Genomic DNA, 286302 nt, shown 5'->3' on the forward strand with positions numbered 1-286302 from the left:
CTAAAATCTGGAAGTGGTGGGTGAGGAGCGTGGATCAGAGCTGAACACGAGGACTGGTCTCTAACATAAAACTGGCAGGTTTGGAGTAGGAGAAGGAGCTTGAGGACAGACAGGAACTCTGCAGCACCCATCCAGGCTGTGTGCAGTGTTTCAGGGCAGCTCCTCTTCCAGGCAGAGGAGCTGGGTGATACGATCCAGGAAGCCAAAAAGGAGCAGAAGAAGCTTGTGAGGGAGGAAAGCAGCAGCCTCGGACATCAAGTGCCTTTGAGCACTGGACTCTGCTGCTCTCATAGTGTTTGTGGTCCTGGGGAGTTGGCCAAGGAGCATCTCCCTCATGCCGGGTATGTCCAATCCCACCATGGCATCCTTGCGACCTCCAACCTCCCCGGCACACGCAGCAGTGCCAGTGAGCAGGACACTGTCCTAAGCAAGCAGTGTTAGGTGCTGCATGACCCTGTGGGACTGCAGATCAGAGCTGGGCCAACTTTAAGTCATGTTTTTTGCCCTTCTGACCGTGAAGGCCCTGAATAACTCAAGATTCAGAAACAGTCTGTGCATCTGGAATATTTCTGTCTCACTCATCGGCCTGGTATCTAGACACTGGCCCAAAATAGCTCCTTGCTGAGATGCATCTCAGTCGTGGCTGGTAGCAAATCTCCAGCTAAAATCCTTGAGGGGTATAAAGATGTCTCCGCTGCGATGGGCTTACTGCATCGTGGGGAGGAATGGCGTCGTTTGCTCCAAGCCTGGCCCTGGCAGGGGAGGACACTGCGGCTGAGAAGGCAGCAAGGGTGGGGGATGGCTCCTGGTGCAGACACCCCCCGGCTCAGCTGAGTGCTCACCCTGCGCTCCTTGCTGTGGCTGGAGGCTCCTCCAACATCTTCCCCACCCCGCGCCATCTCCTGCGAGGCTGTAGCTGCGGGGGACAGAGTGAGCAGATGATGGTGATTGCTTTAATAAGATGAACTTGACCCCTCTTGAAACCAGGAGAGAGGACTCCGCCTGGGGTTGGGTCTCCCCCCAAGGGAGGCAGCACCCCAAGGAGCACCCTGGAAGCACCCTGAGGTGCTCCTAGGCACCCCCCACCACCACAAGTGGACCAGAGCTGGCAGCCCGTGTCCTCACCCACCCCAGCACCCCGGATCCTGTGTGTGGGCCCCACTGCTCACCACAAGGTGCTGAATATGGGTGTGTGTTTATACCACGCTGCACAGGGGGACCCCAGAGCGGGTCCCTCTGGGGCTCTGCAGGGTGGGGGGCACCTCCAGCCCTGCCGGTCGGGAGCTTGGCCCATTCTGGGGTGGGTTGTTGCAATGTTCATCATCCTGCATCCCACCCCTCATCCCTGGCTGGCAGAGAAGTGGTTTCCCAGGAGAACTGACCCTCCGCAGGCAGGGGATGCAGGGCCTCCCCCACCGTGGCCAGGGCCAAGGGGGATGGCAGCAGTGCTCCTGTGGTGTCCCCCATCTGCCCCTGATTTTACCATCAAAGGACCCTGAACTGGGTGGATGTGCTGCAGCCCCCTGCCCAGCCTGTGCCTTTGTCCTCAGTCTCTGTCCTCCCAGCTCGGGACTGGGGGCTGCAGGGGTACATGTGGCCCTGGAGCAATCTCGGAGATGTCAGAGCATCTCCTGCGCCGTCCAGTCCAGGCGTGCATGGACTGGACTGGGGGAGCCCTCTCGTGGCCGATGCGCTGAGCAGGAGTCTGGCTGTGCCAAACAGTCCGGCTGTGCCAAACAGTCAGGCTGTACTGGTCAGTCCGACTGTGCTGAGCTTTGCCACACCAGCCCCAGCTGAGCGTCACCTGGACTGGTCCCGTGGGAGGATGCTCCATCCTTGTGGGTCCCTCTGGGAGTTGGAGACCCATCCCCAGGTCCCTGTCTGCCATGTTTTGTTGACCCCACTGCAAAGCCAGGCCAGATCCTGCATGGAGCTAACCCCGCCTGGCGTGTCCCTGGGAGGGGACAGGGACCTGCCCTGTGTCACTGCAATGGGACGGTGAATGTCTCTTGTGTCCCAGAGATGGGCAAGGGACCAGTCCCAGTGTTGGGACAGTGACTGGTGCACATGGTGGGACAGGGATGGGGCCGTGACCTTGTGTTAGGACAGACGCAGGACTGAGCATCTCTGTGGTGGGATGGGGAGCAGCCACATGTCCCCACGGTGGGGCAGGGTCCCCAGCCAAGCAAAAGTCGGAGGGAGGGACGTCAGTGGCACTTGCCACATGCTATCATCTCTGTACGATGGGAGCCCTGACTCAAACATGAAGGTTGGGATGGTCCCAACCCTTGGGGACAGGCCAGGGTGGAGTGTGGGACATGGGGAGGACATGAGTGGGATGAGGTGGAGGGGACCGGGGACCAGAGCATCCTCAGTGGTGAAATTTGCACTGTACTTCCCGCCCCCAGCGCCGGTGAAAAGCAGAACCCCCTTCGTTTTCCAAATCTTTATTGTAAATAAATTCTGCGACATTGCAGGAGCCTTCCCGAGGGCCGGAGCTGAGCAAGGAGCACGCGGCGTCTCCGGCTGCAGCATCTCCGGCAGTGGTGACAGCGGCTCCCCAGCGCGTGCAAAGCAGGAGCGCGAGATGAGGCGCAGGCGTTCGGGGGCGGCCCAATTTCCCCCCCACCCCCGCCACGGCCTGGGGCCCCATCCCGGCTGCAGGCGGTAGCGCAGAGCGAGGCGGTGCGGGATGGCAGTGCGGCTGGCGGTGAGTTGGCGGGGCGAGGGGTTTGCCACCGCCCCCGTGTGCTTGTGTGTCCCCCCCATCGCCGCATATCAGGACGGGGCCCTTCGGCTCAGCCTGCCGGGGGGGGTCTGGGGGCAGTGTGTTTTGCTCTCTTGGCTCTGGAAGCACTGGGTGCACCCCCCATCCCGGCCGCGGGCCCTCCCTGGCGCATCCACAGCAGCACCGCTTGACCTTACAGCGTTAAAATCATTAAGAAAAAAACCCAATATTTATATATATATATATTAATGTCCCCAGACCCAGTGACAATGGTGGCTTCTTGCTCTGAAACAGGGGTGTCCCCTTGCCATGGGGATCACTATGGCCGTGACAGCTGTGGGGACATTGTGGTGACAGTGATAGAGATGGGGGGCATTGGTCCAGACCCCCACTCCTCTGTGCCCATGGCGACCCCAGGTCCCCATGTTCCCCAGTCCATCACATGAAGAGCCACCACCGAAGCCAAGCCTGGGGACATCCAGCCATGCCCTGTCCTGCTGTCACCTCCTAACACCCTGGCACGGTGATGCCCTGTCCCCTCTCTGGTGCCACCACAGCCAAGGCACCCATGGGTGTGGCAGGCGCCCAGCTGGGCTGTCACACCGTGCTGGGGTCCACCACATGCCTTGGCCATGGCTGTGCTTGGGGACACCTTTGGTCACCATTTGCCTCCATGGCAAAGGGGCCTGGTGGCAGGCAGGGACGCTGGCTGAGGGAGGACACAGAGGGGACACCCCCACACCCCTATGGGTGTCATCCCCTGTTGTCCCTCCACTGAGTGTCCCTGGGTGTCCCCCCCACTCCGATGTTGAGTGTCACCAGTGGTTGAAGGGACCAGTGTGGGCCCCTGGTGCTCCGTGGTGCTGTGGGTTGAGTGGCCCTATGGAGCCACCCCATGCAGGGTGACATGTGGCACGGGGATGGGGTGACACATCCCACCAGCCTGCCATGGAGATGGGGGGGGGGGCAGACACCCAGCGGGTGCTGTGCCCCAGCCTGCTGGTGGTACAGGTGCCACCAGCCTGCCATGGGGCTGGGGTGACATGTGCCACCCACCAAGCAGCCCCATGTGCCACCAGCCTGGGGCTCACCCTGTCCCCCCCCAGCCCGCCAGGGTGGGCTCTGCTGTCGCCTGCCGACCCCCCCCCCCTCCCCCACCCAGCCCCAGTGCTACCAGTTTTGGGGGTCACTTGCCTGAGCTGGGGAAGGGGCGGGGGGGCAGACCCTGCCCCAGAGAGAGATGTCCCCTCACTGCTGGGGACGTGGGGGTCCTGTGGCTGGGTGGGTGCAGCCGTGACATTTGGGGGGGCATACCCCACATGGAGGGGCTGCTGAGCCACTTTGAGGCGGGGGGAGGGCACATCTGGGGGGTGCAGACCTGGCTGCCATGGTCCCTATCCCAGACCTGACATCTGTAGCGGGGGGGACCTGACTCCCAGGCCCTGCACTTTGCTGACCTAGTACTGGTGTATACTGGCCTGGTACTGGGGTATACTGGCCTTGTCCTGGGGTACACTGTCCTGCCATTTGGGGGACCCAGGCCACAAAGCTGGAAGATGCTGATGGGGGGGCAGAAGGGGGGTGAGGGGGGTGGGGAAATGTGGGATTTGGGGGGTGTCCCCGCTCACCCCCGCAGGTACATTCATCCCAGTGCCGGGAGTGCCGCCAGCCCCGGGGGGGGCCAGGGGGGCCGTACATTCTTGGCAGCACGGTGGGGGTTGGGGGGTGGTGGTGGTGGTCCCGGGTGTCCCCCCCCCGCTCTCCTCCTCGGCCGGACTCTTGGCAGCGGCGGCGCCCCGTTTAATTGCTGTTAATGAGGCGCTGGGAGAGGGGGGGGGGGCGCGGGGCAAAGCAGCCCCACTCAGGCCCCCCCAGACCTGCAACATAGAAGTGGGGTGTGTTTAGTGTGGGGCTGTGACACGATGGGGGGGGGACACATGGGGGGGGACACTGAGCTGAAAAGAGCCAGCACCGGGGGGGCTGCTGCCAGGCCCCCCCGCTAACCGCCGTCTCTTTTCAGCTTTGGGGGGCACAGAGATGGAGACAGCACGGCCGGACACACAGCGACACGGACAGACGGGCCCGGCCCGGGGGGGCTCCCACGCCGTCAGGCTGCTGGACGGTGACGGTGACAGTGACGGTGACGAGGAGGAGATGATGGGGGGGGACGGTTACACTCCCTGCTGCGCCGGGTCGTACCTTCCTCGGCGAATGTTCCTTAGGGGGCGGCGAGGGGGAGAGGAGAGGAGCGTTAGTGCCACCCCTGTGTCCCCGCTGTCCCCCCCTCAGTGTCCCTGCTCCCACAGGCAGCAGATGTATCCCAGTGCCAGGCAGGAGCACACACACACGAGGGCCACCAATGCAGACACCACCCCCTCCCCCGGCACCCCATGCGTGGGGACAGACACGGCCAGGACGGAGCAGGGGGTTGGGGTGACAGTGAACCCCCAATGACACATGCAGGCAGGGCAGGCAGGGACAGGGGACCAGGCAGGGACAGGGGACCCAGCTGGGACAAGGGACCAGGCAGGGACAGGGGGACAAGGCAGGGACAAGGCATCTCCAGCCCCCAGGGGACCACACCGCAGGTGATGCCCAAGCTGGGGGGCATGACTGGTGGTGTCCCTATCCAGGGGTGCCCGGGGTGTCCCCAGGAGGGCAGGGACCTGGCCCTGGCGTGGTGATAGTGCGCAGGGGGGACGTAGCCAGTGCCAGCAGCAGAAGGGGATGAGCCATGCGATGGCTGCTTACTTAAATCCCCATCCTGTCCCCCCTAGGACGATGGCGGCCACCAGCACGGCCCCCGCGATGGAGCCGATAATGATATTGGTGCCACTGGGACCTGTGACAGAGGGGACAGGGAGGAGGGGACAGGGACACACGTCAGTGGGGGGGACAACAGGGACACGGCCCCAGGGCAGCCCCAGTACTGTGGGGACCTTGGGGGGGGACACAAGACCCAGCTGTGCCCAGCAGAGCCGTGGCACTGGGTGGTGGACAGGGACATCGGACCCCCTGGGAATGGCTGGGGACAAAGTGGGACACCCCAACCCATGGGGACTGGGGACAGCAGGGACACGGGGAGCCCGTTCTGTCCCCCCTCTGTGGGGCGCACGGACCCTTGTATCGCTCCGTCTCCCCCGTCGGCTTCGGTTCGGGGATGGGGTCGTAGACGCTGCAGTCCTTCCCCGTCCACTCAGCCCGGCAGATGCACTTGCCCTCATTGCTGCAAACCTGCGAGGGGACAGTGTCACCCCCCCCACTGCCGTGACACCCTCCCGGGCCCCCTTGTCCCCTGTGTGTCCCTCACCCCGTGGTCGAAGCAGATCTTCCCGTCCCAGCTGCCGGGGCAGGAGCTGAAGTTAAAGGCGGTGGCTGGAAGGCATTTGCGGTCGAGACACAGCATGCCGGGCCCGCAGGGCGTCCCGTCCTCCACGTAGCTCAGGTCCGAGCCGTCCACCAGCTGCACGTGGCCTCCCCTGTGCCAGGATGGCGAGAGTGGGTGACACTGGGTTCCCTGCCGTGACACGGACGTCCTCGTCCCCGTGGCGGTGGCACCCACCTGCAGTCCACGTAGCGGTTTTGGTGGAAGAAGGTGGTAGCGGCGATCTCGCCACTGAGCTCACCCAGCCGGGGCGCGCCCGAGATGTTGGCGCAGAGGAGGAAGCCACAGAGGACATCCCTGCAAAGCACCGGTGGCATCGCCGGGGTGGGCGGGTGGCACCCGGGAGGGGACATGAGGGACAGGGCTCACTCACTGCTTGTTGCACTGCAGCCAGCCTAGGCCCTCGCGCCCGCAGTTGCCCCTCTCGGTCCCCTCCACGTTGAGCTTCTCGTAGCAGAAACGCTCGGCCGAGCCTGGGAGAAAACAGGTGTCACCCACTTGTCACCTCCTGTCCTGTCCCCGCCCCCGCCTCAGCAAAGCCACCCCGGGGCCGACACTTACCGCGGCCCCACAGCGTGTTGCACTGCCGGTCTCTGGTTTTGCAGCGCCCGCCGTAGCATCGTCCCTGGGGAGCAGGAGCGGGGTCACGGGGATGGGGAGGGGCTTGCACGTGCGTCTGCGCGGCCACCAAGGTGGTGCAAGGATGATGCCCCCCACCATGCCCGTGCTCGGCTCCGGGACCACCGTGTGGTCTGGGGAGCCACCTGTGTGCACAGCCAGGGGACAGTGTCTGGGGCACAGGGCCCCACAAACATGCGCGCATGGACGAGGGGAGTCTTGCACGGCCCATCGCCGCTGGGAAAATCTGTGGGATCCATGTGCACAGGGACCACAGCCCCGGCAATGCACAGCGCAGGCACGACGAACGGGTGCACCGGGAGCGCTCACACAGCCCGGGGACCCGGCCACTGTGGGAGACAGCTCAGCCCAAACCCACACACACGTGTGTGGTGGTGTGTGTGTGTGGCTCAGCCATGGCTGCGGCGCGCAGCGTGCACAAGCACCAGGATGCTGGAGCCCACAGGGACATGCTGGAGCCCCACAGCTCTGTCCCGCTACACCAGGATGGACTCACCTGCTCGTTTTCGCAGAAGTAGCCATCCAGCTTGTGGAGGTTGGGGGGACACTGAGGGGGACACAGAAGAGAATGGGTGATGCCACATGGCCGCGCAACGTGTCCCCTCCAGGTCCCCCCCCAGCCTGGCTCACCTGGCTGGAGTCCCCGGTGCAGCTCTCGGGGATGTCGCACTCATTCACGGCCTCCCGGCAGGACACGCCGCGCGGCTCGTACTGCACCGGGGGGATGAAGCCACCACGTCAAGACCTCCGCGGCAGAGGAACTGCAGCGGCTCACCGGATCCGGCCACGCGGGACGCCGCATCCAGCCCCCACCCCGGCGCCGCACCTTGCAGCCTTTGCAGCAGAGCCCGTCGCTGCACATGGCGTCGTGGGTCAGCGTGCACTTCTTGCAGCAGTTGCCCCCGCTCTTTGCGCACTCCTGCCAGGACAGCGGGCAGCACGGCCCGTCAGCCACCTGGCAACGCCAGCATTTCCGGCACGGCTGCGGCACGCAGAGCCCGGTCCCCACTCACCGCCAGCGAGCCGCAGTCACACTCCTCTCCTGCCTCCACGAAGCCGTTGCCGCACTCCGGAGGGTCCAGGAGCTGCCGGGAGGGAGGGGAGGGGGGAGCAAGAGATGCCGGGGGGGGTCCCCAAGCTGGGTGCTGCCACAAGCCCCCCAAAAAGGGCATCATGTCCCCAGGGGATGGCAGGACCCCCCCAAACCACTTGCTTTTTGCCGTCAGGTTCTGGCTCTGTCCCCTCACTGGGGACACCGGGTTTGGTGCCAGCGCTGTTACCTTGGAGGTGGCAGAGGCTGGGGGACAGCGTGAGTCCTAAGGGACCCTGGTAGCTGCCCCCAGGGCATCGCTCCCCTCCTGCGACGGCCGCCCCAGGGTCGGGGGGGTGATGGGGGGGCTGTTACCTTGAGGGGTTTGTTGAAGAGGCAGCTGCCACCGCCGTCCTGCAGGAACTGGTTGTACTCATCGATGCTGCAGCGGGAGAACTTCCGCGGGAGGTAGTACCTGCGAGGCGGGGGACACCGTCACTCCCCCTGCACCACCCAGGTGGCATCACCGGGCACGGCTGGTCACCCAAAACGGGGCAGCGCCCTCAGCGATGCCTCTGCTGGGAGAGGTGACACGGGGCACATGGGGGACGGTGGCAGTGCCACCCCGAGCGGGCACCCACCCTGTATCCTCCATGATACAGCCCAGCCATGAGTCCGGACAGCGGCAGTCCCCTGGGGGGAAGGGAGACAGGCTGGGGGTGCTGGCTGTCCTGCCGCCAGCTTGGTGGCACCGCGGTGTCCCTGCACTGTCCCCATCCCGCTCCCAGGGGGGTGGCAGGTACCTGCGGCCGCACGGTGCTTGTTCCACATCATGCCCACGTTCTGCCCCAGTGTCTGCGCCAGCGTCACCGCCATGGCTGCCACGTTGCCATACTGTGCAGGAGGGACGGGGGAGTCACCGGAGGGAACTCCCCCATCCCCAGAGCGCTCTCATGGGGGGGGTCTCGCCTCACCCACCTCGTTGACGCCCCCGGCGCGGGCGGGCGAACAGATGCCCCCCACAAAGGCGGTGCCACTGCGGCTGCTCTGAAACGTCCGACCCCTGTGAGGAAGAGGATGGTGGGGATGGGGGACGGCGGCTCCTGGCCCAGGGGAGGTGACACGGTCGCGCTGCTCACGAGAAGAGGTGGACGGTGTCGCTGTGCTCCGCTGGCCCCTCGTGCCGGTACTTCACAAACTCATTCAGGGTCTCCAAGGAGTCTTCTCCCATCCGGATCCGGTCCTCCGAGGCCCACGTCTCCATGGCCACCAGCACGATGCGGGTGTTGAGCTGCTCCTTGTAGATCTGCAGGGGCAAGGGGACGGCACTGGAGACAAATACCCCACTCCCCCACCCCCAGGGACAAACCCACCAGGCACGGGGGGCAAAACCCCCAGGAACAAACATACCAGGTGCTGGGGACAATCTCCACAGGGACAAACCCTCCAGATACTGGGGACAACCCTGTGGGTCAAACCCCCAGTGGGACCAAAGCCCCAGGGGACAAACCCACCAGAAACTGGTGACAAACCCCTTCAGGGACAAGCCCACCAGGGACCAACTCCCTGGAGACAAACCCACCAGTGCTGTGGACAGTCCCCCAGGGGACAAACCCACCAGGTGCCAGGAACAAACCCCCTGGGGACAAACCCACCAGGTACAAACCCACCAGGTGCTGGGGACAAACTCCCAGTGGGAAAAGTCCACCAGGTGATGGGGACAACCTCCCTCAGGGACAACCCCATCAACCACTGGGGGACAAACTCCACAAGGACAAACCCACCAGCTGCCAGTGACAAACCCCCACAGGACAATCTCCCCAAGGACAAACCCACAAGACCCTGGGGATCAAACCTCCTCCAGGAGAAGGTCCCATCAGGGACAAACCCACCGGGCACTGGGGACATTCCCCACCTCCAGGGACAAGCCCACCGAGGAGAAACACGCTGGGAACAAATACCCTGGGGACAACTCCCCCCCAGGTGCCAGGGACCAATCTCTTGGGGACCAACCCCCCAGGAGCCGACCCTCTCTCACCATGTCGGCCAGGTTGACCACAGACTTGGCGAAGTTGCTGGTGAGAACCACGGACTTGCGGAGCTGCAGGAACTGGGGGGGGCACCAGGGACCGGGTTGGGATGGGGAGGAGGGGTCACTCCACCACCACCACCCCACCGGCCCCGGGACCTCCCGGCGCTTACCAGCTGGTGGTCGTTCACCACCGCCAGCTCGATGTACTTTGTCTCGCTGTGAACCGTGTGCTGGGCTCGGCGTACCTGCCGGCGAGAGCCTATGGCTGAGCCAGCTCTGGCAGGATCTGCCCGCCGAGCCTCAGCGAAGGGGCTTTTTGACCCCTTTCGAGGGATATTTGGGATGCGTGGAGTGGGGCAGCTGCCTGGGTGGGTTCAGGGATGGACCCCCTCCGGCATTGCCAGTGGGTTGCCAGGATGTCCCCGAGCGCGCACGCAGGAGCAGCATCCTGCAAACATGTCCATGCACCAGCCCGGCTGCACCCATGGCAGCGCCGCGCCGTGGGCAAGCGGCCACCCTGGCGAGGCTGAGCCGGCAGCTGGAGACCAACCGGGGTCGAGCATTCTCGTCCCTGCCCCGTGTCCCCCATTGTCCCCGCTAACCTGCCGCCGCCGCCGCAGCTTTGGTAACCCGCCTGCATTCAGCGCAGGGAAGAGGCAGCCTGGAGGGAAGGGACAGAGCTGGCAGGGCACAGGACACGGGGCCGCCGGGGCCACCGTCACCAGTCCCTGGGGACGAGCGCCAACTCCACGTGAAGGCTCACCTGGTCGGGCGCAGCTGGGGACGCGCTGGATGATGTGTGGTCGAAGGCCCTGCCATGGGGAGACAAGTGTCGTGGACATGGCAGCAGGGAGGGGGGACCACCACGTCCCTGTGTCCCCGAGGCTGTCCCCGAGCTGCAGCCAGACCCGTAAGGCTGCGCTGGGGAAACTGAGGCAGGGACATGGCAGGTCCCGGTGCCGCCACTCACCTGCCCGTGCTCGGTGCCCGCCTGGGGCTCGATCAGGTAGGTGGCTCGGCCGTCCGAGAAGACCCCGCTGCAGGGAGAGATGAGGGGTGACAGGCTGCAGAGGGGTGCAGCCCCCACCGAACCCCCTTTCGGCCCGCCCAGCGGCGGGGGGTACTCACCGCAGGCCCTGGCAGCTGGAGAGAGCCGCGAAGGAGCGGGGCTGCCCCCGGACCCGTCCCTGGTAGTAGCAGTGCTCCCCCGCGCCCTGCCAGAGCAGGGAGAGGGGGCTGAGCCGGCCGGACCCTGCCCCCCGGTCCCGTCCTGCCCGGTGCTGCGCGGGCAGCTGCCCCCCATCGCCGCCAGCCCCAGGAGCCGGCACCCCCAGGCTGGCGGCGCTGGGGTTCGCTGCCTGTCACCCTTGGGGCGTGCCTGGCGCCCGCGGCACCCAGGTGGGCACCCACCACAGCACGGCGGTGTGTGCCAAAGCAGCCTGGGGATCGGCCGTCCCGCCAGCACCCGTGGGAGGGAGATCCCCTCCCATCACCCGTGGGGGCAGCACCCCCATGCACGGGCTGGGCGCCCTGGGGGGGGGGTGCAGGGGGACACCCCGAGGCCACTGAGGTGGGGTGGCCACTCCTGGACTTCTCCTGGATTTAGAAATCTGCCACCACGACCCCAGAGCTGGCACGGCGCGGCGTGCTACACACACACGGTACGCACGGCACGGCATCGCCGTGGCATACCGTGGCGTGGCAGGAGTGTGATACGGTGCGGTGTGGCACAGCACGGCGTGGCATGGCATGGTACGGCATGGCATGGCGTGCCACGTAGCTTACCGTGCTGTGGCTGCCGTTGCTGCCCGCGCCGACGTGCCGCTCCACGTAGTGGGAGGCGAGGAGGTGGCTGTGGGAGCAGGAGGGGGTGAGAGGCCGCGGTGGTGGGGAGGAAGAGGAGGAAGAGGAGCTCAGCCCCGGTACCGGAGCCGGGACGGCTCCACACAACCCACCCCCTGTCACCAAGGTCCCCCCGGGCTTCTCCATCCCTTCCCTCCTGCCGGGAGGCAGTGGCAGCCCCACAGAGGGTGTCCCCAGCCCCATGGCGGATGTCCCCAGCCCCACCGGGACCCCCCAGGGCCACTCACTGGTTCAGCCGGAGGTCGAGGGTGAAGGCCGAGCCGAAGGCGCGCACCACGAAGCTCACCCGTGCCAGGTGCAGCCCCTGCAAGAGAGCCGGAGCCGTCAGCCCGCCGCGCCAGCCCCCCTCCCCCCCCCCTCAAAAATTAAAAATTAAAAAATAAAAAAACCCAACCCAAATATGCAGCCTCTAAAGGTGCACTTTCATTCTTGACCCCCAACAATTCAACGTAAAGGAAAATGCTGGGGTCTTGCCCCAAAATCATCACTCCTGCAGTGCCGGGAGGGCACCCGTATCCCACCGCCCACCTCCTCAGGAGCCCAGCTTGGCCGTGGCGATGCCGAGCCGGCGTTTCGCCCGCCCTGTGGCGCCCGTCGCTCCTGACCTAATTCCTGCCGGCGGCAGCGGGAGCCGCACTCTGCGGCGCCTTCCTGAGACCCAGCAAACTCGCCGCATGGGTGAGGGTCCATCACCACCAGCGGGTCCCTCAGGAGCCCCAGGGCTCCGCACCACGATAAACAGTGGCCAGGAAAAGCCAAACCTTTCCCGGGGTGCCCCGTCCCCTCGCTGGGACCACAGGCGCAGCTCAGGATGGTGACAGGGGGACAAGGACCCGCTTCCCACCGCGCAGCACCCCGGGGAGGGGACATCCCTGGCCACGGCCACATCCACCGAGTCAGGCAGGGTGGCCAGCAGAGGCTCACCAGGGCTTTGCTGGTGCCACCACCGGCACCCAACCCCGGATCCCCTGGGATCCGCAGCCGCTCCGTCCCCCCGCAACGTCCCGGATTAACACCTCCCTGAAATCCCACCAGCGCCGGCAGCGGCCCGGCCACCCCCGGCGTTTCCCGGCGTCCGGCGGTTTTACTTAACGCCGGGTTTAAATCACCTTTGTGGCAATTGCAGTTCATTATTTCGCCTTTTATCCGGCGAGGATGGGGGGGATCGATGCGCGCCGGCCTCCGCAGCTGCCACCGCCTCTTTGAAAGCATCAACCCCCCCCCCCCCCCAGTGCCGGATGCGATGTGTGTGCCGGTTCCCCGAAACGCCAGGTAAACCAACCGCCGTCCCCGGGGGTGAAGGTCGCCGACTGGCGCGGATACATCGAGCCCAGGGAGGGAGAAACGGCTGCGGTTTGGGGGTGGGCACCGGGTGGGACACGTGGGGCTGCTCCCACGTGGCCTGGACCCGTCCTCCGCTGCGCCGGAGCCATGAGCCCATTCATCCCGCAGGATCCCTGCCTGCCCGCTCCCATTTCATCCCTCCCGACGCCCGCGCGCGCACCGCCAGCACCCAGATTTAATGGGATTTCGCAGCACACATCGGTGCCCCACCGGGGGGGACGGTGACCGTACGGCCTCCGGGGGGACGAAGGCTGCGGTTCAGGATGACGGTGGCCACACAAGTGGCAGGGTGCGGCCAGGCCAGCGACAGCAGCTGCCCGGGGCCCTGCCCACCCCCCCGGGGACCCCCAAAAGATAGCAGATGGGGGGGGTGCAGTTCACTTACGGGGCCGCCACCTCCTCCTCCTCCTCCAGGCTCATTCCTGACCCTGGTGTCCAGCTGGTGCTTCTGGACTTCTCCTCCCGAGCTCTGCCCCACCAGTCTGCTGGGGTGGGTGATTTGGGAAACGACCCGCCCGTCCTGCCATCCCGCCCGGGGGAGCCTCCGCTGCAGCGAGCCGGCCTGCGCGGCGGGACCTGCGGGCGAGGGGAGCACGTCGTGGTGGCCCAGGGAGGGCTGGGGACACGGGGGGCTGGGGACAAGTAGGGATGGGGATGAGGACATGTTCTGGAGGTGGCCCAAGTGTGGCACTGCATCCCAATGGGGACACTCATGTCCCAGATGGAATGCCCGGGGGACGTGGAGGGTGGGTATGAGGACATGTCCTGGGGTGGACAGTTGGGGGACATGGGGGGGGGACGGGACACACCCAGGTATGGCGGTGTGTCCAGGAGGGGACACTCAGGAAGCACAGGCTGGGGGGTACCCAGGGGACGTGGGGGACCAGTATGGGTACACATCTGGGAGGAGAAGCTCAGGGGGCCTCAGATGCAGTGTCCCTGGAGGGGACACCCAGGGGACATGGGTGGCTGGTAAAGCGACACATCCCGGAGGGGGCACCCGGGAACGCCATTACACCTGGAGGGGGGGGGTGTCTGGGCACAGCAGCACATCCTGGAGGGGACATCCAGGGAACAGGGGGGGCGGGATGGGGACATACCCCAAAGGGACATGGAGGGCCTCTATGGGAGCACCCCCCAGGGGGACACCGAGAGGACAGGGGGGGTTGGTGCGGGGACACCCAGGGGACACCAGAGGGCTGCTGTGGGGACAGATCCCACGGGGACATGGAGGGCCGCGATAGGGACGTCTCCTGGGGGGACACCCAGGGGACAGCGCAGCTGCTACGGGGACACCTCCCGGAGGGGACACCCAGGGGACACGGGGGGGGGGGCGCTATGGGGGACACCACCCGAGAGGACACAGAGCGCTGCGGCGGGGCCACCTCCCGCGGGGACCACCGGGGGGACGGGGCTGCGGGGACGGGGCCACCCCCGGCGGGAGGTGGGGGGGGGGGACGGGGGGGACAAGTGCGGGGCCGGGCGGGTGCGGGGCGGTGGGGGGGGGGGGGGGGGGCAATCGGGCCCGGCCCCTCCCGGGGCGCTGCGGGGCGGCGCTGCGGAAAAATGTGTCGATGCAGCGAAAAAGCCGCAGCGGCGGCGGCGACGGGGAACGGGGAGCGGAGCGGTGCCGGGAGCGGGAGCGATGCGGGGAGCGGGGAGCGGGGAGCGGGACCTACCTGCCCGCGGGGCGAGCGAGAGCAGCGCGGCCAGTAGCCACCCCCGCAGCGGGCTCATGGCTCCCTCATAATCCGAGCGCGGCCGCGCCGGGCCCGCCGAGCCGGGGACCGTCCTGCCCGTCCCGCCCGTCCCTCCGCCCCGGGCCCGGCGGGGGGGGTGGTGGAGGGGGGGGGGGGGGGGGGGGGAGCGGCCGCCGGGCCGGGAGCGCCGCCCCCGCCCCCTGCACGCGCGCACGGCACCGGGCACGCCGCGCCCCCCCCCCCCTCCTCACCGCCGCCGCCACCACCACCGGCACCGGCAGCGCCCGCCCCGCCCCGGCCCTCCCCCCCCCCCCCCCCCCCTCCGGTACGGCACATCCCCCCCCGCGGCTGCCGCAGCGCCGTTGGCACCTCCGCGGCACTGCAGCACCGGGACCCCCACTCGGTATCACCCGCGCTCCCCCCGCCCCGGTACCGGAGCCCTCCCCCACCGCCAGTACCACATCCCGAGCCCCGACCGGAGCCCCAACAGCCCCCGCCGGGCTGCCCTGCCGGTACCGGAGCCCCCCACCCAGTATTCAGCCCCCCTACTCCCCCCCAGCGGGGACTGGAGTGGCCCAACCAGTACCAGCCCCCCCCGAGCCGGTACAGACCCCCGAGTCGGTACAGACCCCCCCCCCCAGTCCACCAGTACCGTCCCCCCCAGCAGTACTGGACCACCCCAACCAGTACCAGCCCCCCCCAGCCAGTGTGGGACCCCCACTCACCAGTACCGGCTCTCCCAATCAGTACTAACACCCACCCACCCCCACCCCCACCCCCACCCCCAACCAGCACTGCTCCCCCCCAGCCAGTACAGGATGTCCCCACACCAGTACTGCCCCGCCCCCAGCCAGTACCAGACCCTCAGCTGGGACTGGAGTGGCCCAGCCAGTAATAGACCTCTCCAGCCAGTACCAGACCCCCCAACCAGTACTGGACACCCCCCCACCTCCAACCCGTACCAGCCCTCCCAGCCAGTACAGAACCCCCACCCACCAGTATCAGACCCTCCCATCAGTACTGGACCACCCCAACCAGTATCAGCCCTCCCACCCAGTATGGGACACCCCCCCCACCAGTGGGGGGCTTCCCACTCAGCACCAGACACCCCCCCATCCCACCAGTACTGTCCCCCCCCAGCCAGTATGGGACATCCCCACACCAGTACCAGTCTCCCAACCAGTACAGAACCCCACCACACCAGTACTGGTCCTCCCCAGCCAGTACCAAACCCTCCCAACACCAGTACTGGGCTCCCAGCTGGAACTGGAACCCCCAGCTGGGGCTGGAGCCCCCCACCCCATACCAAACTCCCCCCAGCTGGCACTGAGTCCCTAACTGGTCCCAAGTCCCCAACTGGTCCACGGCTAGCACCAGACCCCCAGCCAGTTCCAGAGGCCCAGAGCCCCCCCAGGCAGTACTGGAGCTTCCAACTGGTACCGGGCCCACAACTGGTACCCAGTCCCCAGCCAGTACCAGGACCCCCAGACGTGATCAGAGCCCCCAGCGGGAACTGACCCCCAACCAGTACCGACCCCCCCCCAGCTGGTCCTTGGTCCCAGACTGGTCCTGGGTCCCCGGTTGGTGCTGGTGGCAGCGCCGACTGTGGGACCCCAGATGCGGATGGAGCTGGGGGTCCCGGGGGAGGATGGTGACACCGGGGGTGCTGTCACTGGTAGTGCTTGGGGAAGCGGCTCAATCCCGGACAATCACATCAGCATCGTGGGGGGCGACAGCCGGCCCCACGGGGGTACGCAGTGCAGCCGGGGCACCCACGGGAGGAACCGTCCTGGGGGGCACAGGGGGGCTCCGAGCCCCGAGGTGAGGGGTGCTCTGACCACCGGGGGAGGGGGGACACATCCCTCTGTCGCAGAGAGGGGGCCGGGGATGGACAGAGACCTGGAGACCATCGGCCCCCAGCCCTGCTCCCGGGGGGTGCTCGGGGACAGCCCCAGGCAAGCGCTGGGTGTCCCCGCGGGGGGCGATGGGCACCCCCTGCCTGCGTTTGACCGGGGGATGAGGGACATGGCTCGGCCACCGCGGTGCCCCAGAGCGGTGGGGGAATCGAGGCACCTCGGTGCCCCCCCAGCGCATCCCAGAGGCCGACTGTCCCGGGAAAGCCCCGGAGCCCCCCAGAAAGTCCAAGCCGGGGGTCCTGAGCCCCCAGTTCGCATCCCTCACCCTCCTCCAGGACCGCTCATCCCACCTTTATGCCTTTTTGATGCATTTTGCGTTACTGCCCGAGCTCATCCCCTCCCGTGCAGCCCCCTGCCTGGAGCAGCCCCCACCCGGGGGAGGGGGGTGTCCCCATATCTCCCAGGAGCATCACCGCTCCTCACCTCCCCCTCCCAGAACCTCCCACGGCCACCATGAACCCAGGGAGAGGATTCCCAGCACCCAACGCCTCTCCACAGGGCACCGAGGAGCCACACTGGCACGTGTCCCCCCCTCCCATCTTTTCCAAGCGTCTTCCTCTGAACCCCCCCCGCGCCCGCTCCCTTCTCTCCCAGGACTCACGTGTCCGCTGGTGACAAAAGCCTTTGGGTGCCCGGTGGCAGCTCTGCAGCTCAAAGCCACCCGTGAAAGTGCCGGGCTCGACTTGCCGGGGAGTTTATCGAGTATTTTAAGCGGTGAGTCACGGCAGTGCAACGGGCCCCCTCCCCGCCCACCCCAAAACCCACCTTGACACTCTCGTTAACAGCGGCCACTTTGGTTTTCGTGACTTTTGTGCAAATGTAGGAGGCCCGAAGCGTGCAGAGGCAGAAGGGAAGGCAGCGCAGGGACGTGGCTGAGGTCGGGGCGCAGGGAGGGGGACAAGTCCCAGCTCTCCTCCCGTGCCCTCCCCAAGCTCTGCCGCTCACCTCGTTACCATCAACCCTTTGCAGAGCCTTAACGAACTCAATCCTGCAGGAGCTCCAGGACAGAGGAAGGGGGGCAGGTTCATCTCAGCCCGGTTTTAGCAGAGCGGAGCTGCCGAGGGGTCACATCCCCCCTCCTCCCCAGTGTCCCCCAACGCATGCCAGTGGGGAAGCGTCCCCCACGCTGGTTTTGTCAGAAAGCCGCAGAGGAGGAACAGGCTCCGGGAAACGCCGAACATCTCCTTGGCCATGCCATGGCGGTCCCTGGCTGCCGAGTGGCACATCCAGGGCAGAGTGTGCCCCACTACTCCCCCCTGTGAAGCTCAGCACGGGGCAGGCAGGGCTTCAAAGCTGTCACCTGCTGTCCTCAGGCCTTCATCTTCCTCCATGCAGTAACTGGCCACAAACGCAGCAAAGGGAGTGAGGAACCTGTGGCACCGCACACACCCGAGATGATCCAGCAGCTGCTCTGTGCCGCAGGGAGGTCTGCAAGGTCACCAGCCCTCCCCGTGTGGTCTTCAGGGCCACAGTGACAAAGGGGATGGGTGCTTCACAGCAGGGGGTCTACACCAGGTGACAGCAAGCATATCTCCAGCATGAACATCTGACCCAAGGCCTGAACGGTCCCTGAGGGTCCATAAAGCAGCTCCTACAGTCCCCAAGACCAGGGACCCCCATGACGTAGGTCACTGGTCAACATTAGGAGGGGGCAGGCAACACCCAGGTCTCCCTCTCCCCTCCACAGAAGGGCCAAGTTTGGTGAAGGACAACCATCCTTACCCCTGGCTGATCACAGTATGCTAGGGATTGGAAGGGACCTCAAAAGATCATCTAGTCCAATCCCCCTGTCGGAGCAGGAACACCTAGATGAGGTTGCACAGGAAGGCATCCAGGCGAGTTTTGAATGTCTCCAGAGAAGGAGACTCCACAACCTCCCTGGGCAGCCTGTTCCAGTGCTCTGTCACCCTCACTGAGAAGAAGTTTCTTCTCAAATTTAAGTGGAACCTCTTGTGTTCCAGCTTGAATCCATTACCCCTTGTCCTATCATTGGTCGCTACAGAGAAGAGCCTGGCTCCATCCTCATGACATTCCCTCTTTATATATTTATAAACGCTAATAAGATCACCCCTCAGTCTCCTCTTCTCCAAACTAAAGAGACCCAGCTCCCTCAGTCTTTCCTCATAAGGGAGATGCTCCACTCCCTTAATCATCTTAGTTGCCCTACGCTGGACTCTCTCCAGCAGCTCTCTGTCCTTCTTGAACTGAGGGGCCCAGAACTGGACACAATATTCCAGATGCGGTCTCACCAGGGCAGAGTAGAGGGGAAGGAGGACCTCTCTCGATCTGCTAACCACCCCCCTTCTAATACAGCCCAGGATGCCATTGGCCTTCTTGGCCACAAGGGCACAGTGCTGGCTCATGGTCATCCTGCTGTCCACCAGGACATGATGACCCGATGTCATCTCTGAACACCCCAGGGAAGCCCACTGCCTCCTCCATTGAGGAACACTGCCATGAGGTAACCCAGTCTCTGTGGGGGACAGCTGACCACCTTGAGTTTTGGTCCCATCCACCACACTGTCTGGAGGGACATGTTCCTGGCTCACTCTGCTGGCCAGGTCACCCCTCTTTGCCATCTGAGGGGCACAGAGCTGGTCGCTCCCTCTAGGAGACACCACCAAGATGTTAAGCAGTTGGTGCACCAAGCCTGTTTCCATCTCTCTGCCGGGGTTATCCTTCAGCTGGGACAGCAGGCAGCTGCAGGGCCACGTCTGCAGCAGAGCCCCGTGCCTGGTGTGCCTCAGCTCCTGCAGCAGCTTTGCTCAGCCCTTCGTAACCTGTCCAGCATCTTCATTAGGCAAAGAAGGGGTGGACTGGAGAATGATTTAGCTTAGGAGGAACCTCTAAAGTCTCTAGTCCAGCCTCCGGCTCACAGCAGGGCTACCTTACCCAGCTTCAAGCACCGAGTGAAGAAGGATAGCTGTCCTCCACTCAAGGCTTGAAAGCCTCCATAGCTTCCACTGCTCTGGGTGCCTGGCCCAGTGCTGACCCACCCTCCTGGACACGGAGCTTTTCCTTTCCCCAACCTGCACCTTGGAAGCCCTAGCATAGGACATCTGGCACCACTGAAAGGTTGGCTCCATCCTGCTTGGAACTGCCCTTCGAGAAGTCACAGGCTGCTTTTAGACACCCCTCAGCCTCCTCTTGGCAAGGCAAACCCAGCACAGCCCCGGTCTCCCCTCCTTGGCTCTGTGTCCAGGAGAGGTCAATAGTCTCCACCGACTGCTCTCCAGCTTTTCCACATCCCTCTTTCTCTGGGGCCAACCCTGTGTTGGGTATAACAGCCACCTCCATCCTGCTGACCACATGCCAAGGGCAAACCACGTACAGGGTGATGTTATGTGACCAGAGCCACTGCCACCTCCAATTCAGCCTGGTGCCCACCATCACCCCCAGATCTTTCCCAGCAAGGCTCCTGCCCAGTCACCACCTGGCCTCTACTGGTGGATGTTTCATTCAACTTCAAGTTAGCTGCACTTAAGGCCACCAGACAAGTTTTACCCAGCGTACAGCACAGTAGGATCTCATCTTCCATTTTATTTCAAAGTTTAAAATTTTGCTAAAAACAACCAGCTTAGTACCAGTTACAAACATCTGTAAATACTCAAAAGACATCCAACAAACCCCCAAACCACGTGAAGAACACAGACCTCAGCCCCAGGGCCCTCCTCTCCACCTTCTCTGCACCTCCAAGAAGGACAGGAGGAACAAGGCCGTGCTTTCTCCATCTGGAAGGGTGAAGAGCATATTCCTGCTGAAGAAAGAAAAGTCTTTCCTCCAGAGAAAGACTGTCTTGTCAGCAGGCCAGCGAGGAGCTAAAGGAAGAAGCCATTGGCTCTAAACATTACCAGCAGAGAGGCAGGTTGTCTGCCACGTCTGGAGACCACCATGCAGCTGATGGTCCTCACTCTGGCTCTCGGCTCTACCTCCTGGTCCTGACAGGGAGGGTGGTTTGATAAACCCCTTTCCAGCCATGTCACAGCTCCCCTGGGGGCCCAGAGAATGGCCAGGAGCTGGTTTTAACTCGTCCAGCTGCCAAAAAAGGTCTCAAATACAGGGAAAGAGGCTCCTTTGGTCTCTGTGCAGCAGTTCCGGCAGTTCTTGTCCTCTTTGCCTGCCCAGGGAAGCTCCGGCTTCTGCTTCAGGACTGAGCAGAGCTGAGACTCATACCCACTGTCCCTCACATTGACGTGTGTCCTTTGGAGCAAATCCCTGTCCACAGGCTGATTCCTGCCATCCTGGACACCCGTTAGCGTGGAGAGCAGCTGGACATCCCAGTCTGACTCAGAAGAACTTTCGCTGAAGTCGTGATCAGCCTGTGGCAGGGGCTGGAGGAGCCCAGGGCATGGAGCCCGCTCGCCGCTGTGGCCTGGCAGGTCAGGTAGTTCGGGTGCTATTTTTTCTGCTGCTCTGACACAGAGCGAGCAGCAACATCTGTCTTCAGCCACAGGCGGTTTTGGAGAGGGCAACCGGCCAGTAGGACAGCTGGTCTTGCTCATTGTGCTCTCCAGATGAGGACTACCCACATTTCTGGGTGTGTTTTCATTCTCCCCTCCGAGCTGCTTCCCTTGGGAACTCACATTCGCGGTGCTCCAGCCCCGCTCGCCGACACTGCCGGCTGCAGCAGCCTCTGTGGGATCAAAACCCACAGACACAGCCCCAAGGGAACCCGGTGGTGATGCAGGGTCCCCAGGGCTCCCGCACGGGCACGGGTCCAAACCAAGGGAGCTACGAGGTCTGCTGGAGAGCTTCGTGCTCAGGGGCGAGCTGCCAGCTTCCACCACGCCAGGTAAGCCTGGCTCAGCCGTCCGTCCTGCACCCTGCCCACCCGTCCCACCAGCCACGGGGCTGGTCTTGCATGGAGAGAGGCCACCACCCAGCTCCAGCCTGGGCTTCTTTCCCACCTGGGTGCTCTGCCTGGAGGAGAGCTGGCGTTTCCTGGCGGCAGGCAGCGTTTGCAGAGGATGGCCGATAGACCCAAGCGTTTGCTGTTTATGGGGTTCAGGTGAAGATGCAATTGCCTCTCCAACGCGAGTCTCCCAGGCCAGGTCAGGAGCCATGCCTGAATCCGTCTCCCCCACCGCAGAGTCCTCCGTGGTGCCACTTGCAGCACAGACCCCTCTGGCAAGTCCTTCTCCAACGGGCCACCCCACAGAGCGGTTCTCCAGCAGCCTCCCTCCTTCTCTGGGATTACTGGCCCTGTCCCTGGGCCGGCAAGGGGAGCATCCCTCGGTCTTCAGGCCACAATCACGCTCTGTATCAATTAACAGCTCCCCAGCACCGTGCTCAGGCTGCTGCCTTGCCTTCCCCAGCTCTGCTGTCAGAATCTCAATTCCTCCTGTGACTTGTGCTTGAGGCACAAAGCGTTCATCTGTCAGGCGGGACCACGGCACCCTGAGAAGAACCATCAGTTAATGCTCATTCTCCCTAGGCCTGGCAACACCCTTCCCCCCAGCGAGACGAAGCGTTTTCTGCAGTGCGGGATGTCTGAAGCCCTTGCTTAGAAATTTTAGACCGGTGAGGCTCAAACAGCGATACTGCTGCTGGCAGAGGAGACTGGCAGCATGAGGGATCTCTCGACCTTCTCAGCAGCCCGGGGTCGGGGCACAGGAGTGCTACAGAGCAGCGGGGTTTGCCTCAGACACGGGGATGGAAGAGAGGGGCCCAGCTGTCCTTTCTAGTTTAAGAGGCACTAGAAATCTATGGGGAGTTCCCTGAAGCAGAGAAGCTGCAGAAACTGAAGAAGGACATCATCTCCCACGGCTCATCTAAACCTTGCCTGGCAGCCGCCAGGTTGGTCCAGCAGTCAGCCGCAGCCTCTGCTCCCTGCTGACCGATCCCCGGGCACAGGACATGAGCTCGGGACCAGTACCACAGCAGCACGGAGACTCGGGCCCTGTCCCCGTGAGAATGCTCTGCGGCACCGTGCCGCTTTTTGGCTCCAGATTCAAAGACTTACTTGGCTGACTGCTCCACAAAGTTGTTGGTGAGCTGCGAGATGACGTGATCCACAGGGGCATACTGCGAGTCGTCCAGCGCAAACCGCTTGTGCTGGGGGCTCTGGAGATGCTGGAAGGTGACAGAGGTCGTTTTAGCAACAATTCTCCTTTTACAGGAGGGAAGTTTGCAGTAACAGCCACTTCCCACAGCCCAGAGGGCAAACAGCCTTTTCAGCAGAGTGCCATTGTTGGGAAGCAGGTTTGGGAAGCGCAGGCAGCGCTGTTACCCCTGGTTGCTTACAGCGAGTATTCTGTTCCCATAGACACCTGCTGATGAGGAGGTTGTGTCTGTATCTAACAGCAGCCTACAGCTTTCCCCAGCAGCTAGTTAAAACGCAGACTCCAAATATGTACTGTCTATCACTAAAGGCCGGGCTCTGAAAGCCACATTGTTTGGCATCTTCCAGGAGATAAAAAAAAAACAACCCACCTCTTTGCATCTTTTTAAGTAGCCCGTGCCCCCACCAACTGCCGTGGAACAGCCTTCCCACCTTACAGATCAGACAACAGGATGACCCTGGAGGCTCTCCGAGCCCCAGAGATGAACATGTCATGCTCCGATCTTCAAAAACCTGATTTGCCCAGACCAGGAGGTCAGAGCACAGATACACTATGGCTTTCATCTACGAGGTTGATCCTACAAGATACCAACGAGGCTGTACGTACATCAATCTGCCTTCCTTTGTTCGTACCGACAACAGGCACATCACGATTAACGAAGCCGCTGAGTGGCTCCCATAACTTTTGCAAGGAACCGGGTCCCAGGGGAACCTTTACCTTCTGCAGCTCTTCAAAGGTCTCTTGGCAGCACTCGCAAAATCCTCTCTTTTTCTTTGGCACAGTGACTGGTGTGGATCGGGGGCTCTTCTCCCCCTCACTGCGCGTCGGACAGCCTTCCACACCCCTGCAAGGTAACAGCAGCCATCTACCATCTACCCTGCCCTCACAGCACTGACCGCCTGCGTAAGGGCCAGGGAGGCAGTGCCGCCTTCGAGCTACAGCCGTTCAACCCAGAACCGGGCTCCTTTCACCCACATCCAGTACACAAGTGATTCTCTGAAGCCCAGGAACCAGCAGGGCAGCAGTTAGCAGAGGGGTTGGGGTTAAAAACTTGCACAGAAGGAGCTATAACCTACCTGGCTCTGCAAGAATTCGAGAGATTTTTCAGAGGCTCAAATGGGCTGGAGCTTTTGGGTGCCTGGAAGTTCAGGTCAGGAAAGCTTTTGAACTGGTGATGGAAGGGTCGGAATTGCCTGAAAGCAGCAGATCAGGACATCAGACTTCTGGCAGTGATAGCATGGTTAGAGAGCTGTCGCTCCCGCAGAGGGGTTCAAGGCACCATCTCATTTATGATGGGATACTGCCCATGGCTGTCCCTTCCTTTGGTTGTTCCAGAGATTTCCCATTTCTCACTGGAAGTACTAAACCAGATTCCCAGTAACAGCACTGGTGGAGGGCGTGCTTTGGACAGAAGGCAGGCTTGCCTGCTCAGCTAAAAATCCACCTTTTGCCCCCGAGGCACAACAGCAGCAGCCAGTGCAGTATTTTCTGCAGCATGGGAAGGTTTGGGTTCCCAGACCGCATCTGTCTTCACACTGTTACATGCAGCATGTAAAACCCAATATTTGACTCTGCAGCTGCCTTAAATGTTGTCTTCAGAATAATTAATTAGCACTCTGGATACCGTTAGAGTTACAGAGTTGTTAGAAACACCACAGAGATCGCATCCCCTTGTGCTGGATGCTGTAATCAAGTTACAGGCCCTGACCTCGTGTTTCAATCTCTTTCCTCATTTCGGAGGGCTCAGGTGGATTAAGTGACTCGCTGAGGATCACAAATGGAATCCGAGCAAGGCAGTAAACTCTGTTGTCAAGTCTCATTTAACACCTTTTTCCCCACCCTGACATACGAGCCACCTAGATTGTTTCTCTAAACTCCATTTGCCTCCCTCTAGGAGAGGGTCAACTTCCCAGTGTGTAACAGGGTCTACAGAGAAGCCACGCTCTGCCTTGTGGACAGAACATTCACTGCCCCACGTGCAAATAAAACAGGTGAAGGATTCCCTCCCTGGAAGTCCCTGAGGTTTTAATACAGTTTGGCTGTGATGTTTAGAAGAATCTCATTTACCTGCTCTGGTCTTCAACCTTCAGAAAAGGGGGCTTCAGTTTTCCTGCTAGAAAGAAAGCTGGTTAGCAGACGGTCTGACCAAATTTCCTACTTATTCATTCATTCCCTGACAGAATTGGGCTACAGAGCCAAGCTCACCAGTACTTCTGACACCTGTGAATGCTGAGTGATGGCTAAGCTCAGCCAAAACAGCTCTTTGGGTAATCTACAACAGCCCTCACCTCCAGAGCATTCAGTAGGGCGACCAAACCCCAGAGGCAGCCCAACCATGGGCTGTTTCCACCCTTGAAAGACCATCCAGCTAAGACCCGTGCATCTTTAATGTCCACTCAGCCTTATTAGCCAGTGGCCTAACCCCTAGCTTCCAGTTCTGACCTGAATCCTAAAAACTGTCACACATCCTCAGCACAACATGCTGCCAAGCACAAGAGATTTTATAAGAAAAAAAAAAAAAAAAAAAAATCAGAGCTCTGTATCAACCCTTCCAGCACCTTTTTCTCCTTTTACACAACAGCTCAGAGTTCAGAACGGCTCAGGCCAGGACGGTTAAGTCAAAGCAGTAAGAGCTGCTGGAGACAAACCAACACGCTGCATAGCCAAGCCTGGCTCGAGAACACTGCTGAAGAGCAATGTCTGGGCTTCCCTTGGTCCCTGAGGAGGGCAAACGGCAACTATACTTCCTACAGAGGCATAATATACAGTAAGGGAGCAGAAGAAAGCCTCAGCAGCGCATTCAGGGAAAAGGTTTTCAGAGCCAGGCTGGGAGAAGAGGCTACCAGGTCCCTTCTGCCTCGCAGGTATGTTCAACTCACCAGTGATAACGTTACGCTCAGCCTGGAAATCCGAGTACAGACCGGTTAAGAAACAAACGAACGCCAAGGTATTCCCACAGGGCATCTGCCTGACCCTGAAACCAAACCTCTCGTGCCTCCCTTATTGCCTCTGAAGGGCGAGGTGTTTTGTTTTCTGGTGACCCTGGTGCCCAGTGCTATTTTCTCCAAAGAAATTTTAACCTCATCCTCCATAAAGGCGGAGTCCACCTGTCCTCACCCTTTAGTTCCTCGAGCCTCATCCCGAGCTTGCATCAAATGTGCTGTTACGTCACTAAAGCAGCTATTTAAGTACAGGATCAATTTTTCCAAGTAAATGCTGCCAAATGCTTAGCACTTCTGAAAGCAAGGCCACGTTTAGGGCCCCAGATAAAACTCAGACTGGTGCACAGGTCCTGAGCTCCCATGGCAGAGTGCTGAGCAGTGACAAACGGTTCAGCTGTCACCACAAGCCCCCAGGCAGGGTTCAGAGTGTGCCACAATGAAGAGCTCTGAGCTTGCAGCAGACAATCTGCCTTATCCGACAGCTTTTCAAGCCTTTTTTTTTTTTTCCACCCCCTCTCCCCCCCACCCTGACCCCAAAGTAGAAAATAATCTTCCAAGTGTCACACACAGAATCCAGGTTGGAATCTGCTCTATTACTGAACGTTCACTCTCCGATGAGCAAAGTCAAACCAATCACAAATTAACTCCCATCACTGGTGCCAATGTCAGTACCACAATTGGCTCTTGTCTAATTGCAGATGAGAACCTGGTTTTCCCCGCCCCCCCCCCCCCCCCCCGCCTCGTTTTGGAAGCGTTATCCCTAGATTGGTGTCTCAGCAGTACATTTCAGCCTAACAGAAGTGAGTGGGTTGTGAGGAACACGCTCTCCTCTGTAGGATGCATTATTCTTCAAAACTTCGTTTGAGCCAGTGGATTCAATGTGCAGTGCCAGCAGCGCGGTTCTCAGGTGCCTCGGGATGCTGGGAGCTGCACTGCAAACGGTTTATGGGATTTTTAAAAACACTGCTTGAAATCAAAGGCATAACATGCTCGGCTGTGTTAGGAGGCTGCAGCTAGACTCAGACAAGGAGTTACAAAACCCATTCAAGAGAAACTGCCTTAACAGTGGGTATATTTTGGATTGCTGAAGTTTCAGATGGATTTTTAAATTCTAAACAAAGCTTCTTCAAGCAGCTCCGCATCTGAGTGTAAACAGGAGCACAACTTCCAGGCCTACCTTTGCGAATTTTTGATCCGGATGCAAGGCATTTTGCCTAAAGGAAAAAGTGACATATTTAGTACGGGAGCCAGCACAGGCAGAACTGTAATTACTGATCCGAGAGCAGCAAAGCAAGATTACAGCAGTCTCACCCACCACTTCAGAGTTCCTGCAGAAGAGACTATATCACCCTCCCCGATATTTTCTCCCAAGTTACCTAGAGTTACTTTAAATACGATATACAGGCTGCCACTCTCTGATCTCATGCCCTACCTTCTCACTGACCTCTCCAATGCATTAAAGAATATTAGAATATATTCTTTGTAGAGGTCTTGCTGACCTCTCCAATGCATTAAAGAAAATTATTAAAGAATAAAGAATACTTCAGAAAGCCAGTGTACTGGCCCCATAGGATCTTCATTTTACCCTTAGTCCCCCACAAGTCAAAATCAGCATTAGCTGTGCTACAGATAAGGTTGGTAACTAGCAGCTGCCTCATTCTTATCTGTTTTTACCTCCACTTTATAAAAGGAAAAGTTCTTTGAATTTTGACATCTCCGTCAATAAACGGAAGCACCAGATTGCCCCATGTTGGAGAAAAACCCTAGGAGATCGCCCTGCTTACTAGCCCATTAGCACTAGGGGGCTGGAAGAATTGCTTAGAGCTACTGGGGGATCCCGAGAACCTCCGGTTGGGCTGGAGTCAGGTCAGTTACCTCTGTCTTCTGGCACCGTTTCCTTGCTCCCGAGACAGCACGCAGCAGCTGTTGAGCGTATGACAACATTTCTGCGCAGGTGGGATGTCAAAGAGCCATAGCTCAAGAAAAGAAGGTGAGTTGTTCCCCTCCACCGACTGCAGAACAAGTCCTGCACCGGGGAAAAGCACGTAGCACCTGAGCCTGTTGTCACCAGGCAGAGCATCACCACTGCACAGCTGATCTGCCCAAGAAGCAGCCAAGAAAAGAATGCTTTGAGGGACGGCACCCCGTTTTGCTCTTTAGCAGAGCTGGAGGCTGGCTTTAAGTCTCCGCAGAAATGAGACACTTCGGAATTTTGCAGCACGCAGACCAGACCCTGATATCTGAAAGCCCTGACAGGCTTGCAACACAGCTGTGGTTCAGCAGAGCTGGCGGCTCGGGAACGTGTACTAGCAGCGGCTGCCTCCATCACGCATCCAGACAAGCTCAGCCACGGCTGTATGTCACTGTCATTGGACACTCAGGAACCTTTTACTCCAGACCTATTATTAGAATCAGAGTTTCACCATCTGTCTTTCCCGTCACCCCCTCCCCATTCATCACTGAGACAGGAAGCGCCTTCCAGCACAGGTCCTCAAACATCAGCACTTCCTAATTAAAAACCACCAAATCCTGCCATTATCATGATCTGTACTTCCAGGTCAATTAGTAAAAATGGTCTTTTTGGAACAAATTAATGCACTGACCAAGCTATTAACATTTTCTAATATTGCAGCTTCAGTATATTACAACATACTCAAGGTTTCCTATTGTAAATGTGACAGTAGCATGTTCTATACATGCAAGTTAATCTGGTTTTTGAAGGGCAGACTTCACTAGCCATGGACAGGAGGGCATCAGTCAAGTACCTGGTATTGCTTGCAATTTCTTCTTTCTCCTGTACCACACTCACTACATTGCTTCTGCTCCACCTGTCTCAAAAAACCACTAACTACAAACAGCTAAATTTCAGCCTACAGAGAAGGATACCATCCACATGCAGGATCTGGACTCCCCACAGGCGAGCGTTGGCGAGGATACTGCTGCCACTGCAGGTGTCCTGTACAAACAGAGAGGTTTGGCAAGGTACAGCTCAAAGCAGAGACGGCTGCGTGAGCACACGCAGCTCTAAATCTAGTTTAGAGATTTTTCCTGTTGCCCAGTTGACAGACCACTGCGTAGCTGTTATTAAAATCAGGGCACAGCAGAACAGGTTTGAAATCATGCTTTACCTTCCCCAAATTAACAGTAGCATCTAGGTCAAATTTTTAATCCCCGCTATAGCACGAGCTTCTGAGTGGGCACTGAGATTCTTTTGGCCACTTGTGATATCAGAGAAAGGACTGCAGGGGAGCCTTTTGCCCCAGCTATATGGCTTTAGTTCTTTCTAGGCTAAAAATTCATCTAACAATGGGTCTTGTGTTAATAGTTCTTTTGTGTTGAGCACCCAGACCACTGAGACAGGCCTTAGAAATACTTAACATGGACAGATGACACAGCTTCATGAAGAACAGCGCCCAGGAGCACTGCACAATATTCTGCAGAGCCACAAGCAACTGCTTCATACCTTCAGCCCCCGAATCTGCTCTCTTCAGCAGGCAGGGGCTCTGGAGAAGTGCCTGGCACTGGTTCTGCACTGCTCAGCAGTACTTTGAATGTACCCAGCTAGAGAAAAGCCCATCCACATGCTGCTCACCTGATTCTTCATGGCCTTCTGCAGCAGTTCCTTTCCCCTGCTGATCAGGGCCTGCAGAGAAAGAAGCCAAATACTACGTTAAAGCAGAGAGCTACCAGGCAGCAGCAAGCTGAGGACAGCATGGCTGTCCAGTAAGAATGATTTCTAGTGATACCCGCTCTCTGCTGGGGAGGGGAGTCTAGCCAAGACTTCATCTCAAAGACAGCAGGACCGAGCATTTCCAAAGAATGCAAACCGCAGAGGCGCCCATTAGGTCTACGCTAAGCAGCTGTTCAGCCAAGGCTTGGCTTTTATTGAACAGCAGCGAATACTTCAGAGCGAGCCAAGAGGAAGCAGGAACTTAGCTTGGAAATGCTGCCTGCCACATCCCGACAGGCTGACAGGGGTTAGGAACACCCTTGCTAGCCCTTCCTGGGAACAGAGTTGCATTTGCAAGCCAATGATTTCTGCAAATAACTTAAGCTCTTTGTAAGACAAATGGGCAGCACTGTGAGCAAGGACAGGGGAACAAACACTGAGTGAAACCCCTGATATCAGCCCCGGCTTTCCCACCCACAGGCAGCCAGGTCCAGATGACAGAGATGCCCATGGCCTCAACTCGGGTAGCAGCAGGCTCTCCCCACAGTCACAGCTTCCAGCAGACACCAGCGTTCAATGCAGGACATTGGAGCTTCGGCTACAAGCACTACTGACCAGAAAGCCCAGCTCCGGCAGGGTGAATAGGACCTAGAGAAACACCTTCTTGCAAGCTGCCCTTGTAGATCTCTTTCCAAATTGCAGTGGCCTTGCCCTCCCCGTGTCTATGAGTACACATCCAGAGCCTGCAACAGTTTTGTCTTGTCTATATTTCTCTGGCTTCTATAGACACAACTCTGCATCAGGACTACTGCCTATTCTGTTGGGAAGCCAGCCAAGCCCTCTATTTCCCCTGCCATTTGAGTAGCTATCCTTGTTTATTAGCTCAAAGCTGACACATGAACATTTGAGCTGACAATGATGCAACGAACACGGGTATGAATATGAACAGCCAGACCAGGGGAAAAACACCCACACAACATGTTCACTCAGAGCAGGAACAACTCTACCTTCCAACACTGGTCTCAGGTTCTACTGTATAGATCCCTTGGGCCAAACTTTGAGGTGGCTTAAATCTTTATAGAACTTACAGTGTCTGGTGGCTTCTGGTGAGGTCTGGTATAGTTCCCTTTGGAGGTAGAAGGCATTGGGCTCGTGGGTTTTGCATCTTCTGAAGTTACGTTGCTCTGCTTCTCAGTCTGAGTCCTCGCTTTGTCTCGTTTAGCTTCTTTGTTGCTGGAAACCACGTAGCTGACTTCTTTGCTTAGGAAACTTTCGGTCACCTGCAGTAAGAGACAGAACAGAGCAGCTCTGAAACTGTCTGACTCCGAGCTGGAAGAGTCCTGCCTTCAGCTTAACCCCACACACAGTTAAGCTGCTGAAAGTACTCAACTCTACAAGTAGGTCCTTCTTCCATTCCTTACTGCTGTCTCCCAGAAGGAGAGGAGATTCTATAACACACAGAGAGGGTACGCCCTAGAGATACCCTGCAAACAATTACCAGAACATTCAGACTGAGACTTCCATGATGCTGTCTACCATAAAAACCAAAATGCAATAGCCCTGGACATCATGCACCAGCATGGAAGAGCTCTGTTCTCAAGAGAACAGAACACATTTTAGTAAAATAACATAGCAAGTGAACAGCTGGGACAAGCAGCTCCACACAGAACAGGGCAGTAGGGAACCAGAAAGCCAAAACACACCCACACACCTTTGCCCAGAAGCTAGAAGTCGGAGGAAGAGGTGGAAACCCAAAATCTGGGATACTAACAGTAGCCTTATCAGAAACTCAGCAGAAGGCCATCACAGGGCACTAACACACATGTATGAAGCTCACAGAAAGAGAAAGATCTGAGCAGTCTAAACTCACAGCTGCTGAACAAGCTGGTTCTGTTGCGTTACAGAATCCCTGTGGATTGAGATCCCTAACCGACCCATGCAAAGTGCCACAAGTGACACCTGCAACGGGCACTTGTGTTACAGGAGACCAAGGGGGCTGCAAGCACAGAAGAAAGTAAATCAAAATCTCCCTGTGCAGATAGCACTCCAGGGTGTTACCACCCCTAAATCCAGGCTAAGTTCAAGGCACCACACGCAAGTCCAAGGCCACAAAATGCCCTTAACTTGGTCCTGAACAACACTGTTCTACAGATGGTGGCCATGGTGCAGTTGAATCCAGCATCTCCATGGGAGCACAAGGAAAGAGAACTCCACTCCTGGTGGACCACATTTCAGAGATGGAAGTGACCCGAGACCGTGTTTGATAAGAAGCTAGAGGGACAGCCAAAAGGCTAAAATTATTTCCAAGTAGTGAGGTAGCTACAAGAGAAATAACTGACTGCTGAGAGCAAGTGGTTCTCAGGCCTGAAGGTGCACAGCTAAATAATAGATGCTACGAGAAGGAGAGCGTTCCTGCGTGTTGATGGCACATCCAGGGGAGGACAGAAAGAAATCAGCAAGTTCAGCAGGAGGGTGCAATAAAAAAAACAGTAAATAAATAAGGAAATAAGCGCAAGCCAGCTTCCCCACGTGTTGCTACAGCTGACACATGATCCTGGTGGCAGAGATACAACAGCAACAAGAACTAAATGATGATTTTATACACGCGTATAGCATTGAAGGATGTAAGGAAATTTTGGAATGCATCAAACAGAGAGATTAAACAGTCTGAAAACAGATAGCAGCAACTATTAGGACTAAATTGTACTCAAGAGTCATAAGGAAACTGAAAGGTGAAACAGATGAGCACCAGCTGCTGGGTACAACCTCTGTCCTCCGCTTCAGCCCAGATGATGGAAGTGACACTACTTTCTGAAGGGTTTTGGGTAAGGATATAAGGAATTGGTGAGCAATATCAGCACCAAGGAAACCTGGAGAGGCCACAAAGAATGCCATATGAATCCAGCCAAAGCTCCACAAGGGTAAGGGTCTAGATGACTTTTCTGGGAAAGCCAGGGGAAAAGCACACAGCTACACAGTGAAAGAGGCTCAGCAGGCATTACCCTACTTTACCCTATGTTGAAATCCAGGAAACATTTGGAACTCCCATGACTTCTCTAAAAAATTAAGCTGCCACAGGCTGTTGTAGGGGATGAGGAGAACCAGGCAACCAGTTACCACCACCTGGAAGACGCTCCCCATGACCAGGCAACCAGTTGTCACTGACTGGAAGATGCTCCCACCACCAGGTAACCAATTAGCACCTACTGGAAAGCACTTCTGTCACCATACAACCACTTACTGCTGCCCAGGAGGTGCCGTGTCCCTGCAACCATGTCGCTATCTACTGGAATGTGCTCCCAGGACCAAGCAACCAGTCACCCCTGACTGGAAGGCATTCCCATGGCCAGGCAGCTAGTTACCACCAACTGGAAGGTGCTGCCAGGGCCAGGCAACCAGTTGCCACCACCTACTAGGCAGGAGCAATCAGTGTTTGTAGCAGCTGGTCACAAGCAGGACTGAGCTGCCCAATGACCCGTTAGGGGCTCAGAAAGAGGGGAGGACAGTGGCAGATGATGGATGGCAGGGTCCTTCCCCAAGCAGCTCCCTGTGGTGAGGCGAGGCCCACCGGGAAGGGGAACCAGGTAGACATGTTATAGCGCCAAATCATAGAATCACCTAGGTGTGAAGGGACCTTTAAGATCATTGAGTCCAAACATCAGCCCAACACTGCCCAAACCACCACTAACCCATGTCCCTCAGCACCACCTCTGCCCCTCTGTTAAATACCTCCTGGGATGGCGACTCCACCACTGCCCTGGGCAGCCTGTGCCAATGCTTGACAGCCTTCCATGAAGGAATTTTTTCTAATCTCCATCCTAAACCTCCCCTGGTACAATTTGAGGCAATTTCCTCTTGTCCCATCACCTGTTCCTTGGGAGAAGGGACCGACCCCCTCTTCACTACAACCTCCTCTCAGGGAGCTGTAGGGAGCGATGAGGTCTCCCCTCAGCCTCCTCTTCTCCAGCCTCAACACCCGCAGTTCCCTCAGCCGCTCCTCACCAGACGTGTGCTCCAGACCCCTCACCAGCTCCGTTGCCCTTCTCTGGACACGCTCCAGCGCCTCAATGTCTTTCTTGTGGTGAGGAGCCCAAAACCGAACACAGCACTCGAGGTGGGGCCTCAGCAGTGCTGAGGACAGGGGGAAACAACCCAGCAAGCCAAGGAAACCATGAAAGACCCGAGCGGGGGGGAGGGACAGAGGGAGAAGGAAGCGGGGAGGCCGCTCACCCCGCCGAGGCGCCCGATGGCGGCCGCCAGCTCCCGGGCGCTCCGCCCGCTCGGCAGGTCGAGGTAGAAGGACTTCCCGCGGAGGGGCCGAGGGGCGGCCGGGCCCGCCATGACGCCCTGACGGAGAGACACCGCCGACGTTTAAACCCCTACCCCGCCCCTAACGGCGGCGCTACGGCGGCCGCGCAGGGACATACCGCCCCCCCCCCCCCCGCGAAGGCGGCGCAACACGTTCGCCGCTTCTGAGGGGAAGGAGTGGCGGAGAGCAGGCTCGAGCTCCGGCTGAGCCGCCTCGGCGGGCACGGCCGCTCCCCAGCGGGTTGGGTGCTGTGAGCGCCGTCCCCTCCGTCGCCGCAGCCGCCGCCGCCTCCGCCTTAAGTTTGTCCTCCGCGGCCACCGTCGCGCTCCGCCGCTCTTCCCGCGGGCGGCCGTGTGCGCATGTGCGGTGGCGGCGGCGCGGCTCCAAGATGGCGGCGCCCGGCGGGGAGGCAGCGGCGGCGGCGGCAGCGGGGGGTTTTGAGGCCTGGCTGGCGGCGCGGCTGGAGGCGCTGGGCCTGGACCGCGCCGTTTACGGTGCCTACATCCAGGGGCTGCTCCGTGAGGAAGAGAGCGACGAGGAGCGGCTGGAGGCGCTGCGCGGCGTCCTGGCCGCCTGCCTGGTGAGGGGCTGCGCCGCTCCGGGCCGGGGGGTGTCCTCTCAGTGGAGGCGCGGGTATGACCGCCCTGAAGCCCCGGAGCAGGTGACCGCCTCCCCCGGGAGGGGGGGGGGTCCCCCAGCACCTTCGGGGGCCTGTCTCGGCCCTTCGGGTGTTCGGCGTTGAGTTGGGGTTTTCTTCGGTGTCGGTTTTGAGGCTGATGGGAAACTTTGGCAGCCGCTGTGGAGCGTGGGGGGAGAAAAGGGTCGGATTTTATTGGTGTGGAGGCCGCGGGGTTTAGCCCGCGAGCTGGGTGGGTTTCTGGTAGTGCCCAAGCGCGGTTTACGTGGTGATGTTTAAGAACAAATCTTTTAGAGCGGCTCAAGGATAGCTGTGTTAGGTGGTCCTCGTTCCTCCGGCCCATCCCGTTCCTCACAGCACCGTGTTGGCTTCCAGGGGTCAGCCCCGTGGATCAGGCCGGAGCCGGAGTCCGTCTCCCAGCAGGGACAGAGTTTACCTGCGCTGCCAGTGTGTGTGGGCAGGGGCTGGAGTTCTCGGGGGTGGGCAGTGCCCGCCCTCCCCCCCCCCAAAAAAAAAAAAAAAAAAGAGTTGTGGGAGAGAGTTAGGAGAGTGTAGAAAAGAATTTCTTTTCAATAATCATCTCCTTTGGGGGCTGTAAGGTTTAGATGACATCTATATCTCAGGATGTTGCATAGATATTTTGTAGTGTAAAATGATAAATAGGGAGCGTACACCGCTGTTGAATAATAGTCTGCTCAATGGCTGTTGCTGATTTCCTCCCTAAATGGCTGTATAAGAGCACAAAACCCAAAGGAACTTAGTCGTTACAATCAGCTTTTTTTATCACGGGTAACTATATCACATAATTACTTCCATTCACTGACTGCATGCCATTGTAAACTGGTTTTCCTAAAAGACAGAGCACCTCTTCGCTGCCTCTACCATCCCTTTGCCACCCTAGGGCACAGGCAGTAAGTTGGTTTTTAAAAGAAACGTCACATTGGCAGTGTGGCTTTGTGCCTAAAATAATCAGAGGACCAAACAGTGCATCCTGCTGACGTTAGAGACAGAGCAAAACGTCTTTAGAAAATGCTGTTCAAAAATAGCTGAGATTAACTAACTTGCCTGTAGTTACCAGGCTTGCTTCATTTCATCACCAAAGGCAGAGCCCATGTCTGATCCTTGGCCATGCCAGTTGCAGACTCGCAAGCCCAACATGGGCTTTGCATTTCGCTGTGCCTGCTCTGTCCCAGCTCTGGAGGTATGTAGCGCGGTGGCTGTCCCTTGACCCGCAGTGGGCTGCGTTATGGTCTGATATTTCCCCTTTTTTCTTTAGTGCTGAGTTACCCTTCTCTTGCACTGCCGCCCAGTTTGAGAACCGGTGCAGGATTGTCATTTTTATCAAGTTCTGGGCTGTCTTTATCCTGTACATGTTGCACCACAGCCCCATTTCTTCTCTTCATTTTCTTTTTTGTGTCACAGTCACAGCTGACTTTTGCTTTGTTTGCAAGTTTGAACTCGCTTTGATTTTTCTGCAATTTTTATAAAACCTTTTTGCCACTTGAACCCTCAGACTTTCTAATTACTTTTTCTACTCAGTCAGTGCATTTTTTCTCTATTTGTAGACTCTATGCTTATCACGGAATCACAGAATTTTCAGAGTTAGAAGGCACCTCTAGAGATCATCTAGTCCAACTCCCCTGCTAAAGCAGGATTGCCTAGAGCACATTACTCAGGACTGCATCCAGGCGGGTCTTGAAAATCTTCAGAGAAGGGGACTCCACAACCTCCCTGGGCAGCCTCTGCCAGTGCTCTGTCACCCTCACCGTAAAGAAGTGTTTCCGTGTATTTGAACGGAACTTCCTGTGTTCTAACTTGTGCCCATTACCTCTCGTCCTGTCACTGGGAACCATTGAGAAGAGCCTGGCTCCATCCTCCTTCAACCCACCCTTTAGATACTTGTACGCCATAATAAGGTCTCCCCTCAGCCTTCTCTTCTCCAGGCTAAAGAGTCCCAGCGCTCTCAGCCTTTCCTCATAAGGCAGATGCTCCAATCCCTTAATCATCTTAGTTGCCCTTCGCTGGACTCGCTCCAGAAGTTCCCTGTCCCTCTTGAACTGGGGAGCCCAAAACTGGACACAGTATTCCAGTTGTGGCCTCACCAGTGCAGAGTAGAGGGGGAGAATGACCTCCCTCGACCTACTGGCCACACTCTTCCCTATGCAGCCCAGGATTCCATTGGCCTTTTTGGCAACAAGGGCACATTGCTGGGCCATGGATAATTTACTGTCTACCGCGACCCCCAGATCCTTTTGAAATAATCTTTTATTTGGTTAATTTGAGCCTTTCTTGCCGAGTATTATCTCTTTGTTCTATTCACAAATTCCAGGTCGTTTTTTGGGGTTTTTTTGACAGCCCTCACAAACATAAATTTCAGGCAACCTCTGCACTCACGTCCATGGTTCCTCAGTCCTGACAATGTCGTCCATTAGTTCCCTGAGTTTATTCAGATGTAAACATTTCAAATCAAGAAACTCAGAACCGAGATCTTTTTCTGTTCACTTCTCTTTAAACCAGACAGAGTCCAGATTGCTTGTATTTTCCATAGTTAATTTTTCTCTGTATTTACTAACCTCTAAACCAACATAATTTCTTGTTTGTGGGCAATACTGGGTGAAGCTATTTGGTTGTTGCTCCCTCAGCGCTCTGAACTCCACCGCCATTAGTAGTGTTTGCTCTTGTACGTGGGGGGTGAGTCTCCCAGGGGCACAGGAGTCGGTGCTGTGCAAGAGGGTCTCCATCCAGACCATGGTCAGATGGAAGGGTGCTACAGCGAATGGCCTGCACTGTGTGACGAACTTCTGTGCCTCCTTCTGTAATGGTGTATTTTTGCCCAGGATCCCCCATCGTGTTTCTCTTCTGTTGCGTCATTTGTGTCCATTCGCATAGTGCCCTCTTGATCTTTCGTTTCTTCTTTTCTGAATATGAGCTCCAAGGCTGTTTTTTTCATCCTGTTTCTGGGATCGCTAGAACATCTCACTTTTGTGTTCTTCTCCCCTCGTAGACCTGCCTCCACTGATACACAAATACGTGGTTGTTCCTTGTTGCTCAAACCCTCATTAGAAGGTTGTGCAGGTCTCTGCCATCATTGTTAGTCTGCTGTTCATTTTCTTTCCCACTTACTGCCATTCTTCTGTCATCACTTGCACGATTTTCTTCCTCCTACATACTGAAACCAGGCGTCCAGGGAATATGTCTCTCTCAGCCTTCTCTCCTGGCATAAGTTGGACAAAGTTTTGCCAGCCTTGATTCTGATAGGCCAGCATTCCCCACACCTGGGGAGCCCATCCATCAAGGAGAATCTTTTTACTGTGAGTGTTTCTGGCACTTAAAAACCTTAATGTCTTCCATGTCCTTGAACCATGCTGATTTTCATGACTTAGCTATGTCTCTGAGGGCTAAAAGGGTTGGTCTGACTGGCACTTGAAACGGCATTTCTGCGCACGTCATGCTTGTTGCTGGTCTGCTTATCCAGTGTGTGTTCCTGTGAGGGTCTCTGTGTCATCTCCTGGTGGGAGTGGGGTCAGTGGGTTCTTCCAGGCCTAAACCATCCGTTCTTATATCTGATTTTAGCAGCATCATCCTGTCCTCTGGATCTACTCTCGTTAAAGGCACATTGACTTCTTAAAATGGAGTCTGATATCAGTGGGAATCACAAACCTTTCATCCTTCTGCTGTTTCTTTATTCGCAGATCAGCTCCTCTCATGGCCTCGAATATCCCACGTGTTTGTCCTTGTAGCATCTCCTCCCCAATCCGGGGACCTTGTTCTGCTGTGTGTACAGCCCTGAACTGTGCTCGTGATCTTGGTGCTCAGCTGCTTTGTGTGATGGTATCGCTGTGTGTCAGTTCTCCTGCCGTCTGCCTGTTACGCGCAGAATTTTGTGCTTAGCTGTTGTAGGCTCGGGGTGGGAGGACCTTATTCTGAGTTGTTCTTTATTTGTATTGGAGCAAAAGGTGGAGAGATTCTTGTGTGCTTTTTTATCTCCTCATCTGTCACACAGTTGTGGAGAACTCAATGTTTTTTTTGCTGTCCCCCATGCAGTTGAGCTTTGCACTGCTGGATGAGTAATGTTCTCAGTGACAGCCTCTCCTGGAGCTTGAAAGTGCTTTCTCTGGGTACCTTGTGCCCAAGTTTTCAAGATGAGAATCGTGAACTTGGTGTCTCTTTGGTGGGCAGTCTGTATGCAGGGGTTTGGTGTGCTCGTCTTTGAAATGCCAGTGGCTGTGAAGGGTGGGGAAAGGGGCAGACGGTGGAGGTCTGGTTCCTACACAACTTTGTAAGAAACTCTTTTCTAGGCAGAGTTTATCAGATTTTATGCCTCTCAGAGCTAGCTTTTGGCACAAGCAGGGTAGGCGATGGTCAGGGCTGGCAGAGCAGCTCTAGTAAGTGGTCGCCATCACTTTGCTGCCTGATTTGTGCCTGCTCGAGTGCAAGTGCTGCTGCCTCAGGAGAGCAGGATGACTGCAGGGATTTGCAGGCAGTGCTGGATCTAGCCTGACTATTAACACCTGCAGTGCACCGGCCAGACCTGCCAAGGTGCAGGGGAAGGGGATGTCTCAATCCCAGCTGGCTCGTCCCTCAGGTGTCCCTGGCCAGCTAGTTTCTGTTTGTTATCAGCTCTCCTCAAGCCCCACTGCCTCTCTGCTGCTGGTTTTTCCTAAGCCATGGACAAACCTGATTTAGTGTTGATGAGCCAAATAAACAAAAAAATATTGAAACTTCCTGCCTGTTGTATGCATAGGTCTTCCCCGTGAAATGCTCCTGGCTGTAACTCTTCAAAACACTTTTCTCTTTTATCAGGATTGTGTTTCTTACCTGGATTCGGCTTCTGTAACGTGAACTCGCTTGTTGGGCAATTCTCACAGACAGGCTGTCACTGCGTGTGCTGAGATGTGGTAGAGTAGCGTGTCACCTGTCTACTGCTGGAACTTGAGTTAGGGTGGTGGTCAGTGCCCTGAGAAGCTGTACGTGTGCACTGGGAGAGAGGTAGTCACGGAGGAACTTCCACAAGCGAAGGATCTGGTGATGGGAATACCATCCTGTTGCTGGCTGGGTGTATTTCCTTTCTCCCTGAATTTTAAAGTCTCCCTCAGCAATGAGCAACAGTGGGAATGCATTCCACTGGCACCTCTGCATCATGGTTAATGCTCCAGTCAGGTCAATGGGGACAAGAATATCCCTGTTGGAGGAAGGAGATGGTCTATCAGTCCCACCAAAGTGGTTTCAGCTCTGTACTGGCCCTCACCCATGTTGTATCCCGTCTAATCTATCTGCTTTTGTGAGACTGGCTTGGAGGTGGCCTTTGAGTAGCTTCTCCACAGCCTTGCTCAAGAGGAGAGACGATGCTGGGCAGTAGATTTCTAGAGTGAAGGTATCTCAACTGCCTTTCCTTTGGTGTTTGTAGGGCTGGTGCACCTAGACAGCCCGCCACTATGAAACCAGCGTGTATTGTTAGAGTTCTGTCACATGAAAAGTAAACCACTGCAGTGATATGGCATCGCCCAGCGCGGTGCAGAGCTGGTGGATGGCAGCCTTGGCACCTTGTGTTTGTATAGCAGGTCAAGGGTATCTCTAGTCCTGAGCTGTGTCAACAAGTAAGTGCATCGCATGACTTGTATTGTCCCAGGTTAACCGAAGTCCCATATGTGCATTTAATGAGCAGATTTTGTGCGCAAAGCGTCGCTTGAGCTTATCGCTGGGTGTTCAGATTCTTTGCAGCTGGTGCTTTTCATATCTGATTCATGCTTGTTTAAAGCAGACCAACTTTGTTCCAAGACTGAGAAGTCTCTTTTCCCTTACTAGGAAGAAGATCTCTTAAACGATGTTTGCAGGGAAGTAGTCGAGAAGTGGTCTGAATCTCAGATTGTTGACGCCAAAGAGAAAAAAGAAGGTAGTGTCACTGCTCGGTATGCCTTTCCTCGTGGTATGAGTAATGTGCAGGGCCTTACCAAGATGAGAACTGTGTGTTCGTCCTGTTTGGAGTTAAAACCAACACTGCTAATATGTTTGCAGATATGACTTGCTTCTTATTGCCATTGCTGCTTATGTACTGTTTTGTCTTGAAATATGAAATGAGGATGAGTAGTTTCACTTCTGGCTGTTCCCTTTGGCTTCATAATCCTGCAGAGGAAAAGGTTTTTTTTTTTTTTTTTTTTTCTGTAGGATTTTTAAAATTTCCTTTCGCAGAACACCTGGGCTTTCTCTCCATTAAATGCTAACGATGTAGCAATGGCAGCTAGTGCAGATGTTATGGTTTAAATGCCTCTGCTTCTTTGGTTTACGCCAGTTTGGAAAGCAAGTGTTTTTATGCTACTAAACTGCACCTACGGCGAGTAGTGCTGTCCCTTCTGCAGCTGCTCACCCCAGGAGAAGGTCCCAGTACATATCAGGAAAGCATCCTTATTTTCCTCTTTCAAAATCTTCTCTTAAAACTGTCCTTTTTTTCCCCATAAACACTTGTAGGGGGGGAAGCTCTGTGAGGCTGCTGCTGCTATACTAACGCTGCTCCTTTCCTAGTCATGTATAAAGCCCCCCATGTATAAAGCTTCTTTGTACCCTCTCTGAATTCATCCCTCGTCTTCAGCTGTCAGCTCAGGACCGAAGACCTCCATCTTGTTCTTGTTTATCGGGGGCGGGGCTTGTTCTGGTCATTGAGTAGAGCTCTGGGGTACAATGAAGTCATATGCTGGAAAGATTTTGCTGGTTTAAGCACACTGCATGGATCAATTAGTGATCTTCCATCTGCACGGGCCCAACCATAGCCTGTGACAATATAACACCCCTTTTGGCTAAATCCTGCTTTTTGTTTGCTTTGCATTTTTTTTGTTGGTTCTGGTTGCAAAGAGAATATTGTTACTGACTGATGTCATCCTAGAAATAGTGAGCCCGTGTCATAAGGCCTGCATTTATATAGCACTTTTCTTCTCTAAACCTCCGCATTTCACAATTATCGCTCACCTCCTCTTTGTAGATGAGGCAGTTGAAGCACACAGCAGTTCAGCAGCTTTCCCCAGAAATTCACTGAAGCCTGTCCTTGGCCTAACCTTGCCTTGGGACAAGGAAAAGTTACGCTATTCTGTGCATTAAGTAAAATAAATGTGTGTTTTGGGGACAAGTGATTGGAATCGCTGGAGCAGCTGTTGGCGTCCTCCTGCTCACACCATTGGTTACCCACAGGGATTTTTCTTACTTGTCACAGAAAGAAAGTAGCAGTGTGTGTCTGGGTTGTTAGAAATGCAAGGATTTAATTATTTCACTGTGGTTCCATAAAAGGATAAATCCCCAATGAAGTCAGTATCTACTTAGAATAAGAGAATCCCAAGGATAAGTTATTAACAAACTAAAAAAAGTGTGGTGTCAAAACCCAAATGTAATTTTAAGAAATGGGCAGCAGAACTTCAATGTTAAAAGGTAAATCAGCTGTTCATTTCCCTAGGTAGGTAGAAAAGGAAGAGTATTAAACTGATCCATCACTTTGGGTTTTCAGAATTTCTATTTAACGTGGCTTTAAGTACGTGGTTAAATGAACTAAGCCTTTTTTAACCAGAGGAGAATGCAATTTGGAGTAAAATGGATTTTCATTAGCAAGAGTCTTACTGATTTCGAAGTTTCATTGTGAAACTTCCCTTGCTGCAGGAAAAATAGTGTCCGATCGTGGCTGCGTGCAGCACGGGAGGATTCCTCCTTGCAAGGAGAAGCCGGTGTCACATCACCATATCAGATGTGGCGCCGGCCGGAGCCGCCTCCTCGGTGGCTCTTCAGCAGCTCCTGCTACCTTAGTCCTTAGACTGAATTCCCAAATCTGGCTGGTTTGCTGCGCTCTGTGTGCTGACGGCACTTGCGAGAAGGCTCCTGGGAGAAGGGTGGGGGATAAGGGGAAGAAGACTTCTCCCTTCTGCTCGGTGCACTTGTCCTCAGTGATATCTGCCTCCCTGCAGCCAGGACGGAGCCTGTGACAGTGGGACGGTGCCTTTTGGGGGCTGTGGGTGTGGGAAGCAGCAGCGTGTGGCATCTGGCAGCCGGGACTTGGCTGCAGGGGCTGACTGACGCTCTGACTCGTCTTCTTGTCAGATGAGATCCAGGCCATCGCCAGCATGATGGAGAAGCAGGCCAGGATTGTGGTGAAGCCAAAGGAGGTCTCCCAGGAGGAGAAGCAAAGGAAAGCCGCCCTCCTGGCCCAGTACGCCAACGTGACGGATGAGGAGGAATATCCTTTTCCTGACTCAGTGCTTCGAAGGATAGTGTTTATTAAAAATCTCCTAAAACACCTTTCCAGCTTTGCAGTGTCTAGTGAGGAGAATTGGAGAAAGTTTTCAATCTTTCTTCTCCACGATACAATAATTTCCATGGAAGATAGCATGGAAGCTCCTAGTTCGTGGTATGCCGTGAGCAAACGCTGCTTTGAGTCTATTCCTCTGCCATTTCCACACTCCCGCCACCGCCTGCTTGGCTGGGGAAAGTTTGCTCACTCTGAGTGTGTTGTAGAAGGGGAGCGAAGTACCTCCCAGTAACTCTGTGCAGGGTAGTTAATGCATTTAATTTCCTTCTTGAGAAATCTGCTGAGAAGATCCCCTCTAGAGAGAGTATGCAGAGAGCGGGAGAGTTTGAAGTTACCTCTTGTGGTGCTGAAGATCAAGCTCTTCCTTGAACAGGAGGGAATGGTGACTGCCGCTCGAGCAGGGGGAAGGAGTGGAACATGGGGGTTTGTGCTTGCTGGCTCCTTGATTGTCTGCATTATTTTTTAGCTTCTTCCTTATGGCTTGATAAAGTTGTTAATTGACATGTTTTGAGTTTAGTGTGACTGTATGGAGGCACAAGTCCGTTACTGATGTCCATATTTCCTTAATTCTCTCACTGGTGAGGATGAACAGGATGGATCAATTGCAGCAGCAGTAAATATTGGATCGGAAAAATGTATCCTTTGAATCCTCGGTGACTCAGGCTTTTTGGAAGGAAGGCAGCTTTCATGGTGAGTTTCCCATCCTTCCTTATCCAGGCTGATACTCCCTGTTTCTTTAGGGCACCTTTTAATTTTTCTTCTCAGGTAACCTGACCATTCTCATAGTGAAAACTGGAGGTCTTGCCGCTCCCTGCCCTGTGTGCACAGCTGAGACTGATCCTGTCATTCTCCTTTCTCCCTTCTGTTTCTTCCTTCCCTCTTCCACCCTCTCGGGAGCTTCACAGAACATGCTGTTAATAAGGATAATTCTCCCAGAACATCACCTTAATGTTAATTGGTGTCCAGAGAGGTAAATCATGTCAGGAATTATTAAAAGTCCAACTGAATCAAAACTACTGTGAAACTCGTGAGGCCATGGTGCAGCTGAACTTTAATGGTGAACAAGGACTGAGTATCCCATGTTTTTTTCAACACAATAATTTGGGATGTTCCTTGAGCTCACCAGCTGGCCAGTTTAAGATGGAAGCCGGTTTTATCATGTAATTAAGAAGTGAAACCTAAATTATTCTTGTCCCTGCATTATTGATAGTTGGGAGGAAGAGACAGTGGAGGAGACACCCACTGGCTCTTTCTAATGCTTGTCCCAAAGCATTTGCCACTGGTGGCTGCAGGAGAGAGCACACGTGGTGATCCGTGGTACGAGCTGCCTCAGCCCTTCCCATGCCTGCAGCCTCCTCCTGTGGCTAGCAGTGTGTGGCACCATTCCTGTCCTGTCAGCTGGGACTGGTATGGAGCTGCCGGGAATGCTCTGCACCCACTGGCTGTTGGCTCCCTGTCCTGGGGGTGTCACCTGTGATCAGTGTATGCAGACACACACACATATGTATGTGCATGTGTATGTAAAAACATGCATGGCACACACAGCTGTAGAGAATCTACCTGAGGAAGCTGTAACATGTGTACTGTTTTTCTTCCTCTTCAGTTTGTAGAGGTTTTACACTTTTTTTTAACATACCAGTCTTAAAATACTGTAGGCAACTTGTTTTTTCTAGGAAAAAAGCCTTTTCTAGGCAGTGTGCCCTACGTGACTTTTCTATTTGGAAAAAAGAGATTCCTTTTTCTTTCTCCATTCCTGGTTCCCAATCTCCTTACCCGCTGGGTAAGGAAGCCAAAGTGGGAGTCGGAAAGTGAAGGGGGAGATAGAATAAAGGTGGTGTCTGGGTTAGAGCTCCAAAATACGGCTGCAGAGCAGAAGCTGTGCGGCTTCAGCCAGAGAGTTGCTTGCCCTTAACTCACCACCAGCGCTCTTCCGAAACACAAACGTGGAGGACGTCTTGAATGCCAGGAAACTGGAACGGGAGCTGCTGCGAGATGAGTTCCAGAAGAAAAAAGAGCAAGATAAGCTCCAGCGAGAGAAGGATAAGCTAGCCAAGCAGGAGCGGAAGGAAAAGGAGAAGAAAAGGACACAAAAAGGCGAGCGGAAGCGATAGCTGGGGTTTTGCAGTTGGACTCTCAAGGGATAAAATTAATTAAGAATATGGTGTGTGTTTAAAAAGCAGCAGAAATTCTGGGCACATGGCTGGCGAGTGGTTCTTTAGAAGTGTCTCCTTTTTTTTTTTTTATTTTTTTAAATAGCAAAAAAAAGAAATGTCAAGCACTTCTTAAACTTGAAGCGTGCCGTGTGCTTGTGGTGTCAAATGTCCCAGTGGGTTATTGTGGCCAATGTTTGTACCAAAGAACGGTGAAGTGATTATGTCTGTGTTTTAAATCGATCGATTTTTTTTTTTTTTTTTTTTTTTTCCACTTCTAACCACTTCAAGCAAAGCAAAACAAGATGTTGTAGAGGGCTTCTGCACTGGCTGCCTCCTCCTGCCGGCCTTGGTTTGCAGTGACAGCATGTTACAATTTGAGAACAGAGCAGAGCCCCCTTCTGACCTGTAATTAAGGACATGCTGCTGCAGGGCGAATGTGATTTTTATATACGCTAGCCTTGAAAAAGATATTTACGAATCCACATATTTATGCTGCCAAGAACAATGCTACATCTTTGCTCTGGCTGAGCTGAGAGCGCAGGGTTTGGAGCTGACCTCAGCAAGGGCACGTGCTTTTCTGCAGCAAGACAAACGGTATGAAATATAGATGAGTTGAAGATCTGAGACTGTATCGGCCCCGGGTAAGGGAAATGCCGCACCAGTTTGAGCATCAACCGGAGCAGTAGCAGATGGGTCAAGCCCTTACGCTGTCTTCAGACTTTATGCTGGTTAGCAGGAAAATGGTGCTCCCCGATGTTTCATGTGGGTGAACGTCGACTGTTATTTCTACAGCAGTTGCCAGGGTGAATGCTTTCACGCAGGCTCAGGGCGGAACAGCTGTAAGTGATCCGGGTGTGCTGGGTTTACAAGCCCGTCGCTCTCAGCAGGCACAGCTGTGCTCAGGAGCTGCCTCTGGGGGCCGAAGGCTTTTCTTGCCCCTGAAGTGCTCATTACCTGCTGTTTCCAGCTGTTTTTGTGACAGTGTCACCCGTCTCTGGCAAGGAGAACGCTAATTTCTGTGAACTGAAGGCCAAGGAGGACCTGCAGCACTGCCAGGGCTGAGGGAGGAACCGGTGTGCCTTGCCCCTGTGCTGCTTCGTGCTCCAGTTGCTGTGTTCGCTGGCAGGGTGTGCTCCAGGCAGCAGGCGCCTCCTGTCCCCATTGCCTGCGTTAAGGGCCGTGCCTCCTGTTTAACCAGCTGCTGCAAGTGTGAGTATCGAACCCCTTTACCTTTGGACTTGAGTAATAAAACTGGTTGGCCAAGAAGTGGGTGTCTGTCTGTCTGTGCGAACGTCATGGTTAGCTATTGTGGTGCTGAGTGGTGCAGTGCGAGGGCTGCAGTCAGAGCGGCCCTGCATCCTCCCGGCAGTATTTCCGAGGGCTGACGTGCTGCCATGGTGCTGGTCCTCCTTTATTCACAATGCGTGTCCTGAGGCTGCAGTGTCCTGGGCCCCGCAGGGTAGCAAGTGAGCCGTGCTTGTCCCCAAGGCTCGCTGCCCAGCCCTGCCTGGAGTGCCGCAGTGGATCCCACCTGCAGCATCGCTGCTACAGCTTGAGGAACCCACAACAACTTATTGTCATTTAGACAATTCTCTCACCCGATGAACCCTCCCCACCCAGAAAGGGGAACTGCGGAAAAATAAGGAAATCCGAGGGTTGAAACAAATATGATATCATAGGATTGTCTGGGTTGGAAGAGACCTTTAAGATCATTGAGTCCACTGCCCAAACCACCACTAACCCATGTCCCTCAGCACCACCTCTGCCCCTCTGTTAAATACCTCCAGGGATGGCGATGCCAACACTGCCCTGGGCAGCCTTTGCCAATGCTTGACACCCCTTTCCATGAAGGAATTTTTCCTAATCTCCATCCTAAACCTCCCCTGGTACAATTTGAGGCAATTTCCTCTTGTCCCAGTGTGTATTTCTTGGGAGCAGAGACCAACCCCCCCTTGCTACACCCTCTACTTTCAGGGAGCTGTAGAGAGCGATGAGGTCTCCCCTCAGCCTCCTTTTCTCCAGCCTCAACACCCGCAGTTCCCTCAGCCGCTCCTCATCAGATTTGTGCTCCAGACCCCTCACCAGCTCTGTTGCCCTTCTCTGGAAATGCTCCAGCGCCTTAATGTCTTTCTTGTGGTGAGGGGCCCAAAATTGAACACAGTATTCGAGGTGGGGCCTCACCAGTCCCTCAAACTGGGACAGTTGTGGTGGTTCAGCCCCAGGCTTGATGCTGGGTGAGGGCAGTAAGCTGTGGCTCGGCCCCCATGCCTGCAGCAGCCCAGGCCACAAGCGGGTTTGAGGAAGTTGCTGGTTGTGCTGGGCCATCCAACACACTTCCACTTGTACCACAGCTCCTCCGGCAGCAGCAGCAGGTGGTGGAAGTCTTGTTTTTTTTCCCCACGTTCCTAAGCTGGGGTCCAAGAGCTCCTGGTACTGAACTTCCCCAACCTCTGCTTCCACGTGGAGAGCGAGCTGAGGGTTGGAGCTGCTGGCTTGCAGGGATGCCAGCGCTCCAGAGCCTGGTACAGCTTCTCGAGACCTTTGGTTGTAAAGGTCCAGAGAAACAGCTGTGTTCACCTCGTCCTGCCAGGGACTGAGTCCCCTCTGCCTGCCACTGAGCTCAAGAGCCAGGCGAAGACCACAAAGCTATACTGTATCTGCCAAAATGTATACATTCAGCAGAAAGGGGTGTGGACCGAAGGGCACAGTCCCGAGTGTACTACAGGAGCTCCCTCTCCCCTTCACTGGTACCAGTCACACCCTGCACGCACAGACTGCACAGGCTGCGAGTTCGTTTTGTGTCCGGGTAGCCAAGACATTACTCTCAGTTAAGAAAGGCCCTTTCAGGGACAGGGGACCAGGAGCAGAGGGAAGGTCCATCCCAGCACCCCAGGTCTTCAGCAGAAACACCCTGGGGCAGAGCAGGAGACCCACAACCACCCAACAGCGCCACAGCACAGCAGCTTCACCAGCAACCGGCATTGGAATGCCAGGAGCGTGCTGTGTAACCGCACAAGCCCCTGAACCTGCTCTACCCGAGGGGCTCAAGCTGCCCCTTGGCCACAAGCCTGTTTCAGCAGAGCTGGTGCTGCCCAGTGTGGGAGGCTATGGGTCTGCCGTCACCCCACAGGGCTGCCATCACCCCCCAGAACTGCATCAGTCACCCCGGGGCAATGTCTGCTATCGATTTGGTGCCCAGAGCAGACATTGCACCTGGAGAGCAGAGCACTGATGCTGACCTGACACTTGGGCTCAGGAACGCATTACTGGCATCAGAACCAAGTGTAGAGTAGGAATAATACTCCAGACCAACTCCAGAGGTTTCTAGCGCAGAGACTGAAATGATGACACAAGCTTTCTCTGACAGTACAGAGCTTCTAACTAACAAGATATTGCAGGGGGAAAAAAAAAAAATCCACCACTTTGGCTTTACTGCACTGACAGATCTTTCCCTTGGTTTGTCTGAAGTTACAGTCATTTCTCTCTACAAAAGAGTGATTTCAGTTATCACCTCCAGGATGGATGTGCTCCTCCCATTTGCACTAACTGAATCCTGTTATGTGAGGTTATGTGAGCCCAAAAACCCCTGGTTTGGCTGGAGACTGGCCTGATAAGTCATCAAAACTGAGTGAACAGAGCACAAAATCTGACTACGAATCACCCACATGATGCTATAAATATCTGCGGGCATTAGGGCCCCTTGAGCTCTGCCCCCACAGCAGCTGGCTGTGCGGCGGGGATCTCCCCTCCAGCAGGGACACCTCTCGAGGTCACCCCTCGAGCAGAGATCCCTCACTGACACCAGGCCACGATGGCTGGCTAAGGGACATTTTCTGCATGTTTGTAACATTTGAGATACGTATAGTGAGCTTACGTGATGACTAACTTTAAGTGCAGTATTTACAGATTGATTTGCAGTCCTTATTAAATATTTTACATACCTAAATTTACTGATTAGATTGGATCTGCCTGAGGGATCTCCCACTCCGCTCCTGTGACCACCTCTTAACATACTTCAGTAACTAACCAAAAATTACAGTCCCTCTTAATGGATCACATTCTAGGAGGTGAGGCTGTGAAGACAACGGCAGAACAAATGCTTGTCAACAAAAGCTAATTTATTTCTTACCAGACAGACGAAAGTCAGTACAGTATCCCTTTTAACATCAACATGTCCTAGGTTAAACTTAACAAATCCTAATGCAGTGACTTGCGGTATGAAGATGGACTTTGTTCTCCTGCCCCAATACACTCACGCCAGCAGTGCTTGCGGTCTTTTCAGTGATCAAAACGGTTACTCCACTTCCCGCTGCATTCTCATGCAGTTTCTCTCTCACATTATCTAACGACAATTTACGCGGTGCGATCACACCTTTTGCGTATCAGGATTTCCAGAAGTAGGAAGAACACAGACATTGCAATTGCAGGGTATCTGGGCAAGGGCAGCTGAATAAATTTAATCCACACATTATAAATGCGATGCTAGAAGTGTTAAACCCCCCTATCTCCTGAGCCACATAATACCAATGTTCCGTATCAGTGAATAAGTTACTTACATGCCAGACAGATTAAGATGTGCAGAGAAACACCAAGTATTAATAGCTGTCAAAAATGCAGACGTAAACTAATAAGTCTAAAATACGACAACCAAATTCCAAACCAAACGAGTGAAAGAGTAACTTTAAGAAAACCTAAATTTCAAAACTTTGTGATGCCTCTTCCAATTTTAAAGTGAAGGTATTAAAAACAACACTCATCATTTCAGCTGCTGCACAGCTCTTTCAAGGATAATCCTGTGTGCGTGTCATATTTTGATTATGTTTAAATACTTTAAAACAGAGGTTCTTCCTCCCCCCCCCCAAGAGCATGCTCAAATGATTTGAACACATTTACTAAATTGCATGGTTTCACAACAGCAATTTTGTCATACCAGTAATTTAGTAGAACCTGGTGCATCTCCTTTCACAAACTTACATTCTAAAATCTCAAATTCATAAATATTTATATTTTAAATATTTAATTTCACACGAATATTGGGTATTCTTTGCATTTTTTCCTCCTGTTTCCAGGTACTAGTTCGATAAAGAAACCATTTTTACATCACAATCTTATCTGACACTGACCGGACATTCCATCAGACTACAGTCTTTAAGAATCATTATTTTAAAACCTATTTCCTCAAGCAAAACTAAAAGAAGTTATCGGAAAAGTTGTACACCAGGGTTCACCTGCAGAAGTTAAATAATATCTTGGCTGTTAATTAATTAGTCTGATTATTTTTTAAGTTAACACTCACCAGTTCGGCTTTACAATATTCTGACACCGCCTGTCACGTTAACCGTTTAAGTAGAACTCGAGAGCCCTTAAAGCAAATGCAACTTCTCATCAAGATACAGCTTTAAATATGAATATTAGTAGTTCAAACTTTACAAATAATTAAAAAGAATTGGTGCATCATCTCTCATCCATCCAGACTGCATAGTATATTTTTGCCTGCAACTGGTATTTCATTAGTGCTTGCTTACTTCAGCCTTCTGATTTGGGACACCGCAGCTGCTTGTGTTTTTGCACGCTTTTTCTTCAGGCTGCACTGTCTCCCGCAGAGCTTTCTCTCGGTCTAGTTTTCCGGCTGAAGATTTTGGTAAGGTCATCTGGAACGCGCACCAGAGAGTCGTACGGGCTTTACGCGTTGCTACGCTCATCTCTCTAATTGCCAAAGCGAGAGCAAACACATCTGCAGGGAGGAAACGGCATTTTAATCTTTATTACACAGGTCATCAGCAAGCACTGTTTGGGATTAATTTACCCTGGCAAGGCTAAAAAGAGCAAAACTTTTTAGGCCCTTTTCAGTGTCTGATTTTGTGTCTGTCTCTTTAAAATCTAAGAAAGTAGTGATTTTTAGGCCCTCAGACCCAGAGTATATGGAATTTAGGTATTTATTTTAAAGCTCCTACTTAGCTGTCACCCATTACCAGGAGCACCTTAAGCCTTATAGTCACCTCTGGTTTCAAAAGCGTGCCACGTACACACACACTAAAGGCATCTCACCCCTTCCTGCACAAGCTTATAGCTGAATGTTCACAGCAACCCCACCAGACCCTTTGCCCATCTTGCCTAAGAAATCCTTAGTACAGGTGAAAGAATAGCTCATTTATGGCAGCATACAGATCGTGTGCTGCAAAACTACACTGTTGGGCTGCACAGAAAGCACACGTGCACGTGCCTCCCTGCTCAGAGACTTCATGGGGTTTGGAAGTGGTGGAAGACTGACTTACACTCTGCTCTTCCAAGTCCCCGCACTCAGTGAGCACGGCTGCAGTTTCATTTATTGCAAAAAGCTGGCACCTACCCTGAATCAGTGTGCTTGGATTCACTGCTCCAGGTGAAAGCATTCCCCTCCTGGGGGTACACTTAGGGGTGCCTCAGAACAGGGCAGAATGTAAAGGCCCAACCTTATCCTCTTACCACTCCTCTTCACCACCTCCTCTGGTTCTCACTCCCCGGGCTGGTTTCTGCAAAACCCATTCTGAGACATCCCTGCTTCCTTCTACACAGAGCAACCACCCATTCCTCTGCAGCGACCACCGCTAAAGCGGGTGGAAGGAGTGGTACAGAAAACTGGTTTACGTAACTGAAGAATCACCATGAAAACCCACTTGTTCAACACAAGCGTCAGCCATCCAAGGCATTTTTGAAGGTGGTGTTTGAAAGGGTAACTCCAGAGAAATAAAGGACAGAATACAGAGTGGGAGGACATGATTATCAGGTCTTGTATTTGCAAAATTTGAATTTCCACACCAAGCTCTGTAGAATCAAGAAGAGACCACAGAACGGTGTCACCTGGACTGCCTAGAAGAAGCTAAGAAACAAGTGACACTCACATAAAAATGCATCTCAAAGCTGTAAGATACAGTTGGCACTTGGGTCACTACTGGAGAAGAAGGGAAAATCCCACGGTAACAAGGAAGAGTTGTTTTAAAGTCTTTGGCTGAATGCAGTGCCTGAGAGTTACAGACACGAAAAACGTCTTTTCTCCCCTCTAATGATGATTAATAACTTCTGTAGCCTTCTGAAAGATCTTCAACACTGAACCTAGAGCAATCTCAAAGCAGAGGTATGGTCAGACAGCTCTGACAGATTTGATGGTTGTTCTGGGTGACATGGCACTCCATAAAACCCTTTTCCTGATCATTTCTTCCAGACCTTCATTAAGTGGTCAGAAACATTTATAAACAACTGCCAGATACCTCGTACAGTTCCACACAGTTTTTCAGACCCACGCTGTGCATGAATACAACAGGTATGGTGTAGCTCAGATCCAGCTGCTTCCCACTGAAGCAAATCAGTGTTGCAACTAAAGTTGGGGGGGACGGGGGGGGGGCTGGGAGAAGAGATGACCACAGCTCACATATGAATTTTGTTTAAATCAAACTTCCTGGCAAACAGGACACAACAGACAGGTCCTGCCTGATAAGATACTTAATATCGGATCAGATGGAATAGAAAGGTGCTGTGAAAACAAGGTTGGGCCAGGGAAGACCTCTTTGCAAATAAAACAAGAAAGCTCTGCCAAAGAGAGATGCGCAGCTTCAGGCATGTTCCTCAAGGCTCTCCCAGACATGCAGCAAATAGAGTTACTACGTTCAATAATCTACTGTTAGAAGAACCCTCCCCAACTGCCACAACAGGCTCATGCATCTTGGAGATGGGCAGTATGGAGGATGACAGGTAGAAAAATAAAGTGCAACCCTTCTAGTTAAGTAATGAGATCCTGCTGCACAAAGCCCACTTGGTTCTCTTCTCTTTGCCCAAGGAGCAGATCTTAGGGTCTGACACCTACTCTTTTCCAGACTACTCAATTCCAAAAAGCTCACTGATCTGGTTAAGACATAAGACCAAGTAAAGCAAGCACCAATTATTTTCATGGGCTTCAACACTCAAAAACCCCCTTCATCTTAACAAGTCACATAATCATCAATCAAGGTAAAGAGGAACAAGAATGATGGTGAACAGGCGAAAAGAAAAATTGCTATAGTGTATCTTTTGAAGTAACCTTGAGAATTACAGAGCTGCATGATGGGATACCCTGAAGGTGTAAAATAATCCATCTAATTCAGTTGTGGAAACAAAGGCAGGAAGTGAACAGAGGACTCAGAAATGGAAGAGAGCTTCCAACACAATGTCACAGATCAGAGCACCACAGGCAGCAGGAATTTATTCTGCCTCACATCTAAGAGAGAAGGGAATCTGCCATTCCGCCTGTGTACTAGTGAAGGATTAAGCTGAATATTCTGCATGTTTTAGATACCATTAAGAATAAAAACATTCTGACCAATATATTTTTGTGTATCCATCTAAAATATGATTTGTATTTTATGTCAATGTACGCCAGAACATGCTTGAAGAGGCAATCCATTCATAACACATCTTGGTCTCTCTGCACAGATTCAGCACGGAGATACCAATGAAGTTCTCCACAGAAATACAGACAGGGCTAGAGGGGGGACGGGAACAGGAACGTGAGGGACAGGGGGAAGAGAGACAATAGCTTAACACCATCTCCAATCCAAAACTGCAGTACAAAACCAACCCCGCTACCTTTTCATTAGTTGCTAGTTTATTAATTAAATGCACTCCAAATTAATTTAACCATTTATCTCTAAACCCCACTTTTAGTGTCCTCTCAAAATCGTCATCTAAACCCCATACAGTCTGCCTTTCTCAAAGCTCTAGACATGAAAAATAAATTAAAACTTTAATATGAAACCCCTCACACTTAATTTTTTTATAGACTTGCAATATGTGTAGTTTTTCAGCTACCTTATAAAAGTACATAAGCATAGTTATACCTCTGTCATCTTGGCATCTGGGAGCTCCTTGCCTCTGTCGATTTGAAGCATTTCCAATTTCATCTTTTCTACGTGACTGCACTACATGAATTACCTCCAGATGTTTATCAAGAGCAGTAGAAATGTTAGCATGAAGGGGAGAACTGCGAAGGCGCTCCATTTTTCCCAGTAAAGTCACAACCTAATAAACATTTTACATGTTACAGGAGTTCAAACTATACTCATCTAGACTTACAAGAAAATTAACTAGATTAGGAAGAATAGAGTAATGATAACTATTATTTCCTTTTGAGAACAGTTCATAAAGTTACAGTTAAATTCTAGTTAGTTACATTTAAATACTAGTTAAATTCTTACCTAGGATTTCTTCTTCTCCAAAACTGAAGCTGTAGAATACCTGGGTGTGCACAGCACAAGAGCAAAGCTAAAATACTCAAATATTAGGACACCCAGCTTGCTAGTTCATAATAGATAAATACAACCTTGAGACGACCATGTGACAGGAGGTGGTACCATGACAACGTGCATTCCTCTGAATCAAGACCACTGTGGTCCTCCCTTCCATCAGCACTGTCGCAATTATCCAGGTGAAAACCAATGCCACAAAGACCGGCCGTTTTTCACTCAGATGATCTCCTTGTGCTGCGCTGGCACAAAGCAATGGGCAACGTGGGAGAGCAGCAGTGTCAGTTTGGATTGGTCAAAGCTGCTGTGGAACCACACACATAGGCTGACTTTCAGGATGGATACTCATCACTGAAGGAGCTCTTTCAAAGAATATTGAGCACAAGCACTCAAAAATCTTTCAGTTTTGATTAGTTAATTGAAAATCTGCATGTTTGTTTATCCTACAACAGCCACATTACTATGAATTTCCCTTTGGTGAGCAATTCCTCAACCGTGGTTCACAGACCACTGAAGGACATGGTTATTGGTCTGCAGAATGATATAAAACTCAGAATTCTGAAATTGTAATGTTTATTGGGCGATGGCTACACTTGATGACCTACAAAGAAGCCTGATGATTAATGGTCATCCACAGGTTTAAAATAAGAAACAGAGGGTCTGGGAGCACAATACAAAGCGATGCTCTTGATGTTTCCTTGCAACAAAACAATTGTAGGCTTCCCCAGGAAAAGGACTGGCATGGAGTTTTTAAAACATAAGAAAGAGTGGCTGACAAAAGCATTTGAACCAGGACAATTTGCCCAACCTGCCCAAGTATCCTCAGAGCAGGCTGCTGGCCAAGACAGTTATTTTGGTAACAGCATCCACAGCTGCAGAACAGAGCAGCCTACTCCTTGCTAAGGGCTCAGGAGAGAGCATTCAGGCAGGAGCAAGTTCCCACTGCCAGACTTGTCCTGCTCTCCCTTAGACCCTGCAAAAGCCTGGGGGGTGCAAAAAAATATAGGCAGGAATAAACTGCACAAGTTACTGTGACAGCAGCAACAACCAATAAACTCAAAAAGTGACATTTCACATTTGTAAGGAAGCTGAGAGTTTAAAAAAAAAAAAAAGCGAAGGGAGAACTTTACACGAACAACTGAGGGATCAGTCACTACAACAGGAAACTAAAGTAGGTAAGATTGTTTGAAAATCACTAGATTTGTTTCTGAAGAAAAAGCCAGATTTTAAGGAGTGGCATAGTAGGATTACGTAAGCAAGTGAAACAAAGCAAGATGAACCTGACAGTCATTTGCCAGTCTTACTTAACAGTATATCCACAAAAGGAATTACATTCTGAAGACCTGGTTTTCAGGTACCACAACCTCATCCAGTGGGATCCACAGCTGATAGTTAAATGCCTATGTTCTTTATACTAAGCCTGGGAGAAGTGCCAGGTGTCTAAAAGCAAAATCCACAAGAGTCAGCAAAGCTGGGCTGCCCCAGCAACCCAACAGGAACGACTGAAGGCTCAAATGCTTGCTTTCCCATCCCCTCAGGTTTTTCAGAAGTTCATCCTGCACTCCCAAGAGACACTTCCTTCCACTCACAACTCGGGAGGTGTGAACTAAACCTGCCCTTCTCTTGCAAAGCACAACTGATGCCCTTTGACGGTCACAGGGCTTGCCCAGTAATGCAGATCCTTCACTGGGAAAAGCAGGAAGCCGCCAGTGATGCTGAGGCTGACTGCTGCAATGGCAGGGTCCCAGCAAAACAGCCAGCAGAGCCACGGACCCCACAGTCCAGAGGTAAGCATACACCATGGGATAAGGCCTGACATTTCAGGCCCAGCTTTGATGGCTGTTCTTCAGGAAACACTGTATTTGGAGCAGGGACTATAGCGCTTTCTCCACCTGTACAGATATCCCCACTACTAGAAATAAACTGGTATTTCCCCTCTCTGGCAGAAATCCCTACGAGTCCAGACTAGAAGAGCTTCAACAGAACAAGCTCCAGCCTCAGATTACCCGACAGTGGGATGACTATGGCATTCCCCAGTAACAACAGAGCTGTGGATTTACATGTCCCGAGACAAGGGAGATGAGACACAGCCCGTAGAGAGAAGATCCTGGTTTAAAGTTTGTTCTCTGACCATTAAGTGGTTTTAACAACTACCAATGCATAGTGAAGGAAGCTACTGTCACCTCTCCAGCAGCTATTCTTTATTCTGGGACTGAAAGCACCTGCAAGCAGAAGCCTCAAATGAGAAAAACAAAGTAAAGTGCATGACCACCAAGAGGATTTTAACTAGATGCTCTGCACAACGAAGACTTAGTCCCATGTTCAGCCAGCTCAACTTCCACTTGAAACTTCGTACTAGTGTTTCTCTTTGGCCATCACTAAGCTTTTTGATCTTGGAATCCAGGTCTAACAGCCCTATGTTAGGATGTTTCAGCATCCTTAAAACTACTTTTCAGTTGGTACCTAACAAGCGTTTGAGGTTCTACACCCTTAGGTTTGGTTCCTCAAGCGGCTAAAGAAGACAAAGTTCTTCTTTAGATGCAGTTTTAACGTCCTAGGACAAGGACAGGCAAGCCTTCTTGAAGTGGAAACTTCTTAACACTGTTGTTTTGGGATTCATAAAATAGTTGTTTAAAAAAGGCACACTAAGCCTATCAACCTATCTTTCACTGTACTCAGCTGTACGAATAAGACCAGGCAGCTGCACAAGCCAGATCTCAGCCAGCAGTTAGCAGACATGGCTCCAATGCTTATTTCACCTGCCTTAGGCTGCTCGGAAAAAACTGCTTCTTAGCACCGCTGCCTTGGGGGCAGCTGAGCTCAGCAGTACTGGTTCCTCCAAGAACCAGCATTTCTCAGAACAACAGCTGCTGCCTTTAATCCCACGTCCCCTCGCAGGGGGGGCCTTCAGCCCACATTTCTCCTCCTCCTGCAGCATGAGCATCCTGGCTCTGGCCTCTCAGCCTCAGAAGAGCCAGACCAGATCCTTGTTATTCTGCTGGCAGCACAGATGAGCTCTGCTTGCGCTCGCCTCCTCCCTCTAGTCTCCCTTGCAGAATTCTGCGCAGGCTGCTGCCTCACAAAGAAGCCCAACACTGCACACTGCCACCATCATTTGGGCACAGAACCACAGGCAACGCAAAAGACACCAGTCACACTTGCCCTCCAGGTTATGGCTGTTTGGCCTAAGTAGCAAATTAGTAACAGAAATTCTGTCTGAAGTTGCATCAATTAACTCTTCTGTATTACAAAAAAACAACTCTCAAGCAAATATATATAAAAGTCTTACAAACATTAATTTAACTTGCTTTTTTCCTCACAAATACTTTCTCTAATACAGTGTCTACAAATCTATAGTGAACATTTCTCTGCTGAGCTGCTCCAAACAGCAGAGCTCCAAGGTCAGGCACATCTTGGAGCTATGCAAGCAGTTAGGCTAGATGACTGATTCTGGCATCTCATGCACGCTCTTGTACTAGAGAACAGATCCTCCTGGCATGTATGCGCATAAACGTGAGCCTCAGCTCCTCAGTGGGTTCCCTGGTAACAGCAGCAATGAACCTGGAGCTGTAAAAATTCTAGCAGGGACTGCTGAAAGATTATTCCCCGCACAGCACTGAAGAACAAAGCTATTTTGGGAAAAGCTGCTCCGATCATCTTACATATCTTATACTGTTCTCTAAGTTCTCTGTCATAAGTTCAATAGGTTTGGTTGTTTTTTTTTTTGTTTTGGTTTTTTTTTTTTTTAATCCTACAACTCACTCTGGCTTGTTCACGTAGCTGATCCACAATTAAGCGATCAACTCTTGATGGGTTTGATGTCAGCCTTGGAATCGGAGTGTTGTTAGCACTGGAAACCTTTTTCCCTTGGAAGTTCTTAGCAAGAGCTGATTCAGTCTGCAGGAAAACAAAAGAATAACTCCCTAAGAATGTAACCTGCAAAGTGTGCTTTACTACAGAAATAAGAAGAAATATCAGATATGCAAATTTTTTCCGTCAGAGTTTTGAATTTTTTTAAAGCAGATAATGAGGATTCATGCATTTGGGATTTAACCACTTGGTAAGAAAATCACCCGTTTAAAGTGAACAACCACTTTACTCAAAACAGTTCAACTAAAGTGATTATGCCAACATAATGTGTTTCAGAAGTGCTATGTCTTCTCACACTCTGACTACAGCCTGCACTAATTTTGCCTGTAAATAAAATGGAGGCAAGTTAGAATTACAAGGCAAAAAAGAACAAGCAAACAGGTGTGGACCTCATCCACAAAATTAAAATAAAATTAAGTCAGCAATTAACCTAAATTTTGTACAGATTAGTCAAACTACAGAAAGCTTTTTTTTTTTTTTTGGTTAAAATGAAATCACATTTTATTTAGCCATCAGAAAATTACTTTGAAACCTGACTGCAAGATTTCAAATTTCAATTTCTCTCACCCCATTGTTATGTCACTCTGCAACACCTATAACACCATATAGTTGGCTAAATCTGTTTTAAAATCGCATTTCTTAGATTGTGTGGTGGTGCTCCACATGAAGCTGCAGCCTAATTTTCTCCACACACACCCCTCCCCCCCACTTCTCAGCATGTGTTAACTCTCTCTTTTGCACTCTTCTGCAAGCCTGGATATCAACCTCCCCTCTCAAGTCGGGCTCCTTCTCTCTCTAACCCTCTATTCAAAGGAACAACTGGCTTTTGTCAGGAAACACTTTGGCAAACCCCTTCCTGCATTACATCCCCTCATAATGAAGTTTCTTCAGGTGACTGGCCCCGCAGAGCTTCCGCAGAGAAGGTGACAGCCACATGTCCAGCCCACACAATTCCCAGGTAACACTGAACATTGGTCAAGCTTCTCTCTCAGAAGGTCACAGCTCCGGATCATTTCTGAATTTCAATACCAGCAAAACTGGTGAAATTAAGGCAGCTTTTACATTCAAAGGCAGCCTGAAGCACTTTCACTGATGACCAAAAAAGGGCAATTGCTTTCAGTAGGGCTTCATACAGAACTACCTGAGTCTTGATCAAGTGTTTTAATATTACCCTTTCTTCAATAAAGAGCTGCTTCAAATACATCTTAGGTTTAAAACATCAGGGAAACAGGAGGTGAGAAGAACTCATCGAAAGAACTAAAAGTGTATGGCCTAAGAAATTTAATTAATTCTTGAAAGGATTAAAGTTTAGTCCCAATTAAAAATAAAATTAATGGTTCTGCTTTCCAAATTTCCAGACTCATTGTATTTATTGTATTAAAAAAAGAAAGTGTAACACGGCTTTGCTAGTGACACAACACACGGGCTGAAAAAGTCACTGAAGTCCTGCTTTAAGTGCAACATTCAATACAGCACTAGTTATGCTCCCACCCAGGCTACAAACCTACAAACCAAAACTTCTGGGTTTGTTCCCAAATATATAGGAAAGCAAAGTCTTTTACCTTTGAAGTCCCATTAAGCATTTCAACTCATAACAGTGAGAATTACCCATGACCTCTAACTCGACTGAGCAGGATGAGATCTACATCAAATCTGTGATACAGCACATTAATTTGGTGGGGTTTTTTTTGTTGTTTGTGGGTTTTTTTGTTGTTTTTTTTGTTGTTTTTTTTTTTTTTTACCTTCTTTCTTTCTTTCTCCAAAGCTCTCCACTGTTCATAACATTCTTCTAGTCTAACATGAAGTTCACTGGCAGGCCCACTACGGGTTTTAACTTGCCTTTGAAGTCCAAATGCTGGTACAAAACCAGAAAAAGAACTGTCACCACACATCTTATCGTTAAAATAAGGGTAGAAGCGTTTGAAATCGTCGTGGGAGAACAAGTCTGGAGACTCCATCAGAGGGACAATGGAACGGCCAAACAGACGAGCTGATCTCAAGGGGAATGCACTTGAACCAAGCTGCTGGTTACGCCTGAAGTCACCCATCATGCAGTTGTTGGAAAAGCCTGGAGCCTGTAGGCAAGTCATAGAATTGATGGCATTACTGTCTCCGCTCCCCTGCCTGAGATTAAACTGACTCTGAGACTCCAGTAAATCTTGGTACATGGTCTGCAACAACCCATCTGCATGTTTTTGCCCTTCCAGATCAAAGTGCTCACTCTGTGGCTTCAACTGGAAATGGTGTTTGTTCATATTTTCAATGATCCCAAACTGCTGAGCTGAATAATTGTCGCAGAATCCGTTTGGCTGCTTCAATTTCTTTTCACTTAAATACTCAATGAGATTCTCTTCTCCACTCCTAAGTAGTGCTTCCATGCAAGCAGCAGAGCGAGCTCGTTCTGCAGTGTTATAACCAAAATCAGGACTTGAAAAAAATGGATTATCTTGACAGTATTTGTGAAATACATTACTATTTAAAGGGAAATTTGAAGATGATAACTGAAAAAAATCATTAGAATGACTGGAACTTTTTGGAAAAGCAGGTAAATGATTATTCAGTTTCAACAAAGGACTTGGATTCTGAAATGGGACAGAAGCCGCAGTTTTAGTCTGAATGTTCATCCAAGCTGGCCTCACATTAGTGCCTGCTGAAGGATTGGCCGAGTTTGGTAATAATGGAAGTGATTTACAGTATTCAGAATTCTGAAGATCGGACTTGAAAAACTGCTGCTTTTCTACACCATTTGCCCAGTCACCAGTCCCTGGACAAGCTGCAAATGATTTTAGTCCACATTCAAATTTTTGCCCCAAATCAGTGCAGAATGAAGCATCATTTGCACATTGTTTTTCTGATAGAAGTCCTACAGCCTTGGGAAATGTAAAGTTTTGCTGATCTGAAATTGTATCTTCAGGTTTTTTCTGAGTTCCTGATTTAACTTGAAATAATTTAATATAGGCGTCTGTGTCCAGAGATGGTGCCTCAATGGTTCCATTTACTAACTTTTTATTTTCTTGGAGGCTACAGTTGGTGCTCTTGTTTGGTTTTGATTTACTAGCATGAGAATACTCAGCATATCTACTAAAATCGGTGTTTTCATTGTATCTGTAAAACTGCGGAAGAAATGTTTCTGCCCGCTTTTGGTGCAACTGTGCATCTGCTCCTTTGGGACACACCTTCTCTCTTCCATAAGAACAGGCATCGTCTCCCAAGTCTTTGATTAATTCTGAATACCCAGCTTGGGGTGTAAAGGTGTTTTTGATGTATGGATAGTTCTGATACATGGGTGTTGTCTTAACATTCTCACTAGTCTGCACGTTGCAACAGTTGGCATGATCATTCCGAGAAGGATAGAAACACAGCTCTTCAAGGTCTATGCCAGTAAACCCATGACAACATTCCTCTACTTTTTGCTGTGATGCAAGATTACCACTTTGCAAGTACTGTTTTTCAGCAGCAGATACGGATTCGCTACTAAAAAAACCCTGTTGTGAGACAGCTCCGACAACTGGTCTTTTAGTTTCTGGCAGCAGGTCATGGTGGTCTACGATTCTGGTTGCATTCATGGGCCACACTGACTTCAAGTTGGAAGGGCAACTCCTTGAAAAACAAGAAATACATGGTTAGATTCTTATAACTGGCGCTCCTCTTCCATCCCCAAATGCAGAAATAGGTTTAAAAATCCAGTTCTTCCCCCAACCACTTCTCTGGAATGATTCAGTGATGTCTTACTCCAACTTCTATCCTCATCTTTGCAGTTTCCCTTAACTAGATGAGAAAACTGATTCTGGCTTGTCTAAAACCACCCCTGTACCTTAGGGGATCCATACAATGCCTTCAAACTGCAAGCGATGCGTATACACCGAATTATGGTCAGTCAATCCCGTCAAGAGATTTACTGTCTGCCACCACCAAAATACTCCTGGATAAGCAACAAGTTAAGATAATCACACTTGCCAAACCACCCACAACCTTTCAAAGCCACGTCCTAGCACACCAGACAAAATGCTTCTCTGTATCATCTTGCTTATTGATTCAGAATCGCCCATGTTTTACACTGGCTTACACTGCTTCCTGCAGGTAGATCAAGAATAAGCATCTCTGCACATTTCCTTTCCTTTCACTGATTACTGTGGATTAGCACAGGACAATCCCTAATCGTCAAGGAAAGCTGTAAAAAGACTAAGTAAAAAAATGGAATTGTGCCTGGAAGTCATTACAGTCACAGCCAAATTTGGCAATATTGAAAACAGGAATCCAACCTTAACTGTGTGAAGCAAAGGAATTAGTAAGCCACCTTGTGATCAAGACTGACTCTCTCTAAAGTCTTCCCTCACTTTGGCCACATAACTCAGCACACATACAGAAATCACTGGAATTTTGGGAGAAGACAGAAGGGAAGAGTGGTGCCTGGCTTGAGAACCTTGAGAACTGGATTCCCTTTCTTATCCCCTAGAATACTCAGATTTGGGCAGACAACCACGAGCTCTCCAAGTATCTTGGGGATGCCGAATCTGAATCCTTCTGTGTCAAGTTATTATGACTATCTAACAGTTTCTTCTGGTGCTAGAATATAGGCGTAACAAATCTGACATTTAGATATGCAAATATTGCTTAGGTAGCACTAACATCAAGAAATATTCATTTTGCATTAATTCTTCTCTCCTGCCAGTTCAGAAAAGGGTGAAAGAATATGATTTTGTGTTTTGTGCACTCTTTCTATGAACTGAAATTAATCAAAAAAGAAACCTAAAGTCTGAGTTGAGTTGATCTAAAAAAAACCAAACAGGCCAAGGCATATATTCCCAGAAATTTATCTGAATACAGTATTTCTACAATGCTTGTTAAAAGCTTATTTTAAAAACGCCAATTAAAAAGTTCTGTAAATACCAGAAAGCTAGACACTACCATGTAATTTGAGCACCCAGAGAAAAGCTTTCAAGTATCACAAGTGAAATATTAGAAGGTTAGGGGGAAGGAAGGGAAGCCATAAAGTGCATGAGGACTTCGAGCAACCTGGTCTAGTGGGAGGTGCCCCTGCCTATGGCAGGGGGTTGAAACTCCATGATCTTCAAGGTCCCTTCCAACCTAAACCATTCTATGATTCTTTTGCAGACGCAAAGCTGACTAACTGAACACAGACACCGAGATCAGCGAGGGGAGTTTTTGTCAGAGGAAGAGAAGGCACCAGTGCTTGCATGGCAACACACTCACCCCTCAGCACAATACGGCTGCATTTTATCTTGTTCTTCCAAGATGTTAGACACGAGTCCATATAAATCTGTTTCACTGCCATAATCATTCCTTTCAGGTTGAATCCTAAAAATGAATTGCATGTTAATTAAAACAATTACGTCATTCAAAATATTTCATAAGTTAAATTAAATAAAAAAATACAATCCATCTACTCCATCAACACACACATTCTCTCTTTGTCACAAATAACTACCTGGACTTTGTATTAATCTGAGAAGCAGTAGGCTGCTTAGTATCATCTCCATAGGTAGACCACGGTGCATACAAAAGGGAAGAGTCCACAGGTGCAGAGTACTCTGATGTTGAAAAGGAAGAACTGTAGGTCTGAGGTAGCTCTATATTTTCTTCATTCTGCATTTTATGTACAATACAAGCACCAATTTTAATATTAAACACATCAAATAGTCATTTCATCATTCTACAAGGTCGTAACCAAGTTCACCCTTGGAGTAACTGGAGCATGAGAAGCAGGCAAGCCACATACTTTTGACACAACGCTAGAAGTAACTTCTGCTGGTGACTACTGCCCAGCGCACATAGGCATAGGAGCGGAAATTTCAGGCCATGTCAGCCTAAAATGTCTGCACCAGTTTCTAATACATGATCACCAACAGGAGTCAGGAGACATCCCCTTCCTGCCAATCGTTACAGGTTATATAAGCTACTGAAGAAAACTTCTAGCCAAGCCTTTTCTAGAGGAAAGGTCTTCTACCCAGTTTAAGTGAGAAGGCGTATTTGCTCGTTTGGTTTAAACATGATACTCTTTCTTAGCTCTTAGTCATTGAGAAAATTAACAGCGTTTTCACAGGGTTAAATGCTAAAGGTACGTGATATACTCCTTTATGGAGGAAAGTAGTCTAGCAGCTACAGAAAGCAGCACCCGCAGTTGGGTTTTATTCCCAGTAAGGCTTTCTGCCTGACTATGGGCAGGTGTCTACTTCACATCTCTGTTCCCCACGTCTGCAAAATACTTTGTAAGCAAGAAAGGTGCCCAGCTGCTGGGCTGAAGGACATGAAAGAACAAAGCCACACAGCTCTTGGGTAGAGTAAGTAATAGGTCTATTCTTGAAGTATTGGGAATGAGTTTTCATTCACTTATTTGAGTCTTTTACCTCAGTGAAAGTTTATGGCTATGAAAGAAAATGCAAAGAGAGGTCTGATGTACTTAACTGCCCTGGCATTTTCTGCTGGTCAGACTAAGAACCCCCTGCTCAACAGGCTGCTTTATAAGAGCGTTTAGACGCTACGTCTGTGCTCTGCCACAGAAATACCTGTTGCGATACCTAAGCTTCTCCTTCTTACCAACTTCCCAGCTTTCCTAAAAATAGTCATTTGCTCCTCACTTCGTCTACAATTGTTTATGCTAACAGAAGAATACAGAACACAGTGAAATACTGTTTTACTGAACACCACATAGTCCTTCATCTGTGACTGTATTAAAAAAAAGTCACTGTCCTTTCTGATTAACATTATGATGATGGAGATTTATTATGAATAAATCAAACACACTGTTTTATGTTTGCCAGTATATAAGCAACTGTATTATGAATATTTTTTGACCATTTTGTTTACAAGCAACCCGAACTCTTATACACATATACAAAATCCATTTATAATCAACTGAACCTGTGATTTGTAGCAAGCGTATAGCGAGCCAGAGCCCATCATTCCACTACTGAATACATCGGTCAGCCTCCCGCCCGCTTCTGTGCTGCTCCAGCAGCGACTGCCACCTCTCAAGGCAACTTTAGGCTATGCAAGACAAGGAAAAAAAAGTGGTAGAAGGACATAATTATACACAGCCCAGAGAGTTGAACATGAACTTCTTTAACACTTTAATTTACCTGTGAATTCCGCTCCATCTGGGTTTTCAAGGAATTGGTTCTACATATTGATATTAGAACACTTCCATATTTGCCCTTGGAGAAAACCTTAACCCAACAAACCACAAGAAATTCACAAGGTGTGTGGAGACAAATGAAGTGCAGATTAAGAGGAAATCTACATTCTCTCTATTTACACTAGCTAAGCTCCCGAAGGGCTGAACCGTGACAGAACAACACTAACTACAGAAGCGGGAGAATTATCATCACTCTCCCCAGCAGCAGCAGATGCATCTTTTAGCCTTCCGTGCACCACTAGACACCTCTCGTCCCTTCGTCACTGTTCCTATTACATCATTTATGTTACACTAATGCACATGTGTGCATTTTCAGATTTCAGGAGCTAGAATTTTGCTATAATACACACACTGGGAGCTATGGTGGGTCTGCTCCATTCTATAACTATGGGAAAACGACCTCCACCTCACAAACAGCCTCTCCCCATCACCAACCTTGAGGTGCTCAGAAATAGGTGGCCACTGAGAGTAAGGAATGAAAACAAAACAGAGTTAGGTGTCTTTTCTTCCCTTCTTCAGCAGGTGAGGTACACAAGGCAAATTTAAAGTTAAAATAAAATCTACTAACTAAAAGCCCTTTAGCTCACAAATAAAAGTGAAGTTATTTGCATAGTATTTAAAAACATTACCGTAGCAGCTCATTTGAAATGCTTACTAAATTCAGAAGTTTCACAGGACTAGCCTTCAGCAAGCATTCTGAACAAGCACTCATCTCAATAAAAAGTTATTCTTCTCACCTCAATAAAAAGGTGTTCTACATGAAAATGGAAATAAACTCTTCATCTGATGTACGTGGTCTACAGCATGATCTTCCCTGTAGTTTACACCGCAGCTACACCAATATATTAACACACTGTTTTTCTCACACACATTTTACAAATACGTGAACACGCAGAGCCAGAATCAGCGAGGAGCGCAGCTCTATTTTTTATACTAATTACATGATGTTTTCTCCTTAGTTATCTCCTCCGTCAGCAAGGACACCCAGCACACACGATTTGCGATCTCAAAGCGGGAGGAACCGCATACAGAATCACAGACTGCTCAGAGATGGAAGGGACCTCTGGAGATCACCCAGTCCAACCCCCTGCCAGAGCAGGGTCACCCACAGCGGTTGCACAGCGAGCTGCTATAAGCCTGTGACAACCCCCGACCCCCAACACCACACACACTCCCATTTTTTTTTTTTCCCCCCAAACGGAACTTTTTCAGGACACTGAAAAGTGTTTTCCCGACGCTTTTGAGCATCGTTTCACAGCACCCGTTACCACAAGACGGGCCCAGCTCCGCACGGCCCCACACAGGAGGGCGCCGCCGCGCTAAGACCGATGGCGGCGAAGCCCGTGCCCCGGGACAGCCCCGGCCCCCCGATTGGGTTTCTGACAGGGAGCGTAGCGTAGCGCGGCGCGGCCCGGCCTCTCCCCGTCCCCGTCCCCGTCCCCGTCCCTCACCTCCATGAGCGACCCCCGGGACGGCGGCTGCAGCGACGGCGGCGGCTACCGGCAGCGCGCGGGGCCGACCCTGCGGCGCGCGGCCATAGCGGGCCGCCTGAGGCGACGGGCGGCCGTTAGCCTCGCGCCGGGCCAACCACCCACCCCGCCCCGCGCGCTCGAGGGGATTGGCCAACCCCTGAGCCGCATAACCAATGAGGAGCCGCCCGGTTCCCTCGCACCTCCCCGCACCGCGTGACCGTCTCTGTTCTCCACGCGGTCATTAGACATCGAGAGCCAGTAGCTAGTATCCTGGCAACAGATCTTTATTTCTATTGGTCCCTATCCGCTACCGCTACCCAATGAAAAACCACCTCCCTCACCCCTCCTGCCGATGAGGCGCTGTTTACCCGGAGACAGCGCCGCGGCCGTTAAGCGGTATCGGCCCCTCCCGCCACAACGGCTGCAGCCGGAGCCTCCGAGCCGGGGGCTGCCCCGGCACCTCCCTTGAGAGCCGCGGGGCTGGCACCGGGCCGGCTGTTCTGTTGGGGCGGGGCCTGAGGTAGCCCTGGGCCCTGTCACCCCCTCAGCCTCGACCACACCCAGGCCCTCTCACCCTCTCAGTCCCAATGCCCCTGGGCCCAGTCATCCCCTCAGGCCCTGTCACCCCCTCAGCCCAGACACCCCTGGGCCCAGTCACCCCCTTGGGCCCTGTCACCCCCAGGCCCTTTTACCCCCAGGTCTTGTCACCCCAGAATCACAGAATCACAGAATCATCAGAGTTGGAAGGGACCTCTAGAGATCATCTAGTCCAACTCCCCTGCTAAAGCAGGATTGCCTAGAGCACATTACTCAGGACTGCATCCAGGCGGGTCTTGAAAATCTCCAGGGAAGGGGACTCCACAACCTCCCTGGGCAGCCTGTGCCAGTGCTCTGTCACCCGAACTGTAAAGAACTGTTTCCGTGTATTTGAACAGAACTTCCTGTGTTCTAACTTGTGCCCATTGCCCCTCGTCCTGTCACTTGGAACCATTGAAAAGAGCCTGGCTCCATCCTCCTTCAACCCACCCTTTAGATACTTGTACGCCATAATAAGGTCTCCCCTCAGCCTTCTCTTCTCCAGGCTAAAGAGTCCCAGCGCTCTCAGCCTTTAAGGCAGATGCTCCAAGCCCTTAATCATCTTAGTTGCTCTTCGCTGGACTCGCTCCAGCAGTTCCCTGTCCCTCTTGAACTGGGGAGCCCAGAACTGGACACAGTATTCCAGTTGCGGCCTCACCAGTGCAGAGTAGAGGGGGAGAATGACCTCCCTCGACCTACTGGCCACACTCTTCCCTATGCAGCCCAGGATTCCATTGGCCTTTTTGGCGACAAGGGCACATTGCTGGGCCATGGATAATTTACTGTCTACCACAACCCCCAGATCCTTCTCCTCCAAGCTGCTTCCCAGCAGGTCCGCCCCTAACCTGTACTGGTGCCTAGCATTCTTCCTCCCCAGCTGCAGGACCTTGCACCCCCTCAGCTCTGACACCTTTAGGTCTCGTCACCCTGGTGGGCCCTGTCACCGAGGGTGCCCTCAGCTGCCACCACCCCAGCTCCACACCAGGACCAGGGACCAAACCCCCCAGAGCCCTGTGCAGAGCCCTGTTCATTGCCCACAGCAGCAAGAGGAAACCTCTGTGCAGGTCCCCGTCCCTGCACCCAGACCTGCCAGCTGAGCCCCTGCTGGGAGGCAGCAGCCGAGGGTGTCCCTGAGCCTCGGGGCTGCCGGGGTAGAGGGAGAGACCGGAGGGAACCTGATGGAAGAGGGAGCCCAGCTCAACAGCAGGGCCGCAGCGCCGCCAGCCCTTCCTCCCTTCCAGTTATGGGCTGGTTTGGGTGGGAAGGGACCTTTGCAGGTCACCTAGTCCAACACCTGCCGTGGGCAGGGACACCTTCAACTCCAGCAGGTTGCCTGGAGCCCCATCTGGTTTAGATGCTCTGCCAAGTGTATGAATATCGCTGTTCTCACTAAAAAGGCCTAAGGAAAACCTAAAAGCCCTGAAGCCAAAGCATACTCATGTTTTCACTTCTCAAGATATTTTGCCTTTTTTTTTTTATTTATTTGCTTTGCCTTTTTTTTTCTTTTCCGTTCTCAAGCTATTTTGGTTCTCACTTCTCAAGCTATTTTTATGGAGTCTAGGGACATCTCTCTTTGGGCGGATAAAGGCAGTACACAGATAACTTCATGACGATAGAGGCATAATTTTTTTTTATGGATTGCGGGCATTTGTGTTTTGATACAGCTCTTTTATCTCCCGTTGCTAGCTACGCTCCAGGCTTCTGACTCCCCCACTGCCCGACAGCAGGTAACAGGGACGTTAGTGGGGTCAGCCCAGGGGTCTGGATCCCAAGGGGGAGTGGGGCCACCCTGCCCACCCCAGGAATTGGGATGCAGGTGTTGTGTCTGCTGGAGGTTTCACTCGAGGAGATTGTGGGTGCAGAGAGGGGTCTGCAGTGAGGGTCTCGGCTCCGCAGCATGTCCCTGCCCCGGGGAGGGGCTGGCTGTGGGGCAGACCTTCAGGACAAGCCTGGTGAAGGCGCTGCCCTGGTTCAGAGCCTCATGCCCAGAGCTCCTTGAGGCGCAGCGCTGTCACTCAGGGAGACAAGTGGTGGCTGGAGCTCAGGACCAAGCCGGGGTGAGCTGGGGTCCCCTTTGGTCCCGGATCTGAAGAGGAACCGGTGTGACCATCAGTTTGGTTTGGGGAGCTTTGCTTCCCCCCCCCCCCCCCCCCCCCCCCCCTTGAAATGGTGAAATACCATTTTTTCCCCTTTGAAATGGGGGAGTCCAGCTGCTCCACCCTTGCTGTCCCCTCAAGTCACTCTTTCCCTACAAATTTGGAGGTTGTATTTCCAGCATTTGTTTCTGTAAGAGTCTCATTCAAGGTCACACTGCAGAGAGATTTGGGAAGCTCTGAGCAGTGAGAATCACCCTCAAATTACATATCATTCAGCCAGAGTTTGCTGCTGGGGGTGCAGCAGCACCAGACTCCTTCCAGGAGGACGCTCCAGGCAAATGCTGTTTCAATGGACACGGGTATTCACTTCTGGGTCTCACAGCCAGTTTCATGTCCAACAGAGGCCAGGAAGCAAATTCCCTCCAACGAGAACCACTCAGCAGTTACCTGCCCAAAGCTAAGGGGTTATTTGCAATATTTAACAACTGCTTTTCAGAGGTGTTTCCCTTCTGCAGTGATTTCTCTTTGGGGACGTAGAGAAACTCTGCTCAGCTGCGGTGCAAGCAGAAAGAATATGGTCTCACTGGGGGAAAATGAATTCTCGCTTTGTTTAGACCTGCCCACAATGGATTTAGATATCAACCCCATTTCTTTACCCATACTCCGCACTGAGGGACAGCCCTGGCCTGAGCTATCGACCACTTTGTCCGACTGTGTTGAAGTGCCCCCCAGTTTTCCGGGAACTTGGCATTCCCCTCTGGGTTACTGTTGACGTTGCTACCTGTTCAAGGCAGCAAATCGGCAGTTAAAATCAATATTAATATTTTATTATGTTGTCAAAGCCCTGGGCAGGAAGCTGATGTAACAGGTTGTTAATGCGTTAAAGCTCGCTCCCTGAATTGATTTCCACGCTGCTGCGGTCAGCTTTAGAGACAGTATTGAACCTTGCTCTGGAGTCCAAGCGTTTACTGCCTTCCTCCCTCAAAGCAAAGTCAAGACCAAAGACTGTAATTGGACTTTCATTCTCCTGCAGAACATTACACAGCTCTGTGAACAAGCTATTTTCATCTCTCAGCATGAGACAGTTTATCCAATACGATCTGTTGCTCTTAAGAGCGAAGCACTATTTCAAGCCAACCAAATCCCGGGAGTGGGCCCCCATACAAATCTGTATCCAGAAGTCCGGCTGCAAACATTGAGTGAGTGCTGAAATTGGACCAGGCTGCGCCAGCTCTGTGTAGAAGCAAGAGCTGCAGTGAGCAGAAGACCTTCAAGTGGTGAGCAAAGGCCCAGAAACGGGCTTCAGAAGCCCCAAGCCCTCCTTACCAACACATGGGGTTAACTCCAGGCTTTGACATGGACCGAGAGACCGGAGTAGCAGCTCTAAGCTCCCATTATCTGGCTTTCAGGCTCACACACACCTGTAATTTGTAGCACAAAGCATAAACCCATGCCATTAGTAGAAGCCAGATGCCGCTGAATGGAAAGCCACTTCAGAAAGGTAAGCCATTGGACGTGCTATCAGAGACCAGTGGATGTACTATCATCCCACTTAAAGTAGCTGCTGTTTGGAGCACTGCCTGTTTGGAGCAGTTTGAGATTTAAAGTCCCGTTTTGTTGCCCCCACAAAGCACTTATTATGGTTTGAAGAACCCACAACAATTTATTGTCATTTAGACAACTGTTCTCTCATTCGATGACGCCTCCCAACCTGGGAAGAGGAATTGGGGAAAAAAACAAGGAAACTCAAGGGTTGAAATATAAACAGATTTAATAGAATAAAACTAAATAATTAACACTAATAACACTAAAGAACCAATATTGATCCCAATACCAATAGAAAATACACCAGGATTATCCTCAGCCCATTCTACCCGTAGAAGCTGTGCACCCCCAGCAGCGACAGCCAATGTGGGACCCTGCGAGCGCTGTGGCTTCGGGAGGGACGGGCTCAGGGTTGCGGCACCGGGGCGAGGAGTTCTCAGGACAGCAGCTGTGACAGGAGAGAGAGAACTCCTCAGCAAACTTCCTAATTTATAGCGAATGTGCCGTTCCTGATATGAACTAACCCTGTTGGCAGCTCGGGTCAGTGCCCGGGTCTCGCTCCTCCTCATCCCCGCAGCCGGTGAGCTCGGAAACACCGAGACCTTGAAACCCGCACACCATCGCTGGCTGTAAAGGAAATACTTTCACAAATTCAGACACTGGAGTCTTCTAAAAGTGCAGTCTTCCCAAGTATTAGAAGAGACTTTACCGTAAAGTAAAATTACTGAAAGATAAATCAGCCCCGTGTCACTCGAACCACACCTGCTCACTGAACGCCGTACAGCCCTCCCTGCACAGCGATCTGAGGGGTCCCCCGGCCCTGACTGACCCCTGCCGATGCCAGCTCTACTGCTGCAGGGGTCGGCCCGGCCCGGCCCCACTCCACCCTGACACCGCGGGGCTCGCCAAGCGCCCGGCCCGCCACCCCAGGCCGCCGCCCCTTCCCTCAGGGCTCAGCCTGACCCCTCCGGTGTCCCCGGCCCCGCCGGAGGCTGGCCCCGCACCGGAGCGCCGAGGTCAGCCGCGACCACGGCGTTACCGGAGGCCGGGAACCCCCAGGGCGCGGGTCACCCTCGCCCGCCCGCCGTGAGGAGAACCGTGGCTCCTCCCACACCACCCCGCGCGCGGCCCAACCAGCCAATCCTAATAGAGCTCCCAGCTGACGTACACCAGAACGCCCAGCCCCCCTGCCTCTAGGCCAATGGGCGGGCGGTACCGGGAGGCGGCCGTCAGTGCTCGGGAGTGGCGGGCGGAAAAACCAATCCAAGGCCGCTTGCTGCGTAGGGGGCGTCACCTCCCCGCCCCTCAGGGACCCGCCCCCCAGCGGCGCCTGCGCTGCACCGCCCCCTGGCGGCGGCGGGGCGGGACAGTGGCTGCGGCGCGGCGCTGCGGGCCGGGTGCAGCGGCAAGATGGCGGGGCGGGTAAGTGGCGGAGGGTGGGGGAGCGGGTACGGAGCTTTTTCGCCCTGTCGGTACATCTCTCTCCGCTTCTGCTCCTCGCTGGGCGTCGGGACGGTTCGGTGGCTTCTCGCAGCCCCGCTGCCGGGGTGGTAGTTCAGCCCCGGGGGGGTGGGGGGTTTCCTTCAGGGTGTTCTGAGGCTGTGGTGACCCTCTCAGTGGTGGTGGGGGTTCCCTCAGGGTGCTGTGAGGCTGTGGTGACACCCTCCTTCCCCCCCCGTGGTGTGGGCTCCCCTGAGGGTGCAGTGAGGCCGGGGTGGCCCCTCTTCTTGTGGGGCAGGACTGTAGGGTACCCCAGGAATGCTGTGGGGCTGGGGCGGCCCCTTGGTGATGTGGGGTGTGGGGCAGGACTGTGGGGTTCTCTCAGGAGTGCTGTGAGGCCAGGGTGGCCCCTCTCCCTGTGGGTGTGAAGCAGGATTTAGGGTTCCCTAAGGGTGCTATGAGGTTGCAGTGGCCCTGTGGGATGCAGGGAAGGATTTTTAGGGTGTCCCAGGGGTGGTGTGGGGCTGTCGTGACCCCTCAGTGCTGTGGGGTGAGCTTCTAAGGCTCCCTCAGGAGCACTGTGAGGGTGGGGTGACCCCTCTCCCTATGGGGCGTGGGGCAGGATGCTGGGGTCCCCTAAGAGTGCTGTGGAGCCCTAGTGATCTTGTGGTGCTGCCATCAGGATTTAGGGTCCCCTGAGGGTGCTGTGAGGCTGCAGTGGCCCTTGGGCCCTATGGGGAGCAGTGCAGGATTTTAGGGTGCCCTAGGGGTGCTGTGATGACCCCTCTCCCTGTGGGCTGTGGGGCAGGGTCCTCTAAGGATGCTGTGAGAGTGGGGTGACCCCTTGGTGCTCTGAGAGGTGGGGCAGGATTGTGGGATTCCCTGAGGGGCCTCCATGAGGCTGCGGTGACCCCCTGTCCCCGTGGGGTGTCAGGCAGGATTTTAGAGTCCCCTGAGGGTGTTGTGAGGCCCTGGTGACCCCTCGGTGCTGTGGGATATGGGGCAGGTTTGTAGGGTTCTTTGAGGCCCTAGAGACTCCCCTGCTCTTTGGGCACCAGCCAAACATTGTGCTGTGATGGTGATCCAAATGGTGGTGTGGTAAAACGCACCTTAAGGGTTCTGCAGTGGTTTTATTCCATACTTATTTAAAAAATAAAAAAAAATGTATTGGTGATTGTTTAGATAACATCAAGTGGCCAAAAAGGCCTTAAAATGTGAAAGAAAAGTCTTATCTGTCAAACCGCTTTTTGTGGTGCCTTGTATGTCTCCTCTGTTTTCAGGTGTCCATCTCCAAGTGCTGCAAGATGCAGTTAAGATTGCTTTTCTCTTTGCCATCAGCTCAGTCATGCTTTGCTGGATATCAGCTGGTGATAGTCACATTTTTCATTAATATCTGCTTCAGACTGCTTCAGGCTGAAATCTTCTGTCTTGGCCAAACAATTCAGTGATTGAGATCTTGGGGAATGGGTTTTCTCGTAGTTTTTTGCATTATGGTTTGTCTGGTGGATCCATCGACAGATGGTGCAGTGGTGTGATGCAGAGCAGTGGAGGTTAGAGCAGTGGTGAGACATTTGGCCCAGTGATAAGCTGTGCGTCACAGGTGAGCAGATCTACTCGAGTGCCACCTCTAAGATGTGGCTGATTAATCGAGGAAAAAAAAAATAATCACGTTTTGCAGTCTCTCTGTTGTTAAGAGCTTTTCTTCTGTCCCTGTTCCAGATATGTGGTCCCACTTTCTTCCTTGTACCATTTTTCTTCATCTCACCCTTTGCAGCTAACCCAGGAGCAATCTGTGTGTTTTGACTAGCTTTTTTTCGGCATTCTGTTGCCAGAAACAGGAGCCCAGTGCTTTCATCAGTGGTAAGATCATTTTAGCCATAATGAACGTTGTTCTGATACTCCTTGTAGCCTAAACCAATCTGGCTGCAGTGGTCTTGTCTTACCCCCTACTCGCTTGCTCCCCTGAGCCTTTTCAGCATGCTAAGTCAGCAGAGAAAACTATCTGTGTAGTTTGGTGAGTTAATTTGCAGCTGCCCTTGTGTATTGGAAAGGCTCAGTGAACAGTCTGAGTGCTGGAGGTGGTGACGGGGGATGTGGGGAGGAAGGAGAGGGATCAGCCCCAGCTTTTTTCTGCTGCTGTGAGGTTTTTTGCTGCTACACACCTGAAAAAATGTGCCTTTATTTGGCCAACTTGGAAGCCTGGTGGAAGAAAGGGGGGATTTATGCAAATTTAAGAGAAAGATGGGAGCTTAATTGCCTGGTAATCTGGCAACTTGAGTGGGTGATGCTTTGCTTGGGTTACCAGGAAGCTTCTTACTATTCAGTGTTTTCATGATTTATCTACAGATATAATTGTTGCAGAATTATCAGATTATTTAATACTGTGAAGAGAGTTCTTAAGCATAGTGTTTAATATAATTTTCTGGGCTTGATCCAATCTTGCAGTGTGTTGAATACTGTTAATGTAAATTAACAAGCGAGCTGCCTGCTCCCTCCAGCTTGCACGTGGGATAGCAGCAGCTCTGGAAAGGATGTGGAGGTCAGGGTGAGCAAGCAGCAGCATACGTTTCGGATGTGACACTGGATCTATTGTGATCCTTGTCTGTATAAATAAGGAATAGTAGGTAGGAGGATGGAGGTGTGCGATATCGCTGGGTGCCAACAGGTGAGTGTGACCCTGGAACACTGATGCTATTCTGTTGTCAGCGTTTTTAAAAGGTGCTTAAACTTGGAGAATGGGTAGAGAAAGCTTCAGTGACTACTTCTGGCCTGAAAAAAACGTCCTGCAATGCAATTTAGAGCTTAGCCTTTTTTATTAGACTCATGTGGTTTGATTTGTGTATGTATACTTTTACAGAGAGAAATGAATGACTTCCCTGATGTAGAAGAGAGACAAAACCTTTAAACTTCTAGTTATGTTTTAAGTAATTTAGACAAATGATAAGCCAAATCTTATTAATTGTCTAGTGCTGTTTCAGGTACTACTCCCTTAATTGCACTGGCTTTCCTCAATCGCAAGGAAGAGATGGTGATTAATGGTGATTGAAGTTTACAGGAAAAATAGTTTATGATGATGAGAAATAATGGCTGTTTCTGTTATAATTTATTCCGTATCTCTCTCTGCATGGTAATCATGAGGCATGCAAACAGCTCTGAGTCTTGCCGAGACATCAGCCAGCATCTACTACAGAAGAAGGAATGGCATAAAGCTGTCTCGCTGTGTCTGTAGTTGGTTATGGATCCGTTGTACGAAGACTGGACTTTTGGAAGTTAACTGGTGCTGTCTGTGGCCAACTGATTTGAACCTCATTAGGAATTAGTTCTCAAATGGATATAGAAAGGCCAGATGACTTCTCTGCCTTGTTCCAGCCAGCGTCGAGCTGTTGATCCAGAATGAGCTGCGTTTCTGCTTGTATCTGTACCAGATTGAAGAGCTGCGTAGAGGAATGGTGTAGGAAATGAAGCAGGTCTATGTGGCTGCAGCTTTACTCTTGCAAGCTGGCAGGAGGTCGGTCTGTCTTCAAAGAGGAGATTGCGTGCTGAGTGTTGATTTGGTGGTGTGGATGTTGGGGATGATCCCCTATCTGGTGGGTTTTTTATTTAAGGAATAGTAAAGTCTTCTAATAGCTGCAACTTGTATAACAATTCATGACGATTAGAAATAGTGGCTGTTTTGTATGGTATGAATGGTATAACAACCTTAATTTTTCTTTATTTGCTCTTTGGGACTCATTTGGAGTGGTATTGCTGTTAGCCCAGTGATAGGAGACACTCGCCTGTTTGCTTCTCTGAAGAGATTCACACCCGTATTGGGTTGGAAATGATTTTGGTTTCATTTGGGTCCTAGCAGGCGTTGGTTTACCTTGTGGAATTGTGCTGTAACTCCTCTAGGAGACCCTGTGACTTGAGCAGAGGATGCATCGCTGTTGAAATCAACTGACAGATTGAGAAGAGTAGCGGTAGTGGGAAGGGTGGTGAAGGACAGGCTGTATCCCTTGGGTTTTTGTGGCGCTGAAGATACTGCTGGACTTACGCGTACTCTCTTGTACTCCTTGCAGTCAATCCCAGCACAGTTTTAGGTTGGATAGTTTGCTAGAAACTTTGAAATAAAGAGGGCTGGATTTTATGTTTATGGGTTAAAGCTATAAAGTCTGATTTCTGCTAAAAGGTGGAAACAGCCTTCATAGATGCAGGTGTCATCAGGCAACTAAAGAAACATTTGTGAATCAGCTTAGTTACTTCTTGCAGTGTGGTACTGATCCTTCTATCATCACTTATCTTTTTTTAGTGTTTCCTAATATGTACTATGAAGAAATAGGTTTTTAGCAATGTTTTAGGGAAATGGGAGAAAACTAAATCTGAATCTCTGTTTCTGAGATCACTTCTGCAACTGTGTACCTGTCTTGTGAAATCATCGCAGATAGACTTCTGTCCTTCTTACAGGACTTCTGTGTTATAAAAACCCACGCTAAATTATTTAGAATAAAATTCTGACAACCATGTGACCACGGGAATGTTTGTGAGCATGGGATATCTGACCTTGTCATCTTTGATTAACTTTATTTTGTTGCTTGGCTTAGTTTTGCAGAAGCAGTGTGTCCAAAGTTAATACCTAAAAAGACAACGCAATAGGGAGATGTCAGTGCTGCTATTCCATCTCCAGTTTTGGGGGTGCTGATATGTCGCACCTCTTTTCTTACTGAGACAGGCCAGAATGACTAAATTCGGTTATGAATTTTTTTTAGTAGGAAAAAATCTGGAAAAATCAAAGAATCCTTTTGAGGATCATTTCAAGTATGAATTTCTTAAATATTACTTTTAAAATTTTATTTCCATAGCATGGCAAGGGCTCCTCTCTTCCTATCTTCTGTTCTGTGTCCTGTACCTTAGAGCACAGAGGTCATTCAGGAGAAGACCCTGTGGTTTAGCAGATGTCCTAGCTATAAATTGGAGGATGTTCTGCGCACTCAAGCAGAGCTGATTTTATTACAGAAAACCAGTCCTTAGAAGGTAGTCGTACTTATATTTTGCTAAATTTCTCATCAGGAAGACATACTTTTCCGCGGAATAAAGTAAACGTTGATTTCGGTCTTTACATGAAAATGTACAAAAAAATATTGAGAACTAAAGAATAAAATCCTTAAGGCATAATTTGATCATTTTTTTTCTCCAGGTGGGAGTTGGTGGATACTGCCCAAATACACAAGTGCGAGAGAGGGGACAAGCTTTAGGAAGCCCTGGTGTGGTGACTGCTAGCTGAGCCCCAGCAGTGTGACAGGTAGCGATGATCTTAGTAACTGCAGCACTTTTTGGAGGGATGAGGTTCAGAGTGTGGTCTCTACATGATGCAGCCGTTCGCGTAGCTGTTGGGATGCTGTCTCAAATCAGGGACGCTCCCTGGCAGAGACCGGAGTTTAGTGACTGAATTTCTGTATTGGGCATCTTCAGAAGTCTTTTTTACCTTCAGGGATTGGAGAAGATCTGTGAACAGAAAAATTCAAGCAGGGAAAACAGTTGTTACAATTAATAGAAAAGCTTTCAACACAGTATCCTATTACTCTATGATTGAGCCAACTGATAATACTACTGCTTGTTAAAATCAAGGCTGAATATATAGTTCTTGAGGTGCACTCTTGCCCGGCCTCTGCGCTGGTTGTGCTCTTTCTGTGTGTTTATGTCGGATACTCAGTTCAGGCAGGTCAAATGTTTGCAGCATAAAAAGATTTAACACATTTCTCTAGTCTCCTGGGATGCAATAAAGCAGTGACCTTCTATCAAGAAATCTGGAGTAATTTATGCCCTAGAGTTGTGTCAAGTTACATGCTTTTTGTGTAGAAAATACAGAAATACTTGCAAGGTATTGCGTCTTAAACACAAACTGCTTGTAACTGGGTAGCGTTTGGTACATTAGTCAGTGTCCTGGAGAAGTTTGTGCCAGATGCAGCCCATCACTCCTAGGGTGAGTTGCGAATATGCAGGGGTAGCAGCATCTCAGGCTTTCACAAGGGAAATTCCAAGTTTAAGGCGATATTTTTAGTCTTGTGCCTGTTAATATTGGGTAACTTTTCTAAATAAATGGGAAGAAATTTGCATCCATTGGGTGTCTTCACAGCTAGTGCGTCAGAGTCCTGTGACTTGCACCCTGGGCTGGCAGCATCTTAGACGTGGTTGCGTGATGTTTCACTCCTTTAAGCATTTTTAAAAGAGGTTTAGGTGAAACATGCCAAGTAGTGATTCCCTGTAATTAAATTGTTGATCATCTTGGCTCGCAGACGAAATGTGAGGCAACATCCACTGCAGACATGGATGTGTTAATTACAGATGTGCATATTCCGGGTTGTTATTGCTTAATTGGAAGGTGGAGTTGATATTCATGGTAAACTATCAGGGAGCAGCTTCCCAGTTGCGTGGCACAGCAGCACAGGTACAGAGATTCTCTGAAACCGCTTTACTGATTGTATTGTAAGGAACTGGTATGGAGAATGACATCTTTGGTCAGAGCAATCTATTTAGTTAGATTATAAATGCTGTATGATCCTGGTAGCTTGTAGAAATTCTCCTTTAACACACTTTTTTCTCCTTCTCTTTTGCATCAGGCAAACCGATCGGTTTTGGAACTGTAAATTGTATTTCTGATAATATTGCAAAATAATGGAAACGGTACAGCTGAATTCCCGAAGCTACATACATCTTCTTAACTGCCCTGCGTAAATTAGTGCTGGAGTTACAAAGTTCCCATTGCAGAACTGAATTCGTTTGGCTGTAAACTTTGCAAACAAAGGGCGAAAAACAATATCCTCTAAGATAGGCAGTTCCCTCCTAATAAAGTGGCTTTCATGTGCTAAGACGGAAGTAATGTGTAGATTACATGCCCAGAGGGGAGCGCATGCCTGCTTTTAGATAAAGAAAATGGAAAATGTGTTAAGTGTATATTGTATATAAAGAACTGCCAATGAATTGTAGAATGACGGAATGGTTTAGGTTGGAAGGGACCTTAAAGACCATCCAGTTCCACCCCCCTGCCCTGGGCAGGAACACCTCCCACCAGCCCAGGTTGCTCCAAGCCCCGTCCAACCTGGCCTTGAACACCTCCAGGGATGGGGCAGCCACAGCTTCTCGGGGCAACCTGTGCCAGGGGCTCACCACCCTCAGAGTGAAGAAGTTCTTCCTAATATCTATTCTAAATCTCCCCTCTTCCAGTTTGAAGCCATTCCCCCTCGTGCTACCATTACATGCCCTTGTAAAAAGTCCCTCTCCACCTTTGTTATAAGCCCCCATTAAGTACTGAACAGCAGCAATAAGGTCTTCCCGGAGCCTTCTCTTCTGCAGGCTGAAACCCCCCAACTCTCCCAGCCTGTCCTCCCAGCAGAGGGGCTCCAGCCCTTGGAGCATCTCCATGGCCTCCTCTGGCCCCACACCAACAGGTCCATGTCCTTCTTGTCTTGTGGGCTCCAGAGCTGGAGGCAGTGTTCCAGGTGGGGTCTCACAAAGAAGTAAAGACTAGTCGGCGCCCGTATTGCTGACTCCTGCTGATGGTTGGGCTTGACCTTCTGTCCTTATTTAGGTAACTCTGTTATCAGATGAGGAGGAGAAAGTTACTGGTGGTGCAGGCATGAAACAATGCAGGGAAAAACAATCCCTGTTTCTTTCTGGCCCTGGATGATTCAGGTGGTGGTGATGTGAACTCTTCCCTTGTCCACGGTTTGAACTGTTTCGGCTTCTGTGCTGGCTGGCAGCTGGTGTGGACGCAGTGCAGCCGTGGTGCCTCCTTGGCTGCCGGAGCGAGCGCAGGGAGGTGATTCATACCGGTGGGGTGTGGGAAGGACGGCTGCATCTCATCTGTCGCTCTTGTCTGGACTCTGTGTTGAGGTTGTCTTGGTGTTGGCTTGCTCAGAGTTCCCTGGCTTTGGCAAAAATTTGAATATTAATTCTGAGATTTTAACTTTCCTACTGTGTTCCTCTTTTAATAGGAGAAGAAAATTGGAATTTATGAACTTGTTGTCAAGAGAGAATGCAGCTCCTTCCTGATGAGAATAAAAGCTTTCAGCAAAGTAAACCAGAGGTCAAATGAAGCAGATGGAAAGGCCGGTCGTGAGCAGCCAGTCAGTGCTGCTTGTCCCGGGAGACAGCATGCTTAACCTGCTGGGCACAGCAGGGCACTCGCTGAGGGGTGGTAGAGCTGGAAAGAGAACCTGTCTTGCCAAGCCTACTGTTCTCAAAAGTTATTTGTAGGTGTTTGATCTCTTCTTGTAGCTGCTGAATTCTGGAAGTTTTATTTTAGTATTTTTTTGAGATGTCCAGAAAAACACACAAACTTCCATATTTTTTTTTTTTTTTTTTAATTTTAGGAACATAGTGTTTAGGACATCTTCTGTTGCTGAGTCTGGTCCCTGGTGTAGGCATCGTGTTGTTATTCCTTTCATCAATATTACTGAATGCCTTCTTTAAAGGAGGTTTTGTCTTTACTGTTTCCCACTATAGGCTGTTACAGTGCCGGCTTCCTCTTCTGGTTAGGAACCGTTTCTTCGCTGCTAGTTAGTGGCTGTGATAGCGTTGGTATTGTTTTATACCAATTTCTTCTGTCCTTTAGTGTAGAGTTGTTTTTCCTCCCCGTTTTCAGCTCCATGGTGTGTGTGTGTGTGTGTGTGTGTGTGTAGAGAGAAAGTCGTCATAATCCTCCTCAGGCTTTCCTGTGCTGGGAGAGCTTGATTTGTTTCCTTCTCCCAGGCCATTGCTGACCCAGCTCTGCTCCAGCTCGTCTTTCTCCCTGTCAGTGCTGGAGTTTGTCTTCTGCATGCAGCTGGCTCCTGATGTTTGCAGTTCTAATGTTCGTCTCAGATTCTGTTGTCACTTGGTCCGTTGGATCTTTATATCGGGCGATGCTTCACGCATGTCTGCTCTCCACCAGGAGCATAGTCCTGGGTAGTGTAGGGTCTACATATCATCATCTCAGTTCCCTGTTTATCTTCAGAGCTCTTTTAATATCATAATTCTTTCTTTCGGGATTCAAACTTAATTTTATTTGCAGACTTTTAGTGGTGAATGAGTGTCTGACTTCAAACACCTTTGAGTCAGCAGTACTACCACGCAGCCAGTGGGCAGCACGCATCTGCTCTGTCCCGAGTAAATGGGGACTAAACTTTATTCCTGAGAATATCTCCTGCACAGGTTCTTTGTTGTCCCCTTCTCGGGGTGATGGAGCTCCGGGCTTAGAGGTACTTTGGTGCCTGACAGCTGTTACAGTGGAGTTTTTGGAGCGGGGATCCCTGTTTCTACGCAGCTGGCAGGGGGCTCTCCAGAAGAAACTGAAATTTCAAGTACCCTGAGGTGTGATGTTTCCTAACGTTTGTCTGCCAACCTCGTCATGTCAGAAACTGTATATATGCACAGATGCATATACATGTGTGCATATATATGTATCTGCATGTTTTACACAAAAGAAAATTTTAAACATATAGCACTTTAACCATTTGTCTTATACAAACCTTGTAGAAACAGTGCACAGAACAAAACCTGCCTCAGCTTTAGAAGCTGTTTCGTAATCTCTTGGGTGGGATTAGGAAATGAAACGAGTTAAGCTGTTTCAAATGAAGAGCGTCTCTGCCTTAGCATATAATATTTTAGCTCTTCTATTCAGTAACGACTGACAGGTAGCAGTGGACTTGTATTACGTACCGCCAACTTAACCTCCTGTGGGGTCTGAGTAATGAGAAATGTGTTTTTCTTTAGCTGCTTCTATCATCAGCCTTAACAATTCACAAATATTAACCATGTTTTTGTACTATGTGGTCGCCCACGTAACAATGTAATGTAGTGTACTGTGTGTAATATTCCAGAGATTTTATTATTCATTCTTTTCCCCAGTCATATTTTAAACCAGCAGGGCTTTGCTTTTGCTTCAGATGCCTGTTTTGAAATTCGTAAGGGGAAACGGTGTGTTTTATGTATGTGTGCAAGTATCCAAATAACTGAGCATTGCTTGCTGGGCTGAGCTCTCCTGAAAGGCAAGAAAAACTCGTTTTCATATTTGTATGGAGGAAAACTGGAATCCATGCAACTTTGAAAAAAATATCTCTGGAAGATCAGATGTTATGGTGATTGTTTCTGTTATGAAGTTGTTTGCTCTTTAGGGTGACTTTTACTTTGCAAAAGTAAAATATGTCAGCATCAGTGAGCCTCCTGGTGCTGGGTTTTCATGGTTAGCACCAGCTTAGTAGCAGAGAAGTAGAGGCAACATCATTGCGTTGTCATAAATCCAAAGGTGAGGTCCTTCACATTTGTCTTTCAGCGTGAGATTTACCCATGTGTCATGTGGTCTCATTTTTCTCTTGGTAAACAGAAGACCTCTGCATAGACATGGATTTAATAGTGGATGCTACATGACCAGTGATGGATGCCTCTCACTGAGGATGCGTTAGAATGAAGACACTGTCTCAGATGAGAGTCACCTCCCTAGAACTTTGCTGTCCTTGGAGTCTCCTTGCACAAAGCAGAGCAATAACGGGAGGCAGGGAAGACTTCTTTTGCTACTTTAAGCCTAATATGTCTATATTGTGGATACAGGCATAACTGCAACCTGTGAAGATGTACACGGGTCACCTTCAAACCAGCAGTGACAGCAGCGTAACTGCAGCAGATGGCATTCGCTGTCAGCTGTGAGATCTGCTCTCATGGTTTGCTCGAGCTGAGCTTTATGTTGCCTTGCCTAGTTGCTAGCAGTAACCTGCTAGTTGGCTTAAAATTAGCTTGTGTAAATATACTTGAAGATTTCTTAGAAACACTCTGAAGGATTTTGTTTCTTCTGTTCCATGGCGTGTGAGCACAGGCAGTCGGAGTGGTGGGTGGCAGAGAAGGGAGAGGGTGCAGTGGTCCGGGAGTCCTTGTGCTGGTGTCCTGGGAAGCTGCAACCCAAAATGCAAGAGCTTGAAGTGTTCCTTGACAATACTGCCACTGGCATATGGCAGCCGTCCAGGCTCCGGTAGCTCATGTTACAGCTTTGGGCTGCTGCGTTTGTGCCAGAAAAACCTCACTCGGGAGCAGCCAGTGCCCCTGTCCTTGCTGCGCCAGCGCAGTTGCTTGACAGACAAGACGAGGACCCCGGTGAGCCGTGGTGCTGGGAGCTGAGCATTGGGCTGGGGGCAGGTAAGAGGAAGCACCTGCAATTCATGAGAACAGCATTCCTCCTTCTTCTCTGGGTGCCTTCCAGCTTAATTGCCATCTCTTAAATGACCAGATTTCCTCAAATTGTCCCTTGTACACTCATGAAAACCTGCACCCATTGAGTGACGCCCGTTTCTTGCACGAGCTGTATTACCTTAAAACCATTTCTCTATATTGATAACGTGTTGAAGTTCTGTAAAATGGCCTTGGAGCTTGAGGAGGGCGTATACTGGAGAGCCGAGAGCATGGCGTAGGTTATAGATGATGTTGGTCATTGCCAAGGGAGAAATGGTCTTCTGCCCAACTCCCCAGGAGGAGGACGTGCCGGGCTATGGGATGGCTGGTGCAGGCGGTGCTGGTACTGCTGCAGAAGCAGCTACGTTATTTCACGTGTCTGATACCCGAGGATGGTTTGCCACGCATGGATCTTATTGTGGAGCTCGCAAAAGGAGCACTTGGTGCTGGATTTGAAATGCATTCCTTTATGTTTATGCATTTCCTTAAAGCAAAGCTTGCACGTTCCCAACAGCGGACGGAAATAACGCAGAAGAATGGCAGCTTTGCCAGGCGCTTGCTGTTAACATGTAGGAAGCAGTTTGTCAGTAAGGATTAAAAACGCAGTTGAGGACTAGTGCTGTAAAAAGGTTTAATCCAGGAGCTCTGCGTTCAGTTTTCTCCAGAAATATCCTACCTAATGCGTTTTATCAGGGCACGTCCTTCACAAAAGAGTCCCTTCACAAATGGAAGGAGAAATGATGAAATGGTGAATGCTTTTTTTGGTGTGAAGTGCCCAAAGATGGTCAGCCTTAACAGGCAGGTCATGTATTTCAGAAATCCACTGATGTTCATATATTTTTTTTTTTTATTACAAGAATATTTAATTGAGTCTCTTATTCCACTTGAGATTCAGGTAGATAAATCTATTTCAAGGCTGAAAATGGAATCCTTTTGTGTCGTCACATCAGTCAAGGGCAGTTGAGCATTATTCAATAAAAATAATGAATTGTTCCTTTTCTAAATAACAAGTACTTTTGGAGAATGACATTATGACATAAAAAATTGGCTTGAGCTGTAGGGCAGGCTTGCTTCAGTCCACGTGGAGATGAATTTTCTCTGATTCTTTTCTCAAATGGCCCAAAGGGGTTGGGGGCGACGGGTTGATCAGGATGGTAACTCAGGGGGATTATCTAGATGTGTGTGTTGGCGTCAGCGTGTTTCCTTCTCTTGTTGCTGGGATTTACGGGTCTCTTAAGTGAAAGTCCCTTCTGCATTGCTTTTAGCAATAGGTTGACACTGACAGTTTCTGTTGCAGTGCCTGCAAATTTGTGTCTGACAAAGAAAATAGCTGTGCTTTGGTTCTAAAAATAACATCCTTCGGGTCAAGTTTAGCTTTTCTCCAAATTATTTTTTTCAGTCTGTAGCTAATGGTAGAGACATCTTGCCTTTCCCATCCTTTTCTCCGCTTCTAGAGGCATTTTGAGCCCAATGTTCATCTTTCAGCCGCTGTTTTGTGCGATAATTCTGCAGAAGCAGATGGGGTTAGGGATGTAGGAAAGGGCTGAGGTTTCTCCTTGGTGCTCTGCTGCTGCGCTCCCCCCGTGTGCTGTGTGCTGCCGGCTCATGGGATGGGGCAGCTGGGGATGGGAGTGGTGGGATTTGGTTATTTTCGCTGCTGATCTTTGAGTAACAGTGGACAGGGGGTGGGAGGGAGAAATTGAACACTTAAATAGGATTTCTCCTTTGAGTTCGGGAGGGGGAAGGGAGTGGGGAGGACACCCCCACAAAATTTGTTACGGTCATTTTTTTAATAGTGATAGGCTGGAACTGTCTGTTTAACTTAATTTTCTTCTGTTTGTTATTCATTTGCAGTGTTTCCTATAGAGTAGGAAATATTATTTGCATTGTGACAGTTCTTTTGGGAAGTTTTGTAGAGAGACTGTGGAGTTGGGTAGCGGCTGGCTGAGAATTAAACCTTCCTGCGGGCTTTCAGTGCTGCCCTGTGCTGCCTTGTTTGAACTATGTATATCCAGAATGTATGTACTCAAATTTCAGTTTTCTGATTAAAGTGAGTGGAGAATAGTAACATCTTTATTCCACCCTCTTTTCCTCACATAATCTCTCTGAGGGGTTGTAGAGAGGGGGGGTCGGTCTCTTCTCCCAAGGAACAGGCGATAAGACAAGAGGAAATGGCCTCATGTTGTGCCAGGGGAGGTTTAGGATGGATATTAGGAAAAATTCCTTTATGGAAAGGATTATCAAGCATTGGCACAGGGCAGTGGTGGAGTTGCCATCCCCGGAGGTATTTAACAGAGGGGCAGAGGTGGTGCTGAGGGACATGGGTTAGTGGTGGTTTGGGCAGCGTTGGGCTGTGGTTGGACTCGATGATCTTAAAGGTCCCTTCTGACCTAGACAATTCTATGATTCCAATCCAGCACAGCATTACGGCCCAGGGTTGTAGTGGAACTGCTCTGTCTCGAGGCTGCTTTGCCTTACCAGCTTTCAAAATATCCCAATGTCTCGTCACTTGGCAAGAAATGCCTTCCAGTGAATGCTTTGCTACCTGCTGGCGTGGTGCAGGGTTCGGGGAAGTGGCAGGAACACCAGGGTTCACTGGCAAGTTAACGGCGTTGGCCTTGAAGGCTTTTTCCTAGGTAATTTTTAGGTACTTTCCTAGGTATGATAGAAAATATAAGGTATACCAGACTCATAAATGTAGAGCTTTTGGGTACAAACATCTGTATAAAACAGAAGCGTTTGGAGAAACCGTGAAGAGAGAGAGGAGCTCGTCAGTGCCAGCGGACTGTGCTCTTACAATGTGTTAACACTCATCAGACTTATTTGTGTTTTATGGGTTTATGGAATTTTGGAGGCTTGGCTTAGTAAATAAAAAATAAAACTTTTATTTGTGGTTTTTTTTTTTTTTTCCCTCCCTCTTTCTTGTAGTCTATGCAAGCAGCAAGATGTCCCACTGATGAGCTGTCCTTAACCAACTGTGCTGTGGTGAATGAGAAGGACTTCCCATCCGGGCAGTAAGTGTGCGCTGTTGCTCTTTTGACTTTTAACCACAAAGGAATTGTTTTCAAAATTTGGGTGGAGGTGGAATGGAATTTCAGATTTGTGAAGGTGAATACAGTAGGTTAATTAGCAAAACTTCTGCGTCTTTAGAGACCAAAACTTTAAATGTGCTTCTTTTTCAGAACTGGAGATACTAAGAAAAGTAGTAAATATTTCTCTGAAGCATTTCGTGCTCGGACACTGGATCTGCTTAACTAATTATTATCACTATTTTAATGAAGGACTTCAGGCCTTTTTTTATTTTTTTGTTCCTGTTTTTCCTGTTACATAGTTAGAATATTTGAGCTATTTCAAGTAGATTTTTATCATTTAATTGTGGTGCTAGGAGCATCTTTCTGACTTTCACATCATATTGGAGCACTGAGCGGCGTCAGTAGAAACTCTCTCTTGTTCTAAGGCTTTTTGTGCACGAGAAGAAACGGGGAAGACAACCAGGGTGTGGGCACAACACTTTGGATTCTTTAATTACAGTTCTGTGGTGACCGATAGAAGCTGACTCTGGATTTTACTTTTGGGAGAAAGGGAGAAAACACATTAATTTCTCAGCCCACACAGAAGGGCTTTGTATTAAACCAATTCAGCTAATTAGTTTCCTTGCTTTGCTGCAACTGTATGGTGGCTCTCTAAAAGATTCCAATGTGTCAATTATAGACAGAAGTAATTAATTTAAACAGGGAAAGCATCACATGCAGCAGAAGGTGGAAGAGCTTGGGTTTGAAAAATGGGAAAAAAACGTTAAAAAAGATACTGTATGCTACACTTAGGGCCTCAGCATAAAATACCTGGCCCAGATGAATTCTGCTAAGGATGGGGAATGAAGCGGCTCTGAACTGTGGGGAACAGGGGAGTGGTGTGTTTTAAGATTTGCCTCTTTGTGCTGTCAGTCTGCTGTGCTGCTACCCCGGAGAGCTGTCCTGGCCCTTTAGTGGTTACCTTAAATGTGATTTCACAAGCCTAACTTTAGTATAAACTGCCAAAATACACCCCCACCCCCCCGCAAAAATAATAAAAACCCAAACGAGCACAACTTTTAGAGTCAGAAGCAGGCAAAAGTATCTGCTTGGACAGGGTAGTGTTCCAGTCTCTTCAAATGATGTGTTTTCCCCAGATGGATTTTTTTCAAAGTAATTGACTTACAAAAATACCTGAACTAAGTGTTGTACCTCATGCATTATAAAAATGTTCATTTCCTCAAAGATGAGTGTCCTGGAGGGACCCAGCTTCCAGACCTGCAGCAGCCAGCTGCTTTCCTTTCGCTCTGAGAACCCTCTTTCATCACGTGCAGGAAACAATATCCTGAGACTTGCCCGGCACGCAGGCTGGCCATGATTCTGCCCTTACTGATTCTCCTGAAGAGAGCTGCTTATTTCTAGAAATCGGGGCTTATAAAGGACGCAGCATATGTTTGGTTGTGAGCAGATGCTATAAATCGCTTTGAATAGTGTAAGACTGGAGTGCAGAGAAACATCACGATACTCAGCTGCGACTGAAGGATGGAGTCATTCTGCTGCATTGCAGATATGCTGAGCAAGACCATCCCTGTGATCTGCTGCAGTAGGTTGCACACAGTCAGCAGATTTGGTTTGTATTGTCCTAACCACGACTGCCTGCACAGAGTGCCTTTTGGTAACAGTTACACGAAAACCTTTGCTTTAACACTTCTGTTTGGTGCTGGTGGTCTTGAGCTGGGAGTTTGCCCTTGGATCAGTGAGCTGGTTTATCTCTTAGATGCTACTGTCAATCTTTACACGCTTCATTTTCCACATGCTGCAAGTTGGACAAGTGTGAGTCACCATTCTGTGACGCATGAGTTCATGGGATGCAAAGCATTATTAGAGCACTGCGTTGGTTTGATAAGTTCCACTGTCTTAAGTTCCTGTGACATACTTCTATCTTGAGGACTCCCAATGTATTTTGAAGAGAGAAACAAGTGCTGAAAACACCCAGGCAGTGGAGGGGATAACAGTCTGGGAGGAAGCCAGGGTGGGTTACAAAGTCCGAGAATGGTTTGGGTTGGAAAGGACCTTAAAGAACATCTAGTTCCAACCCCTCTGCTATGGGCAAGGATACCTCCCAGTACACCTGGACCCTTATCTCAATGGCAATTTATTATGTTGAGAACTGACTAATTATTCTTACCTTTTATTTCTGCCTTTTACATGGAAAGACCATCCCTCTTGTCTCGTGCCAGTGTAGTTACCTGAAGAGCCTCTGAGGAGCCTTGCAGAATGATTTACGTGGGTTTCCAAACATTCACCAGAGGAATATCTGCCCGCATAGTTCAGGTGCTTACTGGCACCTTTGCATAGATATGTAAGTTATCTGCTCTCTTAAAAAAGCTATGCTCTTTCTTCATGAACATAAAAACTCTTGGACACACAGGTTAATATCATCTATTATAGTTTCTGTTGGTTTGCTCAGCCTGGCCAGCAGGCTTACCCACCGACCGACCGGTTCCTGGGCCCGGTCTGGAGCCCTTCTTAAATTCTTAAATTGGCGTCAGAGCCATGGTTTGGTTCTGATGGGTTCGGGCAAGCCTTTACGCACAGGTTAGAGTGGCGATTTCATCTCTTGGGGAGAGATCTGGCCCTGGGGGACTCACTGTTCCTTTTGTTCCTTTATAAGCGGAAGCTGTTAATGAGGTTGAGATTTCCCGCATGTGTCTCCATGAGCTCTCCAAGCTCCTTTCTGGCAAACATCAATGTAGGGAAATGCATTTAGTTTTCCCTGTTATTGCCTTGTTTTGAACATTGTTAATACTCTAGATTGCTTACAGCCTGTTGGAAACTGCCTGCTCCTGCTGTCATTGAGAAGAAACATGGTTGTTCCTGTGCCTTTTGCAGATTTTTCTCAAAGAATCTGTCAGGATTTGACCTTTCTAATCTTCTTACTTAGCCAGAGATTTCTTTCAGAAAGCTGATCTTTTTTTAATCGCTTCTTTTTTTTTTTTTTTTCCATTTTTTTCCCCTTTTCTTCTTCCTGGCATCCATTTGCCTGCTGTTAGGCTCTGCTGTCTTTCTGGTCTGCTGGAAATGTTTTGGTGAATGATAGGCTCCGATATAGTAATTTTAATTTGTATCAAATCTTTGCAGATAACTCCCCCCTCCCCTCCCTGCAGTATTTTTACCAGGTATCCTCATTTTCTTGCATTTCGCTTCTTTGAAGTGAAACCCAACAGTGGTGGAATTCGTTTCTTCCTGCAGAGGTGCTGAATCTATACACATTAAAGTCACTGTTGTGTTTTGAGCCAAGCTTAGTGCATTGCTCAGGATCCATCTCACTCTTAAAAAGCTTTAGTCCCGTTTCTTCTACTGTCTGATGAGCTGTGTCTGGTACGGTGTTATTTGTCATCAAGTGTGTTTTTTGCTGAGGTATTCCAGCAGCATAGCTGGAACTTGTATTTTGCCTACAGGCATGTTTGTCTAATGCTCTGCAACATAATACCTTGCTTTCCAGTTGGTTGTGTATTGATATTAATTTGAATTACTCAGGCTGATAAACTCTGTGCTGAAACCTCCAGATTTCAGTCCTGCCTTCCTGGATAGCTTCTTTATTTTATCTGCTACTGAATTTATAATGAAATGGTCCTTGGAGCAACATTCAGTCTTGGAAGGATCATTTCCCTTGGCCTGCTGGCAACATTCTTCCTGCTGCAGCCGGAGATGTTGTTGGCCACCTTTGCTGCAATGGCATGTTGCTGACTCACGTTCAGCTTGTTATCCACCAGGATTCCAGGACTTTCTCTGCAAAGCCAGTTTCCAGCCCGTTGGCCCCCAGCCTGTACTGGTGCGTGGGATTATTATCGTAGAATCACAGAATGGTTTGGATTGGAAGGGACCTTATACATCATCCAGTCCCACCCCCTGCCCTGGGCAGGGACACCTCCCACCAGCCCACGTTGCTCCAAGCCCCATCCAACCTGGCCTTGAACACCTCCAGGGATGGGGCAGCCACAGCTTCTCGAGGCAACCTGTGCCAGGGGCTCACCGCCCTCAGTGAAGTTCTTCCTCATATCTCATCTAAATCTCCCCTCTTTCAGTTTGAAACCATCACCCCTCATCCTATTGCTCCCCTCCCTGATCCAGAGTCCCTCCCCAGCTCTCCTGGAGCCCCTTTAGGTACTGGAAGGGGCTCTGAGGTCTCGCCGGAGCCTTCTCTTCTGCAGGCTGAAACCCCCCAACTCTCCCAGCCTGTCCTCCCAGCAGAGGGGCTCCAGCCCTCCTCTGGCCCCACTCCAACAGGTCCATGTCCTTCTGCTGTTGAGGGCTCCAGAGCCCTGGTGGAGGACTTTGTATTTTCCTGTATTGAACTTGATGGGATTTGTGTCAGCCCATCTCTCCACCCTGTCTAAGTCCCTCTGGATGGCAGCACAATCAGCAGGTGCCTCATCTGCAGACAGGCTAAGTGTCTGCTCTGTCCCATCAGCCCGGTCAGGAATGAAGAGTTTAATTAGTTTTGGCCCCATATGGACACCTGGGGTAGGCACACCCGTAGTGAACTGCCTGAAGGTGGGCCTTGTGCTGCTGACCACAACCCTCTGAGCCCAGCAGCTCCGGCAGTTTTCAATCCACCGCAGTGCTCGCTTAACTAATCCGTATATCATCAGTTGGTCTGTAAGGATTGTTGTGTGAGGCAGCGTAGAAAGCATTGCTAACGCTGAGATAAACAACATCCACTGCTCTCCCTTCATCCTTGGAGCTCACCACGTCATCGTAGAAGGCTGTGACATTGGTCAGGCCTGATTTGCCTTTGTAAATCCGTGCTGACTACTCCCACTCGCTTTCTTGTCCTTGAATATGTTTGGCTTCCAGGATTAGTCGCTCCATCGCTTTCCCAGAGACTGATGTGAGGCTGACCAGCCTGTAGTTCCTTGGATCCTCCTTCTGGCCCTTCCTGGAGATAGGAGTGACATCTGCTTTCTCCCGTTCCTCGGAAACCATCCCTGGTCACCATGAAGCAGCATTACGTGTCATGCTCTCCCTCTGTAAGATTTATAGTGAACCAAACCACCTATAACAGGTTTATCCAGAAACGTGGGGCAGGAGATGGACAAGGAGGGGTGCGCGTCCCTACAGCTGGGGGTTTGTGCAGCTAATTGATGATTTAGGGCCAGAACCAGTGAAGACTCAAATCCCTGGTCCACCTGCTCGAGAAGGTATGTGTCACTGTGTGATAGGTTTAAAATGCTTTCTTACCTTGCTGTGCCAGTAAGCCCTAGCGGTTCTCGGGGAGGTTTTGCAAGCTTCCCTGTCTGTCTGGGCAAGAACTAGCGACGTCTAGTGGTTTTGGCTGCATGGGGCGCACGTTCCCTCCAGTCTCAAAGGGCCACATGTGCTTTCCTACCATGTGGCTGAAGCTGTTGTGCATACATGGTGTAGCCAATGTACACGTGTGCCACAGATCTGCTTTTGGATGGTACTGGATTCACTGCGGGTATGCAAATGAAAATATATGGAGCATCCGTGGATGTAATCCATGCTGTGCCAGGGAGGGAGGATGGTCAGGAGCACGGGCAGGGGCTGTTAGCGTAGGTCATGTAGCCCTTAGTTTCTGACCGTGGGTGAGAGGGTTGGTGAGAGGGCAACACCGCAGGAGTTGGTGGTCTTGTACACCCAAGGGGTGGTTGAAGTACAGGCAGTTGTGAAGAAGATGATGAGGTGGAACCTGATTCTGCCATTGTCCCCGCACACAAATCCCATCTTCCTTTTGTTTTGCTGTCTTATGCCAAAAAGAAGTCTGCCTATTGCATGATACGAGCTATCGGGCATAGTCTGAGGATAACTATCTTTGTTCCTGTCAGCTTAGCTTCTGCGAGTGACAGACAGGCACATGCAGCTGCTGCTGCGTCTCCTCCTGACTGTATTGTCCTTTTTTTATAACCTTGTTTCTACTCTTCCAGTGCTGTCTGAGTTCAAGATCTCTTGATCACTAGCAGACAGGAGGAACAGCCTCAGCGCCTGTGTGGTTTTCCTTTTTGTACAGGAATTCCTTCCTTTTTTTTTCGGCAGTCAGACTTCTAAACAATACACCGAGATCCTTGTTTAGGCTTTGCATCCATTTCTTGTTGAAATCACAGCTGGGGTATCCTGCTTCTATGGGGGTGAAATATCGAGGCTTTGGTCTTGGATGCTTGAGATGTGAAACCAGGGTTGATTTTTAGATACAGCAGCCTTGGTCTTCGTGCTTATAGTTTGGTTCTCTCCCGTTTGTATAGTGCAATTGCTGAAGTAAAGGGCTGTTGGGGGGGGAATGCAAATAGTAATTATTAGTACAATGTCTTGCAGTGGGGCTGCGAGATCACGTTATGTCACTGTGAAAGACTGCTGTGTGCCTGCCTTGTGGTGAAGGTCTAAAGCTTTTATTTTGTGCTTTATAGGGCCAGATATTAGCTGGCTTTTTTCTTTTGAATTCTCACAGCACTGGGAGTAATGAAAAATCATCCTGGGTATATATTGGAGTAAAATACTGGTTTTTCTCTCTTCTAGACATGTTGTTGTGAAGACTTCTCCCAACCACAAATACATTTTCACGCTGAGAACCCATTCCTCCGTTGTTCCCGGCAGCATCGCATTCAGCTTGCCCCAGGTACTACATGGTTTGACTTACTCTTTTGCTGTAGAATAAGCAAAATCTCTTTTGAAATCAGGATTGAAGGTAACTGTTCTAATTGGAGGGAGATGTCTGTGTAAATGTATGCTGCAAGTTTGATTTCTGACAGCAAAAATTCAAGGAGACTTTTACTATAGCTGAAGCAAACTTGCTTATATTATTTTGCGCTATTTTTAGTGCATGCTGGCATAAAAATACTAGAAAAGTTGTAATTTAACCTTTTAAAAAACATCAGAAACAAACTATTTAAAAAATAAAAGCTAAGCAATGTCTGCTATTCTTTGTGAATTTTATTGCTGCCTGGTTTCCCTTGACTGTAAAGGGGTTTTGTTGCTGTGTTGCTCTTTTAAAGACCTGCCAAAAGTTTTATTGACTATACTCAGTCATTGTTAGTATTTCTAGATGAAAAGTGCGATATGATGCATAAAATAGATTTAACTTGTCTCTTCTTTCTTAAGTCACGCTATCGCACGTTAAGTGATGGTTAGAATAAATAATTGATACAATCAAATTCTAAATACAAAAAATGAATCTTGTAGCCTTTAACTGGCTTATTCAGGGAGTCGCATAACATGGAGCTGCCACAACCGTGGTCAGTGATTTAATGTTTTCATATTTTCCTGCTAGTAACTAGCCTAAAAGTTGAGTCTCTGTGCTGCAAACGCAAGACTTTTTTTTTTCCTCAGCAGATGACTTGGCAGAGGCCCCAAAACTCCTTTTTGATGTCTTGCTGAAATTCAGATTTGTCCGTACGAGTGGGTGGAGAGGATGTTATGTCAGCCATATGCCTAGTTATGGTTTGTGATGCCCGAACTGAAAAACAGTTATCAGTAGAAGATATTTGTATTGCGGGGTTACAGTAGGTGCATTCATGGTCTGGGGTTGATTTTTGTAGATTCCAGTAGTTATAGTAAAGCCGGCAGAGCTCTTCTGCTAGGGGCTGAGGTAGGTTGCTTAACCCTAAAAAGTGACTATGGTAGCAGGTGTAATGGCTGCTGGCATAGGAATCTTTTATTTGAGTATTCCTGCTGCTAGGATTTGATTTCCAGTATTTCCCGAAGCCTTGGATAATTGCAACCAGTGTTACGCAAAATGTGTGTTTATCCCCTGTATTCACAGAGGGTCGGGTAATGTGCACTTAGGTCCTAAGACCTCCAAGAGAGTCTGTTGCGAGTTTGTTACACACATAAAGTCCATGCCCGCCTTTATTATTCTGTAGTAATCTTAACTTTTAGGCCTAAATACTGAAAGCCATGAAAAATTTTGTATACTGCAGAGCCCAAAAGATGAAGGGCCAGGCAGCGATAACAAACTTCTTAGCACAAAGTACCCAAATGAACGTAGGAATTGAGCGATATCTCTTGCCACAGAGAAGATCCCAACTAATCTTTCTAGCTGACCTTGGACAGCTTTCCTTCCTGTCCTGAAATTTGGTGATGGGCTTAACCTGGAGGGTTTCAGCGAAGCCCGGTGTTTGCAGGAGTTCTTGCACTGGTGGTCAGCAGTGCTTGCTACTGCAGGTGAAGGTGAGTTTAAGGGTGTCTTTTGCAGAAGAATTGCAGTGTCAAGAGGAGAGGGAGAACGCTTCCTGGCCTTGCACGTAAGCAGCGGAAGCTGCAAAGCATGAGATTTAATATGGAAACATAACTTTTTTCACCTTCTTGGGAATACCCATAAATACACATAGGACTTCCTGCTCTGGGCTTTGGTTTATATCAGGTTGATCCCTGTTGTGCCAAGGGAATCCTTTCCTTAAGCCTAACTTCCTTCTCAAACCATAAACTTATTGGAGAGGGAGTGTAGAGGGGAATTTTCATTTTTTGAAAAAGGTCATTGTATTCCTTCTCCCAGACTTGTTTCTTCCAGATAAAAAGCCAAACGTAAATGACCATGAAGTACAACATTTCAAATGTGATCTTACCAGACCCTTGTGTAATGATACTTATATATTTTTGTGATTCATGCCTCTGAGGCTTAGATATTTGAGAGACGGTGAATGCTGCATAGCCTGAGATGTGGGCTGTAAATATACACTAACCGGTCTGTAGCAAAGAGTAATGGGAAAAGTACCATTTTTGCAATTACCAAGACAGAACTTTTGGCGTAGTAAAGGTCATAGATTTTCGTGTCACATAATTATTGAACCATTTCCCATGTAGGTCTGTGCCGCACAAATCTTTTTAGAGGAATTTAAAGGGACCTAAAGGATTTGAACAGTTCCATTCTTAATAGTTCTCTGAACAAGTTTTGTTTTAGGTAATTTTATAACTTAAGGCACATCACAACAATTTCACAGAATCACAGAATTATCAGAGTTGGAAGGGACCTCTAGAGATCATCTAGTCCAACTCTCCTGCTAAAGCAGGATTGCCCAGAGCACATTACTCAGGACTGCATCCAGGCGGGTCTTGAAAATCTCCAGAGAAGGGGACTCCACAACCTCCCTGGGCAGCCTGTGCCAGTGCTCTGTCACCCTCACCGTAAAGAACTGTTTCTGTGTATTTGAACGGAACTTCCTGTGTTCTAACTTGTGCCCATTGCCCCTCGTCCTGTCACGGGGAACCATTGAAAAGAGCCTGGCTCCATCCTCCTTCAACCCACCCTTTAGATACTTGTATGCCATAATAAGGTCTCCCCTCAGCCTTCTCTTCTCCAGGCTAAAGAGTCCCAGCGCTCTCAGCCTTTCCTCATAAGGCAGATGCTCCAATCCCTTCATCATCTTAGTTGCTCTTCGCTGGACTCGCTCCAGCAGTTCCCTGTCCCTCTTGAACTGGGGAGCCCAAAACTGGACACAGTATTCCAGTTGTGGCCTCACCAGTGCTGAGTAGAGGGGGAGAATGACCTCCCTCGACCTACTGGCCACACTCTTCCCTATGCAGCCCAGGATTCCATTGGCCTTTTTGGCGACAAGGGCACATTGCTGGGCCATGGATAATTTACTGTCTACCACAACCCCCAGATCCTTCTCCTCCAAGCTATCTCCCAGCAGGTCAGCCCCTAACCTGTACTGGTGCCTAGCATTCTTCCTCCCCAGGTGCAGGACCTTGCACTTGGTTTTGTTGAACCTCATTAGGTTCTTCTCTGCCCAGCTCTCCAGCCTGTCCAGGTCACGCTGGATGGCAGCACAGCCCTCTGGGGTGTCAGCCACCCCACCCAGTTTGGTATCATCAGCAAACTTGCTGAGGATACACTCTGTCCCCTCATCCAGGTCATTAATGAATATATTAAACAAAATAGGACCGAGTATTGACCCCTGGGGGACACCACTGGTTACAGGCCTCCAACTAGACTCTGTGCCGCTGATCACAACCCTCTGAGTCCTGTCCCGCAGCCAACTCTCAATCCACCTCACTGTCACCTCATCTAGCCCATACTTCCTCAGCTTCCTAATGAGGATGTCATGGGAGACAGTGTCAAAAGCCTTGCTAAAGTCAAGGTAGATGACATCCACGACTTTCCTGGAACTACTATATATGTGTAAGCTTTTAAAATGATCGTGGAGTGTATAGCGGCCTTTCTTGCCTGTTGCATTACCTCTTGTGTGATCAGCACCTGAACTTTGGTAGAAAATTAACAAAATGACAAAATCCCCATCCGGTACGGTAATTTCTGCCTCCGTGATGGTGGGGTGACCAATAAGATGAAGGAGATTGGACGGAACAACCTCCTGAGGTCAGAAAGTAGGGTTATAAATAGAAATGATTCAGTGTTTTTGACTTGTTTCCTGGTAATTTGGGGATCTCTGTAAGATCCCATTGTGCCCCATTTTGCTGCTTTTAAGGTTCTCAGGGGGGAGCCTGCTTTTCTGAGTGAGGGTGCTGACTTCAGGTGGGCATTTGTTCTATGCAGGGATAAGCTTTCTGAAGTTTTTGTCTTCTTTTTACAGAGAAAATGGGCTGGACTTTCCATCGGACAAGAAATAGACGGTAAGTCAGACGGCAGCTTGATTGTGACATATGATTATAAAAGCCGAATTCTGTGTTTCCATATAGAAGTGAAACTGAATTGGAGAATTTCAGATCTTCAGCCCTTCTTCAGGTAGTGTGAGGCCCTCATTAGGGAAAGGGAGTTGCTCTCCTATCTGCAGCCTTTCTGTCTCTTCACATTTTCAAAACCTGGAGGACTATTTTGACTGTTACCTTCAGACATCTGCTAGTATATCAACATAGCTCTGTATGGGACAGCAGTGTCCACGTGCAGATGTAAACATTTAACATGTCCTGGATAGTTTATTCTTGTGGCTTTGGAGAACAGTTACCAGCTAACAGAAAACAGCTGTTGTCGGTGAGGGTATTCTTGGCATCTAAATTTGAGTATTGAGAATGGGGAAGCTTTAGTGCTAAGGGTTTCCAAAGCCAGCAGTGTGCTCTGGATAGCTGGAGTGAGGAGCTTTGTGAGTAAGACTGATGTTTTCACCAATAACCGACTAGAATAGTCTGCAGTGTGATGAAGGCAAAGGGATGCCATCTTGAGTTTGTGCAAACTGAAGATTTGTATTCCAATTTCAAGTCTTAATTGAGCCTGACGAGCCTTTGGCAGTGTTCAAAGAGGAGACTGATTTGCATGTCTCAGCTTGCATTCACTTATCTTTCATTCATTCATTCATGCTGGCTGTCACCATTACCTCTGGTTTATCAACAACTGACACCACTGTCAGTTATAGGTGCTGCTGTTTCATCTGTCTGTTGCTTCTGGAGTATTGACCAAACTATGGGAAGCAGCTTGTTCCAGCAGGGTCTCCGTGTGCTTTGCAACAGCAGATCGGGGTAATGGAACATGTCTGTTCTTTTCATAGAATCATAAAACCATCTGGGTTGGAAGGGACCTTTAAGATCATCGAGTCCAACTGTCAGCCCAACACTGCCCAAACCACCACTAACCCATGTCCCTCAGCACCACCTCTGCCCCTCTGTTAAATACCTCCAGGGATGGCGACTCCACCGCTGCCCTGGGCAGCCTGTGCCAATGCTTGACAGCCCTTTCGGAGAAGAACTTTTTCCTAATATCCATCCTAAACCTCCCCTGCCGCAACTTGAGGATGTTTCCTCTTGTCCTATCACCTGTTCCTTGGGAGAAGAGACTGACTTCCCCTCGCTACACCCTCCTCTCAGGGAGCTGTAGAGAGCGATGAGGTCTCCCCTCAGCCTCCTTTTCTCCAGCCTCAACACCCCCAGTTCCCTCAGCCGCTCCTCACCAGACGTGTGCTCCAGACCCCTCACCAGCTCCGTTGCCCTTCTCTGGACACACTCCAGCACCTCAGTGTCTTTCTTGTGGTGAGGGGCCCAAAACCGAACACAGCACTTGAGTTGGGGCCTCACCAGTGCTGAGGACAGGGGGATCCTCACTTCCCCAGCCCTGCTGGCCACACTATCCCTGATACAGGCCAGGATGCCATTGGCCTTTTGGCCACCTGGGCACACTGCTGGCTCATGTTCAGCCGGCTGTTGACCAACACCCCCAGGTCCTTCTCCACCGTACAGCTTTCCAGCCACTCTGTCCCAGGCCTGTAGCGTCCATGGGGTTGGTGTGGCCCCAGTACAGGACCCGGCAATTGGCGTTGGTGACCGTCACACCATTGGTCTCGGCCCATGGATCCAGCCTGCCCAGATCCCCCTGTAGAGCCATCCTGCCCTCCAGCAGGGCGACACTCCTGCCCAAGTTAGTGTCATCTTTTGACCATCAGGGGTTACCTGGGGGCAGCCGTCTCATCCTTTTCTTTGACAAGGTTGCTGTGATGAAGCCCTCTCTAGCGGTCGGCTGGCTGACGGTCAGTCACGGGGAGCAGACTGTTCCTTAGGCCGCTGTTGCCATTTGAGGGGTTTACAGTGATTCCAGGGAATTCTCTCATTTGAGGGTTGTGGGCAGAGCTGATGACTACATCCTGTGTCCAAAAGTGAGGAGGACGTAGAGTGAGAAGTGGTGTGGCTGTGGATGTGAGGTACTGTTAGGGAAGCTCGCTCCTTGGCTGTTTGTTTTCCAGGCTCTGTTGGTCTCAGCAGGTCCACGGGCATGGATCAGCGCTCGAGCGTGAGGCCTGATGCCTTTGTGGATCTCTTCTTGTAGTGACAAGCTAGAGTGAGTCTGTTTGTCTCTCTACACAACTAGATGCCTCACAGATCTTGCTTGGAAGCCCTTTCTTTTTGCTAGCTGGTTTTGGTTTGTTTTTTAAACTGAAGAATAGCCTATAATGAGGGGGGGAGACCCATAAATTCATTTGTTTCTCACCCTGGTTTGGTTGCTGACCATGTGCCAGCTGGCTTACAGATAAATGCATTTTAGTACTAAAGTTATTTGGGGAAAGAAACACTAATATTCGGCATGATTAGCTGTTAGCAGATTTGTGATTGTACTTGTACTAGACCTTGCTATAAACTTACCAACTATGTGGGAACGTCTATTAAGGAAAATAATGCAGTAATTTTGTGCAGAGTGACTAAATGTCATATGACTCCCTGGTGAGTCTAAAGGATTTGTAAAGCTATTCTGCAGGTAGGGAGAAGTATTCATAAAACTAGTGATTTACCCGGGCTCTCCCTTTGTCTTGTTCCCCTAATAATGTGAAAACTATGATTTAAATGTCAGTTTTAAACGCGGTCCCCTGCTTAGTGGTACAGTGAAGCTGAGTCCCACTGAGCCCCTCGTGCTATGGTAAAGGCTTTCCAGGTGAGCGAATCTTGTTAGTTTGCGTTTGTGGAAAGGCCGAGTGCCATGAGTGGATGCAGCTGTCTCGCCTTCGGCGTGGTTCAGGTTCACGAGCTCCCCCGTTTCCGTTGGAGGTGCGCAGCTGGAGCCGGGGCTGGCTGTCTCGGCTGCGTTCTCAGCACCAGGAGGTCACCGCCACCTTCTCAGCCTGTGCCTCTCTTTCTAGGACGTCACAGGCTTTTGAGGCTGGTGCGGTATATTGCTCACTGGACTGCATCCCCCGTGGTGCATTACTGTTCTCCACTGTGCCAGACATCTCCAGTATTCGGTCCTCGATGGAAGGGCTACTTGTATTCAGTTAACACCTCTGTTCTATGATGTGACCAGGGGCTGATAGTCTTTCTGGAAGCTTTGTTTGACATAGCCCTGAGATAGGCAAGTAAAGGGAAATAACTGCCCTGAAGTGACCTGTAAGTGCCTCAGGTCCAGAGAAGGGCAGCAGAGCTGTGAGGGGTCTGGAGCACACGTCTGGTGAGGAGCAGCTGAGGAAAACTGGGGGTGTTGAGGCTGGAGAAAAGGAGGCTGAGGGGAGACCTCATCGCTCTCTACAGCTCCCTGAGAGGAGGGTGTAGCGAGGGGGGGGGGTCAGTCTCTTCTCCCAAGGAACAGGTGATAGGACAAGAGGAAATGGCCTCAAGTTGCGGCAGGGGAGGTTTAGGATGGATATTAGGAAAAAGTTCTTCACCGAAAGGGCTGTCAAGCATTGGCACAGGCTGCCCAGGGCAGTGGTGGAGTCGCCATCCCCGGAGGTATTTAACGGAGGGGCAGAGGTGGTGCTGAGGGACATGGGTTAGTGGTGGTTTGGGCAGTGTTGGGCTGACAGTTGGACTCGATGATCTTAAAGGTCCCTTCTAACCCAGATGATTTTATAATTCTGTGAAGAACTCCTGTTGTGCCCTGGCAGGACCAAAGTCCCTCCTTCATTACGTATGACTTATGTGATAACCCTGCTGCCATTTCCCTTCTGAAAGAACTAGTTGATAGAGTAGATATACCTCAATTCAGGAAGTGGGTTAGTGTTCCTTCTTTACCCCTATTTCCTGGAAGATGTTTCTTTGTCAGCTCAGTTCTTGGGGGCCTATTCTTACACCAGGAAGGACATTAAATCATAGAATCATATAATAGAATCATAGAATGGTTTAGGTTGGAAAGGACCTTGAAGATCATCGCGTTCCAACCCCCCTGCCATAGGCAGGGACACCTCCCACTAGACCAGGTTGCCCAAGGCCACGTCCAGCCTGGCCTTGAACACCTCCAGGGATGGGGCCTCAACAACCTCTCTGGGCAACCTGTTCCAGTGCCTTACCACCCTCAAAGTGAAAAACTTCTTCCTAATATTCAATATGAACCTGCCCTCTTCCAGTTTAAAGCCATCCCCCTCGTCCTTTCGCTACATGCCCTAGTAAAAAGTCCTTCCCCAGCTCTCCTGTAGGCCCCCTTTAGGTACTGGAAGGCCACAATAAGATCTCCCCGGAGCCTTCTCTTCTGCAGGCTGAACAGCCCCAATTCTCTCAGCCTCTCCTCATAGGAGAGGTGCTCCAGCCCTCGGATCATCCTCGTGGCTCTCCTCTGGACCCGCTCCAGCAGGTCCATGTCCTTCTTATGCTGGGGACTCCAGAGCTGGATGCAGTACTCCAGGTGGGGTCTCACGAGAGTGGAGCAGAGGGGCAGAATCCCTTCCCTTGCCCTGCTGGCCACACTTCTTCTGATGCAGCCCAGGATCTGGTTGGCCTTCTGGGCTGCGATCGCACGCTGCTGGCTCATGTTGAGCTTTTCGTCAATCAGCACCCCCAGGTCCTTCTCCTCAGGGCTGCTCTCCAGCCATTCCCCGCCCAGCCTGGATTTGTGCTTGGGATTGCCCCAACCCATGTGCAAGACCTCGCACTTGGCATTGTTGAACTGCATGAGGTTGGCTTGGGCCCACCTCTCCAGCCTGTCCAGGTCCCTCTGGATGGCACCCCTCCCCTCCAGCGTGTCACCTCGCCAAACAGCTTGGTATCATCGGCAAACGTGCTGAGGGTGCACTCGACCCCACTGTCCATGTCGCCGACAAAGATGTTGAACAGTACAGGTCCCAGTACTGACCCCTGAGGAACGCTGCTTGTCACTGCTCTCCACTTGGACATCGAGCCGTTGACCGCAACTCTTTGGGTGTGACCGTCCAGCCAGTTCTTTATCCACTGAGTGGATAAAGAAAATGTCCATGCTGCGACGACCTGTGTGCCTTCTTGTAACAACTTGAGCAAGAGGCAGGCTCTCCTTATTCTCTTTAGCTTGAATGGATCATGTATCACATAGCAGGCTGGATGCTTGTTTTGACATCACGTCTTCCCAGGAATCTGCACGTTTGTTCTGGATCCGTTCTACTGCCAAGAGACTTGATAGGAAATAGTCGGTTATGAGTGAAGTACACTTCCCGTATTCACTTTCTGCTGCTTTATCCTTAGCTGTGACTTCTGTATCAGGTGAGACTTTCTTCTCTAGAGTCAAAGCCGACCTGTAATGTTTCTCAGTCTTCTGGAGAAACATCTGCTTCTGTCCTTTGCTGCAGTCTGGTTTGTGAATTATTAGGGCTGTGTGCTCTGTGAGAGCCCGTCCTTGTGATCAGCTGTGCTGAGGCAGTATCCCTGAAGCTGTGGTGGACCACGCTCTTCTTTCCTTTCTATCCTCTTTCCTCCAGCAGCAGCAGCCCTAAGCAGTCCCTTGCTTTTGACATGATGTAAGTGGGGACCTGTAGGGATTAGATGCGATGACTGTGAAACACCTTCCAAGCCACTTTGCTTTCTGCCCCCTTTTAAGGGCTGTTCAGTTGATTCTGCATTACTGACGGTAACCTGGGGCATGTTAGGACGGGCCCAAGTGCACCTCTAGGGTAGGGGCTGTTTCCTCTGGGTCAGAGATGAAAGGTAGTTGATGTTTCATTCTGGGCTGTAGAAGCCTGATGGATTATTGTACTGCACTTGAATTTGCAGTAATTTAACTTCCTGCTACTGAATCTTGAAAAGAGTTACTCAATCGGTTGCTACCGAAAACCAGTTATGACCTCTCATCACTGCTTTTTTGGTCAAGACTACTCTTCATGCTTGCTTTTGGGCTTTCTGAAGACATGTCCTTCAAACCCTTAGGTGTAGATATAGCTATCGTGGCACTACAGCATGTGTGGATTTGCTGTCATTGTCCTCACCCCCCAAAGCTTGTATGGTGTTTGAGCTGTTTTAAAGGAGACTATTAGAGTTTTTAAAGAAATGCAGGGATTTTCAGTGGAAATACGTTTGCTGTATTTTTGATCTTGTGGTAGAACATGGTTGTAAGAGAAACAAGGGTCTCTGTCAGAAATCGTATATTCAATTTTATTAAATACTCATTCTGAATGGAAGAACATGTATTGCCAAACTTATAGTATGTTTAATATATTGTGGGAAGACCTTGCTGTTCTGAAATGTGCTGTTTCTTTTTTTTTTTTTTTTTTTTTAACAGTTTCCTTATACACTTTCGACAAGGCTAAGCAGTGTATTGGCACAATGACAATCGAGATAGATTTTCTGCAGAAGAAGAACATTGACTCCAACCCCTACGACACAGACAAGATGGCTGCTGAATTCATCCAGCAGTTCAACAGCCAGGCCTTCTCAGTAGGCCAGCAGGTGTGGGTTTGGTTTTGTTTTTTAAAGCTAAAATGTTAAGTAACAAGTGCGTGCTTGTACTGCAGCCGTGTAAGGTACTGACCGCCTGGGTGCTGGCTCTGTGCTGCAAAGGACAGCCAAGAGGCAGAAACTGTTTATTGCGTGACCGGTTTCTTTATGAAAAGTTGAACCATTGTGACTTTCACTGAGAGCTTGAGCAGAGTGGTTTAAGATCTGCCTTTTCCTTATCTAAAGAAATCTATCTTTCAAATCCTGAGGCTTGGGAGAGCTGGGTTCTCTCTCTGTTGTGGCCTGGTGGGATGTAAGCATGGCAGCTCCTGGAATCTATTGAGAACTTTTGTTTTCCTTCTATGTAAGATGAAAACAAACACCAGTTTTAATGAATTCTCAGTAGCACCTTTCAAGTGCAGCGGATTTTATTGTAACATTTATTGCTACTCTCCAGACTTCAGTAGTAAAATAGGTATGAAGCGTTTGACTTGGGGATTTCTGAAAGCTGATGTCCCTGTAACTGAGCCTTCTCAGCCCTGCGGCAGATGGGCTTCTGCCCCTGCGAACACCTGTGGTAGCCTCTGGTTTGCCATATTCCCAGGACAGGTCGAGGTATGTCTCATAGTAGTTTACAACTTGCAGGGTCTGAATCTTAACTCAGTCGGACATGTAATCTTGGAGGAAAGGAATTGTGCAGAGAGAGCCTGCTTTTCTGTAGGATGGACCCTAACAGTGATTCTGCCTTTCAGATCTGGCACGGTTTTCGAGCTATTCTTGTCAAACTGAAATGCAAAAGAACAAAAAGGTTTGAGCTAAATTCTTCTCCTTGCCTAGCACCAATATTTAAAATGAGAGGAAAACGTCAAGAGATGATACAGAGTATTTAGCCGGGGAGAAAAGATTTTCTTGGAAGGAGAATTTTTCTTTAATTTTTTTTTCCACTTGACTTCATGTTCTGCTACTTTTGATCTGTTACTCTTTTAAACATGGGACATGAAAAGGACATGTTCAGTGCACCAGACCTTTACAGGATAAAAACTACATGGAATTTGTTGGGTGGTAAACTCAGTCTTCAGGCCTCTTTCTCTTCAAATCTTAGTAGCCTTGTCAAAATCCTTTTTAGTTTTTTAATGAGTTAAAATCCCCTACTGTTTTCTTTTTTTTCTTTCCACAGCTTGTGTTCAGCTTTAATGACAAACTTTTTGGCCTGTTGGTAAAGGACATGGAAGCCATGGACCCCAGCATTCTCAAAGGAGAGTCTGGAGCAAGCAAAAAGCAGAAGGTAGGCTCGCAGGAATTCCCGTTCGTTCCCTTTGACTGCAGGGATCCAAGCACCGATTGGGTCTTGCCACAAGGAGGAATTCAGGTTACTCGGATTTGGAGAAGTGGCACGTTTGTTTCATCTGGCTGTGTCTTTTGCCTCTGAGAAGGTAACGAGCGTCGTTTCCAGTTTAATGCAGTCTCCTGTGCTCGCGTAGTTGGGAGCTTAGAGTTGCACCCACTAAACTGCAGAGCTGGCGAAGATGCAAGGAAGATCTTTTGGTCTTTATGTACTAATTAATGAAAAAATAATCTTTTGAGCCTTTTTGTCATCCAGATATGTCAAGTTTTGATTATTTTTTTCCTTCTGTAGAAAGGACATGATTTTATTTTCTTCTTTATTTGCCAGATCTTGCTGAAATAAAATAGTTGGTTTTGAACTAAACGAGTAACTTAAAAAAGCCAATTTATTATACCTGATGAGCTTCTGCATTCAGTGATGATAGTTTTAGAGGAGGTGTTGGTATTTCACATTCTTCCCGATGATTTTTGTGGTGGAGCGTTTGCTGCTGTTTCTTGCCCTCTGAGATGTGCTTGGAAATACCTAAGGAGCAATCTGAAGCTGAGCCTGATAACTTAGTGTAATTACCCGTTTCCTTCTCTTTTGCAGATTGAGGTTGGTTTGGTTCTTGGAAACAGTCAAGTCGCCTTTGAAAAAGCTGAGAACTCCTCTCTCAATCTGATCGGTGAGTGCCACTGTATCCAGAGAGATAAATAATGCTTGAAGTTTGCTGCCTTTCAGGCCTCAGAGACGTGTATGTCTCGAAGTTTGTTTTTCTGGTTACATCGCTTGACCTAATCCCTTGAAATCTGCATTTCAAAATGTCTCCCGGGTATCTGTTTAAACTAGCAGATGACTGGATTTGATCCCTTAGGAACCTGTCACGCCCTTTAGAGAACAGTTTGTAGATACTCAGCACTGTCTTAAAAACCACCGCACTGGGAAGACACCATCCCTCCGGCGGACTTCGGAGCTCTGTAGGGACTCTACAAATTCACTGTCCGCCCCATGTGAAGCTCCAGCACTGACTGATGTATGAGAGCAGGTCTGTGGGTCTCGATGCCATGCTTATTACCGTGGTGGATCTAAAACAGACAGACACGGAGGTAGGAGGAGAAAAAGTGAGTGTGACTTTGAGAGATTCCAACAATGGCAAACTGAGTTAGATGAGTAGAGAAGTTATCCCGAGCACTCTGGACTCCTATGCCTAGATTAGAAAAGCACCGTGGAACAGTAGTGTCAGCAATGAGTTAAAATATTTTACCCATCAGAGAATATTTTCAGGGATGCTAACAAGCCAACACCTCTTAAATGGAATTTAATTAAAACAGCAAGGAAATAGGAAATTGAGAACTTTTTTGAATGTGTAGCCAAGGTTTCAAAGTGAGTGCAAAACTGCTGAAAGTCCCATCTCTAATGAGATACTCTTCAAGGAGAGAGGACAGCTTCTGAAGAGCTCTTCAATTTTCATGACTGCTGAAAGTCCTGCTCTTCAGAAACGGATGGCAGCTGCAAAACACAACACGGGGGCTCATTGCTGTGTTTATTTTAACTGTTTGCACAGCAAGATTGTTAACAAAACTGTGATTTTTTTTTTAAAAAGGGACAGTTTCTAAAAACTCAAAACCCCAAATCTTCATGTACAATTTCAGACCTTACTAGCAAAGAAATCGGGAGATAACTGATGTGTCCTCCACACATTCATTCATTCACAAACTGGTGTGTGGCTAGGGAGGAATCTGGTGTGTTCCCATAGAGCCACCAGCTCAAGTGGTGGGGACCCAGACCACAAAGTGGGCAGTGAGGGCCCCTTCCCTGCAGTTGGTTTTGTGTGTGCCCTGGGACCATGGAGGCTGTGCTGCAGAGCAGACACACACTCTGCTCTTCATTTTCTTATCAGTGTTATGAAGTGGACGATACTTAGGAAGTACGGTTGCAAATCCCTCTCTTGCTAGTAATACGGCTGTAGGCATTCTTTTCTGGGTGTGATTCAAGTCCTGTACTTGAAGAGACACTCTTATTTTTTCCCTTTCCTATTTTTTTTCCTCTTCATGGAGTCTGTGAGCTGCGAAAACCGTTGCTTTTGCTGCTGCTCTTCCACAGATGATAAGTGGGAGGTGAAGGCTGCTGCCAGTGGGGTTGAGTGAACCTGGCTGGCTCAGATGAGCACTCAGTTGAGTTTTAATGCTTATTATTTTTGCAATAGGCTTCAAAGCACAGCTCTGCTTGACTGCGGATGCTTAGTACTTTGAGTATTTGGTACAGACATAAAACGTATGCGCGTAGCAGCCACTTGGGAAAGTGGCTCAAAATTCAACTCGTTCAGCACTGGGAAAGTAGAATTCAACTCGTTCAGCTCGTGGCAGAGGCTGAGTTTTGACACTGCCATCTTCTCCCCAAATGCAAGGCTGTGAGTTCGTGTTCTGTAGCTGTCTGGTTCGGGTGCTACAGTCACCCCCAAAAATGGGGAGACATGAGGCTGTTGTGTGACCACATGCCTTGCATCTTACGTGGATGTTGTTATCTGAAAGTACAGCCAGTTATCTGTACTGAAAAAACCCCCACCAGAGGGTCCGTGGGCTGAGTTGTAGATGACTGTAATTAAGCATATTAACAAGCATACAGGTTTTAAGAGCACCGAATAAAATTTGCATGGGCAATCAGTTCATGCCTGTGATTACATGATTAGAGCCCTTTTAGTTTTTACTGTGTTTGGATAGGAAAGCTTGAGGTGAGTATTAACATAATCCAAATTATTGCATCGGAGCAAGCGGTGATATTTTATTTGGTTAATATTCAAAGCCATATAACAACCCGCGATCTCCCTCCTAGCTGCGAAGAGTGGTGCTGTGGGAGAGCTGATGGATTGGAAATAGGGATCCTGCACCTGACTCAGTTTCATTACCTGCAGAAAAGACAAAGGAGTTGCTTATGCCTCAGTTTACTTCTGTCAGATCGATGCTTTATTTAATCTTCCTGTTGAGCTGAGGCAGAGCTACTTAATGTGCTTTGTTAGTCTCTGGGGGATTGTAAAGTTGTGAATAATTAAATTCTGAGAGAGAAGATTAAAGTGTCACTGAGCACTACCTTTATTTTTTCAATAGAAAAGGATTGTGATAATTTAAAAAAAAATCCAATTCTATTTCTTCCACTTAGCATAAAATCATATGCTGTAAAATCAATGGGTGATGTTTTAGATGGAATTCTGCAAGAGTTTTATCGTGGTTGGATGCAGCCAGAAGGGGGGGGTGTAGGCTAAGCTCTGCGGGGAGAGGAGCATCCCTGGCCGAGCCGCTTGATCTGCACACTGCGGTGGAGCAAGGAGGCAATAAATACACGGTAATCGGTGAATCAGCTGCTCCTGCTCCCCTGCGCGGGACGATGTATGAGTGCGATATGTTCTACGTTCTACCATGTTGTCCCTAACGTCTTCGTTAGAGGCGTGTTCTTGTTTGGGTGTTGGTTTGTTTTTTTTTTGCTGCTCTTGGAATTGAAGTATTGATTCCAGCTCTGTTTAGACCAAGGTTAACAGCAGACTAATTCAGCTGACGCAGGACTTTTATTTAGTGTATTTACTGGACTTCTAAATGTTAATTCATCATCCAGTTCAACTTGAAGTATCTCTAGAAGAGGTTATGGAACAAATCAACAAATGCACAGTTGCAGTTTGCCAGGACTGGCTTTTTAGAGGGGGTAATGATCCCCAGGGCTAATCCTGTAAAGCACCGTGTAAACCTAAGAAAATACAAGACATCCAATTTCTGCACAAATTAAGGATAATCTTCAGTCTTTACTTTCTCCCTGGGTTTTTATCCTACTGTTAGCTTCTTGGGTAGCTAAGCAAAGTGATGTTGCTGAAAGCCCTTTGGCAGTGTTGATCTAACTGATGTCAGTGCTTGTAAATACCCTCGAATAAACTTCAGGTGAGACTATGTGGATTTGACACCATCTCAGCAGTGTTCTTATAGCGTACTTTAAAGCTTCTCTGAAAAGGGAGTAACGAGCTCTGTAAGTTTGTCCACAAAAAGGAAAGGTGGAGGGGTTACACCATTGCACGGAGACTGCAAAACCTGTGCCGAGGGGATTCGGCTGAACTGGAAGTAGCTCTACAAGAGGTTATGGAACAAACAGACAAAATGAACCATGGTGGTTTGCCAAGACTGGCTTTTATTCTTCTGAGCTGTAAAGGAACTAGCTGACCTCGTAATTGTTTTGTGTAACCTTGCTTAAAATTGCTCTGGTATCTGAAGACTGGAAGATGGCGAATGCCCTGTCTGTTTTTAAAAGGATTCTGGAGAAGGTCTGGAGAGCTACAGGTCTTTGAACCTGAAATCTGTACAGAAAAAGAACCAACAGAAACTGTAATAAAGAATCAAATTAGTGGGTACCGGTATAGAGATGATACGCTGGGAAGGGGCAGCCCGTCTTCTGTAAGGGCAGTCCTACGTCCTGGTCCTGCGGGAGTTCATTGCAGGAATCAGAGCACATGGGGATAAGGGCCGACAGTCTGCTCAGACCTCTTCCGGCAAAGTTCCTTATCGAAGTTTCTTTAAAAAGAAACTAAATAGAGCTCCATAAGAGAGCAGGTGCTTGCATGAGTAGGTGAGTGATGAAAGGGTGGAAGTAAATAACCAGTGCCAGCGGAGTTCAGCATGAATCTCGGCTGGGGGCTTTGCTTTTCATTATAATTATTGAATAAATTGGAAAAAAGGCTGAGCAATGAGGTGACAAAGCTTGCTCTTGAAGGGCTTGGTGACTAAGAAATAAAATGGTAGAGGAAATTCGATATAAATAACCATAAAGTGATGCGTGGGAAGAAGAACACTTCTAACTTTGGTCAGAAATGATTGCGGTTTTGGGCCCGGATCCCAGGTGTGATGGTTTTGGGGAAACGCTGGACCAGTGCTCGGCAGCAGCCTGAGCCCTGCTAAGAATCGCTAAGCACAGTCGGTAACAATTGTTACGCCGTATTAATAAAGGAATACGAATGAAGCGGAGCATAATTTCGTACCCGTGTTTAAGATACAAACAAACCACAGTGCGCGCGGTTCTGCCATCTGTCAAAGGATGTAGTAGAGAGAGAGAAGACAGAGGAGAAGAGGGGTGGTGAGCTGTGGAGCAGCTGCTGCGTGAGGTGGGAAGAACAAGCGAGGAGGGCTCTGCCTGGACAAGACGGCACCGAGGAGGGTGCAGGACAAGCCTAACTAACATCATCCCAGGGAGCCTGGAAGAGAGGAGACACTGGTACTCTTCACTGTCTCTGCAGATATTGGACTTAGGGGACACAAACTGAAGCTGGTAGGAGCTGGCTCGGACACGCGGAAGGAGGTGTAGGCAGTAGACGTGACGGGTTAGATGCTGGAGGGCACTCCGGGTGCTGAGTTTACAGGGGTTCGAGGGGACCCAGGTAAATTTGTGGCATCGAAATCTACTGTGGATTCTTAAATACAAAGGAGCAACACCTGGCCTGAAAAAAATCCCTGAGCTGGATGGTTGGAAGGCTGCGAAAATAGTTTACGAAGTAAGCTGAGTCGCTGACTGCCTTTGCGACCTTGCCATAGGGTGTCCTCCTGGCTCCTGTCTGAAACCGAACATCCAGTTGGCTGGGCATGGGTCTGACCTGGTAGAACCATGCTGGTGTTTGTACTTCTGTTGGCTGTCGTTCTGCTGTGCTGCGTGTTTGAAATGATTTCTTTTTTTTTTTTTTTTTTTTTCTCTTTGCAGGTAAATCAAAGACCAAGGAGAACCGCCAGTCAATCATCAACCCAGACTGGAATTTTGAGAAAATGGGCATCGGGGGCCTTGACAAAGAATTCTCAGATATTTTCCGACGAGCTTTTGCTTCTCGAGTTTTTCCGCCAGAAATTGTGGAGCAAATGGGTAAGTATGATCCGGAGAAGTGTGTAAAGGCTGGGTGTCAACTAACGACCTTATGATGCTGTAACGTGGCAGTTGCTTCGGAATCCAATAGACTAACAAAACCTTTTCTTCCCCTATTGTTTCCGAATGTGTTTTGTATTCTTGTTCCTTGGCTAGCGAGAGGGACAGAGAAACAACAGAAATACTCAACACTGTACGTGAAACATCTGAAGGAATGAGATATATGGTTTAACTGAATATTTTGCTGTTGGAACTGAAACGCTCCCGATTCTTTTGAATGCTTCATTTATTCATTGCAGCGAGACTGAATGCTCCTATTCCTGACCTACTGGCACTGGGCTGTCTGTATAGGTCAAAGAAAATTCTGTCCTAATGATCCTGCCTTATAGATTAAATGTCTGTTGTCCTGGCGGTCCCACTGTAAACCTATGGCCTTCTCACAGCGTTAGCCCAGTAAATACAGTATCTTGTGGGATCTGTGCTTGGTCAGATTTGAAATGCTGGAGAGGATGGACAGGCCATGGCACGTCTTGGAGTTTGTGAAATAAAAGCACAGATGCTAAATATAACTTTTTTTTTTTTTTAGGGTCGGGGGAAGGAAAAGCAGTCCCATTACTTTGTAAACATGTGCTGGCAGGCAGATGAATGGTGTTGGCTTTAATTTTTAGTAAGCAGTATGCAGCTGCAGGTATCCTATTTTGTCACATAAGGTGGCTGGGGATGTTATAGCTGGTCCTTGTTCTCAAAATATAATCTTTGCAGGTTCATATTTAAACTTGGAATCCGTAGCGGTGTAATTTCTGAGTATGTTTATATTTCTTGAGCCACCTTCCCTCTCCCCACAAATGAAGCAATCAAAATTTTGATTACAAAACAGATTTTCATCAGAAGATACCTCCTGTTTGTGTGTGACTGTGTAAAGGGTGTCCGTTTCCAGTGCGTGTGGCATTGATGTTAAAGTAAACTTCCCTGTGAGGTGCATTAGGTCTTTTCTTAGCGATTTGAGCACTTAACGGAGAAACACTGAAGAAACAAACCCTGGAGGCTAAATCCAATTAGCGCACGATTCTCTCTCTCCTGCCTTTTTGAGTCGTATCGATCTGATAGCTGAGGCCTCCTGGGGGCTGATCTTGGTCCGCTTGGCTTTTGCGGCTGTGAGCAAGTCGTAACTTCTCTGCCTGAGAAGATCAGACACTAGAATTTGTTAAATATTTAGCTGCTCTGCTGAGAGAGGAAATGAGAGAAATGGTGCTGGCTATGGAAAGAAAAGCTTTTCCCTTGACACTGTTGTGTCCAGTTGAGCAGTGTTGCTGATGGCCCTCCTTGGGAGGGACCGCATCCCTTACTTGAAATACTTGTACCTTTTGAAGCAACCATCGTAGATATTCATGGCTGCGGTGCGGAGTCCTTAGCTGTGACCGTATGTGAAAGTAAAAGATTTAGACTATGTGAAGGTAAAAGATTTAGACTTTGGGAATTCTCATCAGTGTCACTGGACTGTGGTGAGAAGCGTGTTAATAGAGATAATTAGAGCTTGTTTTCGTTTTGCTATAGCTGCATCTATTCGACTTCCCTGCCTGCGTGCAATCTGGCAGCGTGTTAAGCAGTCGGGTGTTGGACTACCGTTACGTTCCCTTGGTGTTATCGTTAGCTGAGTTAACCTGATAGCTGGGTGCTCTGTGGGAACGACGAGCGGGAGCTCACTTTGCCGTGGAGGACCGACATATCTGCCACATCCCTGTCGGGTACCTCTGGAGAAGGTGGTGCCGTGCTGACTGCAGGGGGAGGCTGTGGAGCCGCTTTGCGGGGTAACGCTGCTCAGATGGTTCCTCTGGTTAATTGGTATTGCTTAATACAGGAAGAAAAAGATTCTCTGAAGGACCACGAGTATTTTCATTACCCTGGGCAATGAATTAAAGGTGTGCCATATTATTTATATAAATACATATACCCTTACCTGTGCGTGTTTACACACATACTACACAAAGAAACATTTTTCTGGTAAGAAGTTAGACTCCAAACAGAGCTCCTGAGCTCTCTGATTAACCCTAGGGCTAAAGAGCTTATCTGAAATTTGAAAAAACCAAAACTTTCTGACATTCGTTTTCTTTGCCTTAGTTATAACTTGCTCTTAACTATATTTCAGATCTGAAATGTCAGTGTGACAGCTGTTCACCTTTGTATATAATTTATTGGGAAAGGAACAGAAAGAATTTGCTTGCTATCTGGTGCTCCAGTGCTCGCCCAGTTCTGGGTTTTGCCCAGTGCTCACAGACTGCAGCTTCCATGCCAAATGCAATAAATATTTCTGTCCCATAACTACATAGAGGCTGTATAGACCCTTCAAAAATTGCTTGCAGTTTGTGTTTGGTTTACCTAACTTCCAAGGAATGTTCTGGGTTTGGAGTGTATAAATCAGTGTTAGTTACCCATATCATCCGAGGGTGTAAATACTACTCTGATGTTACAATCTTTGGTTTATGCAAGAAAAGAAATCTTAGATCAACTTCAGCTGGTCGGTAAACCTTGCCGTGGCTCCCTGCCGCCCTGGAAAGGGGCAGTTGGCTTTTGCCTACCCACACTTTGCCCGTATGCATGTCTGCCACCTCTGCTGTGGTAGCTTTGAACTTGTACGGCTCTGCAGAGAGCTAACACCACTGGAAGCAAAAAATAATACTACTGAAAAAAAAAAACGTATAGGGTTAGCATTCGGCTAGGTCGGCTCACCGGTGGGCTTGGTGTGCCGTGGTTGGGTGGATGCCAGGGGCAGCAGGAGGAATCACGGAATTTTCTGAGTTGGAAGGGACCTCTAGAGATCACCCCGCCCCGCTCCCCTGCCAAAGCAGGATTGCCCAGAGCACATTACTCAGGACTGCATCCAGGCGGGTCTTGAAAATCTCCAGGGAAGGGGACTCCACAACCTCCCTGGGCAGCCTGTTCCAGTGCTCTGTCACCCTCACTGTAAAGAAGTGTTTCCGTGTATTTGAACGGAACTTCCTGTGTTCTAACTTGTGCCCACTGCCCCTCGTCCTGTCACTGGGAACCATTGAGAAGAGCCTGGCTCCATCCTCCTTCAACCCACCCTTTAGATACTTGTACGCCATAATAAGGTCTCCCCTCAGCCTTCTCTTCTCCAGGCTAAAGAGTCCCAGCGCTCTCAGCCTTTCCTCATAAGGGAGATGCTCCAATCCCTTAATCATCTTAGTTGCCCTTTGCTGGACTCACTCCAGCAGTTCCCTGTCCCTCTTGAACTGGGGAGCCCAGAACTGGACACAGTATTCCAGTTGTGGCCTCACCGGTGCAGAGTAGAGGGGGAGAATGACCTCCCTCAACCTACTGGCCACAGGAAGGCGGTGGGGGTGAGGCCACTTTTGAACCACAATGCGACCTTCATCAGTCTAAGCTGATTGCTTTTAAGGCTACAGTTTCGCAGTCATTTACTGGAGATTCTTTAGCTTTATGAACATCGGTGATGCTGTTACCTTTCACCTAACGTACATCTGCCAAATGGAAAGAAATCTGTATCTGGATGAGGATTGAGGAAGGTGTCCTGAAAGGAAAGGGGCACTCCTTTAGTGCCGTCCATGAGACGTCTCTGTCCTGGGAAGGAACTTCACACTTGTGGGGCGCTGATGGAGGTAGTGCAGCGGTCACTTTCGGAAGTACAGCGCTATGAAAACCATTTCTAGGGAATCATCCTCCTTTTCAAGCCCTCTCCGGGTCTCTCTGACGTGCAGCTCACAGTAAAGCTGTGCAACGCCACAGTGAACTGCAGACTGGTTTTGGGTACTCTTTGTTGCAGTTCAAAGCATCCTCTTGCTCAAGCTAAAGCGCTTCCTTTTATTTGATAAATACTACATTTTCCTGAATGTTTCTGCAGATAAGTCCTTTCTTCGCAGCCACGTTAAATGCTGTTTTTTCTGTCGAGACTTCAAATGCAGCTCATTCAATGGCTTGTGCCATTGTCTAACATTAAGATTGCTGAATACTTAGACCGCTGTTCTCTCCCTTTTTTTTCTTTTCTTTCTTTTTCTGACTTCAACAGCTCTTTAGCCATTTGGACTAAAGTATTTGATATTTGGTGCCTGGAGCTGTAAATTTCAACAAAACTGAAAAGGATTTTCTCAGACCTGAAAAGAAAATGCTAGGACTGAACTCTTGTTTTTCTTTTTAAAGAACACTCTAGCGTCTCCGTGCATTGAAACACAATCTTGACTTTCAGCGGGGAAGTGATTTTTCTGACTTATGTGGCACATTAGTCGTTGTAGAGGCCGCTGAAAAAGCAGATTCTGTATGCACGTGGTGTTGTTACAGTTTAGTAACAGGTATAGAAATGTTTGTTGTTACAGATCATGTTTCTTCCAAGAGATTGACATGGAACCCAAATTCCCCATCCCGTTACCATCAATAAGTGGGTTAAATCGGACTTTTCCAAGGAGATTTCTATTTCCTGGTAACCTTCTTAACTTGTCCTCTGACCTCGTGGGATCAATTGGTTCCAGTGCTCTGTATTTTTTGAAATGCAGCTCACTGTATAAACGTGAGGTATTAACAAAACACAAGATGAACATTCAAATTAGCAGATACTCAGATACTGTTTTCTTTCTTGGATTCTGCCTGCGAAGCGGAGGCTTCTCTTTTAAGCTGTCTTAAAAATTAATACATTAATGTTCTTGAAGTACTCGGATACTGTAAGAGAAGAATAATAATGGAAAGAATCTCATCGAGTCTGCTCTTAAAATAGGATAATTTTAATGAAGAATCAGGGGCAGACATGTCTAACCTGTAACTGAGGTGACAGAAATGCCAGAGCCTCCCCGGGCAGCTTATTCCACTGCTCAGAGCATCTTTACTGTCAAAATTTGTCAAGTGTTTATTCTCAGTCTTGCAGCAGTTCATCATACATTGTTCATTTCTTTTATGGTTTTGGATGAGGCTTTTCCGTACTTGTCTGTTCATGTTTCTCTTCAGTATTCTCGAGGCCGGATCTCAGTTTCTTAAACCATTTCTGATATCCCTTAGACCGCCAATTGTTGTTGTTTCTCTTCCCTTGGTCATTCTTCACTGCTGAGAAGTGCGATGACCGAAACAGTGCAGCGTACCCGAGGTGCTCGTCGGTCCCAGGGCCCGTAGCAGGATCTCCCCGTGCCTGGCTGTACGTGCCTGTTTAGAATCTGCAATTGGATGATTTTTTGGTTGTGTGTGTGTTTTTTTTTTTTTATTTTGCAACATGCGGTTAATTATTCCTACCCCAATTTAGAAACTTGTGCATCAAGTTACATTGTTTTTAAATGAATTTAATCCTGCCTGTCAGTGTGTTTGTAGATCTTGGCTTTGTAATGTGCAGATTTAGTCGGTGCATTCTGTTCTGTCTCCCGGGCTATTAATAAAAGCTCCACGTACCGGTAAATCAGGATGGATCCTTTCTTGTGTGCTTTAAAGTTTGTGGTTTTTTTTTCCATCCACTTTTCGTCTACCTTTAACTTCATTCAGCCTGTATTTTTCCTGAAGATGAAGATGTATAAGACCTATTTATATCTTTATGAAAGTCTAAACCTCCTCTATTGCTTTATTTGTTTTCTCAAACCCTCTGTGTGGGACCTCCTGCCCTTTCCTAGAGGGAAGCTGTCGCAGGCTGATCTAATGAATTCCGTTTGGCTATTTCTTGTATCCTTGTTTTCTTCTACCTACTTAAAAAAGACATTGTTCCAGAATTTTCCAGGAATTAAGTTAGTGATAGCTCTACGCCACACAATCAGAGAACAGCTGAGAATGAAAGGGATCTCTCGAGATTTAGTCCAACCCTGTGGCTCCCTCCCTTTTTCTTTTATAACACTATGGATGACGTTTACTTTCTTCTTCTTCCCCCGGTGTCTCACCCACCCGGTCCAAGTTCCCACTGACTTGGAGATAATTTCTGTGTGCTCTTGGGTGAAGTTCGTGTCCAGGTAATCTGCAAATGTCTAATACTCTCATGGGCTGTCTGTTGTTATTTTCTTACTCTTATTTCCTGTTCTTGCTCTTTTGTCGCTAATATTAACTGCCACATAACACATGAAGTCTTCATTTGTGTAAAAAAAAGTATTCAGCGGTTTGAATGTAGTATTTTCTGCTGTTAGCTTTTCTTCTGTTGAGGAGCAGACCAATGCTTTCCTGGGTCTTCACCTCTTGACGGGATAATAAAATGAAGTGTTCTACTCGCCCTGAAGCACGTGGCTCCCTGTGGCCAGCGAGGCTGAATCGGGTCACTTAACTCTTCCTCCACATATCTAAAAAGAGCTCTGTGTGCACTTTGGGGAGGAAAGCTAAGAAGTCCCTGATATCTGTCTTTACCCTCACCTTCTTAAAACCAGAGAGATTGACTTCAGACCACGCAAGCATCCTCCATATTATAGAGACTCGAAGGAAGTGAAGAAGCTCGTAACGTGAGGAGAGGTCGTGCGTGGCTGGGTGAATGGTTGAGGGGACAATTGTAGGAATAGCTGGTCCGCACTCATGGTGGAGGAGACTTGCAGAGTTCTCTGCTGTTTAGTGTGTTCGTGAATGACTTGGGAAGGGAGGCTGTTGAAATGAACCTGAACTGAAGCCTGAGTTGCAGTTGGGGTCTGATGGAACGCTGTGGAAGCTGACCCGTGTCATTGCAAGGCCACTCTTGGTTCTCTTTGAAAGATTATTGCAATCAGGAGACGATCTTGACGACTGGAAGAACACAAGAAAGCAAGCGTCACTCCTATCTCCGAGAAGGACATGCAGGAGAAGCCAGGTACTACAGGGCTGTCTGCCTCACCCTCAGTCTCTGGGAAGGTAATGGAGCAACTAATTATGGAGACCATTTCCAGACAAATGAAGGATCAGAAGGTGATCATGAGTGGTTGAGCATGATTTTATGAAGTAGATGTTATGTTTAACGAACCTGATAGCATTCTATAGTGAAGTGACTAGCTCATGGGATGAGGGAGAGTCGTGGATGTTTATCTCCAGTGTATTAAGGTTCTAAACACTGTGTCTTGTGATGGAAGACGGACTAGGTAAGTGGGCAACACGGGGTACTGAAAACTGGCTCAACTGCTGGGCTTGAAGAGTTGTGATCAGCAGCACAAAGCCCATAAGGAGGCCAGTCACTAGTGGTGCATCCCATGTGTTCATACTGGGGCCAGCAGTGTTAAACCTCTTCGTTAATGACCTGGATGATTGGATGGAGTGCACCCTTAGCGAGTCTGCAGGTGACACAAAACTGGGAGGAGTGGCTGATGCACTGGGCAGCCTGCGCTAGCTGAACTCGCTTTGCACAGTGGGGTTGGACAAGATGATCTCTAGCGGTTCCTTTCAACCTCAACTGTTGTGTGGTTCTGCAGAAGGACCTTCCAAGACTGAGTGACTCGGCAATTAAACAACAAATGAAACCTCATGTTGAGCAGTGAAAAAATGATGTGCATGAAAATCACAACTTGTAAGATGATGGCTGTGCTGACTTTCCACTTGAGCAAAATTTGGGGCCTGTAGTAGATCTACAAAAACAAATGCTCAAAGGCGCAGTAGAGGTCAGTCAATTCGTACTTGAATTTGGTAATTATTAAGAAGAATACAATAAAACCCCACAAAATAGAACATAATTATGCCACTGTGTAAACCTGTAATTTCTTCACGTATTGAATTGCTGTATGTGGTCTTGATCTTTGTATCAGAAAGGATGCAGTAAAAGTGGAAAAACTTTGGAAGAGGTCATCAGGATGGTCGGGTCTGAAAAGCTTCTGTACACAGAGTGAATTGGCACGAAGATCTTCAGCCCTGGGCAGAGAGCAGTGGGAGAATTATGAGAGAGAGGGCTTTGAACTTCTGCATGGCCAGGATATCAAAATGTTCTCTCTTTCACCACGGGAATGTGGAAATGTGAAGTGAAGGTCCCAGATGGCAGGCTTGGAAGGAAGGGAAGGGGCTTTACCCCAAATGTGCTGCGAAGAATTTCCGCATTTCTGTGTTGATGGCCACAGTCACCACCAGATACAGAGAGGACTTTTGCTCTTCCTCCACGTGGCTGAGGTTGAGGTGTCATCCCCACTGCTTGGCAACCACAGGGTTTCTCCAGCTGGAAAGCCAAGCCTTGAGACATCCCGGTGACCCTGCTATGTTTATACTTGTTTACTCTGTAATGCTCTGCGGGTAAGTGTTCCGTAAGGCATTTACAAAGTACATCATGTTGACTTTCGAAGGAGACAGAAACGATCCAGCTTTATTCCAAAAAGTGGAAAATGCTGATGAGATCTATAGCGATTAACACCCAGGTGGGATAAGGCTGTAAACATCAGCTGCTGTGTTCAGCAATCCGTCCCACAGCTCTGCATAATCTTTGTCTTAAATTAGCTACGTTTTTGTAGCTCCTCTATGAAGAGGCAGAGGCATTTAGTTATGGGTTTGTGTTTTTTTTTCTGCAGTGGTGACTTCTTTTAAAGAGTGGTTTGTTTTGTATATACTCTCATCAAAATCCCTTTTTCTGAGAGTCATGATTTTGTGTGTGTAGCCAAAGGCATTCCGTTGGAAGCTTCTCAAAAGCTGATTTATTTTCATTTTTATCACATTCCATCAGAAATTGATAAATGTCCTGCCATTGCCGTAAATCTAGTTATTGCCTCCTTATATATGCGCACGTTAAACTTCTCGCAGCCAAACAAGAGATGAGCAGAAAGCTGTTCTAGAAAGAACTTAGCGATGTCATCGTCTTCTCTTTACGTTGGCGAATGATTTGATAGATTAAACAAACCTGGCTGTTGAGAGTCTGCTTAAAATAAAACCTTCTGTTTTCAGGTGTCGCCCTTCGCCTGTCCCAGCTTTGAATGAAAAGCAGAAACAAGTTACTTCAGCCTTGCTCCTTGTCGGTAGCACGTAAATCCTGCAGGAAGATTAACTGGAGGCAGTGATGGAGGCCGGAATAATGCCGGGCTTACAGGGTGAGGGGAGGGGGAAATTCCACCCAGCTATATTTTTTGGGGAAATTTTGTCTGTGTGGCAGGTGAAGTCTGGGAACCCTGATCTTACTCGAACCTGCTTGGAGATTGATGTGCAAAGATAAGCATCGCCCCTGATGTATTCAGGATCGGTGCATTGCTATTGGTGTAGATTCCCGATAGCTGCATCTGAATGATACCATCACACCAGAATGCTTTGATTTTAATTAAAAGGGGAATTACACTCCCAAGTAGAAAATCCCTATTATACTAAAACATTTCTTCTGATCTTTCAAAAAAAGAAAAGTGAATAAGTGAGAGTTGAACAAATAAACTTCATCTTGTCTTTGGGTAAGTGACATTCTGGTTCAAAATAGTGTTTGACTTCCCTTGGGAACACTAATAACTCTCCCATTCTTACCAGCTTTTATGATTTTTCCCTAATATTTTGGGTAGAATGTTTCCCGTATTGGTATATTTTGGTTCCCGTTAACGTACCTATTCAGCCTCTAACTGTATGTCATTAAATTGCATAATTAAGTATCGCGTTACAGGAATGACCTTTGATTTGGAGTCCTAATGGTAGGCTTACCGAGTTGGAGATGTCTGCACTGCTAATAATTTGCGTTTATAAGATTCTCATAATAGTATTGACATTTGGGCTGCATTGGTGAAATCAGCAAAGGGGAGATAAACTTAATCAAAATTCCTGTGTGGTGCACAGGATCCCACTGTGATTTGAGACGTAACATTTGTGGTTTGTCATCACCTGTCTATTTTAAATGAAGTCCCGCTTGTGTTTAAAACTTTAATTTTAGCCAGGTGACAGTGGCTATACAGGGAAATCTCTGCTGGTGTAGCTTGTGGCAATCTTATTTAAAGAGGAACTAATTACTTTGGTTTCAGGAATGTTCTTCCACCTGGCTGAGACCCAGCTCTCAATGTTGCCCATTCAGTGGCGACCAAGTCTTGCAGCAGATGGTCAATAACATCTTTGATGTTCAGATGTGGGGCAACACAGGTGTGGTGTTCCTTGCTGAAGTCTGAGCGTGGGCTCCCCAACGCTGCTGAGCTTGTCTGGGTAAGGTTTGGTAGTTGTCATGTTGTCTCTGGGAACCTGCTGTGTCCCAGAGCTGGTATTTTTACGCTGGAGGGGTCTCTGGTCTTATTTAGAGGTGTCCAAAGTCTTACTTCCCCAGTAACCCTGCCAGCTTGCATTTTGCTTTCCATATGCGCCCACTATGGGAGATGAGAGTTCAGGTGCAGTGTGTTAGCCCTTTGCAAAGGGATGTTCATGCGGAGGAGGGGAATATTTGGGCTTTTCAAGAAGTTTAGTTTTCTTTGCGGCCAGCTTTGGAGTCCTCAGCACAAGAAGGACACGGACCTGTTGGAGTGGGGCCAGAGGAGGCCCCGGAGATGCTGGGAGGGCTGGAGCCCCTCTGCTGGGAGGACAGGCTGGGAGAGGTGGGGGGGTTCAGCCTGGAGAAGAGAAGGCTCCGGGGACACCTCAGAGCCCCTTCCAGTGCCTAAAGGGGCTCCAGGAGAGCTGGGGAGGGACTCTTGATCAGGGAGGGAAGCCATAGGATGAGGGGTATTGGATTTAAACTGAAAGAGGGGAGATTCAGACGAGATATGAGGAAGAAATGCTTTTCTGTGTGGGTGGTGAGCCCCTGGCACAGGTTGCCCTGAGAAGCTGTGGCTGCCCCATCCCTGGAGGGGTTCAAGGCCAGGTTGGATGGGGCTTGGAGCAACGTGGGCTGGTGGGAGGTGTCCCTGCCCAGGACAGGTGGTGGGACTGGATGGTCTTTGAGGACCCTTCCAACCCAAACCATTCTATGATCCTTTGGGCTGTAGAAGAGCAGCTTCCAGTGCCCATAACCAGGTTGTACCTCCTTCTAGGAGAGAGATTGTGAATTGCAGGAAAACTAGAAAAAAAAAAAAAGAGGACTCTGTAGTTATGTTTCTTTTCTGAAGGTGTACTAGAGAAAAATGATACTCTACAGCACAATTTTCCTGCCTGTTGGTGCACATGTGCCCTGACTTGCCGGTAGCCTTTTGAGAGCCTCTCTCTCTTGAGCACAGAGGAGCTGTCTGAGCATCAGTTTGCTTGGGATTTCCCTTCAAAGCATCACTCATCGTCGAAATCCTGCTTTGTGCTGTTTGGCTACATAGGTGATCATGTTCCTCCGCGAAAGAGGCTGACAATACCTTTCCTGACATTGATTTGACAGGAATAGCTTTTAATTTATTTATGCCTCAGTCGTTCCTGTGTGAAATTTATCTTTGTTGACAGTATATGTTTATGTTTTTGACTCGTAGATACCTGAAAGTTGACTAATGAATTCTTCTCAGCTACATCTCTTCGTTTTTGTAGTAAATTTTTTATCTGCAGAAAAGCCCAGAAAAATGTTTCAGCTTTATTTTTGTGCTTATTCAATGCAGCTCTATTGCGCTCTGGGGTTTTGGGAGGGATCAGGTGCTCCTCATAGCAATGTTCTCCTGGAACTTCATTTCAGGGTATGAACAACCTGAAAGAGAGCGAGAGCGGTGCATGAGGATAATAGAAATTATTTTGTATTGAGCAATTATTCACCTTGAAATTGTTTATCGCTGTAGTATTTGGCAGTAAATGAAATCACAGTTGAGTATCGGTAAGTTGATAAAGGAGAAGAGAACTTCATTAAAGGCAGGACGGTGCTGTGAGGTCTGTGCAGCCGTGAGGGCTCTGTTGTGTGGGGTGACCTTACCACGTAGCTGAGACAAGCCGGAGACTAGGAGGGAAGTCATTCCACCTGGGTGACAAATAACTCGATGTGCCCAAGCTCGTTACGCTTTTGATGATGGTGGAAACTGAACTCAGGTCCTCTAAGTCTGCGCTCTGCTTGCTGCTTCTTGGTCTTTGCTTTTAAGGTGGATCTTGAGCCCTGAAGGACTCTTGTTGGGTGGTTTGCATCCGTAAAAAAGTCAAACTGCAGGAATGTAGTGTAAAATGAATGCATTATGAATGTCATCCACAGCATGGAACAGTTTCCACTAATTAATGTGTTGCTTTTTTACTCAAACAATTAATACTTAGAGATTTCTAAGAATCACAGAATGTTGGAAGGGACCTCTGGAGTTCATCTAGTCCAACCCCCCTGCCAGAGCAGGGTCACCTGCAAGGTTTTAGATAAATTTTCTTGAAACAAAACATTGGGGCTTTTTAATCTTCAAATATAGAGATACCTTCTGTTCCTCACTTATTGTCCGGAGCACACGTGTAGGGCTTTTGTCCAGCAATGAGCTGGAGCGAGAGACTGGGAGAAGGTTCTACTGAATTCCCGACCTCTTTAGGAAAACGCTTGCATTCAAAGTCGAGTTTTTTGTCGAGGTGGATTCCAAATGTGCTACAGTGCTTACAGTTTCCCCAAGGTCTCTTTCCCTGGGATGTCCCCACCGGTCTGGTGGGTGAGGATGATGGTGCCATGCAGTAGTTATTACTGCAGAGGAAGGGCCGTAGGTGCAGGAGTCTGTCAACTTGTTGGTGCTGTGTGTGGCCAAGATGGTCTAAAACGTGAGAAGGACATCTTGAGTCTGCGTAGGTTGGGTGCTTTGCAACCTGCACGTCTGTCTTTTCCATGGGCAAAGTGAAGAGATGTAGTGAGGAACTGATACTTTTTATTGTGCTTGAAATTGCATCCGAAGAAAGAAATTACTGAAATACCCGCTGCATCCGAAATGTTGAAAATAAATTTGTTTATTCATAGTTTTGTGTTTCCTCTTTGTTCTTCAACATCAACTGGAAAATAGAAAAAGGAAGTCTGCTGGAAACACAGGGATATAGACAAAATATATTAAATTATTTCTCTCTTCTCTTTCCTCACCACTTTGTGACCAGACAGTATCCAAACTCTCTCTGCTCTGGAATCTGTCTCGTATGTGTCTTTTAAACTGGGCAGTATATAGCTCCTGTGTCTTTTCTTCCCTAGGGAACTTCTATTTCCCTTCACTGTTTTTTGCAGTTAGATGCCTCTGCTATGAAACTGTGGCTTTCTACATCTTTGAGGCTTTCCCTGGGTCCGGTGCTCAGTGTTTAAAACTGGTGCCAATACGTGATCTCTGCTCTCCCGATTCAGGGTTTTCCAACATCAGCCCCTTCGGATCGCTCCCAGGAAAAAGGTTTTGTCTTGATGCCATTCCTCTTTCTGTCTGTTTAGATCTTGTGTAAATGCTGATAGTTCCGTTAAATAAATAAACCAAACCTCATCGCAGACATGTGCTGGTACCGTGACTCAAGGCAGAGCATGAAATATTCGGGCATAAGGATATTCGGACAGTTGATAAGAGATATCTGGGGCTCACAAGCTGTATATCCAGAATTCCATGAATCCTTCAGGGAAATCTTTCCTGTTCACATTTGGTAACCTCAAATCAGGAGTTGTGCGCACACTTGGGGGACTCGTGCCCGTCGCTGGCTGGGACGTGTCCCGCATTAGCTGTCAATAGTTGTGTCCTCTGCTTCCCTCGAGGAGAGAATTTCAATGCCAGTGCTCATGCACAGGGATCCAAGTCCTGTTATTTGAATAAATTACACTGTTTCAGGTCTTTCTTAGTTACAGGTCGAGCTTTTTGGGCCTCTGATGGTTCCAGTGGTTCTTAGAAGCTTTTTTCAGTTTTCTCAATATTTGTCCTATAAACTCAGAATCAGAAGTAGATGTATTATATGGGGCTCATTAAAGCCCAGCACAGGGGTAGAAAGTTAGGCATTATTACACGATATTCCGCCTTTTCTCTCTGAAGAATCAGATTAATATGTTTGATCTGCGTTGACGCTGGGAGCTCACCGCCAGCGGAGTAACTTGGAGGGTCCGATGCTTCATCTTCCTTACATACCCAAAAATTAAACTCTGTTGAAACTCTTCTGTGAGGGCAGGCTGCCTTTGTAGGCACTATCTCCCCCTCTGGGAGCAGAGAAGCGAACCAGATGCGGGACGTGCTTGTCCCTCATTGCTGGTACATCTTTGCTCGGTGTCCAGGGCGTATGAGGGTATAGAAGAAGTATCTACAGCCCCTCACTACCTGGGAGTGATCAGCATCCCTAGGTGATCATCATCCTGTGGTTTTTCTTGAGCTGAAAAGTGTGTTATTCACCTGTTTACCTGGTGATCTCTGTTCCTTTGTACTACTAACCAGAAGTTATAATTCAGGCTTCCCGCCCTTAGCTATTAACTTTGCGTACCCAATGCATGGGAGAGCGTTGGTGCTGCTCTATGGATTATTGTTCTTGGCCGTTGCCAGATCAATGGAACGACTCTGATCCAGCCCGGCAATTCCGTGTTTGAATTTCGCTGATAAAGGCAGGGAGCAGAGCTACGGCTGACGCACGTCTCTGCCAGCTGCCTGTAAGAGCAGCCCTGCTGTAAGCAGCAATTCCCTCTGTACTCTCTTGCTGTCTCCGCCGTGAGCCTGCTCTCTGAACTTGTTCTCTCTTGTTCTAGGCTGCAAGCATGTGAAAGGCATCCTCCTGTACGGACCTCCAGGCTGTGGTAAAACACTTATGGCGAGACAGATTGGCAAGATGCTGAATGCCAGAGAACCGAAGGTGGTCAATGGTCCAGAAATCCTCAATAAATATGTGGGTGAATCCGAGGCCAACATCCGCAAGCTGTTTGCTGATGCAGAAGAAGAACAAAGAAGGGTAACGCAAACATAGATAAATAGCGTGGTCAGTATGAATATGCCTAAAGAATGACCGGAAAGGAGGTTTATAATCAGAAAATTGCTGCTTGCATTAGAAGACTGAGTCACTGCTTAGCTTGTGATTCCAGTTATTCCATGCAAGTCATGGAATATTAGTGTTCTGTGCTTTCACACGATGTCATTTGGAAAAATAATCTTAACACCTGAAAAGGTACCCGGTCTTCTCACTAGCTGTGCTGAAGAGGGACTGTTTGTTTAAATTCCATGCAGAGCTATTTTAAAGTGATACAGCAGGGCCCGTCCTGCAGTGCTTTGTCTTACGTGATGTGTCACCCGCTCAGAAAGTGCTTAGAAGTGGGATTGCACAAATTTTGCTCTGTTTTTTTTTTCTTTTTTCTTGGGGGAGACATAATTGATCTGTATGGATTTTTGCTACTAAATGCAGGTGGCACATAACCACCATAAAATGGGATGAATTTCAAATAAGCTTTCACAGTTTCAGGTTTTTGGGTTACAGGATTATTACTATAAGTATATTATAATCCTTGAAGTGTTGTAATGGGCACATCATTCATTTCTCTCAGCAGAAAACTAATGGATGAAAATAGTGTCTCGAAACTAGAGAGCATAGATCTTTGAAACTGGAAGTGGAGATAAAGATTCTGTTTTTTCCAAACTTGCCTTTTTTTATCCATTACTTTAGCTGGCTATCAAAAGCCCAATCTTTCGTTTGAAGGTGTAAATGCTGATTTCATGTGTGCTATGGTAATTTTTCTCTGCTGTGGATCACTTAATCTTGGTAAGATTTCTGGTAAAGAAAACACAATTCCAGGCAAGTCCCAGTTAAATATAGGGAAATCTTTTCAGAAGACATTAGCAAAGGACACTGTATCCCTTAATTTTATTTATGCCTAACAAGACTGCAGATTTTGCTGGTGACTTGAAATTGTTTAATTTCCTTCTGAAAAGATTTATTGATCAATAAGTCAGCTTTGCACGGTAACCCATACAGACGTAAACAATCTCCTTCTCTCCGGTTGTTGTAATATAACTGAAAGCCGTGAGCTTCTTTTCCTTTGCAATAACACACCTGTTAAAATAGACTTGATATTGGCTGGAGGGGATGGTCCTGATGACAAGTTGTGAGATTAAAAAGGTCTCGAAAAGGTTGGTATTGTAATGACTTGTGTCTGGGGCAGATTGCCAGTGACAGCGCATTTACCCAGTTCTAACGTGGGCTCCGCTGGCCACAAAAGATGTTTTAGAGGTGGAATTTGAAGGGAAAAAGCTTCATAATACGGTCACAAAAAGTATCCTGTTCTCTTACCAGCTGCAACTGCTTCACCTTTGAGTGAACCTGGAAATAAGCAGTTCTGTTCCCGATTGGCACTGAACGAATGGGCTCCTTTAAAAAAATATGAAGAACAAAGCTACTCTGGCAAGCTGGATGTTTGCTAACTTTAGTACAACCTGGGGTATTTCCCACACCGGGTCCCTCCCCCCACAGATGTCCTTTGTTCTCCGTCTCCCTTGCAGAGGGCTTTCCCCACATCCCGAGTACTGCGACCCTTTGTCTGAGCTTCGTGTTCCCGCTTTGGGCTTGTGCTTTCCTTGTTCACTCAAGGCACTGTCCCTGAGACACTGCGGCTCTTACTGCTGTCAGCTCTGAAGTCCTGTGTTTGGGCAAAGCCCACCAACTTCCCCCTTTGGGAGCATGGCAAGGTGTTATTCTGGAAAGGGGTCTGATAATATACGTAACATGCGATACGAAAAATGCTTGGAGGTATCGATGTTCCGTATCCCTGTGGCTGAGCTTGTTAAGAAGTTACTGTTTTGTTTGGATTGCTTTCAGTGATGACATGTGGCATTCCTGACGTGTTTTTCTCTCCAATAGCTTGGAGCAAACAGCGGTGTGCATATCATCATTTTTGATGAGATTGATGCAATCTGCAAGCAGAGAGGAAGTATGGCGGGTAGTACTGGAGTCCACGATACCGTTGTAAACCAGTTGCTGTCTAAAATTGATGGAGTTGAGCAGCTCAATAACATCCTGGTGATTGGTATGACCGTGCTTACTTTCTCTGTTACGGGGTCTGGTTGAAAACTGTTGATATTTTGCTCACCGCAGGTCAGCTACATTGTCATTCCTGGTGTGGGTCTGTTTGGACTAACGCGATGCTGTTTGCCAAGCTTCAGTAGCAGATTTGAAGGGAGGTGGTGCTGCAATAAGCTGATATTGCTGCCTTCAACAATCTCCTCCTTTAGCTTGTGTTAACAAGCTGGACCACTCTCTACCATCTTTACCAAGTCTTGGGAAACGGGCGAGGTGCCTGAGGACTGGAGGAAAGCAAATGTCACTCCAGTCTTCAAAAAGGGCAAGAAGGAGGACCCGGGTAACTATAGACCGGTCAGCCTCACCTCCATCCCTGGGAAACTGATGGAACAGCTTATCCTTGGTGCCCTCTCAAGGCATATCAAGGATAAGAGGGTTATTAAGGGCAGTCAGCATGGCTTTTCCAAGGGGAAGTCATGCTTGACCAACCTCATAGCCTTTTATGAGGAAATAACGAGGTGGATGGATGATGGCAGAGCGGTGGATGTGGTCTACCCTGACTTCAGTAAAGCATTTGACACGGTCTCCCACAGCATCCTCATGGCTAAACTGAGGAAATGTGGACTGGATGACCGGATAATTAGGTGGACTGCGAACTGGCTGAAGGAGAGAAGCCAGAGAGTCGTAGTCAATGGGTCAGAGTCCAGTTGGAGGCCGGTAACCAGTGGAGTGCCTCAAGGGTCGGTACTGGGGCCCATATTATTCAATATATTCATCAGTGATTTAGATGAGGGAATTGAGTGTACTATCAGCAAGTTTGCTGATGACACTAAGCTAGGAGGAGTGGCTGACACGCCAGAGGGCTGTGCTGCCATCCAGAGAGACTTGGACAGGCTGGAGATTTGGGCAGGGAATAACTTAATGAAATACAACAAGCGAAAGTGTAGGGTCCTACATCTGGGCAGAAACAACCCCAGGTTCCAGTATAGGATGGGGAGCTACCTGTTAGAGAGTAGTGTAGAGGAAAGGGACCTGGGGGTCCTGGTGGACAGCAGGATGACCATGAGCCAGCACTGTGCCCTTGTGGCCAAGAAGGCCAATGGCATCCTGGGCTGTATTAGAAGGGGGGTGGTTAGTAGATCGAGAGAGGTCCTCCTTCCCCTCTACTCTGCCCTGGTGAGACCGCATCTGGAATATTGTGTCCAGTTCTGGGCCCCTCAGTTCAAGAAGGACAGAGAGCTGCTGGAGAGAGTCCAGCGTAGGGCGACTAAGATGATTAAGGGAGTGGAGCATCTCCCTTATGAGGAAAGACTGAGGGAGCTGGGTCTCTTTAGTTTGGAGAAGAGGAGACTGAGGGGTGATCTTATTAGCGTTTATAAATATATAAAGGGGGAATGTCATGAGGATGGAGCCAGACTCTTCTCAGAAGCAACCAATGATAGGACAAGGGGTAATGGATTCAAGCTGGAACACAAGAGGTTCCACTTAAATTTGAGAAGAAACTTCTTCTCAGTGAGGGTGACAGAGCACTGGAACAGGCTGCCCAGGGAGGTTGTGGAGTCTCCTTCTCTGGAGACATTCAAAACTCGCCTGGACGCCTTCCTGTGCAACCTCATCTAGGTGTTCCTGCTCCGACAGGGGGATTGGACTAGATGATCTTTTGAGGTCCCTTCCAATCCCTAGCATACTGTGATACTGTGATATGCCCCGATGTATCGGCATAGGAAGGAGTGAGGCTTCTCTAGCTGTGTTGTCTTGTTGTTCAGATGCCAGGAGCCCTGCAGATACGGTCACAGACACAGGTTTGATCCCTATTACCCCGACTCAACATCAGGGCATAATTCTTCCAACATTTCTGGAGATGGGTATCTTTTGTCTGTTTTCTTGAGACCCACTGAGGTATATTCTTTGCTCTATGGATGGTGTTCAGGAGGTGGAGACCCACTTAGTAAGCTTGCATAATGCTTATTTTATTTTTAACTTTGAATTTAGGAATGACCAACAGACCTGACCTGATTGATGAGGCTCTGCTGAGACCGGGGAGGCTGGAGGTGAAAATGGAGATTGGTAAGCAAGCTAGTGTATCGCAATACGTAAGCTCATGTGCACTTACAATAGTAAAGCAAATATGTTTCATAATGGGAACAATTAATCAGGATGGCATAGGTACTAAACTTCATAGAATCATCGAATCGTCTGGGTTGGAAGAGACCTTTAAGATCATCGAGTCCAACCACAGCCCAACGCTGCCCAAACCACCACTAACCCATGTCCCTCAGCACCACTTCTGCCCCTCCGTTAAATACCTCCAGGGATGGCGACTCCACCGCTACCCTGGGCAGCCTGTGCCAATGCTTGACAGCCCTTTTGGTGAAGGAATTTTTCCTAATACCCAGCCGAAACGTCCCCTGGCGCAATGTGAGGCCATTTCCTCTTGTCCTATCACCTGTTCCTTGGGAGAAGAGACCGCCCCCCCCCCTACATCCTCTGCAGCTCCCTCTATAATATCTCCTGTAAATTTAATCAGCCAATTAAAATACCATTTTAGACTTAGCTACTGACAAGCTGTTGACCGGATACCAGTGTCTGTCCAGCAGAATGGACAGGTCTGGGGAGGCAGGACCCCGAGTATCCTGCATGAACGAAAGGAGCCAGGTTCCGAGGTGGAAATTGCGGAGCTGGTGAACTTGTAGAGCAGGCAAGTACAATGTGTGTGCAATTCGGGACTTGGAGGAAGTGCAGATCATTTTATTGGCATGAAGCGATAACGGTGACTTTCAGTGCAGGAGCTGCAAATGTTAAAGAGCATTGGCTACTGGCTTCGGAAATTGGCAGGTCCGGATTGCTTCTGTCAACAGGACTAAACGAGGGCTGGTGAGCTCTGCTGGCTATTTATTGTAGTGAGCTGGAAAAGAACGCTCTCAGTAACTTAAAAGAGACTTTTGTAATTGGACACATCTTCCTGACACCAGTGCAGTTTAAATAATGGAATGTCTGATAATATAGGGTTTATTAAGAAATGAAGCCCAGATCATCTTAGATTGGTGAACACAAATCTCTGACTTTGCATTTGAGATCAGAAGTTGTATCAGTAAAGATCGTGGTGGAGTCTAAAGGGTGACCAGCCTGTGGTGCTCAGTTCTGAGGTTAACAATTCACAGAACGAAGTTGGAATGCTCAGAGAATAGCCTGGGACTAATTAAAAGCTTAATATTCCTGTCTCGCAGTGAGAAACTCAAAGTGGTTGAGATCCATGTTTAATTTAAAGATTGGAAATGCAGTTTCAGATCTGTAGTTTGGAAAAGCTCGCAAAACATTTTCCCCTAACCTGCCACAAACATACAGATATCACAAAAGATTTTCTGTGCTCTGAGCTGGTCACACCCGAAATTGTAAAGGTAAAAATTCTCAAACTGTAGTGAGTCACAAAAAAGGAACGGGCAAAGCCATGAGCATTGATAAGGTCTATTTCCTTTCAGTTGCAGAAAATGAGCCGAAAAACCATACGTTATGGTACTCGAGTGGCAGCCAAGAGTGTAATTGTGTGCGCTGGTCTGAACTGTGGGGAAACTCTTGAAATCTGATCTATCGATGTAATTGTAAGAGCTCACGGGGAGTTTTTTCTCTTATCGTTAAAGGGTAACGTCACTCTTTGAAAGAGCCAGAAACAGGCAAGAGTTTTTGTGATAGCTGAAAAGGGAAGATTTTAGGCAAAAGAAGGAATGAGGAAGTGAAGCTGAGGCAGCCGCAGAGGTAACCCGTGCAGTGAGCTCCTGCTCCAGAGTTGATGCTGTCCTTGAGTACTGTAGGAGCGGGTTTATATCAGGTGTTGCTGTGCGTGTAGCTCAGGCAAGATGGGAGGATGAGAGATTCAACTGGAGCACCAGCTGTGGAGCACAGACAGTGTGGATGGTTTCAAATATGCCGGGGACGTAAGAGATGGAGACATTTGTCAGATGCAGGAAAAAAATATTGCAAGAGAGGGATGCCTGTTCTTGGTGTAATACGCAAAAAAGGAAAATCGGGTAAAGAAGTTCAACCATGCCAAGTGTGAGGTCCTGCATGTGGGTTGGGGCAATCCCATGCACAAATCCAGGCTGGGCGGAGAATGGCTGGAGAGCAGCCCTGAGGGGAAGGACTTGGGGGTGTTGGTGGATGAGAAGCTCAACATGAGCCGGCAATGTGTGATCGCAGCCCAGAAGAACAACCATACCCTGGGCTGCATCAGAAGTGTGGCCGGCAGGGCGAGGGAGGGGATTCTGCCCCCCTGCTCTGCTCTGGTGAGGCCCCACCTGGAGTACTGCATCCAGCTCTGGAGCCCCCAACATAGGAAAGACACGGAGCTGTTGGAGCGGGGCCAGAGGAGGCCCCGGAGATGCTGCGAGGGCTGGAGCCCTTCTGCTGGGAGGACAGGCTGGGAGAGGTGGGGGGGTTCAGGCTGGAGAAGAGAAGGCTCCGGGGAGACCTTATTGCCACTGTTCAGTGCTTAATGGGGGCTTATAAGAAAGATGGGGAGGGACTTTAGCAGTGCCTGTAGTAACAGGACAAGGGGCAACGGTTTTACACTGAAAGAGGGCAAGTTTAGATTGAATATAAGGAAGAAATGTTTCCCTGTGGGGGCAGTGAGCCCCTGGCACAGGTTGCCCCAAGAAGCTGTGGTTGCCCCATTCCTGGAGGTGTTCAAGGCCAGGTTGGACGGGGCTTGGAGCAACCTGGGCTGGTGGGAGGTGTCCCTGCTGATGGCAGCAGAAGGTAGGCTAGATCTTTAAAATTCCCTTCCAACCCAAACTATCCTACGATTTTATGATTCTGTGGTAATATTTTATGATTCCATGGTCATTGCAAGGTGGGAAGTGGGTTTAGGGATGCTGAGGGACTGACCAGATTGTGTAAGGTGAATTCCTGGTATGAGAGCCTGAGAGCACCCAACTTGGAGGATCCCTGAGGAAAGAAACTAAACATTACACTTTTCTCTCTATTTTGGAGATGCTAACGATGATTGGTGATGCTCATCAATTAGTGTAATTGAACGTGCTGAAATGAAAAATATTCAAATTTTTCATTGAAAAATATTCAAATTGTCAAATATTCTACTTGTAAGAATGAATTGCTCATGGTGAGAAAGAGCCTTCGGAGGTGGGACCATGGAGGAGAGGGAGAGGCTTTGCTGCAGTTGCCGTGCCGAGGCACGGAATGACATGTGTTCTTTTTAAAAATCTCAGGCTTGCCAGACGAGAAGGGTCGATTTCAGATTCTGCATATCCACACAGTACGGATGCGGGAACACCAGCTGCTGGCTGAAGACGTGGACATTGCAGAACTGGCAGTTGAGACCAAGAACTTCAGTGGTGCTGAATTAGAAGGTTTAGTTCGAGCTGCTCAATCTACTGCTATGAACAGACACATTAAGGTCAGTCCTGTCGTCTCTCGCTGGGGCAAAACAAGGGAAAATAGTTCTTTGAAGTCTTGTCTCGAATGTTTACTTCCAAATGGGTAGTGGCATCTCAGCATACCTTAGGAGATGAAATTCATATGGACACCACCTTGTCACTGCTTTTACATGGTTTGGAATGACCTCTTTCATCTCCTGACCTCCAGGTCTCTCTTGCATAGCTCAGTGGGAATGGAAGGTGATTGTTTGTCAATGTATTTTGACCAAAAATGAAAGGAAAGTCTTGAACTCATTTTATGGATTGGACCCAGGAGACAAGAGGTGGAAATGAGACCAGCCAGTCGTATGGGAGGGATCTCGGCTGGAGCCCGTGCAGCTCAATGTATTCCTGAATGATCTGTAAAGAGGGGGAAGAACAAGTTTACAAGTTCATAGCTCTTTTGTGGTCATAAAGGTGAAGGCATTTTGGAAAACTGCAGAAGGCATTTGAAATAATGTGAATGCACAAGATGTAGTCAGTGAATTTAAGCGTATACTGGGGAGCGTGACTTCAAAAAGGTGTAGGCAGTGATAGGGACTGACCTGACCATTGCTTGGGGTCAAGTTCTTGGAGTTATAATGATCTTGAAATATCAGCTCAGTCCTTATCAGTGAAAAAAGGAAATGCGACACTAGAATCTATTAGGAGAGGTATACAGAGCAAAAGCGAGGCTGTGATTATGTCATGGGTAAAATCCCTGGTATATTTGAATCTCTGCAGTCCTGGGACACCCACCTTGAGAAGGTTGTGGTAGAACTAGGGTATGGAAAGTCAGCAGGGATGGTCAGAGGTGTAGGAGGGTGTTCATTGGAAGAACGGTTAGACTGGGAGTTCTCAGCCTAAAAAAAACATGGTGAAGGGTCATGAGAAGTACATGAGATCACAAGTGGACTGGAATCAGTGAGTGAGGAATGACTGGTTACTCTTTCCTAAGACAAGAATGGTACCAGCGGGGCCAAGCTCAAAGCAAAGAAAAGGAGATGTGCATTGTGAGAAGAAGTGTTTAAACAGTGGAAGGAACCTTTTGCTTCAAGATGTGGCTGATGCTAAAATCTTGGTTGAATTCAGAAGGAGCTCATAAAATGTCTTCTATTTCAAATAAGAACTCACTTGATGATCGTCTCTGTGCATAGAGACTTGTAATGTTCTCGGCTCCCTCCGTTCTAGAGGATAATTGCTTTGCTTTCCCAATGTTTGCTGATTGTGGGAGGTCAGTGTGTCTTTAAAGGAGTTAAGGACTGTGAAATGTCAGGTTATATTAATCCAGATGCAAAACAGTATTCGATGGTGTTGAAATATGAGATGATTAGTTTGTGAAGAAGGAGGCTGAAAGACGCAGCGCCTTTGCTCTGGTGGCCAAGAGTTGGTGTGAATTACTGCAGAGAAAAGCCTTTGACATCAGTTCCACAGCACTGCTGTATTTTTAAGTAAAAAGTCTGTTCAGCCTTGAATATGAAGAAAGCAAATCGTGTTTTCATTTAATCATAAGTCATTTGGTTGTGTAGACGTTTGTATCTCTTGGGAACACTCCTTCTAAAGGAAAAATGGCTCTTTCTGCTCATTTTTATTTTATAGCCATAATAATTGAAAAGTTACTAATTGTTTCCCATAGCAAAGAAACCCAGACATCAACAGTTTCTAATTTTCTTGTGTTCTGTCTCAAAAAAAAAAAAAAAAATCAGCATCTCCGGAGGTATTTTCATCCCTTCGCAAGCAAAACATTTTCCTTAAATAATTAATTTTGCTCAGAGTTGATGTTTTTTCAGTGCTTGAAGTTTGGGTGAGTTTGGGGACCATTATTGTTTTGATATATTCCCTGTTGTGCCAAAATGTCACAGCAGGAGAAGAGAAGATGGCAATGCTTACATGTAAAAGAGCAGTTCCCTCCCTTAGGTTGGTACGTGATTGACATCTTAATAACGTACGTATGTATATTCCAAATGTGAAGCGGCCACGCTTTGTTATTCTTCTCAAACACTTTCACATGGTATTTTTGGATAATCTTACTGTTTATTCTGAAGGTGTCTTCAGCCAAATGATGCACTAAGGTATTTTATTCTCTCCTACAAGTACTGCAAAATTTAAAATATAAATTATAGGCCTGACCTAGTTTTCAGAAGCACCTACGAGAAGCAAAAGCACAAATTGAAAATCAAGTGGCATTATTCCTCTGAATCATTTAAACTCTTCTAATAACCTCTCAAAGTGTGTGTGTGTGTTAAAAATTAAAATGTATAACTCATTAAAGGCTAGAAAAGAAACCCCCCTGTTTTTAAGTGTACAAACAAGCACAGATCCAGGCCGGGTGGAGAATGGCTGGAGAGCAGCCCTGAGGAGGACTTGGCGCTGGTGGATGAGAAGCTCACCATGAGCCGGCAATGTGTGCTGGCAGCCCAGAAGGCCACCGGCACCCCGGGCTGCATCCCCAGCAGTGTGGCCAGCAGGGCGAGGGGGGGGATTGTGCCCCTCTGCTCCACTCTGGGGAGACCCCCCTGCAGTGCTGCCTCCAGCTCGGGGGGTCCCAACAGCAGAAGGACACGGAGCTGTTGGAGCGGGGCCAGAGGAGGCCACAGAGATGATCAGGGGGCTGGAGCCCCTCTGCTGGGAGGACAGGCTGGGAGAGGTGGGGGGGTTCAGCCTGGAGAAGAGAAGGCTCCGGGGAGACCTTAGAGCCCCTTCCAGTGCCTAAAGGGGCTCCAGGAGAGCTGGGGAGGGACTCTTGATCGGGGGGGGGAGCCATGGGATGAGGGGGAACAGTTTTAAACTGAAAGAGGGGAGACTGAGATGAGATATTAGGAAGAAATTCTTTCCTGAGGGGGTGGTGAGCCCCTGGCGCAGGTTACCCTGAGTAGCTGTGGCTGCCTCATCCCTGGAGGTGTTCAAGGCCAGGTTGGACGGGGCTTGGAGCAACGTGGGCTGGTGGGAGGTGTTCCTGCCCAGGGCAGGTGGTGGGACTGGATGAGCTTTAAGGTCCCTTCCAACTCAAATCATTCTATGAACTTCAGGAATATGTTAACAGTGTTTTAAGAACCTTCATTTCCCTCAGCCGAGAAGAAGAGTGACTGACCTGTACTAGATCCACTGCTGTGGTACATTTGGCATCCCGTATTTCTGCTTGGCGGGTGAGAAGGGACTCTCTCATTTCAGCTATCGTCAGGTTATAGTTGATTGTTTGGCATGGGGTTATTGGCCAGTCTGGGTTCCTGAGGTTGCTGTTTAGAGGCTGCATTTACCACTCTCGAAGACAAGCATAACGTGATTATTTTGTTACTTTTTCCTTCCCGTGCTCCTTGTTCTTGTAGATCATCCTAGTCAGACAGAAGAGGATGGCTCTGAGACACATCTTTGAGGGTCAAAGTTATTTGACTCATCCATCACCTTGGTCTTAGGCAAAGGTGACAGTGGTTGCTATGCCTTCCAAGAAACTCCTTGAAATCCCAAATTTTTACCTCCTGAGCTATCAGGTCACGTGGGGCCATGATACTCTTAGGTGGTACTGTAAGACTCGGGTAACTTTCAGTGAGAATTATACTTGTTTTGGAATACAGAGAAATTTGTTATGGTATAATTGGGAAGTTTGGAAATTATCAAAAGCCTTTCAAGGCTGCGCTTTGGTGGAAAAGGATGAAGATATTTCGCCGCATCTCTGTGCTACTTAAAAATAGGTTTCTGCCTTACCACGTAGCAGTTAGATGAATTGCTTTTCACACATCAACTTCTGCCCCCTCTCGTGACTAATCCTCTTTCCGGTATCTCTACCTCCACTCGGGAGAACTCAGCAGACTGCACCCGTAGGATTAATACGTAATAGCCAGTGTTCGTATGCCATTGAGTGGAAAAGTTGCTTCAAATCCATTTAATTCCTGATGGCTGCCCAAGGCAATCAGTACACCCGCCACATCTACAAATAATCCTGGTAAATGGAGCCGCTCCATATTGTGGAGCTGCAGCAGTGGTCGGTAACACATCCAGTGCTGGCTTGACAGTCTACAGACGTTGGAATGAAGTCGCCAGCTTTAAAGGCTGCTCTCAAGTTGTTTGCAAGAATTAAAAACCACTTCTGACTCCAGCGTGAGCAGCTTTGGGTCACCTCCTAGTGGTACTTCTAGCTGTGATTGAGAAATGATTTACAAGAGAAGATTGCAGTAGTGCTGTCTCGTCTCTATTTGCTTCCAGTCATTGGCGTTTACATGTTGCTGGACAATTTGGGAATGGTGGAAGGGAAAAAGGTGATGCTGCTTTTCATTTAGAAAGGAGTGCTATGTGAGCTGAGCTAACTGCAGCTTATTTATTCCGAGTAACACCGATAGTGCTACCTTGGGAGGGTTCATACCTTTGGTTGAACTGAAGCAAATAAAGACAAAGCAGAAAGAAATCTAATATTTACCAACCCCCTTAAAGTCTTTATTGTATGGAGAGGAAAGTGCATGGTTTGAATAGAAAACAATAAACCTCCTGAAACAGAGGTGTGTGAATTCTTCTTTTTGGTTTAGTTGCCAGAGAGGGTGTGGGTAGGTTCAGAGGTGGGTTAAACCAAACTTTAATTTGTCTTTCTGAAAAAAGTCACACAACGAAGGAGGCTCCATCCCCTTCCCATCCAGCACCCAGAAAGCATAATGAAGAGTTTTTTCTACAGCCTCTAAATGGAAAGAGTTATTCCCTACTCTAAAGGGAACCTACATAACTCCAATAACTTTTAGAAATTTAAACTTAGGTGAGATCAGTCCCGCACTGGTCACCAGCCTGAGCCTCACTGACACTTGGTTTATGTGGTCAAGGTAGTGCAGCAGCAACAGGGATGGTGCAGAGCTTCCATCCTGCTCGTAGCTGGGATGGCTTCTCTGAAACATGGCATCATGGCCATGCTTTTCACGTCAGCTCTCCACCCAGTGCAGTGGAACGACTGTTACTGAATGACTTTGTGGGGCTGGCGTGGATGTGGCTCTGTGGAGATGGTAATTGCGCCAGTGGTACTGAGCATATGTCCAACAAATGCCTTGTTAAGAAGCATTTTTCTTATTAATGCAGACCAACTGCAGGGTTGGAGCTGTGGATGGAGGTTGATAAAGGGTCATGTGCTTCACTGCTGTACTTCAGTGTCTTTTATTGCCTTTATTAGGCCAGCAACAAAGTAGAAGTGGATATGGAGAAGGCAGAGAGCTTACGTGTGACAAGAGGAGACTTCTTTGCGTCTTTGGAGAATGATATCAAACCAGTAAGTAGGCACTGCCAAACTCGTGTAATAGTCACCTGGTACAGTTAATTACATGAAGTAACAGCTTCCTTCTGGGATCTTACATGCAACGGTGCACGGTGGGCTGGCGTGCTGTGTCCTGTGTTGTGGGAATGAAGGTAGGGAGCCGCTTTCTGCCCGCAGTGCTAAGGCTCTGCTTTCTACCGTTTGTTGGACGCAAGGATCATAAAAAAGAACAAATAAAGAGAGCAACTTGGAATTTCTTCTCTTTGTCCTGTGTACGCTCTCCCTTTTGGGCTAATTCGGTTAATGGGTGACAGCTTTAATATGTGGGAAGACGCTGAAGCCTCGTTTTTGAGAACTGTCTTTAAGTGGTGTGGATCCAGAACCCATTGGCAACTTGCACTGATGAGAATTTATTTGGAGAGTATATGGAAAGATGTTTCTAAATGTCCACGGTCCCAACAGCGTTCAGTCCTTCGAACTGAAATGTTGTGTGTCACCAGCGGGTCTCCCAGTACTGACTGTCTCACTTGAGCATCTTCCACAGGCTTGGTCCTGCTCACTTTGGTGATGGTTAACTCTGTTGTGTTTTTCTGATGTGATGCAAAATTTCTTGGTAAAATAAACGTTCCCTCTCTTAATACAGGCGTTTGGAACCAACCAGGAAGACTATGCAAGCTACATCATGAATGGTATTATTAAGTGGGGTGATCCAGTAACAAGGGTATTGGATGATGGGGAGCTGCTTGTTCAACAAACTAAGAACAGTGACCGCACTCCTTTGGTTAGCGTTCTTCTAGAAGGTAAGTTTAAGAAAAAAATATTATATGTATATATATAAAAACCTTAAGTGACTTCTGTAAACTATTCCTATCAGTTGCACAAGTGGTTGTCTGTTATATCCTGCAACGATACATAAAAGAAACACGTGGGAGGAAAAAAGGAGTCAGTCTCTTCCAGTTTACTTGGGTGAAATTGCTTTAGATATTAAAACTGGATTCTCAGCCTGAGATAAGTTCTGTTCTTGGAACAACGGCAAAGTGAATGTACCCAGTTAATAACCTAAACACGGATGTTTTACAGTGCGAACATCTCCATCTCTAGCTGAGTGAGTTGTCTATAAATTTTCTTTGAAGTCACCGGAGAGCTCATCAGTGTAATTAGCAGAACTCAAACAACAGTTCATCTGGGCGCATTTAGGCATCTGCTGTTAGACGGAGGTGGATTGCCCTCCATCTAGGCTGTTAGTGACGCGGAAGAGCCTAGGAAACTAGTTGCAGTATCTACGTTACGGATATTGGAGTAGAATTTGTTATTTAGCTCTTCCCTCTTTCTTTTCCTGATGTCAAAAATGTGGGTTACCACTGTTGCTTAGCAGTTTGTAGCTTTGAAATGAACCTTGAATAGATCCCCTGAGTAATGCGGTGGGCTTGTGGCCGGCGTATCGCTTGGATGCAATACCTTCTTTGCGCTCCAAGTTGATTTGTCCTGCGTGGATAGATGGGGACGTGTCTTTGGGCTCTGAATTACTCTGGTGTGAATTCAGGCAAATTACAAATTGTTTTTGTTGATATTTACCTGGCATTCATGCTGTCGACTTGTTTACCACAGCACCTGCAGAAATCAGAGTTAGAAATGACATACACATAGTTCAAGAAGGTTCTCCAAAATGCAAACATGTGCTGGCTCTGATGCAGTCCCGGTCCCACAGAATGTGTAACGCCCTCTTTTGTGTTGCTTTCGTGGCAAATCGGTCTGCGCGCGCTCGGAGTTGCATCATTTCCTTCACGGGGAGGGCTGGATTGCACTAGGAGTTAGCACGTGCCTTCAGCAAGCAGAAGAAAAGGTCATTTCAAAATGCAGATACCTCTCAATGAGATTATAAACGTACTTAAAATATCCGTGCTGAGCCTTACCAGACCTGGTCTCTCCCTTGTCTTTTCATTACGCTTGCCCTTTGTTTCAGGTCCCCCCCACAGTGGGAAAACTGCATTAGCAGCAAAAATAGCAGAAGAATCCAATTTTCCCTTTATCAAGATCTGTTCTCCTGATAAGATGATCGGATTTTCTGAAACAGCCAAGTGCCAGGCTATGAAGAAGGTACTTGTGCATCCTTCTCTTTCGCTTGATTGCAATCCAATTCTACGTTCTCTAGTGGGCAGGGAAGTGAATTACCCTTGGGACTGTGTTTTCTGCTCTCTGTAGGTCCTAAATTCCCATGTGTTTATTTATGAAGTTGAATGGATGTTTTTGTGGTGCTGACATGAAGTAACTCAGGGAAAATTTCAAGGCTCTGTCGCAGTTGGGTTTGATACGTAACCGTGACTGACAGTGGGACAAAACACCTGGTCGGGGATGAGCAGAGACGAAGGCAGGAAGGGCTTTAGGGTCACACTTGGGTAGAATAGGTCCTGCCTGGAGGAGGTTGGGAACAGTTTTGAGGTGGTAATGTTTAGTTAAATGAGTTTTAACAACTTGGGGAGCAGGTGGAATGCAAACAACTTGAACATCTTAAATTGTTTCAAGTAGCCAGGAGGAGGGAAGGAAGGAGATTTCGTTTAGTGAAGCAAGGCAGCGCTGATCCTTCTAGCGGGATGATACTGAACGAAGCACGGGAACGAAAAGTTACTCTGAGATCAGTTTGTTGCAGGATTGCATCGCTTCTAAGAGAAGCAACGTGCTCGTAGCTGGAAGCCCAGTTTCTCATTTAAAAAGGAGCCTTTTGGACTTGAGTTGCGGTGCTGGATGCCGGAGGCAGGCTGCAGTTCCACTGCCATTCTTAGTGCTGCTCACAGTTTAAATCCAAAGCCCCGCAGGATGCTGCTTTGCTGCTCCGTAGAGGGTGGTGCGGAGGCTCGATCCGTCCCCGAGTAGGTCTGTTCTCCCTGCAGTATGCTGTTAAGGAAAGTAACTAATATCCAGCCTGGATAGAAAAGCTTCATCATTGCATTACAATTGCGGGGGATTTGTGTGCGTACTGTTACATTATCAGTATTGCCCCAGCCCCAAAACACAGAGGAATGGTGCTCTGTTTAATGTCCGTTGCTTACAATTCAGCACAGGGCAGATGGCTTTTTTGCAAAGCGCGTGGGGTAAATGAGCAAAACTGAGCTCTGAATTTGTTGAGATAGCAGTGTTTTACTATATGCATCTAGAGTCTAGTCTCTCCGTGCTTATCGTTTTCATTCTCTGTTTCTTCTTCTAAATACTGCTGTGTTTAGCTAAAAACATGTCAACAGGTCCTATCATGACTATTGTAGTTTTGCGGCTGAGGTTTAACGATGAGTCATTTTGCTGTATTTTAGATCTTTGATGATGCGTACAAGTCCCAACTCAGCTGTGTTGTCGTGGATGACATTGAGAGACTTCTAGGTGAGTTAGGACAACGAGAGCGAGCTGTGTTATCTGCTGCACAGAAATACTGAAATATTTGCAATATCGAAATACTGCAAACTGGAAATGATCTGGAACCGTTTACTTCGGGCGCCTTGAACCGGTTTTGATACCGTGAAGAGGCTTAAATGTGTGTTTGCATTTCTCGTTTCAGATTATGTCCCGATTGGACCACGGTTCTCTAACCTGGTGTTGCAAGCCCTCCTTGTACTGCTAAAGAAGGCCCCCCCTCAGGTAAGAAAGGAACCGAGGGGTGAGATGCTCCATTCCTACACTAATTTTGACAGTGGAGGGCTTTGTGCCTCGCTGATAGCTGCTGTGCTGCCGGTGGTATTAGTGCTATTGTCTCTGATTCAGGCAAGTTAATCCCAGCCTGCTGCTCTTCATTCGGTTAGACATTTCTGGGATAACCACAGAGGGATTCAGCTTTAATTATCTAATTACTTAAGGCTGAATCTTCTGCAGTTAGCTCTAGAAATATGCACTAAGGAAACAAGTTTAACCTTCACCGTGTAAACTTAAACGTGCCAGCTGTCTGCTTTCTGATTAACTAAGAACTGTTTTGGCCGGATCAATCCCCAACTCAACCACGGGCTCCCTCCTTACGTGGAAATCGATTTCTAAGTAACGTGTGATTGTGGATGTCAGGGGTTTAATTTGCTCTTAACTTGAAATTATCAGGTGTTAATTACAAGGGGTGAGGAGAGCTTAAGATCTTACATCTCATGCTGATCCCGTCTATTTGCACTTTGTGGCTTGATGAGGTTTAAGAACTTCACAAGTGATAACGTCTCCGAAGCTTGCACTGAGTGAGACAGACAGGGACTCTTTTTTTTTTGTTTTGTTTTTTTTTGTTTGTTTGTTTGTTTGCCATTTTTCCCGTCATTTGCTGGAATTCTGCTGCATGTGTGAAAATATCTGCACGAATAAATAACGTACTAACAGGAAAACCTTGAAGTTGGTGTCAGGAAAAAGCAGAGAAGCATAGCCTGGATGAACTCAATTTTTTTTGTCATTTTTAATATCCTGGAAACAGTAACCTATGCATGAGTATTATTTTCATTAGAGAGTTCGGTGAAAACACCTTTCAAATGTGGAACTTTGAACTAAATTGTAGTGCCACAGGCCCTGAAATTCCCCTTGTGACTGTCAACCTGGGAGAACAAAGATTTATCCTGGGGACCTTTCTATGCCATGTACAGTCTCTAACATAAAACTTGGATTGTGTTATCGCCCGCGTTAGAACAGAAAGGCTGCAACAGCACAACCATTTTCGATTGTTGTAATCTCCTTGTAATCATTGACCTATTGCTGGGTATTTCCACCGTACTGGGAAACAATTGTTCCCAGAATCTAACAGGGGAAAACAGAGGGTGATTTGGTTCAGTTGTCGAAAGAACTTAAAATACCACATTGTCCGTTTTATCGTTGCGGCCTCTGAATGCATTTTGCTGCTTAGATGCACTTTTGTTGGCACCCACGTCTCCCTGAAAGCAGGATGCAGGGCTTGAAGCTCTCAGATATTTTCCAAGTTTATGCATGTTGCTGGAGATTTGTACTTTGCAATGTTTGAAATGCCCTTGAGGCTGGAAGACTTTGGGTTGACAGCCAATATTATGGTGACTTAAGCCATAAATTGTTGGAGGGTAAAGAGAGAGAGAGAGTTTTCTGAGGAAATGTCACTGTTTGATTGATGATGTGGTGGGTTTCCCCCCTCCCCCCCCCCCAATTTTTTTTTCTCTCTTGTGTCCACTATTGGCTACTGTGGAAATGAGGACACTGGGTTATACGGAGCCTTTGGGCTGACCTGGTTCAGCAGCTCTGCTGATTGGGTTCTTCCTGGCCTGCTTGTTCCTTCCGAGTTCCCTGTGATAGTCATGGCACGTGGGGATTTTTATTTATTTATTTTTTTTGCATTAAAAAAACCAACAGCACGTAAGAGGCAGAGTCATCCAGGAAAAGGTCTTTTCTGCTGTGAGTGTTAACTGTGAAAAAGAGTGAATTTGGGCACAGAGACTCTGGGGGTTTTTAAGCTCAAGCGAGAAACCCACGAGGGAGGTAATACTGCCGGTTAATCAATGCCCTTCCAAGTTCCCTCTGCGATGAGTAGTTCCCTTGGGGAGCAATTTATTTGGAAGTAATGGCTGGTTTCGGGGCTTTTGTTGTAATTTGAGATGCAGCTACATGCTTTAAATGTCCAGGAGTAGCATCGGTGATGCTAACCTGTTCCACGAGGCCAAACCAACACCAATTTCTGTGGGATTGGGATTGTGGTTTACGTTCATTCCTCAGAAAAACGGAGTGTCCTGGGACGTGCCAGGCATATCCCTGTGCCGAGAGAAATCGTTGGCAAAGTGCTGGGGAGGCAATACCTGTTCTCCATTGCTGTCGGGTACGCTCTTGACCTATTCAGTGGTCAGAGGGACCCGAAATACAGAGCCGATTTGAAAAGTTTAGGAACAGGGACTGGCGAAGCGGTTGACGCAGCACACGAGGAGGGAGTGGGAAGCAGAGAGCGCATTTTGGCGGCGCAGCTCCACGGTTCCCATCTTTGTGGCCCAGATTATGTATTCACCCGGTGTTGTCACATCACTTGCAGAGAGTATACTTAATGTGCAGGCGGCTTCCTACAGTTACTGTAGGCTACGTGTGTAAGAGGAGCATTTCTGGGATGAAATCTTATTAATTATGCATTGAGGTGTGTGTCTCTGTTGAATTGGTTTATGAAAGCTGCCTCCCAGACTCCCCTCTTCCTATTGAGGCTGTATGATTTTAACGTGGGGTGGGAAGGGCAAATCCTCGAAGCTTCTGGTTTCCTGGGCTTTCTGGCTTGTTTGTACTTTGCAGAAGTTTTGGGAGTAAACACGTTAAAGAAACTAGAAACATCTCTGAGTTTGCTTTAAATTCCCGGTCACAGCTCATGCTTGTTCCACTCAGCAACGCTTAAATAGTGGTATCTGTTACTCCTAGCTCAAGAAGACTGAAAAACATTACATTTTGTTTAGCACCTTTTTTTAAACCAATTAAAAAGCTTTTCTAAAATGGATTGAAGAGAAGAAAATAAACCATGTTCTCTTGGGTCTTTATTTCAATGGAGTTTCCCTGTGTTGTGCAGGAGAAGAGGCTGGGGGGGGATAGAAAGACTGAAAAGGACTGTCGCAGCAGGGAGCCAAGCGGGAGAAAAGGACTTCTCTGAGAACTAAGCAGCAGCAGCTCCGCAAGCCGAAGCTGCTTCATCTACATGCAGAGTCACACAAGGCATGGAGACACTCACCAGCCCCACAGAGGTTTCACATGTGCTTCCCTGCTGGTTCCTGTGAAAAGCTAACAATCGGCTCAAAGGGGAAAAGACCATCGCAGCATCCCCGCGCTAAGCTGGACGTACAATTTGTGCAGTGTTATGAAAGGTCTGGCTTAGCGAGATGCTCTCGACCACTCTCGTGGATGCCCTTCCGCTGCTCCCGGAGGCCCCTGGCCCCTCTCCGCTCCGGGACGCTGGAGCCTTTTGCCGGTTTATGAAAGTTAACGGGAGGGGAAAAGGGGGGAATAATCTCCTTGTTTGGTATAATCCCAGATGCATTCCTGATCCCACGTCACTTGGTGTGAGTTGGAAGCAACTCCAATCAACGGTGTCATTATGTTTATACTTGTAAACCCAGGGAATTGTGTTTTCTCCCATTACGCATGAAGAATTGTTGCAACCCCAAAACACGCGCAGGAAGGTATACAAGGGTCCAAAGTTGAGCGAAGAGCTGGTGGGTGACTGACCGAGGCACCTCGGGGTCCACCAGTGCTTGGTTATAGCATACGCCAAGCTCCCCTCAGCTCCCCTTGCATAGGGCTGGTTAGATTTCCTGAAATTTGGTGATTTCATACTCCCCTGATGCGTTGAGGCTCCATTTGCTCGTAGCAGAGTCTCTGTAATTCTCTTATGTTCTAGTTTGTCTTCAGCAGTCAGTGCAATAATGCGGTGCCCGTCAGGAGGTGAACACTCTGTTAGAGGAATCAATCTCATCATGCATGAAAATGTGGTCGTTGTTTTAAAACTAATTCCTCCTTTGAGCTTTGAATCCCGTAGTTATCTGCATGATTATATGCTCTATTCAGATAAAATCCCCTTTGTAGAGAGGTGAAATCTGGGGTTACCTCGATTCTAGAAGGCAGTGGGGCAAGACGCGCACCTCTACTGGGTATCCCTCTGTCAGTAGAGAGGGATCTTGGGCTCCCAACTGGGGCACTCGCTTCACCTAAAAATGGGCAGGATGAGCCCAGATTGAAGTGAGGTGCCCGTATCTAGTCTCTGTTGATGGAGTAAAACTGCCCCTGCTAACGAGCCTGACACCAAATGATCTTAAGCTGTTTGAAAAGCCAAGTTCCTACTTATTTGGTAGTTATTCTTGTTATACCTGATTTTTGGAAATTCAGCTTGAACCCTGATCTTCCATGGCCTGACCGCACGGCAGGTTGCCTTTGCGATGGCGGCTGTAGAAACGAAGGATCAAAAATGTGACGATTTCAGAAAATGGGGGTACTTCAGTGGCACGGCTCACACCAGCAAGAATGAATCCAGCAGTGTCGCCGCAGAGCAGTTGACCGAGGGCGGCTTTTTCCATTTGGCTCGACGGCTTTTCGTGCTTTTGTGGTATCGCCTGGGGCAAAACGTTTCTTACTTGTAGGTTTTCCACTTGTATGCTGAGCGAGTTGCCTGAAACTTTGAAAAGTACAAGGGACTCCTGACACTTCATTTTCTTTTAGTAATTGATACAGCAGAGATTAGGCTTGTTTTACCGTAACTGTTTTTCCATGGGGGTCAAGTTTAAAGGTAGCAAGTTGAAGCGCATAGCTTCTTTTTGAAGAAAGCAGGGGGGGGAAGAAAAATCAGTATATTTTGAGTGGAACTGTTAAAAAAAAAAAAAAAAAAAATTGAATCACTGTTTTTCAGAGTAGCCATGTGTTCGGGGGGGGGGTTTCAACCATTCAGCTGTCAGTGGTTTGGGGTCCTGAGCAGGGGGATCCCTACAGAGAAACCTAAAAATTGCCAGTGGATCTGATCTCTATTAACTTGTCCTGTGTCTTTTGAACCTCATTAAGCTTTTGCCCCTCTTAGTGCCGTGGTTGCTTGAGTTCAACTGACCTGTACAGTGAAAACAAACATCCTTTTGTTCCACTTAGAACTGATGCTCGATAACTTCATGTCCTGCTCTTTTGTTCTTATTTTGAGAAGCAGCGGTTTTTCCCCTCATCTCCTCCACACTGTCTATGATTTTATATATTTGTCTCTCTACCGCCATCAATTTACCAATTTAGGGAAGTTATTCCGTATTTCTGACTACCCCCATCGCTTTCCTCTGATTTCTCCAACTCAGTGATGTATTTGAAATTGTATTTGAAACGCAGAGTGTCTTAAGGAGCACCCTGTGTTCCTAAGGTAGAAAAATGACTTTTGTTTTACTCTTCCCGTTCTAAAAATGTTTGGGTGTTTGCGTTTTGAGTAAGGTTTAGCACTGAGCTGCTGTTTGCACAGAACTTGCCACAATGACTGATTCCAGTGGCTTTTCTAAATGGTAATGAGGCATTTAGAGTCATTTTTGTGTGTGTAGTGATTGTCCGCTGGCCTGATTTACAGCAAGTTTGGGATCCAGCTGACTAAATGTGGCTGTCAGCGGTTTGGTTTTCTACGACTGAACTGGTTGTTTAGCAAATAGTTTGCTGGATGAGTCCAGAGTGTAGGCAGCTTTTCTGGAAGGAGGTATGTTTCGTCTGGGCTCCATTAACGTCGAAGGAACTGCAGATCATGAGATCATGGGTGGACCTCTGAAGTTAGAGGAGGTAAAACTTTTCTCACTAATTGCATTTGGTGCCGCTTACGTCCTTTCCTGGTGAGACTTTTTAGTCTCTGATGGAACTAGACTCTGTTTTTTATTGCAGTCAAGCATGGACTTCTTCGGTGCAGAAGTTGCTCAGGTAGCGTCCTGCAAGCCGTTAGGCTGCAACTGGTTATTCCCTTGAGTGTTATCTTATCTGCTGTGCCAGGCACTCCACACATGCTGTTAGCTGTATCTTGGGAACAGAATGAGCGTTTTTTTTTCCTCCTAAAATGCTCCTATTTCATGGGAAACTGTTTAACACAATCCCTTTCCCAAGATGTTCTGGATTTTGAGAGCTGCAGACAATAATAATGTCCCCCGCTCCCGATTTCCCTTTTATCCTGACCCATAGGCTCTCAGTTGGCTCTTTATCCATCCCTAGGCTGAGCTCCATGCGTTCCAGCTGCTCCTTCACATATAAGGCAACACCACCTCCTCGTTTCCCTTACCCGTCTCTCCTGAAGAGCTCGTAGCCTTCCATGCCAACACTCCAGTCATAGGAGCTGTCCCACCAAGTTTCTATGATGCCAATGAGATCGTAGCCTTGGAGGCGTGCACACATCACACATTGTGTCCAGTTCTGGGCCCCTCAGTTCAAGAGGGACAGAGAGCTGCTGGAGAGAGTCCAGCGTAGGGCAACTAAGATGATTAAGGGAGTGGAGCATCTCCCTTATGAGGAAAGACTGAGGGAGCTGGGTCTCGTTAGTTTGGAGAAGAGGAGACTGAGGGGTGATCTTATTAGCGTTTATAAATATATAAAGGGGGAATGTCATGAGGATGGAGCCAGGCTCTTCTCAGTAGCAACCAATGATAGGACAAGGGGTAATGGATTCAAGCTGGAACACAAGAGGTTCCACTTAAATTTGAGAAGAAACTTCTTCTCAGTGAGGGTGACAGAGCAGTGGAACAGGCTGCCCAGGGAGGTTGTGGAGTCTCCTTCTCTGGAGACATTCAAAACTCGCCTGGACGCCTTCCTGTGCAACCTCATCTAGGTGTTCCTGCTCCGACAGGGGGATTGGACTAGATGATCTTTTGAGGTCCCTTCCAATCCCTAGCATACTGTGATACTGTGATACATCTCTAGCTCCTCCTGTTTGTTCCCCATGCTCTGTGCATTTGCAGAGGCACTTCAGCCATGTTTTGGTTGAGGCTGACTTGGCTGGAGCAGCTGTAATTACTTTGTGATGCTCTCCAGGCAGCATTCCTGTGCCATGTATTAACAGTGCCTCTCCATTGGCCCCTGTTGGTCCAGGAGCTCCCGGCTCATGTACGTAAGACTTTGAGCATGCTGCAGCGTAGCCAGCACATTTTGGAGCGAATGGCTGCAGGCCCTCACCAGCACCCCGTTCCTCTATCCTTGGTACAACATCCCTTGGCTGGTCACGGGCAAACCCGATAATACCCCCTTCCCCCATTGAATTTAGTTTAAAGCCCTGTTAATGAGCCCTGCTAATTTTTGGGTGAAAACCCTTCTCCCTCTTTGAGTGAGCCAGCCCCCATCTGCTGCCAGCAGGCCTGGTGTCGCATAGGCCATTCCATTGTTGAAAAACCCAAAATTGTGGCGGTGACACTAGCCACGGAGCCACGTAGTAACAGACTGAGCTCGTCTGTTCCTTTCAGTGTGGTTGCCCACAACTGGAAGTAGGGATGAAAAAATAACCTGTGCTCCGGATCCCCTCAGTGACTGATGTCTCTTTTAATCATCCTCGCACTCCGATCTGCACATTCATCGCCCCCCACATGGAACAGGAGCAGTGGGTGGTAGTCCGAGGGGTGAACCAGGCCAGGGAGTCTCTTTGTGATGTCCCTGACCCATGCCCCGGGGAGGCACAGACTTCCCCGAGAGTGGGGTCTGCCCTACGTATCGGGCCCTCTGTCCCCCTCAGGGCTGAGTCACCCACGACTATAACCCTCCTTTTCTTCCTTGTAGAGGTCTTAATGTGGTGGGTAGCCCTTCCCGGTCCTGGCAGCTCCTGTGATGTATTAGGACTGTCAGCCTTGTTGTCCTTAGGCTGTTCTACTACACCCAGCGCCTCATACCTGTTGTACAGTGGTATGAGGGGAGGGGAGGCAGGCGAGGAGGGGGCTCGTTTGCTGCCCCTTACCACAGACTTGCCTCCAATCACCATTTTCTGGCAGGCCACTGCCTTCCGTCCCTTCAGCCCTACAGGGCAAGGAGAGGATATCTCTGTGGTCTTTTTTTATTTCCGCTGTCTGGCCCGGTCTCTGTTTCAAGGAGCTCAAGGCCTGGGACCACCAGTCTATTTCCTTCTCACTGTCCCTGATACTCCTTAGTCGCTCAACTTCCTCCCTGAGCTCTGCCACCAGGCTCAGCAGATGGTCCACTTGCTCACACCTTACACAGCCATTATTACCGCTACCACTTGCTCCCTGTGCGAGGCTGTGGCGCTCCCTGCATGCACAGCACTCAGTACAGTTTTCTGAATAAGGTCGCAGAAATTCTCCTTACAGGGCTTATCCTTCTTGTTGAGTTAGAACATATGGAATACCAGATATATCATCATTATTTGTGAGTTGAACAAAAAGCCACTGAGAACGGTGGGTTGAGGGAAATACAGAGCAACTGTGAAAGCAAAGTAAATCAGAATCGAGATGAAATTTTCTCCATCGCATCTTCTGATAGTCCCTGTCTGCATGCTGAAGGTTTTAAGCATGCATCAGTTTTGCTGCCACACGTGCTGTTGTCCCAAGTGTATCTCAGCATGCAGGAGGCACCTGTTAACCTTGTCCTTGGGTGCTAACTTCAGGGCAAATGTCAGAGGTGTTTGTACCACACTTCTGCTGTGGTTCATGAGCAGGTGATGGTTCAAGTGTCCTTGGGGTACTCGTTTCACACAGCTTCCAAGCCGTGTTGAAGCTGTTTTACTAGCCTCTTCTAAAGGTGAGGACCACTGAAATTTTGTCTTCATGTATCACAGAATCACAGAATGGTTTGGGTTGGAAGGGACCTTAAAGCTCATCCAGTCCCACCCCCTGCCCTGGGCAGGGACACCTCCCCCCAGCCCACGTTGCTCGAAACCCCGTCCAACCTGGCTTTGAACACCTCCAGGGATGGGGCAGCCACAGCTTCTCTGGGTAACCTGTGCCAGGGGCTCACCACCCTCACAGTCAAGAAGTTCTTCCTACTATCTCATCTAGATCTCCCCTCTTCCAGTTTAAAGCCATTCCCCCTCATCCAATGATCACTACATGCCCCTGTGAAAAGTCCCTCCCCAGCTCTCCTGTAGGCCCCCTTTAGGGACTGGAAGGGGCTATGAGGTTGCTGAACATCATTTATTTTTCTTCATCTATGAAGTGCTGTAGCTGAAAATGATGGGGCTTTCTGAAGACATTGTAGGAATGAGGATTGACTGCCATTCATGTACTCTCCACTGAGTGTGTTGGCTTTTTGTCCTTGCATGCAAGATCGTACGGAATTGCTTGGATTTAGCTCAAACTTGTAAAATGATAAACTGTTTTCCTGGCCTTGCTACACGACCACCCTCTAAAAGGAAACACATAACGTGCAGTTGTAAAGCTGTGGCCACACAGAGCGTAGCGGAAGCAGCAGCCTACGGAATAGTTGTATTTATGCTTTCTGCGGACGTTGTGTGCCCTTCTCAGGGCTCCCTACAGACGTTGCTGGACGCTCACACCTTTCTCTGCATGCTGTGTGCCACCAGCAGGTGAGTCTCCTCTAGTACTAAAGCATTCCCTACTCCCACTGCAGTTTCAAACCTGGCATTTCTGGCGTCAGTGCAGGAATTGACTGCTTTTCCCCATTCTGTTGTCTGCAAGGTCTCTGAGGATTCCCCCTCTGAAGAGGGGACCGAGCTGGTGAGCGCTGGTGCCTGCTGGGATGCGAGCAGTGATGAGCACGCAGAAGGGCCAGCGCGGCGGTTCCCTGACAAAGCCTTTGCGTGCAGCCCGGGGCCAGGGCCGTGCTGTGGTTTCCACCCACCAGACATTGCTTGCTTCTGCTGGCTTAGGCTAAAACCAAACTTGACGCGAGTGCTTGAGTTCTTTACCAGTTCTGGTCTGTTTTTGCGTCGTCCGTCACCCCAGGCTGGGGTGTAATCTCTCCAAAAACAACAAGTCGGCAAATGCGATGGCACTCAGGGAAAAATAAACAAATGCAGTGAAGACATGTCACCTGCAGCAAAGGTGCCTGAAGTTGAAATCGGTTTTCATTTTTTGTCGAAGGAATGCAAAGGACTTAGAAAATTAATTCTGGCTGCTCTGTGGGGGTAGTTTTTAGGGTTTTGTTTGTTTTGGGTTTTTTTAATAGTGATGAACAGAGTTTTGTGTTGTGTTTTGTGTCTGGGAGGGGTGGCTGACACGCCGGAAGGCTGTGCTGCCATACAGCGAGACCTGGACAGGCTGGAGAGTTGGGTGGAGAGGAACCTCATGAAATTCAACAAGGGCGAGTGTAGGGTCCTGCGTCTGGGGAGGAATAACCCCATGCACCAGTACAGACTGGGGGCTGACCTGCTGGAGAGCAGCTCTGTGGAAAGGGACCTGGGAGTCCTGGTGGACAACAAGATGACCACGAGCCAGCAATGTGCCCTTGGTGGCCAAGAAGGCCAGTGGCATCCTGGGGTGCATCAAGCAGAGTGTGGCCATCAGGTGGAGGGAGGTCGTCCTCCCCCTCTGCTCTGCCCTGGGGAGGCCACATCTAGAGCACTGTGTCCAGTTTGGGGCTCCCCGGGTCAAGGATGGGGAACTGCTGGAGAGGGTCCAGCAAAGGGCTACAAAGATGATGAGGGAAGTGGAGCATCTCTCCATATGAGGAAAGGCTGAGGGACGTGGGGCTTTTCAGTCTGGAGAAGAGTAGACTGAGGGGGGATCTTATCAACGCTTATCAATCCCCAAAGGGAGGGTGCCGGGGGGTGGGAACAGTCTTTGTTCAGTGGTGCCCAGTGACGGGACAAGAGGGAACGGGCACAAACTTGACCATAGGAAGTTCTGTCTCAACCTGAGGAGGGACTTCTTTCCTGTGCGGGCGGCAGAGCACTGGCACAGCTGCCCAGAGAGGGGGGGAGTCTCCCGCTCTGGAGCCATTCCAAACCCACCTGGACGTCGTCCTGTGCCCCTGCTCTGGCAGGGGGTGGGACTGGGGGAGCTCCAGAGGGCCCTTCTCACCCTGACCAGTTTGGGATGCTGTAAAGCTGAAATATAGAACTTTACCCTTTGTCTCTGAGCATCAGCTGAACTTCTGTGCAGCAAACGAGGAGGCAGCTTGGCCAGCAATGTCCCCCTCCACCCATGGGCTCTCTGTGTGCTGCATCGGAACGGGGACTGATCACAGCTGGTAATCCCAACAGCTCCCTCCGGCAGCCGACGTTTGTCACTGTCTGAACACTCAGTGGTAAAATTCAAATAGCATTGAAGTGGCATTTACAAGATGAACTAACAAAAGTGGATTTTTATTGACGGTCCGTTGCCGTTCATTGCTCTATTATTTATAAACCCTGTTACCAGCTCAGGCCAACTCGGAATTGGTGTGCGCACTGTCGGTTTGAAGTCGCAGGCTGCCAGACGCCGTACTGCCCTTTTACACAACCACACTGGCAGTGGGAAGCCTTAGGAACTTAGGGCAACCTCCGCTCTTAAAGCCGTGAACTGTAAAGCTGTTGGAGCTGTCTGTAGAGCGGCAGAGAATTTGCCGAACCCACAGGGTGTCTAAAGACGGGCTGTTCCCCCGAGAAGTCATCTGTAATTCACCTTCTGGGAGTGGGGTTTTGCTCATGCTTTTAAATTTACTGAGGATTCAGGTATTTATAATGATGAATTTAGAAGGAAAGGTAAGGTAGGAAAGCTGTGAGTTTGGGTGCGTCTTCTGTGTACCATAATTTTTGGACTCTGACTTCTGGTGTCTGATCCTAGTCTTGTATGGCTGATGTTGGCTACTTCAGTTACTCACAGATTTAACCCTATTAATTTTATTTTAAATGGTATTTTTACATGGCCGTTTTCTTTTTCATTTGTATGGAGCTGAAGCTTTGCAATGGTGGTTGTTCCTCCCTTGTTTTTCCTTTCTTGACACTTATTCCGTTGTGTGGACAGGGTCGCAAGCTTCTCATCATCGGCACCACCAGTCGCAAAGATGTCCTGCAGGAGATGGAAATGCTGAACGCTTTCAGCACTACGATTCACGTGCCCAACATTGCAACGGGGGAGCAGCTGATGGAGGCTTTGGAGGTGAGAAAAAGCTCAAGGATGACAAATAAACTCAAAATATGCTGGAAATGAGTGGTTTTGCAGTAGCTCTGCATTTGGGAACACTGTCCCACTTAACATGATGTCATAACGTAACAGTTCTAAGGCTTCTCCAAGTGACTTTTTCATACGATAAATTAAGGCAAAATGAGCGAATGGTAGGTCTAGGGAAAAAGTTTGTGGAGTGGATTGAAAGATTTCCGAGATCATGGAAGTGGGTAATGAATATAATTGGGGCACTTAAACTGAATGTGCCTGGAGGGTTCCAAGCTCTCGTTAATTGGAACAACATCAAATGAAGGTGTTTGGTGCTGAAGAGATTATAGGTCCTTTTATAAATTTGTGCCCTTAATGGCTTCTTATTCTATGCCGTAGTGGAAATTGTAGTGGATATTGAAGGCTGTTAAAATAAACCTACCAGGCAAATCTTCTGTGCAAACTTGCAAAATTGTCGCAATGACGATACCGCCGAAACCTGAAAGACGCAGACGCTCTTGCAGCAGTTTTGAAAACTTACTGTGGCTTGAGCTGCTGTGTTCCTTCTACACTCTAATCTGGAGAAAAATGGATCATAAAAGAGAATCAGTAACTGTTTGGTTAGAGATGTTATGAAAAGAACCGTGATGGAATAAAAGAATCTAAGCATTTTGCCATGTTAAGATATAATGCAACACATTTTCCTTCTAAGCTAGAAAATGCTTTCTAACTTCTCATTCCCCTTTTACTGAGTTAGGTAGCTTTATTCCTATTGACAATCTCCTGTTGTTGTTTTCTTATTTTTATTTTTTTTTTAATTTTTTTTTTGCCCCCCAGCTCCTGGGTAACTTCAAAGACAAGGAACGCAGCACTATTGCACAGAATGTCAAAGGGAAATCTGTCTGGATTGGTATCAAGAAGCTGCTGATGCTGATAGAAATGTCATTACAAGTAAGAGTGTTTCTGGTCCAGGGAGCACTGGGGTAAATGGAGCGGTCTTGGAGGTTCCCACTTCTCTGCAGATCTTACTCTGGCTGTGTGGGGGGAGCCTTCGAATTGGTTTAATTGAGAAAAGAGCTATGGCGAGAAGAAATTTTCTGAACAAAGAAATCGCCAGGTCTTGGTCCGCGGGGAGATCTTTAAAAACCACAGTGCCTGTGGGGTGTTTAGAGCCGCACCTCAGAGCAGAGCGTCTGGCAACTGGGGGCATTGGATTAACTCACCTTTCATGAAATGTCTTCCCTACACCCAGCACGTTCAGATCGCAGGTAGCAATCACTTTGGATATTTTATTTTATTTTATTTTTTTTTTAAAGAAAAAGGTGCCTGTGCAGGTGTATGCGCTTTTTCCCTGAAGAAGATAAATCTGTCAGGCTCTTCAGCTGCTCTTCTCTCTATTTTCCACTTTCAGCACTTTAAAGAAAATAATTGCAGAGGGTAGAAATATGTAGCTCTTAGCCCTCCCCCGCTCCCATCATCTATGCCTGCGAGCCAGCCATCAAGCTCGTGCTCGACAGCGTATGCACGCTAAAAATGAGAGGGTGTAGCATGCAGCCCTAATCCGCGGCGGCTGACATTTCAGCGCCCTTCTGAGTCCGTCCCCCCCCTCCTCGCGCGCGCTCTCTTTTCACATCAAATGGATTTAGTGCAGCTGAGTGAACTGTCCTTAGATCTTCCTAGGAGAGGCTGAGCATAAGCTAAGAGGCATGTAGTTTAGCAGCATATAAGTCATGTATCCCTCTGTTCACTATTCACAATTCTGTTAAAACTTGCACAGCGCTGAGGATATGCTCTGACTGGATGTCACCTCGGGGAATAAAGTCATTTATCTAGATTACTTTTTCCTCTTCTTCCTTGGCTTTTAATTCCATACCTACAGGCAAGTCAGTAAGTCATTGCTCACGTGTATTAAATGTGTTTAAGGGGCGCAGGCCTTCGGGGACTGCCTGCCTCTGCTGCAGTCCATTTCACTTAGCCTTGACAATAGATTCCTTCTTCTGACTCAGGACGTTTTCTTTTGCTGCTTTGACCCTAAGTGTTGGTTCTTTTCAAAACTCAAGGTTATGTAAATCACGGGCCGCTCCGAATCTGGAGCCGGGGTAGGAAATGCTTCTTCGCAGCATCGCCCCATGGCTGCACCCCTATGATGCTGGAGGTAGGGGGTCTTCACACTGCCCTACACCGTGCAGACAGGTAAACTGCTCTCGTGCAGGATTTTTTTCTGATCAGACCACCGTTTTGTAGATGAGTCCGTGACCAATCAGGCTGCAAGAAGATGGGCAGAACTGTGACCCTCTGCTGTTTCTGGCAAATTGAACAAGTGTAAAAGGAAGAGCTGCTACTGCCAATAGAGATGATTGATAGTCTGCCTTTGCTACTGTACACGGATAGTCGGTAGCGATGCGACTTACGTTATTGCACTCGATTCTGGTAATTGTGTAACAGTGTAGGTAATAGCATATGGAAGCTAAATATGTAGAAGTTCTGTTCCGAAAGGTCTGAGGTGTTTACATGACTCCCATCTGCTGAACTGCTATAAATACAGGAAAGCCATACAGGATCTCGCTAAATAGGAGAACACTTATACCTGAACGCTTTGGAAGACCACAACGATATCTGATTTGGCTGGCTCTTACAGGAAAGTGGAATTTCACCAAATGAAAGTCCAAGACTAGTTCCTTTTTTCCTTGAGCTCGACCACAGGGTTTTAGAAAGAGATTTGAATCTGAATCATTCCAAGTGATGGATGACATTTCTCAGAATTGAGCTGATTAGATCCTTTGGCGAATGAATTCTTTGGGAAAAAAGTGCACCTGGTTTCCTTCTCTGCAGTCTCTGAATCTGTCTTTTGTTTTATTAAAACCAATATATGCCATACATAGGTATTCTTAAGCTGTTCAGATGACTTTCAGTTTGTTTCAGACTAAAGCCTTGCTGAACCAGTCTCTCAATATCAAAATCCTGTCTTGGAGTACCGTGAACCACTGCATTGCTCTGGTGTCTTGGGTCGCTTTGTTACCTTGTTTACGAGCTTTGTAAACCCACGCTTTTCGGCAGCTTAATTTCCCTCAAATGGTGTTTATTGCTATTCCTGGCCTTCTTTGATGTCAAACTACTCGTATTTAGTGTCACATATTTTGGTCATCTTGTATACACTGAGTGTCCTAGAATGATGTTATGTTCTTGTTCGGAAGAAATCTCTGATGAATGGATACGCTCACGATCTGCCACGGGAATCCAGAAAAGTTTAGTTTTAAAGTATCCTTGGCTGCAGTACGTGGACCACCTTGCAGTGCTCCTGGGTGCCACACTAGCTTCCCCCTGCCCTGGGCTGCTGCTGAATGCGTGAGCTGCCTTTTTCCATAGCTGGGGGACTGCTTCCTTCTGCTTGTTTTGCCTGCCTGGTTTGTTGCTCTTGGACCTTCCGGGCAACGCTCCAAAACCCAAGGGCTCTCTCCTTCTGCGGTAGGAACCCGAATGAGCTAGGCAGCTTTCCAGAAAGCCCCTTTTTGCACCTCCAGTATTTCCTGATGTGGTAAACTTCTCTTTAGCATAAATAAAATGTAATCTAAGCTGTTTGTCCATAATGTATTTTAACTTACCTGGGAACTTACTTTGAAACTTCATCATATAATATTGCCTATATTATTTCAAACTAAGCTCTGTGTCTGGACGTACTGAGAGTTTGGATTTCATGACTGGTTTACAGGAGTACTTTACTACCCAGCGGCACGCACAGCTTGGTGGAATATCTCCTCTTCTCTGGCCTGAAGATTAGTGAAGCCTCTTCGGTTGCCTTATTTCCTAAGGGCTCCCAGGCATGTCCCGGGCATGCTGCATTACCGAGAAAGGAACAGCCATTTTCGTGCCATCTGAGCTGTGTCACAGCGTCAATCTCCACACGGTTCTTCTAGAAAATCTTTCATCCCATTTGATGGCAGCACTTCTCCTTTCACGGGGCACTAGAGGGTCTGTTCAAGAGTCCTGAACCTGCTTCCTCTTTGCACTCTGTCGACATCATCTTCTGCTCCTTCCAGGGCAGATCAACCTTCTGGTTGTGTATCTGCATTTTTTAATAACCTATTTGATCAAATTTGCCTCTTTGTCCACAATCTGTACTGACACAGGTCCTACAGACTCTTTGGGGGAAGAACAGCGTTTACCTGCAGACACAATATCTCGTCCAAAAGACCAAAGCAGGAAGCTGAAAGGCAACAAAGTGTTTTACCGTGGCCCCTTTCTTATGTCCAAGTGAAAAGGGGTGGGGAGGCAGCGTCTGTGGTTTGGGAAACAGAACAGTGGCATTGCCAAGTTTGAATTTTGGCTGGTGACATTAGTACAAATTTTCTAAATTTTCTAGGAATGAAAAGAAGAGGTTGGTTTGTCTATATCCACCTCGGATCATGTTGGGTTTTTTTTTTTTTTTTTAACAGAACTGTCTGCTTGGTCCTTTGTTGTTATTCCCTGATTGTGATGACTTCCGTGGTTTCCTAAGGTTTCACCAAGGTCTTGGCAACAGGACCCTCATCTTTGCAGGTAGATGCTACTCTTGATCCCTGTGTCAGTCAATGAGATAAGTAATCTTAGAATAAGCCAGGCGCTTTGACTCTTCTGTGTGACATTCTTTTTCGATCAGCTTTGGGCTTTCTGATGATGGCCAGAAATCATGCCTTGCTCCATCTTGGTGTTTGTGGTTCCTTGGGTCAATCTGAGATGTGAAAGATTCTTTCTTTACTGAGCAAATTCCCTGGTTTTGTGGCCTCTGCAAAAAGCATCTCAACTCTTCACCCGCCATTCCGTGCAATAGACTGCTGGTGTTGGTGTGCCTGGCAGCATAAGTATTTGCTGTGCTTGTATGGATTTTGCCTTTGGCCCTCTGCAGGGACTCTGTATGGAGTGCAAGTACGTAAGTAGCGAGTCGCTGTTCCTCTAACCATTGAGCTGCCTTCCACTGGTTTGCCTGATTTGCAGAATACTTAAGATCTTAGAATCACAGAACCATCCTTGTTGGAAAGGACCTCAGGACATCATCTAATCCAATTCAAACCTTCTGAAAGTGCGTGTGTAGATGATTACAGACATCTCATGACCCTCTTTGACATCAACATTTGATGGGAAACAGGTGTTTCCAGCTCCGACAGGAATGGTTGAAGTTTGGGTTTTGGACTGTTGCCTGCAAGGTCCACTTCTTGGCCGTTCATTTGCCCAGCTATTTTCGCTTTCTCATGGAGAATCTGTCTGTGAGTTTGGACCATAGATCAGAAGTCAAATCTGAGGACTTGGTGGACTGCTACTTGAGTAACTCCTCTGAAGAAGTCCTTTCAGAAGTAGACATCTTTACTGCCAGTGTCTACAAAAATGCTGCGTGTCTTACCTGAGGAGGCCAGGGATCCCTCTCAGATGCACTTTTCTACTCATGGTCAAAGATCACATGTGTTTTGGCCTTTTCCTCAAATCCCTTTCTTTTATGGGCTGCCTGAAGCTTGTTGAGAGAGTGCACTGGTAATTCTTTTTGCATAACCTTGGCCTTGGCAGCTCTGGTTCCCAGGCTTGCTTTGGCTGTCCATGTATCTTGAGGTTTCAGCCACTTTTCAACCTTCTGTCCAGGGCCAGTGAAAGCTTCATCTAGATCACCGTGCAGGTGGCATCTGGTTCTCTAGGGTAAACTGTTTGTGACCTTCTTCTCTTTGGGTAAATGTCACGGAGAGCAGGTACGCTCTGCTAATTGTTCAGCCATGAGAAAAGAAGGCTTAGGGGAGACCTTATCAGCATGTTCCAGTATTTAAAGGGCGGCTGCAAAGAAGATGGAGGCTGCCTTTATACAAGGAGTCACGTGAAAAAGGTGAGGGTTAATGGGTACAAGTTACTTCAGGGAACGTTCCGGTTAGACACAAGAGGAAATTTTTTCATGATGAGAACAATCAGCCATTGGAATAGTCTCCCCAGGGAGGTGATGGATTCGTCAACGTTGGACACTTCTAAAGTTCAGCTGGACAGGGTGCTGGGCCATCTTGTCTAGACCGTGCTTTTGCCAAGAAAGATTGGACCAGATGATCCTTGAGGTCTCTTCCAATCTGGTATTGTATGATTCTAGGATAGTGTCTTTGTCTAATCCCCTGCTCTGCCCAAGTGTGATTGACTAGAACAGGTTGCTCAGGGTCATGTCCAATCGGGTCTTGAATACCTCCAAGGATGGAGACTCCATAACCTCCATGGGCAGTCCCTAATAGTGTGTGATCAACTTTGCAATGAAAGGATTTCTCTTCTATTTACCTGGAACTACATTTCAATTTCTGCCTGTGACCTCTTGCCTTGTCAACGGGCACCACTCAGAAGAGTGTGTGTCTCTTCTTCTTTACTCTTTCCCATCAGGTATTTGCACACGTTGGTGAGAGTCACCCTTCCCTCCCCAGTCCCGAGTCTTCTCTACTCCAGATTAAACAATCTTACCTCTCACAGCCCCTCTTTGTATGACAGATACTCCAGACCTTTAATCAACCTTGTGACCCTTTGCTGGACTCTATCTGGTATGTCACTGTCTCTCTCGTACTGGGGAGCCCTCAACTGGACACTGTCCTCCAGGTGTGGTGTCACTGAAAATAGGGGAAGAATCATCTCCCTCGATCTCATAGCAACAACATTCCTCCTAACAAAGCCCAGCACGCTGTTGGCCATCTTTGTTGCAAGGGCCCATTGCTGGTTCATGTTCAACTTGTCCTCCGGGACCCTCAGTTCCTTTTCTGCAAAGTCACTTTCCAGCCAGTTGTCCCCCAGCCTGTACTGGTGCATGGGGTTATTCCTGCCTAGGTGGAAGACTTTGCATGTCCCTTTGTTGAACTGTGCAAGATTTGTGCCGGTCTGTATCTCCATCCAGTTGAGGTCTCTCTGAATGACAGCACCATTATCAAGTGCCTGAAATGCACCTCTCAGTTCTATGTCATCTGCAAACGTGCTGAGGGTGCACTCTGTCCCCAAATCCCATTTGTTAATGAAGAGGTTAAACAACGTTGGCTCCCGTATGGACCTGGCATATACTGCTAGTAACTGGACTTCGTGCCACCAGTCATAACTTTTTGAGCCCAGCAGTTTAACCACTTTTCAGTCCATTGTGCTGTTCCGGTTATTTAGAATCATAGAATCACAGAATGGTTTGGGTTGGAAGGGACCTTAAAGACCATCCAGTCCCACCCCCCTGCCCTGGGCAGGGACACCTCCCACCAGCCCAGGTTGCTCCAAGCCCCGTCCAACCTGGCCTTGAACACCTCCAGGGATGGGGCAGCCACAGCTTCTCAGGACAACCTGCGCCAGGGGCTCACCACTCTCATTGTGAAAATTTTTTTCCTAATATCTCATCTAAATCTCCCCTCTTCCAGTTTGAAGCCATTCCCCCTCAACTTATCACTACATTTAGTCTGTACTTACCAGTAAATGACACTTATTGTGGCCACCTGGCGTTGTGGTCACACCTTTTATCAAGTACTAGCCATTCTGGAAACATGCAGAAATATAGGAAGAGAGGTGGTTGAGTTGCCATAGGGCTGTAGGATAAATGAGGCCAGAACGTACCTCAAGCTGTCATCTAGTCCAACCTCCTGCTTAAGCAGGATCAGCCATGTGGTCAGACCAGAGACCTTTGGGTGGGGAAGATCTGCGACCCTTTGCCGGGTGAGAATCACAATCTTAGTCTTATAGTGGGGATTACACCTGTGGATTCCCCCGGAGAAAGAGGACTTAAAAGTGATCGATGTTCAGGGTGCACGTGCTCCTATCCTGATTGTCTTCAGCCTTTTGGGTAGAATCATTTAGGTTGGAAAAGACCTTTAAGATCATCGAGTCCAACCCTAAACCTAACTCTGCCAAGTCCACCACTAACCCGTGTCCCTCAGCACCACGGCTACACGTAGAAACGGGAGAGCTGACATCGTGACAGATGTAGCCAGGCTTCGGCTGGGAGAGATTGCGGAGAACGTTCAGGCTAGAGGGATGCTGCAGACACCCCTTTCCTGCTCTCCAGTTGTGCGGCACAACAATCCCTCTCAGTGCATGTGTATTGTACATCTCAAACACCGTTTCAGGTGGTGCCGTAGCCTTTCTTTTCTTCTGGGATCCTGAATCCTGTGTTCCTTTGCATGTTAAAACCCTGACTTAATAGCACAGTGATCCTCACTAAGCTCCTTTAAATCCTCTTGTTTCAGTGCCTTTGTTTTTCTGATCTAAAAATAGTTCAGTAGTTGGTATTGAGGTATTGGCCGTGCTGGTGTATTTCAAAGTGATGGGAAGTTCTACGTTTTTAGGCTTTTCTTAACACAAAGCAGTAATTCTCGTTGTCTGTTTCTTCCCTGCCTGCATCACTGGTAATACTGTTGCTGGTTTAGGATTTATTTTCTCCCAAGCTGCTTTTGAGGACATTTGTGTTGCCCTCAGTTGGAGTGGTCATGGTTTTAAATAGGTGTCTTCTTCACAGCTGGAATTGGTGGAAGTTTTCCTTGAGGCATATAAAACGTGGGAGAAGAGATGCAAGAGCCCTTGTTCAGCCTCTTTGGTGGGAGGCCAGGGCTCGTGCTGAATCTCTGCTTCCCCCCTCCCAGGATAAGTCCCAGTTTGATGTCTTAGTGGAGCACTTGCCTGTTTGTTACCGAGCGGATGATAGAGCTGGGAATCTTAAAACCAGTCAACTTCATGGTACTTTTACTGAACATTTTCAGAGTGAACACACTGTGTTGTTGACAGTATGTAAAAGATGCGAGGTGTTGGTGAAGGTTACTGCATCCGGCTCTGGAGTCCCCAACATGGGAAAGACGTGGACCTGTTGGAGTGGGACCAGAGGAGGCCCCGGAGATGCTGGGAGGGCTGGAGCCCCTCTGCTGGGAGGACAGGCTGGGAGAGTTGGGGGGGGGTTCAGCCTGGAGAAGAGAAGGCTCCGGGGAGACCTCAGAGCCCCTTCCAGTGCCTAAAGGGGCTCCAGGAGAGCTGGGGAGGGACTCTTGATCAGGGAGGGAAGCCATAGGATGAGGGGTATTGGATTTAAACTGAAAAAGGGGAGATTCAGATGAGATATGAGGAAGAAATGCTTTTCTGTGAGGGTGGTGAGCCCCTGGCACAGGTTGCCCTGAGAAGCTGTGGCTGCCCCATCCCTGGAGGTGTTCAAGGCCAGGTTGGACGGGGCTTGGAGCAACGTGGGCTGGTGGGAGGTGTCCCTGCCCAGGGCAAGTGGTGGGACTGGATGGTCTTTGAGGACCCTTCCAACCCAAACCATTCTGTGATTCTATGATTACAGAATGAACAGAAGTTGGAGTTTTTAGGCCAAATGAACTGTTGCAATACAACACAAAGATACTCTGAGAACTGATGGTCTCCTGTTTCCAAAAGTTTGTAGTCCTAACTCATCTATCTTGGAGTGATGGCAATTTGCTGTAAGTCTTTCACATTAGAGAGTATGAACATCCCTGTGTGCATCATCATGAAGAACCAATGCAGTTGTACATTCTGTCTTCTGATGGCAGCCTGAGTCTCTGTCCTTCGTAGCCCTTCCTCCCGCTTCCCTGGTGTCTCTGTCTCAGTGCTGGGGGAGAGGCAGGACTGATCTTTAGGGGACCTTCCTGCTTGGATGGAATCACAACACAATTTGGTGCTGCGAGTTCTGGAAGCCGCGTGCTGTGATTCAGCTTCCCCTTCACAGCTAACCCACCACGCGCAGCCCCTCTCCTCTGGCACTGCGCTGTCGGAGCTGTAAGGAAGACAGAGGAACATTGAGGACATCTGCAGTCCCTTCTGCTCCAGACTCTTTAATTTGCTGCCCCCCGCTCTGGAAGGGGCAGACAGACGCAGACATGGAGCGGGCCTGGCTTGTGCGGAGCCGGGCTGGACTTGGCGGTGCGGGATGAAGCTGATGTGCGGAAACAGAAAGCGCCTGATAGAAATGCGTGTGTCCGTTTCATCTCGTTGCTGTGTGAGCACGTTAAACTTGTGCTAATCAGGTTTTTCTCTTGGTGTGGCGCTGTATCTGCACTCTGTAGCTGCAGAACTTCTGGGCAAGCAAGGTGATCCCCGGCCAGGCCGACGCATGGGCAGGGCGAGCACACAAGCGCGTCCCCGGCTGCCTTTGTGGGCTCATTTTTCCCATGGGGGGACCTGGAAGATCTCAGCACATTAATGGAGATCTCTTTTGTTTGCTGTTTAGATGGATCCTGAGTATCGGGTGAAAAAATTCTTGGCTCTTCTGAGAGAAGAAGGAACGTAAGTACTTTTAATTTTATAGCACTGTTTAAAATCCCCTTCTCCTCAGAAACAAGCGTCTCTCTGAGGGGAGACCGTGGTGCGGTACGTCTGATCTCATTGTTGGCCCCTCCTCTGCTTACAGAACTGTGTATCAGACCAGTTCTCATCACAGCGATCTGCCAGTTGTTTTGGGAGGGGGGAGGTCCTGAAGGAGGACCTGCACGCCCAAATTCTCTGCTTTTCTTTATTTACCCGTGACTTTAAAAATCTAACTGAGTAATTGGAGCACAGTTTAGCTTCTTTAACTAAAGTCAGAGAGATTCTGTAGAGTTAAAATCCAGCTGTTTATCTAAAATCTGGAATTTGGGTTTCTTGTGTTTCTCCTGTCTGAGAGAAGGATGTCCTACTCTTTCCCCTGTAGGTATCACAGGGAATAGTTGAGCCCAGTCCTTGACAGTGGCATCTCCTAGAAAATGACTTTCTAATACATGTAGGGCAGTACCTGTGCTGGGGCAACTCACAACTGTGTCTATCCTGGCTACATGTGAGTGGGTTCCAGTGTGTGCTTGATGCTTTCGTACATGTGCATGCTTTCTTGATGGATTTGGCTTCTTTTGCAAGAGTTCCTTCCCTAGACTGAAGGTGGACCAAGTGCAAGATCAACAGCTGGAAAAGTGACCAACCTGGAGAATATACACTGGGATCTTTGCTCTTCTGTGTTCAACACACTGGACAAAGCGAAACGCTCCCCTCTTTCCGAGAACCCAATGTGGAATCTGCATGTTTAGTGCAATACAGTATCTTTATTCTTCGTCTTTTAATATACTGATGTCATGTGGAAGTGTCCTCTAGAACACCGTGCTTCTGTCTCTGTGCAGGCGAGGCTGCGTTCGCATTTGATTTTAGCATGGGGAAAATGTCCTGCAAGTTTTGAAGCTAATGCTCACTTGTGTCCAGCATCCAGTTGCTACGATAGGAGAGAAATCCCGATTTCTAATAAAACCTGACAGTCTGTGGTGAAGGTATATTAAAGTGCTTCTCTGTGTTATCCTGATCTGACGAACGCTTTCTTGTTATGTCATCCCATGCCTCATTGAACCACGGAGCTGATAACCTAAAGAGAGCGCCCACAATAATTCAGCTCCAGAATTGGCTAGATGCTAATACCTGCTTTCTTTTATACCCAGGTATTTTGTGGCCTGATGAGAGAGCCTGGCTAGTGGCATTAGGGACTGGAAGAAGGCAGGGAAGTATGTTGATCAGAGCAGAGGAGACTTCCAAATCCAGTATTTAAGGCTTCGAGGCTTGTTGTTAATGCGACAACAGTTTCAGAGATGCCGATTCCAGCATGAGTGCAGTGGAGACGGCAGCTTTGGCATCAGCCAGCCTCGTTATATCCCGCTTTTCTGCCGTGTTACCAAAGGTTGAAATTCCTCCTTAGAGATAAGGAAGGAAGCCAAGCTCTGCCGATGCACGAGATGTGTATTGCCATGGGTTTTTTGCACTGAAATAAAGGAATGTATCAAACTTTACTGCGTGGTCCTTCCCCGATAGGCATCTCGCATCAGTGAGACGCTGTCGACGATGACTGCGTGGGGCTACTCCCCTCTGGTTCTTTGGCTCCACACGTTTAATAAGGTTTGTGGAACATACCTCAGTTTGGTGGGGTGCGAAATCAAAGCCATTTATGAGATCTTAGTCAGTGTAGCTTCCTAAACTTGACCAGACACGCTGCTAAGGGCTAGCGGCTTGTACCCAAAGCGGTGTTCCCAGGGAAAAAGGGTGCTTCACGTTCTTTCAGGCCCAAAGGTGAAGGTACAGTAGTCCTTAACGCGTATGTACCGCAGTCGGAGTATTTTAGTCACTCCACTCTGGTTTTCTTTTCCTTTGGCAGTGCTGTTGTATTGTGATGACATTGCGAGTCCCAGTGGTTATTATTCCCTCTCATTTTGTGTACGATCTTGTGAATTTATTTGTTCCTTTCTTTCCTCTGCCGGTCCTAGTGACGGCGGCACACATTAACTTATATTTCAGAGTAAATGATGTAAACCTTATTGTGTCTTTGTCCAGAACTATATTGATGAATAAATATCTGGTTTAATTGCACATTCAATGGATTCAATAAAAAGCACAACTACTTGTGATGATGTGGGAGACATCTGTGTCTTTGGGGCTGGTTGCAGGGAGGGGTGTGCGTATAGAGAGTGCTGATGTATGGCATGAAGATAGTAAAGCTGTTCCCCGGCTGACGATAGCTGGAGGGATGCTCGCTTTGTACCTAAGCGTGGACGGATTGAATACATCCCCAGCCTGGACGGCTGGACCACAGGTAGTCTTAAAGGAATTGAGTGAGAAGACACAGACTCACAGCATGGTCAGGGTTGGAAGGGCCCTCTGGAGCTCCCCCAGTCCCACCCCCTGCCAGAGCAGGGGCACCTCCAGCAGTGGCACAGGACACATCCAGGCGGGTTTGGAATGGCTCCAGAGGGGGAGACTCCCCCCCTCTCTGGGCAGCCTCTGCCAGTGCTCTGCCGCCCGCACAGGAGAGAAGTCCCTCCTCAGGGTTAGATGGAACTTCCTATGGTCAAGTTTGTGCCCGTTCCCTCTTGTCCCATCACTGGACACCACTGAACAAAGACTGTTCCCACCCCCCGGCACCCTCCCTTTGGGGATTGATAAGCGTTGATAAGGTCCCCCCTCAGTCTGCTCTTCTCCAGACTGAAAAGCCCCACGTGCCTCAGCCTGTCCTCATCAGAGAGATGCTCCACTCCCCTCATCATCTTTGTAGCCCTTTGCTGGACCCTCTCCAGCAGTTCCCTGTCCTTCTTGACCCGGGGAGCCCCAAACTGGACACAGTGCTCCAGATGTGGCTTCCCGAGGGCAGAGCAGAGGGGGAGGATGACCTCCCTCCACCTGATGGCCACACTCTGCTTGATGCCCCAGGATGCCATTGGCCTTCTTGGCCACCAGGGCACATTGTTGGCTCATGGGCATCCTGTTGCCCACCAGGGCTCCCAGGTCCCTTTCCACAGAGCTGCTGTCCAGCAGGTCAGCCCCCAGCCTGTACTGGTGCATGAGGTTATTCCTCCCCAGGTGCAGTACCCTACACTCACCCTTGTTGAACTTCATGAGGTTCCTCTCCGCCCAACTCTCCAGCCTGTCCAGGTCACACCATATGGAGTAACCTCTGGTTCAACCCTCTGGTTCTGGACCTTGCAGTGCTCTCAGCCCCAAAGTCCCAAAGATGTACTTGTGTGTGTGTGTGTGCGCGTGTGCGTTAGGGGTGTTGCACTTTAAGAAGGCCATGGTGGAAAACCAGGTCAAACTGTTGGGTGTGATATTGCACCCATCCCAACCTATTCCGAGGGCTCCATCCAAGATGTTTCCTGCAGGTGGCAGAAGAGAATGACTCCTGGCAGTGCCTTCTCTGCCTGGGCAAGAGTGGCTTTACAGTAAGAACTACATTGTTTTACACGGTAAGGGCAAAATTCTTCACCCCCTACCTTACCCTGAGGCTGCTTTCTCCCAAACTTTCCAGAAATGTAACTGTCTCTAAAACTGAGTTGTTAAATCAAAGACAAATATATTTCAAAGTGTCGGGATGGGTTTCGGAAGGATGTGGTGTGGTGGAGAAAGGTTGGGATGATGGGTAGACATACAGAGAGCTTCCACATATAAAACTGATAAGCTCAAAACACTCCACGGGGCCATCCTCGCTGGTTGCCTGCTTTGTTAGCAGCTCATCGTTGGTGTTCGTGTAACTTTGAAGGTGTCACTGCTGCCATGCAGTAGGAGATGGTCCGGGCAGACGCACGCTATTTGCAGCGTGGTACCCTGAACCGGAGCTGGGCAGCTTTCGTGCCTGGGCAGCACGGTGGTTCAGGCAGCGCTCCGTGAGAAGGCGAATGTAATTGTTTTGTGTACAAATTGGGGATCAGTGGAGGAAATGAGCTGGATGAGGGGATGGAGTGCACCCTCAGCCAGTTCACAGATGACACCATGTTGGGCGGGAATGTTGATCTGCCTGAAGGTGGGATGGCTCTACAGAGGGATCTGGGCAGGCTGGATCCATGGGCTGAGGCCAATGGTGTGACGGTCACCAAGGCCAATTGCCGGGTCCTGCACTTGGGCCACACAAACCCCATGGATGCTACGGGCCTGGGACAGAGTGGCTGGAAAGCTGTACGGTGGAGAAGGACCTGGGGGTGTTGGTCAACAGCCGGCTTAACATGAGCCAGCAGTGTGCCCAGGTGGCCAAGAAGGCCAACAGCATCCTGGCTTGTATCAGGGATAGTGTGGCCAGCAGGGCTGGGGAAGTGGTGGTCCCCCTGTCCTCGGCACTGGTGAGGCCCCACCTCAAATACTGTGTTTGGTTTTGGGCCCCTCACCACAAGACAGACATTGAGGTACAAGAGTGTGTCCAGAGAAGGGCAACGGAGCTGGTGAGGGGTCTGGAGCACACGTCTGGTGAGGAGCAGCTGAGGGAAGTGGGGGTGTTGAGGCTGGAGAAGAGGAGGCTGAGGGGAGACCTCATCGCTCTCTACAGCTCCCTGAGGGGAGGGTGTAGCGAGGGCGGGTTGGTCTCTTCTCCCAAGGAACAGGTGATGGGACAAGAGGAAACATCCTCAAGTTGCGGCAGGGGAGGTTTAGGATGGATATTAGGAAAAAGTTCTTCACCGAAAGGGCTGTCAAGCATTGGCACAGGCTGCCCAAGGCAGCGGTGGAGTCGCCATCCCCGGAGGTATTTAACGGAGGGGCAGAGGTGGTGCTGAGGGACATGGGTTAGTGGTGGTTTGGGCAGTGTTGGGCTGATGGTTGGACTCAATGATCTCAAAGGTCCCTTCCAACCCAGATGATTCTATGATTCTGTGATTGTATGATAATATGGAGCAGTTTTATTTAATTTGGTTTTTACCCTTCAGAGAGGTGGATTTGAGGGCAGCGCTGTGGCAAATTGTGTACGCTTCAAAGCGTCATTAATGTATGGGAGATATCAGAGAAATGCCCACAAAATTATTCATGGACAAAAGATGTTTCTATATGAGAAAATTTGTATCGGGATCCATCCAAACCATCACCAGGTGGTTCCAAGGCAGCCCGCGGGTGTCGTGGTGGGGAGGCCATGGAGCCTGAAGCCTTCAATCCCGTAACCCCGTGTTGCGCACACGGTGAGATGGCGCTCTATAAATAAAAACCTGAGCACTCAGCTGTAAAATCTCCTACATTTGCCACATCTCACCGTCATCGCGGTGCCTTCGCGTGGCTGTCGCTGTGCGTAAGGAGCTGAGTGGTGAAGCACCCTCCCGCAGATGTCCTTCAGCAGGACTCGAAGGACCTCCGGAGGCAAACCACACAAGCTGGCAAGTGCGTATTTTTTGGTTTTGGTTGTTTTTTTTTTTCCTTCTCTTTAATGATGTACCACAAAAAAATGCAAGTTGAAATAGATTTTTCTCCAAATATATATATTTATATAATATATAATCTCAGTTAACTCAAGTATATACATTGTATAATAAATAATGCTTATAAAAAGAGAAATTTTCTGAATATAAAATAAAAAAAAATCGACCTCTACAACTTTATACAAAACTTTGGATACAGCAGATCAATGGAAAGAGATCTTCCATTCAGTGCTAGAATACCTGGCTACAGTAAAATAATTACAAGGCAATAAATGTTCTATTTAATATTAAATACCTTTTCTTGATTAAAAAAAACCAAACAAACAAACGAGGGATTTTGTTTTAAAGTCAGGTACTTGGAGTCTTTCCAGACACAGAATTTAATATATACTTTTAAATAGAATGCATATGAGAAGACGGCTTATTTCTGAATCGGGGAGGTTTCTTTGAGCTCTCCTGTGCTTTTTAATTTTAGAAAGCTCGTTCTGCTCGGGCTGCGTGGATCCGGGAGCTCTTTGTCGCGCTCTGCGGAGGAGGGACTGAGAACTTGGCTCTGATTCTCTCCAGCGGCAGGTTTGAGCGACGGGGCCCTGGTCTGGGCTCCGGGGGAGGGGACTTGCACCCAATTTATTGCTCTTCGCACTACCGTGTGCCGCTCTGTCCCGCAGGCAAAGAAGGGAGTAGAAGACACAGCTTTAATGGTTTAGACACGTTTCTATGTTAAATGACTGATGTGTGAGAAGTGGTGTTGGAACATGGTCATTGGTCCTTCTCATCTGTGGCGGAGCCCACCAGGACCAAGATAATATTTATTTTTTTTTTCAATTTCAAGGGTCAATACGCCATGAAAACATAAGCCCAAAATGAGGGGGTGTGTGGCCAAGGAGGGGGATATGGCCCGGGGGGCAGATGGAGGGACGAACGCTGGTTCTTCTGCACTGAGATGGTCATGGGATGTGTGTGGTCACACCTGGGGCCCAAATCCCTGCTAATGGTACAGCGCCTCTCTTTTGCTGGATGAACAAGCTGCCCAGGGCAGTGGTGGAGTCACCATCCCTGGAGGTGTTTAACAGACGTAGTGCTGAGGGACATGGTTTAGTGGTGGTTTGGGTAGTGTTGGGTTGATGGTTGCACTCGATGATCTTACAGGTCCCTTCCAACCCAGATGATTCTATGATTAAGTGGTTTGAACAAGCCTGTCTCTGTCTTGATGAGAAGCCTTGGACAGAAATTCCTTCTTGCCATGGCTTCTGTCTCCCCGTCCATTACTGGTGCTCAGAGCTGATGCGCAGCTCACGTGGCACGTGCCCTGTCCCAGAGGGACACTCTGAGATCGCCCTGGGATATAAAGTAATATTAGGGAATGCTTAGTAACTAGGTGTATCAACTGGGTGGATCTGGCCAGATCCTTAAAAATCTCTCTTGGGCAGCTGCCGGGCAAGGAGGCCACTGGAGTAGTGATGTGTCCCCATGTGAGAGGTGGCAGCCTCACCATGTGCCCTCTGCTCTTATCCTGGGCCAAATGCCAGAGAATGAGCTCTGGGCTCTGGTTTACTACCGCCCTCCTCAGGGGGATCATCTGAGATGGTTCAGGGCTGTGGGGAGTGGAGGGGAGAGGTGAAAGGTGGGACTAGCTGTATGGCTGCGTTTGCGTGCCCTAACAAGTTTGTTTCTCCAACACCATCTCCTTGGAGCAGGAAGGAGGAAGCCTGGCTGGTGTGGGGAGCTGCCTCCTTTCCTCCTCCTCACCACGTCTGCTGAGACCAACATGGCCATGCCAGCAGGCAGGGGAGACTCTGCTCAGCTTTTGCCCTGTAAAATTCATTTCTACCCGAACCCCCCCATATTGACATCTACGCGGGCCAGACCTCTGGAGGAGAACAGAGCTGGAAGTTCTGCACATGCTGTGGTAGCAGCACACTGACTGGTGTGCCCATGCCTCACTTGGACCTCTGCTGTCCCTGCTTCTCCCCAGACAGTCTGTCACACCAAACAGCCCGAGAGAAGTCAGCAAATTGGGGATCTAAGGTGTCTACAGCGCCAGGTCGAGCTTTGGACCACCTTGCGTGGGTGAGATGCTGAGAGCCTTCTCTGCAGCGCAGGTGCGGGCTGTGTGAGGGCGTCTGCCCTGACCAAAGGCGTTGGGATTTTTTTTGTGCCATCCTATGAAATGTGAGGCCACCATGGCGGGGCTGATCACAGGGTTGATGGACCCCTCGGCCTTGCTCTGGAGCAACCTCCCATCACCTGGAGACCTACCTATGCTTACTTGCAGGTGTGGACGTCATAGACACGTATGCACTCCTGACAGCTCACGTAGCAGCACCAGTGGAAGATGCAGTGACACTTCTCCTTCCGTTTCTCAGTCCTGGTGTTGTGGCCACGACCGCAGCACAGCAGGTCACAGCCGTCGATCCCATGGGAGGTGACATTGCATGTTCTGTCCCTCGTCCCAAAGGAGCCTGTCTCTGGGTTGGGCTCGCAAAAATTGGGGGAGTTCTCATAGTAGACCAGATCCCGCTCCGTTGGTGGCTTGAAAAGAGCGTACTTGGCCCTAAGAGTTTCTACCCATCCCCGAGATTCTCGGTGCTTTTCAACCACCATTTCGGAGGCGCTGTCGTATTTATCCTTCAGGTAGTCACCGATTGCCCGGAAATCAGGCTGGGCCCACCAGCAGGTCTTGACCTCGCAGCTTCCCGAGAGACCGTGGCACTTGCACTTCAGGTGCATGTGGTCCAGGATGGTCTGTCCGGGGGAGAGAAAACAAAAGGCGGTCAGCAGAAGCTTACGGTGCCCAGCGTTTGCCTTTGCTACCTGGGTTTAAACGTGTGATCTGAGCTTGGTCTGGAAAGCATAGACTTGGGTGGTGCATGGGAGCTTGGGTGTGTGGCAGAAACATCTCAAGACGGAGATGTCGCACTAGAAAAGCATGGTGAGGAGATGGGCAGCTGCTCTAATCATCTCTCCAACACCATCCAATCTAATCCAATCCAATCCAATCTAACCCCAAATTCCAATCCTTTCAACGGGTCCTCCCTGTTGTGTCTGTGTGGACAATCAGAGCCCAGAGGACGTCTCTGACACATGTGGATGTAGACTGCTCCCCTTGTCCTAGCTTTGCTAACAACCCGTCATCATATGCTCCGACTCTGACACTTTGCACTAGAAAGTAAATGAAATTCTGAATTTAAGGATGTGACACTCTCTTTTCTTCAGAAACCTCCTCTGTATGGGGCAAAATAATCACTGATTTTTATTAAAATTACTAGAATTGGGTTTTTGTTTGTTTTTCTTTGGTTTTTTATAAGAAACTGTCAGTCGTTAACACATATTAGAGATTCAAGCTTCTACCCTTCCACCTCTGCCTGCTGTGGTGTGGAAAAGCGATGTCTAGTGTTTGCTTCAGGTGCTGTTTGAAAGGTCTCTCTGTAGCCTGGTTAAAGCGCGCTGGGTTTGCACGTGACCTAGAGCGGGCAGTGGCCCAGGTACCTGCTGACAGCAAGAACAGAACGGAATATTTTGGTTGGAAGGGACTGACAGCCACCATCTAGTTCAACGAATCACTGGGAGGGACAATGTTACGATGGGAAGTGTGGAGGAAGGAGTAGCTGGGGAGGAAAGTCCTCCTCACTGCTGACCTGAGGTCTTGGGTGGTTGAGTTGGGTTTCTGCGTGCTGCCTTGGGAGACTGAGGCAAGTTTGCTGATGACACAAAACTGGGAGAGGTGGCTGACACACCAGAAGGCTGTGCCATCATTCAGCGTGACCTGGACAGGCTGGAGAGTTGGGCGGAGAGGAACCTCTTGAAATTCAACAAGGGCGAGTGTAGGGTACTGCATCTGGGGAGGAATAACCCCATGTGTCAGTACAGGTTGGGGACTGACCTGCTGGAGAGCAGCTCTGTGGAAAGGGACCTGGGAGTCCTGGTGGGCAACAGGATGCCCATGAGCCAACAATGTGCCCTGGTGGCCAAGAAGGCCAATGGCATCCTGGGGGGCATCAAGCAGAGTGTGGCCATCAGGTGGAGGGAGGTCATCCTCCCTCTCTGCGCTGCCCTCGGGAGGCCACATCTGGAGCAATGTGTTCAGTTCGGGGCTCCCCGGGTCAAGAAGGACAGGGAACTGCTGGAGAGGGTCCAGCGGAGGCTGCGGAGATGCTCAGGGACTGGAACATCTCTCTCCCGAGGAAAGGCTGAGAAGCCTGGGGGTGTTCAGCCTAGAGAAGGCTGAGAGGGGATCTCATCAATGCTGACCAATACTCACAGAGCGGGTGGCAAGAGGATGGGGCCAGACTGTTTCCAGTGGTGCCCAGCGACAGGACAAGGGGCAATGGGCACAAACTGGAACACGGGAAATTTCATCTAAACATGAGGAAAAACTTCTTTACTCTGAGGGTGGCAGAGAACTGGCAGAGGCTGCCCAGAGAGGTGGGGGAGTCTCCCACTCTGGAGCTATTCCAAACCCGCCTGGACCCTGTCCTGTGCCACTGCTGTAGGTGCCCCTGCTCTGGCAGGGGGTGGGACTGGGGGAGCTCCAGAGGGCCCTTCCAACCCTGACCATGCTGTGATTTGGTGTTTGCACTGGAAGCAAGGTGTGTTTTAGCTCTTCTTAACCCTCACCCATCTGTTTGGAGAGAGTGGGAATGCTGTGCCCTGCAAAATAATCCTAGGAAGCTCCTGCCTGGGCATTATTGTGGTCCCATTACATCAGGGGGAGCCAGGCTGGGCCATCCATGCAGGCATGGACAACCAGCTCTGGACCTGCTGGGCACTCACCGTCCTGCCGGCCTCGTTGTTGTGTCTGTTCATGGCTGAGCGGGCATCCGGCCGGTTCTCTCGGGCATCTGCAAATTCCCGGGACACCAGCACACCGAAGTCAGCGTCCTCGCTGCATCCCCCCCATTTCCAGCCATCTCCTGGAGGTCCTTTGTGGTGGGAGTCACAGCCGCATATCGTGGACGTCCCCTCAGCACAGGAGCGGGTTACGGCGAAGGCCACCCCCGCTGACGCGATGGCATGGACAAAGGCAGACTCTCGCGTGGCTGGGAATAAACAGGGCCCATGGGGTTATCAGTCAGTGTAACACTTTGGTTTTCCTTCCCAACCTCCTTCACCATCATCTAAATCTCACTAAAAAGCAAAAAGTTATTAGTTTTTTTAATAAACGTTTTCTGAATTGGGTGCTGCTGGTGTTGCCTTTTGAAGCAGGCGGGCAGAAGTTACTCCAGCTCCATGTATGACAAGTGCAGCATTTCCCCCAAATACAACAGGTGCAGGATTTGATCCCACACAAATGCCGATGGCTGCACAAAACATCAGCAAGAGCTTGAGGGGCCACAGGAGAGAGCTACTGGAGTAATTCCTGGTCTGGAAACCCAGAGAGGGACTCCATGCCTGGAGGTAGTCCAAGAGGAGATGAAGACGCTCCTGTACATGCTGAAATGGGGAAAGGTCAGACAATGGCAAAACAAAGTCTAAGAGCTCATAATTACTCCTAAATGTATGTAGACTAAACAACATGTGACTTTACAGCAATGGAATAAAACCAGCTGAGGATGTGAAGATAACTTCAAAGTTGCTCATTAATTACCGAACGATCCTGGAGGAAATCAAAGCAGACGAAAGTCAATGCTCCTCTTTGACTCTGCAGCTATTGACATGTGCCAGGTACAGAGCGGCCATGAATGAATTTCGACTGTCCCAAAGGAGCGAAGCTGGAGAAAGTCCTGAAAGCACTGAATGCTGAGGAAAGGGTGAAATAAGTTGCCCAGTATGGCTGGGTGAACTGGGAGCTAGGAACCGGAGCATGTGTGGATCCGCGGTGCTGAGAGCAAGAAAATGTTTCGGCAGAACAAAGATAACCTGGGCAGGAGGTGGGGACAAAACAGAAGATCCACATGAAGATGAAGGTGCAATGGGTTTGTTGAGCTGGAGCATCTCTGAACATCACCTCTTCCCACTGTGACCATGGCAGGGCCTTGGCCTTTATCTTCCCTGGTCACTCTGTGGCACCCTGACCTGGACTTTGGACAGCAGCAGCCAAAATGCACATGGGTATGGGGAAGCCACCAGGAGCCATAAAGATGTTTACATTAGCTGGATGTTACAGTCACCTGGTCTGAGAAGGACAACAAGGCCAAGCAGGATGGGTGGGAAACCAGACCAGAACTGCCTGCTCTGTGCCTGGAAGCCAGGGAGCTGCTGTTCTCCGTCACGAACCAAAAACCTCTCCAGCAGCCCTGTGCGCTGCAGTACCCTCTGCCTCAGCATCGTGGCCCTTCCTTGCTCAGTGGCGGTTGCCGTAAAGAGAAAGAACATCTTATTCAGGGTGTGTTGTTCTGGATGGAAATGACCAAAGCCCAGCACTGGTGAAAGCACTCCTGACTTGGCCTGCTACGTCCAGAGGAAACTTCTGAGGTATTAGAAACACCAAATAGCAATATTGTGAGAAGACCTAGAAGACCCGGACCTAGCTTTAGAGGATGTGAAAGGAGATGACTTTGTCTGCTTTAATATGGTGGCATTTTCCTACCGCCAGGTCTGGGAGTTTGACGTTGTGGTTTTGGGAGTCTTGCGCTCTGTCCATAAGTGGACAATACACTGTCAAATTGAAAGGGTATTTCCTGCATTATGTATCTTGGTACGTTCACTCTTCAGGAGGCCGTTGTAGAAGTTGTGACATGGTCTGAACTCGGCTGCTTTTTTTGGTGGTGCTCTGACGGGTGGCTCTTGCGCTGGTTCGAAAGCAGGACAATGGCTAACTTCGAATTTTCAACCCAGATTAAAGCTCAGCCAATTTATACCCTTTGTTCCTGTGCTCACATTGGCTTTCATCTTCAAGTAGCTTTTCTTGGCCCCTGTATTTCCTTCAGGGTGCTTGCAGAGAGCAAAACTTCCATTTTACTGTGCGCAAAGAGCCATATTTGTTAAGTCTTTCCATAAAATGTTGCCTGTGACACTCACCAGCCTGGCTGCCCATCGCTGTGTCTGTTCCTGGCTCTGATTCCTCTCTCCAGAAGGATGAGCAGAAGCAAACGCTCCCTTCCAGCTAAGGACTGACTGGGGCTGAAGGAGAGCGAGTCCTACCACAGCTCTGAACATTAGGACACAGACTGGCAAGTCCCCTGCGTCTGGGGTCTCGCAGTTGTGACCTGACTGTTCAGCTACAGAGCTCTGCTCAGGGTGTTTTTAAAGATTTCTTTTTTGTTTGGTTGGTTGGTTTTGGTTTGTTTGGTGTGGCTTGTTGTGTTTTTTAATATTTTTTTTTTAATAAAGTTGACAGTATTGTACTATTGTACTATTTTTACTCATTTTGAAATCAAGAGGAGTTTGGCTGTTGACTTCAACAACACTGTACTAAATATGGGCTTTTCCAAGCACAGTCAAATGAATATCTCAGTCAGCTTTATCCTTGGGGACATCTTTTGGTTTGGAGCCTCTCTGGTTGAACCATGCTTCCCGGTATGCCACAGGCTGCATCGGTACCGCACCCTGGTGAATGACGCCAGAGTGCTTTAACCCTATGTGCCATCTTCAAAAGATGGAGACTTTAGGACTCTCAATTCAGCGGAGATGTTGGAGTCAATCCAACCTCATGGCAGGAGACCGGGGAGGTGCTGAAGGCAAGTGGTTGGGGGCCACGGTATCGGGGGTCCCGTCACTGGTGGATGGTACCCTGGGTACACTGTAGGAGGTGTTTCCAGGTGCCTCATGGACCAAATGATCAGGACAGTCGTCGGTGGCTGTGGGACAAAGCCAGAATTTTCTGCTGGCTCAGACCAACAATGACCTTGGAGACCATCCCCTCCTTCCGGAGCAGGAACCATGAACTGTCTTCTCAGGTGCCCCATGAATCCCTCATCTGCTCTTGCCTGGTGCCCTGGGGAGGTCTTTGCTGCACCAGGTCGTGCTCCTCGGCCTGCAGTCTTCTCTGCAGAGGTGGGGTCTAGCTTCCAAAAATCAGGTATCTCACATTGAACTAGTTTCACCCTGTGCAGGCGATCGAAAGAGGCAGCTTGCGGGCATGTACCAGCTGTGGACATGCCCATCACGCCTCTGCTGCAGTGTGGGGAACTCGGATCTAGATGCCAAAAGTGATCCTAAACGGGGCTGCTCAATCCTGCCTTTGCCGGTGGGACTGTGATGTGGATTTCACTTTCTTTTAATTCAAACTGTTCCCTCCTTGCCCTCCCCACCTCCGACATGCCAGCAGAGATCCAACCTCTACCTACCGAGGTTTTCCTCAGATATCTTTCACCAACCGCTTACATGGGGACCACTGGGGGCTATGGGCCACAGGTTGAAGATCACTGCTCCAACTGGAGTGTTTCATCCTGACAAAGGCTATTTGGGTGGCCCGTGATCTAAAGCAGATTAGATTAGAGGAGCCAGCAAGCCCTCCTGGCCTCGGACCAGGACAGCTCGGGGGGCAGAGGGGGAGGACACGAGCCGCTCTCCTCGCTGACGTCCCTTCTCTTTCCATCCTGGGAGGGGGGGTCGGTGAGAAAGCGATGGGCAGGGCATGGAGAGTCGCTGCATGTTCTGTACATCCCCGTACGGAGCGCGGCCGCTGGGATGGGAGCCGAGACAGGGCTGGTGCCGCCGTGGCCGGGCCGAGGTGCGATGCACCTCACCCCCAGGGGGGGTCCGCACCCCTCCGCCAACTGCCCCCCAGCACCCCCTGCCTCTGCCCGGCCGGCTCTCCGCGCGATGCCAGGGCCGGGGTGGGGGGGAGCGCTCTGCGAACACAAACGCTTCTCCTTGAAATCCTCCCCGGGGTCTGGGCGAGGAGCCGGGAGAATTTCCCAGAGACGAAACGCGGGAGCGGCGTTCCCAGAACCAGGGGAGGGGCTGGCGAGGGAGGATTAGAGCCGCCTTGACAGTGCACCACTGCGACTGTCTCCCAGCCAGGCCCGTTACCTGCTGGGACACTCAATTTGCCATTGTTCCCGCGGTGTCACACTGTATTACCAGCATAATGCAGAATGTTTCCGCCGGCCAGCGTACCCACGGCACAGAGCACTGGCATTCCCCAGGAGCACCTCGTAGCAACGGGGCAATGTTCCCCTGTCCTGCCGTCACCCTCCAATCCCGCCAGCCCGGCTGGGAAATCCCTATTGATGGCTCTCCCCAGCCCCCCGCCACCGGATCAGAATGGCTAAAGGGCGTGTGAATGCTGCAGCGATTTGAAACGACTGCGGCGCTGGGATGGTATCGCTCGCCTTGCCTCACAGTAGGGGAGGAAGCTTAGCTCTTTCTCATCGGTATAAGCTTATTTTTCTCTCTCCCTCTCTCCTTTCCCTCCCCCTCCCTTTAAGCTGTTGAGTTTATATCAAGACGGCCCCTGATCCCACACACCCCTGTTTAGATGCAAATGACTGCGAGTGTCATGGCTGAGAAAAGCCATGGGTTATCTTGGTGCGGGTCTGCCTTTTCACAGCTCGTGTCAGGGGCTTAGCCGAGCACACAAGGACCCCCGAAGGCAGCCCGGGCCCAGCTGCCTTTTCTGCACCTGGCCCTGCTGCCGTCACGCTCCTCGCAGCCACGCACGGCGGGACCCTGCCCTGGCCGGCCCCGCCAACGGCAAGAGGCTGAAGCCTCACCGGTGTCGAGGAGGATCATTCTGGAGAATCATAGAACAGAATCATAGAATCATCTGGGTTGGAAGGGACCTCTGAGATCATCGAGTCCAACCATCAGCCTAACACTGCCCAAACCACCACTAACCCATGTCCCTCTGCCCCTCTGTTAAATACCTCCAGGGATGGCGACTCCACCACTGCCCTGGGCAGCCTGTGCCAATGCTTGACAGCCCTTTCGGTGAAGGAATTTTTCCTAATATCCATCCTAAACCTCCCCTGGCGCAATTTGAGGCAATTTTCTCTTCTCCCATCACCTGTTCCTTGGGAGCAGAGACCAACTCCCCCCTCACTACACCCTCCTCTCAGGGAGCTGTAGAGAGCGAGAAGGTCTCCCCTCAGCCTCCTTTTCTCCAGCCTCAACACCCCCACTTCCCTCAGCTGCTCCTCACCCAGACGTGTGCTCCAGACCCCTCACCAGCTCTGTTGCCCTTCTCTGGACACACTCCAGCACCTCAGTGTCTTTCTTGTTGTGAGGGGCCCAAAACCGAACACAGTATTTGAGGTGGGGCCTCACCAGTGCTGAGGACAGGAGGATCCTCACTTCCCCAGCCCTGCTGGCCACACGATCCCTGATACAAGCCAGGATGCCATTGGCGTTTTGGCCACCTGGGCACACTGCTGGCTCATGTTCAGCCACTTTGGCCAATACCCCCAGGTCCTTCTCCACCGTACAGCTTTCCAGCCACTCTGTCCCAGGCCTGTAGCGTCCATGGGGTTGGTGTGGCCCAAGTGCAGGACCCAGCACTCAGCCTTGTTGAACCATTGGCCTCAGCCCATGGATCCAGCCTGTCCAGATCCCTTGGTAGAGCCATCCTGCCCTCAACTGCCCAACCTGGTGTTGTCTGTGGACTGACTGAGGCTGCACTAGTGGCATCTTCCTGGAGAAGGAGAGGGAGGAAAGGGCAGCCATGGTGGGGGGAGGCACGGGAAGAGCAGTTCTCCCGGTGCTCAAGGTGAAATGTATGAGCGTGCTGAGGCTCCTGCCAAACTCACTGCTGCAGATCCAGTCCTGCCTGCAACTCGGAGACCTCTTCTTCATCCCAGGAGTCAGTCTCCAGATGCCTGTGGGGCCTTCCTGTCTCACGCACTCACAGCTCTTTCTGGGCACTGCACTTTAACCAAAATCATGAAGTTTGTCACTAACCCAGAGAATGGTGATTGCTGCCCCTCCCAGGAGCAGCAGCAAGTCACCTGGCTCAACCTTGGCTTTGGGGCAGGACTTGGATGGAAGAGAGATTGTCTTTTAATAAAAACTGACCTTATTTGAAAAAGAAAAGGGAGGGAGAAGAGAGAGGGTGGAAAGCAGGTTTTTCTTCCCTCCTTGTCCCAGACTGCACACCTGCAGTATAAATCATCTTGGAGAATTTGCTTGTAAAAACATGATCTTACCCCACATTCTGGGGTTGGTTTTTGTTGGGTTTTTTTGTTTGTTTGTTTGGGTTTTTTTCATAGCCCAGGTTAGAAAATAAGCCATGCACAAAAGAAAACTTGCAGGAAAATGATCAGTGGCCCCAGGAAACCAAAGCCTCGCTGGCTCCAGCTGCCAGGCGTTTTATGGCAAAAACCTCACGAGCCTGAATTTCGAGTAGGGGACGTGGGAGGGAGTCAGGTCGGTCAAGGCGGAGCCGCAGCCGGGGGTGGGTGTTCAGCAGCCCCCAAATGGGAGCACTTTGGGCCCCGTGGGGGTTTCGCTGTGCTGTATTTGCTGTTTATTGCTTTGCTGCAGATTTGAAGCCATGCAAGATTCTGTGAAAGGAGAGATTAGAGTTGTACGGCAAAGCTGGGAAGAGAAGTGAGATGGGGATGTGATGGGAGGCTGTGGGAAGGGTGGGAGTCCCTTAGGCTGTTTCAGGGAGGGATGCCCTGTGCTCCCGCACTGACACCAGCGCCTGAAGCCCGGATGATGTGCCCAGAAGGAGCAACCAAGAATGGCTCGAACATGTGTGCCACGAGAGCGTCTGCGCAGCCAAACCACCGCCAACGGCTCCGTCGTTTTCCCACACCACATTGCTCTTCAGACTAAGCTCTCCTTGAATGAAAGCAACTGTCATTAACATTTTTTGCAGCTCCTTTAAAAGGAAATTATCTTCAATTTCTTTTCAGGCTGTATTAGAAATGATTTTCCATTCTATTGTAGCAAGAGCTACGCCTTTGAAGTTTTTTTCCAAAATAGCTTCAATCTACCTAAGGGAGTAGCAGGTGAGATTAACCTAAATGTTGCTCTTTGATACTTAGAGGTGATTTCATCCAGGTAGTTATCATAGCTTAAATACTGGCTATTTTGGGCTTAGTATGTAATGCCTCTTGGCCTAATGCACAGTGCAAACTGCGGTGGTGATTGTCATCTTCGTCTGAGTCTTGCTATTAATTAATGATTCTTAGTTTGTGGGGTTACACCCCTCCATGTGTCCTGGAAGTCAACAAGAAGAGAAGACAGCAATAGCTGCCACAGATGCTCGGGGCTTGCCCAGGCGTAAACCACGCAGCCGGGGATGATCGCAGATGGCGGTTCCAGGTTATGGGCTCAAAACTCTTGATTTCTGTTGTTGCTGCATCTAAGAAAGATGGGACAACAGCCAGGGAGAAGGCGATGCTGTGAAGGCATCAGAAGTGTCCAGCAGCCCTGTCCCCAGCCCCCTCGGCAGTGACGAGCCGTGCGGGTTCCCGGGTTCATCACAGCTAACAAGGTCTAACAGGTTTTATTGCCAATGTTATCTCTTCCTGCAGCTGAGAAAGCAGTGGCTGAAAGGGTTACGTTTTTCTCTGCCACTACTCATGCTGCCAACTTCGGGAATCGCAAAGGCTTTCCCGGTGTTACTCGTTGATACCTCGGTGAAATGAGTCCCATCCTGTCTCCGCTCATTAATTTTCAAGGCAGCAGCGAAAAGACATTTGCACATTTAAAAAATGTAAATAATAACCACAATCAAATGGGTTGGACTTTGAAGCATCGTTATTTGCAGATGATACTGTTTATTTTTAACTGTTCTACTTACGGGTTAGTGAGATGCGAGAATAAATACATTTTTCAGGCTAATTGCCTGACAGTACTGTCTAGGAGACCATTGACGCGTCACGGTTGGATCAGGAAAGCTGTATAACAAATGTGCTCAATAATTTTTCTCCATCTGTCATAAAAGTTTCAGAGCTATGGGTGATATTTTACTTTGTCAGCTTGGAGTGCATGGAAGTGTTGAGGCATGTCCACACACAAGGTCCCTGCAGCCGAAAGAATCTTAAAATACTCTTCATAAATTCAAAGTTCGGTTTGCTTATTATGGGGAGGATGGTTCAAATCCAATTTTTAAGTGCTTTCTTGCTGACAGAAACGGTGGTGAGAGATTTTCAGTGCCTGAATGCTGTAACAGTTCTTTCATACCGTGTTTAAAAATTTTATCATTTTTTTATGACAGTTTTTAAGAAAATTAAAACTTTGTGACCTTGTAAGTGCTGAGCTTTAGGACATGCTTTTATTAGGCAGCAAATTATAGTGTGGCAAGCCTTGGTGACAAGTTATGTGATAGTAAATAAAGCAGTTACCCCAAAATACATCCTGGCGAAACAGAGGGAAATTGAATCTCATGGTCCCATTAGCACTCGAATAGAACTTCACAATCCTGATTTCTGCAAAGAGTAGCACTTCAACCCAAATGAGTCATTTTCACTGAAATACACTACTGATGTTTCAGGAAACAGTACCATTATTGGAAGGCTGAAGCTTGAAAAAATTATCACGAACTGTTTATGTGCAGCATATTACAGCTTTGTAAGAGATTCACCAGGAGATATGCACACTCCAGGAGACTATTGGGAAACAGTCTAATGTCCTAGCTTTCAGCCCTAATTTCTCCAATTTCTTAAAGGCTGTACCATAACATTCCCATTTCCAAAGCATCACCGGGAAGAATAATTTCTTTTCAATAAACAGACTTCATTGGACTGCAGAGACTCAGTGCGTGTCGATACCAATGAAGTTAAGCTTCAGAAGTGGTTTTGGTTGCAGTTACGAAGCTGTGAAACCAAGACGTTACCTGAAGACGTCCCTTGTGCTAAACTCAGCACGGAGCCAACAAAATCCATGGGATGGGATGGAGAGAAGGGGAAAGGGAGGTTTTATCGACTGTTTGGTTCAGTTTCACTGGAATGCTTTTTAATCTAAGGTCTTGCTTTGCTAAGTGCACACCTGAGAAGTGGGATAGTTCATCTGCCACCAAAGTCCTCCAGCACCTTCCTTTCAGGCCATATTTGGCTGCAGGCTGGTGGTACAGGTGCCCAGCTCTCTTGGGGCCCAACATCTCACTTTTCTCAGTGTAACGCCCAGGCTGTGACCTCATTGGAAATCCCAACATTATGGTGCCTCATCAATGTGCTTCCAGTATGCCTGATCCATGCCAGCGGGTCTAGAAAGGTGGCCTTTCAGGAGGAGGTGATGAAGATGAGTAAGCACATGCATTTGGAGAGAGGAGAGGGAAAATACATTTATTCTTGCTCTTTTTGTTCCTAGCCTTGACTGTTTGGGGCTCATCTGTGAAAAGATATGTTGAAATCCCAACTAAGGCTGGTCAGGACCATGGATTTCAACCATGGCTTCTCACTGGTGGGCAAACTTCTGCGCACTGGCCTGCTGGGGTAGACAGTGCATGCTTCAAAAGGCCTGCCTTGATCCCAAGGAACCTGACCACAACCCCTCTCCTTGGCTTTTCCCCTGGGTCTGCTGGACCCTGTTGTTTGGAAGCGCTGCACGTCCTGGGCAGGGAAGATGGAAGATGGAGCCCCCGGTTCCAGAACATGTGAGGGGGTTAGACCTTCCCTTTCCTGCACTTTGTCCTACCTGGCCCTACAGAGAGCTCCTGGATGGGAACAGACCCTTCCCTCATTACCCCTTTCAATGTAACACACACACACACACACAAATTTGGAAAAAAAAAATAAAATTGGAGAAATTAGGGTTGAAATCTAGGACATCAGATGCTTTCCCCAATGTGTTCCCAGTAGGACATTCATGGCGTATCCAAAAGCTGAGATGTGACAGCTCTCCCCACCCTGGCAAACCTGTTCCACTTCAACCCCCCGGCTTCGCTGTTTACCTTTGTCCAGGACTGGCCCGAAGATGGCCAGGCTGTCGTCGATGGTGGTGCAGTTCCAGCGACGGCCCCGGAACTGGTGCTGGCACTCCTGGATGCCCAATTTCACCCCCTCGGCCACGCTGGGCATGATCTCAATGTAGTTGCGGCAGAAGCGGAGCTGCTTGGGGACGAGGCCGGGGATGGAGCCGCAGAGGATGGGCTGGGACCCCAGGGAGCTGTACTGCTGACCTAGTGCAAGGGACCTGCAAGGGACAGAGGACAGCGTGAGGGTTGGGAAACCAGCTAGCACTAATGGTCCTGCCCCCACCACCATCCCCAGGGGGAATTTCATCAGCCAAGGTGAACCAATAGTTCAGGGAGACAAAGTACTGGAAAAACAGGGATTTCCTAAGGAAACAAAAGACTTCCTACTGAATAACACTGACGTGAAAAAGGCTTTCACACCTGAAGACATCATGGTCCTTTGTGGGCACAGAGGGAGGGACTCAGCTCCCTACATGGAGGCACCCAGAGCCATTCAGTGTCCTTCCAAGTGTCTGAGACATCCCCATGGGGATAGTGGATCTGACAAAGGACCTGCGAGGAACGGTATCTGGGCAAAAGAAACCTGGAGGCTGGGGAGTACCCTGGGGTGTCTCAGCTGTCAGAAGCCACTGATGTGAGAGTTTTTAAATTGTGGCCAAGGTGGGAAGTGTCCTGTCCAATGCTAAGTTCATCAACAGAAGGATCACCGTTTACTGGAGAGGTGCTGCTCTGGGGTCAGGCACATCAGTGACCCACGTCCCAGGCTGTCTTGACACCTCTGCAGGTGGTCCCAGCAGAGACTGAACCACCACAGTTCCACCCTGATGGCCATCAGCCTCTAGCTGCAGCTGTGAGTCAGGCAGATGTGCTGGTACGTGGTGAAGGTGCTGCAGGGCAGATTTGAGAGGACCTTTTCCTACTGGTCCAAGGACCTGCCAATTGCCCAGCATTAAATATGTGGCTCAAACTCCTTAATTGGCCAGAAATTGTCACTGAAGGGTGAAGACACATATTTGCTTAAAGAGGGACCGAAATACCTGCTATTATACACAAACAAGGATAGTCCTACAGCTACTGCCTTGCTTGGGATCCAGACCATCCTGGACAACATGTGGTCAAATCTGTGAATGAGCAGCTGGTTCTGTAACAGAGTGGATGTAATGAACTCAGTTGCTTCCAGTGCAGAAATCTCACAGTCTGGGTACCAATATAAGCAAATATTAAAGAGTTTTTATTTAGCATGTCCATATTTCTCTTGTACCAGGGAGTCCACAGTTGGACGCAGGACTTGAAGTGGGGTCTTACCAGTGCTGAGTAGAGAGGAAGGATCTCCTCCGTCTACCTGCTGGCAATGCTTTTCCTTGCGCAGCCCTAATGGCTTTCTTTGCTGCAATGGCACATTGCAGCTTCACGTTCACTTTTTTGTCCGCAAGTGCCCCCAGGTCTTTTTCTGCTGCTGCTTTGTGGCTGGTCGCACCCCCAGCCTTTGCGGGTGCATGGGGTTGTTTCTCCCCAGGTTATTTCTCCCCAAGTCACTTGGTTGAATTGCATGATATTCCTGTCTGCCCATTGCCCAGCCTTTAGCGGTCCCCTCAAACCATCTGGGGTATCAACCACTTCTCCCAGTTTTGTTGTGTTTTTCCCTAACCCACCTGCCCACACCTGAAGATGGTGTGTGGGCTAATCAATCATTTTGTAGTCCTTAGTTAATTCAGATTGGGAGAGACCTCAGGAGGTCTTTAGTCCAACCTCCTGCTCAGAGCACGCACAGTTTCCAAGTTAGATCAGGTTTCTCAGGGCCTTGTCCTTCTACCATTTGAAAACCTCCAAGGACAGAGATGCCACCACTTTATTTGACTGTCCTTGTCCTGAACTGCTCATCCAGCCTGGGATCTCAGGCTGGATGCTGAGCTGACACCCGATGGTTGAATTAATTGCGCACTAATGATTTTAGGATGTAAAGAGAATCCCAGGGTACCTCCTCAGGTGAGACGTCTCTGCTGAGGACACTGAATGAGAAGATCTGACTCCCATCCTGGCTGGGAAGCACATGCCTCCAATCCCTGCCCCAGTGCTGTCTTCTGCCACATCTCCCTGCTCAACTTTCAGCCCTGTTTCTCCTACACCGTTCTACCCACCTACGAGGCAGTGGGACAACTGCTCGGGACTTCAGGTCCATAGCACTGCATGCAATGTTTTGACTCCATCTCCCACAACCTTGCATGGGACACACAGAAGAGGGGCAACCAGATATGGTTGGGAGGCAGCAGAGGGCAGTGCACTAGGACTGGTTCCCAGAGCTTCCACCAAGTGCAATCTGATGGGAGGGAGCTCAGCACTGCTGGGATGACTGCTCAGCTCCAAGCAAGAGTTGTGAACAACCTTAACTTCTTTCTCCATCCAGCAAGGCCATCAACGTTGGGAACAAGCAGGTGAGCACATTCCATTTCTCCAGACACCCACTCCTGTAGACAGACTCCAGTCTCGGGGGAGCAACACGCTGCAAGATGCTTTCTCCTGCCTGGATTTGCACAGTGGTGGAAGTGAAGTTTATATTCAGTGTCAGAGTTAACAAGGATGTCCCTGCAGCAGCAGTTTCTCACAGCAGTGGTGGTGGAGGGTTGGGCTGGTGTGCTTGCCATGAGGTCCACACCATGGCATGCATGCAGATTAATTCTGCTGTAGCTCGCCAGTGTAAAGCCTCAGGGACCCTGCAGAAAGCAGCAATGACCTCGAAGGAGTAAGAGCTGGGAAGTAAGTTCTGGGGAACTCCCGGGCTCCCAGGACACGTCCTCCCATTCAACCACAGACTTGGTCAAATAACTTCTTTAAACTCCTGAACCATCTCATAGCAGACTTCCCGGCCTGGAAGGCTGGACCGGAGATGTGTAGTCAGTTTTGGTCCACCTGTTTTGAGGTTGGGGTTGTGATCTGTTGTGTGAGAGAGGTCCATGGGGAGGATGGAGGCTGCTCTTCGTTGCACGTGGTCACACACATTTTGATGACCTGTTCCAAGCTTTGCCACCTTTTCCTTTTCTTCCTCTTTTGAAAGGTCTCCATCATTCCTAAGTGTCTGTTTTTAATTTTCCTTGTTGATGATTCCTGAGAGCACCTTCTCTCCAATCATCACCTAATTTTCATTTTTGTTCTCATGTCAATGAACTTGTCATTTCCCCACTGCTGATCCTTCTTAGACAGATATAAAAACATCTCATTCCTCTTGGCCCATCATCCCCATCTCCCCGACAAGTCCTGGGAAGGCACACGGGTCAGGGTGCTGTGGTTGAGGTGCTGCAGCTCTGGGACCCCTCCTGGGTCCCATGGGCCGACGATTTCTCTATACGGTGGCTGAGATGTGAAGATGAAACAAAACCTATTTGAAATCCAGATCTGAGATCCCAGGGGCACATCTTGGCTCTGTGTGGCTCTAACACAGAAATCACAAGAGCTCGTGGGGAGGAAGCAAATATATGAGGAAAGGAAGAATCACAGAGTGAATTTGGAATAGATGGAGGACATCGACAATATTTAAAGCACAAACCACAACTCCAAGGCTGGCAACTGCAGGAGCGACAGACCCCACACTTCCCTGTCTTTCTTTCAGTGCTGGTGTCCTTCCTTGCTGCCTGAGCCTATGTGTCTCCAGCTCCCATCATGTCAAAGGGAAATAGACATTTCCTACCCCTGCTCCACTGCCCCCAGCTTTACCTGCAGAAGGTGACAGATGCATTTTCCCAGCATCAACTCGCAACCCAGACGCTTTGCACGCTCAAGGGCAGGAGCTGTAAAAGCCAGACAGCTCTGCTTGGCTGGGAGAGTCCCTTTCATGGCTGCGTGTACAAGTGTGAGCAGACAGTTGTGCACATAAAGGTAGGCTTTTGTGTGCATGCGTGTGAGTGCAGGGCACAACACAAGGAGGATGAGTGCCTGTGGCAAACTCATGGGAAATCCCTTTTCTCTTTCTCTGCCTAATCCCTTAAATCTCCCAGGAGTCCCGACACTGTCTGTCAGGCCAGTGACTCCTTTTGTTCCCATCCAATAGTGCTAGACACAGCAGAGCCGTGGATCCAACAGCCTCCAGTTGACTCTTTGTGGTTCCCATTGATCTGGGATGAGCTTTTGGAGCCCTGGGAGTAAATGATCTTGTGCAGATCCTCTTTCTGCAATTACCGGCGGGTGCACCCTTCAAGAGGTGACTCATGTCTTCGCATTGCCTCAGTGTGGAAGATACTGTGCCCACCCTCTCAACTTCATCCTCCCTACAGAGATGGCCAGCAACCTCATCTTCTGTTTGGGCCACCAGCTGGAAAGACATATGGCATCAAGAGGAATTAGACCTAGTAGTATTTGAAAGTATCAGGCTTTGGCCAGATTAGAAATGTGCCAAAACATATGAACAGGAATTTTTAGAATGAGCACTAAGAAAGGTTTCCTGCCAGTGAGAGCAAAAGCTGCTAGGACATTTCTTCTTTCTTCTCTGCAGGAGACTGGAAGCTGCGTTGCTCAGAGCACTCAGGACTGGGCTGCACAGTGCAGCACAGGCTACCCATCTGAGCTGGGTTTTATGAGCCAGAGACAAACCTTGGTGAGCTGCTCCCCCTGCGAAGAATTGAAAACCTCACTTGGGGTGGTTCCCTGGTTGGCTGCTGTCTGGCAAGAAAGCAGCTTCTTGGAAAGAGGTTTGTCCATCCTCTACTGTGTGTGCAGGACACCATGAGGGCTGACCCAAAGGGTTTGCTCACACGTGTTTCACATTCCAGTTTTGGCCCCTCTGCTCCACCCTGGGGAGACCCCCCTGCAGCGCTGCCTCCAGCTCGGGGAGCCTCAACAGAAGGACATGGACCTATCAGAGCAGGGCCAGAGGAGGCCCTGGAGATGCTGCGAGGGCTAGAGCCCCTCTGCTGGGAGGACAGGCTGGGAGAGGTGGGGGGGGTTCAGCCTGGAGAAGAGAAGGCTCCGGGGAGACCTTAGAGCCCCTTCCAGTGCCTAAAGAGGCTCCAGGAGAGCTGGGGAGGGACTCTGGATCAGCGAGGAGAGTGATGGGATGAAGGGGAACAGTTTTAAACTGAAAGAGGGGAGATTCAGATGAGACATGAGGAAGAAATTCTTGCCTGTGAGGGTGGTGAGCTCCTGGCGCAGGTTGCCCCGAGAAGCTGTGGCTGCCCCATCCCTGGAGGTGTTCAAGACCAGGTTGGATGGGGCTTGGAGCAACGTGGGCTGGTGGGAGGTGTCCCTGCCCAGGGCAGGGGGTGGGACTGGATGATGTATAAGGTCCCTTCCAACCCAAACCTTCTGTGATTCCATGAAAGTGAACTTCCAGGAGGGGACCAGCTACCTGGGAAGTAATCTGGTGTGGTCACCCCTTTACCTTTCTTCTGCAATCCTATAAACCTTTTGCCACCTTTAATGAGTCCTGGGAGCCCAGCTGGATGGACAGGAACCTGTTTTTTTCCTCTCTCAGCCCTGGAAAATAATGACATTTATGTGAGGAGTGTACTACAGCCTCCAATGAACTGTCAGTGGGGCAGCCTCTGTGCTTGCTGCGACTGTGTTGCAGCTTTTTACTTGAAATGCAGGGTGAAGTTTTCTGGGATGTACTGCTAAGGGAGTGGTTTCTAGCTCTAAACTCAGCAGCTGAAAGCAGATGAGTGAAGAGCAATTTTTCCTTTTTCCCACTATATTGAGGACACCACCAGCCCTGTGGCCAGCTGAGCAGGAAAGCTCTGGGCTGTAGAGCTGCAGTATCTCCAAGGGCTCATCTTCTGCCATGGAACTGGACATCCCTGCATGATGGCTCTTCCTTGCCTCTCCTGAGGGATCTCCCATCTAAATGTAGACATGCCATAGGGATCCTGTACCCCACTGTGCCATTTCCTTTGACAAAATTGTTAGAAAGAGCTTGTATTTTCATCCCTGGAGCCCCCAGCACACCTGGAGATCCATGCAGAAAGACATGGCTGTGGGCATTGCCCAGAGGAAGCTGCTGGTCATGGTGACTCCCGTCATGGAGGGAGGTCACAGCAACTGCTGCGCCTATGGGATGTGTAGGTTGGTAAGTACCATGTGCTCACAGACTCAGCCTTCCTTTGGCTTCCTCCTGCCCGGGGCCAGAGCAGACCTGTGCCAAGAGCCATCTCCCTTCAGGACTCTTCCATGTGAGTGCTGGGGGGCCACCACACCGTCACCTTCTCCCTTTGTCTCAGCATCGATTAGATAACAACCACTCTTCCTAAATGCCTTGAGAGCCATAGATAGGAACACTCCTTGAGGGCTCCAAGGACCTGGTAGAAATGAGGCTCTTTAAAACCACGATATTTCCTCCCACAGCAACTCAGGGCACAGCAGCATAATGGTACAAGGCAAACGTCCGTCCTGCCTGTGCCCTCTAACATCTTGTCACTGCCCCGTATCGATCCCTGCAATTCTTACAGCGCACCGGGAAAACTCCGCGTCAGCAGGAGGAATCCATGTCACAGTTCAGGTCTCGTTTGCCACCCGCTGTCTGGGAGAAAGCCTGTCTCTGCCTGCAGGGTTTTTTATGGTACTATTTTTAGACATATTTGGCTTTTTCCAATTCTGGGCCATGTTCTGCTAAAGATGGACAGCTGTAGAAGCTGGCACCCCACTGTTTTACAGTGCTGAGTGGCCCAGGGGTGATACACTGAAATGCACGGTGGGAGCCAGGCGATTTTCATGCTGGCTCTTTCTCTTTATTTAGTGCCGTTTGAGCCCTGCTCAGCTCTCACCAATTTTGCCCTTTCCCCCTTCCTAGCTGAGGCACCATCACGCACTTGCTTTTCCGGTCAATAAAGGGCTGTGCAAAACCACGGCAAGCAGAGGTGCGCGATTAACGCAAACCTTCCAGTTTGTTTTGTTGTGGTACGTTTTGAACTGTCCAGCTCGGCCTAGTGGAACACTTAAAGTGTTTTTACCAAGTGGCAGACGTTATTTTTAAGGTCAGAGATCATGAATCTCGTCCCAAGTGGCAGACGTTATTTTTAAGGTCAGAGATCATGAATCTCGTCCCAACTTTGACAGAGGTGTCCTTATACGCAAACAAGTGCCTCCAGCTGCTCACTCAGTTCTGCTGGCCGGCCTTCGGAGAGTTATTACATCTGGTATAATATTCATATCTTCTAATTCCTGTAATTTGCTGACTGCAGCCCTTTGTGAGCAGGGTAAGACACAAATTCTTGGGTTTCTCTGAAGATCAAGAGCAGCAAGAGGGAAATTTTTGCAAGTCAAAGCATGCGATATATATGCACATATGAGCCTGAGAAATGCCAGGTCTTGGCTGAATGCGGAGAACAGACAAAAAGATGACAGAATTCAAATAAGGAACACTGCGGTTTACTAGGGAACCGGATGGCTTTAATGAATCCAATGCCTTTGCTCATAAATCACTCACTATTTCACCTCTACTGAACGTGGCTTGAGTTTTGAGCTTCTCTGTAGAGTGGGCACTTGTGTCCCTGGTATGAGACATCGCTGTTACCACAGACTCACCACCAAACTTTGCAATCATTGGTGGGCTCTGCAAAACAGACAGGAACTTCACTTTTTTTAAAAAGAGAGCTTCAACTGCCTAAGCGTTAGAGGTTGATCCCCCTGACAAGGGTGAGTCCCACGGGCATGAGCACGGACGTTGGGTTTTTACGTATTACTGCCAAAAAAGTCTGTGTAGACTTTACACACGAGTGTGATGCGACCTCTTGAACAATAGTGTGTATGAATTGCACGATCTGCACAAAATTCAGCACCCCACAAGGCCAGATTCTGTCCAGTTAAGATTCTCCTTTAATTTAGTTACACCTAAGGGCTAGAAACCTTTCTAAAACCTCCACAAAGGCAAAAGTTCACCTAGGAATTGCTCCCAAGCCTGTGGCTCCATAGACATAGGTTAAGCATCCCTCTGAGAGCTCTCCCAGAGCGACAGCTCAGGGTATTTCAATTCCTCTAGATCCTGGGTGGCATTTGTTTATTATCCATGCAAGCCAGTGATGCCTCCCTCTGTGAGTTGTGTCCTACCTACAGCTGCAGAGCCCTCTTCCAGCAGCCTCTTCTAGGAGGGCTTAATCCTTCCTCCAAGCACCGCAGGATAGAGAGATGTCACCAGTGGTGGGGCAGTGCCCCATGGGAGGATCTTGCAAAGACCAAGGGTGGTCAGCTTGTGTTGTTCAGGGGCGCATAGCACCAGCTGGCTAGAAATTTGGCAATTTACCGAGAAATCATAGAATGGTTTGGGTTGGAAGGGACCTTAAAGATGATCTAGTTCCAACCCCGCTGCCCTGGGCAGGGACACCTTCCACCAGACCAGGTTGAAAAATGTTATTTCCAGAAGGAAACAAGGAGAAAGCACTTAATAAAATGATCCTCCGATCAGTGTACAGGGGTTGGAGAGCATGTTCCCTGCCTATAATCCCAGATGAAGGGAGAGGTGCCATTAATGGTTGTGCTTTTATTTTTGAGATATCAGAATGATGATTTCTCAGGTATTGCTAAAAAATGAATGCTACAAAGAAATGCTGAAGAGAAGGCTGCTTAGGCTCTGAGGAATTAGGGTGAGGGGCTAGTGTTGTTTTATTTTAGCCTCCAACTAACACTGTGTTGAAGTAGATATTGAGTCACATCCCAGGCTATATCTACATTAAGTCAAACAGAAAGCCGCATATCTGCGCACAAGGGAAATTGTTCGTTGTAAACAAAGACTTTTTTTTCATGTTGGCTGGATACCGCACAGTCTGGTTATTCTGGAGTGATAATCTCATTTCCCTATGACCTACCACTCGGCTGCGCTGCAGGTAAGTAGGCAGCAAAGCTCAATAAAGCCATTCTTACAGATGATGGTTTAAGGGCCTCTCAAAGTGGGGCAAAGTATGACTGTTTCACTCGAGAAGGAATTGCAAACCCTCTGGCAGCTCGCTGTGAATCCTGCTGCGTGCAGCATGTCAGCAAGTTGGTGCTGAAGTCTGCAGCAGTTGGTCCACTCTGCATTCACTCCTGGGCTTGCTGTGAGCAGGTTTCCATCCTCCCCATCAACCACGTCGTTTGGAAACGGTGTCAAAACAATGAAATATCTTCTGCAAGAGGCAGAGGTATCGGGTCCTACTAAGTATGAATAGCTGTCAAAGCACACAGAGGCACCAGCGAAGTGGTGACTATCATCTGCTGTTATGTTCAATGGGAAGCTGAAGCTGGGAAATCCTGGGCTGCAGGACACCAGCTCAAGCCCCTGAGATCTGCTGGTAGAGACAGAAGAGGGCAAACAAACTCTTCAGTCTGGTCTGGTCTGGGTCCTAGGAGCAGCTACTGCATCTTGGGAAGTGAAGCAGTGCATAATGGATGGGAAAGAGTGGTTTTAAGCAACACGTATCACAAAAATTGCCTCACAGTCACTTGTGTTTGGCAGTTCAAGCAAACAAGAAAAGAACAGGGCTGGGAAGGCAGCGGCCTCCAAAGAGAGATGCAGTGTGCAAGACCTCTGACCAGATGTGGGGGTCTGCCTGGCTGAAGGGGGCTGAATAACAGACTCTACTGCAGACACGCAAAGCTTGGGGAGATAGAGTGCCCTCCCCTTCTGGGCTGGTGGATTTGCAGCTGCCGGCAGTGTTCGTGTGGCCATCTGGAAAGTCCTCATTAAATCATGTCCTCCTCAAATCTGTTGGACAAAGAAAGGAGTGAGGTCCTCCCAAAGGCCCTGCATTGACCACTCAATGTTGAATGTATGATCTCAGCCCCACGGCTTGGTTACTGATTCTGATGCCAGGGCTGGCCAGACCAGCCTCCCGGGAGCAGAGGAGCCGATTTCTCCTGAGGTCCCTGTGATGGGGGTCCCCAGACAGTTTCCTAAGGGCTCAACAAGCCTTGTCCCAGATTATTGCTAACTGGGCGTTGAAGCAGAGTGGTGAGTTCTGACACACTGCAGCAGGAAAATGAAGTGCCAGCAAGTGGATGGATAGCAGAGAAGGCAAGAAGAGGCTTGCCCTGTAGACAACCTGGCAGAGGCTGGATTACTTTAAGCTCTCAGCATTTAATCTCAGGGAGACATGAATGAGAAGGAGGTTAATGAGTGCCGTGATATGGTGAAAAGGGAAAGCCAGAGAAGGCAAAAGCCAAGATGAGGCTCAAGGAAGCATCAAGGTGAGCGTTGGAAGGAGGTAGCTGGGGAGGAGCTTGCCCTGCTCAGTGCAGGTCGGCCTCTTGGAGTGTTTACACTCAGGGGAACATTAGCCATAATTTTATGTATTTCTCATTCTGTGATTTCAACCATTAAAACAATTGCCAGTGGACACCCAGTAACAACAGAGCATCCCTCCTAAAGATGACCATCCTGTTTGTGTTTTATCTTCTCCCTCCACGCTAAGAAAAAAGTGACTATTGTCAGTGGGTTGTGCTTTCCCTCATTCTGTTTATAAAGTGCGTCCAAATTCTGAAGGTTTAATGAGTCTTAGGTGCATACAGGGGTGCAGGGGAGATGCATTGCTCAGAACCCAAACATTCCTTTGGGTTTACATCATGAGATGGTTTCTTAGCTGAAAGCAGGAGTTACACATGGATGGTGTAGTCAGTTTTTTTTCACTGTCTAAACCCCAAACGTATTTTCTTCAATCTCTCACTGACCTACCAAATAATCAGCATCATATTTAACCTCTCAGCCCACATGTGTTGAGCAGCCATAGGACCCTCTTCCACTGAGCACATTTGGGCTGGGATGAGCGCATGGCACGTGAGAGATGCCTGGCTGAATCCCACCTCTGTCACGGAGATGCAAACTATGGTGTCTGAGGGTGATGTCCCAGTGGTGGGACAGTAAATATGAGGCAGGACCATCTACTTCTAAAGTTGCTTCTGAGCATGCAGACATTGAGAAACAGATGTTTTCCCCACTGAAGGCTGGTCTGCTCTACCTGTGATGTTGGGGATCTTGTTCACGCCCATGTTCCGTCTCTCAGGCTAAGGAGCCATCTTGAGTAGGAAGAAGTGACTTACTGCCACTCCATAATCTCCATCTAGAACACCTGCAAATCTGGGACTTGACCCTTGGTGAGCACTGGCCTATGTGGCTCCTGGAGGTGATGAACAAGTCCCCCTGGGTCTGGCCTGAACAAAAGTTGTTGTAGGAAGCCCTGTGCTCTGAAGATGCTGAAACAGGCACAGAGGGAGTTCAATGACCTCCCTGGTGCACAGCACCCCAGGGGCCCCCACTCTGGTGGGTACAGAAGATGGCTATGGCCTGCAATCAATCAGAGCAGGTGCAGAGAGTGGTTGAGATCTTGCTCAAAGAGTCAGCGAGTTTTGGGGTTAAGAAGGAGAAGAGCAAGTGCAGAAAAAAAGATGAAGATGTCCATCTGCAAAGGGTGTCTTCATCACTGTGGTGAAAATGATCCAGCTCTTCCAGGGTTAAAACCCTCACATTTACTCTGTTTCTGACCCCACAACCATTCCTGATCCACAGGTCTTCAAAACCATCAGGTTTCCATGCTAATGTGACCCTGCCCAAGAAGACTGTGTTACCCTCCACCTGGCGGTGCTGAGCAATGCTCAGTATATCATCTTCTGCAGCACGTCACCAACATGATCTTCCCTGCTCCACAGAGCCCTAAACTTGCACCACTGAAATGTTTCTTTAAACTCTTGATTAAATGATGTGAAGATTTTTGAGGACATATGTTTCCTAGTACAAAGCTCACTCGTAGTTCCTAACGGTGCAGTGCCTGAACATGCCTAGTTTGACCCCAGATCAGTGGTTGCTCTCAACATCAACAAGGCAAACCACTTAATGGGCTATGTCAGCGTGGGTTCAGCACATCAAGGGAATTTATTGTCCATTCTTCTGGGTGTTGGTGACACCAGATTGGGAACTCTGCATCCAGTTTTAGGTCCATGAGTGAACAGGGATGTATAGACAGTGGGCAGTGTTCAAGAGATGTGACCATGATGGCCAGGGGTCGAGAGGCTCCGGTGTGCCAGAAAAGGTGGAGGGAGCTGGGCTGGTTTAGGATGCAGGAAAGGAGGCTGAGGTGTGTATAACAACAAGCTGCGACTACTTGTGGGGCAGTGGCAAATATGATGGAGCCAAACTCTTCTTAGTGGTACAAGAAGATACAACAAGAGGCTACAACTAGAAGCAAGGCTTGAGAGTTCAGGTTGGGCATTAGGAAAAATTCCCTTTCCAGGTGCCCAGCAAAGTGAGGGGAGGTCTCCATCCATGGGAGTTTGTGGGGTTCAGCTGGACAAAGCCTCTGCTGCCCTGGGATGGTGCTGGGGATGGCTCTGCTCCAGGGCAGGTGGTACTACAGGCCCCTAAGGGTCCCTTTCCCACTAGGACTGCTGTGACTTGGTGTAACAGGCTCTGATTTTGAGGCAGAAGGGGAAGCATTCATCCCCTCGGTGACACGACTGTCAGCTCTGGCAGTGAGGCAGGAGTATGCTGGCAGAGGCTGCACAAGGAGGGCAGGACACAACCTGGGACTGAGAAGCAGGATGACAGGAGAACACAGCTCCTGGAGGAAGGGTGAAGGCTGCAAAGCCCTGTACCTCAACAGCTATACAGACACAAGCTGATGAACAACGCTAAAATCATTACAGCACGATCATGCTTTGGGTCAGCATTTCAGTGATGCCTGCCTGTCCCCTGCGTTTGCTGCCAAGAGAAGAGAAAACAATCTCAGCTTTACCCATGCCCGAGAACTGTTACCGGTTGGGCACAGAAAATTTACATGCTGGCCTATTGGCAGAGACTTGGTCATGTCTTGTGCCTTGGATGGGCTGGAGATGACAACCCTCTCTGCGAGAAGCATCCTTCTTCAGACAGCACCGTGGAGAATTAACACCCAGCTCTGAAATACGAAGGATGCTGCAATTAACCTGGGAGCGGCTGAATTTCAGTGCTGCCATTCGTGCTGCTTGTGGTCTGCCTGGCAGGGACGGTGAGGTCTGTGGGCCCTGGGAGGGATAAGTGCCTCGCAGGAATTGTTACCAGAAGAGTTCAAGTTCTTTGATGTGAAAGATTTTAGGGAAATGCAAATATTGCCGGTACAAACAGGTCCAGACTAAGACCAGAAGTGGCATTGGCAGGTGAGGGTTCATCTGGGTGATGAGCAAGGGCCGGGACACGTTGAGTGCTGTTATTCAGTATGAGAGTTTCAGAAAACATTGATTTCTTTAGCTTTCCTCCTGACCTGAGTGTGGCTGCCAACGAACTGATGGGACCTCCTGTTCTGCCTGTCACTGGGACCAGGTTCACTTCTCCACTTTAAACTCCAGGTATCTGTACTTGGACTTCCTGGGTAACTGGTGGGGAAAAGCAAGCACCGATAGGGCACAGTTAATCTAGTCTATGTAGTGGTACTGTAGAGGAAAGGTGTCACACTCCAGAAAAGCTCCATTGACTCCACAGAGAATTAGGGAAGGAATGCTCAAATTAGGCCCTTGAGTCGCAGACAGTGCAGTGCACACAGGCTTTACTGGGTGAAGGCCAACTACAGAGAAGAATGACCAAGGGTAGACCTCCAAGGTCTGACCAAGGGCAGAAGTTTTGGGGTGAGATTTTTGACACATTAACTGAATTCAATATTGCTGGTTTCTTCCTTTCTTTTTTTTTTTTTCCTATCTCCTTTTGTCCTGTAGGTGTAGGAGTTGCACTCCTATGTGTGAACTCACCACTCATCACCCACATCCCAACATCCACTCTGCACTATCTGGTTCAGTTTTCACAGCACAGGTTGCAGCTGGGCTGGAATAAAATAGAATAGGTGTCTCACCTGCCCTCCTGACTGAAGACCCAGGTGTTCCCCCTGCCACTGACTCTGGTTTTGGTTTCGCTGAGTTAGTGTTCTGATGATTTAGCAAGTCAAATTGGTTTCGGCTTTGATCAAAAGAGGTGCCAGACCTGACACAAGTAAATGGGTGGGGGAGTGCTTGGCAGGGAGGACCAGGTGCTGGCAAAGGGAAGAGAGACGGAGCAGCAGGTCTGTCCCCTTCTGAGAGGGGTGAATTGTTTGACTTTGCTGTATCAGGTGCCTTCTCTCTAAGTGGAAGACAGCTGAGTTTGGCTGAAGAAATGCAAAACCCCTAGAGAACACCTAATCTCAACTTCAGTATTCATCTCTTAGGTACTGCCATTGTATTTGGAACATGGGAAGCTCAGGAATACCTACTGAAAAGGACAAAGATAGTTGAGGATGCCTAAGGATAAAGTTCTTCAAGCATGACCTTACTGATGGTCACCACCTGGGGGTCACTGTCCAGCTGCCTTGTGCGGCACTCTGCTTTCCCATGACAATACCTCTCTTTTCCCCCAGTACCAAGGCAGGAGTTAGGATGAACTGAGATGGAACGTGACCAGCTCCAAGATGAGTTGTGAGCCAGAAACAGGCTCTAAGGCATCATGACTCCCTGGCACTGACCAAACCCATGGGCAGCAGCCCAAGGACACTGCCAATACAGCAGCTTTCACAAAAGGACACCCTTTTTGATACATCTGTGGGTATAAGAGCATCTACTCAGGACTGCGGCGCAACTGTACTATTGGGGCATATCAAAGCCTGATCAGAAACGTGACTTCTCTACCGTCAGACAGCTCATGCAGCAGCTGCGCAGCAGTTGAATGAAGCTCATGTAGGCTGTGAGTCATAGCCTTCTACAATGGTATCTCCATGAGAATGCAACCACCTCCTTTGACATTCAGCAACGTTAAATAAGACATCCAAGGGGGAAGAGGACAGTGTCATGTTTATGAAATTGGATTACTCAGCTCCCAGGCTCTGAGGGTTGCCTACAGCTTCCCTCCTGGACATATTAAGGATGGTTTTGTGCTTCTGTTGCCTTCATCAAGTTCTGGCCAAGCGTGTGCTGTCTTACCCAGTCAAGAGCACATGATGCTGCAGCCATTACTGCAGCAACTGGAGTGTTTAAAGCCTCCTCCTTGTTGTAAATAGGATGTTAAACACGGAAAGGGGACAAAAGAGCAATAGCAGTGTGCTGAGGCAGTGGCTTATGTTGACAGTTTGATTAGTCTATTGGAAAGACTTCTGAGAGATTATTTAGTTACAGTGAGAAGAAGGGGAAGATTAAGACTTTCTGTCCAGCAGAAGAGGGCAAGACAATGGCTGGTGAGTGGGAATTCAGACCAGCAAAATGCAAAGGCACAAGTTTCAAAGAAAAAGACAAGTGTCCATACTTGTTGCAAATTCTCTTAACACCGAGTGTCTTCAAATCCAGCCTGTGCTTTTCTGAAAGGAAGTGTTTGAGCCAATACAAATGAATTCCTCACCCTTGGGGTAAAAGAATCAAACTCTGTGGTCACAGTACACAGCCCTGCCTGGCTTTGCAAGGAGGATTCCCCCCCCCCCTCCCCCCCCTCCATCCTCTAGATTCATGAAGAGGGAGAGCCCATATGGGCTGTGTGTTGCTGTGATTTCTGCCACAATGGTCCTCTGCACATGTCGATAGTGGCTGCACTGACAGAGACAGCAAAATGAGGAGGATGTGCTTGGCCAGTGTTAGAGGAGCTTGGATCCAGCTTGGATCCAGTGTGAGGGGGGGCTTCTGGGAAATCAAAATTCCTTATTTCCTCTCCAAACAAAGGTTAACTCCTCCATCAGCATTTGGTAAGATGCCCTTAAATTATCAGGTCATAAAAATGGAAGGACGTAGGAGTACTGTATTGTAACATGTTTAAGCCAAGTCAGTAATTTGAAATACCATTATGATAACTGCAGACCACACATGAATCCCAGAGTCCCTAGTGCAGGGGATGGAGGGTTCCCCAAAATGGCTGTGCTGAACACCCTCCCAGTGCAATGGCATGTGATGCTGAAGTATTGCCCTTAAATTTGAAGAGCACTGAGGAAAGTTCCTCTGTCCCCTGCAGACTGGTTTTTGGTCCCACATCCTCTGCTGGATCTGCTCTATTCCTTTCTGATCCAAACAAGCTTTGTAAAGAAGTTAGCTTCAAATACTTTTCGAGTGCTCTGCCTGCAGCTCATGTCACAGAAGCATCCACAGTCTGCAAACATCAGTGGAAACCTGAGGGCTGGTCCCACCACCCCAGGCGACTGGCCGGTTCTCTCCCATGCCCTGCAGTGTCTGTCATCTTAGCACCTTTTTCAGAGTCTCAGCTGGATTTTGAGTCCTGATGGCTCAAGAGCAGACACAATTTCCGCAAAGGGCCCAGAGCAGTCCTGTGTTTCAAGGTGGGCCAGAAGCATCTTCAGCAATTCTAAGTGTAGTGTCCCTGGACCAAACCTGCATCAGTTTATTGATGTGTCACAGGCTTCCTGCACACCCTTTGCCTCTCTCAGTTCCCCGTCCTTACCAGAGATAATTTGCTCTGGAGACAGCACCCTTAGGCATTTCCAAAACGCTATGTGTGCCATTAGCATGGATCTTGCCCTGCACACCCTGTTTGCACAGATGATTTCAAATCTTTCCCAGGTGGGCAAAGCCCTTTGCATAGGAGATTGCTGTGTCTTAGATCAGGACTTTGGTTTACTCCTCTTAGCTCATGTGGATCATTATGAAGCATGGAGCCAGGAGTGCGTGGCTGTGAGGTGCCTTGGCTCTCCTAAGAGCAGTCCAGGCATCTGTATGTGCTGGAACAACTGCTCATCACAGGTATTGGTGAAGATCTGAGGAAGATCCATGCTTTTTTTGGATCTCCTGTCAAAGAAGCAGACATTAATTTCTCACAAGAGGATGGAGAGCACTAGGCACTATGACTGAGAAAAGACTATGGCAAAATCGTGTCCTGGGCAGGAAGTCCTGCAACTTGTACTAAATTCCCATGGCATTTTTTTAGAGTGAGGAGAGTCCTAAGTGAAAGAAAATGAATTTCTGATCCTCAGGAATGTTTCTCATTGCACAAACACAATCTCTTCTTTCTCTAGTCACACAGAATTGCTCAGTAGCCAACATCATTCTTCAAAAGTGTGTTGCTCCTTGCAGAAGCCTGGCACCAAGAAGCATGAGAGATGGTCTAGATGAGGTTGGGAATCTAAGCTGACCCTCAAAGTGCTGATAGTTAAAGAAATAATGAAATTCAGATGCTTGTGTCAAGAACAGAAGGAAGAGACAGAAGGAAGATCAAGATATTGGCTCGTTGTTAAATTACTTGTGCACAGGAGTTTTAATCACACAGCATAATAAGAAGATAACCCCCTCATTGCCAGCAGCTCTTTCTAGAGGCAGAATTAATGTGCTGCTGGACATTACAGTGTCACAAGAAGAGAGGATGATGATGAGGGAGCTGGCAAAAGCAAGAAATACCAAAGCTGGAAGAAGGTGGTTATAAAACCACTCAGGCTATCAGCATTAATGAATATTAATTTCTCTGTGACAATGAGATATTGTAAGGTTGTACCTGTGTGTAAAGGAGGATTGTTAGATTATAACCACATTTGGTAAATGGTTTAAAATGACCTCTAGAGAAGAATAGTAAAACATCCAGAAGATCCTGAATTAACAGATTCAAAGAAACAACTGGAATGTGTAATCTGACAGTTTTAATGCAATTTAAGAACTTCCCTTCCTTCCTCAGCATGGGGTGTATGACTTGTATCTGGTTAAAATAACAAATAGGAATTTTTCTCATATTAAAAGGTGGATGCAGGACAACCTGACTTGGAGCAGGACAACCACCAACACTAGACTACGTTGGCAATAGTTTTGACAAGCCAAATTTTGTAAACCTCCAAGGGTGAAGATCACCCACCTGCATAAGAACCTGTCCCAGGGCTGTGCAACCTCCTTCAGAAAAGAGTGTTTCCTAATGGCCAACCTGAATCTCTGAATAAATGTAAATTTGGTGCCTTTCCTTGTCTCCCAGTAGTTGTCCAGTACTGGACATGTTCTATTCAAGGACATCTCAGCTGTCCTTCCATGGATGCTTCCGATGTTCCTAAGGATTTTCATTAGGCACTGTTACAGATTTTTTCTAGGTTAATGGACATTTCTGTTTGGGAGTCCTTGCTCATCCACAGAAATTTGTAGGACTGTTGAAAAATAGCACTTTTCAGTGTTGTTCTCTAAGTTCCCAATGCTCAATGCACTTCACGTGTTTTAGGTTTGTCGCATTTCTGCTGGTCATGAACAACCCCCTCTAAGATGCAGCTGGCTCTGCGTTCTCCCATGTGGTGGTCCAAAATACGATTAACGTTGCATCTTGCAAATGTGAGAAAAAAATGGCACACCAGTAACACCAGCTTCAGCAGCTAGATATGGGAAACAATGCCTTCAGCTGTAGAAGGTTATGGAGAAAATCCTCTTGGAAGGCCTGTCCAGGCACATCAAGGACAAGACAGTGATTTGGAACAGCCAGCATGGATTTACCACAAGCAAATTGTGCCTGACCAATCTGATAGCTCTCTGTGATGAGGCGACTGGCTCTGTGGTGGGGGGAGAGCTGTTATTTACCTCAGTTTTAGCAAGACCTTTGAGATTATCTTCCATAGTATCTTTATGGAAAAACAGATGACGTATGAACTGGACAGATGGACTGAAAGGTGGGTGGACCACTGGGCTGAAAAGCTAGTGGTCAATGGCTCAAAGTGTAACTGGCAACTGGTTGTGATAGGCTGGAGGGCAGGGCAGATATTCAGAAAGAATATTTTCAGCAGGGTGGGAAATGTTTTGATGGGAACCTCAACAAAAGCAAATGCAAAGTCCTGATTCTGGACTGGGACAGCCGCATGCAACAGGACAAGGTTGGGGCTGACTTGCTAAAACACAGCTTTGCAGAAAAGGACTAGAGAATCCTGGTGGGCTACAACTTGAACAGGAGGCCCTAATGACCATGCAGAAGAAAAGGTCAACTGCATCCTGGGGCTGCATTAGCAAGACAGTAGCTAGAACATTGAGGGATGCGATTCTTCCCCTCTACTCAGCATTTTTGAGACCACATGTGGAATCCCATGTCCAGTTTGGAGCTCCCTAAGACAGGCATGACATGGACATACAGGTGGTCCAGTGGAGACCATCACGATGGCCACAGGGCTGCTTTGAGTAGGCCCTCCAGGTAAGAGACTGACAGATGATCCTTTCCGCCTAAATTATTCTCTGATACGATGGTTCAATGAGCACTGCAAAAGCCTGGTACGCTCACTCACTCAGAGTGGGTCTGTGAAGTTCATAGTGATGGATGCTTTTCTCCAAACTGTAGATATCTAAAAGCTAGTTGTCAAAATTGCAGCTGGTTGTGCTGGTTCCTCCTCCAGTCGATAGGGAAGAACAGGCACCTATAGGAAATCACTTTCCATTGCACTCCATGAAAAGTACCTGAGACTGGAGGTTGACCCACCTGGATTGATGCCTCATTGATCAATTTACATTGAAAAGATGACTGGTTTAGGGAACTGACCTTGACGTGTCCCCACTATGGCCATCTCCACCTAAGTTAGTCACTCAGGCTCCTTTCATAGAAATGGAGAAAAATAGGTACTTTTAGAACACGATCCACTGGCCTGTTTTACCTGTTTACCTCTGGATGAGGTTCTCTGGACTGCAGTCTAGACGTGGTCTAGACACTTGGTTTTAAATTGTGCCCACACATCTGTCTCAGGTGGCACTTACTGACTCTTCACCCCCACCAGAGCTGGATGAGGCTGCAAGCACAAACCATGAAGGGTGTATTACCTTTTTAAGAGGTGAACAGGAAAACCCAACACGCTGCTGGAAAAGCCGCAGAGAGGTTTCTCACACAAGCTAGCACAGGAACGTGTACCTCACCCGTAGCAATGCCCTGTGAAAGCCAGGAGGCTGCCCACGATCTACAGAGCAATTCAGAAAAGCTGTTTTGGAAGCCTTGAAAGTCATGGACTGCGCTATTTATTTCTCATTGCTCAGGGAGGGTTTGACTATAATAGAAATAGCAACGCCCAGTGAACAGACTCACCCAGGGATAGGTTGGGTCCCACTATTGGTGGTACCACTATCCGTACCACCGCAGTACCTCTATCTGCCCGCACAAACTGTTGTGCAGGTAAATTACATAGATAAGTGAAGTGGCATTTGGCCTTCTGGGCAACAAGGGACTTCTCTGTTGAGAGCAGATTCAGAGGATGAGACATGGAATGGGTGGAGTTAAAGGAGTCCAGCAGGTGAGCATCTATCCATGCCTTGCAATCCTAGATGTGTGGCCAGGTAAGAGCACTAAAGAGCATTTAAAGGATCTCCTCATTGGCCTGTGTGGGGCTGTGAAACATCTGTACTGCTGGTGGAGGAGCAAAGGTGTTTTGGGACTGGAGCATCTGACATACAAGGAGAGGCTGTGAAAGCTGGGGCTGTGTAGCCAGGAGAAAAGGAAGCCCTGGAGAGATCTTGTCAATGTGTATAAATGACTGGTGGCAGAGAGAAGATGCAGCCCGACTCCTCCAAGTGGTATCCAGAGATAGGACAAGGGGCAACTAGAACAAACTGAAACACATGAAATTCTGTCTGAACACATGAAAACTTTTCTACTGTGAGGGTGGCTGAACACTGGAACAGGTTACCTTGAGAGCTTGTGGAGACTTCATCCTTGGAGACACTCATAACCCAACAGGCCACAGACCTGGGCAACCTGCTCTATTTGACCCTGCTTTGAGCAGGCTGGCTGAGCTAGATGATCTCCAGAGGTCACTTCCAACTTCAGCTATTCCTTGATTCTATGACTAAATAATTAGTTCTTTGGCAACACACCATGGATTTCATGCTGAAGGACCAAAAGCATTGCTGTGGGGCTTTTGGAACAGACCTGATACATATCTGGGATTCATCACGCTATGAGGGGAGGATGAAGACACATGGTGGGGTGGTGGGAGGGAAGAACGCAAAGAGAAAAAGGAAATATTAGATGGTTTGAATGCCATTGCCACAAAGAATGATTCTTGCAACCACTCCTACCCGTTGGCCTGGTTGAGCTTTCTGAGATAATTGGGAGCTGGAATTGTCATCTGTCTGTCCAGAGCCACCATAACTGCTAGGGCAGTTCTTCTTACCCTCCTCCCCACCTCTCATTTCTCCTCTTTCCTTCCTGTGTCCTCCCTGGTCAGTACTGAGGTGGGAACTGGCAAGGCAAAAATCTCAAACTTCCTAAGCTCATGCTTTTTTAACACCTGGCCTGGAAAGCTTCTTGTTTCCAATTTGGGTACTGTCACCCAGCATCACCTGTTGAAAATTCAACCCTAAAAAACATTCTCTTTCTGATGGGAGAATGTCTCACCCCCAAAATATCTTCCATTCACGCTCCTTTTGCTCACTCACAGCTTTCTTCCTCCATAAACCTCCTACCTCTGGACTTTCCTCCTTCTCTTTGATCTGTTACTCATTGCGACCCTCTTGCCTCCTACTGTAATATCAACTATCCCTCCTCTTCTCATGTCACCCACACCTCTGTTTTTCTGTTCCCAACCATTCCTTCCCCTCCTCCTCTGCCTCCGAGCCCTATTCCAGGTACTGAAAGGTTTCTCTTTCTACCTCCTGGTCTTCATGCATCCCTTGCTGGTTGTGTCCTGAGCCATGTCCCCTCCCTTTAAAGCTCCAACTGTCTCCTCAGCTCTGTTTTTCTCTCCTGAGTCATTCGATGTACTTTATCCTCAGCTGTTGTGCCCACGTTCTTGAAGGGACAGCGTGGCCCCATGTCCTTTGTTACTGCCAATCCTCTTTGCAGTCTCCATATTGTCTTTGCTCCCTTGAAGCCAGGCTCTTTCTGCAGGATCCCGACCTCCACATCCATCATGTTTGGTGCTTCCGTGCTAGCACATCGCCAGCTCCTCTCTGTTCTTGTGGTCCTTTTTCCTGATTTTTGCGTGACCGCTGCTTCTTCCCTGGATCTGGTTCTGCTTTCTGAGCTGGGCAAGTCTGAGCCCTGGCTAAGGCCAATTCCAGCCCCACGGGTGGGACAATTGGCTTTCACCCCCTGCTTGACCATGGGGTGAGTGAGCAGGCAGCAAGAGGCACCATTAGCCCACCCCAAATCTTGTGTAACTTCCTGTGGTTATTTCCTCAACTGACCCAATCAGCCAATGTTCACATTTGCATATATTTTTCATATTACCCACCTTGCCAGGCTTTGGTGATGGTGACCGCACTGCCTGCCCAGCCCTAGAAGCACCTTCTTTAGTGCCGTGTGGGAGCAAGGCAGTCCGCCGAGCAGAGCAGGACAGGAGGGGTGTGCAGAGAGGGACCACTGCTGCAGTGCTGATGGCGTTGGAGCCCACTGCTGACACGAGTGACAACTAGGGACGGATCAGGGTTGGGACCTGAATGCTCCTCAGAGCGAGTGTGATGCACGGTCCAGCTGAGACCTCAGGGCCTCCAGTGGCCTTGTGGAGAAGTCCCTCTCCCAGCCCAGACAGCGAAGGGAGTGTTGTCAAATCCCCTTCTCACTCGGTTTGTGGGATTGCCCAGCCAGAGAGCAGGGAGTGGGGTCAGACCCGAGCCATTCGCCTGCACCGAGACTCATTCCCTCTGATGTCAGAAGCCCTTTGCCTGAGGAGTCCCCACAACAAAGGGCTTCAAAACAGAGCAAGCAGATCCCTCTAGTTTACTATAATTTCCCCTTGTCTGAGCATGGCGTTGAGCAAACGAATCTGCTGTCGCATCCCTTACATTATCTCTCTGCCCACTGGCGTGTGGATTAGTGTTGCTGCAGCAACAGCACTTTTGTAAGAGGAGCCCATTCTGGGAGAGCTGCTCCAGTTTGGGTGACTCAGGGCTCTGTCATGGGCTTGAAAGTGATTTGGCATCTGCCTCCACCTCTTTGTCTTGGCATCGCACACGGTTGGGCTCTGACTTATTTGCCAGCAAATGCTGGAAGGATTGGGGGGGGGGGGGGAGGGGGCAGGGCTTGGGAGCTGGAGTCTGCTTCTCTTCCTAACGAACGCAGCCTGAATAAAGTTGCTGACAAGGGTGTGTGTCCAGGAACCGGGCTCCTTTATTGTTTCTTGTATCAGATATAAATGTTATGTTCAGTAATGCCTGGTCAAAGCGATGTCACTCTCAGTTTAGAAAACACAATCAAGTGATTTGCCATGGGAGAGAGTCTATTCTGCAGGGACTGTGATAATATTATTCGCACAAGAATTTACATAAATGCATATGATTTGCATATGCAAATGGAGGCTTCCAGGCTGCAACCGCAATAAACACAGTGAGATTTTCAGCACTGCAAAACCTTTCCTCCAAAAAGAGAGAGAGAGACGCTGAAATTTGTTTGGAGACTTGCTTACTCCAAGCCAGCGAGTCCTGGCAGGGCTGTGGATTTGCATACGCGCCCCATGCGACCAAGGCCACCTCATTTCTTGGTGCTGCTGTCCCCTCACCAACCCTCCCACTGCCAGTCCTGCCCACGAGGTGTTCCCACTAAAGGGATAACCCACAACTCAGATTTACCCTCCTTTCCTGCCTCCTTCCCCAAGGCTGGTGCTGATGGAGGGAAATATTTCCTACCAGGGAGGAGGAGGTGATGGGACACTCAATACGGAATGGAGCATTGCAGAAGTGGAGGGAAGGAAAAGAAACCTCTCCACCCAGGCCATCAGGGATGCTGGTCATCCCCCATTGATCAGCCAAGCCCTCTCCACATGCCTCCAGTTTGGGGTGTCACTTTGGAGAGGCCTTGGTGGGGTCTAACCTCAATAAGCAGTTAGTGCAACTGTCTGGAAATCACCCACTGTAAACCACCAATTTTGGCATTGGAAAGCATCTGCCCAATGCTCAGGTATTATGGGAACATCTAGTTGAACACTGTGAATGAGAATTACTACATCCACCCAGCTGTCCCATAATTTGGGTTGTGATCTAAGATGGATGCCTGGGCTGACTCTCCTTGGAAAGTCCTTCACTGTGCCCTGAGACCAGGATTGAAGATAACAAGGGTGATTCTGCTCCTATAAACAGGCTGAGGTTACCCCCAAAAGGACATACCATGGCCTAGGAGGAGACAGTGGGTGACATGATCTTGCACTGAGCTTGGCTCTGCCCATCCTGGGCAGTACAGCTGAGACTAAGACACCTTGTTCTGTCTCATCTGGATGAACTGGATCTTAAAGTGTTTTATGTCAGCTACAACATGGAAAAGCTGAATTGAATCTTCTTAAAATCAGATCTAGAATTAGTCCCGGAGGGTTATTGTGATGAAAAATTATCCCTCTGCCATCCTCTTTCCACAGAGAGCAAAACAGCACTCTTTGGAGAGGGGGTGTACTGGGCTCTAGAAAGATGAGAGACACAAACTGCCATGAATATTGCAGAAAATACTGAACCAGCTGACACAGTGGGTCTGCTCCAAAGGCCAGCGTAGCCAGTGTTCTGCCTGCTTCACAACTTATCTCAGCTATGTAGGGAAACACCATGACAAAAAAGGCAAGGGTAAAGGGTAGCTTTGCCCAGTAGAGGCAGGTTCCAGCAGTGATGGGACGTGGGATTTCCTGAGTTGAAGCTGAGCTCTGGACTACCATGCTTAAGGACCACCGGTGGACTGATTCTCAGCAATTTTCTCCAATCCACTTCTCACCCCATGGTATGTGTAGCCTCCACAGTGATTTCCTGGGAACAAGTTCCACAATCTAATGACACGCTTCTCTCAGTTCATTTTAAACCCAAGGGACAATAATTTCACTGGGGAGCAGCAATCAGCCTTTGAACAAATTAAACAGGAGATAGCTCTTGCAGTAGCCCTTGGGCCAGTCTGGACAGGACAAGATGTGAGAAATAGTAGACAGTAAATTATCCATGGCCCAGCAATGTGCCCTTGTCGCCAAAAAGGCCAATGGAATCCTGGGCTGCATAGGGAAGAGTGTGGCCAGTAGGTCGAGGGAGGCCATTCTCCCCCTCTACTCTGCACTGGTGAGGCCACAACTGGAATACTGTGTCCAATTTTGGGCTCCCCAGTTCAAGAGGGACAGGGAACTGCTGGAGCGAGTCCAGCGAAGGGCAACTAAGATGAATGAGGGATTGGAGCATCTGCCTTATGAGGAGAGGCTGAGAGAGCTGGGACTCTTTAGCCTGGAGAAGAGAAGGCTGAGGGAGACCTTATTATGGCGTACAAGTATCTAAAGGGTGGGTTGAAGGAGGATGGAGCCAGGCTCTTTTCAATGGTTCCAAGTAACAGGACGAGGGGCAATGGGCACAAGTTAGAACACAGGAAGTTCCGTTCAAATACACGGAAACACTTCTTTACGGTGAGGGTGACAGAGCAGTGGCAGAGGCTGCCCAGGGAGGTGGTGGAGTCCCCTTCCCTGGAGATTTTCAAGACCCGCCTGGATGCAGTCCTGAGTAATGTGCTCTAGGCAATCCTGCTTTAGCAGGGGAGTTGGACTAGATGATCTCTAGAGGTGCCTTCTAACTCTGAGAATTCTGTGATTCCATGATTCCATGATTCCATGATAAATGTGCTTTACACCCTCCAGAGGAAAAAAAGATAGTGGCATATGAAGGGGTTTGAGCCACTTCAGGAGTAGTCAGTACTGAAGTACAGCTCCTCTTGGCACCTCGATTGACGGTGCTGGGCTGGATTTTTGAAGGGAGGGTCGCCTCTATGCATCATGGGTAAGTGGATCATAAAGATCACAGGCTTAAATGGGAAACCTGGATGACCCAGGAATCGTGGAAGTAATCATGGGCTGGCCAGAAGGCAGAAATTTTGGAGCATCACCAGGGGAGGTGAGTCATGCTGAAGACGCCCCACTGTATGATGAATCACCAACCAACCAAAAAGCTGGGGGAGGGAGGAGGAAGCAGCGGATGTTTGGAGTTGCGGTGTTTGTCTTCCCCAGTAACCATGATGCGTGATGAAGACCTGCTTTCCTGGAAATGGCTAAACAGCTGCCTGCCGTTGGGTAGTATTAAATGAATTCCTTATTTTGCTTTGCCTGTGCATGCAGCTTTTGCTTTATCTATTAAACTGTCTTTATCTCAACCCATGAGTTTTTGTACTTTTACCCTTCTGATTCTCTCCCCATCCCGCTGGCAGGGAGTGAGCGGCTGGCTGGTGCTTAGCTGCCTGCCTGTGTTAACCCACAACAGGTTCTTATATGCTGAGAAATAAATATCTTTTCCTAGGCACACTCTTGTCATCATTCATGATCTGCAAGATCTGTATTGTATTGACTCGTAGTTGTCTTTCTCCAAGTCGCAAATCTAAATACTGTCTCCTCATCTGAAGGCATTCAGCCCTTCTGGTTCTTTGCTGCTCTTGTCTTGTTTGTGTACTTTTCTCATTTCATATATCAGTTTTGGGAAATGCAATGATCAGATTGCAACCAGACCTCAGGATGCAATAATAAAATAAATAATGACTGAAAGAATGATGTGCAGATATTTTCTGTTTTGAGAACAAATCCAGCAACAGCTCCTAACAGGCCTTTTCTGTCTCCTATTAACCAACATGGTCCCAAAAATCTCGGCAAGGGAGAGAGCAGGAAGGTGCAAAACTTGTAGATGTTGTACAGTTCTACATGTTGATTACTGAACACTGAACTACCAACTGCAAAGAACTGTTCATAATAAAGTCCACTTCCAAGGTGGTTGTAATAGAAAGTCTAACCTATATCAATGTTGTGCAGTTTTGGGATCCTTTTCCCAATTTGCTTTACTTCATCGTCATTTGCAATTAATCTGCCTTTTTATTGTCCACTGAGCATCATCCATTCCTGTCTTCTGTGGTCACCTTTATGTCGGGCCACCCTGAGCAATGTGTTACATTTGCAAACTTCGTCCTTTTCAATATGTTGAGCAGTGTGTATCTTTGCAAAACTCTACTGCTAACTCCTTACCAATGTAAAAAATTACCTTTTGCATATTTTTTAACAAATAATCTGATTTGGAGTAATGGGAAATATCCTTTCTTCCTAGAGTTTCTGGTCAGGAGTAGAGAAGAATCAATCTGCAAAATTATACCTTTTCTTACAAGTTTGATTATTGCCAAGAAATTTCTTCTTTTTAATCATTGGGGATCTGCCTTTTTTTTTTTCCTGGCAAATACCACCTATATTGAGCTTAACTGAGTTCAAAGCATCCTGAGGAACTGGGTGGAGGGATGTGGACCCTCTATTAGGTGATATAATGTGTAAAGTCGGGCAGAACTGGGCTGTTGACTTATTACTGAAAATTCATTCATGATATCCTGGAGCCTGATGTGACTCAAGAAACAAAGGCCAAAAACACAACCCCAAAGCAAATGTTATTTGAACATCTACACCCTTTCCTACAGAAAAGTTTTCTAATGTAAGCCATTAGAGTACCTAGTGGAGATTTTTTACACCCAGTTGTTCATTTCTCATGGGTTACCAGCAAGCCTTGAATTCACAATATTCAAAACCACATCAGAAAGCTGTTTTTCCAGTTTGTGTATGGTTTCCACCCATGCAGCAAAACTGACGCACACCTAATAGCCAAGGTCTCGAGGCTCAAAGCAGAAGCCAAGTGTTTTCTCCACCAAAACATAATCCATGGACAAGCCTCACCAGCTGCCACCAAGCCATATTTCACAGTCCAGCTTTCTGGACACTGGATTACGGGGCTGCTGGGCTGGACGGAGTAACAGGGAAGCACAACTAAAACCCAGGCAGGGTTGGACACCAAAGACTCAAGACTTGTAGACCATTAAGAGCATGGATACTGTATTGATCATTTTGTTACGACTGTAACTACAATCCTTTGAGCCAGGTCTCCTGGACTGGACTAAACCAAAGTCGTTATTGCAGCACAGTTGTGGAATAGCATCAATTAGTACTATTGGTATGGTGGGACACACCACCAATGGCAATGCATGTCTGCCTCAGCTCTGGGAACAGCTGCGCTAAACGGAGTAACATAATTTCTGAACATCTGGGAAGACTCATCCGTGTCCTCTGGGTATAAAAGGCTGATTTCCAAGAACTTCAAGAACTAGACCATTTAGTGTGTAGATGACTGCACTATCACCAGTGTGTCTCCCTGTTGTCTGGCTGTTTCTAATTCTCCTTGTAGTGCCTTTGTGCAAGCTCTCATTTATCTGATCAAAGGTTGAATAAGGGTTGCCCCCAAGGTATGAGACCACTGTTCATGATAAGACTGTGAAGACTGGCCCCAGCAGACATGGGGTGAGACTGCTTCAGGGCTTCTCGTAGAACTTAAGTCTCCAAAACTATGATCCTGAACATTGCACCACTGTTGCCTTAGTTTGAGGCAAAGGCTCCCTTTCTGTAAGGGCTTGTATCAGCTCTCAGACTCTTTCAGCTTTCTCACTCAACCAAACAGAACTCACCCCACAAAAGCCGCAAAGGAGATCTTTGTTTCTGGAGACCTTAATTTTAGGAGATTTACAGGAAAAAAAAAGAGCAAACTGAAATGAATCATGACTCATAAACTACTTGTCAAACAGAAATCAGATGGATTTCATAAAAAACTTATTAAAGGTGATTTGGCTGTTACCAATGACAGTGAGGCCAGAGCACACACAATGCAATAATCAGAATTTAAAAAGACAATTGAAAATCTTTTGCAACAATGAAAACAAAAGAAAAAACCTAACTATTGAAAGCATCAGCAATCATGGGAAGCTCATATTAGGAAATCAGGTGAAAACAGATCAGTGATGAGGGAATTGCACAGCTGAGGCATGGGATATCTATGCTATTGGCTGGAATCTGGGCTGGAGGCTGAAGAAGTGACTCCTACAAGAAAATAAATAATTTTGTGGGTTTGCAGGTAAGTCTGGACCCAGTTATATTGTACATGCAGATGATGGGAGTCGTCTGATGGACTGCAGACATTTCAGCTGAGACCATTGCCCTGGTTGGCCACCATAGCCCAAGCACCAAAATAAGCACTCATTTCATTTTAGACCCCTGCAAGTAAAACCCGTGCCGCAAATGTGCCATTGTCTGCAAGGCAACTAGCTAAGATGAAGCTACCTGTGCTGCAGATATCTCCAGTGGGAGGAGAGGAATAAGGAGTAAGGAGTTGAGTGGCACTTGTTGGGACTTCACTGGAGCTGTGAAAAGCCCTTGTGACAGTTTTCAAGGATCACTGCACATTTCTTAATTATAATTCTTCACAATGGCTAGAAAGTAACTGCAGGAAAACTGGATGACTATGAGCCATAGAAATGGGATCAGAATAAAAAAAACCAAGAATTTATCAGCTCACACTAACCCTTTCTTGTTTAAACTCGGAGGGTCTATTTGCTGAAAAGGTGGAGGAAGATCTCCGGTGTCTGAGCCAATGCGATGTTAGAGTGGCTCAGGGAAATGCTTCTCATTCAAATATGAAAGGTGCAAGCGCTGGGAAATGTGCCAGTTAGACTTGATTAGATTTGTAAGATCAATTAAAACCAAAGAGCTTCAGAGAATTGGGAAAAAGACAAATTAGCAAATTAGCAAATCAGGAAACCCATCTGTAGAAAAGGAATTAGAAAGAGTTTGGCTCCTTTATCATAGCAAATTATCAAAGCATAGTTCTTTTATGTTTTCAAAGATGGCAAAGCAACTACAGTAACAGTTCTGGTGATCAACATTATTGTTGTTATAGAGTAAATATTCCATTTTTCAAGCCTGTGCAGTGGAAGCCCTTTCAGCCAAGGATGGCTCACTGTTTCTTTCTTAGGTGTTGGTGGATGCTTTCTTGGCTAACCTGCATCAGCACTAGACTATCTGTCTACTAAATATTCTGGAAGGATGGATGGATGGTCTGGAAACAGGCATCCTCTAGCTAGGGTAATGTGTTAGGCAAGGGAGATGAGATATATTTGTGAAGGACCACTATCTTACCCCGTGGTTTGCAAATACCTTCTGTTTTGGGGTTAGTTTGGAATTTTTAAGTCCTGGCTACGCTTCTAGTCAGAGTAAATAATAAGGAACACAGTGCTCCTGGACTGTAAGAGGTGGGGACTCTCAAAATATGCCTAATCCTGAGTATTCTTTCCAGGTATTATCATAGGAAAAACTGTAAATTCACATGCAGTCAATGCACGGATGGTGTTAAAAAAGCACTAAGTGTTCATCATAACACAATGTTTCTCAGCCCATGCCCCATGGTTGGTCCTGAGATCTGGTTTTCACCACGTCACACTCCTGATATAGTCTTTATCCTGAAACTTCCACTAAACAACCTTAAATAATATCTCCGTATATCCCCCCCCCCCCCATATCAGTAGCTTTTCATTACATTCAGTATCTCTGTAATATTATTTCCAAACTTGAGTAATGTTAAAACACTTCCATTTGTAGATACAGAATGAACCTCAGATTTAATTTAAGGAACATGAGCTATAACTGTCTATATAAGGGATATGTAAATTATACACCCAAGTTCCTGACAAATCCTTCCCATTTCAGATCCTTTAGGAAAATCACCAACTGATCTACTGAGGAGTACTGGGAACTGAAGAAGAATGAGATTATAGTCATATGCAGGACCTGGTGAACATTGGATTTGTCTTGTCCGAACAACAACCAGTGGAAAAAACGTCCCTAGTCTGCAGTTATTGGGTGGCTCTGTCTACCAACAGACAAAGACCAGGTGATTTCATCCTTTCCAAGATCAGATCTAAGATAGACTTTCTGGAGGTCTACCTTATAGAGAGCAGCGTCTTTCCCTCAGCAGCAGACTGTCTCTCAGAGGTTTGCATACAGTAGGATCCTACTTTTCTGGGAAAGAAATCCCATCGCAATTCTCATGCCATACATTATTATTTTGAGAAGTGCCTTATAACCTTTTAGAGCTATGCCAGGTTGGGCATGATTTCCACTACAGGGTCCATTTAGAGCCATTGCCTTTAGGAAACTGAGAGTAAGAGTGTGCTTAAATAAAAAAGGAATGCCAGCCTACTGGATTTTTACTTCCAGGTTTCACCGTATCTCCTGAGACATGATCCTATCCATATGGACACAAATAGAGTCTATGAATGCACCTTCAAAAAGCCTGTGGTATGAGCTTTATAACGTTGTAAAAATGCTAACAGCTACTCAGAAGTATTTCTTGGATGCACAAAGGCCTTGACTTTCATCAAGGACATTGGGTGTGTCCACATTGCTGAACGGGTGGACTCTGAATCCAGAAATCCTTCTATTTTAATGCTCAAAAATGTTCCATATTTGATATGCTGTCCCATCTTAAAACCAGACAAACAGTGGTCAGCGGGAAGACAGTAACTAGCAGCCGCTAAGACTCCTACTAGGCATGCCTAGGATGTTGCACTCAGGCCTGGCAAAAATTTCAAAACAGGCTCAAGTTGAGCCAAATTGCCATAGATACTACTTTGGCTCAACACAAGTCACGCAAATCGGATCTACAAGGCTAAGAGAGCGTTAGCAGAGAGACATATCTAAACAAATACCATTGCTAACCCAACTGACTACGATTTTTGTATGTTAAGCATACATTGATGAAGGCAGCTTGTTTCTTGTGATGCGAGAGGGGTACTGCACTCTTCTTTACTTTGATATTTCTGTCAGCAGATGGACCAACAGCTTCTGTGTCCGAACAGTAGATGGGGTGTATTTCTAGAAGGCTGGCCTATCCACTGGTGAGCTTTAGAAATTGAGATTTGTAGCACACATCAAATGAAGACATTTTGCAGTTGAATACATGAGATAATTGAAAGTGCTGCATAAGGCTGAGAGAGTTGGGGGAGTTCAGCTTGAAGAAGAGGAGGCTCTGGGGAGATCTTATTGCAGCCTTCCAGTCCCTAAAGGCCTACAGGAGAGCTGGGGAAGGACTTTTCACAAGGGCATGTAGTGATCATCGGACGAGGGGGAATGGCTTCAAACTGGAAGAGGGGAGATCTAGATGAGATAGTAGGAAGAACTTCTTGACTGTGAGGGTGGTGAGCCCCTGGCGCAGGTTACCCAGAGAAGCTGTGGCTGCCCCATCCCTGGAGGTGTTCAAGGCCAGGTTGGATGGGGCTTGGAGCAACCTGGGCTGGTGGGAGGTGTCCCTGACCATGGCAGGGAGGTTGGAACTGGATGATCTTCAAGGTCCCTTCCAACCCAAACCATTCTGTGATTCTGTGATTCTATGATTTTCAATACACAGCACAATTCTTTAATCTTTATAATTTCATATTTAAGGTTCACTTTGTAGTTCTTTAAAACTAGATACTTGGATATTTTTCTGTCTTTCCATACAAAATCTAGTCACTACTTTAGGTTGAATTGTTTGACTTGGCAGTGGAAAGACCTGATGAGCATCACTGAGACCCTACACAGGTGGAAGATAACCTTCTACCTCCTGTTTACCAGCTCTGATGATTATGTGGGCAGTGTTCACTGGGCCTCCAGGACAGCAGTGGAAATCAAGTACCCTCAGAGTGTCAGCAAAATTATGAAAGCCTAAGTCAGAAGTGATTTAGTGACCTTAGAGTCATGTCCTCTGAGGGTTCAAACTGCCCAGGTCTGTACTGTGCCTACAGGGAGGGAGGAAGGGCTGAAGACTTTCTTGCATCTCTCCTTGGCTCACGCACCCAGTAGAGCAGTGACTACAGTGCAGGACAGTGACAGAGCCAAGACAGATGCAGTAAGAAAGCGTTAGCTAAAGACCTGTTGTGACCTAGTTGGAGTGGCAATGACTCATATCTGAGCACAGATGTGTAACGTGGCAGGGGTGACACGAGTGACCATCAGGTTTCTCCTTGGCACGTGTTAGTTGGGCCATATGTTGCCATTGTACGCCTTGGGCTGTCACATGGATGAGAGCTGCTTCGTTGTGTTCAGGGTCCTAATGTAGGTCCCACTGCTCATTAGACATACTGAAAGCGCCAGTGGTGACTGAGTAATCCAGGACCTGTCTAACACTTTGCATGTTTTGTAGCAATGCTGTTGGCCTCAGCAAAGGGTGTATCACAGTTGCAGAAATGATGGTTGAGAGATCCCTGGAAGTCTCTAGTCCAAGCACTTGCTCAGCATAGCACCTCCCTAGCACCAGCCCAGGGTAGCTAGGGATTCACGCAGCTGAGTTCTGCAAATGTCCAAGGATGGACCCTCCTCTCCTCCACAGGCACCTGGCTCAGGGCCACATCACCCTCCTGAGCAAGGAGGGTCTCCTCATGCAAGCATAAACCTCTGAAGTCCCAGATTGTGGCAATTGTCCTTTGCTATATTGTCTGGCACTACAGATGAAAGATTGGCTCCATCATATTTGTAAGAGCCCTTCAAGAAGCAATAGGCTGCTATTGAAGAGCCCTCAGTCTCCTCTTGGCCAGACTAAATGAGCCCAGATCCCACCACCATGGTAAGCCATGTGCCCTGGATCCTTATACTGGCCACTCTCCAGTTTCTCTATATCCCTCTTGAACTGAGGGGAGGAAGGGGACACTTCTCAACACAGTATTACAGGTGCCCCAAATGCCATGCAGAGGACCATGGAAGGGTTTTGGTTGGAAGGGACCTTAAAGATCATCTAGTTCCAACCCACCTGCCGTGGGTAGGGACACCTTCCATTAGACCAGGTGAGGATGACAGCTCCTCTCAATCTGCTGCCCACACTCCTCCTCCCAATGTAGCTCAGCACGCAGCTTGTTATGTTTGAGCTGAGCTCAACTGTGGACTTGTAGTCCCACTGGTAACCACTGTCACCATTTCCCCACCTGCATACACACAACTGTGTCAGTGGGATGTGAAGTGTCTACCTGTCCAGATCAAGGTGTATGCTGACATATAGCTGGGGAAGTAAGTCAGCACGTAGAACAGCTGGCATGTGAATTCACTGGTTGGTGGCCTCCAGCATCCCCAACACCCTGCAGCCAGACCTGAGCTAAGAGTAATGGATGGCCAGAAGTCCCCCCCCGAATTTCCAGTGCTCTTGCATGGGGTCACTTAGGCAGGTGCTTCACTTTGTCAAATGCTACTTTTATGGAAGGATTCAACTTGGTTTGCAATTAAACTGCCTCTTAAAAGCTCTTTGTGACCACTGAAATTTACTTCTGAATTTAGTTACAAGAATGGTAACAGAGATTCCTGGCTTAAGGGCAGAAACACCTCTAGGTGAGTCTGTGAGTCCTTCTCCCTGTGTTCATCTAGCTCCAGGCTTGTGTTGGCCCAGCAGGACACAGTGGATCCCTGGGGCTGGGACACTCCAGGAGGCATGAGTGGTTAGTTTTCCAGGGGATGAGACCTCCTGATATTTAGGGAAATGCCTACATTTTTTATTGCTCTTTGCTGTTGTGTTCTTGTAGCATTTTGAAGCTGTTGCTGAACTCAGGACTCCACTGGACTGCACTCTGCCATTAGGGGAGAGAGAAAACAGACAAGAGATGCTGCCTGGCCATGCTAACACTCTGCCAAGACCGGGGGTATGTTGAGGTTCACAAGGCTGTACATCCTCAGAAGCTCTCCTCTGGCAATGTTTAGGCCTGCCCATGTGTGTTTGCTGTACAGGACAGGTGATGAATCCGAATTCCAGCTTGAGAAGCTCTTGCTTTCATGGCATGGACTACATGTTCCATTTGACAGGGTGGTGATATGGATTCCCACCATTTAAACCCACAAGATCCTGAACACTTGTGGTCATTCAGTTATTGACAGCTGTTTTCATGAGCAGCCACATGTCACCCCAGCGTCCCTCCTCATTACCTCTGACCTCACTGCAATCCCCCCGTAGCTTCACCTACGTCTCTGGCAGACAAGCTTTGACATATCTAGGGGCAGCAGTCTGCGGCATCACCCACCAGCCGCCAGCGGGTGTTAACACCCCTCCAGCAGCGTCAGCAGAAGGCGACGTGCGGTTTATGCGTCAGCTCTTCCAGTTCAGGGCTTCACGTGCCAGCACAGGCTGCTGGTAGAGGTGCTTCGGCTTCATGTGCCAGACCAGGTGCCAGAGCAGCACCTCTGGGCTTGCATGGTGAGTGCCGTCAGCTCTGTCACTGACAAACTCCGTCATTACCTTAGTCATTTTCCCCCAGAACTGGCTGCATTTTAATCTGTAGGAAAATTATACATGGGGTCTGTTTCTTCCTTTGTAGTGCTACAGCAGCTGGATTTGCGTCAGGAAACCCACTCTTGTAGTCTGGTGCTGCACTGTAATTTTATTCTTTTTGAATAAAGCTGTAAGGGCCACATGCCTGTAACAAAACACAGCCTACAGGATATAAATGTTTTGAACCTTCAGAGAATGAAAAGAACAAGACTGCCAAGAGAATGAAGTCTCCCGTTCATTCCAGCAAGGTGGGACACTGAAAGCTAAAGAAGATGAGTTACATGCCACCTCAAACTGCACCTACATGCAAATGGTTTTCATATACAGGTTTTTCCTAATGATGAAACTACTGTGAGACTAGTGAGAACATGTTTTTAAGTTTCTATCTGCCTCTTCCTAGGGGCCCAAAGACACTGGGATGCTCAGCCATCTGCCAAAGCCTCCAGCCTCCCCTGAAAACATTTCTAAGGGATAGAAATAAAATTTAATAGCATGTGACGGTCCAAGCCATTATTCCAGTTGCCAAGTCACCTGCTTAGAGGCCAACAAATGCTGGATGGGAAGATGTGCTTGGTGAGAGTCATGTGCACGGGCAGTGACCTATGTCTTGCGGAATGATGAGAGGAGTGGGGCTGAATTTTTTACTCCCTGTTTACATCATTGACTCCAAATCTGGCTCTTTTCTCCAGGCCAGTGACACACCAGAGGTTTTCAAGACCCCTTGGTGAATGATGCTTGTGGAAGAGGAGAGTATTTGGTGTTTCTTCACAGTTCATGGGTGGAGCTGTCTCCCTGTTCCCTTCTTCAGCCCCTGCACATGTATTAGCATCCTGAGAGATGTTTCTAGTTGTTTCCTGGGCCACAATATCTCTGTTGGCCTGCACTGACACAGCTCTGGCCATGGGCTAGATTTTAATTTAAATTCTCTCAGGAGATTACTAGAAAGCTCTGGGCCCATCCATCAGTCTGTCTACAAGCTGCATTGACCAGTCTTTCATACATTGACACCCTCCCCCCCCCAAAACCCAATGACTGTGACGTGTTCTGTTATCCATGCTGTCATTAGGGCATTTGGGATTAAAAAAAAAATGACTGCAGGTGTGATTGATGTCACCACCATCCTTCTGCTGGCACCTAAAAAGGCTGTTGGCATGACCCATGACTGCTGCCTGCAGGGCTGGGGTGCCAGCCACGGACCCACTGCCCACTCTGCTTCCATCCATGCCATCCCTGAAGGGTCAGGAGTCCTGAGTTTCCACGGCCTACCACATCTCTCCATCTCTTCCTTCTCTGCCTCTCTTTTAGCAGCAGCAACCCAGACAGCATAAGTGTTGGACACATATCTGAGGAAGCTTTTGTTGGCTCCTCTTGTCAGCACTCTTGCAGGCAGCATTTAGATGACTTTTCCCATCTGTGCTTTCTCATTTGTTCCTTTTCACTGCTGTGGGAGGATGGAAGCACGTGAAGAAGGGTTGGACCTACAGCAAAATACCACCCCTGCTCACTGAAGGCTACATCTACAGTCTGCGCTACCCCTGGACATTGCTCAGGCATTGCCTCGTTGGTCGAGGACAGGACGATGCCAGGCAGTTGCTAGCAATCAAACAGGCTGGACTGCAAACCCCCCTCTTGGCTTTGCACTCCAGTGGCCGCCACCAGCGAGCCTGGACACTGCAGATCTGCATTTGCACCGCAAAGCCTTTCTCTTTGCACTCCCTCCGTCCAGACTGCTCCCCGCGCCAAGGGCTGATGGCTTGAGCCTTGCTGCCTCGCATAGAACATTTCAGCACTGAGGCCAAGGGCAGGATCCACCCTCCAACACGACGGCACGCAAGCTGGAGGGTTGCTGTTGAGTTATGCTCTCTCTAGATGACAGATGGCCAGCATCCTTCCCTGGGCCCTCAACAAAAATACAACTCAGTGCAAACCCTCAGCAGCTTCATCTTGTTGCTTTTATCCCTTCCACTGCACTGCCATCGATGTCGTGCTTGCTGGCATTGTCTGACTGCACTGTGGAGCAGATGGATTGTTCCAGCCACCCCTAAACCCATTCGCAGGGTGCCGAGACCCCGTTCTCATTGCACTACTTTTCCCTGTGCACATTCAGACACTTCCTCCCCACTACAGGAATAAATGTTTTTCCCATTTATGCCCCAAAGCAGCAATGATCTGTTGCCAAAATATTCCCTCTACAGTAGAAAACCACCCAGAAAGGTTGCACCAGCAGGACCAGACACTATGTGTCACCTGCCTTGGGGTCCTGCAAGGTGAACAGTCTTCCTGAAGGTCTCGTATTTAGGAGAGATGGGTTTAGCCGAGGATGAGGAAGCACTGATGATCTCCAGTCCACCCTGGCCTGGCCGGGAGCAGGAGCCCAGCGCAGGTGACTGGACTGATGCTGTGCCCCATCTTTGCTTCCCTCCCCCTGTTTTGGGGCGTGTCGAACCCTGCAAGTGGGACTCATCCCCCAAAGCCTGCTGTACGCCTGCCTAAAGATCAGAGGATCAGGAAGACAACTGGAAAAGGATGTTTTTTTAAAGGTTATATGTACCACATCACGCTAGAGCACACCATACATAAGATCTCAGCTCCACAGAGCAGATATTCAAAGCCTTCGCTAGGACTGAAGGAGATATTTAATTTTGTGTACCGTGGGAAGCATTGTCTCTGCCTGAGCAGTTGGGGAGCCCTGGCCCAGATATTTTTCCCCTTCTGCTCCTCCAGCCTTCAAAGAAACCTCTAAAACCCTGTGCCATTTTTGACAACCCCTCAGTCCTACGTGGGGCATCTCATCACACCCCTTCAGTGCAGTGGAGCCTCTGTGGCACTTTGGTATTGCCAGAATCTCAAAAAAAATATGCAAGGTGCAGATTTATTGAATGAAATTCTGTGGATAGCTTGTTCGACTCCCTCCTTTCTCACGGATGCTGCTTGCCGTGCCCCTGGTGTTTCTGTCTTACTCTGTATTGTTCATTTTGGGTGAACTTGTAGGGATTTTGGGGAAGGCAAGGACCTGGGGCAGACACCTGTCTGCAGCGTCTTCTCCTGAAAACAGGGAGAGACATTTTGCTCACGGGGACAGTTTCGATTCATGGGGGAAAAAAAGAGCTTTTCTTCAAGAAGATTTCGATTCCTCACTCTGTGAGTCAAAACCCTCCTTGATTCCGGCGTTAAATCCTGATTTATATCAAAGCCCGAGGCAGGTCAGGAGCTGGTGAGACCCTGGGAGAGCTGGTGTCACGGCAAGGTACCGTTGCCCCATGTGGATTCTTGCCTTTAGATCCAGCCATGCAATTTTAACCTGTTCTCCAACCCACCGCGCACCCCCGTTCAGACACGTCGGTCCCCAAATGAGGGAGAAAAGGGATGTAAGGAATCAAAGCGACGCTGCCTCTGTTTCAGTAGGCTCCCCTGCCCCAGGCTTCGATCCCGAAGTTAGGCAGCTACGCTCAGGGCGAGGAAATAATTTAATTCTTCAGGAAAACATGCTGTGATTTAGCCATTTCATGAACCTGCGTAGCTTTTAAATGCTTCCTGAGCGTGGACTTCTCATTGTATTCTCGGTCTTTCTCTACTGGAACTGCACATTTTCATTCTCAAAGTCCATGGTAATAAGTGGATTATTAAAAAAAATTCGGCTTTTCCCTTCTGATTTCTAAATATTCCCAGACATGGCAGTCCATTTCCAAGTTCACTCCCACCTACTTCTTGCCATCTCCATGTTGGTACTGAAAGGATCTAATTCAGTAACAAAAAAAAGGACTTTTCTGGAAAGGCGAAAATAACCCAAGAATCTCACTCAGTAGCACCAAATTCCAACATCTCCCTCTTTGCCCTACAGATCATTGGGCTTACAGCCCCTACCTGGCACATACAGAAACTTAACAAGATATATTCCAATGAGAAATCCTACACCATAAAGAGAGAAATTAACTGAAATATTCTGTTATGCAACTCGCTGTCTGCTGTGTTTAAATGACCTGAAATGTTTTATTCTGTATTTTTTGTTCTAAACTGCTTCCAATTGTATTTTGTTAATATAGTTATTTATATACTGTTATGTTTATTTTTAAAATAAGTAACTCAGGTTTCTTAACAGCCACATTATAAGATATAACCAAATATTTTTAAAATTATTTTTATTGTTGGTGCAAGGAAATAAGTGACATTTCCATAATTAAAAAGAACAAAATCCATCTTTAGGAATTTTACTAAGGAATATTTTCTCAGGTGCCATTTGCGTTCTCAGCTTATTTGCCGGACTAAATTCACATGACAGAATACAACAAAAGAAGAGAAAGAAGTCCAAAAACTGCAGCAGCCAAAAAGAAAATAAAATTAATTTTTTTTTTTTAAAGGATCGATTACAGTGTAATGGAAAGGAGGAAAATACCTGCTACACAGTCATGCAACAGACAAAATTCCTATTGCACAAGAAAATAAAAACGCATCCTTTTACATCTAAAACAAATGCCTATTGCTACAGTGACGAAAATGGAGAAATTAAGAGTGGTGGGGAAGACTCCATTTGCGCAAAGGAAAACCTACACATTGCCCTTTAAAAATAACCCCCAAACTTTTCATTAATTACCAGTCAAATCTGAAGAAATTATGCTTAGAATCAAACATGCAGTCGTGGCCAGCTCAGCAGGGCGAAGGGTGAAAAGGAAGGAACACGCATACAGACAAATCCCATAGCTAATAATTAATTAATTCATTAATCAATCATCGAAAGAGGGAAGGGGGGGAAAAAAAATCTTACCACCAAATTGGGTAACCGGCTAAGACCTTTGTGCCATTGAAGAGAAAAGATAAAATTAGTCCAAGCAGGTGGTAATCCATTAGTCCAGGCTGGTGCAAGGGGAAAATCTCAGCGAAGTTTTCAGAAAAACATTTAAGTGTGAAAAATGAAGAATCCCCCTCCTCCCAGAAAAAAAAAAAAAAAAAAAAGAAAAAAGAGTTAAACAAAGTCCCTTGTAGTGCGGATGACTTTCTGGCTTGTCAGAAACACACCTCTCCAAGCCTTTTCCCTGTAGATCATCCAAAAGCGTCTATTAAAAAGTGCAGGGCTTGGGGATGTCAGCAGGCAGCCAATCAGACCGCATGGCCCAAGGTAAGGGATGAGTCTCAGCTCAGGGCTGTCAATCACGCTCTCCTCCCCCTCCACCCCACAACTTTGTTCCTAGCCCTCGCTTCCACAGACAAACCCTCTTTGCAAGAGACTTCACTGGGGCGCTGAGATTTTTGGTGTTTGGCTTTTTTTTTTTTTTCCCCCAATTTTTTTTTTTTTAATTTCACTTAGAAACCCAGGATGCACAGACCCTGCTTCTGGCTGGGCATGCCAAGGCTTTGCAAGGTAAGGATGAAGGGCGACTGTGATTGTGCTTAATGTCATGGTGGGGGTGAGATAGACAACTTATTCTTTAGATGGAGAGGGAGGTGAACATTAACCCTTGCAGGAGACGGAATTAATGGGAGCACCAAAAAGGCAGAATAACCCTCTGAAAGTGTTGTTGTGAGCCACGTGGGCAAAACCAGTTATAAGCTTTAAATGAAATCTGCACTGCCCAGGTTTTTCAAAGCGTGTGGGTGGGATGGATGGAGGGGGGGGAGGCAGTGGCAGCCTGGTTCTCTCTCGAGAAAAGAAAGCCATGTCATGGCGAGGCTGGAGCAGGCAGACGGGAAGATGTCCCATTAATGAATTTCTTGTGAAGTGCACCTCTGGATGCCAAAAGATGGAAATATTATCAGGAACTCACACACGTAACAAAAAAAAAAAAAAAAGAATAAAAAAGAATCACAAGCATTATCACGTCTCTATACAGGTTGCATGTTGCAGGAGACCCCACAAAGATTTTCCTTGAAAAACCTTGTTATTGCATAGAGATGCTGTTTTTACAGAAGCTGTTGTGTCAGAGTAGGAGATTGAGGGGATGACTCAACAGAATGGGACAAAGAAATGGGAGATGCGAGAAAAGGTGCTTTTGCTCATAAAACATAACAACCCCAGCTCTATTGCCTGCAGCGGAGCTGCCCAGTTCATACCCACCTGGAGATTAGCTGCTTCGGGAGTAGCCAGCAAATCGATTTATTGCAGAGCAATGGCTATAACAGTGGTCTGAGGTCCTATCTTGGGCAGCCCAACGCATCACATGGTTTTGAAAGTTACAGACCTTCTCTTGATGCTCAGGCTCTGGATACAAATGCATTCCTTGTTGCTGTCTAGTTACTGGGATAGACCTGCCTCATGCGTCTGTCCTTCTTGATTCCCAGTTCTTATAGATTTTAGCATATTTGGACACTGAGTTAGTGTAGAGCTCTTCTCATCAGTGGTAATTGGTTTCCTGCCCGTCATGCCTCCAAGAGAGGACATCCACCAGCTGTTCACTCTGCACCTTACCTCTTCATCAGTCTCTGCATCTGCTGCAAGGACTATGAGGTGAAGCTTCTCCAGGCTTAGTCCAATGGGTTTTTCAACTGTCTATCACCCATCATAGCTGTTAAACATGGTTTGTTCCTCTTGTGGGATTTCAAATCCCAAAGGGTATATTGGGTGTGGTCTCTCACCTGGCACCCAGCTATGTTTTATGGAACACAACAGGTTTAAGAAAGCGATGATTTTCAAAGGAGCATTTGGCACAAAATTAAACACTACCTGGGAATCTTTGCCAGATCTTGAACTCTATTGTCCGTGTTCTTAGCTATGAAGCATGGACCCTGGCATGGGCCTGACCTGGCCAACTTGCACAGCCCTGAAGAAATTTTAGTCACAATTTTGGCTTTAGTGTGGGACAGAAACTATTCCAAATAGATCCTTAAGATGTGACCCACCTCTTCTGGAGGCTAAGTGAGTTTAGCAGGATGGATGAAGGCGGTCCTGCGTCCCTGTCTTTCTGGTTCCAGTGCCAGGGAATCATCACAGGCACTTCTAATTTACTGGTTAAAGTAAGCCATGTGAATATGCTTTACTTTAAAGTAAGCCATATGTGAATTGCCACTAAAGAGCCTTTAAGTCTATCTAGCAAAAGCAGACCTTAAAATGCTGCACAGGGTTGTACCTCTATTGGTCGATGTCTTGGAGCTACATAAACAGAATAAGAATTAAATGTACTGAGTGAAAGCATTTCCATCATTAAAATGTCAAACTGTTAAAGAGGCAGCAAAAGGAGAGACTGAAGTGAAATATCTGAGGTGATACAAAACATACACAACACTGCAGAAATCCAACTGGGGAAAGCTTTTGAAATCTGAATTGAGTGGTTGGTTGGACCATATGTGGACACTCAACCAGACAACAGTGAAAAAGGATTTCCCCATCATCAAGGTCTTGGTGGCTGGGATGTTCCTGTCCATCAGACACTGGGAAGTGTTACAAAGTTCTCTCCATCCATTGCTTGATGCTAGGATTTGTAAATCAAGCCAATAACAAGCTACAAAGTGCTGCTTCTGCAGACGACCAAGTAGGGGAAAGTGACACAATCCCCAAACCCCAGAGACTTCACTTGCTGTTGGGCTGAGACCTCAGTGCTGCCTCAGGAAGTGCTGCATTACAAAACCAGCCGAGATGCTAAAGCTAAAGCTAAAGCACCCACCCCCACCCCAGTAACTGCCCAACATCATATTGATGTGGCCACAGACAGGTTTTGAAAGATGAACAATGTGTTGGTAAAGATTTGATCCCAAGCAGACTGAAGTCAAGGGAAAGCTCCTTATAGACTTGGACTTCAACTTGTGATGAAGTTTCGTGAGTTGCCTGCCCTCTCACACCTTTTAACTTCTCCCATCCATTGCTCTCTTTGTCTGCTCTGAACATCATGGACTGTTTGTCCCAGCATCATGAGGAATTCATGTTGTCCTACCTTTTGGGAAGACACTGTGATTTGAGTGTGCCAGCAGTTGCTTTGGCTTGGAGATCCTGTGAGATCCAATGAGTAGGTACCTGTTGTCTCTAACTGTGTCACTCATAGTGACTCTTGGCTCCAAGATTCTCCCACTGAAACGAGTAGGAAAATGAGTAGAAAAACAATGGCAGGTTTCATTTGTGTCTTTGGTTGTGTCAGCCTATGTCCCCAAAGTCTCAAAATGGGAGGCATGTCTCACCAAGGAGTGTGACCTGGCTCACAGGGATGAAGACTATGTTGTCTGTGAAATGAACAGACGTACTTTCAGTCTTCTCTGCTGTGAAATGAAAATCTGATGCGTACATGCTAAAATTATCCCGGGGATATTTCATGCTAGCCTGAACAAATATTTATAAGTTCTACAGCAAACATTAATTTTAAATGTAATTTCTAGGAGCAAATGACAGTTATCCAAAAGAGTGCAATTTCAAAATTTCACTCATAGATACCTCCTTGTGCTGCTGACTGACAGTTTTATTTGCTGAGGGTCTTTTCAATCACATTGCTCTGTCTAGTTTGGCAATATTGACTCTTATAGGCCGGTTTCAGTATGTCCAGAAATGAAAAAAGATTGAGGAAGCCAGAGGTTTGGCTGCTCAAGAAAAATCCTGTTGCCCTTACAATGTCAGCATAAAGGTCCTTCTGTATTGTGGTAACATTGTGGTACTGCAAACTCAACCACTGTAGGTGCCAAGGCATCCGGAGGGATCCTTTGGTTCGTTCTAACGACACTCCAGCAAAGGAGCATTGTAATCACATCGAAAACCTCTCCTTCCCCTTGGCACTCTAACTTTTGTCACTTTTCCTTCTTTTAGCTTTTCTTCCTTTCTCCATCAGAATCTACCAGCAGGAAGAAACAAAGTGCCTGGGGAAGGTGATGGGACCATGGAGTTTCCTGGATTTGTTCTCAGCATGTCTTTCAACATCCCGAGCCACTGATGACTGTGAGATACCAGGAACTCAAACCCTTCCTGGTGCAGTTCAGCTGCCCTTGGTGGAATTCCCCCACGTTCAGTATGATGTGAAGAGGATGACTCAAACCGCACAGTGAAGGGCGAGAAATGGATGACCTGGGATTGCTGCTGACAGAGTGGGTTTAGACACCTGATTGTGTGTTGGGGAATGTACAAGACCACGGTGTAGTGCTAAGCTATGGCATCAGAGTGCTTGGTTTGCCGATCAACTCCCATTCAGCGGTGAGGGTGGCTTATCTGGATGCTAGTCAATGACTTGCACATTCGGGCACTTCTGGGCATGGCCAGAAACAGAAACTGAGAAGCTTGGTTCCCTTGCGACTGTGGTCCTTTAGGGGGCTTCAAGTCTTAGAAGCAGCTGAATTTGTTGTTTTGAAGACCTAAATTTTGGTCTTAGCATTTAAAGTGGAGGTAAAATATCAAATTAGTTATTTGATAGCTCTAGCCATCAGTCCTAAAGTAAATAATTATTAAAAAGTATGTAAAGAGCTGCAGAAATCCTTTCCCAAAGCATGAAGGAGACATCTGGGTCCCTTCCATTTTAAATTACTCCAGTACTGTGTGTTTCCGAGGGCTGTGTTTGCTGCTAACTTACGACTGGTAGCATTAACATTTCTCTCTAAACTTACCTGTTCCTCAGTCTTCTTAGTCAAAACTCCTCTCTCCTGGATTCTTATGTTCCCTCTGGCTCTATCAGACTGTCCTCCTCTGCTGTTTCTGATTCTTCACATCTCAGATCATGTTAGCTGGGCACGCCAAGGCAGTCATTACCTGGAAACAGCAATCCTGTACTAACACCCGAGCAGGATGATTTAAAGAAGGGCCTCTATGGATATTACATCACTTCTGATCTTCTTTGGACAGGAACATCTGTGCATATTTCCATGTATCTTCTCAATGTGCTCCATCACCAATGGTCTGGGAGGTATGCTCCAGCATGTTGACATTGCATGGACTGTCCTAGCATACACCTCACTCCTGTTAGGTTCCTCATCTCCATGTTTACTCCAACTTTAATGCTGTCTCCAAGTAAGCTTGTGGCTTGCGCAGGGTTGCAGGAAGGCTGCCTGGTCTGTCCAGTGGAGCGCTACCTGCTGTTGACCCATTGAGCTGTTAGGTGCCTACAGGAGAGGAAGTCACAGGGGAAAATATCCACTGTTACAAGGCAACGGATCTTCACCTGTTCAGGTGAGCACCGCGATGTTGTTTCTACTTGGTATTTTTTTGGAAATTCCTCTTTGCTGACGACACAGGTATAAAGCAGAGGAAAGTCAGGCTTTAGCTGAAGGTCTGGTGGCTGCTGAGAAGGTGGTAATAGAAAGCTCTGAGTTTAGCAAAACCCTTCAGCACTGGTTTTAGTGTTTTAGGAATAGCTTTATGGCTTTTTCCCCCTGCAAATAGCCTTACCTCACTCCAGTTTTTTACAAACTATTCTAAGTTCATGGTGTAGAAATCCTGCATTTAGGATATTTTTTGTCTTCCAGTGACAGTAGAAACTCTTTTGCACCAAACTTTTGCTGCAATATCCCAGAAGGTCTTGTCACTAAGGGACTTGGACTTCTGGGTTTGGGCTTTTTTTGTTTGGAAACAAAAGACTACATTTTTAAAACATTGGTGGAGTAACCTGCTGTAGTACCTGTTGTCATAGCCAAACTCAAGAAACTTGGGTTGTGTTCTCAACTTTGCCAGTGACTCCTCATATGATTTTAATGGCTCAGGTTCCTTATCTGTCCCTGCATTTCTTGCTTGTAAAACTTGGGAAAGAATTGCTTCTATGTGTATCCTATTATTTCCTTCAGGAGGGAGCCGTCTCTCCCTCTGTTTGTGCAGACCTGAGCTAGAACATCAAGGGACAGCTATGAATCGCAGACTTCATAATAAAAATATTTTTTATTATTAACAGTACCACTGTTAATGAACATGTGAACAGAACTGGAATCCCAGTCCTTGTATTTGAAGTGCAGACAGAATGATAAATCGTGCTCCCCGTGGTTTAGTTTTTCTCCTCCTTTTTTATTCACATATATCTTGTTCTGTGGCTGGGGGATCACAGGAAATATGTGAAGTGGAAATGCTGACTGCTGGTTCCTCCACCATTTCCAGTAAAACAGAAATCTTCCAAGGACACTTTGTCTCAGTGCCTGGGTGCCACTGAACTGGAGCTATTGCAGACTTTGAATAAAAACATCTTTCTTTCACTGTCACCTACTTAAATTCCTTTAGCACCTCACAGTTCAAACTCTGGTTAGATTTTCAGATCTTTCCTCTATCTTGCCATGGAGATCTTCAGAAAAAAAAAATCACCTAATGAAGCCCTATGACACATGTTTTTTTAGTGACTATGACAACTTGGAGCACAGAGAGCTAGTGATGAAACCCATTTCGAACTTCAGTAAATACAAAGACATGAATACTATGTTTGACTGGCGCAGTTTTGCCTGAAATTGTGTTGGCCCACATTCCATCATGTGGGGACACTGCTTCAGCAATGGACTTGGAAAGAGGCAGTACTTGTGGTGAAGCTTTAAACCCTTCTGTTAACTTTCTATTCTTCTGTCCAAGTCATCCCTACTCCAAGTCATCCCTACTGTCTTCTGAAGTAAAGGGAGATCCGAGTCAGGTAAAGTAGAACACCTATACCATCAGCCATCAGTTTTTCATGGAAAACTTATTTCCAGACAACTTTTAGGGTTCTGTTCAGTCTTCACCTAAGCCACTTTGGGCAGGCTAATGCCCAGTGGAAAGGTCTCATGAGGATTTATTGCACATTGTTGTGATTTTTTTCATCAATGTGAAGCAATATCTCAGGATACAGGAGAGGTATGACTAGGATGGTTGAGTATGTGTAGAGCCCTGGTTGCCAATGTATGTTTATGTGGTCTACACATAAGTGCGTGTGAGCAAGTGTAGGTGGTTGAGGGTAGATGAGGATGGGTAGATCAGTGGTCATAGAGAGATTTCTGGGGAACAGGTCCGTTATAAAAAGCAATGTAAGGCTAGTGCACGTTGTCTCTCTGAAATTGTGTGGTGAAGGGCAGTTTTACGCCTCATGTATTTGAGGGCAGCCTCGCTCTACAGGAGAGGCTGAGCTGCCTTTCACAACTGCAGTAAATCTGACTAATTGGACTAGATGAGCACATGAAGAAACTACGCCCCAGGTCTTGGGCCTGTTTGAAGACAGCTCTGTCTACCTTGACATCTGGAGGAATGCATCCCGGGGACGGGGGGAAGGGATGGAGAGCAAAGGGAACAGAGTCATTCCTCTCCCTTCCTTCCTTCCCCAGGACTCGAGCCTCGCAATATCCTGAAGGCTGGAGAACACATGGTAAAAAATGAGACCAGATATTTTTTGCTGCAGGCTGTGACTTTCCATGACATTGTAGCTGGAACTCATGGGGCCTGCTGATGTGGGCAAGTGCTTGTGTTGTTGGACTAAAAGGAGCTGCATGGATTTACGTCAATGTTGCATATCTCCTGGGCTGTTTGGTCAGCCTTGCTATAGGGTAACGGTAAGAACTGCCACTGGAACACTGCTAGGACTGAAGGTCTTCTCCTTGCTGAGACTCTGCCACCTGCCCAGGGTGCAGTGCACATCTATAATGTCCCCATCTACTCACACCCCAGTCCTGAGCATGCCAGCTGGGAAGTGTCATAGTCCAGCAGAGCCAACACAACACAAGAGCAGGTATACACAATATTTTTTGTTTATTTTACATGACTCTAAGGAGCTGCACACCCCGTGCTAATGGTAGTGCCAAAGGTAGGGGTTGATGACACAGATCTCAGCCTGTCTTGCATCTTGAGTTATCACCTGCATTCCCAGAGGGGGTGTGAGACCTGTGCTGGGTCTGGAATTGCTGTGCGTGGCCAAGGATTTGACTGTCCAAGGGCACGGTGCTCCACGGGTCCCTGGCAGCCCTTGCTGTGCCCAAACACTTGATGCAAGAGGAGCTCTGCTCCGACTTGGCCTGGAGCAGCGTTGTGTGGTCACGGCAGAGCAGGGATGCCAGGTCTGGGATGTCCCGTGCCCCTTCTGAGACAGCTCAGCCTGAAAGATCAGAGAATCACCATTTTTGCTTAATGACTATGAGGATGTTGGGCCTAACTGTAAGAAGATAAAATACTGGGGAGGAATGAAGTGGGAGGGGGGACGGGACAAATGTCCCGAACGGAAGCTGGGCTGGGCTTTGCTGAGCTGGGACTGGGCTGGGGCTGAGTTTGGACTGGGCTTTGCTGGGCTGGGTCTTAGCTTCACTGGTCCAGGGGATGAGAAAAGGAGAGGGCAGCTGGCTGGAGGCAGGCAGGAGGTCTGGAGCAGTGCCTGCGGAGCAGCCTGGTGGGGATTCAATCCGGGAAGTTTTAATGACACAACAACAACAACAACAAAAGAGGAAAGGGGGGAAAGGAAGAAAAGGCTCCTGCAGGGCTGGTTGCCACGGAGACCCCAAGGAAGTTTGAACCAGTCCTGCTCTTTTCACAGCCGCCTTTGAGCCAAGGAGGGAATTATGGCTGGCGATAAAAGGAGACATGTGGCCCTTTGCTCACAGGGATCGGCCTCTGCAGTTACGAGTCTTCGGCTCATTTTCCCCCTTGTCCCCTCCTGCAATTATACATTCGGATCTCAGGAAAAAAAAGAAGGGGATAAAAAAAAAAAATCTAGGACAAGTTGTGCACCCTTTGCCCTGGGGACCCATCCCTGCAAGGCAGACCGCTGCCTCTTTCAGCCCATTATTCCCCCCTCCGCAGTGCGCTGCCCCCGTTTCCTCTGTAGTTATGAAATTTTTACGTGTTCAGAGCTGGTGAACAGCTCACGCCGTCTGTCGCCACACCGGCCCCTGCAACGAAACAGCCTCCACGAGGAATGGGGGGCTCAAGACCTTTTCCAGGGGAGCTGGAGACAGTTTTCTTGCTTGCTGTGGCTCTTGGGTTTTTGGGAAGGATCTGGCTTACCAAATGCCAGAAATTAAAGTGAAAGGGATAAATTCAGCTCTGTGCCGCCTCCTCCAATTTCTTCAGTGACAGTTGCATAATGCAAGACCCGAAGATGTGTAGCAGTGCTCAGGTTATGCTCTTGGGTCTTCCTCATTGTGGGGTTACAGCTGGATACTAGCACTTCCAGTCCATAGTGTAATATGCTGCAAAAAGTCTGGCTCGGGGCCATTTGATGTTATACACAAGGGACAAAAAGGCAAAGGGAAGGCAGAGGTGCCAGCAAGAGAAATGAGTCTCCTGCAGGTGTAGCCCAGTGCTGGGAGCAAAGTGTATCTCAGCCTGCAGCTCTCACCTCCTGGCCAGCTGGACTCAGCTGAGTTATCAAAGCCCAGTTGTCCCTTTTCATGTGTTGTCAGGGGTATTCGGGTCTTCTTGGACCTTTGGTGCTGTGAGCGTCATGGTGAGCTATGAAAGAGCAGGTATGGCTGGGAGCATGGGGTGGTGACCCAGGCTGGACTCTGCTCTCCCTCCCAACCCTTAAGATATTGCTCCAGAGCCCATTTCCTCCTCTTGTGCCGAACTGTGGTGTTGGATGCTGTGACATGAGTGAGGCACAGGGACAGAGGGGAGAGGCCGGGCCAGGATGGGTAACTGGCTTCTGGCTCCCACCCTGCAGTAGCCTTCTGCTGCTGAGAGCAGAGCTACCCCTGGAGCCAAACGCTGAATGGGACAGAAGGGTCCAAGTGCCAATGCAGGGGGCAGACTGATGGAGTTGATATGGTAGTGCAACCCTCAGTTTTTTTCCATCAGCTTCTTGGGTTTCTTTTTAAACCCAGGACTATGTTTGAAGGGATCTTATTACCTGGAGAGGCTGTGGGATATCTATCCTTGGAGGTTTTGGAGACTCAGAGGGACAAAACCATGGGAAACCTTCTGGCATTAGTCTTGCTTTCAGCAGGAGATCTCCAAAGGTTCCTTCCCACCAGCAATTCTATGAGTTGATGCTGCTGCTGTATTGTTTTACAAGTTAATCCACTATTTAGTCTAGGTTTTCTGCATGATAATAAAACAAAACACTTAAATAGTTCAAGACACCTTCACAGGAGTCATCCGACCAATGGGTTACAAAGCGAAGATCCTGCTTGCATGTTCTCCCAGGCTCCATGCAGCAGGTAGGGTGCGTGGCTGGCCAGATAAACACTGGGCATGGTGCAAGCAGAAGTACGTCCAGCGGAAGCTGTCCTGAAAGTGGGCACAGTCTTGGGATCACAGCAGGAATTCAGACATGAACCCTGCCTGCTCATCAGAAGCTGAATGATGTCTAGTCAGCTGCCCCATTCCCAGTGCTAAACTTCTCTGCTCAGGAGGAACCTGCCTTTAAAGAAGGGAAGTTATCATTAGATGAAGAGCAACTGAGAATTATCTGGGCAAGTGTTTATAGACATGTTTTTGCCTGCCTTTGCCAGGTTTTAGTGTTCTGGGTAGCTATGGCTTCCATTCCCACCTCTGCTCCCTGGACACACAACCATACATTCCATCCTCCTAACCCCCAAATGGGCCTTATTTCTCAGCTCCTACCATGGTGTTGCTTTGCAGAGCAGCTTATCATTTCCGGGCTTTGTGCTTCACACTTTCGCAGTGTCTGAAGACACTCCTGCCTGCTGTCTTCAGACAAAAATAAAAGGAACTTGCACCCCTCAGGGTGTATGAGCATCAACTTCCCTGACATGTATCTTGGCAAATGTGTCGCCCTTGGAGGTCTTATTGCCAGGGGAAGCTGGAGCTTCCCAGAGCTAAAGAGCCAGCGGAGCCTCACTTTTGACCCATGTAAACCCACTTGTGTTCCATAGCAAGGCAGAAGAGCCAGCTGGAGCATCCCCCAGCCGGTGCAGTCCTCTTTGTACCCACCCCACAGTGTTCCTAGTCCAGAGAGAGTGGTGAGGGCTCCTCAGACCCTCCTTGGTGACTGTCTTGGCTTAAATATCTCTGTCACAGTGTCATCACAGCCATGTGTTCCCCTCCTGGTGATACCCCTTCAGCTATCCTGGTACCTTGTTTGTGGGACTAAGCGGTGAATCGCAGCTGGGAACTGAGCTGCTGTAAAAATAACTTTTTTGGGGGGGAGGGGGGTAATCTCTATTTACATCAGTGCCACCTTCATACATTGCTCCTTTTGTTTTGTTCTCACATTTTTGATGGAAAGCGCATACAGGGATGAGTAGGTTTTCTGCGAATTGGAGCAGGACCGTTGTCTCTACGCTCATGAGAGTGTATGTTTGTGTATCAGAACTCGGATGTGCAGCATATCGTGTCCTGCTTATATTTTTGCAACTAGTGGCTAATTCTCAATTACTAGTGTTTCTCAAAGACCATCTTTATTTCAAAGGAAAAGTGTCCTCAAATGCAATACAGGCGGTGCAGTAATTACTGTTGACCTGCAAACCAGCCAACCTATGCTCACTGTGGTCTGTGATCTGGGGAATAAGCGTGGTAGGGTGGGGGTGACTTGCCAGGAGAGCTTGGGAGAGTGGGACACAGTGCCATCCAGTGGACCTGCCGCAGCTGACCATGTAGCATTATAATGTAGCATGGCCATTCGAGATGTATTTGAGGCACTGGGCTGTATACAGAATCATAGAATCACAGAATTGTCTGGGTTGGAAGGGACCTTTAAGATCATCGAGTCCAACTATCAACCCAACACTGCCCAAATCATCACTAAATCACGTGCCTCAGCACCATATGATGGTTTCCTGGTCCCACCACAAACAAACTTGGGCTGTCCAGCGAAACACAGGTACCTGATTATAACCCTGAAAACATCTTCCCCAAAGGAGTGCCAGGTACCCCTTGGCTGCCCGGCAGTGCCCATCACTTGGGTGTCCCAGCTGTGAGGATGCAGGAGGGCAGCTATTCTGCAAGAAGCATACAAGGAGGATTGGCCCATCGCACCCCATCTCCCACAGCTCTCTGGTATAAGGCTGCTCCAGGTGATGGAGGGGAAGCAAAATCCAAGTACACACTCACCTGTGTGGTAAGTGTCTCTGAGGAGTGGTGGGAGCTCCCCCTGCAAGTAGACCACCCCGCAGTCCATGCGCCTCATCTCAGGATGAGGCAAGAGCAGTTCAGGGAGAAAAGGGCTCCAAGAGTGGTAAAGTGAATAGGTAGGGCAGAGAAAAATAGCGAGCACCTTTACCAATTGTTCGGAAAGATTTCTGCTGGAAAAGCCCCTCCAAAGGAGACCTCGCTCCTTGTGTGATCCTTGGGGGCATAGTACCACCTGCTGGCAAGGAGACGGTAGCATAGGGAGGGATGGGACACAGAGAGAAAAACCAGCCCTGGCAATTTGCTCTTTTCCAGAATTGGAGCACGACTCACGTTTGCTATTCATTCTGTTCAGTTTAAAAATATTTGGGTCTCAAATTTAGACCTAAGTCGAGCCATCCTTGCGAGGGAGAGATGTCCCTCTCAGTCAGTGTCACTAACATTCAGGCTGCAGTGTTTTTCCATCTGCAAAAGGGAGGTAACACAAATCTCAAAACAGAGCCCAGTTTACCAAATCTGTGTAAAGGGTTTATTTGGGTAGATTTTTACAGCTTTTTATTTGGTTTCTTATTGAGCTGTGGTTCGAATAGTAATGTTTTCAACCCCTCCTCTCCTCTTCACCGGAGTGTGCATTACATCAACGTTTCCTACCTTCCCTCTCAGCCCAAATTTATTTCTATTCTGTTCTTTTCTATTTATCTCAGCACAGTATTTAGCCTCTAAACTGTCCCAGGCTCTACCCCACTTAAATTTATTTGCCTAAAAAGCCAAATGAATAGGACAAGGGGTAATGGCTTCAAACTGGAAGAGGGGAGATTTAGAATAGATATTAGGAAGAAATTTTTCACTGTGCAGGTGGTGAGCCCCTAGCCCAGGTTGCCCAGAGAAGCTGTGGCTGCCCCATCCCTGGAGGTGTTCAAGGCCGGGTTGGACGGGGCTTGGAGCAACCTGGGCTGGGGGGAGGTGTCCCTGCCCAGGGCAGGGGGTGGGACTGGATGATCTTCAAGGTCCCTTCCAACTCAAACCATTCTATGATTCTGTCATAAAAAATAGCAGATGATTCATTTGAGGTTGTTCATTCTCAGAACCCTCAGGTCCAGCAGCCATGTTTACTCTTTGTTTCCTCGTAATCACTTTCTTGCTCCTGTCCGTTGCCCTTTGTCTTCTCCTTGGTTATTTCACAGAGCAGTTTCTGTCTTCTGGAGTGTGCAGCTGATTGCAAAAGGAAGCTCTGTGTGCTTAGCTACTAGCCCACACAATGTGGCCGGGAAACTGTGGTTTAAAGCAAACCCAGAGTATTCAAAACACAGCTCCTGAAAGCAATTGTTAAGCTACGTGGGTTCAAATATGATCTAGGACTTGATCCCACGCTTGGAACGTGGTCCCACTGGTTGAGGACGGGGAAGGGACAGGACAGTCCCTGCTTGGCTGCACTCCCCGGATTTTGTTTTCCGAAACCTGACTCATCTATCAAAATGCACCTGACTGATGAGCTGTGTGTTAAGTGCTTTGGAAATAACAATTTTTTCATACCTGCAAAATTATCAGCTTGTTCCATTGCAGCACCTGGGAGTTGCAGGCACACCTGGGTTAACTGGAAAAAGGACTAAACTGAAGACTACGGAGTTGAATGCAAGATGCTTTGGGTAAGGTTCAGCTCACCTAAGCTCAGACATTGACAGTGCAGGGCTCTGTCCAAGCAGGGGGTCTAATGCCTAGTCCATGCTGTGGCTGAAGGGTTTGGCTACTGGGCCACACGTGGGTCTGGGGCTGGATGTTCCCAGGGGAAGCTCCATGAGATGGTGGGAGCTCTTAGAATCATAGAATCATAGAACCATAGGGTTGGAAGGGACCTCTGGAGATCATCTAGTCCAACCCCCCTGCCAGAGCAGGGCCACCTTAGAGCAGGTTGCACAGGAACGCGTCCAGGCGGGTTTTGAATGTCTCCAGAGATGGAGACTCAACCACCTCCCTGACAAGCCTGTTCCATAAGCATGGGTCAGGTCCCCCCTGATCCAGTTAGCTCAGCTAACAGCTAACTACTGACAAAAGGACTAAACAACTAAGCAACTTAAGCAACTAAGAAGATACCAAATTTTCTAGTAAGACAAGGGTCTTACCTGATCCATGCTTATAAATACTTAAAGGGTGGGTGCCAGGAGGATGGGGCCAGGCTCTTTTCGGTGGTGCCCAGTGACAGGACAAGAGGTAATGGGCACAAACTCGAGTATAGGAAGTTCCACCTAAACATGAGGAGGAACTTCTTTACCTTGAGGGTGGTAGAGCACTGGAACAGGCTTGTCAGGGAGGTGGTGGAGTCTCCATCTCTGGAGACATTCAAAACCCGCCTGGACGCGTTCCTGTGCAACCTGCTCTAAGGTGGCCCTGCTCTGGCAGGGGGGTTGGACTAGATGATCTCCAGAGGTCCCTTCCAACCCTATGGTTCTATGATTCTAAGGAGTGTAATACTTCAGAGTTACAGACTCATCAGGAGGGTAGTTTTAATTGAAGATCAAAACTACAGGTTTGCTCCAGTTTGTGCTTCTCCACAGCCCGCAAGCATTTATGGAGATATGGTTTATGTCTAGAAATTGTTGAGTTGGGGTCACAGTCCAGAATTTTAATCTTTTGCATCCAGCAAATTCCAGAAAGAGGTAATAAAGGCATCCATTAAGGGCTGTGTACCCATACATCCCACCCAGAACCAGCTTGGTGCCCACAGATCTCCCATGGACCAGTTCAGTTCACTGATACACAGAATATGGCAAAAAGAGCTTCTGCAAAATAGTGGCCAGGACTGCTGTTGGGAGCAGAAGGGGGATAGAGAAAGGAGGAGGAGAGTGATTCCTCTTTAGGCAGCAGCGAACTCTTAGACTGTCTCCGTTTGTCATTTACTGGCATCCTCAGATTTCCCTGATGGACCCCAGAAACTCTACATGAACTGCTTGAATATTAATTATGATCAGCAGCTCTTTTCCATCTATCCAAGATACCTCCTTGGAGGCCTCTCCAAGTTGTTGGTCTTTTCCCAGGACCTTAGTAAAACTGACAGTGTTTTGGCATGACTAGGGGTGGGTGACCTCCCCTCTACTCTCCTGTTTCCTCCAGGGTGCAAGGACTACCTTGACCCTACTCTAATCTCTATCTTGAGCAAACATACAGCTGTGCAGTCTCTGCTGACCCCTCATCTTGACTCTGCATGGTTCATTGTTGGATTTCAGTCTCACCAGCCTTCCTGGATGACCCAACACAACACTTTATCTGGACAAGTAACATCACAATGTCTCACTTCAAACTGTGTCTGAAGAGTATCTGATCACTCCATCCCTTTTTTTTTTTTTTCCTGGATTGCTACACAGACATAGAGTGACAGGACCTTTCACTAGGAAGGTGGAAATCCAAGATTTCAGTTTATGTCAGGTCCAGACTGGGACTTAGGTTGGAAAATCCACCATTGCGTGGTGAAGGCGGGTGTGCTCACAGTGCAGTTCACAGCACCCCTCCCACAGTTTCTTTTTTTTGTGATGAGATGCAGACCCCGGTGAACATGTATTTCAAGGCTGCAAGCCATCCTTCGGGTCCTCTAGAGACTCCTGCTGATGCTTATTTTTATCTGTGTCCATCTCACCTGAGGGTCCATAGGGCTGTTGGATTCCCCATCAGCATCCCCCTGCTCTGGCTAAGCTTCTGCCCGTGGGACAAGCAGGTGCCTGTGGCTACCCACCACCATAGATGACTAAGGATCCAACTACTAGTCCCTGGCCCTGTTGCCTCTCCAGACAAGACTACACTAGGAAGCCCCCACCAGTTACTTGAGTGCCCTCAGGGAGCAGTGGGCATTTCCAGAGGATTTTTATCAGTTTCCCTTCTGCCTTTCTTCTTTTCAAGTTTTGCATATTTCTGATCCTTTGACCTGGCCCTTGCTTTCATTTTTACCACCTTTGTAATTTGATTTGACTTTTGATCTGTTTCCCAATTTTCACGATTTTCTGTTTAGATTCCCAAATTGGCTCATGCCCAGCAGTGACACTGTGCAAAAGCAGACTCCTCGGAAAAAGTACAAGAACAGAATGTGCACGTAGAGACTCTTCCCCTGAAAAATTTCCCAGACGCCAAGAATTTGCAGCTCAGGGACTTCCCCAGCCCAAGGTAGTGTTGATGGTTTTAGTAACAGGGTTTTTTTTTCTCTTCCATAAATCTGTATGGTTTCTCCTTAAACTGCATGCAAATGTTTGGCTTCTGTGACATGGTGTAGTCTGCAGTCCCACAGCTCCTGGTGGCAATATCTTCGTTATGTGAAGAACTGCATCCAGTGTCGGTTGGTTGTTTTGTTGTTTTTTTTTTTTTGTTTTGTTTTGTTTTTTTAACAACACCAGCTGGCTTAATTTGATACCCCAATAATTCTTAAGTTCTTTTCCACCCTCTATCAGCAATTTGGTCTGGAAGACCTCTACCATATCTCCATCAGTTCTCTCTATTCCAAACTGAAGAATCACAGCCTACTTGGGAGCTCCTTCAACAGATGCCCTTCTCTGGTCAGCATTGCTCTAATTCTCCAAACCTTTTCTAGCTCTATTACACCCCTATCTGAGATGGGAGGGGGGATCCCCTCCCTGGATCTCAACTTAAATTGCCACGAAATCAGACTGTTCACAGACAACAGTTGCGGTTTCTTGCCATTCCTGTTGGAATGAGCTTAGGAAGAACATAAACCACTCAGATACAGATCAGTTGAGTGTTAGTAAGGCTGCAGAGCAACGCTTAGGTCAAGAGGTACAGAAGCTCTAGAAGAGCTAGTCAGCCGTAAAAGTTAGTCCTCCAGATTATCTGTGATGAGCTGAGGAATTATTTACTCCTTGGCTGATAGCTGGGGGAAAAAACATCATTTTCACAGAATAATGCAGCACAATGTGACATGGGAGGACAACTCAATCTCATCACAGGAGGATGTCTACAACGTGAGTGTCTACATCTGAACTAATTCACCAGTTTCTCTTTATGGATAATTAGTTTCCAACATACAACAGGCACTTAATTAAGTACAACTTTCTATAAAAATATCATCTCAAATCTCCTGGATAGTCATAATGGAGAACAGAATATCAGGAATTGCTGATAGAGACCAAGATGGGAAACATACCTGGAATACAGGATGTTCTCGATCCCCATTTATAGTGAAGACCCAGGAGAATCAGAGCAGGTACTGGGAAATGTGATGAGGATAATCAAAGGTACTGAATGATGGCAGTATTAAAGGAGGGCCAGGACTCTTCAGCTGGCAGACCTAGGGTCTGTGGAAAGGATTCAAGCAACTCTTACTTGGGCAGTTGCCAAGCTGACCATGGTTGTAATTCCTAACAACCACGGAAAGGATCACTTGCAACCTGGCCAGTCCACACACGCTCAGTGCGTGCCGTGACCTGGAGTTAGGACTTCTGGTGCAGTCCAAGAATGTCTACTGACACTGCTGTGAGAGGAGTTTAGCAGAAGCAAGAGGATCATGCAAAGTGCTGGGCCAAAGGTATGTCAGGAGAAGTCTTTGAGGGCAGGCATGCCATATGACACCCCAAACTCTGAGGATGTCAGGATATAAGGGAATCACTCAGCTGACATGCCTTGTTCCTAATTTTTGTCTTTTGTTACAATAAACTTCCTGCCTAGTCCCTGTGAAATGCTGTGGGCAAGCTAGTGTTATTAGCATTAACTGTACTGCCAAGAAGATTATGAAGTATTGCAAAAGTTGTGATGTGTCTCTTGGGATGAATGAACTTCGTATGAGCATGACAGAAATGTGAAACATCACTTAGGTCTTGAGGATGAGACATATTAACTCTGTGATCCACGGAAGCCAAGACAACATTGCATTTGAATCAGAGGAGATGGCTTAATGGTGGTCCCACTTCCCCATCCACCTCCTCTTCTTTGGTGTCTCGTTATGCAGTCCCTGAACAAGAGGCTTGAAAGCATTTGTGCCGGTCTATCTCAAAGCTTTCTTCTGCTGAGAAAGGAAGGAACTTTTGTTTTGTGGGTTAATACGCATGCAGAAGTCATAGCCATTTCATGGGGTCCTGGACACCCTCTCCAAAGCATGGGACCTGCTGCCAGGATCTCTGATCAGGATAGGGTTGTATGGACTAATTTACAACTTAGGTGAAGAGTGGGGTGGGTTTTGCAAAGCCCCTGAGTGGGAAAGTGTGCATATTGTTTTCATCAAAGGATCAACATCTGAGTGTCAGAAATTCCTATGAAGCCAAACTCCACATATAGAAACACCGAGTGAGAATTTTTCTTCAGTTCTCGTGAATCCCTCAAAATAGCTTTTCTCCAAAATCTTACAATATATGCCTCTTTCTGTAAATCATATAAAGTGGCAATGGAAATTCAATTACAAGCTCCTTGAAATGCCATAGATAAAAAGCTGTGTAAACTGTAGGCATGAAATAAGTGCTAATACAGACACTTGCCCAAATGGCTGTAGGACAGTGAATAGAGCAACAAGCAGTTGACTCAGAAAACTATCTGGTTTAGAAGAAATATGGCCATTGTGCCTTGACAAATGTCCCTAAAACTGCTTTCAAAACAGTACAGATCAAATCAGCTCTGAAATGAAATAACTTAACTGGTGAGGGATCTACAACAACAAGTTCTGGAGCAACCCTACTAGGAACTGGGATAAAGCAACATGCCGGGGCAGAAAACAGCTGTTCTTTTTTCTCCAGTCTTTTATAGGTTTTACTGGCTTACGAACTCCATGACAAAAACTAAGCCTTGACCCGGCACTGTGTGTGGAGCAGTTAGAAGACCCTTCCCACCCATACAGATAGATACCCTCAGGTACCCTTCCTGCCCTTCAATTTCCTCCAATTTTCCTTCCCCCGGTTTTCCTTCCCCTACTGTCTTGTGCCCTTCTCCTCCCAAGTCCTCAGCACATCTGAGCCTCGTCTCTGCCTCTGACAAAGCCTTTTCTATTCCTGCTGGCAGCACAAAGGATTACTTGGCCCATGTGCTAAGCCACCCATATCTGTACTCTTGGGCTTGCTTCATGCCCACCTCCACCACCAACTTGTCCTCCTCCAGGTCTGCCCAATGTCTCTCCTGACACCTTCTTCTCTGCTTCAGACACCAGCTAACTCTTCACTTTATCCTCCCTCTGACCCAGGTCTTTACTGATCAACCAAACTTGTATTTTTCCCCAAGAGTATCTCTACAAATGTACTCTTTACTTCTTGCATGAGGCATCCTCCCTCCCCATGCTTGGGTCTCTCACACCTTGTGCCTTAGACAGCAATTATAAGAAGAAGCCCTGCTACAGTGGCTCCCCAATAAGCCAAGAAGGAAGAGAGGTCTGGGGACACGATGATGTTGTCCCCTATGCCTTCCCTTTGACACCTCCTGCTGAAGACTTAATCTCCAGTTGTCCTGCCACTGTGGCTTGGGATGAGAAAAGCAATGGGTAGAGCTAGGGTTGTCCTTCCTTAGCCCACTACCTCTCTCAGGTTTCCCTTTACTGGCAGAAAGGGGCAGGACCAAGAAGGATAGGGTGCCTACATGAAAGACCCCCTCTGGGGCACGAGACCATGCTCAGCTTGCCCAGAACCTTGACCTTTTCTCCTGACAGCTCTTCACTGTGGACATTGCCTCAGCAGGACCATAACATGCAGTCAGCTGTGACTTTATGGCCCCTTTTCTAACACCATGAAGCATGGCTGCTCCCCTCTGCCTACCCTATAGTTCCCACCTCCTCCCCAGATGCCTATGTACCATTTGAAAAAATGTCTTCTGCCAACCATAACTCTCCCAATATAAATAGATACTGTCAAAGATGTGAAAACCTGGCTGTAGTTGTGGCCTCCAAACTGTATGGGAAGACACCCTCCTCACATCACAGACACTTTCCAGGGGGGACAAGAGAGGTGTTTGTGTCCTCTTCCCCACCACTGCTTACCGACCTTGGCAGCCCTCAGCAAGCTGGTCTTTCCTTACGTATTCTGTCTAGGATTGAAAGATTCATAGCACATAACAGTCTTCCGCTGGCACTTCATCGCCTGGATCCTGGCCAGTCCTTTCCATCGTTCCTCGCCAGGTCCCTGTCAGGTTGCATAGTCCTATGGGGTCTATGCCTCTCTCCTTCCTCTACTAGGCTTCACGGCATGCCTGGGAAGCTGTCCATGCTTCCCAGGCATGCTTCAAGACATCCAAGAACTGCCAGAACTACCAGAAGCACCTAATTTGCCACAGCTTTGTCCAGGAGCCATCACCCCTCATGCCCCCTCTGAGCTACTGGCAGAGGTGCTGCGTGAACTCTGTTCTGCCCACCAGTGTTCACAAAGTGGACTTCCCTGAACCAGTTTGCTCGGACTGAAGCAGGACAGGGAACAAACGTCCAGGCAGCTCCTATGATAGACTGAGGGCTATAGGCATTGCTGAGCACCTAGGAGTGGCTTAATGGTGTCACAGCTTCTCCGAGAGTCTGGGAGAAGGGACCTTGGCTGCTTTAGTACTCAAGGGTTTGGGGACTGGCTCACGAGAGCACCTGAATTTGGAGAGCAAGTCCCAGCAGGAGGACTGCAGAGGCTGCACTGTAGCCGCCTTTGCCAAAGACATCGAGACTCAATGGTCACACTGGTGAGCATGGCATGGTGTTCTCCATGTCTTCCCACTCTCAGATTTGGAGGCAGGTGCCTGCCTTCTTCCTGAACTGCCCCCGTGGCCTGGTGGTGTCTGGCTGGGGACATCTTGGCCCTGTGGTTGAAGGCTGCATCTGAAGAATATTCCCAGCTGCAGACTTTCATTCTCTGAGGTGCTCTCAGCAAATACGAATATCTGTGTTTCTTTGATGTCCAGGCTCGTATCCTCTGAATGCTGTCATGGTGGCAAGAAGTGAGCCAAGAAATGAGAGGGTTATTAAAAGCAATCCCCTGCTCCCAGGCATTCCTGTACAATTTGGTGAAAAATAGCATCAAAAGACATTCCTATGCAAACCCTCCTAAACAGGGGGAACAAAATCAGCGAGTCTCCGTGTCTCACCTAATGAGCCCTGCCAAGAGCAGAAAAGGAGAAAAGCTTCTCAGAGGGAGCAGGCAAAATGGAGTTTTGCTGCTACTTGACTATTTGGGCAACAAGGTTAAGATATGAGGCTGCAGCAGAGCAGGTTCAAAGGGAAGGCCATGTCAGCAGTGTCCTAGGACAGTGAGGAGCAATACATGATGGGGAGCTCTGTAAGGGGTGAGGACAGTTGGGTTGCCCTTCTTCACCCCATTTTTCATGGTATCTGAGATGCCCATCTTACCCTCTTCATGAAGCCACAGACTTTTCTGACATGCAGCCACGTACATTCCTCTGCTTCCCTTCCCAAACAACAACCCCATTCAACCTCCTGTGCCTCCAGGGTTGAAGGGGTACAGCCCAACTCAAGAGAGGGGATGGGAGGAGAGCAGGGCTTTCTCTTACTGTAGTAGGACTGGTGTGAGGTGATGACTGCCAATGTTGTCCCTGCTTACCTTAATTCCTCTCCTAAAATCACCAGTCAGGGTCGTGCAGGCAGGAGGTGGCACAGCCCATCTCTGTCATCCAGGCAGAAGCACGTTTATAGAGATGCTCTGCCCTGGGACGGTGCCACAAGCCCCTATGTAGGAAAACAAAAAGAACCCCAAGTACATACTGGAGAACAACACTGGTCTCAGTAGTAGAGAACAGGTCTCAGTAGTACTCCCCCTGTCATGAGACGCTTGAGGACACTGCTGCAGGGATGGGGGTAATTACAGATTCAGCTGGAGTTCTTTAAGTTTTGGACATTAGGAAAAGGTTCTTCATTGAGTGATTGGTCACTGGAACAGGCTCCCCAGGGAAGTGGTTATGGCACCAAGCCTGTCAGAGCTCAAGGACCTGGACAACACTCTTAGTCATGTGGTTTAGTGTTAGGTAGTCCTGGGAGAAGGAGGGAGTTGGACTCAATGATCCTTATGGGTCCTTTCCAACTTGAGATATTCTGTGATTCTGTGTTTCTAAGTGTCACTAGGAAGTGGTACAGTTCACAGCCTTGCACACACCTTTACGCTGTTTGCAGAGCAAAACTTCCCAGGTACACAACCTGATGGATGAGGGTGTGAAATACAGCAGTGCACCACCAGCTCAGCAAAGTTGCCATTCTCATTTATTGCTTGCCTGGGTAGACTGGTTTCATGTGGCTATCTGCCTATCTAAAGCCCTACCACTTCTGTGTCTCCACAGCCCTGTGGCTTTATGGGAGTGTTTCCAGAGCATGGGGGCTGCACTTTCCTAACTTCTGTTGCAGTGGCCACCGTTGGGTTCTGGAAATTTGTTGCTGGATTCCTCTACGAAAGTTTGTGTAATTGCACTTGGGAGGACCAGGCTGGGCATTAAACAATGCTGCCCCTGGAGGGTCATGCATCCATCAGACAAGTGCCTGGAGAGGCATGGGGGTCTGCATCCTTGGAGGTCTGTAGGACTTGGCTGGACAAAGTCACAGCCATCCTTATCTAGATTTGACAGCAACCTGTCTTGGAACGGGAGATTGGTCTACAGACCTCCAAAGGGTCCTTCCCACCAACATTTCTAGATGTCTGCTTGTGCAACACGTGTTTGACTATACGTATCTGTGCTCCAGGCCATGCATTGGGATGCCAGGTTCAAAGCCAGGTTGGACGGGGCTTGGAGCAACCTGTTCTAGTGGAAGGTGTCCTTGCCCACGGCAGGGATTGGACTAGATGGTCTTCAAGGTCTCTTCTAACTCTAACCATTCTACGATTCTATGATTCTATGATCTACCTGCTATGTCAATAACCATTAGAGCCATTGGCAGTGAGTCGAAGCAGAGATGTGTTGGGTGAATGTTGGGTGCCCGGGCACAGCAGGTGCCTCTTCACCTTTTCCTTAACCCGTCGTTTTCCTTCCCTGCACCAACAGCTGCCCGCAGCCGTACGGCACTGCCAAGGGCAGCAGTCAGGCTTGGACCTGGGATGTTCCTCTTCTGGCATCCACCGTTATTATTCCATATGGCACCGTCGAGCATCCCGGCGCCCGAGATGGAGATTGACGATGCCCTGCCGTCGTCTGCGAGCCCACCGAGCCCACGGGCCACCCGCAGGGATGGAGGGACTTGGTAGGACGCGACCCGGTACGGCGTACCCGAGGGGCCGGCGGGTCCCCAGGGAGCCCCGGGGGTGCCCGGCGCCGTCCGCCACGGCGTCGCCGGCGGCTGTGGGACGGGACGGGACGGGACGGGACGGGACGGGACGGGAGGAGGGGGCCGCCCCGCCTCCCGCTTAAAGAGCCGCGGCGCCGGGCGGCCGCGCAGCGAGCTGCGGAGCGGCACCGCCGGGCACCATGCGCTCCGCCGCCCCTGGCCGCCTCCTCCTCCTCCTCCTCCTCCTGCCGCCGCCGCCGCCGCCCGCCGCCGCCTACTTCGGGTCAGCGCCGCCCGCGGGGCTCCGGCACCGCCTCCGCCCCAGGGCTGCGCGGGGAGGGAGCGCGCAACGTCCGCGGGGCTGCGCGGGGAGGGGGCGCGCAGTGTCCGTCGGGCGGGAGCGCGCAGTGTCCGTGGGTCAGCGCTCAGGGACCCCGGGAAGGGAGCGCGGATTCTCCGCGGATGCTCTGCCGAGAGGAGGCGCGGAGACTCCGCGGGGTCGCTCGGTCCTTGAGGGGGTCCCGGGGCCGTGCGGGCGGGGGGGGGGGGTGGGTGGGGAGGGTCTGGCCGGGTCGCTGCGCTGCCGCCGTCGGGACCTTGTGGGGCGGAGGGGTGGGAGAAGGGGGCAGAAGACCCCGCCGTGCTCCCGGGCACCCCGGAGAGATGGGACGGGGGCACGAGGGGGACGGAGCATCCCCGCGCGCAAGAGTGGGACGGAGGAAGGGAGTGGGAGATGCTTTTTGCTGGGAGCAATGGGGAGAAAAACCGGCTTTCTTACACTCCTTGAACTATGCTCCGCTTCTGTTCAAGGATGTGAAATTAGCCCCAGATAATGGCTTTGCTACCTCTCTCCAGGCTGCGTCCCTGGAGGGAAGAAGGTGGGAGGAGGGGGCTGGCAGAGGGAGCCAGGGCTCAGCAGGGGGGTGCGGGGGTGCAGGGAGGGGGGGGTGGGCTGGGGCGCGGAGAGGCAGAGCTAATGCTCCAGCTCGGGACACTGCGCGGGGTCACACGGGTGCGATTGTCCCTGGGTGCGTGTCCTCCCATCACGTTATAGCTTTCTTGGGTGAAAGGAGAAGATGGGTTTTTAGCAGGTTATGCTGGTGCAGAATGTCCTGTGAAGAAGTGTCTTGTCTTGTTTTGTTTTGTTTTCTAAAAGTAAGCTGCTTCTCAGACAGGTTTTCAGACTCTCTTACGGTAACCAGAGCTGATAGTTCATATATCACAGTGCGTGCAGCAGGAGGGGGATAAACATTAATACATTCAGGCACTGCTGTGAGTGACTGTAACACTCTGGGCAGATCTGTGCTGACTTCCACTTGTGGAGGGTCTTGGTCCCTCGCTACCGATCTGCCCATCACACGCCAGATGCTTCTTCCTACATTTGCCTGCAATGTAGTGGCTTGGCACCACTTACCTAGGACAATGCTTGTTATTTCATTTCTGTTGGGAAGCTTCCTTAAAACAGCTGGATTTGAAGTTTATTAATTGTATCATTTAGCCTAACTCATCTTTAGATGAGTTAGCTTAGGCTCCTGCTGGCAGGGAAGGACTCCACCTTTCTTGGTCATTCATAGCATGTATATATAAATACTCTATAATGGAGTTGGGCTGCAGTGAGTGGCTTTCCAGGTAGAGGGGCACGGACCCATGAGTGAACTTGTGCTTCCCTTTCAGATAACCGACACAAAGCAGCTACTGGCTATTGCTCTGTTGTTAAAGCAACCTGAGTGATTCTTCATTTTGTGACAGTGATCTATTCAGAATGAGCTGCTTCCTGGGCATGCGAAAGCTGGATGTGCTGCCTTTGACAATGCCTAGCTTAGGAGCTGAGGCTGTAGTTTCACTTTTTAATGTTTATTTTTTTTTTTTCCTTGGGGTGGTTAACGCAGGTGTGTACTGTGTATTCACAGAATCACAGAATGCTTTGGGTTGGAAAGGACCTTAAGGCTCATCCAGTCCCACCCCCCTGCCCAGGGCAGGGACACCTCCCACCAGCCCACTTGCTCCAAGCCCCGTCCAACCTGACCTTGAACACCTCCAGGGATGGGGCAGCCACAGCTTCTCGGGGCAACCTGCGCCAGGGGCTCACCGCCCTCACAGCCAAGACTTTCTTCCTCATCTCTCATCTAAATCTTCCCTCTTTTAGTTTAAAGCCAATACCCCACATCCTATGTCTCCCCTCCCTGATCAAGAGTCCCTCCCCAGCTCTCCTGGAGCCCCTATAGGGTCTGGAAGGGGTTATAAGGTATTCTTACCTCTTCATTTAAAAATTACAAGAAGGAATACAAGAAGGAGTCTGAAGTCTAAGAACTCAGGGAGTGTTTGGTGGTGATTAATAATGCAATACACGGGGTGCTTTCAAACACAAATTGGAGTCCATAAACTAGAGAGGAACTCGAATATTTTAGAACTCCTGATGTGAATGCCTGATATGGCTCAGCTTGGGAGAAAAAATAATCTCACATCCAAACTGCTACTGCATGGGAGGGGCCCTTAGACCCCGGTTCAGTGTTCTATCTCTATGCTTTGTTGACTGGGAGAGACTTAGGCACATGAGCCAGATTTGGCTTTCCAAACACTTAATTGAGAAAACCTTGCAAAGATGTAATAAAAAGTGAAGGAGGCTTTTGGGTGGCTATCTGCAAAGAAAGGACCAGAGCTCTTTCTGTTGTGTATAGTGGATTTGGCAAAGGTGAAGTATTGCTGTTTTGGCAGTGGTGAAGGAAATACCCAGTTTGATTCCATCAGGACAAAGATAAGGCAAGAAGAGTAGAGAGTAGTCCACCAAAAATAGTCCAACGGCCAAGGAAAGGTGAAGATCACCTATAAATATGCAAAATGAAGTATTGCCAGGGTGACCACAGCCTTACAATGGAGAAATAATCATAGAATAATGACAGCTGTGGACAGATGTCCCAATATCTGGGGTTGTTTGGCTCTCTGGTGTCAGTGCCTTGGCTACGTTTGAACAGGCTTTCAACTGCCAGTGCTGGGTCCGCAGAGGGGTAAATTACTTTTAAGAAAGAAGGAGAAAATTAACTCTGCGTGAAACGTGGTGCGGCTGCTGTTCAGGTTGTGTGGGGCTTGCCTGGCTCATTAGATGCAGGAATCCAGGAGGGGCCGTCTCCCTTGCATATAGACAGCGTACACCTCCTCTTTTCCTTTGCGCTTGTTTTGGTTTGACCTTTGCTTCAATCTTCCCCCATGCTGCAGCCTCCTATAAGATGTTCCCTCCTCGTCTTAGCCATACTTTTTCTTTGAGGGTGTGCAAATCCTCGGGTGGGTGGGAGTCTCTCTAGACCTCACTAAAAGCTCTCAGCCTCCTGTTGCCTTCTTAGGGGCTGTGTTTCACAAGGTGAAAAGTAGTTTAGGATGTGCTGGAGGTCAAAGAGCTCCTCACAGGGGTGAAGGCGGCAGTAATCGCCTCCTTCCTTGAGTTAGGTCAGGGCAGAATTCAGAAGAAACCCACCTCAGGTAGGACGCTGTTTCGTAGGCAGAAGCAACAAACTCGATTAAAGCCTTCTTCTGGGGAGACCTCCAAGGAGCAGGCTGCAACATGTCTCATTCATGGGCCAGTTTGGCCTGTGCGCTGTGGGCAGCTGGATCTGCTGGAGCATTTCTTTATAACTCGTCCTGAAATACCTGTGGTAGGTACCGAGGCGCCAGGCTTCCTGCAATTTCACATGATGTGCTGTCTTGATTCACAGCTCCTCTTAATTCAACCTACCCCTGTCCTCTGGAGGTACTGTTAGTTCTGCTCCCATCAAAGCTAGTGGTACAACTGCTGCTCGTTTCATGATGGAAAAAAAAATTTTGGGGGCCCTTAGAGAGTAAAAACAATGTGGGACTTGCAGATCTATTGAACCTTGGGCTTGCATACTTTTGAAAATAGCATAACATGTCAAATGACATCTTAATGTAAATATGAGTACCTGATTCTTTCTAGAGATGTCAAGTAAGCTTTGATTTTCACCCAGTTAGTCCAGTTACCTACATTCCTACGTTTTCTTATCATAGAATCATCTAGGTTGGAAGGGACCTTTAAGATCATTGAGTCCAACCATCAGCAAATGCTGCCCAAACCACCCATGTCCCTCAGCACCACCTCTGCCCCTCTGTTAAATACCTCCGGGGATGGCGACTCCACCACTGCCCTGGGCAGCCTGTGCCAATGCTTGACAACCCTTTCGGTGAAGAACTTTTTCCTAATATCCATCCTAAACCTCCCTGGTGCAATTTGAGGCAATTTCCTCTTGTCCCACCACCTGTTCCTTGGGAGAAGAGACCAACCCCCCCTCGCTACCCCCTCCTGTCAGGGAGCTTTAGAGAGCGATGAGGTCTCCCCTCAGCCTCCTTTTCTCCAGCCTCAACACCCCCAGTTCCCTCAGCCGCTCCTCACCAGACATGTGCTCCAGACCCCTCACCAGCTCCGTTGCCCTTCTCTGGACACTCTCCAGTGCCTCAATGTCTTTCTTGTGGTGAGGGGCCCAAAAGTGAACACCGTATTCAAGGTGGGACCTCACCAGTGCCGAGTTTGGTAACTTCTTTATGGCAGCCTTTCCCTGATAAATCTAATGGACCAAATCTACTACAAGTAGAGACTCTGGTGTCCAGTCCTGAGTGCTCCTGGGAAGATTTCTGAAGATGTTTATCTTCCTGTTGCGCTGATAAATTAAATGCCCATATTATATACAGGATGTGTAATCATTCATCAAAGTACAGTATATCAGGAGGGTTTGTTATGGCATCTTTTTTTTTTTTTGCATTGACCATCACACAGAACACTGGGATATTTAAAAAGAGTGTATGTGCAGAAAGAGAGCAGAAATGGAGAGGGAAGGCAACTTTCAGGTGGTGGAGTCTGTAGTGATTGCCACAGCAGAGATGATGTGGGACTACAGATGTGCTGATCAGGTAAGGACTTTTCATGAATGCTCTTTATCTTCAGTTCCCAGGTTCCCTTAAGTCACTATCTCAGGTTATCATATTTTATAAAAAATCTTGACAGGCTGAGGGACTTGGGTGTTTTTAGTCTGGAGAAGAGACGACTGAGGGGGGATCTTATCAACGCTTATCAATCCCCAAAGGGCGGGTGCCGGGGGGTGGGAACAGTCTGTGTTCAGTGGTGCCCAGTGACGGGACAAGAGGGAACGGGCACAAACTGGAGCAGAGGAAGTTCCATCTGAACCTGAGGAGGGACTTCTCTCCTGTGCGGGCGGCAGAGCACTGGCACAGCTGCCCAGAGAGGGGGGGAGTCTCCCGCTCTGGAGCCATTCCAAACCCGCCTGGACATGTCCTGTGCCACTGCTGGAGGTGCCCCTGCTCTGGCGGGGGGTGGCACTGGGGGAGCTCCAGAGGGCCCTTCCCACCCTGACCAGTCTGGGATGCTGTGATTCCCACTGGGTGTTGAACGTTTCCTGTAGGGAATGCTCCAGGGAATGTGGCCAGTCCTGGGTTAGACTGAAAATCTGATCTCCCATGTGATGACAGGGCGGACTGCTGGCTGGGTTGGAGGGAGTGCACTACCCCTGAAATCAAGACCTACATGGAGATATATCATGTGATTGAGTTGAGAGGTGGAAGGATTTAAACCACATATGGCCAGACTGTGGGAGCCCGGAGCAGATAAGGGCGAAGAACCCAGTGCAGTTAGAGTGACCCAAATCAGCCAGTGCATAGGTGCTAATTGCAACGGTTCCCAGCTAAATCCTCACGTACCTCTCATCCCCAAACAGCCAGCTCTTCTGATGTAAGATTTTTATACGCTGTTCTCTGTGGAGAATTCTTTTTAAAAACTGAGTCTGTATCTGGACACAGCTGTTGCTGTTCCCAAAAAGGGTTTGCAGCAAGCAGAAACGCCCATTTCCAAGGGTTCCAACTCATAACCTCCCTTAAACCTCACTTGAGTCTTTAATTCAAGCTGTTTCTCTTTGTGAGGAGCAGAAAGCTTGACAGAAAACACGGAGGATAACCGGTATAAAAACACCTGCCAGAGGGTCTGAAATGGCAACTCTGATGGAAAAAGGTAAAAAAAAAAAACCACCTTTGACATCAATAGTTTATCCCGAGATGCTGCTTTGGTGATTTCTGCCACCTTCTCTGTAGAGACCTACAGGTACAGAGACCGCGTGGTACAAAGCACGGGAGACCATCCCGTTTAGTCAAGACAGTACAACACTGCTGGTGGCCGTCCATTTGTCCAGGGACAAGTGCAGGGGATTAAATAGTGTTGCTTCTGAAAGGCTTAAAACTCGATTCCACTGAGCTGCGAGGGAGCGAGGAGAGCTGAGGACCTGCTGTGCACCGCAGTGGACTTGATTTGATCTGTCATTGTCCCGTATTCTCGCAGCCTTCCCTGAATGCTTGTTGCAGCTATCTGTGGGGTGTAGATAGTTCAGTGGAACATGAAAGGCCTGTGAAATCAGATATGGAGTGCTGTTGTGGCTCACTTTGATTTTTCTCCTTGCTTGGGAGAGGTAAAAAAGGCATATTTTTAGGGGGTTTTAAGACCTTTCAGATCCAGAGGACACTGGGCATTGCACAGGAACAGGCTCTCATTAAAAGTCTCTTAAGCAGCTGGAATGTGGCTGGAAGGAGATTAAAGGAAATGGATGAATTTAGCAAAGTGCTTAGACAGAAAAGTAGAGAGAAATAAAAGTTTGAGATCCTTATTGTTCTTTCAGATTGCTAGCAGGTGTGCATTAATTCAGACTTTACTTTTTTTTTGCTGTATGATCTGTAGATAATAAACCCTAAATCATCTAAAACTGATGTGCAGTTTGCCTAACTGCAAATATCTGCATATTTTATATTTAATCTTGTAAGAATGTTCCCGCACTGTGATCTTGATCTGATCCCATGTTAGTTTTACCCTAATAAAACACAGTTATAGTTACTATAGTCAGAGCCTGCAAGTCTCCACTCATACGAGTAATCTTAGCTGTGCCTGTTATGACTCTGAGAGTGGCTTCTGCTCCCAGCTGTGCCACTGCTCAACTGCATGACCTTGGGCAACTCCTTTAATTTCTCCACCAACTTCTCTAAATTGGAAGTTATGCGAGACAGTAGTTTTGAGAGTTGTGTCTGCGCACCAATCTTGCGCAGTGAATCCTGATCTCTGTAGGAGCCTCCAAGCACATCGATATAATTTTTGCATGCCGACAGTCACATGTCGTAGGTAACGACTGTGATAATTCGCATCAGGGAGACTTTCACAGAAAGGTATATTCCAGGTAGCTTTAGTCACATGTCTTAGATTAACCAGTTTACTGCTTATTTTGTTTACTTCTCAATGCATTATTTCCATGGGGTTATTTTCATCCTCCTCTTCCAGAGGAAAACCAAGTTACTTTGTGTGTTGCAACTTTAGATATTCACAAATAATAAAAAAGAAGTCTTGAGTAAATTTTCCTGGTCAACCAACTATTTGTTTAGAATGCTGTAGTAGCTCTGTCAGAATTTAAAGTATTGCTGGATCCAATTTTAGAAAGTGCTTTTCATGGAATAGAATCATAGAATGGCTTGGGTTGGAAGGGACCTTAAAGACCATCCAGTTCCAACCCCCTGCCCTGGGCAGGGATACCTCCCACCAGCCCAGGCTGCTTCAAGCCCTGCCCAACCTTGAACACTTTGAAGCTTTTGCTTTGCACAGTGTACAAGATGAATTAGACTTGGTATCTTTGCTCTTTGTGTGATCCCAGGCTGTATTTGTTGTGCACTATTGCAATTGCTCTGAAAATGGAATAAAATTCTTCAAAAGTTGTTTTTATGGTGCCTATCATTATCCCATTTGAGTTTTCCACAAATATTAACATCCATCATCCTTCAGGGTCTGGATGATGGCAATACCACCTTCTCCCAAATCTCATTGGCCACTGTTGGGTCATAGGACATCCTTGAGATAATCCCTGTCCAAGACTGTAGGAACAACTGTCTTGAGTCAGACCAAAGGTTCATGTAGCTTCACAACCGCGTTTCAACTCTGGGTAATAATGAACACGAAGGCAAAAGCATAAAAAGCAATAGGATAGCAGATAGTGATATTGTCTCAGTATACTCTGCAGCTTCTGACAGTCTACGCCTCAAGAATTTCCTGTGACAAAGTATCTTTGTGTTCAATGGTCCCTTATGAGTTTTTCTTCCATGGTTTTGTATGAATACATGTATACTTTAACATCCCTAGTGTCCTGCATTGAGAAGGGCTGCAAGTTTAACTACTGCCTCTGTACCCCATGTAGTCTATTTTTAGTCTATTGATTAATAAGTTAATATAATTCCCCCTGGTTCATGTATATTAGAGGTAGGAATAATCCTTCTCTACTCACTTGCAGATCAGTCATTATTTTACAACCCTGTGCTCTCCTAGTATTCCTTTTCCTTCTAGTGGAAATCGTGGAAGATAGCCAGTCTAAATATTTGTCTTCATACACAACCTATTATCGAAATCTGCCAACTGTACAGGTCCGAGTAGACTGTGCCATCTGGCTTATCCTTGGTCTTTCTGTTCAATGACTCCTTCAGAGACCTCTAGTAGGTTTATGAGGCATGACTAATTTCTACGGAAGCTGTGTTGACTCTTCTCCATTGTTCTGTATTTAACTGATGCCCGATAATTCTACTCTATTCCTAGAGTTTCTGAGAACTTTCCCAGTACAGCTGTCTCCTGTGCTGTGTAGATCATCACATCTGTTACACAAATTTGAAGATCCCTTTGCCAGCTTTTCTCTCTTTTACACTCATGCAGTTTTAAGCAATATCTTTTGCACCACATTTTCCTTCCTGAGTCAGCACGCTGATGTGAATATTTTGACATCCAGTGAGCTACAGAGGAGCACATGGTCTTGACTTTACAGTTTCTACTTAAGGAAATGCATTAAAGCCCCGACAAACCTGGGAGAGCTCAACAGACCTTCGTTAAATTGTGTCTGCTTAAGGTCTATATTTCTGACTTGACCTTTCATCCTATGGGTCTTGCTTTGCTGTTTACCGCTAGACTAAAGCATTATCTACTATATCTTTTCCCCGTGAGAGGGATTAATGGATTTTAGGCCAATATCCTAGCCCCTTGGGATGAGCATGTATAATGACAAGAACAAAAAGTGAGCAGTTATCTTGCAATTCTCTGTTTTATCCCCAGTTGAGTTCATACAACCGGACTCTTTTGGAAACGGAGCCACCAAAGCTCTACACTGGAGCTCCTGCTGCTTTTGAAGCCCCAGTGAAAAGGAAGGGCTGAGAGCTGATCACATCTTTCATAGGAAGGAGATGACTAGTCTAAATAGTCGGTGAAGGTACTACTGCTGTCTCAAAAACATCTGACAAGGGACGAATGCTGGTTTAGCTGGGGTGGAGGACACTAAAATAAGGATGGAGGGAGGAGGGGAGCTGTCTTTGTTCTGAGAAGGGATTTTTGGGAGTTAGGGTGCTTGGCAGGGGTGGTAGTTCTGTTGGTATGTGGACAATCAGTAGTTTGTTATACAGGAGTTTAGTAAAATTGCATATGTGGCTTTCCAGCAGTGAGCAATTCCAGTGCTGTTGTATGAGGCTCTTAAACTCTTCTTTCCAGTGTCAGTTCCCTTTTACTTATTTCTTCTCTCTGTGCTGTGAACTTGGGAAACTTTGCTGCATCGGAGCGCAGAAACAGCACGGCAAATGGAGAATAACCACATCTCACATTTAACTTATTGTCGAGTGCACTTTCCTGCGATGTGAGTGCTGGAATCCCACTACCAAGCAATGTCCAGGTCTCTGACTCTGGGTGAGTGCTGTTTCTCCTCCAACTGATGTAATAGCAACACCTCTTCCTGAACCCAGCATTGTCCCAGTGAGTTAGGTACAGTCTGAACATTCCTAAGAAGTCAGACTTTTGTTGACAACTAAGCCTCTCCCTGCCCATGCTGGAGTTGGCATTATCTTGATCTTCTCGAGCTTCAGAGCTTGTGCAGAGCATGTGCTTATGCACCCAGAGAAATATAGCTCCAGCGAAGATGTATATCGGTTTTTAAGCACCGCAGTGAGTCCATCGTGCTCATCATGTGCTGGTCTCACTCACTTGGGTCGATCTTGTGTCCCTCACCACAGTTCCTCCAGCTCAGGACGGCCATGTCCCTTGTGCACCAGCTGCTGCTGCCCTCTCTGTGCAGTGCTTGGTGCCAGATGGGACTTTGAACCGTGCAGTCTGAATTGCTCTGTGAAGCTCATCGGGCTGTGTTAATTCCAGTTTCTTGGGCTGAGCCTGACCCCAAATATCTGTTTCTGCTCCCAGTATTTCCTGTTTCTCTCTTGGCTCTCACTGGAACATCTCATGTTTCTGTCCCCCAGTTCAGCAGTGACGACGCGATTAAGAGATTGTTCTCACTCACTTGGTTCCTAAAGTTTAATACTTGCTGTGTGATTCACAATGATTCCTTGGTTCTTGGTTAGTTTGCAGGTCTCTGGGTGGTTGCCGTGTGTTTGTTAATCATATTTGTGCCTAATTACAGACGTGTGAGTGCATCTGGAGGTTGTAGGCTACTGTGAGAATGCAGAAGTGCTGAGGGGTTAGATGGGCTGCGTTGTGCTGTAACTCCCTTGTCTGGGTAGACTGGATTGACTACAGAAAGATCTAGACGGCTAGCTCAGAAATAGATGTCTATAAAGCATGCGGAGGACTAAAATAGCAGCTGCAATGCTTGACTTCCATCTTCCATAATGAAGATTATATCCCTTATGAGAGCAGGGTCTTACCTGAACGCTGAGTGTAAGGAACGTTGAGTGTTAGGAATGTCTGTCTTTTGTGGAGCCAAGGAGGTTTTCAGTTTGGTCACCTCTGTCAGTCAAAATGCTTTACTTGTGCTCTGGAGTGTGGTGGACAATGTGGACAATTGTCATGTTCACTGACACAGGCGTTCCTCTTCTCTCTCTCTGCCGGCGCAGCCTGGCATTTGCTGTGCGGAAACGCACACCTGGGACACGACCAGCCAGCCCTGGTCAGGCAATTGAGATGCCGAAGGTCCATGGTTTTACCAGGAACCTGATAATGGTGCAGAGGGGAAGAATCTCACTGATGTGAGGAAATGCTTCTTTGGCTTTGTACCATCCTACTCACTGGTGTCCATCTCCATCTGGCTCAGTTTGCTCAAGTGCTGAGCCGTGCAGGGAAGATGATGGAGAGGTGCTGCGCTGCTGGTGGAGGGGGAGAGCAGCAGCCAGATAGTCTTCTCCTGTAGATGTGTTTCAGAGATTGCTCCTGCTTGCATCCCTCCCTGTCCAGCTTTGCTCGTCTGACTCCCACGCTCTCTTGGTGGAGCAGCACAGCCCAGTTTGGCTGACTGGGGGAGAGGAACAAGACCCAACTGGCTCACCTGTTTGTCCATGTTGAACGACTTGCAAAGAAAACAGCGGGGTTTGGGGGAGGGGAGGCATAGCCTGCAAATGTTAATGTTGGGGCTGAGATGTGTCCAGGTTTAGGAGGTTTCCATTTATCTGTCTGGTTTGGTAATTTTCGGGGTGGGGGGGTCAAGGCACTCTGTGATTCCTACCTGTTTGGTAATCAGGAGTGGCGCTCCTGATGAGGGTTGTGCAAAGACATGACTCCTCCCAGTTTGTTTGCAGCCCTCAAATCTTGCATCAATGTGAAATGATTTCTGTGTGTTTTCAAGCATCCTAAAGATATTATGGGAGATAACTTCTGCAAGAAAAATATTGTCTTGCTGTGAAAAGTGAAACCATTTTTCTCAAAAATTTGCAACGTTTTTCAGCTGAATCACATATATACACATTGCATTTGTCAATACATTTTTAGTTGACATTTCTTTTATTTTTTCATCAAGAAAATGTTTTCCAGCAAAAGTCATGCTTGCTCTAGAAGGATGGTCGTTGATAATATTTCCTTATTGGTCTTTCCTAGTGATGTCTAATGCTGTGGCACCAGTGCCCTCAAACCCCTGAAAGGATGTGGTTAATGCTTGATGGAGTTAGCACAGAGCTGGGACATGCAGTGACCTGCAGCACCACTGAGTAGAATAAATCCCTATATGTGATGGTGAATGTTCTGAGAAGGAGACAAAACTGCAGGGGTGTAAACATGAACTCCTCATGGAGTCGAGAAAACCTCCCACCCGAGGTCGCTGGTGACAACACACATACGTTTCTTCTTTCTCCCCAGTGTCAGTCTTCTTCTTTGCCTTGGTGGAGATGGGATACTAGAACTAATCAATCTGTATCTAATCTTCTGAGCTGGTAAAGCACCCTGACCAGCAGCTTTCTGAATATCCTTCCCTCTGATCTTTGCTCTTCCGTGGCTGCCACCTTCCATAACTCACTGTTTTTTCCGCTTTCTTTCAGCTTGACCGGGAAAGAAGCCCTGACCCACTTCCCATCCCTGGGACCTTCCACCAGCTCTGCCCAGGGGAAGGTCCATGTGAAGCAGTGTGACCTGCTGAAGCTGTCCCGCAAGCAGAAGAGGCTTTGCCGGCGGGAGCCTGGCTTGGCAGAGACCTTGCGGGATGCCATCCGCCTTGGGATCATGGAGTGCCAGTACCAGTTCCGCAGCGAGCGCTGGAACTGCAGCCTGGAAGGACGGACCAGCCTGCTGAAGCGAGGTACAAGGTAGTCTTTAGTTTGCAGTATCAAACCTCACTCGGTGCTGTAGCCCCTGGAATATGGATCTCAAATTAAGCAAAGTGGTGTGGTGACCAGGGTGTGCAGAGATCATCTCTTTTGCCCTGGAATGAGACCTGTGCAATTTTTTTTTTTTTGCCACAAAATAAACCTTGTCCTCATCTTTCATGCACAGTTTGTCATGAATTGAAAAGTAGAAGGAAGTTCACGCCCTCCGCTTGTGGATTTTTGTCCGAGACCAGAGTTTCCTAGACTGACCGTCTTCCTTGGCTGTTAATCAGGGATGATGATGTGAAAAATGAGGGTCAGTGCTTTATGTCAAGTGACATTTTAAGAGAACACTCCTTTTAGCTCTTTGGATATTTTTGTATGTAAATCTCTGTTGTTCTCAGATACAGAGTTTAATCCTAATATACTGTTTGAAAAAGCTGTTTGTCAGCCTTAAGTCATTTCAGTGCATGTTTACAAATATATCCTCAGACCCTTTCACATATATTTGGAGTTTCTGCAGAAGTTCACACAGAGTGGGCAGAAGAGCTACTGGCTTCTGTTTCACAGAAGGCTTTAGAGGAAGAAAATGCCCTCTGGGTTCTGTATTTGAGGTAGGAAGGAGCATAATAAATCCTTTAAATTAAAAGAGCTTGAGAAAAATAGAATAAAGATAGACCTTGAAACTATTTCTTAATAAAAGTTCCCAGAGCATGCACATATACTCTGCTGAACCTGTCTTCATCCAGACAATGCCTGACCAGCCTGATACTGAGTTTCAGTTTAGTATCATTTACTAAGTTTCAGTCTTCAGTATTATTGAATTTCAGTCCTTTGATAATGTTTAGTAAGGTAATGTCCTAAAAAAAATGGGCTGAATAAGCCAATATTAACTTTGATGAAATAAAAATGTTAATTTTAATTAGCATTGGTATTGAAACTTTTTAACATTTCCATTTAAATTTATCAAATTTGATTAAAGTAAAACTTAAGTTAATATTTTAGTAAATGAGTACATACCAGACCAGATATACTTCATTTCAAGGCTTTACTGTGAATGTTTTAGCACACTGTGGAAGAAACCGTTTGTGATCATATTTAGTGGCTTTCTGACATCTGTACCTTCATCAACCTCAAAGAACTTGAAAATGACAATTGAATAATCCTCATCTTCAAATAGCTGCAGAACATTTAATTATCTCATGGTGGCATGCCTCAACATTTCCATGGACTCCTGACTGACAAAATAAAATATCACCTGTAATTTAAAACCTGTTTTGGCAGATGAGGATAAGTGCTTGAAAACTTTTATTACACAATCTTAAGGATCAAATGATGATTTAATACAGAAAAGTATGCTATATACATCTCCCGTATGAGAGGACAGTTGGCTGGAAGCAATTGCTAGTTCGCGTTTTCCTTTTACTTGCAAATAGGTTAGTTCCTTTCACAAAGAACAGGAACACTTTCAGCTGCCAGTTTTGATCTGTTTCTCACATATTCCTCTACTGTTTTGTTTCTGCATTGGAAATTGTTGGTCAGATAATGGACTATGCTCCTTTCACCCAACTAGTGATGAAGAGGTTTAAAAACGATTAAATAATTTGGTATTGCCATGGTCCTAGGGAAACGATAAAGAAAAACACACACTTTTTATCGGTCTTTAACGATCTTATGAGTGCAAGAGGGGAAAAAAGATCATGTCCCAGTGAGATAGTTCATTTTTGTAATAGCTGGAATTTAATTTGCAGTGACAACTGAAAAATTGCGATGACTGGTTTGGATCACCTATGCTGTTCCTGCTTCTACAGACGCCACCATCTTTTTCCTGTATCTGCATACTTTTAGTTAGTCAAGAAAAAAAATGCCAAGGGTTTTCTGCTTTTGGAATGCCAGATTTATTTTCACAGTCTGCACCATTTGTTGTTTTACATTGACACTCAACTGGGAAACTCCTTTTGCATAACCTACAATCTTTCTATGACTATTGCAGTCACTTATGGGGGCTATTACTCTTCACTGATCCGTGCAAAATCCTTCTGCATCCCGTCTCCATTTCTTAAAAAGTCCACAAAACCAGGCAGATTTAAAAGTATTCTGGACAGACATTTCAAGCCACCTGGTTGCACAGTGGCAGTTGTTGTCTTTATAAAAAAATTTGCAAGGCAATGATGATCTTTTGGTTTCCGTGGTGTGCCGTAGAGGCAGTCAATTGCACTGGAGGTCAGGTGAGCAGTATTTCAACTCAAACAACAGGGTGATTTGGGGAAAATAAATATCTATAGCAAAGACAGCTCGGATCCAGCCACTCAGAAAAATCCTTCTTGAGAAATGAGCACTCTACAATCCTTCCCTCCATCAATCCATTTCATGTTGGTCAGACTCTTTGACCTTCAAGCAGTGGTTTCATTGATGTCACGAGGAATCTAGGAGCAGTACAGCACAGGAGCAGTGGCTCAGAGATGCAGAATTTCCATCACTGGAGATTTTAAGAACTCAGTTGGACGGAGCCCTGAGCAACTTTATCTGCCATTGGAGTGACCCCTGCTTTGAGGGGCTCTTGTACTAAAGACCTTGAGAAGTCCTTCCATCCTAAATCTTTCAACAATACTATAGCTTTCTGGTCTGCTCTTTTTAATTTGTTTGTTTTTGTTTGTGTTCCCCCCCCCCCCCCCCCTTCCCCCCGAGAGGTCTCTTCCACTTGGTCTGTCAGTACTCCCACTATCTTTATTGTAGCGTTGAAAAATCTTTGACCCTGAGCATCTTTCCTTTGGCAGAATTACCACATGGCTAAACTCCTCCTATTATAGTTTTCCTTGTGGTCTAGAACACACCACACCACAGAACAGTGTCTTGCCATTGCAGAAAACGTCTTTCTGTATTTATAGGCTGCTGAGCTAAGAAATAATTCCAGAGAGCTCAGGGGAAGACTTGGACATGTGCAAGGACCTACCAGGGGGAGCTGGCTTGCTTCAACACCTTGAAATTCAACTCTGTGCTGGATGTTTGCAACCAAACTGACTAGTGCCCAGCAAAGACATCTGCATTTAGATGTTCCCCCTTGCACTGAGAGTTTAAGATTCATTTAGTCACTAGCAACACATTCAATGGGGTCAGGAGAGCAACTCACCCCTAAACCAGACCCTGACAGCCTGCACATCTGCTCCAGGCTCCACTGGCTGTGGTGACAAGAGCTCCATTGACATAGTGGGAGGATGGCTCACCAGGACATGTGGAGAAACTTTTGTCTAGATTGTCTCAAACCCCGCTTGTTGGAGCTGATTGCTGCTCATTTGTGCTATGTCCTACTGAAAATCCAGCTTCAACAGCTGCTCTGTTGCTCATTGTTATTCCACAAGGGCTTTAAGGACCATTCAGTTTTTCCTTTACTTCTGTGATTTGTGAATTAAACAATTGAACGGATGGTGATCAGTGCCTTATGACAAAGTAGAAGGAATCATCTTAGACTTTTCAGACAAGCATTTGGGAGCCTGGTGACCCTGAACCGTTGTCATAAAAGGAGGTGGGAGGGGAGAGAAGAAGGAGACGATTTGAAAGTATGCTCATTATCTTCAGTCACTGCTGTCTGCAGTGGCCTGACCACAAGCAATGGTCTCTGATTTCAAGTGGCTTGAAATCTGGCCAACACTTACGTGGAGTGCCACAGAAGAAACCAAACCATCACCGGTCAGAAATAGCCGAAGCAGTGTGGTATTCCACAAAGTCAGATTTAGCAGGGTATGTGGAGCTGACTGGTACTGCTAGCTTTATATGGTATGGGAAAGTGTTTTGAAAATGTTCTCCTCTCTTCTGGTATCACTGTGTCAGATAGGATATTGGGAATCTGGTAAGCTTTTGGAGATAGCTACTGGAATTATTTTTCATATTTAGGTTCTCAAATCTATCTTATCCTCTCTTTACCCTTCTTTTGGGATAGCCACTGTTTGAGAATGTGTGAGCATCATGTTGCTATCCATAATCTGTATTGACTGTGTCCCATATCAGCTTTTCCAAAGCTTTTGATAGATTTGGTGTCATATTTTCATTATTCCTCCAGTGCCCTGAGAGATTTTATAGAGCATCGTCAATCAGAGAGTTTAGTTTCAAGTTACTTGTTCCAGTGATACAGCAACTAAAATAGTGAGGTAGGAAGCAGTTTGTTGATTGATCCCCTTGACTTCCTCCACATTTTGTTGACTCCCTCATCTACATCCATACTGTCGCTCGATCTTTCATCTAAAATTCTGGAATTCCAATGAGCTCCTATGAAGTCTGCCTTCAATTTGTTAATGCAGCCTCTCCATTATCTTCATGATTAGTCAATTTTCAGTTCTTTTCACTGATAGCTATCAGAAGAACTCTTTGTCCTGTTCTCTGGTCAGATTTATGGTGACCTCACCCAGATCTCGGCAGTCAGTGGTCTGATCTATTATTACAGCTGGATGGGAATTCTTTGAGGGAACAGAATGATGGAAAGATTTGAGGTTGGACTGGATGAATTCTAGAGGTCCCTTCCAAACTCTGCTCAAAGCAGGGCTAACTGCAAGATGAGATCAGATCTCTGTGGTTCTTTCTCTCTCTTCCATGTTTGGGGGAAACAGATTTGTTTCCTCCTGATAGGGAAGAAATTTTGGAATTTTCGAATGTGGAATATTTGTTTGCTTCAGTGTGTTCCCTTCCGTGCAATGTGCAAGTGCTCTATTTTTCATAAGCAGATTTTGGTCTGTTTTGGCCAATCTTATCCATTCCTTCACTCTGAGCTATTGTTCAGGCACCTGCCTTTCTCTTCCTTGCCCTACTTCCTAAATTGTGGACTTGTTAAGCAATTTCCCGTTAATAGTTTTGTTTTCTGCAAAAAAACTCTGGAGGAAATACTAAGATTTTCCCCTGGATTAAGTAAGAGAGGAGGTAAGTAATCAAAACAAAGTATTTTGGGGTTTAGATCAGATTTGTATCAATCAGTGTCTTCTGGAATTTCTGTGGGGGATTCACGGGTGCCATATCAACACACCCATTCCTATATGATCCCATATCTTCAGACTGAATTTCTGTTCAGGCACTGTACTTTCTTTCCTGGTTAAAAATGTCATGGTGTGTAATGGTCACATACTGCAGGGCAAATGTAGGCTAGCTGGGAAGCCTGCTTTAGAAATGAGAATAGCTTCAGCAAGCATCACCACAGTCACTGGGAGTAGATACTTTACAGAGAAGTTAGAAAATCCATTTGTGCTGGAGAGTCTGACCTACTTGACCAAGATGTTCTTCAACATGGAACCTTTTCCATCCAACCTGCATGTGGTCATTCCATATGAAATACGACTACTGTGACAACCCAGTCCCAATGAAAAACATTTTTAAATAATGTGTCAGATTTTTAAAATATTTTTTCAGTCTCTACCAAGTATTTCCTGATTTTAAGCCACAGCGAGATTTCAGTTGATGGCTTCTATTCAGACCTATCAGCTCTGCGGTGAGGATGAGGACAAATGGAGTTTCATGACTGTTGCTTTTTGCAGTTGAATATTTTCCCAGGACTGTTTGGCTGTTGCCACCCATCCCTTGATTCATGAGTGGTCTCCTGTCTCCATATTGAATCAGTCACAGCCACCAGGTGAGCCTGGGGTGTTACTACACTGATTACTTCAAACCTGATATTGAGATTCTCTGCTAGGAACAGTGTGCAGGTAATGGAAGAGTTTTGTCTCGTATTTCTAAGTTTTGTACTTGGTTGTAGTTCATGGACAGTCAGGAGAGCCAGTGAGGTAGATGAAGACCGTATTTTGGCTTTCCTGCTCCTACCCTCTCCTAATCCTTCTCCTGTGCAGGTTTTAAGGAAACTGCCTTCCTCTATGCAGTGTCCTCTGCAGCTCTCACCCACTCCTTGGCCAGAGCGTGTAGTGCTGGGCGTATGGAGCGCTGCACCTGCGATGACTCCCCAGACCTGGAGAACCGCAAGGCCTGGCAATGGGGTGTTTGTGGAGACAACCTCAAATACAGCACCAAGTTCCTGAAAAAATTCTTGGGTCAGAAGAGGATTGGCAAAGACCTGCGGGCCAAGGTGGACATCCACAACACCAATGTTGGCATCAAGGTGAGGAGCTGCAGCAGCAGGCTGAGAAAGAAGTTAGGATTCAGTGCAAGTCTAACTCATCCTCAGCTGAGGCTGTTTGTGAGAGGGGTATTCAGTGCTCATACTCACAAACCAGACCTGTTTACCTGTGTGTTGTGGACTTTATGGTACTGAGAGAAAGTCTCTTGAACTCTAGTGTAAGGAGCTGCATGTTTGGAGTGGCAGAGTAGCATCCTGTATCCTCTGGTGGTATCAGAGGTCAAGTGACAGCAATATGCAGCACGGTAACAGCTGTAAAACTCACTGGGATGAATTACTCCATGGGTTATTCCATGGCCACAGGGAGTTTTGAGAACAGTTAGAGCTTCCAAGCTGGTGTGACATGTGAAGTAGATTAAGGGTTGACACTCTTGAGATCAACTATGAGTCTGCCTGCAATTTACTATGGACCTAGTCATGTCACATGTCACCCGTGTTTGGGTCAGGGATTAGATCGAGCATTTTGGCCTGTACGTTACAGCTACTGACTTATGACTGTCTTGATTTGAATATACCAAAGGGAATCCACTGTGCTGGAGATACTCAGTTTCATGGTTGACTATTCCTGATATTCCAAATAGGCTTAGTAAAAATTTACTCAGTATTCAGTATTTGGCCATTTGTCCTCATTCAGGCTTTCTGCTCTCTGGCTCACCAGTCAACTCTGTAGCCATTCCTCTGTTTGTTTTTGTTGTTTTTTTTTTTTTTAGTTTCTCCTCAATAGGAATAATACCAATAAAGCTGGGAAGCAGGGAACTGGGGCTATTGAGGCTGGAGAAAATGATGCTGAGGGAAGACCTTATCACTCTCTACAGCCCTCTGAAAGGAGGGTGTAGCGAGCGGGGGTTGACCTCTTCTCCCAAGTAACAGGTGATAGGACAAGACGAAATGGCCTCAAGTTGCACCATGGGAGGTTTAGGATGGGTATTAGGAAAAATTTCTTCACCAGAAGGGTTGTCAAGCATTGGAAGAGGCTGCCCAGGGAAGTGGTGGAATCACTGTCCCTGGAGGTATTTAAAAGATGAGTAGCTGTGGTGTTGAGGGACATGGTTTAGTGGTGTACTTGGCAGTGTTGGGTTAAATGGTTGGACTTGATGATCTTGAATGTCTTTTCCAACCCAAACGATTCTATGATTCTAAGTATTTTGAGGCTGTCTGCAATCTGGGGTATTACCCAGAACTAGGCTCATGGTCCTGGCAGATAATGACTACCACTTCTCTTCCTCATCAGGCTGTGAAAAACGGTCTCAAAACCACATGCAAATGCCATGGTGTCTCCGGCTCATGTGCTGTCCGGACATGCTGGAAGCAGCTTTCGCCTTTCCATGAGATTGGACGACTGCTGAAACTGCGCTACGATGATGCTGTCAAGGTCTTTAGCACCACCAACGATGCAGTGGGACACTCAGAGCTGGCTGGCCCACAGAGACACAGCCATTCCCCCAAGCACTCCGCTTCGCCTCGCTCTACTGACCTGGTGTACGTGGAAGACTCCCCCAGCTTTTGTCGTCCCAGCAAATACTCCCTGGGAACTGCCGGGAGGACCTGCTCTCGGGAAGGCAACTGTGACAGCATGTGCTGTGGACGAGGCTATAACACCCAGAGCCGGCTGGTTACCTTCTCTTGCCACTGTCAGGTGCAGTGGTGTTGCTATGTTGAGTGCCAACAGTGCATGCAGGAAGAGGTGGTCTACAGCTGCAAGCAGTAAAGTCAGCGCTAGAGGGTCAAGACAAGTCCTAGAGTACAAGAAAGCAGTAGGGAGAGAGAGACATGATTCTCTGCCCTGGGGTGAAGGCAAAGGCGAGCCCCAAAAATGTCCAGTGCTCCTATTATCTCCACGTTGAGATCCTCTGATCTGGGGAGAGCCCCTGTACGAGGGGTGAAAACCAGAGGTTTTGTCAGGTATCAGATCAGGGAGGAGGGAGAGAGAGTGGGGGTAACGTAGATACCGCAGAAACACTGGAGTGGTCAAAAATACTTCTCTTGAGCTAAAACTTGTACTCTTGTCTGCAGGAAAATCCCCCTCCTCCATTCCTCACTTGCACTTATGTAAACGTGTTGGGGTGGTGACACTGAAATACCGAGGGCTTCCACCCTGGTTCCTGGAGAGAAGAGAATTAAAGGACTGGGAAGGCAACTAACCAGAGACTGGATCCTGATGTAGCAGGGACAACTGTGTTCCTGCACCAAGGCAAAATGACTCTGGCAGCAGGGGATTTTCCATGCTGTTCTCTGGGAGCTGGTTGAATCCTTTCTGCTTTGAACTCAAAGACACTCTGTTGAGTAGTCTCATCTTGATGCAAGAATTGTGCCTCAGAAATACCAGTTTACAAACAAATGGACCTCATGTCCACCATCTCCCAGGTCCATAGTTTGGACTTTAGACTCCAAGCGCATTTTAACCATGTTTTAACTTTGCTGTACACAGAAGACCTGGAGTTGCCTCTGTTACAGTGCATGTATTGCAGGAACTCAGCTGAGGCCTGTGAAGTTACCCCTCTGCATCTTGCTGCCTTGTGGGGGGCTATTTTATGGTGGTGGATCCAGGGTGATGGTGCCAATTAATGCATCTCTTTTTTTTTTTCCCCTCCAATCAAACTTCCAGTTGCCTTTTGGTCTTACGTGTGTCTTCTGTCTTTGCCCTGCTGCCCAAAGTGCATCACATCACGCAGTTCTGCCCTGTGCTAATGGCAGGTAAAGTTTCTGAAAGGGAATTAGGAACCACAGGAACTGGGACAGCTTAAAAAATCTGCAAGTCAGGAGTGACAATGTCTGCACTGAGAAGTTAGACATGTCTGGACAATGCAGGCATCTAGCGTGAGAACCTGACCTGGGGGAAAGAGCCCCGTCCATTACAGAGTTGGGATCCCCTGACTTTGAGTCATGTTTTTCTAGTTGACACAACAGAAACAGCCTGGTTTTTTGTCTTTGGTTGTGTCTTGGAGAGCAGTCTTGGGAATGGCAGTGAGGCAGTCCCTGACCTGGCCACCAGGTGCACGTAGAGGGGTGTAGCACGACATGTCTGGGTGTTGAGCTGTATCACAGTGCTTGGCACTGTATTCGCCTGCTCCAGGGCTCTTAGTGGTTAATCCTGCAGCAGCGGTTACTGTGAGCAGCTCTGGAGAGCCCCTGAGATAATACAGCTGCTGTATTTACTCAGTTTTAGTAATGCCTATAAACCAGCAAGCAGGACGCTGGTGTGGAGATGGGCTGGTGCTGAAAAGAATATATAAATCCTTAAGCTCAGATCAAAATTCATTGGCAATGTAATGGGTGAAGGTGCTGGTTTGGGTTGTTTAGATGGGCTGAATTGGGTAAGCTTTCAATGTGATAGAGTTCTCCCAACAAGCGCTGAGATCTCACCTGTGTGCTGCAGCTCTTGAGTGTGGATGTGCCGAAGTCAGGCAGCTCATTGGTTCATTTACATACGCTTTGAATAATTACTTTGCAGTGATGAGTGTGTATGCACACTCTTTATCTTGACCTTGTTGCCTTTTGCTTTTTACAACTATTGATTCCTGTTTCATAAAACAATAGAAAAGACTCAGAGCAGATCTAGCCATTAACTGGCTGTTTAGAGGCCACTAACACCTTCCCTTTGGCTAGCTACAGGTCTTTTAATGGGCTTATTCCTTTTTATCCTTTTTCTGGCTCAAGTTGACTTGAACTGAATTAAAGTGCTTATGACAGACATAATACTGCAAATTGGGTTAATTGGGCTTTTTTTTTTTTACCTCCTAAATACTGGAGAAATTAATATTGAGCAGACTGTTATTTACATGTTGCTTTTAATCTTTTTGGAGTTGAAATCTTCCCACGAGTCTCAGCGTTGAGGGCTCAATGAAAAAAACATCCCAATGAGTTAAAATTGTTAGAAACGGTCATCATAGGTGAAGCAACAAAGGAACTAGCTCTACGCTATTGATCCCAAACCACCTGCCCCACTGACCTCCTGGCTTGTCTGGCATCGGAGAGGAAAGGAGTACCATGTCCCAGAAGGGTTCTGTGGGGATCCCATCCGTTGCATGGAGGATTCTCATTTAAATAGGGACTGGGACTCGGTGGGAAGAGAGGGAAAGCACAGCTTTGGGAAGCAGGTGGAAGAGACACCAGTCTGTCCTCTCGCTTTTACCAAAGCTGCACTTCTCAGTTGTCCACTGGGCAGTAATTTCTGGGCATACACCATCCATTCTCCACCCCCAGATCCCATAATTTGAGGGAAGCTAGGATGCTCTTAGGTGGTGGAAAGTATTCTTGATGGTCTCATTTCTTTTTATTTCCTCTTTGGGCTAATGTTGATGAAGTGAACTAAGGGGGTTCGAGCAGACACGCCACTGCAGGTTGGGATTCATGCATCATGCAGATCAGGCAACAGGACTTGCACAAGGTCACTGCAGGCAAGAAAGGATAGAACTGGTTTTCAATGGCTTAGTAAGTTCTGTCTCCAGCTTTGCCATGAAGTTGTTTGAAGAAGAAAGAACACTTCTGTAGCCTCCTAGTAATGTTGTCTGTGTCAGTGTCACCTGACGGCTGCATCCCAGTGAGGGGTTATGAATCTGCTCTCTTGTTTCTTGAAAGAACAGGCTTTTTATGTCACTTTGAGTGTTAAGTCTTCTCTTAAGAACTTTCTGTTCACCAAATTCCAAGTAACCCTGCTGAGCATCGTTGTTTGCCTCTTGCAGTAGGAAGTGTCAGGCTGCATGCTGGGAGCAGGTCTACGAAGCTCCTGCCCTCCAAACCCAACTTGGACCTGTTGGAGAGGATCTACCATCCATCTCACACATAAGTGAAAAATCTGTTTTCTCCCCTCCCCAATGACTCCAGTAACAGCTTGTTGGAGCTTGGCTGAGGTGGCTGTTGGGCTACTGACTCAAGAGGAGCCTCCCTGGACCTGGCTGGTCTTTCTAGGGCCCTTGGGGTACCCTCCAGGTACCTGCAGAGTGGACTCATTTCAAAGTGAAGCTTTTTGTCTTGCTCAGACTCACTCTTCCATACTATTCCTGTAAAAAAAAGAGAGGAGAAAACCACACAAGAACAGACATGTAGGTAAGTCCTTTAGTCTTCTCCAATGACCTGGTCCTGCTCTGCAGTGACTGTGGAAGGAAACACATGTTACTAACACCTTTCATTTTCCTGTCAAGAGCATGTCAAATCCGTAGGCTTGTTCTCTTGTCCTAAAGGCCAGCCTGGCTTCTGCGCAGCAGGAAGTGTTGTTTTAATAATATCCTTTATCTGGCCCCAAATGTTGTAACGCTTTGAGCGGTAGGTGAATGCATTTCAGAGGCATGTTAGGTGTTTTGCACAACAGACTCAACAAGACCAGAAGGACAGTAGGATGATTATTTAGGCAGAGAGGAGTATGGTCAGACTGGTAGAACTTGCAACTTTGGTTATTTGTGTCCTTTGCAGCTGAAACACTGATGTCTGTGGGAACTGAAGGACAGGTTTGCGACAAGGGGACTAGGGGACTAGATGCTTTCATTTAGGCAACCAGATCAAACCTCTTCAGTGTGGGTATTTTGGACTGAAGCGTTCCTTTGGCACTCTTTCAAGCAGAGATGACACATTTAAGGCAGAATTGGGTACTACTTTGAAGCACTTGAAGAATAACTGTTTTGCGTGCGCAGCCCATGTTGTATGGACGTTCCTGCTTTTGCTTTTGAGGTGGTGTCACCAAGTCCTTTGCTACTGAAAACACTGGCATCTGTGAAACATGCAGGGATTACCTCTAGCAGTGGAGGTTTTTAGCAGTGATCTGTGTTACCATTCGAGCTGTGATCTGTTGAAACTGGCAGCGTCTATGCCGTACCATGTTTTTGTCCAGTCTTGCTGCCAGCAACTATGAGGTGGAGCTGCCCTTTGTCCTGAGTATTGGGTTAGCCCAGTCCCATGGGGATCTCGAAAGAACTTTGTTGAAGTCAAATAATAATGTTGAAGTCAAAGAATAATGTAAATAAAGTAAATTGAAAGGTGAGGTTGTGCCTGGAAGTCCTGGCACCACACAGGAATTGTTGAATAAGAACTGGACAAAAAGATATTTCAGGGGAAAATTAAGTACTGTTTTTTCATTTACCAAAGTGGACTTTTGTGCCTGCAGCTCCTTGCCCTCAGAGGTGGGTCAGAGCTGCTCGAGAAGTGGAGAAATGGAGAAGATCTGGGGAAGAGATTGTTTTTTCTCTGGTATCCTCAGGGTGAGTTTTGGCTCAGTGGAATATGGAGGTTTGGGATTTGACTGAAGTAAATTTTGGTTGTGAGCTGTTAAGCCAAGTCTGGACAAGGAAGTCTGATGTCCTCTGGCTTTGCTCTGCAAGCTTAACTCAAAGCCTGTTTCAGCCCCTCCCTGTCCCAGCTGAAAAGCTTTTCGTTCAAACTCTGCCAGTCAGAACAGCCAGCCTCTCTCAGCCAGGAAATCAAATGATGAAAACTGATGGAAAATAAATAATTGAAAACTCCCCATATAAGATCTGGCAATGAAGCTTGAGCATATTTTGCGTTTGAGGCAATGCTGATATCACTGCTTTTGGTATCCTTCAATACTAAGCCTTTTAGAAATGGTGCTATGGATAAGGGAGTGAAAAAGTTTGCTTGAGGCAGATAGCTTGCTTTTCCTTTTTTTTTTTTTTTCCCATTCAGTTATCCAGGTCTGTTTTATCACCCAGACTTGAGATAAATCAGGTTGACATTCAGAAATGTGATTTACTTCAACTAACAGCCATGGGAGTCTTTGTGTGACCGGGAAGAAAAACTTGGGTCTGTTTGGCATTCAGTTTTCTTAGGTTTGAATTGCATTTTCATCAAGAATCAAGACCAAGCATCATCTTGAGCAAAGCTCTTCCGCCACCTCCTGGAGATATGGCATGTGAGAACATGGGCCTCTATTTGATCCGTGTGTGAGCTTTTTAACTACACTGCACACCTTACGATGTGCTACAAATCCAGTGAATGTGCCACCTCTTTGGTTATATGTGCAGAGAAGTTACTGGAATGACAGGCTGGAGGTGTAAGGGGATCACACTTAAGGCTTTATATGGAATTCTTTTCAGCAGCAAAGGTGAAAGCTTATGCCGTGGCTATAACAAAATTCTTTCCCAAGTGCAAATGTATCTGAATGTGATTGTTGATGGTAAAGATTTGAGCTGCACATGCTTTCCTGTATAGCTTTTTGATTCAAGATAAATCCTTTCCTCTGTACCTAAGATCCAAGGAACCCGCGAACAGTGATAGCTCTAATACTCCTGGCTGGGATCCTCACTACCCACACAAGGACTACTCTGCACACAGAGGTTACTCCCTGTGTTACAGTACACACAGGTTACTCCCTGTCCCTGTGTGTACTTCCTAGTCCAGTTTTTGTTGCTTCTCCGGGTGTGTTGTGGTGCTGGGTTTGGAAGTAGTGGATCCAACATGCTTATTGCAGGAGGAAAATAATGATCCATCAGAAAACTTTTACTGAAGTGTATAAAGTTCTGGTGTGGATGGACTTCACCATCCCCAAGTGAACCTGCTTGGAAAGAAATCGCATATCTGGAGCTTGCCCCATAAAGTGATTAGACACCAGTAATTCCTTGCAACTTAACCAGGGATCCATGCAGCACTGTTGCTGTGATGGAAGGGCAGTGCAATGCTGGGGTCAAGGGTGCTTTATTAGATCAATAAATAGGGCCACGGGAGGCAAGAAACACTAATGAGCAGAGTAATAAACCCCACTCATGCAACAGCCACTTCTACACCCTCAGACACCTTGTGTAAGACTGGAAAGCCAATTTGTGGCAACATAATGTGTCCCTTGAAAAAAAAAAAAAGGCTGTACTTTAAGGGAAACAAAAAACATTTGTCTACCTCAAGATGTACAACTTGTGACAAGAAGTATCGATGTTATTTATATTTCTTATGTATCCTCTAGAAAGAAAATGGTGCTATGGGTTCTAAGTTGCGTTACAGTCCTGCTTGTACCTTGTCCCAATTTTTATATAATCCCTTTGATTGTAACATGCATATTTGTGTAGCTGGCTGTGTTGTCCAGTACTGCACTAGTGTCTGCACTGCTGGTGTTCTTGTCAGTCAATAAATACCAGTTGTTTTCTAAGAATGTACATTTCTGTCTTTCAAGGAATGTCACCGGGAAATGGCTGTGAATAACTCCATTCCTCCATTGGCACATTGATGTTATTCCTTTAGTTCTCCTTTATCTGCACCCTCTCCAGAAATGTCCATTTCTGCCCACCCAACAGTAAGGGTTGCCCAGGTGGGCTGAGCTCAGGTATGTTTGTGGCAAGGTGATGTGACACTAGTGAGCTAAATCCCATCAAGAACGCGTCAGTGGCATCTTTCCTGCAGGAGCAAACCAAACTGGGTGCTGGTGTACCTGGTTGCTCTCGTCTGCTGCTGGTGCCTCTGTGGCTGCTGTTTGGATGCGACTATTTGTGGAACTTGGCACCTGGGCTGATGCAAAAGTTGCTCAGCCTGAAAGGCTGTGGGTTCCCTGTGCTCCTCAGACTCTCCCTGGAGAGACAAGGGTGGTTGTCTGAGGGAAGCCTGTGGACATGTAGACGAACACCAGATCACAGGTTTTACAGGGAGGGATGACGGAGCTGGCCTTGTGCTGCAGTGATGACACCAGACTAGTGGCTCTTCTTGCCCTTCAGCTTGGGCATGTGGGAGCTGCCAGCTCCAGCGGTCCTGAGCTATGGTTGAGAGCGGGTTTACCAGGTGATCCCAAATAGCTCCCCCAGACCTTGGTCTGGCACCAGGCCGCCACAGCATGGTGGCACCTCCTCACATTGTGGTGCTTAACAGTGACCACACAAGGCCAGAGGAAGGGCCATGGCCACAGGCTGTGTCTGATGCACATGCCAAGCTATGCCCTACAGGAAGCATGGTTAACTGCGGTGACCAGGGCTCAGCACAGTCCATAGCCAATGTGTGCAACTGCCCAGGCCCAGCATGACCCAGAGCTGCCAATCGCGGGCCACAACAGAGCCACTTCACACTGTGGCTTGCTTTCTGGTTGGGATCTTGTTGCCCCATCCCTCTTCCCCCCCTACTACCAGCTAACTCCTCTGCTCTTGAACATAACTTCTGAGTTTAAGTGGCCACTTAGAAGGGAGCATGGTGTTGCCCAGCCCTAATGGTCCACACAGAGCTGTCCGGCTCCTTGGCATGTAGTGAGCTGAAAGTGTGTCAGAAATACTGTTCAGAGTAGTTTCTCCTGGGTAAAGCATGCCAGTGCACCAGGGAGGATAAACAATTTGAGTCACTCATGGGTCCTCTCCCAACCCTCTGCCTACTCGTCTGTCAGTCCCTGTTGCCTCCTAAGATGTGCCACAGCTCGTCAACCGTAGGAGTGCAGTCCATGCAAAATATGCTTTCCAGGAAAGATGATAAAGCAAGCAGTATGTCTCCATGGACAGGCTTCACAAAATCAGTGGCATTTTTCTGGAGACTGGATAAGGGGGAGCAGACCTAGCACTGGCCTTGTGTCTGTGCTTGTTCAGCTTGGTGTCCTCAGGAATGCTTTCCTGCCCAAAGCAGCACTACTGTAGTGGGGTAAGCACCCTTCCTGGAAGTTTGGGGAGAGCCACACAGCTCTCATGTATCAGCCTCTTTAGCTCCTTCATTGATGAGCATCATGTGGCCTCTTGGGAAGATGCTTTTCTGGATGCTCAGTAGCACAGAACAGAGACAACAAGAAATTATAGAATCATCAAATGGTTTGGATTGGAATGGACCTTAAGGATCACCTAGTTCCAACCCCCTGCCCTGGGCAGGGACACCTCCCACTTGGATCAGGTTGCTCCAAGCCCCGTCCAACCTAGCCTTGAACACCTCCAGGGATGGGGCAGCCACAGCTTCTCTGGGCAACCTGCGCCAGGGGCTCACCACACTCATAGTGAAAATTTTCCTCCTGATATCTATTCTAAATCTCTTCTAGTTTGAAGCCATTATGCCTTGTCCTATCACTACATGCCCTTGTAAAAAGTCTCTCTCCAGCTTTCTTGTAGGCCCCCTTCAGATACTGGAAGGGGCTATAAGGTCTCCTGTAATCAGCTCTCAGACAGGTCAGGAAGAGATGCTGAGGAGAGGTGGACTTTGCCTGCGTGCTGTTTCAAGTCATTTGCAGGCTGAATCTGTCCCAGTATGTCACCTTAGGCATGTCCTAACAGGTCACTTTTGCCTGTCAGCTGTTTCATGGCACCAAAAGGAAGCGGGGCTTTTAAGTCCAGGGCCAGGGACTAAATGGAAACCCCAAATCTTGCTGTGAGAGGAAATGGTCCTATAAGAAATGGAGCATTGGTGGAGAATTGGGTGGCAGAACATGGTGAGATGTGCCATCCTCCCTCGGCGGCGTCAGGCAGCACAGAGCCTGGGCACACAAGGAGCGAGCCAAGCCCATAGCAGGCTTGTGGTTTTCTTGAGATCATCTGTTCCTGGGCTAACCATGATTTGAGGTATTTATTTTCTCCATCCTACTGAGCGTACACAGAGTGGAGAGGTTGTGCCCGCACTGGGTGGGTGCAATGAAACCTCCTCGTGCTGCTTGCTCCTGTCGCAGTGGGATTAAAATGTCATGGGAAAGAGCTTCTGGCAAATGAGGCGAGTAGGTTGCCTGCTCATTTGTGCGGCCATGCTGAAAATCTTCCGCCTTGCTGGATGGAGAATAGCTGGACCATTGGGATTGGGCAGGCCTCCTGTTTTTTGGTGGAGATGTGTTGGGTTTGTGGCAGACACACTGGGGTGGCTTCCAGCCAGCCCTGCCATCACTCTCCCAGACAGTGGAGACCTCCAGAAAGGTCTTTGAAGTCACAGCTCTCCTTAGGCAAGAGAGCAGCAGGAGCCTCAGACACAAAAAGCACAGGGTAGTTTGCAAGTCACATCTTAGATATAGGAAATGGTGAAAATACCTTTTCTTGACAGATTAGTGTCCTCTAGGACAGATTGCTTCTCTGAGTAGCATCATGGATGGTCAATGTCCCATTGCTTTGGGGGAGCATCTCAATGAAAGCAATTAATAAATAGCACAAATCAGATTCCTGTTTCATGTCACAGGTATTACCAGCACGGGGCAGCTCTGGCAATTCCCAACCAAGCAATTTTCCCCTCTCATCTGCAATTTCATCTAAATTGTTGTGCAAATCAAACACCCTCTACAGTGACACCTGCAAAGTGTGAGCTATGTGTCCTTAGCATGGCTTTACCACTGTTCACGTTATCAGCCTGGATAATGAAATACCACCCGATGCTCTGGCTTCTTCAGCGCCAGCGTTGGCTCTAACATGTAGGGGTAATGGGAGCAACTCCATGGCTGGAAATGAACCTGTCTACACCCGCCTTGAGAAACTTTGCTGACCTGTACTACTTCTGCAAAACCTCTTTGTGTGCTCTGGTTTCTGGAATGGCAAAGCCAGGACTCAAGACTTCATATTCTAGTTTTCTAAAACGGAATGCTTTAGGGGTTTCCGACCTAACCTTGGGTGTCTGAAAGCTTAAGCTGCAAATATGAGTCAGTCAAGGGAAAGAAGCAGGCACCTCCCAGAGCAGGGCATCTATATTAAAAATTTAGGGCAAATGAACTCTGCTAGATTTTTCCCAGCTGATGGTAGTTTTAAATCCCATAACTGTGCCTGGGACAACAGCCTCTGCAACCTGTGATGCATTTGCTAGTGCCTTTCTTCTGCAATTGTCTGAAAGGCTTTGAGAAAAGCTTCTGCCAGGACTCATCTTCAAAATATAAAAGGCATGATACCTTCTGCAGGCTTTTCTACACCAGGCATGACTGTCTTACTCCCAGCACCCACATTGTGCCAAGGCTTTGATTAGAAAGCTGAGCTGACAGCATTGGATGGTATCATCTCTGTCAGCTCCTAGCCAATCTATTAGCATCCCACACTATACACCACATTTTAAATATTCATGTCTATAGATAAGACATTTTGGCAGCCATACCAGACAGAAACTACCCATCAAAATATCAATTTCTGAAAGCTTTGTATCCCTTTTATCTGTGGAGAGAGGCATGTCTCTAGTTTTCCATACTAGTTTTCCATACACTGCCCAAACCACCACTAAACCATGTCCCTCAGCACCACCTCTGCCCCTCTGTTAAATACCTCCAGGGATGGTGACTCCACCACTGCCCTGGGCAGCCTGTGCCAATGTTTGATAACCCTTTCCATGAAGAAATTTTTCCTAATATCCATCCTAAACCTCCCCTGGTGCAATTTGAAGCCATTTCCTCTTGTCCCATCGCCTGTTACTTGGGAGAAGAGACCAACCCCCCCATCTGATATTCCCCATTTCCTATCAAGGTGCATATTTTCTCCCAAACTTACATTTCTCTGCTTTTTTTTTTAACTTGGTGTCACAAATATTTTCCAGAGTACTTTGAAGATTCTTCTCCTTTTATTTCTCAGTTAGTAGAATATTAGGTCCGCAAATGCTGATGCCTACAGTCTACCAGATATTGGTGATATTGTCAATATCTCTTGGTCAAACATTTTGGATGCAGAAATAAGTCCCAAGATGACAAGGAAAAGGTCCCTTCCAAGTGGTACGTTAAAACTGCTCAGCTGTTTTAGAGACCTTGCAGAACTAAGATATACTACCTACAGGGACGCTTTTAACTGAGTGTACAACAGGGCACTTAGATTTTGTCACCTTTGCTCTGTGTGCTGCCAGCTGCTTTCCTATATCACTACGGGCAGCTGGGAATTGATATTTGATGTTGGATCCTGGGCCCAGCACATGTTGAGCTGTAAGACATTTGCTTTAGTGCCAGGTGCAGTATCATTTCTAGAGGCACGTGTGTGCTCACGTTTCAGCTGCTTTGCACCTCGACAGACCCCTCCTTATGTAGAGAAATTTTAGATGTCTGTACAAAATTCTGCTTAACAGCTTTGTTGCATTTCCCCCTGTCAGTGTCCGTGTCGTCGTCCCCGCCCCCCCCAGCCAAATCACCTTCACAGGTCCCCAGCTGCACACACTGCTCCAGGTGTGTGTTCTTGGGAGCTTTTCAGGGCTCCTGTCTGACCCTGATGTGTCTGGTGACTCCACACTGTGTATGGACGGGATGAAGAAGCTGACCAAGACAGACGACACTGGGTGCTGCTGAAACATCTCCAGAAGGAGGTCTTTTAGGGTTCAGCTCTTACCTATTCAATCAGTTATTCTTCCGAGTCACCTCTTGGCCCTTGGAAGGGCTCTGCTGTGAGTCTAAGCTTGCCTGATCCTGTTGTAGAGACACAAATCCATGCCCTGTAGTTGCCTCAATACCACCTTCATCTTGACTGCTGCCTGACCCAATTTGCTGGCTTTCCTCCAATGCCCCGTACCTCACTTCGCGTTTTATTCAGTTTCTGCTCCCTACCCCCACCCCTGAGTCAACCCAGATTCTTTCACCTTCCCTCTGCGCCGCTCTTGCCAAAACCCACCCACCTCTTCCATTTCTCTATCCCCTCTTGCTTTTAGCAGGAAAGTTATTCACGGCATTGCACGGCCTCAGGCAAGCCCCCATGCAAAAATACCTTGGGAGCATGGGGGCATGGCTTGGGTTAGCAGGGTAAGCAGGGCCAAATCCAGCCATACCTTGCAAGCAGGCTGCTCAACCATGCAGGTAAAAATGTACTACATGTGGAAAGGGAGAATGGTGGTTGGTCTCCCAGCTGCCTGTGAGGCTACAGCTATGGTTTACGCTCCTCTGCAGGGCACTTCTCTCCGGCTTTTGGGGCTTGTGCCCATCCTGAGAGGAGCTGTCAGCAGGGTGTGAGTTGGAGTACTCATACAGTTACCCCAATTCCCATAAGAAAGCCCTCTGGCCTCTGAGAGCTGTGAGATGTAAAAAGGTACTTGTCCCCTTTCATGTATCTCAGTTACAGTCCAAAATCAGGGCTGGTTTTTATTTTCCTCTCTTTTACAATTTTGGGGCAAATTCCCCCGGTGTTTAACCCTTTTACCCCTCCTTGAACTCAGCAGGTCTAGTGATGGAGAGAAAGAAACGGAGGAAATGAAAAAGAGCAGTGAGAACATGACTAAGAAACTGTAGTATCACCCAGCTATGGGCCAAGTGACCCACAGGGAGAGCAGAAGCCAGCAGACAAGTGCAGGTGAGGTGGGAAACCCTTTCCCAGCTGTGTTTGCCAGCAGATGCTTGCCTGTTTGCCTGGACAAGCCCAGCAGCACGGGAGACAGAGAAATAAAGATCAGCAGCTTGCGCTGACCCAGGTTGTGACTGTCATGTTACTGACTTGGGAGAGGGGGAGAATGATCCCCTCCCTGCTATCCAAAAACACCCTGAGGTCACCTGAAACCAGCACACTTTTATTAAAAAAAAATAAAAATCTCCTGAAACATGTTTTCCCCTCCTCTGTGCTGAGCTGCTCTGCACCCCGTCTGCCCAGGGGCTCTGAGAGCCACAGCCCGCGCAGGTGTTGTGGAGGATGGAGAGGGCTCTTCTCCCACCCTGGCTCCGGAAAGGATGGGGGAATTGCTGAAGGGGGAGGGTGACACACATCAGGAACCAGAGCTGCCAGCACTACGTCTCACATTTCCTCCTGCTCGGGCTGTGGAAAGAGCTGGGTCAGGTTTGAACAGGAGGTTTAGTCTGTGGCTCATAGCCCAAGGTCAAATGAGATTTCTGCAAGACAGACAGCGGCATGTCGTATTAGGTTGTTTTTACAGCGATAACCCAACGCCCTCCCCAACCCTCAGCTCCCGGCATCCAAGCAAAGGTTTTGGAGGGGACAGAGCAGCATGGCCATCCTCTCCTCTGATGCATGACTCTGACATTGCCTTCCTAGCTCTGTTGTTGATGTGTCTGTGGGCAGCTCCCATGTCCTCAGCTACGATGTTTTGGGCAGCACAGTACAAAGATGCCCAGGCTGATACTTGGCTTCCAGATGTTAACATAACACAAATATTAATTGTCATTACAATTTAGTAAGTAAGGGCATGCACACTCCTGGAGAAGTTTTGGCGGATGAGTCCAGATTCCAGATGAGGGAGTGATGTTGTCCCAGTCTACCTCTGTGTGGAGGTAGAATTCAGTTTGACCAAAGAGCATCCTGGGGCTTGGGAAGAGTAGTGAACAGTACAGGAGCATTTGTTCCTGGACTATCTTCTATTGCCATTGAGGTTTTTTTCCATCATTTCAGTAAGAATTCATGTAAACCTCCAAAAAGCTCTGCTTCCAGAGGGATTGAAGAGATTTTGATTGGGAAGGAAGACCACCTTCAGAGCATCACCCATCAACTGTCACTGTGCTGTGAGCCAACTCCCCAGCCTGTGAATGAGGTGCAATTTTCCAACCTCGTCTCCCTTGAAAATTTAACTTTGGCTGGTCTGGCTTGGCTGCAGGGTCCACCATGTCATCTGCTTATGATCCTGCAAGGCAACTCCTGAGGAGACAAAGCCTGTTACAAACTTGGGGCTGGTCAGGTTACTACTCTGGCCTCATTGCTAATCCCAAGGGATTAATTTGGTTATTTAAAAAGCAAACAAATGTAAAAAAAGACATAGATTCTAAAGCGTGAGACCAAATAGGTTTGTAGTGACTGGAGGCTATTCCTTAATTCTCCTGTACTTCAGTTTCTGCTTCTTTGATATGGAGAGAAGTAAATGAATACTGACTCACTTCTCCTAGACTGAAATAATTCTCCACTAATAAATGGAAACAACAGCAATTCTACAGCCCTCTTAGAGGCCAGAGTTGCAGACCAGTGATGTGATGATGCAGTTATGTTCAACTACAACAACTGTCTCCTTCCCAACCCTTTGGTTTCTACGCAAGATATTACGTCTTTTTGTAGTGACTGGGTCAAACAATTGCAGCTGTGAAGTTAAAAGGATTTGTCTATGAAGCTTGGAGTCATTAGCAATGATGTTTAACAAATCTTGGGTTACTGGGAAAGCTATGGGGAGGAGGGGCAAAGGTCCTGTTGAGTTGTGGACTGGTTTCATTGATGCCCAGAAAATGATGGAAAAGCTGACATAATTCTGTCTAGCTTCAGCAGCAAACTGCTAACTCACGTTGTCCTATTAGAATAAACAGATATCTGTTCTTGGAATTCTCTTCCTTCCATGTCTGCTGTTTATCTCCCTCATTGATAAATTAAGTAGGATATGCTTCTCTTTTCTAGGTATAAAGGATACTTTCTGTATCTAGAGTCATTCATTTTAGGTAGTGACAGAGTATGTTCAGTTTTAAAAATCCAAAATGATTATTGCCCGTTCTAAATCAATATAAATGAGAGACTGATTGATAAAGCAATTTCAAGGGAATTAATCTCTAATAGGGATGTTCAGAGAGGGTTTTGCTGCTGGCATAGGAGCAAACATGCTGGTGATTCGACTAGTGTAAATTATTATCAGTAAACATTGCAGAAGACCTAAATGTGTAATTAAAAGTAGAAACAGCGTTTAAAGAATACTCTGGATTACACTGCAACCAAGCTTATTTAAATCGCATGGTTGAGACCCATCCACTTCATGCAAACACCGTGCAGACCCTTGAATATAAGCTTCTTGACTATGTCCCAGGCAGAGAGGCAGGCACTTCTTGAACTCAACTCCCTTATTTCTCCATCAACTGTAAAAAGTATTTTGGAGTGGGTTTTATCAAAGTGCATGGGTGTGTAGAGTGTAGGGGGGGGAAGTCCCTCTCCAGCTGCAGCGTTGCAATGTTTATCCCCTTTCTAACTGTGGAGTGCACCGTGAAGGTATCTCCCTCAGCATATCTCAGCTCCCCTTCCAGATAAATTAGAACCTGGTCAATACATTGATGGCACAACCTGCTACTGAAACCAGCAAACACAGATCCTAAAACTACACCCAGGAGAGCACTGTTAGGAACGGGGCCCTGTACTGGTAAAAATCTTACTAAGACATTTTGAAAAAAGTGCCTGCCCCACTTTTTCCCCTGCATCGGTGAGATGATCAAAGCAATAGCATTCAGACTAGGCTCTGAAGAAAAGCAGATGCTGGGAATGGGTGTGCTTCAATGCTGGGTGGTCTTATATCTCTGTTCCTACCATTGCCTGTGGGACTGATGTGGTGTCCTCCAGGCGAGAGGCTCTGCAGCCCATCCACAGTGCCCAGAGCTACCTGGGAGTCCCCTCCCAACAGGATGCCATTTCTTAGATCTCTGAGCAATCTGCTCTGGTCAGCCTCTTCTTCCCTGATTAATAACGTTGCTGTCAGTTTGGATTACAGCCCTCTACTTTCTTTGTCTCAGCTTAAAATACTTGTGGTTTCATATTCTGTCAGAAGAGATATATAAGAGAAGAGCTTTGCTCAAAGTGCAGATGATGATGGAAAAGGAATGTGTTGCTACAAATTCCTGCAGGAGTCTTTATTGGATTCCTTGTAACTTATCGAAATGCAAAAATATAGGGAGGGAGTGAACAGGATGGGGGGGAATGGAGAGCTCGTAGGAGTGGCACATTGTGGCATTGTGGGAAAGATAAGACCAGCCTGTGGCTTGAACAGAGATAACAGTGAGTTTCTACAGTTATCTTGGCAATTTCTTTCATTGCTTCACTATTTGTCCTGTTAGGGGCAAAAAACCCCCCCACCCTACACCCAAAACAAAACTGAATGCCCAACTGAGGTTGCTTTTATGGAAATTTAAGTCTCTCGCTTCTTACTGCATTTGTGACAAGAAGAAATTTCCTGTGACTGGTTGACTGGACATGGTCCTTCCCATGTCACAGAAGTCCTGATTAACTTCTACTGGAGGAACGCTTTTTCTTCTGTCCTGACTTCACAATATCAGCTGCCCCTGCAAATTCTGCAGCTCAGAAAACTCGTTTCTAAAAAACGTAAGACCCCAAACTTGTCTCAATTTGGAGGCAGAACCAGTCTTTTATAAATCATACATCTTAAGAAGCACCCACACCACATATATCTCATGGGATTTATGTCTTCTAGCTTTCTTGAAGGAGGCAACATGGATGTGGACCCACTGTTGAATGAGACAGGAGCCATGGTGACAGAGGATGCGGAGAAAGCAGAGTTATTGAATGCCTTCTTTGCGTCAGTCTTTACTATCCGGCCGAGCCCCAGGAGTCCCAGGCCTTGGAGAAAGTAATGGGGAAAGAGGAAGACTTCCCCTGGGTTGAGGAGGATCAAGTTAGGTCAATTAGATATTCACAAGTCCATGGGTCCTGATGGGATGCACCCAAGAGTGCTGAGGGAGCTGGCAGAGGTCATTGCTGGGCCACTCTCCACCATCTTTGAAAGGTCCTGGAGAACAGGTGAGGTGCCTGAGGACTGGAGGAAAGCCAATGTCACTCCAGTCTTCAAAAAGGGCAAGAAGGAGGACCCGGAGAACTACAGGCCAGTCAGCCTCACCTCCATCCCTGGAAAGATGATGGAACAGCTTGTTCTGGGCGTCATCTTAAGGCACGTGGAGGAAGAGAAGGCTATCAGAAGTACTCAGCATGGATTCACCAAGGGGAAGTCATGCCTGACTAATCTGATAGCCTTCTATGATGGTGTGACTGGATGGATAGATGAGGGAAGAGTGGTAGATGTGGTCTACCTTGACTTCAGCAAGGCGTTCGACACAGTCTCCCACAGCATCCTCATAGGGAAGCTTAGGAAGAGTGGTTTAGATGAATGGACAGTAAGGTGGATAGAAAACTGGTTGCAAGACAGAGCTCAGAGGGTTGTGGTTAGGGGTGCAGAGTCTAGTTGGAGGTCAGTGACGAGTGGTGTTCTCCAGGGGTCAGTACTGGGTCCAGTCCTGTTCAATATATTCATCAACGACTTGGATGAGGGGATAGAGTGCACCCTCAGCAAGTTTGCTGATGATACAAAGCTGGGAGGGGTGGCTGACACACCAGAAGGCTGTGCTGCCATACAGAGAGACCTGGACAGGCTGGAGAGTTGGGCGGAGAGGAATCTTATGAAATTCAATAAGAGCAAGTGTAGGGTGCTGCACCTGGGGAGGAATAACCCCATTCAGCAGTACAGGTTGGGGGCTGACCAGCTGGAGAGCAGCTCTGTAGAAAGAGACCTGGGAGTCCTGGTGGACAACAGGATGACCATGAGCCAGCAATGTGCCCTTGTGCCCAAGAAGGCCAATGGCATCATGGGGTGCATCAAGAAGAGTGTGGCCAGCAGGTCAAGGGAGGTCATCCTCCCCCTCTACTCTGCCTTGGTGAGGCTGCACCTGGAGTACTGTGTCCAGTTCTGGGCTCCCCAGCTCAAGAACGACAGGGAACTGCTGGAGAGGGTGCAGCATAGGGCTACCAAGATGCTTAGGGGACTGGAACACCTCTCTTATGAAGAAAGACTGAGGGAATTGGGTCTCTTTAGTCTGGAAAAAAGACGGTTGAGGGGGGACCTGATCCATGCTTATAAATACTTAAAGGGTGGGTGCCAGGAGGATGGGGCCAGGCTCTTTTCAGTGGTGCCCAGTGACAGGACAAGAGGTAACAGGAACAAACTTGAGTATAGGAAGTTCCACCTAAACATGAGGAGGAACTTCTTTACCTTGAGGGTGGTAGAGCAATGGAACAGGCTGCCCAGGGAGGTGGTGGAGTCTCCATCTCTGGAGACATTCAAAACCCGCCTGGACGCGTTCCTGTGCAACCTGCTCTAAGTTGTCCCTGCTCTGGCAGGGGGGTTGGACTAGATGATCTCCAGAGGTCCCTTCCAACCCTATGATTCTATGATTCTCTGATTCTATGTGACATTCACTTTTTAAAAATATTGTTTCCCCTCTCCTTATTTTTTTAGATTATTTCTCAGTCTCAGAGACAAAGTTTCATATGAAGTGCTGTGTTTCACTCTATCTTCTACTCCTCTAGATTTCCGTTCCCTGTAAATGAGGGATGTTGGTCTTAACTCCATTTAGATTTGCCTTGCTAACTGAAACAACAGTTGTTCCACATATCAGTCTAAGATTTTGATATTGGCTTAGACTGGACACCCTTGTCTTACATAGCAAAACCACCCCTGATTTAAGCTGATATCTCTGTATTCATTCTATTGCATTGTCTATACAGTGGAGATTAATTTCTAACCAGTAAATGTTTGGTGAATTGGTAATCCTTCAAAGAAGATAAAAAAATAGAAAAGTGTTACATCTTCTAGGAATAAAATACAAAATGTGGATTTGACGTTGACAAAAACTGTGGTGGGGAATAGAAGTAGCCACCACTGTCCTTTGCAATGCTGGGATGGATTGAAGATGCTCCTACCAAAGTAGGGTATACCCAAAGAGAAATGGAGGTGGCCATAAACAGAATTGTTCCCAGTTCTGGGCAGACGGGTAAATCATGACAATAAAATCAAGATGAACAGCTAATTTCAGAGTTGACAATATGAGAATGTGTTTTGATGTTCCACCCTCAGGCTGCATTTATTAAAAACAATTTCTTCCTAGCAGATAAATCTAACTGCAGGGAATCCTTTTGAGCTAAAGGCTAGCATGACTTAGACAAATGTCAAACCAGGAAATGGAAGAGAACATTGGGAGATTCTTGTGTGAACTCCACACATGGAAGAGATGGTCAGATGAAGGAGGATAAAGTAATGGACAAGTTACACCACCTGGGCAAGCATGTGGAGAGTAAAACTAAGAAAATTCCTATGTTGGTGGACAGCATGGTGCCATGGACAATATAGAAAATGAAGTAGCATTCTCTTAACCTTCTTTCAGACTGGCTGAACCCTTACCCTACTTGCTCCTCCTCACTCCCTTATCAGCATTATCCACATCCATGAAGAAACTTATGGAGCTGTGCTGGTCATCCTAAATCATGATAAATCTGGGTGGTTGTATCACACCACCATTCAGTTCTTATCAAACCGCCCTGCATGCCTCGAAAAGATCAGTGCCTTGAAATATAAGGGGAGAGAAAAAAAAGTGATGTGAATGGCTGTAGGTTTGTATATTTGATCTCAGTACTAAGCAAAGGGTTTTGATGGAACATGTAATTGAAGAAGTGGGATTTGGCTAAAACACCAGTTTATCAGAGGACAATTGTGATAGACCAGTCAAACAGTTTGATAAAGCAACTGCTTTCCTAAAAAAAAATTGAAATCTGAACTTATTTGAAATGAGTTTTTATCTTGTCTTTTAACATGGAGGAAGACCTTGCTTGGTTGCCATCACCTATAGATTCA

General features: G+C 48.4%; 7 protein-coding genes across 7 annotated transcripts; 3 read left to right on the plus strand and 4 right to left on the minus strand.

The window, feature by feature from the left end:
- Positions 1-4759: 4759 nt before the first annotated feature.
- Positions 4760-14758, minus strand: ADAM11 (ADAM metallopeptidase domain 11; the record flags this gene model as incomplete). The annotated part of the gene is made up of 26 exons (XM_082495173.1): positions 4760-4945; positions 5480-5570; positions 5848-5962; positions 6039-6207; positions 6291-6410; positions 6487-6586; positions 6675-6738; positions 7249-7299; positions 7383-7463; positions 7579-7671; positions 7766-7837; positions 8158-8257; positions 8424-8475; positions 8586-8676; positions 8761-8845; positions 8922-9088; positions 9821-9892; positions 9985-10059; positions 10417-10475; positions 10578-10626; positions 10785-10851; positions 10943-11028; positions 11600-11666; positions 11905-11981; positions 13407-13597; positions 14701-14758. 26 exons carry the CDS (start codon positions 14756-14758, stop codon positions 4900-4902), a joined length of 2298 nt encoding a protein of 765 aa, XP_082351299.1. The 3' UTR covers positions 4760-4899.
- A 5404-nt stretch (positions 14759-20162) lies between these two features.
- DBF4B (DBF4B-CDC7 kinase regulatory subunit) lies at positions 20163-33652 on the minus strand (the record flags this gene model as incomplete). The annotated part of the gene is made up of 11 exons (XM_082494778.1): positions 20163-22034; positions 22600-22709; positions 23417-23543; positions 23776-23892; positions 24767-24809; positions 26819-26855; positions 27517-27587; positions 28528-28597; positions 29234-29284; positions 30400-30591; positions 33542-33652. The coding sequence occupies 11 exons, from the start codon at positions 33650-33652 to the stop codon at positions 20660-20662; spliced, it is 2304 nt and encodes a 767-aa protein (XP_082350904.1). The 3' UTR covers positions 20163-20659.
- A 356-nt stretch (positions 33653-34008) lies between these two features.
- On the plus strand, positions 34009-45951 carry CCDC43 (coiled-coil domain containing 43; the record flags this gene model as incomplete). The annotated part of the gene is made up of 5 exons (XM_082494906.1): positions 34009-34200; positions 40063-40150; positions 42331-42466; positions 43115-43173; positions 44462-45951. The coding sequence occupies 5 exons, from the start codon at positions 34009-34011 to the stop codon at positions 44647-44649; spliced, it is 663 nt and encodes a 220-aa protein (XP_082351032.1). The 3' UTR covers positions 44650-45951.
- A 4250-nt stretch (positions 45952-50201) lies between these two features.
- MEIOC (meiosis specific with coiled-coil domain) lies at positions 50202-66428 on the minus strand (the record flags this gene model as incomplete). Its single annotated transcript, XM_082495043.1, has 8 exons — positions 50202-50425; positions 53541-53721; positions 57708-57842; positions 59558-61415; positions 63030-63134; positions 63265-63422; positions 64698-64823; positions 66423-66428. 8 exons carry the CDS (start codon positions 66426-66428, stop codon positions 50202-50204), a joined length of 2793 nt encoding a protein of 930 aa, XP_082351169.1.
- A 5599-nt stretch (positions 66429-72027) lies between these two features.
- Positions 72028-163480, plus strand: NSF (N-ethylmaleimide sensitive factor, vesicle fusing ATPase; the record flags this gene model as incomplete). The annotated part of the gene is made up of 20 exons (XM_082495100.1): positions 72028-72082; positions 86204-86289; positions 92821-92920; positions 96831-96870; positions 103124-103290; positions 104456-104563; positions 105212-105287; positions 110327-110482; positions 124902-125101; positions 126998-127163; positions 129149-129223; positions 132379-132566; positions 137708-137803; positions 138432-138588; positions 139752-139885; positions 141091-141157; positions 141333-141412; positions 153112-153246; positions 154078-154191; positions 163421-163480. The coding sequence occupies exons 1-20, from the start codon at positions 72071-72073 to the stop codon at positions 163478-163480; spliced, it is 2217 nt and encodes a 738-aa protein (XP_082351226.1). The 5' UTR covers positions 72028-72070.
- Positions 163481-171125: 7645 nt separating this feature from the next.
- On the minus strand, positions 171126-223323 carry WNT3 (Wnt family member 3; the record flags this gene model as incomplete). The annotated part of the gene is made up of 4 exons (XM_082495145.1): positions 171126-171605; positions 173634-173899; positions 183586-183827; positions 223244-223323. The coding sequence occupies 4 exons, from the start codon at positions 223321-223323 to the stop codon at positions 171126-171128; spliced, it is 1068 nt and encodes a 355-aa protein (XP_082351271.1).
- A 35487-nt stretch (positions 223324-258810) lies between these two features.
- Positions 258811-266884, plus strand: WNT9B (Wnt family member 9B; the record flags this gene model as incomplete). Its single annotated transcript, XM_082494894.1, has 3 exons — positions 258811-259060; positions 264893-265158; positions 266408-266884. Exons 1-3 carry the CDS (start codon positions 258985-258987, stop codon positions 266882-266884), a joined length of 819 nt encoding a protein of 272 aa, XP_082351020.1. The 5' UTR covers positions 258811-258984.
- Positions 266885-286302: the final 19418 nt, after the last annotated feature.

The sequence above is a fragment of the Vanellus vanellus genome (genome assembly GCF_965231255.1).
Source record: "Vanellus vanellus genome assembly, chromosome: 24".
NCBI classification, from domain to species: Eukaryota; Metazoa; Chordata; class Aves; order Charadriiformes; family Charadriidae; genus Vanellus; species Vanellus vanellus.